The 286,329-nt window shown below is 51.7% G+C and overlaps 1 protein-coding gene across 1 annotated transcript; it reads left to right on the forward strand.

Annotated features, from left to right (window-relative positions):
- Positions 1 to 41,031: 41,031 nt before the first annotated feature.
- On the forward strand, positions 41,032 to 164,336 carry RBM19 (RNA binding motif protein 19). The gene is given in 26 exon segments (XM_055322934.1): positions 41,032 to 41,174; positions 41,176 to 41,193; positions 45,259 to 45,441; positions 46,893 to 47,018; positions 47,772 to 47,810; positions 48,112 to 48,307; positions 49,445 to 49,713; positions 51,317 to 51,397; positions 57,065 to 57,143; positions 59,447 to 59,518; positions 60,210 to 60,413; positions 61,747 to 61,877; positions 62,264 to 62,382; positions 62,792 to 62,888; positions 64,473 to 64,583; positions 66,529 to 66,729; positions 68,000 to 68,129; positions 76,456 to 76,625; positions 78,670 to 78,730; positions 81,344 to 81,423; positions 83,943 to 83,998; positions 86,992 to 87,108; positions 132,545 to 132,650; positions 143,812 to 143,932; positions 162,889 to 163,001; positions 163,563 to 164,336. Coding segments are annotated over 26 exon segments (2,907 nt in total). The 5' UTR covers positions 41,032 to 41,156; the 3' UTR covers positions 163,572 to 164,336.
- Positions 164,337 to 286,329: the final 121,993 nt, after the last annotated feature.

Below are 286,329 nucleotides of genomic sequence, written 5' to 3' on the forward strand. Positions count from 1 at the left end.
AAGGAAAGAGCGGGTAAGTAATCGCTCAAGGATCTGTCACAGTATGAAATGCTAACCAAGCTATACATATTGAGCTGAAAACCTTCTTCCCCATCTAGAGATGTGCTACATAAAAATCACTATCTTTCAAAATGTTCTATAAAAAGTATGTAGAAAGTGATCCTCTTTTCAAAACATCCAAACTATCCAGATATAGTCAAATGTTTATATTTGAAATATAAAAATGCATTGAAAAAAACTGGAGAGTTAACTCCAACTCCTTGCAAGGGGGAACTCTGGGAGGGGTCAAGGGAGACTTTTGCTTTATTATATTAATTTGTATGGCTTTGGGCACCTGGTTGGCTCAGTAGCTTAAGCCTCTGCCTTTGGCTTGGGTCATGGGATTGAGCACCCATATCAGGCTCCCTGCTCCAGGTGAGTAGTCTGCTTGTCCTTCCTCCTCTGCTCTTCCCCATGTGTGCTCACTTGCACACTTTCCTCTTTCATAAGTAAAATCTTTAAAAAAAATTTTATGGCTTTCTCTTTAATTATACAATAATGAAAGTGTTCTTGCTGGTGGTTTTGTTTTACAGATTATCTTTCTCTCCTGGTCTGACAGCTAGTGTGTCCCTAGCTTATCCTCATCCCACATGATCCCAAGTGTGAGTTATGACCTGGTTGGACACCTACCTTGAGCATGACCATGAACATGGTCCTCCTCTTAATCCTCATGAGAGTCCTAGGGAAAGAAGTAGCTATCTCTACTTGAACAAGGGGAAAACTGAAATCTGGAGCTTGAATTTTTTGAAGGTCTACTACCTTGGGCTAGGGTCTAACTCAGCCTCTGACATTATAGTAGCTCAGGGACAGGTAAGGAGGCTGCCAAATTCTGGGGCATTGCTGGACAGAGTTCCCGGCCAGGGCCCTAGGAGCTGCACACTCTGTTCCAGGACCACTTTCTGAAAACAGTACCTGAAGGAGCCTAGGAAAGCTGGGTGCTAAGCCAGCAGAGAGGACTTGAAACTCTAGTTGATGCTTGAATGGCCGGGCCTGGGGAAGGAAGGTTGAATCTAGTAGCTGGTCCCCAAGGGTGTGCCTCAGCTGTCTTGTGCTTTGGCTGAGCAGTCTACAAAGCAAAGGAACCTGGTCGGGCTTATTCCTGGCCCTGAGCCCCAAAGTCTTTACGGATTTAATTCAGAGACTTCTCCTGGTACAACCTTGGAGCATCAGCCTAGAGCCAATGGCCCTTCTGTTGGACTGGGCTAGATCCTCATTTCCCCAAGACTCAGATCGTTCATCAGCCTCAACATCAAAGACTCGGTCCCAAGCTCTGGAAATTTTCAGCCCAAGTGTCTTCAGTCTATCATGTGATGAGAGGAGGCTTCATGGATTGAAAGACCAGTACTTTCCAGAGTGTGTGTCCCCCAAACGACTGTTTTTTTAAACCATCAGCATCGTTTGTAGCTAAGAGAGCATGGAATCTAGAGCCAAGCGACCAGGGTTCAAATCCCAGACCCATCATTTGCCTGTTGTGTGGCCTCAAGAAAGTTCTTGAAGCTCTCCATGCCTCCACCCAGACTTTGAAATGGGGATGATGATAGCAACCATTGCATGATGCAGTTACTAAGAGGAGATGAGCAAATATCTCCAAAGTCCCAGAACACTTACCAGGGGCCAGACCCGTATCATCACCCAGGGAACCCCTGTTGCCACTCTGTGTTTACACTTCCTGTGATGCTCTTTTTGTTAAGAATATCAGTATGATAGGGAAGGCGATTCAAAGTAAAAGCTCGGACTTGTATTTCCCTGATGACAAGTGATGTGGATGTGATGAGCTCTGGATGTTATATGCAACTGCTGAATTACTGAGAACTACATCTGAAACTGATGATGTACTGTATGTTTGGCTAATTGAGTTTAAATTAAAAAAAAAAATAAAAGCTCTCCCTAACTACCACTGATCCTGTTTCCCCACAATAACCAATGTTAAGAGTCTTTTGTATTCTTCCAGGAAAAAAAATTACCATCCTTTAAGTGTGACAGTTAATTCCCATGTTTTGGAAACGAAAGTATTTGCAGGGCTTTCAGTGGGATAAACAACTTCATTTATTTAGCATTTGCTCGCTACTCAGGCATTGAAACTCTTATCTTAAGCCACACGACTTTATGATCCGAGTCCTCTGATTGTTCCATTTCACAGATGAGGAAACTGTTACAGTGACCAAAATGTACAAGATGATTCAGCGAGCAGTGCAGTAACAGCTGTTTTCCCAGGCTGTTTTCAGAGAGGTAGGGTGACAAGAGCAAGAAGTATACAGACTCTGAGCTTCCTGATTCACACGCCAAATTCTCCCTAGGAGCTGACTCTGGCTTCTCTGCAGCAGCAGGTGGGAGTTTGAGCTGCCCTGGACTCTTCCGTCATCAGTTGTGAAATGAATCCATCACCCTTGACAGCACTTTGAGGCATTGCCATCCTAGTGGGGTCTTATGTCTGCAGACCCCAAGACAAGACTCGTGGGCAAGAGATTTATTAATGGATTGTCCCCCACGAGAGGCCTGTAAGGGAGAGGGGGGAGGCAAGAGAGGGAGGGAGGAGGTGGTGCAGCAAGAATGTGATTTCAGGCAGACTCATTCTGGTCCTGTGGGGGTACTCAGCACATTACGCCCCTGAATGTGTCCTGACTCCTGGCAAGGGTATGAGCTTCCATACCTTCCATGGGTCACTCCCTGCCTAAGAACTTCCTCCAGAGAACATCAAGTCCCAGACACTTCCTTCTCTGCCAACAAAGGCAGAGAAACTCCAGGCCTTGCTGCCACTCTCTTCCTGGAGTGGTGTAGACACAAGGTACCAGGAGTACAAGAACACAGACGTGGGTAGATGGGGACACAGGTAGGATAAAGGTATCTAAAGGGACCAGGGTGGAGAGCCAGTAGGGTCAGCTCCACGTGGTGATTCTCCTTCCTCCCATTCTTTGGCACCCCACTCTTCCGTTTGATCATAGGTTGACCAGAACCCCCTCCCTGCAGACTGTTTCCCTTCTGGCCACAACTGCCCTGGCCTCTGGGACAAAGACCTCCCCTCCAGATCTCCCAGGCTCCTCTTTTGTGAAATGAGTTGCTAGTTCCACGGGAATACACAATTCTTTATTTACTTCTCCCTTTAAGCACAGAAGAAACTTTCCTCCCAACTGCATATTACGGAGATGCTTTAACTATAAATAGAAGAGGAGACCTGACCGTTTTCACGTACAGACTCATTGATCCTTGATATCCTCCCTCCCTCCCTCCCTCACCCACACAGATAACACTCGGGCTTCATGGAAAGAGGCACCCAGGGGGCTGCTGGAGGTAGTGTGAATTGTTAGCAGTCTAATGAAATCTCCTAAGATTCCAAAATTATGTGGCCCCTGACCCTCTTCTGAAACTCTATCCTAGCTAAACAGCAGGAGCAGTCACTACTCAGAGAACATGGCAAGGGTTTTGACTGTAGCACATTTTATAACCTTAAAGGAAAAAATGCCCCAAACTGGTGTGACCTGCACATCTGTCGGGGCAATGGCTAAGCGATGATGTATCCACGGCATGGAGTAGTACGCAACTCTTAAAAAGAAGGAAGTCAATTCGTGAATCTTAACTTGAAACATGTCAGGACACAGCTGTGAAAAATGTGTATTGCAGCATAATAACATGGTGGGATCCAGCTTTTGCAGAAAGGGAACCAAGGGGCACGTATTCTCTGGAGTATGGAGGGAGTGGAGAAGTCCCCCCCCGCCCCGCCATGGTTGCTCTTGGTCAGCTCTGGGTAATAGGGCACACCCCTTTGCATGTCCGTTTTCCTTAAAGACCTATCCTCCTCACTATTTAAAACTACAAAATTGGGTATTAAAACTAAAACCTGTAAGATCTGCCAGTGAAGGAGGCAGAGTGGGGAGGGGCAGCTTTGGCCTCTGGTTTGCCCCTCTGCCCTCAGCCTGTTCTCCCAGGCTGGCTGGTGCGTGGCAAAGCTTCGCCTCCCCCTCTGTCACCCCCTGGGCCCTCCCCAGCTGCCCTCCTGGGATGTCTCACGTTGACAGGGGCCATGCTGCCCCCCCAGCCCTCAGCAGGCCTGCTGCCCCGGCCCTGACCCCAGCTCTCCAAGAGGTTGAAAGGCCACAGTGAGATAACCCAGCTCTGCGCCCCCACCCTGCAGAAGGTCAGTTAAAAAGCATCGACGACGTGGAGGGAACCCCCTTGGCCACCTATCCAGGCTTTCTTCAGAGCCTCCGGTGGGAACTGCCCCTAGGTGCTGAGCGCTTACTATGTGCCAGGAACTGTGCTGGGCCCTCGAATGCTTGTTAGGAGCATGGGCTCTGAGGCAAGGCACTTGGTATCCCTGGGACTTTGCTCATCTGTGAAGTGAGGAGGATGACAACAGTACCTTCCTCAATGTTTTAATCTTCCCGATGACATGTCATGTGTAAGTGTGTCAGATTCTGTGTGTGCGTATGTGTTCATGTATTATCTAGCCTCATATATACATACATCCTTATATATATTCTTTCCTATAAATACTTGTCCATCTTTATGTACATATACTAATTTGCATAGATGGATGGATAGATTCATGCATTCAAAGATACGTAGATTAGAGCAGGGCAAGTATTAAGTACACGCTCTTTGGGGAAGTTGTCTTCGAGGTAGATAAGAGTTCTGACATTAGACTCAGTCTGCACCAGGCTTCGAATCCCAGCTCCACTGATGATAATGGTCTCCCAAGATGATTGCCAGGGGATGGCTGGGAAAGCATTCCCTATCGCTACCCTTTCTGAGAGCTAGTAGTGTCAGAGGGAAAATGTCCCTGCAAAATTCAGGGCCACTTGGATAGATTTCTCCAACAAGGGAAGATGCGCACGCAGGCCTGTGTGGGGCAGGGGGTTGTTTCTGGGCCAGAGTCTGGCCTTGGTCTTCTGAGGGGATGGACAAGGAGCCGGCTCATGTCTCTGCACCACAGCACAGGGCAGGTTCGCACCGTATTCCATGTAGTGTGAGCAGCTGCTCTCAGGGTAGCCTACCTGGTGGCCCCATCAGGGCGTCCTCGGGGGAGGACTGTAAGAAGTGTGCTGGCAATGAGGTGGGGATGGGGCTTTGGGGGACCACGGGGAAGCTCACTGTCCCTTCTGACCTCCTGGCAAACAAAGGCTTAGCCTTATTGATCTCCTACCCTTTTGCGTAAAATGAGAACATTAGCAGATGAGGACCATAGAGTAAGAGAAACAACAAAATTGTCCATTAATGGTTAAAAAGTAAAAATTCAATCAACTAAAACTCTTGGCTTTGTACCTTATGTGTGCATTTAATCCTGCCGGTGGCCCTCGTGACCTTTTTAATCTCCATTTTTCAGGAAGGAGGGCAGCAGACCCGAGAACACTCTGAAGAGTGGCCACTTACTGAGCACCCATGGGCACCAGGCACCATGCTCTGGTAATTCGATAGCAGGATCAAAGATCGGCTGTCCCCAGGGCTCAAATGGGAACGCCGAGGTGCAGAGAGGTCGAATCACCTGTCCAGTACCTCCGGGAGAGCATGAGCTAGAGCTGAGATGCAAACCAGAGTTTCTCAGGCTCCAAACCCCTTTCTCCATGGGCAAAGGGCTGCTCAAGCTTGAAGGGTGTGGGGGACCCCTTGTGGCTAACTTTCGCCTCGCTCGAAAATGATTCCACCTAAGGGGGACTGGTTGCCCAGCAAGGAGAAGGGGAGGTTGGCAGGAGGGGTTGCATTCCCTCTATGGGGAGGGAAAGAGAGGCTCCTGTGAAAGCAACTGAATTATTCCATCTCCACCTCAGTGAGAAGGTAAGAGATTTACAACAACACAGATGTGCAACATTGTATACTCTTCACACGTTAAGCCAATGTCATATGGTCACACCTGGATCATAATATGAATGATATGCAATTCTTCATGTGTTTTGTTCTTATTTGCATTTTCCAAATTTGATAAGCCTAAGTGCTTTGTTTTTCTTCTGGAGGAAAACACTGTCCTATGAAAAAATTCTTTTTACTAGGACACCTGGGTGGCTCAGTGGTTGAGCGTCTGCCTTTCGCTCAGGTCATGATCCTGGGGTCCTGGGATGGAGTCCTGCATCGGGGTCCCTGCAGGGAGTCTGCTTCTCCCTCTGTCTGTGTCTCTGCCTCTCTGTCTGTCTCATGAATGAATTCTATTTTTTTTAAAAAAAGTTTTTACCATACTCTTATGGGGGAAAGCCTCAGCTTCAGGGCCTCAGTCTACCTAACTGTAAAATGAGATGACTAGATACATTTTCAATAACTCCATTATGTCCCATCACTAGACACACCACTCATGTTTTGGAATGTCCTAGAAGTTGAGTACACCCAAAAAGGTCTTCCAGTGGGGGTGGAGGGTCGTGCTGTCTATGGCTCATTTCAACCCCCTTCCCTCCTGAGGAAGGAGGGATGTCTGCTTCTACCCCCATCTGTCAGAAGGGCAAGTCACTGGCCATGTGTGCTTCCTCAAAGTCCATCCATGAGCTGCAGCTAAAACTCCCCCAAAGTGGGGGATGTTGCAGTCCCCACAGGGATGAAATCTGGGGAGGGGGTGAGAAGTTTGAAAGCACCTTATGCATTTTAGAATGTCCCCCCTCCATGGGGTGGTGTCACACCCACTGCCTCACATGTGGCAGGGCAAGTGCCCTTCAGAGGCTGACAGGGGTCGCTTCTGTCACCAGCCCCATCCTCAGGCTAGCAGCCAGCCCGTTGCTGTAGCCAACAAGCCCTGCTGGCTCTAGCGTCTTCCTGCCTCCTGGAGAACCTGCCTTTCTAGATCTGTAGATGGGGTTTTGGCTCCTCTAGCCTGTCGCCTCCTTCTGCGGGAGCATTCTAAATCAATTCTGCAATCTGTTAGGACACACAGGAGCTGTGGTAAGGACTGTGTGTGGGTGTTGAAAGCCCGGTCCTAACCGCGGCTCTGCTGCTTGCTATTTGTGCAATGTTGGGCACTGCCTTTTCCCTATTATACCTGGGAAGACCCCAGGGCTCAGGCAGGGCAGTGATTCACCCAAGGTCACACCGCTGCCAAGTGATGGAGTAGGGGGTTTGAATCCAGGTTAGTCTGGAGCAACTCAGATCTTTAAATGTGCACTCCTGGCTTTCCGCCCATTCTGCTACTTCTGCTCTGCATCTTCACACAGGACCCCACCTTAAATGCAAAAAGCAGGCAGTCCAGGTTACATTAGGCCACCTGGGTGGCAGGGCCCTGGCATAATTTGAGAGGTTCAGGGAGATCCTGTCCTACGCCCTCCTTGATCTCTCTGCCGACTGGTAGCTAGTCCTGGGCTTGCAAAGTGGTTTGGTTTGTGGACCACAGGGCAAAATCCTGGACACTTCTCAGCCCTCCTAAACGCAAATTCTATATATATAATTATATATATAAACCCAAGTTATTTATATATTATATGTTAACATATATATGTTAAAACACTATATTACGTACATAATATATTTTATATATTATATAAATTATATATTTCTATATAAATGTATTTATACATTATATAAATATATATAAAATGTATAAATATACAATAAAATGTATAAATACATTTATATATTACTATATTACAAATATTTTACATATATCTTGCATACTTAATATATAAAATATATCACATATATAGTATTACATACATAATACATATTATCTCCTCTTTGTCTCTCCCAACCCTCTTCCCCTCTGTCATCCAACCATCTCTCCCTCCCCAGTCCCCCCTACACACATCTGTGCAGTGGGGGGGGGTGCTAACACTCCCTCACAGGTGTGTCTGAGAACTAAAGGAGCTGATGCAGGACGCCTAGGTGGCTCAGGGGTTGAGCATCTGCCTTTGGCTCAGGGTGTGATCCCAGGGTACGGGGATCGAGTCCCACGTCAGGCTCCCTGCAGGGAGCCTGCTTCTCCCTCTGCCTGTGTCTCTGCCTCTCTCTGTGTGTCTCTCATGAATAAATAAAATCTTTTAAAAAGATTTAAAAAAAAATAAAGGAGCTGATGCATGTGAAGCACTTAGTAGGTATTCATCCATCATTAGGAGCACCTGATGGCCCTCATCACCATCACTACTGCCCCTAAACACTCAACAGTGATGCTGGCTGCCTAGGCCAGAGCTGGGCCTCAGACCCCAATCTTCTTCTGACCCTAGATACGCTGCTCTGCCCTGGGCTCCATGACTCTTCATGACATGGTTTCGAGTGGAGGGAGGGGCATCAGCACAGAGATGGGCACAGAGGGAGAGGAAAGAGAGCTTCCTAGAAGCCTCTGAGCCTGCCTCGCCCAGCCCCAGTGCCCTCTACCCACCGAGGCCTGGCCCCACATGGCTTCCTTGCCCACTAAAAGTTTCCACTGCCCTGACTCCAGGCCCAGGTGGGACAGGAGCAGCCCAGATTGGTACGTGTGCATTCCTGGCTGTGTGAGGAAGAGCAGGGGCACTTGGAGTTGGGGTGGTGGGTTGTTGCTCCTGAAATAACTCCAGAGTGACAGCCAGGGCAACAGGCAAAAAGGAGGCGTCTAAAAGAAACTGCCCAACTCCTCCTCTGTTCACCCGAAGCTGGCAGAGGGAGACGAGCCCAGATTACTCTCTGCAGAGCCAGGCAGAGGCCAGGCCCTAACCTCCGTGCAATGAGGGCTTGCCACCTAGACTGTGTCAGAGAAACCCCAAGCCCCCGGATCAGCCCCAGTATACACTAAAGGGCTCAGCAGCTAGAACCCACCATCTCTCCCCTAGCAGCTGACTCCCCAAAGAGGGAGAAGGGGGTGAGGGGCAGGTCATACAAGCAGCTTTCTGAAAGTTCACAAGAGCTTAAGTCTTTCACTCACTAGGGGGCCTGGGCCAGCTTGGTTTACCTCTGTGTGCCAACCAAAGGGGGGAGGGTCTTTCGGAAGGAAGGAGGGAAAAGGGCTGGTTCCTCTCTGATGGTGACTTCAAAGAGTATGTGGTCTAAGGTGGTGCTTATGGAAAAATGGAAGTCTCACCCTTTGGGATCCCAGAGCATAGACCTCTTGAATATCCGTGTTCCTTGGCGGGGGGTGGGGGGGGAGGCTGCTGGGAATCTTCATTTTCTCAAAGTACCCCTCTCCCCAGGTGTTTCTGAGTTACCAGGTAGTTCCCCAGCAACTCTTCTAGTGGTTCCCAAAGTGTGACCCAAATGCCAGCAGCAGCTCCTGAGAACTTGCTGGAAGTGCAGATTCTTAGACTCTGTCCTAGCCCTGCCGAGTCAGAGACTCTGGGATAGTTGAGTCAGAATGCCAGTGCAGGTGGTTCCAAAACACTCCATGGGATTTCTCCATGGGCTCTAGGTGTCTTCTCTATTCTGGCACCTGGGAGGGGCTCGATCCTGCTTCTCTTCTGGGACAGAAGTTCTTAACCTGCTCCTGGGGACCCTAAGGGGGTCCCCTGACCCCCGTGAAACTGCACGCAAATGTCTGTGTACACATGCCCATGAGATGCTTATCTGCTGAGAGACCCCCTGGCTGGTACTGCACACCCAAAGGGACCTGTGACTCCCTCCACTGCCAACAAATGTTTGGAACCGCTAAACCTTTTTGAGCTTGGAACTGTGGGCACTTGGAGCTGGACATTCCTTTGTGACTGTGCTGTCCCCCTCTAGATGCCAGTGGGACGTGTTTCCTAGTGAAGCTGTAACAAATGATCACAAACTCAGCAGCTCAAACATCACAAATTGATGATCTCACAGTTCCGTAGGTCAGAAGTCTGACACGACTCTTCCCTGGGTGAAGATGAAGATGTCAGCGGGCTGTGTTCCCTTCTGGAAGCTTGCGGGGAGAGTCCACCATCTTTGCTCTTCCTGCTTGTAGAGGTGGCACACATTCCTTGGCTCATGACCCGTTTTTCCATCTCCAAAGCCAGCAACATGGAGCCTCTGAATGTCACTGGAAGCCCCACCTCTGACTCTCTTCTGCATGCCTCTCTTCCCCATTTGAGGAGCCTTGGGATTCCATTTCCTCACCCAGATAATCCAGGATAATTCCCCCATTGTAATGTAAACCGATTAGCAACCTTAACTCCATCTGCAACCTCCACCGGCCTTTACCATGTCACATACCATACTTGCAAGCCTACAGGAATTAGGACATGAACATCTTTGAGGGGACAACTACTCTGCCTACCACACTAGATCCCCCCAAATTGTGACAACCCAACATGGTTCCTGATTGGCAAATGTCCCCGGGGTTGGAAGCACCTGGGTGGCTCAGCAGTTGAGCTTCTGCCTTTGGCTCAGGACTTGATCCCGGGGTTCTGGGATGGAGTCCTGCATCGGGCTCCCCACAAGAAGCCTGCTTCTCCCTGTGTCTCTCATGAATAAATAAATAGAATCTTTTTAAAAAATGTCCCTGGGGTTAGGAGGGGATCACCTAGGTTGAGAACCACTGATTTCAAGGTTTCTTAAGCATCTTAAAGCTTTGCTTCTGATGGTCATGCTCTCTAGTGAGTTCATTAAAAGGGCATAGAATCGGGGGCAGGGAGGGGGTGGAGCAAATAGTATCAACTCCCAGAACCTTCATGACCCTCCTGTGAGGCCAATGGCACAACATGAGCAAGCGACATAACCAGTATAACCTCCAGATCCTCATCTGTACCAGAGCTATGTCTGGGGTTGTGGAGATTAAAGCAGAAGATATAAGGGAGAGGCTCCCACACAGCGGCTGGGGAACAGTGATGCTGAATATTGGATGCTGAGGGAGATTTTCTCAAATGGACAAATAGTATTAACTGTGCTCATCTTGGGGTCCCCCAAGTCAGAGCCCAAGACAAAGGTAATTTGGGGAAGTGATCCAGGGAACTGGAGCAGAGGGCAGTGTGGGGAGGGACCAACAGGTAAAATGAGGACCAGGGAAATCCACTTAGAGATGTGTTACTGGGGCACCTGGATGGCTCAGTTGGTGAAGCATCTGCCTTCAGCTCAGGCCATAATCCTGGGGTCCTGCGATTGAGTCCCACATCAGGCTCCCTGCTCAGTGGGTCCCCTTCCTCCCTCCCTCTCTCTCCTGGACCCTCTACAGGGTCCCCTACATGTGTTCTCTTGTACTCTTTCTGTCAAATAAAATATTTTTTTAATGTGCATTATTGATCTGGGTGCTACCAGGGACATGGGTCAGTCCTACGTGGGTACCAGTGAGGAACCGTATAGAACACGCCTCAAATGTTTCCATCTGAGACATGGGAGACAGATGTGGAGAGCATTTATCCACCAGCTCCTGACCTGATGAGTCAATGCTGGTTCCAGAGAGTGTTAACTCCTGAACTCTTCCTGGTGTGTGTAGGTGTCCAAACGGCCCAAGGGCATTTTCTGCGGGCAGAGGAGCTCAGAGCAGAGAAGGCGAGGTTCTGAGTGGCTGGTTTCCCTGGCAATGGAAGGTTGGGATAGAAAGGGAGCTGGGAAGGGGAAAAGGGCTAACAAGTTGCAGTCTTTCTTGCACAGGTTAGGGGTTAGCCTCAACTCTAGGGAAGCCTGGGTCTCAGTTCCAGCTCTGCCTCTGGCAAGCCTTGTAACTTTGAGTAAGATTACCCCCCCCCCTTTTGGCCCTAGAACCAGTTTCATAGGGTTGTCTCAAGGGTGAGGTGAAATCACATATGTAAAGTGCTTAGTGGAAAGAATTTAATAAGAGGAAGTTCCTACTATGGGAGCGACCCAGATATACACATTGAACCCCATTTTGGGAAAGTATCTACTTCCCCTCTCTTTTACAAATGTCTGCAAAATAGACCAAAGTGTCCTCGCCTTAAAAAATGGAACTAATAATAAAACCTAGCTCATAGGGTATAGTGAGGCACGAGTGAGGGAAAGCAGGTAACCATGCAGACGGGTATCCAGCACATATCATGTGCTAAGTCTCGACACTATTAGATGAAACCCTGTAAAAAAAAGGGGGGGGGGTTCTGCTTCAGAGAGCTGAGGGACTGGGGCCGGGTTTTGTATGTGAGCCCAGAATGAGCCCAAATCAGAGAAGGGCTTTGCGCCAGACCCTGAGGTGATGGGGACGTGTGTCAGGAAGGCCCGCGTAGAACCTCACATCCCGGGGGAAGTTGGGAGCCCACGCGGTACCTACACTGGGGGTCCAGCTGTGTATAACGAAGGAGATGTGGGGGACACACAAGGAGGCCTCTGTCACTAGAAGGCCAGAATCCCAGTCCCTGCTCTGCTCCACCCTTGCTGTGTGACCTTGGCTGGGTTCCCTTCCCTCTCTGGTCCAGGGGGCCCATCTGAATAGTGAGACTGTAGACTGCAGAACAGCCAAAGGATCTCCCAGCTGGACACTTTGGGATCAGTTTTCTCCTCTTTCACCCCCTATCCATCTCTCCTTCCTCCTTGGATGCTACTCTGAATCCTGGAGGGTCTTGTACACCAGGAGCCTCGGGACTATCGGGATTACCTGTCCAGTGATTGTCACCTGGCTCTCAAGTCTTCACTGCTGTCTGTCCAATGGGACTTGATGCTCTGTGGACCTGGCCTCCCTGCCTCCTTTCACACTTGATTTCCCTCCTTACCTCATCACCAGCTCTTGGCTGGTTCTGCTTTCTGGGTAATAAGATACACTTGGGGAACCTGCAGGGATGTTAACAACCTCATGACCACTTTTAAGATAGCATCTGAGCAGACCTCCACCTGGCCTGGGGGACGTCACCCTGCCTTCCCCTTTCTCTGGAAGCTTGCTGCAGGTAGGTGTATTAATCTGGCCTTTTAATTTTCTGTGTCTTCATACATTTTGACATCAGTGGGAGGCCTGGTCTGGGAGAGACTGTCCCTCTGGCCCCCACTGATTCTTAGACAAAGTAAAGGACTGGCTCATAAGTTGCCTTTGTATGCAAACCAACCAATCTAGAACTCCCTACCCTGGGATCCCATGCTCTGGACCACTGTCCTCTTAGTGCCCTAATCACCCCGGGGCCAGGTACTAGATCTCTAGGACCAGCCACGATGCTCTAGAGCCCCTTCAAAGTATTTAAATGAGCCAATCTTACTTAAGTCGGCTTACCCTACCTCGCCTTGCCTTTCCTAGAAAAACCGTAATAAGGGTTCTTACCCCTGACTGCCCCTGCCTCCTGACCCACCCTGGTGCACCCTCTTATGGGCCCGTGCACCACACCATCCTTCCTGCTTCCAGTATCTGTCCGTAAAGGTTTCCTCCTTCGTGACCATCATCTCTGTGTATGTGTGTCTTAGCACCTGATTAAAACAAACCCAAGTACATTCTTAAATAGGGTGCATCAGCACCCACTGGTGATCCAGGACAAGACCTGATGAATGCACACAGCCTTCAGCAACACAGCAGAAGTCAACTCCATTCCCACTTTCATTAATTAATTATTAATATTTAATAAAAAATTTATTCCCATTCAAACTTTTGGGTTACCTGCAGGATTAAAATCTCTCCTTGCTGCTGGTATGTTACTTTACTTCAAACCAGAAAAAGTATTATTTGGGGGAACACGTTAGTCTAAAAAAAAAAAGTGTTTCTTCCATTTCATAAGCAGTGAACCTGTTTATTTACCTAAATCCCTGAGGATTTAGTTAACTATTCCTAAGCGAATGGTCTCACTATGCCACGTGCTGGATGTCACAGTCCAGAGGCTTCTTCAAAATCACTTAATGAAATACATCCTGGGGGAAGGGTGGGGGAGACATGTTCATTCTCTCTAACACAATCAAACTAAAAACTCAACCATGCTAATATTGGGCAAAACGTTTCCTAGGGTTTGTAGTACAATCTCCAGGGTCAGGATCTGTTATGGGCTGAATCATGTCCCATCCCCACATCAGAATATGACTGTACTTAAGAGCTGAAATCTTTAAAGAGGTCCTAATGTTAAAATGAGGCCATTCGAATGTGTGCCGATCCTGACTGGTGTCCTCATGGAAGAGGGGATTTGGATACAGACATTCACAGAGGGAAGACCATGGGAGGACACAGGGAGGAGGAGGCTGTCCACAAGCCAAGGAGAGTGGCCTCAGGAGAGACCAGCCCTGCTGACACCTTCATTGTGGGCTCCCAGGTTCCAAAACAGAGAGAAAACAAATTTCTGTGCAAGCCCCCCAGGCTGTAGTGCTTTGTTGTGGCAGTCCCAGCAAATGGATACAATATCACACACCTATTCCAAACACGCTGCATTTCAGACAACTTGGCCCTTTTTTTTTTAAGGTTTTATTTATTTATTCATGAGAGACACACAGAGAGAGGCAGAGACACACAGGCAGAGGAGAAGCAGGCTTCCTGCAGGGAGCCTGATTCAGGACTCGATCTCAGGATCCCAGGATCATGCCCTGAGCCAAAGGCAGACACTCAACCCCTGAGCCACCCGGGAGTCCCGGCCCTTTTTAAAACAATGTTTTTTATTTATTTTTTTGAGGCAAGGGAGGAGGGGCAAAAGGAGAGAGAATCTTAGGTAGGTTTCATGCCCAGCGCAGATCTCGACATGGGGCTCGATCTCATGACCTGAGCTGAAATCGAGTCTGACATTTAACCGAACCCCACCCAGGAGCCCCACAACTTGGTCTTTTATAACCAGGGCTGCCCAATCACCAAACCAAGGCTTTGGACCCTGGAAAGGGAGAAAAAAAGCAGGGGTTCTGGAGCCTGGGGCGTGGTTCCATCTCTGACGGGCTCCGTCTTCTCTGGCTCAATGCCCCACCCTCTGGCCCGCGCTCCTTGGCATCCCCTCCCAAACAAACTGCTTTCACTTGATTCCTAGCCTCAGGGTCAGCTTCTGGGGGGAGTCCAGCCCAAGACAACTCCCCACCCAGGAATCTGTGTCTTTGATCTGTCCCGAGTTGGAGCTGAGGTCGTTTTCATGTGTGATGTGTTTGGCCGGGCCCACCTCAGCCACAGCTAATATTAGGAGAGGACGGTTGTCCAGGTCACAAACCAAGCTGCCCCGTGCCCAGAGTGGCAACTTCCCTCGGCAGCAGAAGGCAGGCTGCCATCCTGGCTCCTGTCCCCTTTCAAACAGACAATGTACCTCTGGTTCTTGGCATCATGGGACCCGTGCCTGGGTAAGAGGTCAGCACAGGCTTGCCACCTTGACACTCATCCTCAACACGCTACTTTGTGCGACAGATTCCTACTCAAATTCCATTCAAAAGAGGGTGACCATTAGCCTGTAGAGTCTTACGGAGGAGACGGGATAAACTGGGATACCCCCAACATGTAGACACATGGAGATCACGAAGGTGACACATTTCAAAAAAAAAAAAAAAACCCTACCTAAAAGTTGAGAACAGAAAACCAAGTTGCTGTCAACTTTCTCAAAGCACCAGGCAGAAAGGGAGGGGAAAAAAAATTCATCAGCTTGCCCATGCATGGGCGGTCCTCAACCAAGATACATTTCCTTTGGCCGTAAGATTGTTTTATGGGCTGTTTTTGGAAAAGAAGTAAAAGAAGGTTTATTGAAAATCATCATCAGATGCTTCCAAGGAAATTCAGACCTCTGACCAGAGTGGGAGGCTGTGTGGCCTTGCCTAGCCATGAGCAGCCCCGGAGCCAGGGGCGGGGAGGGGAGTCTGGCCAGCTCCGGCTGGGGCCGGCTGAGCCCAGGGCCGAGGACCACCCCGCGCAGGACTGCCCTGCAGGACTCACAAGTGGCTCATTCTCTCTGAGACAGCCGGGCACCGGGCTTGGGAGGAAAGGTGGAGACTGTGTATCTTGGCAAAGCAGAGAGAAGGGTCTGGGAGATGGTCCTTTCAGAAGAAGGTCATCTATGCGTCCCATCCTAGGAGAAAGGAGTTGATTCAGGGCGAGCTTCGAGGAGTGGAAACTTGAAATGTCGTCAGAATCTAAGTTGGCCCGCCTCTCCCTCTAGAGAAGGGAGAGCCTATGGAGCAGAAAGATGGCCAGTGTGGGAAATCTGGACGCCAGGGTCCCTGTGACTTGCAGACAGGAGTTGGAGAGCAGGCCCGGGGGGACAGGGCCTTCCCCTCGTGCCCCATGTGACCCGGACACAGAAGAGGTAAGCACCAGGGAAACATCTCCCCATCTTCAAAGCTGGGGCTTGGATCAACCAGAGCCAAACTACCATTTTCTTATATATTAGGAGGGGGATTAGGTTTAGGTAATGTCTGGAAAATGCTTCCTGCTGGTCAGTTTATCACCACATAAATAGTACAAATAGACTCTGTAAAGGCATGTCGCGGGCAGCCTGTAGGGAAAGCATATTTTATTAGGACCCTTATGGATTCGGTGGTTTGAGCAACAGAGTCTCAGCTTGGGGACCATCCTGGTTTTATTTTATTTTTTTAATAAATTTATTTTTTATTGGTGTTCAATTTGTCCACATACAGAATAACACCCAGTGCTCATCCCGTCAAGTGCCCACCTCAGTGCCCATCACCCAGTCACCCCCACCCCCCGCCCTCCTCCCCTTCTACCACCCCTAGTTCGCCTCCCAGAGTTAGGAGTCTTTCATGTTCTGTCTCCCTTTCTGACATTTCCCACTTATTTTTTCTCCTTTCCCCTTAATTCCCTTTCACTATTTTTTATATTCCCCAAATGAATGAGACCATAGCAGCAATGTCCATCCCTGTTTTAGTGCTGAAAGTCCTGTATCCCGGGAAACTAGTTCCCCAGACCTGGGAAAAGAGATTTGGCAGTTAGTCATCCCTACCACACATATGTGTGTACACACCACCTGCCCATCCCTGATCTTTTCAAGAATATCAGTGATTCAATTGCAAAAGTTTGTCCCACATTCCTTTTGATCAGCCTGGCACTGTGCTGAGCCCTGTGCCCCATAAATGTGCCATACATGTCCATGTGCCTCTGCCCACACCCCCTTTATGCCTGATTCACCCACCCTGTAGCTGCTATAAGTCCAGCGGGTAGCTTAGTGCAACCATCCTGGAGAATTGGCCTTGACCGAGTCAAGCCACTTCACCCAGAGACGGAGACCCCCCCCCCCCCCCGCAGGCTATACCACCCCTCACTGGGAACAGCCAATAGCTGATATGGGGGGCAGCTCTGTGCTTCAGGTTATGCTCCTGAGGCCCCCTCCCCCGAGGGTCAGGCGGAAACCAGACTTCACCTGAACCCGTACCCTGGCTGGGCCCCCTCCCCTGCCCATCCTGCTTCCCTCCCTCTCCACCCCCCCCCATCCCATCCCCCAAACCCAGGGCCTCCGGCAGTAAATCAAGTGCTCCTGAATCCCTGCCTCAGACTCTGCTTCTATAGATCCCGACCTGGGGGGGGGAGGCACACTGCTGGGTACACCCTCCTCAGGTAGCCTCTTGCAGCTGTGCCCTTTGTGTTGCCATCACCAGAGCCTCTCGGCGGAGGACACAAAGCCTGCCTGCTCCCTGCCCCCCCCCCCCCCCGCCTCCACCCTGCCCCCTGCAGGCCACTCTCCTCTGAACAGCCAAAGCGAGCTCTGAAAGGTGGTCTGTTCAAGTTCTCCGCCACTGCTTCTGGGAACGGAACACCCTTTCATGAAACAAAAACGCTCAAGGTTCAAACTAAGGAGGGACGCCTGGGTGGCACAGAGGTTGAGCGTCTGCCTTTGGCTCAGGGTGTGATCCTGGGGTCCTGGGATCGAGTCCTGCATCAGGCTCCCTACAAGGAGCCTGCTTCTCCCTCTGCCTGTGTCTTTGCCTCTCTCTGTGTGTCTCACATGAATAGATAAATAAAATCTTTATTTTTAAAAAAGGGGATTTTTTTTTACAAATTTTTTCTTGTAATCTTTTCATTACAAGAAACCCACAGTGAGCATCAGACTTAATGACAAAAGACCAAAAGTGTGCCCCTAAAGATCAGGAGCAAGACCAAGAGGACTACTCCTGCCACTTCTGTTCACATCCTATTGGAGGTTGCAGCCAGGGAATGGGGAAGAGGAAGAGGGAAGGGGGAAAGGAGGGGCAGGCAACCAGCCTCTGCTGGGAGATAAAATGATCTCCTGTGGCACATGCAGGGTGAGGACCAGATTTGTCCCATTTACTGATTTCTGTAGCTGACTCAAAACATCAATATGTCATCCCCAAACGTGGAGCTGGAAAAAAATGCACGGAAGTGGCCCTGGGAACCAGGAGTGCACATAGAGGAGACCTGCCGCTGATGAAGATACTTCCTCTGAAAGCCCTTCTGTGATTTCCACTATATATGTGTCTGGCATACGGAAGACATCTAATATCTATTGAAAGGACAAAACAAAAACATTTCTGTGACTTTGTATTCCTCTTAAGTTAAAATGGAAAATCTTCGCTGTGGCCCCGGTGAGGTCTAGCTTCTGCCCATCTTCCCAGCTTCGTCTGGTACTGTTTCCCCTCTTGCTTGTGGCACTCGGCCCCATCACTCTCCCTCCAGTGCCCCACATTCTTCCTGCCTCAGGGCCTTTGCAAGCGCTGCTTCCTCTCCAAGCATGCTGCCTCCCCTCAGCTCTTACTCATTGCTCGGGCCTTGGTTTAATGCAGTGGTTCTCAACTGGGGGGCATTTGCCCATGTCTGGAGACATTTAGCGATGGTCAAGGATTCTATTCAGTGTCCTCCAATGCCCAGGACAGCCCCCACAACATGGAATCCTTCAGCCCCAAATGTCAATAAGGCCAAGATGGAGAAAATCTGGCTTAATATCAAAGTGTCTTCACTGATCACCTTATTAACTGACACTTTTCCTGTTATTCTCTCATATCTCATAATATCCCCTGCTAGTCTCTTTTTCTAGGATGACTTGACACGATTTGGACCAGACCCACAGCAGACATCCCAGGATATTGGGGAAGATACTCCGGATGCTTCTAGAACAGACTAAACAGCCCCGCTTCTGTCAGATTCACAGGAGCAGGAACTGACACCGGGGTCTTATGCACATGATTTATTAAGGAAGCGCTCGGGAGGAGTCAGTAGGCGATGTGGGGGAAGCTGAAGCAGGGACAGAGAAGCAGCCAAGTCAGGATGAGGTTTCAGCAAAGCCTCAGCTTAGCCTGATCCTGTGGGGAGCTCAGGAGTGTAAATTATACTTCTGAGCTTGTCCCAATCACTCGAGACACGGAAGTTGGGTTTTCACACTCCTGCGGCAGCCAGCAGCCAGCTAAGGGTCACTCCCGAGTGGTGCTCGGGGTGTGTCCTGTCTGCTGCCACCGCCGCCCTCTGGACTTGCAGCCAGAGCAGCAGGACCCTGGAGCAGGCTCCAGAGACAGGTGCAGCCACGGGGAGCAAAAGCCCCCAGAAGCCAGAGGATGCTCCTAGATACACAAGAGAGGGAAGCTGGACGGAGCGCTGATGGTCCAAATCTGCTGGAAACCTGGGGGATGGGGTTCAAATGAATAGTCTCCTGTAACTTCTTCTGGTCTGCAAGCCCCATATCCTTTTCCCCAGGGGCTGGCAGAAAGGGACAAGCATCGGTGAGCACCTCCCATGTGGCTGTCATGTGGCTCAGCGGGCACTATTCATACCCAGTCCTCCGGGTTTTTGCTACCTGCACCTCTCTCATCATGAAAGGATACAGGCTTCTCTCCCTTTCCTGTGATTGATGTTTCTACAGAGGTTGTTCATAAAAAGAACATCTGTACATCAACCCACTTGCCTTAATCAACTCAGGGGTGCTTCTTCACTCCCGTGTGAAACTGCTCTGTGTTTCACAGAGTTAACCACCTCCAGAATGTCTCTTCAGGTGTGGACGGTTGGGGGGATGTTTGAGAACTTTCAAAAGTCGCTTCCAAAATTCTATGTGGATGTGCGCTGTCTGCAGAGAGGACCTGTTGTTTCATTTGATTGAGTGTCTCAGGACCCCAAACAAACCCGAAGATCGATGTTCTCAAGGAGAGAAGGTTCTAACTTTCTACTGTGGGAGGCTTATTCATTTGCTAAGGCTGCCATAATCCAGTGTGGGTGGCTTACACATCACATCACAAGTTTATTTTTTTTAATAAATTAATTTTTATTGGTGTTCGATTTACCAACATACAGAATAACACCCAGGGCTCATCCCGTCAAGTGTCCCCTCAGTGCCCGTCACCCATTCACCACCACCCCCCGCCCTCCTCCCCCTCCACCACCCCTAGTTCATTTCCCAGAGTTAGGAGTCTTTATGCTCTGTCTCCCTTTCTGATATTTCCCACACATTTCTTCTCCCTTCCCTTATATTCCCCTTCACTATTATTCATATTCCCCAAATGAGTGAGAACATACACTGTTTGTCCTTCTCCGATTGACTTATTTCACTCAGCATAATACCCTCCAGTTCCATCCACGTCGAAGCAAATGGTGGGTATTTGTCGTTTCTAATGGCTGAGGAATATTCCATTGTATACATAGACCACATCTTCTTTATCCATCATCTTTCGATGGGCACCGAGGCTCCTTCCACAGTTTGGCTATTGTGGACATGGCTGTTAGAAACATCGGGGTGCAGGTGTCCCGGCGTTTCATTGCATCTGAATCTTTGGGGTAAATCCCCAACAGTGCAATTGCTGGGTCGTAGGGCAAGTCCATTTTTAACTCTTTGAGGAACCTCCACACAGTTTTCCAGAGTGGCTGCACCAGTTCACATTCCCACCAACAGTGTAAGAGGGTTCCCTTTTCTCCGCATCCTCTCCAACATTTGTGGTTTCCTGCCTTGTTAATTTTCCCCATTCTCACTGGTGTGAGGTGGTATCTCATTGTGGTTTTGATTTGTATTTCCCTGTACATCACAAGTTTATTGTCATGGTTCTGGAGGCTGGGAGTCTAAGATTTGGGTGTTGGCAGGAGTGCTTCCTTTGGACACTGGGAGAAAGAATCTGTGCCTTCCTTGGGTCTCCCTGGCTTCTGGTGGTTTACTGGCAGTCTCTGGCATTCCCTGTCTTATGGATGCTTCACCCCAATCTCTGCCTTCATCTTCATGTGGTGCTCACAGGTGCTTGTCTGTGTCCAAATTTCTCCGTTTTATAAGGATACCACTCAGATTGGATTGGGGGCCTGCCCTACTCTAGGGTGACCCCATCCTAACTGATTCTATCTGCAGTGACCCTATTTCCAAATAAGGTCACATCCTAAGGGACCAAGGCCAGGACTTTGACATGAGAATGAACTCCTGGGAGAGAGAATGAGGAGGTAAGAGTGGTATAGGGACTGGGGTATCCAGTCCCTGAGGGCAAGCCACTGGCCACTGCTTATCAGGAGCTCATAGGCATCAGTAGAAAAGCCCCCCAGGCCACTGGGCAGCTCTATTTTCCTAAAAATCCCTGCGGACTTACACAGTGTCATTTGTAACCTTGATTCCCTAACATCCTCTGCCCTCCAAAAATTAAAAATGCCCTCACCATCAAACCACTCCCAAGAGCATCATCCCTATAGTGGTGAGAGGACACAGTTCTATGATGAGAACTTGAGACTTTGAGGCTTTACCTACCAGTGTGCAGCCCTGGGCAAGCAACTTAGACTCTTCATGCCTCAGTTTCCTCATCTGTAAAGTGGAGACCATAACAGTGCTGGCCTCGCAGCATTGTTGCAAAGTTTACATGAATTCATACCTGCAAGCTACCTGCCTTCCTGCCTTGCCTGGTTCCTCACAGCATGTGATAAATAAAAACAAAGCTAAGCAGTGTCTGTGGAGAAGTCAGTAACTGGAAGGGAAGATGAGAGAATGTCTGAGGGGCTAGGAATGTTCTGCTTCTCCACCACAAGTATGTTCCATTTGTGACAAAAAACAGGGTGCTGGTGTGTGTGCCTTCTCCTGTCTGCATGTTCTACTGTGCTAAGAAATTTAAAGCTGAATAAAGGTGAAATGACCTGCCACTGGTGGTGGTTCTTTTTTTTTTTTTTTAAGATTTTATTTATCCATTCATAGAGAACACACAGAGAGAGAGGCAGAGACACAGGCAGAGGGAGAAGCAGGCTCCACACAGGGAGCCGGATGTGGGACTCAATCCCAGGACTCCAGGATCACGCCCCGGGCTACAGGTGGCGCTAAACCGACCAGGGCTGCCCCACTGGTGGTGTTTCTGAACTAAATCTGTAGGAGAAAATGGGAGAATGCCTGGCTTGAGTGAAAGACCTGGTGATTTTTGCATTGGGCCCACTGAGGAGAAGCCCAGCCCTCCAATGTGGGCAACCTCCCAGGTGGGTTTAAAAAAAAAAAAAAAAAACCCCTGGCTGATTCCTGACTGCTTCACTTTCCAGCTCCAGATATCAATTTCTCCATTGGTCAAATGGAGAGAAATAATTCTTGCCTGATCCCCAAGTCTGGTATGGTTCTCCATTTCACTGATGGGGAAACTGGCCCAAAATGGTTCATTACAAATTCACAGGCACTGAAGCTTTAGCAAAGATGCAGACTCTGTCATTCTCTCCCAGATCTGGCTCTGAGACTACAAACAGCCTTGACCGCACAGCAACAACAGCTGGTTCTCACTGGCCACAAGGCAGTGTTCCAAGCACTTTGCGTTTCTTAACCTCCCCATTTTGCAGAAAAGGAAACTGAGGCACAGAGATCAAGGGTCACAGAAGCAGAGCTCATGCTCCTCACCCGCTGCCCTCAGGGCCTGGCCCCCTCGGTTAGGTGGGTCCCTCCCCGCTCCCCATGCACCCACCCCCTACCCGGCCCTTCCCCTCCCCCACCCATGCATTTAGCCAGGCTGGGTCCTTGCCAAGTCTGGGCTGTCACAGCGTTCCCACCTTTGATCACCAGTCAGCGTTCTTGAAGTGCCGAGTCTCCCAGATGTTGGCCTGATCAAAGGCAGCTGTTGCCTGGACCCTCCCGAGAGCACAGGATGGTAGAGCACGTAGGAGAGGCGAGAGGGTGGGAGGGCCAAAGACACAGTGAGGGATGGAGCCGTTCTGTGGGGGGCAGGGCCCTGGGCGCAATGGGGATGGCCCCACCCCCCCAGGGCCCTCGCCCTGTCACTGAGGGTCTGGGTAGGACCCGGGTCCAGAGAAGCCGATGCCCGCACCCAGAAGCCATCGGCTTACCCTTGAAAATGCTGGTGCTAGCTACAGGGGCCCTGGCCTCAAAACCAGATCCGGAGCACATCCTCGGAGATTCATGCAGAGGTTGCCAGTAGCTTTGATAATGACAGCAATTCCCTTCTGTTACATGACTCGCCCCATTGACTCCATCTTTCTATGCAGGTCCTTAAGAGCTAAATTTTATGCTTACAATTCATTACATAAAAGACAGAACATGAATCAGCATGTACAGGATAATCCTGTGAGTTTTGATTTTCTTTTTTTTTTTAATACAGTTATAGGAACAGAAGTAAAATCTAGAGGAACATATACTAGAAAATCGACAGGGGCTGTGAAGTGGGCTGGGAGAAAACATGTCACTTCACTTTTTTATCTTCATTCCTCGATTCCACAAAATCTGTGGGCCATTTCTACAATAAAGGTATCTAAGATTTATTAAATGTTTGCTGGATTCCAGAAACTGGCTTATCTCTCTATCTAGTGTCATCAGTATGTGCTATGTTTGTGACAGGAGTAATAAGATTGAAGCAAAATATAAAATGGTGCATATATTTGGATATTCATTTTCTGAAAGATGTGATGTAATCATATAAAAGATAGATGGGAGAAACAGACAAAATATAAGGCTGCAAAACCCCTGATATACACAAGGAGCCCCCAGAACCTCTACCTTAACTGGCCTGCAGAGAACCCCACCTCCCTGTCTTGTCTTATTTCCCTGGGAGTGAAAAAGAAATGAACAGTGTGCCAGAAGGGCTTATGCTCCCACCCCCCAGAAACCCCAAGGCCACGAACTCTAATGGAAGAAGAATAATGGCAGATACCTGACCCCTCCCCCCCCCTTTTTTTTTGAGTGTGTGATCAGTGCCAAGCACTTTGCTGGCATGTTCTCTGACCTTCAACCACCATCGTAGCAAGTGGTATCATCCTGGTTTTACCAGGACACAGAAGGACCAGAGACAGAGGTATGAACTGATTGTTAAATTTTCAGAAATTCTGTGAATCTGCCATTACTAAAAATTATGTTGCATAAACTTAAAATTAAATAAAGTATATTTTAAAGGAAATGCTCAAAACTCACCCCATCTGAACTGTCTTACAATGTTTTACTGTTATCTGTGCTCTTGGGGTGGCTTCTGGCTAAGTGGAAATACGGCATAATGGGTGCTACTATGTTATCTTTATAAATCCACATTCAGAGGCATCAAATATACATAAATCAGCCATGGTGGGAGTGTGCATGCCACGGAAATTGGTGAATGCCACGTATCGGTGCTTCCCCCGCTCCCCCCCCCCGCCCCCCAGGGATCATTGTTAAACATTTACCAGTACACACCGTCCTTAGTGATCAAGTCAGGGCTTGAAATATATGTGAACAGAACCTGTGCCCATAACACCTGCACTGGGGGCTCCACGCTGTCACTTAAGCCTGGCCCCAGAGCCACCAGGTACCAAGTCTTCCAGCTACATGAAGAGATTAAGTGCAAGTTTCGTGTAAGCACAGAGGAGACATTCTGTTGAGAAGGAAAAGCACATGAACGGAATCCTATTCTATTGATGCTACAGGCTTTGAACAAAGGTCCCATCCCTGCCTCCCGTCCTGACTGGGGGATGGATGGTGGCTTTGCTGGGCACATAGCCAAGAGCCATGCAACGCTGATGAGAATCGTGGCTTCCTTTATTGAGCACTTGCTGGATGCCAGGGCATGGACCGAGCCCCCTAAAGGAACTATCTGGTGTGTTCCCCAACAACAGGTGGTTGGGCATTCAAAGCTACTTAGGAAAACACATCCACATTATTTTTCTATTTCCTCCAGGCAAGGCCCAAACACGACCTGAATCATCCGCCTCCGGAACGGAAAGGCCTAATTGTTCTTGTTCACCAGATGCAGTGTCTACCCTCAGTCCCCAAACATGCTGGTTAAGACATAAGAGCAGCAACAGCAGGAGGTCACTGGTAGTGGTTTGGAACCACATCCCCAGCTGTGTGAGCCACCAGCTTCCCAGGGTCCTGGGAACTGTGCACAGCCAAGCGGTTCAAAGTTAGATCCGCCTTGTCACTCCCCTGCCCCAGATCTTGCCGTGGCAACCCGGAGCTCTCTAGCGAATGTCCAAACGGATTCTCAGGTCGAGGTCTGACGTGGCTGGATTCATGTCTGTGTCTCTAGCTGAAACTCTCGTGGTTCCTTCTGTTGTCCTCTGTAGCCCCAGCAGACCAAACACCCTCAGGTCCTCAAGTGCCAAGTCCGCCACGCCTCTGCCCTGCACACCTAGGTTGCGCTTCCTCCCTGGAGCTGTCTGATCACTCTCCCCACTCCCGCCTTCCCCTTCTTCCAGCCTTAATTCTGGCGTCGCCCCTTCACTTCCCCTCGGTTTATCTCCACTGACCAACCTCCTCTGTGGCCTTTGGGTTCCCCTCAAGCGTCATCTCTGCTGGGCCTGCCTCACCCCTCATCACCCCAGATCACACGAGTCCCCTTTTCTGTCTTCCCCTAAAGAATATATACAATTGGGGCCTGAGCATCTGCCTTCGACTCAGGGCATGATCCCAGGATCCTGGGATCAAGTCCCACATCAGGCTCCCTGCATGGAGACTGCTTCTCAATCTGCCTATGTCTCTGCTTCTCTCTCTCTCTCTCTCTCTCTCTCTCTCTCTATCTCTCTCAATGTGTGTCTCTCATGAATAAATAAAATCATATACACACACACACACACACACACAATTGGAAGGTAAGGACTGCTTGCCACCATCTTGATCACCACTATTTACTGACTGCCAAGTGGAACTCAGCTTCACCACTTATGAGCTCTGTGCTCTTAGCCTCATCTGTGAAAAGATACAGGTGTAATGGTTTGGCTCAAAAGGGACAAAAGAGCTAAGCATGTAAAGTGCTAAGCATGATTAACATCATTCAATAAATGTAGTGGTGTATTTGCGTGTGTGTGTGTTGATTCTGAGGACTTGTCAGCTGAAAGGGGCATTCTCTCAAGGATGGAAGGGGAGACAAATGGGCAGCGTGGAGGTGCCAGCTGGGTAGCCCACCACTCTGCCTCAATGTTCCCAGAGCTGGAGTCTCCCCACCCCTCCGTCCTGGCCCGCTAAGCACATGAGACCAAAGAGGGGCTGATCAATCACCAGGACTTTAAAGGCAGTCGGCTTCCATACCCCGTGTCCTCCGATGTTTCTCTTAGCTACATGCTAACACCCGTTTGTTTAGAACTCGCAGCAAATACATCTCGGAGAGGACTTTGATCCCTGGCAGCTGTGTACGTGTGAGTGAGGCAGAGTCCCAGGGGCAGAGAGAGCCTGGAAAGAGGGCGGGCTGGGCTTGCCTCTCTCATGCCCTCTGAGCTTGGCACTCCATCCAAGCCCCACCCCAGCACACTGCCTTTGGAGTCAGAAACAAGAGCAAAAGTTCAAGCTCGGAAGTCAGAACATCCCGGGTTCAACGGAAACTCCACATTTTCTGACTGTGTGACCTTGGGCAAGTCACCCAACCTCTCTGGGTATCACTTTCTTCATCTGTCCAATGGGCATAATAACAGCTCTTGAAGTCAGTAGTTTATGTCGAAAAAATAAGATCATGCACAAAAAAAAAGCACTTGGGGTAACTAGGAACTTAAATGAGAAAAAGGCAGCACAAGAGTGTAATTAAAAGCACAGGGTGAGGTGCCAGGTGGTGCCACTAGTGTCTGACCTTGAATAAGTCCCTTCCCCCTTTAGAGCCTCAGTCTCATATATAAAATGGAAATTAAATAGAACCTGCCTTATAGGGAATGTGGAAACTAAGGCAGCACCTTCAAGTGCTTAGAACAGTTCCTGGTACATTGCACACGCTCAGTAAACATGACCTCTGCCATCACCGTTATCTGTGGCGCCGGCGTGGTGTGATGCTGTGTAGCCACCAACATTATCCCCATCTCTGAGCAGATTCCTATCAAGAAAGGGTAGCAGGAACAACGAAGAAGCACCCAGAGCTGTCTCACTGAAGGAGACCATGTGGGGAGGAGCCCTGTGCTATGCTGATCCCATGAGGACAGATGATGGATGGGCCATGGGGTCGTTTAGCTTAACTTTTACTCTGTTTTCTCAACCTGGAACAGAGGAAGCTTTCCCCTCCCAATGATGCAGACATGACATCAGGTGTGGACTTCCACGAGATAGGTAGAGAAAGCCACATCTTTTTCCAGCCTCATTAAGATGTTCCCATTTCATGGAGAATACTTCATCGTGAATATGAGAGATGGTGAGAGCAGGGAGGTCTTGATTTTGTTCCTGTCCCTCTCCTTCCAGTAGCAGAGGCAGCAAGTCAGAGGAAGGTCTTCTCAGGTGGCTCAGAGACTAGTGTAAGGAAGACCTGCCATGCCCCTCTTCGTCCCCACCATCATGATCCAAGCTGCCATCACCTCTCACTGGACACCTGCAGTGGCCTCATTTATGGGCTCATTGTACAGAAAAAACCCAGCACCTACTCTTCTTCAGTAATAGGACTCTGAGTTCGTCAGGAGCGGCAACACTGCCCCCTGGAAAGACGATTTCCCAGCATCCGTTGTAGCTGGAGTGAGCCACGGGACTGAGTTCTGAATGATGGTAGGTAAGTGGAAGCTGTTGGTGGGGTGGACTTCTGGGAAGACCTGTAAAGGCACCTGATTCTGTTAGCAAGGACTTTTGCTCTTCCCTCCTTTCTCTTCCTCCCTGTCTGGAATGTAGACACGTTAGCTGGAGCTGCGTAGCAACTTCTTACCGACGGCTCTTCCGTTTTCAACAAATGTCACCTCCACCTCATGGTCCCTTATGGCTTCCCTAGCTCCTGCCTTTGTGTCTCCATCCCAACCAGATGGATGTGGCAAAGGGGATCCAGGGACCATAAACAGACTGCCTGCAATCCAAAAGTAACCCAAGGACTTGACTGATTGATTCATTGACTGATGATGGACTGATTTGGTTCACAGAATTTTCTTTTTCTTGGGATCACTGGGTGGCGCAGCAGTTTAGCACCTGCCTTTGACCCAGGGCGCGATCCTGGAGACCTCGGATCGAATCCCATGTTGGGCTCCCGGTGCATGGAGCCTGCTTCTCCCTCTGCCTATGTCTCTGCCTCTCTCTCTCTCTGTGTGTGACTATCATAAATAAATAAAAATAAATAAAAATAAAAGTTTTTTTTCTTACTTGATTAGTTCCAACATTGGAAGGCTAAGACAGTTCATGTGAAAAATCTAAATGTCTGGCTTTTCTTGAAAAGTCAGAAGATTGTTCAATATTGGGGCTACACGTCCATGTGCCGACATCTGTAGGAGCCAGGTGGGAGCTGCCCCCACTGCATGACCCATTTATGCCCGTGGAACTACCTTAGCCCTTACACAAATCAGCATGCAAATGAGTGTGCGTATGGCGGGGGTGTTGACCAATTTTATATGCTAGAAACATATAGAATTACAGCTTTTTTTAAGATTTTATTTATTCAGGAGAGACAGAGAGAGAGGCAGAGACATAGGCAGAGGAAGAAGCAGGCCCCATGCAGGGAGCCCGATGTAGGACTCGATCCTGGATCTCCAGGACCACGCCCTGGGCCGAAGGCAGGCGCCAAACCGCTGAGCCATCCAGGGATCCCCATGAATTAGTGCTTTTTATATCAGACACAAACACACATTTTAGAAAATTAATATGCATCTATGCTTAAATAAGTGGTATTTGTAAAGACTAAAAAATGTTAAGGCTTCAAAAGGGTTAAGAAGAAAAAAGGATTGTCTCCTCTCCCATGCAGTTCCCTTCCCAGAGAAACAACTGTGGCTTCATCTCCTAGACACAGACTACAAGACAAAGGTTTGAATGAAAGTCCTTTGTTTGGTAGTTGACCCCCAGGAGCACTGGTTGGGGGGTGGGGAAGCAGGACGGAAGAAAGAGAACAGATACCCAGATGGGAATGAGCCCATTGCTGCTGGAAGTGACTTTGCCATTTGGCACCGCAGGTAACAATGTCTGGGGTCCATGACCCCTTTAAGGGCTCATAGAAAGGTTTTAGTGTTAATTTTTTTTAAATCGGGAGGGGAAAAAATGAACATTACAATAATGAATGTATAAAGTAGTGAAGATAGCCTGCATTCTGTTTATACCAACACAGTCATAGAACATTACAATAATTGTATGACTATCATGTTACAACGTATGTAACTATATGCTATACACTGTACATGTAAGTTACATACTCTGTTTTACATGTATGTATATAAATGCAACTGCATACGTGTATGTGTAGTTACACAGGTACATATTATATGTATAACATAGTTATATATACATACAATATCCGCATCCTTTATGCACAGGACATATGCACATATATACATACACATACACACATATACACACACACACACAAATGCATACACACACATATATATTTTATGAGGAAAGACTCCCCAAAGACAAATGTGTCCCAGTCCTGCAGGAGTCATGAGTCCTGATATGGCCCTGCTACGTCAGGACAGCTGGAGTTCCGTCGAGCTGGAAGGGTCTGGGAGACTGTAGAACACACCGGAGTTGTCCCTTTCACCGAGGGATGAAGATCTGAGCTATTTATGAAACTACTTCATCATGATCCCATGAGTCTGGCTGGTGCAAGTGTATCGGTAGGAAGCCCTTAGTGGGGGGATGGGGGGGCGGGCAGGAGATGTGGGGTTGCAGTAGAGGGCAGGGTGTCAGCGTCCAGGGAATGACGTGGGGCATTGACAGCCTCTCTTATAAACGTCACGGTTGCCAGTTTCTTAGACACCTTTCTGGAAGTAGTCTATGCACACACAGGCATGTGTGTGTGTATTTTATACATCTTTACACAAGTGGTAGCTGAATAAATAATGTATACACATATGAAGCCATCATCAAGATACAGTAAAAATGTGCTGAATGGGGTTTTAGCCAAAGTGGAATCACACCCTACATAATAATTTGAGGACTGCTCTTTCTCTCCAACTAACATACATTGAACATCTCCTTATGGCATTATTTTCATGAGTTCAGTGGATTCGATTGTGTAGATAAGCCCTCGTGTTGAAAAATCTTTTTTAAAGTTTTAAACAATTCTTGACTGTTGGACGTTTCTATAGCTTTGACTTTTCACTATTATAAACAACACGTACTCAAAACTTTCATACGTGTGTTAAGATTTTTTCCTTGAAATGAGCTCCAAGAAATGCAACTGCTGTGAAAAAGTCTCCTGGTGTGGTTTCCAAAAACTCTTTTCAGAAAATTGTACCATTTTGTACAACCTTTTCCAGAATATTATGAAATGCCCATTTCCCAACACCTTTGCTTAAAGATTGACTATATTTTTATAATATACATTTAACATATTATTTAATTATTTAAATATATTAAAATATAATAAAATTAATGAAAATTAAAATAATATCTATTTTAAAATATTATTATATTTTTTTATTTTTGCCAAGTGGGAAACTATAAGGTAATCAGTAAAGATATGTTCAGGAAAGTTCCTAAAGCATCAATGTGCGGTATACATGTTGTCTTTGTAGAAGACAAGAAAATTCACCAAAATATGAGGCTGCCCTGGAAAATGGGAGATCTTGGCCAGTTAACTGCCTATGCCAGGCACAGAGAGAGGATGCTGGTTATGATCCATTGTCCCCGACCTCTGCCCAACTGAGCCTGACCTGTGTAGACCCCATCACACAAGATTCCCGCATCGATTCTTCACCTGCCAGTTGGGTTCAGCCCATGGGAGGCATCGTCAGGCAACAGGCAGGAGACTAGGCAGCTAGGTGTCCCCCATAACCAGCGTGACAGTGTCAGCAGACACTGGCTGTGTCTCGTGTGCTCTCAGCTCCCCTCTAAGCAGCCCTGGGCAGCATCCTTACCCTTTAAGACCTGCAGTACGAGTGGTTCTATATTTTTTCCCTGTGGCTGCTTTAACACATGCCACAAATGTGATATTTACAGTTCTGGAGGCCAAAAGTTGTAAATCGGGATTGCTGGGTGGAATTTGAGGTGTCAGTGGGGCCATGCTGCCTCCGGGGGCTCTGGGGGAGGACCTGTGACTCCTCTCTTCCAGCTTCGGATGGCTACCAGCAGTCCTTGGCTTATGGAGGCTCTCTCCAACCTTCATGGTGGGTGTCTAGAAATCTCTGCTCCATTTCATATCACTTTCTCCTCTGTTGGTGTCAGATCTCTGTCCCTCTTCTAAGGGCACATGTGACTTCATTTGGGTCCACCTAGAAAATACTGGGTAATCTCATCTCAAAATCCTTAATCACACCGACAAAGGCACTTTTTTTTCTTTTCTTTTCTTATTCTTTTTTTTTTTTTTTTTTTTTTTTGCCACAAAAGGTAATCTCAGGTTTAGGGATTATGGCATGCATGTGTAGTGGGGGGCCACTTCCCAGCCTTCCATGGGCTCCCACTGTCACGGGGCCTGGTGCCCTGGGATCCTTGGCATCTCCTTATCCTGCCCAGAACTCTGGAGATGGCCCCTACAACCAAGTGTCCTCCAAGACCACAGTGACGTTTCCCTGCTTGCTAACATGACCAGCACAGTATCCTTACCTTCCTCCCCAGACAGAACTCTCTCTCTCTCGCTACATGCCGTTAGACACTTCAGGCTTTCTTTAATTGCCTCTGGATTCAAATCCACTTATCCAGAAATATTTAAGGACAAACTATAGCCAGGAGCTAAGTTCAGCAGGGTTCTATCTTCCTAATGGAGTGAAATCAGGAATAAGCCCCATCCATTGTGACCATATCTCTGCTGGTCCTGCAGGCCTGTGGGCAGTGTCCTGGTCCTGCAGACTTCCAGCTGCGCAAGATTTTGTCCTTCCTGCCCTGCTCTGCATGGGTTTATACGTGATCCTCGTGCGCCCCCTGCTGGTAGATCTCTGGAATTGCAGGCAGCCCTCCTCACAGCACTAGGACCCGCTGAGTGAGGGTGGCCTCTCAGGGAAAGGACAAAGGGCTCAGGGGGCTGAGGGACGCCGCCTGCACTTAGCAAGAGCTCTAGGAGACAAAAACCTAACACCAGCAAGGGGAAGCGTCAGGCTTGACCCTGGCCGTTCAAGGAGCAGCTTCTATGCCATATGCCATAGTGGATAGAACTTAGGTTCTGATTTCTTGCCTCCTACATCCTGACTCAGTGAGCTTGGCTGAGTCGCTTCTCCTCTCTATGCTTTAGTTTCCTCATCTGCAGAATGGGGTTAGTAAATGTATCACATCGCTGGGTTATTGTGAGGTTTAAATGAGTCAGTTCATCTAAAAAGCTCCTAGCCAGTGCCTGGCACACGGAAATAGGATTTTGTTGCTATGATTGGCAGCCTGGCTATTTTGTCTCCAGTCCTCACCACCTCCCTGAAAGTGACTCCGGTTTACTGGCCCTGGTTTACAAATGAAAGATGAGATTAAAAAAGGGTGGTTGACTTGTCCAAGATCACACAGCAAAAAGTGTCAGAGATGGAGATGGTACCCAGATGTCTCCACCTTCTATGTCCCTGCTTTTCCCAGAGCTCCATGGCATCCTCTTCTTGCTCTGATTTTTCAGAGGTCTCCTCACACTGGAAGAAAAGAGGACATCTGCAAAGACAGAAGCACTGTTTACTCAAAAAAAAAAAAAAAAGATCCAGGAGGGGCAGGTGGGCACAGCATTTGGTTAGGCTGGGCAGGGCCCCTCTGCTCATCCAGAAGAAGAGAGATCAGATGGACTCTGCAGAAGGGAGTGTAAATTAGCAATGCTTCTGAGGACAACTGATGTTCTATATCAAAGCCTTAGAAATGGGGGCACCTTGGTGGCTCAGTGGTTGAGTATCTGCCCTCAGCTCAGGGCATGATCCCAGGGTCCTGAGATCAAGTTCCGCACTGGGCTCCCCACAGGGAGCCTGATTCTCCCTCTGCCTATGTCTCTGCTTCTCTATGGGTCTCTCATGAATAAATAAAATTTTAAAAATGTCCTTGCCCATGCTTGCACAAAATATTTATCTGAAGCAAGGGTTGGCAAACTGTGGCCCACAAGCCAAATATTGCCCGTGGCCTGCAAGCTAAGAATGCTTTTTATATTTTCAAAAGGCTGACAAAGTGAACAGAATGGCAATGCCTTAGAACCAGTAAGAGAAGTCAAGGCCAGGGGTTAGCAACCTGGCCCACTGGCTTGTCAATTATATTTTATTTGGTTGTTGGTTGTTTTTGACACAGCTACACTCATTCATTTACATCTTGTCCATGACTGCTCACAATGGCAGAATTGAGTGGTTGTGACAGAGACCTTAATGGCTCTCAAAGCCCAACATGTTTACCTTTTGGCTTTTTTTTTAAGGATTTTATTTATTTATTCATGAGAGACACAGTGAGAGAGGCAGAGGGAGAGAAGCAGGCTCCCCATGGGAGCCCAATGTGGGACTCGATCCCAGGACCCCAGGATCACGACCTGAGCCAGAGGCAGACACTCAACCACTGAGCCACCCAGGTGCCCCACCATTCAGCTTTTTAGAGAAAAAGTGTGCCAGCTGTTCACTTAGGAAATCCTTAATGGAAAAAAACCAAAACCAAAAAGAAAATAACCCCCCCCCCCCCAGAGTGGGCGCACTTTCCTATGAAGACTTCTAAAGGCAGATGGAAGGTGACTGGCCTGGGATGCTATGGGCAGGGGGCAGGGGTGCGTGGACCATGGTACATTAGGGGATGCTCTTGGGATGGAGGAAAATCTGGACTAGGATGGGAAAGGAGCAAAAGAACTGTTCCAGATGAATTGCAGGGCCAAACGGGCCTTAGCCAAGCTTGTGGAGAATTTTGAAGATGGGCTGAAACTTCAGGGTTGCCACTAATTAGGGCAAGGAGGCTGAGCCTTTACAATCCCTCACATCAAGCAGTCAGTGGATTGAGATCACGCAGTTCGATGCAGAATCCTGAGGCAAGGCAGCTCCCTGCAATCGGGAAGAGGCTCTGCTCCTTCATGGCAGGGGGCTTCCCATCATCCACCATAGTGAGCAAAAGCAGACATAGTCCCTGCCCAGTGAGGCTTACCTTCTAGCGGGGCAGCGGCGTTAAACCTATAAGCAAGCAAACGCTTATGTAATTACAAGCAGCTGGGAAAGGCAGAGGGTGTGCTCACAGTCAAAATTAGGGGGACCTGATGTAGATGGAGATGTCCTCTTGGGCTGAGGTGTTTAAGCTGAGGCTGAAGGAATGAGCTGGATTGGTCAGATGATGAGTTGAGGGGCAAGCTCAGGATGTGCAAAGGCCCTGGGGTGATGTGTTAGTGTCCTTGGGCTGCTTTAATAAATTATCAAAATGGTGGTGGGGGTAGGGCGCTTAGAACAACAGAAATTTATCCTCTCACATTTCTGGATACTGGAAATCCTAAACGAAGATGTTGGCAGGGTCATGCTCCCTCTGAAGGCTGTCGGGGAGGATCCTTCCTCACCATTTCCAGCTTCTGGTGGTTGTTGGCAATTCTCAGCTTGTGACTGCATCCCCCAACCTCTGCCTCTGGCATCACAGAGTTGTCCGTGTGTGTGTGTGTTCATGTGGCCTTCTTGTAAGGAGACCAGTCATTGAGGTTAGGGCCCACCCTAAATCCAGGGTAACCTCATCTCCAGATCCTTGACCTAATTATATCTGCAAAGACCTAATTTCCAAATAAGATCACACTCACAGGTTCCAAGGCCTTCTGTATATTTTTGGGAGAGCCACAATTCAACCCCACAATAGGTGAGAACAAGGTCTGCCCATCTGAGAAGCAGAAAGCGGCCACTGTGGCTGCAGCTGAGTGGGTGGGGAGTGGCGGTCTGTGGTTGGACCTTGTAGGACCTTGAGGCCAGTCATGAAATGAATTCCTTTTTCAAACCAGCCTTTTGATCCTCTGTATATGAGACAGAGGCATCTGCCCATGGCACAGCTAAAAAATAAGAAAAGAAAGGATGATTCTGGACTTAGCCCCAGATCATCCTGTCTTGGGCCTGCAGGCCAGGTTTAAAGAGGCATTGGAATCTGGAGGCACCAGCACCAGGAAGAAGATCCCAAAGGGTTTTTCCTCCTAGAATGGGTTCAGTTTTTCCCCAGTCACAGACTATTTGAGGAATGATTTGTGATTTCCGTTGTGCTTCCAGGTGAATCTTTATGGTTCACTGCCAAGGGTGGCAAGGCTCAGCTGCTACCTGTCACAGGTGCGCTACCTGATGTCCGCACAGGTGCAGCTGAGGGTGGCTCCCACCTGGTCTTCTGGCCATCGGCATCCCTCACAGTCACTGCACAGCTGCCTGGGAGTAAGGGGATACTCTTCTGGGCAGGTGGTTCCGGGGTGATGGGCAGTGAAATGCTGACACCTCATGGAGAATGTCAGGCAGTTACACATAGAGTAATAGTCTCCAGCACCTCCCTCGCTGCCCCTACTTCCTGACCCCAGGGAAAGGGCACAGGTAGGGGAGGAGCAAGAGGAGCCCAGCTTGAACCTGGCCTTGATTTCTATTAAGTGATCTTGAGCAAGTGTTTCCTTCTTTTGTGGTCTTGGTTTCCCCAAGTGTCAATGGATAGGAGAGCCATGGCCTGGGACTTGTGTGACCCTATACAAACTAAAAAAAATGGCCTCTAAGCCTTTCTAAATACTGGCAAATTTTCTAAAAGCCCATGGATGATTTATTAATGACAAAGGGAAAAGCATCGCAGAGGAGGAACCTGGCACACAGCCCTTCCCCTGTGTTCCCTTCACCAGCTTTGCAACAAATCGGCAGCACAGCTCGAATTCAATCATGGGGAAAGTGTTAGTCCAATCAACCCTGAGGGACAGTCTACACCATGACTGACCTGCAGCTTTCAAAACTATCACGGGCACCAGAGGTACAGAAAGGCTGACGAGATCCTACAGAGTGGAGGAGTTTAACATGACATGACAAAGGATGGCAACACGTAATCTTGGGCTGAGTTATGGGCCAGGAAGACAGTGGTGATTGAGACACTTGTTGCAATTTGCATATGCATTATTAGGTAAAAAGTATTGTATCAATATTGGGGCACCTGGGGGCCCAGTCAGTTGATTTTTCTATTTATTTATGATAGTCACACACACACACGAGAGAGAGAGAGAGAGAGAGAGAGAGGCAGAGACATAGGCAGAGGGAGAAGCAGGCTCCATGCACCGGGAGCCCGACGTGGGATTCGATCCCGGGACTCCAAGATCGCGCCCTGGGCCAAAGGCAGGCGCCAAACCGCTGCGCCACCCAGGGATCCCAGGCCCAGTCAGTTGAGCCTCCAACTCTTGATTTGGGTTCAGGTCATCATCTCAGAGTCCCGGGATTGAATCCTGCATCGGGTTCCCTGCTCAGCGTGGAGTCCTCTTGAGGATTTCTCTCTCTCCTTCTCCCTCTGCCCCTCCCCCTAATTGTGTGTGCACATTCTCTCTCTCTCTAAAATAAATCTTTTTTAAATCCTTTTTAAGATTTTATTTATTCATTAATGAGAGACACACACACACACAGAGAGAGAGAGAGAGAGAGAGAGAGAGAGAGAGAGGCAGAGACACAGGCAGAGGGAAAAGCAGGCTCCATGCAGGAAGCCCGACGCAGGACTCGATCCCGGGTCTCTAGGATCAGGCCCTGAGCCGAAGGCAGCACCAAACTGCTGAGCCACCGGGCTGCCCCGCTCTAAAATAAATCTTTAAAAAAGTATTGTATCGGGGATCCCTGGGTGGCTAAGTGGTTTAGCGCCTGCCTTTGGCCCAGGGCGCGATCCTGGAGTCCCAGGATCGAGTCCCGTATCCGGCTCCCTGCGTGGAGCCTGCTTCTCTATCTGCTTCTCCCTCTGCCTGTGTCTCTGCCTCTCTCCTCTCTCTCTCTCCCCCTCTGTCTCTCATGAAAAAAAATAAATAAAATTTTTTTAAAAATAAAAATAATAAAAATAAAAAATATTGTATCAATATTAAAGGTTCTGAGTTGGATTGCACTGTGGTTATGTGTCAAATGTACGTAAAGTGTTTCAGGGTGAAGGGCCATGATGATTACAAACAGTTTTGTAATAACAAGACTATAGAGAGAGACATAAGTCAAATGAGGTGAATGTTAATACTCAGTGAGCCTGGTGAGGATACATGGGTGCTCCTTGCACTTCTCTCAATAAAACATATTTTAAAATATAGTGAAAATGTACATTCAGGTGCTTGCAAAGGCTGCTCTGTATACACATTATCATGTTTTACTTTCACCACACACTGGGTACTACCATTATCCAGTTTTATAGAAAACGAACTCTGGGACCAGTAGTTTGTTGGAGACCCCCTAGCCAGTATGCGGCAAGCCATGATTTGAGTCCAGGGCCACCCTCTGGCTGAGGCTTGGGGTTTTGACACCTTCCCTGTAGCACCTGCCATGCTCAGCTCCCCGGGGCCAGGCCATGCTGTTCCCTGCCTGCAGACTTCTCACTTGCTGTTCTATGCTGTCCTCTCTGCCAGAAGCTGCTCTCTCCTTCCCACACCCTCTGGTGCCCTTTCGAGTCACCCCCAGGAGTGACTTAGATTCCCCAGCCTCAATCAGGTCCCCTGGGGACTATACTCCACTTCTTAGAGTGCTCACTGCACATGCGATTAGTTCAATGTCAGCTCATTCCCTGAGCACAGGGAAATGCCTGTTTTATTAACTGCTGTAGCCCCAGTACTGGGCACAAACGTCACTCAAATATTTGCCGGAATGCATTAAATTAAAAGGTGTCAGGATCCCTAGAAAAGCTGCTACTGGAAGAAAAAGGAATGCTCAGAACAAAAAAAAAAGGGGGGGGGGCGGGGTATCAGGGGGAAACTGAGGAAATCCAAACAAAGCATGGACTTTAGTTAATGACAATGTGTCAATATAGGTTCAATTGTGACAAATAGTAACAAATATACCATTGCAATGCTAACCGCAGGGGAAATTGGGTGCAGGGTATACGGGGGACTCTAACATTTCACAACCTTTCTATAAACCTAAAATGATTCTAAAATAGTTCATGAAATGTTTTTAAAGGTATTTTGAAAATTAAAAGGATTTGGGAGGTATTTGTAGACATGAAATAATGGCTAAGACATATTCTAAAGGGCAAAAAGCAAGGTGCAGAAAAGATTTTTGTTTTGTTTGTTTGTTTTTTTAAGAAAAGTCTCTCTAGGGCAGCCAGGGTGGCTCAATGGTTTAGTGCCGCCTTCAGCCCAGGGTGTGATCCTGGGGACCTGGGATCGAGTCCCACGTCGGGCTCCCTGCATGGAGCCTGCTTCTCCCTCTGTCTCTGTCTCTGTCTCTCATGAACAAATAAATAAAATCTTTATTAAAAGAAAGAAAGAAAGAAAGAAAGAAAGAAAGAAAGAAAGAAAGAAAGAAAGAAAGAAAGAAAGAAAAGGCTCTCTATGCATGCTCGCTTCTACATGCAGGTCAGCAAACTATGTTTTGGGCCAAAATGGCCAGCCACCCATTACTGTATGACTTCACAGCTAAGAATGATTTTCACTTTTTTTTTTTGATTTTCACATTTTTAAATGGTAGAAAAAAATATGAAAAAACGAATACCATTATGGGACCCAAGAGATGATATGGAATTCAAATTGCAGTGTCCGTCAATACTGTTTTATTGGAGCACGGCCATGCACATTCCTGTATGTCGTATCTGTGTCTGCTTTCCTGTGGCAACAACCACAAGCTTGGCTGTCCCCGGAGAGAGAGATGAGAAGTTCCTAACGCGGTTTCCTGCAGGAAGGAGAACAGATTGGATGGGGAGGCAGGAGTGACGGTTGCTGGATGTACATTTGATCTCTTAAAAATCCAATTCGTTTACCAAAAGAAATTTTGAGGGCAGCCCGGGTGGCTCAGCGGTTTAGCGCCACCTTCAGCCCAGGGCCTGATCCTGGGGACCTGGGATCGAGTCCCACGTCGGGCTCCCTGCATGGAGCCTGCTTCTCCCCCTGCCTGTGTCTCTGCCTCTCTCTGTGTGTGTCTCTCATGAATAAATAAATAAAAATCTTTAAAAAAAAAATAAATTTTGATAAGGAAAATGGGCTTCTCAGGGCCCAGGGGATGGGGCAATGTTGAGACATTTTAAGTCGAAAGGAAGATGCCCGAAGGCATTTTGGGTATCTATTACTTTACCGTGTAGAAGCACTTTCCAAAGGTTGGTCGGATCGTGGTGGGCAGAGGGCCTTCTCCTCCGGGGAAGGGAACTCCCCCCCAGGATCCAGACACGGCTTCCCACAGTCCCCAGTACACTCGTGGAGGCCTCGGGTGGCGCTGGCTTTGACCTGCCTGATTGTTAATCCTTGAGGGTAATCAGAGAGGCCAGCCTGGTGGTGTCCAGGTGCCCCAGGATTATATTTGCTGGGAGAGAAAAGAAGGCAGGAGACAAACGGGCAAGGCAGGAGAGCAGGAAGACTAATAATGTTACAAGTGACTGTTTATTAAATGCATGGGGATACATAGCCCAGGAGTGGTCCCTCTGTCCCCAACATGTGGCGACCATATTTTCCTGGCCCAGCCTTGGGACGTGCGGATTGGCAGACGGCATTCCATTTCTTTTAATACCTTTGAAAGACCTTCTGATTTGTGAATTTCTTTAGGGAAGGCTACATGTAGTTGCACATTTTAATAAAGGCAGTTCACGAAAATAATAAAAGTACATGAAACCAGGATTGGCCGGGCAACCCGCACTTGGCCCCTCATAAAAGGCTAATATCCCGGAGCTGCCTTATAAAGCCTGCTCCATCCCGTCCTGACCAGGGTCTCTGAGTGAAAAAAAACAACCCCCTAATTGTCATTTAATTAAACAGCACTTTCATGAATATCAATAAATATCTGTCGAATAAATGAATGACACTGAAACACAGCGACCCCTTAAATCATCTACTCTAGGCACGAGGGTACATTTTCACGTGTGTACGTGTGCTTCCCTCGAATAGACTTTCTGCAAGAGGTGGAGAGGGTGAAATTCGATCTTCCAAGTAACCTACCATAAATCAAGTAAATCTTGACGTAGGGGGTTGAAGAGTGTCCCCCAAAGAGATCTATACCTCCATGCCCTAACCGTTGGAACCTAGGAATGTGACCTTAGCTGGAAAGGGTCCTTGCAGATAGAAAGCTGGATCTTGAGATGTGATCATCCTGGATTTGAGACGGGCTCTAAACCCGGTTAGAGAGGGGCGCCTGGGTGGCTCAGTGGTTGAGCGTCCGTCTACCTTTGGTTCAGGTTGTCATCCCAGGGTTCTGGGATCGAGTCCCACGTCGGGCTCCCTGCAAGGAGCCTGCTTCTCCCCCTGCCTGTGTCTCTGCCTCTCTCTGTGTGTCCTTTGTGAATAAATAAAAGTCTTTTTTAAAAAAAATTTCAAAAAAAAAAAAAAAAAAACAGAGGAGAGGGAAGCGGATTGGACTCACTCTGGGGGAGCGGCATGCGGGGGAGGGGAGGATGCAGTCACAAGTCAAGGGACACCTGGGGCCACCAGGAGGCGGGCCTGGCAAGGAAGGCCCTTCCCCTAGAGACTACCAGAGGAGCGCAGCCCTGCTGACACCTTGATTTGGGGTTTCTTGCCTCCAGAACTGCCAAAGAACACATTTCTGCTGTTTAAGGTCACTGTATTTCTGGTAATTCGTTGCAGCAGCCGTAGGAACCCCATGAACCTTATAACCTAGCCCTTAAAACCACTTAATACTCCATCCGTCACAGCCCTGTGACTTTGAGCAAGCTGGCTGGGATCCGGTTCCCGGTCCACTCGCCCGGCAGACCAGGCTTCCAGTGCACACACCCTGGTATCTGCAAGCGATGCTCAGACGTTGCCTCCTGGCGCCGGGCTGCCGCTCCGAGAAGCGTCCCTAATCCATCCTCCCTTCTCGGGGCAGCTTTAGGACACACGAGTAATACAGAGTAGAGGAGGAGGTGGAAACGTCTTCGCAGAGCTCACCGGACTCACGCCCAGCCCAGCCCCCCCCCCCCCCCCCGCCCCGTACCGCGGGCCACACGCAACCTCCCGCCAACCTTGGACCGCCGCGCCGCACGGGTTTCCCCGCGCGCGGCCCAACAGCCCGCGCCTGCGCAGAAGGCAAGCGCTCAGGCCCGCCCCTTGGGGGGTGTGGCTTCCTAGGGTCGCTCCGGTTAGGCCACGCCTGCTTCCGGAGGGAGCGTGCTGACGTCCGGAGCACGTGACCTCGTTCCGGCTCGCCAAAGATGGCGGCCCCCAGGGCGGGAGCGTGAAAGTTGCTGGTGGAAAGCCGCCGCCGGTCCGCGCTGGAATCGAAGCAGCAGGGGCCGTGCGCCATGTCGCGACTGATCGTTAAAAAACCTCCCGAATGGGGTGAGTGCAGAGCGCGGAATCTGGAATCGGGGCCGGCCAGGAGCTGGGGACTAGGAAAGAGATGGCTGGAGAGAATTGAGGGGCTTTGGCCCTTGGGAGGGTTCCGGGCGCAGTCGAGACCCAAAAGGGGCAGGGTTCTCGGCAAATCCTAGTTTGACGGTCGGGAGAGGGGGGTAGCGGCCGCTCAGGGTTTCGCAGCGCGCCCGCAAGTACCTGGCTCCCATCGCGACAACTCTTCGGGGGGCACCGGTGCCCCGCGTGTGCTGAATGGCCTCCTGCAGCGCCTCGCGTTTGGCCTCGGTCTGTGGCCGTTGACTCGTTGACGGGGTCGGACCCTGCACTCTGTTGCTCCGCCGCGCGGGGGCTGGGGCGGAGGCAAATGACGAGTATCCGCTGGCGAGTATCTGCTGGCTGCCTTTGGGTCCCCACGCCCGCCCTTAGGGCCAGTGGACATAGCTTAGGACAACCGAGCGCGTGTGTAGGGCTGGAGGTCGTTCATCCGGGAGGCGGAGGCCGGTGACCCAGTCGTGCTTGTCTCTGTTTCCCAGGAGACCGGCACAGAACCAGGCACGGGGTAGGCATATGCCGTCAGAACATGCCTGCTGGAGTGGGCGAGCCGGCAGCCGCACGCTGTGGTGTCAGGTGCCTGGAGGCGGTGTGCCCCGGTGGTTCATCCTTCCCGGTTTCCTCGTGGCCTTTGTTTGGATGGAGAGCTCCCACACCACTGGTGGGGCCAGTAAGCTCGCTCCCAAAATATGAAGTGTACACCCTCTGGATGGGGTGAGAGACCTTCTGGACTGCTCAGGAGCGCCTCTCTTGAGGAGGAGTGACGACTCGAAGCTGTTTCTGCCTTATCGTGGCTTTTAACTTTTCTCTCTTGTGGGAGACCTATGACGGGGTCTTAAGAATTCAGACAGTACCCCCAAAAAAGAGTGCAAGCAGGGGATCCCTGGGTGGCGCAGCGGTTTGGCGCCTGCCTTTGGCCTGGGGCGCGATCCTGGAGACCCGGGATCGAATCCCACGTCGGGCTCCCTGCATGGAGCCTGCTTCTCCCTCTGCCTGTGTCTCTGCCTCTCTCTCTCTCTCTCTCTCTCTCTCTCTCTGTGACTATCATAAATAAATAAATAATTTAAAAAAAAAAAAAGAGTGCAAGCAGTATGGTAGTGTATGAAATGAGAAGCGAAGTCTTCCCTCCGTGCCAGCTCCGTGCTACCCTCAGTCTCTCTCCAGGGGTAGCCGTCTTCAGTGACCTCCTAGGTATCCCTCCAGGTCTAAGTAGTGTGCTTTCTCCTCCGTTTCTTGCTCTATTTACCCCAATGACTGCTGACCCTCCCCCATGGAAGATGAGGAACCCGATCATCTATTCTTTCGGTCTATTATATTACTGTTTTTAATTCTTCCATTATTTACCCCAAAGAGTAGACTTTCAGAATACATTATGATCCATCCGTCTGCTTTAGGCAGTGTCTCTTGATGCCTCACTTTGATGGATGAGGATTTTAGCATGGCTACCCTTGTCTTCCCCTTCACTTCCATCTCACTGGGCTTCCTCCCTCATTGGAATGACTCTCTTACCATTGTGTGTCTTGTCTGGTGAATGAAAGAATTAATTAAAAAAAAAAAAGACAGTAGTAGCAGCTAACATATGAGAGCCTACTATGTGCCAGGCGCTGTACCAGTTGCTTTCTGTAAAGTAACCCAAGTAATCCTCAGCAAAACCCTACAAACTAGGTTCCATTTTATTTATTTAAAGATTTTACTTATTTATTCATGAGAGACAGGGAGAGGCAGAGACACAGGCAGAGGGGAGAGGCAGGCTCCACACAGGGAGCCCAACGTGGGACTCAGTCCCAAGACCCAGGATCACACCGTTGGCCGAAGGCAGCACCAGCCCGCTGAGCCACCTGGGCTGCCCCCGGTAGGTTCCATTTTAATGATGAAGAACCTGAGCAACAGCAAGGGAAGTGACTTGCCTGAGGTCACACACAACTGGTAATTCATAGAGCAGGGGTTCATTGAATTGAACAGTCTGTGTCTAGAATTTGCATTTCCGACCCCTACACCCTACTGTCTCTCTTTTCATGATAGCATGCACTCTTTCTTAACTCTTTCCCAATGTGTATTTAGCAGTAAGTACTCATTATATTGCTGACATTGTAGACAGTGGGGGATAAGACTCAATCCCCACCTATATGGCATTTACAGTCTAGCAGAGGACCCCAGATCACTATGATGTAAGGAGCAGGGATGGAAGCATGACCCAGTGCTGTGTGAGCACAGAGGGCTTGGTCACCTGACCCACCCAAGGAGTCCAGGAGAGGCTTCCTGGGGGAGCTGATTGAACTGAGAATGAAGAGAAGGTAGCCCGGGTCTGCTGGGAAGATTTCCTATGGGGAGACAACTCATAAAGCCTCAGAGGTGGGAAGCAGGGAAGGTTGCAAGGCATTTGACAAGAGATAGTGCTGAAGGGGTCAGTCAAGATAGATCATGGAGAATCTCACACTTTACCTTGGCTGCTTATTCTTGAGCCTTTGGCATTAGGAAGTCACCAAGAGGTTTTTGACGGAGGAATAATGGGGTCAGATTTGAGTCTGGTGGCTCCCAAGTAATGGGGAAGATGAATTCACTGCCTTTTATCTATCTGAGCTGAGTCACAGATCTTGATTCTGTAGACCTTGGGTAGATCATTTATCCTGTATGAGCTTCATTTTCTCCTCTATAAAATGCGGATAATAATTCCAGACTCCTAGGGAGATACAAAGTTTTAATGAGCAGAGTTTACTAAGAACATGCCTCAGAAAATGTGTTTTCCCTTCCTACTAGGCTGCCAAGGTCTCTAGTTTCTTGAATCTTAGACTTTATTTTAGCTACATGTGGGGTTCTTGGTGTCCACACTGCTACCCACACACAGATCTCCCAGAAACTGTTTGGAAGACTCACCGAATTGAGGAATAAGGCTGAAGTGAGGATGGGGGGATGCCAGGGGCCAATTTCCATAACGTTGGGTCCCTTGATCGAATAATAATAACGTTAATAAATTAGTTTTCTAGTGCTACTATAAGAAATTACCTCAAACTTAGTGGTTTGAACAATAAACATTTATTATCTTACAGTTTAGGAGGGGAGAAATCCTAAAATGAAGGTGTTGGCAGGGCTGCCTTCATTTTGGAGACCCTGGGGAGAATCTGTTTCCTTGCCTTTTTTCAGCTTCTCGATGCTGCCTGTGCTTCTTGATTTTTGGCCATATTCTGAATGGTCAAAGCCAACAGCGAGGCATCTTGCAGTCTCTTTCTTTCTCTGTCTTTTAAAGTTTTTATTTATTTGAGGAGAGAACATGAATGGGGGAAGGGGGGCAGAGAGAGAGAGAGAAGCAGACTTGTTGCTGAGCAGGGAGCTGGACATGTGGCTCAATCCCAGGACCCTGGGATCATGACCTGAGCCGAAGGCAGAGGCTTAACTGACAGCTCCCAGGTACCCCCTTGCAGTCTCTTTGTGTCTTCAACATCACATTGCCTTTTCCAGTCCTGACCCTCCTGCCTCTCTTGCATAATGGGACATGGACATTGGGTCCGCCAGGATGATCCAGGATAACTTCCCCATCTCTAGATCCTTAACAAAATCACATTTGTGAAATCACTTTGGCCATGTACAGTCACATGCTCACAGGTCCCAGGGATTAGGACATGGACGTCTCTCAGGGTACTTCGTTATTCCCTCTACCACAGTGAGCAAACAAGTATAACTTACCACATTCATTCATTTGTGCATTTATTCTGACATCATCAGGTATTGGCTCTGGGGCAGCCATGGTGCTGGCCTCCTTACACCGTGGGTCTCTTTATCCTCTGAACAGCCCATACCATAGGATGATTTCATTGCAGCCATTAGTGAAGTAAGCCAGGCAGTGTCTGAGCCAGAGCTGGAGGCAGCCCCACTGCAGAGCACACTGTGCCCCAGCCTTGTCTGACTTTGCCTTCAGGGAATCTCAGGGCCCTGGGTCTCCTTCCTGCCCCCTTGGCTCTGAGAACCCCTTGCTCCTCCCTCACTGCGCCCCTTCTATTGTAGATGAAGGAGGACCGTTTCAGGCAGCTGTTTGCCTCCTTTGGCACATTGACAGACTGCAGCCTGAAGTTCACCAAAGATGGCAAGTTCCGTAAGTTTGGCTTCATTGGCTTCAAGTCAGAGGAAGAGGCCCGGTCGGCACTGAACCATTTCAACAGGAGTTTTATCGACACTTCCCGGATCACGGTGAGTCAGTCTTTGCCCACTATGACAGGGAAGCACCAGGGACCTCTGGGGAACGAAGGAGGCCTGTGTCCTGGCTGAGGAGGTGTCAGGAGAGCTTCCTGGAGGAGGAAGTCCCATCCCTGTCGCTCATGTACATTTCTTTTTATCATTTTTAAATTTTTTTTCGCTCATGTACATTTAATGACTTGGTAAAACATCCGTAACGCTTCGTTGAGATGAGAAAACCAGATGTTAGACAAGTATGTATCACGTGATCCCACTCACACAGAACCACAGTTCTTAATTTATACGTGTGTGAAACACAGAAAGAGCCATGCAGAAGGATTTTTACCAAAACATTAATTTCTCTGTTTGGGTAATAAGAATTGGGGTAAAAACATTTTTTTTCCCCCACTGTCCTTTTACTTGTCTGTTGATTTGGGTTTTGTACTTTGCGCTCTTGTCATTGCTACAGAAACAGCAGAACTCTTTTGGAAGTCTAGAAAGGGGAGTGGCCAGAAGTGCAGCCCCTTTGGGGGGGGGGGAGGAGCGTTTTGAGGGAACGAGTCATCTCAGGCTTGACGTTGAACATTTCCAGGCTTCTGAGTTGTCACCTGCCTCTCATTGCCCTGGAGCCCTTCTCTGGGGCTAGCTGAGCTCCATGGGGGCCAGCTGAGCTCACTCCATGGTAATTATGGTGATTCCAGAAGCTGTTAGCTTAGCCTTGCCTCGTGCCAGACCCTGTGTCAGCCACCCTAGGCTAGGGGCTAGATGGCTGAGAACTCCCACTCTAGGGCCAGCACCCCCCCCCCCCCCCCCGCCCCAGCCGTCTCCACTTTGTTACCTTCTCCCAGGGTGACTGGCTGGGGCAAGTGACTTCACATTTCCCATCTGAGAAGTGGGGAGGGTCTTGGCTGCTCCCTCCTGCTGTTTTGGAGGCTCCATGTATTAGTGCTTGCAGAGGACTCCTGACTGCCTGGTGTGTGGAATTTGTTGCTAAGTGTAGTGACTGTAATGACTTTAGGGACTGGAGGCCAGTGGAGGCCAACAGTTGGACAGTTAGGGTTTGAGCTGCGCAGGCTCACGTATACACGGATTTTTTTGTAAATACATTTTCTCTTCTGTTTTCCTTAACATTCTTTTTTCTAGCCTGTTGTAACAATATAGTACATAACACATATGACACACAAAATACAAGTTAATCGATTATTATTGGTAGGGCTTCTGGTCAACAGTAGACTTCTAGTAGTTAGGTTTTGGGGGAGTTGAAAGTTATGTACAGATTTTTAATTCCACAGGGAAGGGGTCAGTGCCCCTAACCCCATGTTGTTCAAGGGTCAATTATAATTTGCTTTAACTGACTCAACTAGTAAATGACAGCTGCCTTTTTCAAAAGCCCAGCTCTGAGGTGCTGAAGGGTAGCACCTGTGCTGGGCTGGTGGCAAGTGTCCTTACCACTCTCTCCTGTGCAGGTGGAGTTCTGTAAGTCATTTGGGGACCCAACAAAGCCCCGAGCCTGGAGCAAACATGCTCAGAAAACAAGCCAGTCTAAGAATCCTTCAAAAGACAAAGACTTCGTCCCCACAGAACCTAAGAAAGTACGTACATGGTTACTGCCACTTGCATCCCCCAGGTCAGCAAGGCAGTCACCCCTGTGGGGGGAGGGGGGAAGGCAGGGCAGTGGGAATGGGAAGGACCAGAGACTCCCTCGCAGATAGTTCCTCAAAGATACAGATACAATGAAACGCCGGGACACCTGCACCCCGATGTTTCCAGCAGCCATGTCCACAATAGCCAAACTGTGGAAGGAGCCTCGGTGCCCATCGAAAGATGAATGGATAAAGAAGATGTGGTTTATGTATACAATGGAATATTACTCAGCCATTAGAAATGACAAATACCCACCATTTGCTTCGACGTGGATGTAACTGGAGGGTATTATGCTGAGTGAAATAAGTCAATCGGAGAAGGACAAACATTATATGGTCTCATTCATTTGGGGAATATAAATAATAGTGAAAGGGAATAGAAGGGAAGGGAGAAGAAATGGGTAGGAAATATCAGACAGGGAGACAGAACGTGAAGACTCCTAACTCTGGGAAACAAACTAGGGGTGGTGGAAGGGGAGGAGGGCGGGGGGTGGGGGTGAATGGGTGACGGGCGCTGAGGGCACTTGACGGGATGAGCACTGGGTGTTATTCTGTATGTTGGCAAATTGAACACCAATAAAAAATAAATTTATTATTAAAAAAAAAAGATAGTTCCTCAAGATGGCCCCTCCCCAGACAATGTCTTCTGTCCCCCCTCATTGTTCATCTGTAATCCTCCCTGTCTGTGCCTTCTGTTTGCAGGATGACAAGACAAAAAAGGTAGCAAGTGAGCTGGAGAAGGTGAGCGAGTGTGTCCTGTGGACCCAGAGAGGAGGTACCCAGGATGGCACTGGGAGGGCTGTGGCAGGCTCAGATGGAGGGAGGCAGCCTGGCAAGCAGAGACATGCCTCTCGTCTTCCCTTGCCACATCTCTGGGGCTTTTTAATCTACTTATATGATGACGAGTGTACCCAGCTGATCCCAGGGGTCCTCCAGAGGCTGGCAGGAGAAAGAAGCTTGGGGTAGGGGTAGTTAGAGCAGATGCCCTCGCTGAGCCTTCTCTGCCTGGTCTCCCTTCTCCCCACTTCCCCGGTGCCACCAGCTGAAGGAAGACACTGAGTTCCAGGAGTTCCTGTCAGCACACCAGAAGCGGACACAGACAGCCACTTGGGCAAATGACGCCCTGGACATCGAGCCCTTGAAAGGGAAGAGCAAGCCTCCTGCCAGTGACTACCTGAACTTTGACTCCGACTCAGGACAGGAGAGTGACGAGGATGGGGCTGGGGAGGACCCAGAAGGTGAGGGCATCCATGTGCACCCTGTCTGCCTGAGTATGTGCCCCTGTGTGTGTCCTGGCTTGTGGATGTGACCTTGGGCCCTTTGGTGACAGACCCAGGAGATGACGTGAGACACTGTCCTCTGTGGGGGCAATTATTCAACCCAAGATATGCCCTGACCCATCCTGGTTCCAGTCATCAGATACTTATTGAGCTCCTGAATGCCAGGTACTACTTTGGGCATTGAGGATGGAGCACAGTGAGCAAAAGACAAAAGAATCCTGCTCTGCATGGAGCTGTCATTCTAGTTGGGGGAGAGAAACAATACAAAATTAAGTCCACTATTTAGGATGATATTTAAAGATGAGCGCCATGGAGAGAAAGCAAGAAAGAGGGTAGGAGGGCTCCCGGGGAAGGCCTCTGAGGTGGGGAGGGAGGGGGCCTCTGTCCTGAAAGGGGCTCACAGCATAGTGTGGGGGCAGAGAGAACCTGAGCAGTTGCAGTCCAGAGTAGGAACTGCTCTGGTTGTGGGTCACTTGTAATTTTGCTTGAAGGTGAGAGAAGGGATTTAATGTGAATTTTATGCCTGGTTAAGTTTTTGTGCAAAACTGGGGTCCAGAGGGCTCACTGGGAGTTGGTGGGGTACAGCAGGGGAGAGGCAGGAAGGGGGGGATTGCAGGCCAAGGGGAGAACATGGCCAGGACACACAGGAAAGGGCAGTGCAGGTGTCTGAGGGGGCCCTGCATGGTTTGGGGTGGCTGGAGAGGAGGCGCTGGAGCTGGGGGAGAAGCCAGTCAGCTCACACGTGCCTGGTGAGCATGGGTGTCCTGCAAGCATCTGCAAACTACTGGAAAGTTTTAGGCAAGGAGTGACAATCCTGTCTGTGCTCTCAGAATAATCACATAGGCTGCAGTGGAAAGAGCAGATTGAGGAGGGCAAGTCTGGTGCAGGGCATTAGTGGGGAGCTACGGAGCTCTCTGGACTCATGTGAAATATCAGAACTCCCAACAGTTTCACCCTGATTAACGTTGTATATCGGCAGACCCACGGCGGGTGTTCGGTGTGTCATGCCACTCGCGGTGGCTCCGCCATGCTCTCTGCCTTCCAGGCCTCTGCCCTCCCCTGACTGTCACTGGCCCCGGCCTCCCTTTTTTGCAGACGAGGATGGCCACAAACCCAGGGCAGCCGTGCAGAAGGAGCTGTCCGACATGGATTACCTAAAATCCAAGATGGTGAAGTCCGAGTCGCTTTCATCCTTGGAAGAGGAGGAGAGTGAAGACGAAGCTGTGAGCTGCGGGGAAGAGAGTGTGGCCGAGGAAGAGGCCCCTGGCGCTGCACCCACCCAGCAGGACAGAGGGAAGCCAGTGGCCGGCCCGGAGCAGGGTGCCCCATCTGGGAATGAGATACCAGGGGCAGCCCGAGCTGAGGTGTGTGTGGTGGGATGCACAGTGACTCTTGGGAGGTGGTGGGAGGAGGGGGGACAGCTGTCCTCATCCTCACTCACCTTTCCTGAAGGCAGCTCAGCAGCCCAGCGACCTGCCTTCAGCTCTCAGCCCTGCCCTGTGCTTGCTGTGTGACATCAGGCAAGCACTTCTCCCCTCTGAGTTTATTTTCTATGTGGACTTGGACAAGCCACCTCCCTTCTGGAGCTGTGGGGTGTTAATGAGCTGCACAAGGGACCTGGGTGTAGGATGCTTTGTGCTTAGTAGCAGGGTAGGCAGGTGTGAGCCACAGTTGACCATAGTAGATGGAATGAATTGAGTACTTAACTACCTGCTGGACTGTCATTTGTTATTAAATCTTATGACAGCTTTCTGGGGAGTGGGGAATTCTTGTCCCATTTTACAGGGAAGGAAACAGGCCCAGCAAAGGAAAGTGTGCCCAAGGTCACAGCTGGGAAGTATTGGGGTCAGGACTCAGACCAGGCCTGCTGGGCTCTGAAGTCTACATTACAGACGTGGGTGCTGCCTTTGGGGACAGCTATCTTTTCTCCTGCTAGGGCGTCCTCTCCCCTCAGACACAGGGCAGGTCATGTTTGGGTCCCCATCCCCTCACGTCCCTCTTCTCCACCTGGCCCTCTTCAAGGCTCCAGACATCACTGCTCTCTTTTCTCTTTCCTTGGCACCCTTCCTCCTTGATTTTCGGCCCCTTCTCTTTGCCACAACCTGTCCTTATCTCCTAAAAATGTGTATTTCAGAGAGGTAGTCGAGTATATGGCAAAGTCAGAGAGCTATGGGTTCAAAATCCCAGCTCCAACACAGAGTAGCCATGGGAGCCAGGGTGAGGTGCTTTGCCTCATGCTGCTGATCCTCATCTAGGATGACAGCACGGCAATGGCCTCTGTGTCCGGTTTCCAAAACCCTTGTGCCTAACCATATGCTGGCATTCAAAATTTCAGAGTTCGGGAAGATACCTCAGTGCCTCGTGCAGTGTATGTAGCACCCTCAGTGGGGTCTAGGGCAGCACCCCATGATCAAGCACATGTCTGTTTCCCCAGCGAAACCAGAAACAACCACTTGTGCTACAAGGGGTAAAGATAGATGTTGGTTGTCTCACATCAACTCAGCAGATTTTGCTGGTCAAGGACTCGAAGTAAGGGCAAGTTTTGTTGCCCAAGGAATTATAGAAAATTTAGATTTTTTTCAGAGCTATTTGGATTTCAGAATTATAAAGACAATCCTGAACCCATACCTCTCTAAGGTGGTTGTGAAGATTTAATAGGCTAGGAGCATTTAGAAAGTGCTTTGGACGAGTGTCTGACACAGAATTAAGGCCTAAATCAGTGGTAGCAGGTATCACGATACCTCAAAGCTCCATCCGATACACCCTGCCCCTCATAGCCTGAAGCCCCGTTAACACACTCTTACCTCCACCTCCAGCCATTGCACATCTTTGGCAGGCATAATGCTTGTCAGCATTCCCTGGTTCACGCTGGCAGCAGGTGCCTCACTGAGATATCTGGCTCTGCCTCCTCCTGCATCTGTACCAAGGAACTCACTGTGGCCATTTCTGTTCTTCACCATCATTCAGGCAGACAAACTGGCAAACCAAAAGGAACCGACCACCCCCTACACTGTGAAGCTGCGTGGTGCCCCATTCAATGTCACAGAGGTACGTACCAACAGTGCAAGAAGGGCAAGGAGATCCTGGGAGAATAGGAGGCTCCGCCGCATGGGGGTGGGGTGGGGTTTTAGGATTGTTGAGGACTTGAACTAGAAGGGATTGGAGTCAAAAAGGTGAAATAAGATCTCAGGTGTTGTCAGGGTCAAGAAACAGATGGCTCTACAGAGACTGAGAAAGACTGGTCCTATACATGAGGAGCAGAAGATGCTCTCTGGACAATTTCTAGGGGTGCTGGGGTGCTCAGTTGGTTAAGCATCCCGACTCCTTATCAGCTCAGGCCATGATTTGAGTCCTGAGATCAAGCCCCACGTCGGCTCTGTGCTCAGCGTGGAATCTGCTTGGAACTTTCTCCTTCTTTTGCTGCTCTTCTGACCCCCCCCCCCCCCCAATGTTCTCTCCATCGCAAAACTAAACATATCTTTAAAAAACATTTTTTTTTTTAAACATGAGCTGGTAAACACTTAGGGCTTTGTGATCAATATAGTCTCTGTTGCGACTACTCAACGCTGATGTTGTAGCATTGAGGCAGCCCTAGAAGATAGGTAGACCAATAGGCATGGTTGTGTGCCAATAAATTATTGACAAAAACAGGCCATGGGCCACATTTGGCCTGCATATTGTAGTTTGCTGACTCTGGGTTTATACAGCAGAGAACTTTTTAATTTACTTCCTTGTGAAAGTAATAACAAGTTCAGCCTAGAAAATTTTTTGACAGCTAAATAAAGAGAAGTGAAATTACCTATAACTAAGATGACCATATAAAATGTCCTCCAGTTGAGTTGAGAGTGAGAGGAGTGCTAACCAGATAGGGTGCCAGAATGTAGGTCTACTTCCTGCAAGTGTAATCCCTATAGCCTACTTCCTACAAGTGTACTTCCTATAAGCCTACTTCCTACAGGCAAAATCCCTTACAGGCATACTTCCTGCAGGTTTAATTACTGTCCCAAGCAAAGTGGAGAAAATCCTCCCGCCAACCCACACACACCCCTATATCCCACTAAGTGACAACCAATAATAAATTCTGAGTATATCTTCCTAGACATTTTTTTCTTTGTATATAAACACTAACTTTTGTCTTCTAGTTTTAAAAATCATTCGTGTAGAAACTCTTTTGAACCTTTTTTTCCTCTATTATCACAATATGTTAAAAATATCTTTGAATATTGAATTTTCAGCTACAACGTCTCTGTTCATGTGTGTTATTTCTCGCTCTGAGCACATTGTGATATATACTCACCAGGTCCTATAAGGTGGAGCATAAGGGTTGTTTCCAATTTTCTGTTAATAATAACGTTAATAATGATTAATAATTCTGCTAATAGTAATGCAGTCAGCATTCCTTGAGACGAGGTGAGAAGATTTTTATTTTTTATTTATTTATTTTTTTCTGTGAAGGTCAGTGCAGATTTTAGGCTTTGGGGACCATTTGGGGTCGGGAGCACGTTTCTTCGTTTCTTCTTTTTTTAAATACCCTTCAAAAATGTAGAAACCATTCTTAGCTCACAGGGTCATACAAAAGCAGGCTATGGGCAGTATTTGACCTGTGGGCCACAGTTTGCCAACCCTTGCTCCAAGTAAATACTTTATGCAAGGGCGCACACAAACATTCTCAAGGCTTTGATACAGAGTGTCAGTTGTCCCCTGGAAGCATTGCTAATTTATACTCCCTTCAGCAGAGTATGAAAGTGCCCACTTCTGCGGATCCTGAGTGTTCATCTTTTGCAATATGACAGGTGTAAATGATATCTCATTTTAATTTATATTTTAAATTATTGGTGGCATCGATCATTCTTTCACATTTGTAAATCACATGTACATCTCTGTTTAAAGTGCCTGGCCAGGGACACCTGGGTGACTCAGCAGTTGAGTGTCTGTCTTCGACTCAGAGTGTGATCCCGGGGACCAGGATCAAGTCACGCACGGGGCTCCTGTGGGGAGCCTGCTTCTCCCTCTGCCTATGTCTCTGCGTCTTTCATGAATGAATAAATAAAATCTTTAAAAAAAAAAAAAAAAAGTACCTAGCTATATCTTTGTCCTTTTTTCCCTCTTGTTTTTTTTTTTTTTTTTTTTTTTTTTTATGATAGTCACACAGAGAGAGAGAGGCAGAGACATAGGTAGAGGGAGAAGCAGGCTCCATGCACTGGGAGCCCGACGTGGGACTCGATCCCGGGTCTCCAGGATCACGCCCCGGGCCAAAGGCAGGCGCCAAACCGCTGCGCCACCCAGGGATCCCCTTTTTTCCCTCTTGAAGTGTTCATCTTTTTTGATAGTCTGTATATTTACTAATGTTTAAAAATTAAGCTAATCAGTTAATCCACATAGGCAGCATTTAGGTCACACCAGACTATCCAGTTAGCTGGTAAATTAGAGTCCTTCTGGAAAAAAAGAAATTCTTCTAGCCACACTCTTCTGTACATTGCATCTTCTACTTGATGGTACATCCTGGGGATCTTCCATATTAGGACATTCTTTGTCATGATGCATTATATTCTACTATTTCAATGTGCTACGCTTTAGTTTCAATACCAAACATGCAGAAAATCATGCTTTGTTTTTTTAGAGGTTTTATTTATTTATTTGAGAGAGAGCAAGAGCACGAGCAGAGGAAGGGGCAGAGGGAGAAGCAGGCTCCCCACAGAGTTGTGAGCCTGACGTGGAGCTTGATCCCAGGACCCTGAGATTATGACCTGAGCCGAAGGCACTTAACCAGCTGAGCTACCCTGGTGCCCTGAAAATCATGCTTTAATTTAAAAAAAAAAAAAAAAAGTAGATACTAGGTGGCTTTTGCAAAATTAATTCATAAAAAAAATAGTGACTTTTTCTCTCTCCATGAACAAAAACAAAATGAAATAGAAGAAAAAGTTTGTATATAAACCAGAAAGAAAGCCTACCTTTAGATAGTTTGATGAATATTACATGTGTGTGTGTCTGTGTGTGTAGGGAGGCTTTATAGATACTCTAATAAAAATTTTATAGGTTCTATATAAAGAAAACTTTAAACACCAGTGAGGAATTTAAAAGAATACTTACATAAAGGGAAAGCTGTACATTTTGAGAATGTAAAGATGCTAATTCTTCTCTAATTATGGATAAATGAATAAGTTCAGTTATAGTTCATTAGGATGGGGGCATGTCCTAGAGCACTGTGGAATATCGTGCAAGAAATAGAGCCTTTCCCTGCAAGATACTACAGCAATTAATATAGTCTGGTTCAGGCAAAGTTGTGGACAGTTTGATAGAGCAGAATAGAATCCAGATATAAACTATTTTTTATTAGCATTTACATGATGATTATGGGGAATGTTTCATATCAATGAGAAGGAGAGAGATTTTTTTTTCTTTAGTAATGGGACAACCTGTAAACCTTTTTGAAGAAAGAAAGAAAAAAAAAGATGGCTCTCTGCCTTACTCCTTATAGCAAGATAAACTTCAGATGTATCAAAAGCTTTAAAAAATGAGACTATAAAAGTTACAGGAGAAAAGCATTGGTGAATTTACTTATAATATTAGACTGAAACAGGGTTCCCTGAGCCGTTTGCAGAACTTGGCCATAAGGAAAAAAATGGACTGATTGATGACACAACAGTTATAACTTCTATAAGACAGCAAGTGTCATAAAGTTGAAAGACCACAGATATTTGTAACCAAACAGCAGGCAAAATCTGGTTTCTTTACAAATAGATCAATCGATATTGAGACCTGTGACCTGACAGGAAAAGGGGACCACAGGTTGGAGGTCTTCTAAGGAAGACAATTCGTATGGCCAGTAAAACTGCTTGAGTTCACTCCTAGTTAAAGGTCAAAACTGGAAAATTACATTTTGCAAAAATTTCAAAAGCTCAGTAATACTTTCATGCGCTCTTGGCAGAAGTGTGCAGTGCAGCTTTTTGGAGGGCAATTTGGAAGCATCAGTCAAAATTTAGAATTTCCATACGTTTGACCTAGCAATTCTAATGCAAGAAATTTGTTCTATAGGTGAATGAACCAAATACGCCAAGATTTCAGTACAAGAATATTCACTGCTCTTGTGTTACTGTTGTATTTGTGACTTAACCTTTCAATTTGTGTCATGTCACTTATAAACACAAAAAGCAGTAAACAGCCTTTATACTTTATCACTAGAGAAGTGGCTAAGTTGGTGGGTCTCAGCTGGGGATGGTTGGCCCCCTCTAGAGAAAACTTGGCAATATCTGGAGGGGTTTTTGATGGTTGCAGCTGAGGAGGGGTGCTCCTGGCATCCAGGGGTGGAAAGTAGAGATGTTGCCAAATATCCTACAATGCACAGGACAGCCCCTTACCACGGAGTGATCAGGCCCCAAATTTCCATAGTGCCTAGATTAGAAAACTCAAGGTTAAACTCAGGTTTAGTTATCTTGAGTTAACTAAAGTGTGGCACATTGGAACAGTACAATATAATGTGCCATGAAAAAGAATGTTCTGATACAGAAGATCCTCAGGATGTTCCATCATACATACAATGTACAGAAGAGTGTATGGATAGATGAATTTCTTTCCGGAAGAAGATGCACCTTACATCGTATGCTGGATTTCTCAGTAGGCACATAAAAATGAGGAAAATATTTTTTTGGGAGAATTTGATAATTTGGCATTTAAAAAAAATGGAGGTAGGAACAGGAAAAATTCACAGCTTTATTGGACTCCTTCCATTCGTTGTGCAGTGCTTGGATTTTTATGGTTGCCTGGATAGTCTAAGCTTTCCCAAAGGACTTACGCCAGTACACAGATGAAAAGGGGCCTCCTACTTTCATTTTTAATAAAAAGCTAACAAGAGTGAGCTGGGTGTTGGAATTAGGAATTTTGTTTTCTTATTTGGCATTTGCTAACATTGTATATATCTGTGTGTTTCTGCATATATAAAAAAATGTGTTTAATCACCTTCATGTCCAAAATAGAAGAGTTCAGAAAATCTGAGACCATCTACAACAGCACTTTTTTTTTAATTTCATGTTTTTTATTTAAATTCAATTAGCCAACATAGTACATCGTTAGTTTCAGATATACTTTTTTTTAAGTATGGATTTTTTTTTAATTATCTTTTTTTAGTATGGATTTTTTTTTAATTATTTTTTTAATTATTTTTTTTATTGGAGTTCAATTTGCCAACATATAGCATAACACCCAGGGCTCATCCCATCAAGGGCCCCCCTCACTGCCCGTCACCCAGTCACCCCCACCCCCCGCCCACCTCCCTTTCCACCACTCCTAGTTTGTTTCCCAGAGTTAGGAGTCTCTCATGTTCTACAACAGCACTTTTGATTGCTGTGTCTCACCTTCATGAAGTAACATGGACAAACATTCATGCATTCATGGGAAATGGCAAAAGCAGTTAACCCCAAATATATAAAAAGGTCCTTAGGAAAAAGAGATCAGAACATTGCCTGAAAATGCCAATTGGAACATTACTATTTTATATATAGATCTGTATTTTTCACTCCTCCAACTCTTAGTTCCAAACTCATCTAAGGTAGTTTTATTTCATGTTGAAGAAAAGATTTGTGTTTAGCAGTGAGAGAGAAGCTGAAGGGTAAAACGCTGTGGAGGCCTTTCTGAATTCAGAAATTCGGCCCCTATCTCTTCATTAGGTTGCACTTATATTAGTGAGTTGATAAAAGAGGGAAACTTCTCTTCTTGTAGAAGAACGTTCTAGAATTCCTGGCACCCCTGCGACCAGTGGCCATTCGGATAGTGAGAAATGCTCACGGGAACAAAACAGGTAAGGCCTGGGCTATTTCAGGTGGGTGTGTGGAGGCAGAGAGCAAGGATGGAAGGTTGGGCAGCTGCCTCAGGGGGGATGTTTTCAGGGCCGCTGTCGTATTGGTTTTGTGTCCCCTGTTTTGTGAACCCCTGTGGAGGGGTTCAAGCACTTGGGACAAGTGTCTGCCTCTGGCAGTCTCATATGTAGCTTCCTGCTGCTCCTCTCCTCTACCCCCCCCCCCCCCCCCCGCCCAGCCTATGCTCATGCTAGTGGATTCACCAGTTCTGTTTAAACACATGTCCCTGGGCTTGGGGCTGGCTGGGCCAAGTCTGTGGTCAGCTCTCCCAACGGGTGCCCTCTGAAATGCTGCACATGGGTGGTATTGCCTCTGCTGCCCTCTCACCCGCCTTTCCCAGTCTGATGGCCAGCCTACTTCCTAGGCTTTGGAGGGGTGGGGACCATGCTGGAAGGGAGGGTCTGAGCTTGGAGCGCTGGAATCCTACCTGTGCCTACTTGCTGGACAGGTGGGGAGGCTGCAGGACATGGAGCAGCAGAACTGGTGCCCCTCTGAGAACTGCACCAAGGACCTCTGGCTAGGGGAGGCCAGGCAGCACTGGGCATGTAGGGTGTCCTTGGCAAGAAGATTCCTACATGGGCCGAGGGGTTGTGAACTGTGGGAGCTGACATCTGGGGAAGAAAGGGTGCCTACTTTAGGGGTGGTCTGGTCACCTTTGAGCATCTGCGTTTCCTTCCCAACTCTCTGAGCCTGAAGCCCAGTTTACCAGGCAGCTCCATTCAGCCAGTCCGTGTGTTCTTGCATACTTACCTGAGTGCAGTAAAGGAAGGGCTCTGCATCATTCCAGCGTAGCCACTTACCGGCCCTGTGACCTTGGATGAGGGACTTGGCCTCTGTTTCTCATCTGTGCTTGGGGCAGTACTATCTTGTTACGTTGCAAGGATTCAGTGAGTTAATACACAGCATTTAAAGAATGCTGAATGCCGGGGGATCCCTGGGTGGCGCAGCGGTTTGGCACCTGCCTTTGGCCCAGGGCGCGATCCTGGAGACCCGGGATCGAATCCCACATCGGGCTCCCGGTGCATGGAGCCTGCTTCTCCCTCTGCCTGTGTCTCTGCCTCTCTCTCTCTGTCTCTCATGAATAAATAAAATCTTAAAAAAAAAAAAAATTTAAAAAAAGAATGCTGAATGCCTACTGCATACTCTCTGAAAGCTGCTATTGGTGGTGGTGGTGGTAGAGGTGGTATCCCCGGTTTCCTGGTACTTTGGAGACCACAGGGTAAGAAGGGATCGGCCAAAAGGAGCAGGAAGGAGCATATTGGAGCTGTCAGGGCTAAGAAAAAAACCATATTAGAGGCTCGGGAGCTGGAGGGAGCTTGGCATGGGAACAGAATGTTTCTGAGGAGCAACAGAATGTCCCCTTGGAAGAGCCTAGACCTGGGGCCTTACTAATGATCATGGACTTCAGTGTGGATGTAGGAGCCCCACAGGGGGTGGGGAGGCACAGTTGGATATAGAACAGTCCCGTATGGTGACAGAAGGTTCCTGCGGTGGGGCCCACCAGGGGCAGGTGGTCTGGGTTGGACTTTTGTAGCCATCCAGGGAAGGATCAATGGTGGGCTGGACTGGAGTGTGGCAGACAGGGAAGAGGATAGAGGATGTTTATGAAGATAGATGAGGTACTTACCTTTGGGAACAGAAAGGAAGGAGGAATCCTAGGAGGGAATAAATAGCCTTATGATAGAGCCCTGGACCCTTGGGCTTTGGACCAGGTTACAGCACTGCCACCTCTTAGCCATGATGCTCTGCTGCCTCACGGGGTCGAGGGCCTGTGAGTTGAAGAATGTGAGGCCTCCTGTGCTCTAGGAAACAGTCCCATATACTTATCTGTGTGTACACCGGGGCCATCGACAGAATCATTGTTGAGATAGCCACTCGGGTGCTGAGCTGGTCACAGTACTTCAACCTCGGCAGGTCTCCTCCAGAGAAGGCCATGGAGGGGAGGAGGTGGTTCAGGTGGGGTGAGGGTGAGGCTGGAAGGGAGCTGATGGCCTCCTGTGTTCCTGACTCCTACGGTCTGACACCTTCATCTGAAAAACCAGACTTTGGGGTCCCAACACTCCCTGTAAAAAGTGTGGCTGGGGGGAGTCAGGGAGAGTCCACCTGTATTTTGGAGGCTTGGCAAAAATAGGGGTTTTCCTGCACTTTCTGCTCAGATTCCCCCAAACACCAGGGCAGTGTGGGTGTTCCTGTGTGACTTCCACCAGTGCCTGCAGATTCTACCTTTGTCAATGTTCCTTTTCAGGGTATATCTTTGTGGACTTCCGCAGTGAAGAGGAAATAAAGCAAGCTCTGAAATGCAACAGGGAATACATGGGTAAGGAACCAGCCTCTGCCTGGTTGCAGGGCTTCATTCACTCATTCATTTACTTTGTTATGTTTTTATGGAGGATCCGCTGTGTGCCCAACACTGGTCTAGACCCTAGGGATACAGAAAGCGTAGTGAACCAGGATCTCGGCCTCCCAGAGGTCAGAGTAAGCTGAGATAGAGGGGGAGAGACAGGCAATCATCAGATGGGCCCGGACTGGAGCAGGTGCATTTTAAGACAGGATTGTGCCTACTTAGGCCTCACTAAGAAAGTAACATTAGAGCAAAACCCACAAGAGTAGCAGGAGCAAGCTCTGGCTCTGGGGGCAGTGCACAGAGATAGTTCATCAACGGTATGAGGCAGGTCTCCAGGGTTGGCTGTCCTCCTTAGCACAGGCAGAGCCAGGGAGTGTGCCCTGAGGGGTAGAGGATGCAGTACAGCATGTGGCCCAGGTAGCCAGGTAGGCTGCCCCCAGGATTGAAGCTGAATGTGCAGGAGGAGTGAGATTTGGGGAGAGGGCCCTTCCCGTTCAGGCCCATCACCAGCCCTGACCTCCACCCTGGTAATATAACTGGGTGCCAGCACTCTCACCTTGGGTGTGGCACCTGGAAGGCAGTGAAGGAGAGTTTGGACCACCACCCAGGAGTCTCTAGCGAGTTCCGGGCCTACCCTGGAGCCCTGATTCCTCTCCTCTTGCAGGTGGACGCTACATTGAGATATTTAGGGAAAAGAATGTCCCCACAACCAAGGGGCCCCTGAAGAATAGTGCTAAACCCTGGCAAGGCCGGACCCTCAGGGAGAACGAAGAGGAGGAGGACCTGGCCGACTCCGGGAGGCTCTTCATACGAAATCTGCCCTATACCAGCACTGAGGAGGACTTGCAGCGGCTCTTCTCCAAATTCGGTAGGGACACTGCCTCCAGCTTAACATGCATGTGCACCTGTAGCACATAGTGTGCGAGCAGGTGGCCTGGGTTCAAGTACGGTACGCCTCCCATCAGCTCCTGACCATGGGCAGATGGTTTCCTCCTCATCTCTGTTCTGTCATCCTCAGATGGGGCTGATGGCTCCTGAGCTGCTGTGAGCACTCCCATGTCATGGACATGGGGGTTAGCAGGGCTCCCCGTGTAAGGTCACGTCAGAGGCATCGTGTGCTGTCTGAACCCAGTGGCTCCTCACTCTCACTGTCTGAACTTGGAGCAGAAAAGATTTAGAGACATTCTGCTGATCTAGTTCCTGCTATCTGAACTCTTGCTGCTCAGTGTTTGAAGTCCAGTGGCTAGAGGCACGAACGTGACAGGGCTCCTAGGTCTGAGCTCTACCACCTGAGAGCTCCACTCTCCCAACCAAGTGTCCCAAGTGGATTTGATAGCAAGGGTCATGATTGTCACAGCCGCTGCCGTTGCTGTGTCTCAGGCGAGAATGGGAAGGCCTGAGGTTCAGCTCGGCACTCGGGGATGTGTGTGTGTGTGTGTGTGTGTGTGTGTGTGTAAGAGAGAGGTTGGGGCTGTTGAAAGGAGGTCTGGCAGCTTTGGGATCCCTCACTTCTGTTTAGAGGCCAGCTGTGGGTTGTGAGGATCTGAGCTTGCTTGAGTGGCTGTTGTGGGGACAGGGAGGCCCCCCGGTAGGATTCTCCCAGCCTGTGGCTGTGGGTTTGCACAGCTGCCTGGGTGAGGGGATGAGCAGTGGCCTCCAGGTTTCAGTGGGGGGGGGGGGAGAAAGACTGGGAGGGGGAGGAGAAAGACTGGGAGGGGGACGGGCGCTCCCTGGTGTTGAACACCAAGGCCAGTTCAGAAAAGCTGTACCCAGCACACACCTCTAGGGCACTAACTGTAGGACAGGCGCTGTTCAGTACGTACAGGTACTGACTCATTCATGGATGTGCTGACACCTGCCCTGTGAGTTAGGCCCTCTTAGGATGCCATCATACGGAGGAGAAACTGAGGCACGTGGAGGCTGGTAGTCTGGCCCCCGGCCACACGTGTGGTAGATGTTGGAGGCAGGATCCAGCCCAGGCACCTATACTTTTAGGTAGACACATAAAGGATTGTGGAAGGCCACTCTTGACCTTTGAGGTAGTCTCACAGCAACTGCTTGCCACCTTGTTCCGTGGGCTAGGTGGCCGTGACCATCCTGGAAAGAGCAGCTCTTACGTGTTAAAACCCATCGCCTGATGGGTGCCCAGCACTCAGGCCCAGCCCCAGTCCCTGAGATACTGACACCTGTCCTGTTCTCAGGTCCCCTGTCTGAGCTTCATTACCCCATCGACAGCCTGACCAAGAAGCCCAAGGGCTTTGCCTTCGTCACCTTCATGTTTCCTGAGCATGCTGTGAGGGCCTACGCCGAAGTGGACGGGCAGGTGTTCCAGGTGACTGCTCAGGGTTGGCTGAGGTTCCATGGCTGGTCCCAGGTGATGGGGAGAGGAAGTGAGCCTACATGTATGGGAGCCCACATTTCTAAGCAAATGCACATGGAGTGTGAAGCCACCCCTTTATAGGAGCTGGTGAAGGGTAGCTCTCCGAAGGCGGGGCCCTTCAGCACCTAGGACAGCACCTGGCACATAGATGCTCAGACTCTTTGTCAAATGAGCAAATAGGCTCTATGTTCCCAGAAACACCACTTGGGAGAGAAACTAGAAGGAGAGTTTGGACCTGGTCATTTTAAACAGCCATAGTAGGATATAAGAAACTCTTCTTTTTTTTCTAGTGTTACCTCCCCCTTCCTCACTACTCCCTTCTTATCATCCCCCTCCAGGGCAGGATGCTCCATGTGTTACCATCCACCATCAAGAAAGAAGCTAGTGAGGACACTGATACCCAAGGATCATCTTATAAGAAGAAGAAAGAATCTAAAGACAAAGCCAACAGCTCCAGGTCCTTACCAGCCTCTGGGCCCCGCCCCTCCAGCTGACCGCGTGCTCTGGTTCCTTGGGTTCACCTCTCATCCATGACCTTGCTGAGCTCCACTTTCCTTTTCTGCTTAATGGGGGAGGGATCACAGTGGTGCCTTACTTTCTTGATATTGTAAGAATTAAATGAGTTAATATAAGCAAAGTGCTTAGTGCACAAAATTAGTGCTTGTCAAATGTAAATGTCAAGGATCATATCATCATTGCTGACATCTCCAGTACTTGGCCTGCGCTAGGTAAGTTGGCAGGAGAAGTCTTTGGGGGCTTAGAAGGACAGATGATGATGAGCTTATTTCTTTGATGTTTTGCATCTGAGAAAATACTCTGCTCATTCAGCCTTGGTCTGACTTCCCTGTTCTGCCTCTGCCTCTCAGCTCTCACAACTGGAACACGCTGTTCATGGGCCCAAACGCTGTGGCTGACGCCATTGCACAGAAGTATAATGCTACCAAGAGTCAAGTGTTTGACCATGTGAGTAGGCATCCCGTCTGACATGCCTGGCTCTGGGCCGATCACAAGGGGAGAAGGAGCAGGGGAGAGACCATTGTTCTGGGGTCATTTATAAGCTCTGGGCCTCAGGCTGAAGGTGTAACCATCCTTGGGGTCTTCTCTGGAAGTACCCTGTCCACACTCCAGGCCTGCTTCTACTGGGCTTCTGTGGAGCCAAGTCAGAGAGACTCACCTGGGCAGTGCTCCTCACCACAGCCCATTGAGCTAGGTGCTCTTGCTGTCCCACTTTCCAGATGAGGAAACTGAGGCCTGGGGACACACAACAACTTGCCCAGGGTGACACACCTGGAAAAAGGCAGAGATGGGATGACACCAAGTCTGACCATGGTGCCTGTGCCCTGAACCCTGTCACATACTTCTCCAAGGGTTGTTGCAGCCAGTCCCTTGCCTGGTGCCTGGGGCAGCCACAGTCTTTTTTTTTTTTTTTTTTTTTTAATTTTTATTTATTGCACCACCCAGGGATCCCCAGCCACAGTCTTTGAAATGAGGAAAGAGGAGTCTGCCTCTCTTCCTGTCAGAGTTAAACTCAATTCCTGCTGACTTTTCCCATCCAGCTCTCCAGCCTCCTCAGATCACACAGCTTCTTTAAATTGCATGTGTCTTTAGTTACACCATTGCTAAGTCCATCTTAGGCAAAACCTCGGAGTATGTTTTTCACCCAGTCAGCAGAGGATAGCCATGGTTTTGGTCCATAAACTGCCGACCCATTGTCATTTGCCCAGCACTCATAAAGTCTACATTGTTCATTAGAACTAGAATATGTGCCCCATGTGTATTTGCAGACATTGTAGTGGCCACGTTTCTTAAAAAGCAGAAAGAAACAGGCAAGATTCATTTTGTATTCTGTTTTATTTAATTCAGTATAGCCAAAGCATAGTCAAGATATCATTTCAATTTAATACACAATACAAAAGATGACAAGATATTTTGCTTTTTTTTCATCATAAAATATTTGAAATCCAGTGCATGTTTTATACTCTGAGCACTTTTTGATTCAAGTGTGCCACATTTCATGTGTTGAGTGGCCAGATGTGGCTCATGGCTACCATGTTGGGCAGCTCAGCTCCAGGCCTTAGCCAGTTAGGCAGTGTGCAGCCATTTCAGATTCCTCACATACCCCACGCAGAAAGTCTTGTTCTTTTAGAGGCTTCCAGAGAAGGAAGACACTGGCACGTAAACAAGCACATCATGCCAGTGATGGCAAGGAACGTTAAGCTGAGCAGCAGGCAGGGTGTGAGAATGAGGGTCACTAGTCAAAGTAACCTCTAAGCAGAAATTGAATGGAAGGGAGGGATCGTGGGGTAAGCACCAGGCAGAGGTCAGTGAATGCAGAGGCCCAAGGTGGGGATGAGGTTGGCCTGCTTGGCTGGAATGGAGGGTGAGAAATGAAGTTGGAGAGGTAGATCCAGGGTTCCTGATTTACTGGGAAACACAAGCTGGAGCCATGAGATCACAGTAGGTCCATGAGGGGCCTTGGTGGGGGAGACAGCTGACCTGTCACCAACCTGCCAACTGACCGGGCCTCTCCCCTCTCCCCTCCCACAGGAGACCAAGGGCAGCGTGGCCGTGCGCGTGGCCCTGGGAGAGACCCAGCTCGTCCAAGAAGTACGGCGCTTCCTCCTTGATAACGGGGTCAGTCTGGACTCCTTCAGCCAGGTGGGTACCAGCTCAGCAAGCCACCAGCTGCTAGAGGGCCGAAGGTGGGGCTTCTGATCCAGGACGTGCTGGTGGGTTTAGGATCAGGCCTTTCAAGGATAATTATTACTAATCCCTAAGTTATCTCTAGAGAAAATGTCACATGGGCTCAGATAAGGGCCCATCTGACATGGATGGTGTCTGTTGGAGGCTGTGTGCAGGCAGCTAGCTCACAACTCGCAGCTTTCGCACACAGATGACAGGGGCCCCCACACAGCCCATGCCTGCTGCCCCATGCCTTATTAAGAGCATCCATGATCTGACGGGGGGGTTTGAACCTTCCTTGGACCAGGTAGGAGAGAGGTCAGGACTGCTCATTCTCCACCAGGTAGGAGTTTTGATTAATGGATGGTTAAGTCTTAGTGGGCCTGCTGAGACCACCTCACATCCTCCCCTCCCTTTCATAGGCTGGGAAACTGAGGCCCAGAGAGAAGTTAGGGGTAGTGACTAGAGGTCTAACGCTGAGCCTGTGGCAGGAGTCTGGACTAAATTTCGGCTTCTGACTCCTGAAACTCCTCTCCTCAGCTGCCAGGCCCCCGGTTTTACTGCAAGTAGGCAGTTGGGATGGAAGGGGTGGTAGATATGTTAAGTAAAGATACTGACAACTAACACTTACTGGGACTCACCAAAGTGTTCCTCTAAATTTGTGTCTCAGTATTCATTTCACTCATGTGACAACCTGGGAAAGCAGCCCTACTGTGCTCCCATTGTGGCCCATAGAGGCACAAAAGAGGCCAAGACACATGTTCTGGGTCACACAGCTAGTCGTGGATCAGAGTGCAGTCCCAGAGCTCACACCCCTGACCACTGTCCTCTGTGGCCTGAGTTGCACCTGAAGCCCACTGAGGCCCAGCCCTTCCCACCTACAGATGGCTTCCACCTCACCTGCCTCACTCAGTCCTCAGAGCAACAGTGAGGCCTAGAGGATGGGTATTACCTCCCATTTTGCTGCTGAGAAAACAGAGGCCAGGGTGCAAGCAGCTGAACCAGGGTTTCAGGTTGGATTCCTAGCCACGCTGAGACTTGTGCTCAGATGCTCCATATGCCTGGAGTTCTGCTGTTCTGTCTTGCCTCTTCTGTACTCCTCTGCTACATGGTTTTTCAATAAACTAATCTGTGACGTTTACAGAGTGTATATATGATGTGCACGTGGCTCATATTGACACACATAATTAAATCCTTCCTTGCAGTGATCCTGTCAAATAGGTGTTGCCCTTGGTTAGGTAAGGGGCTGAGGCTGAGTTAAGTATGTGTCTCAGGGCCTTATATCTAATGTCTTGGTTGGGCTTCTCGCTAAAGCAGACCCTGAGACGGAGGTTCAAGTGCATGTAGTTTACTGGCCAGTGCGGAGAACACTGATAAGAAAAGGGTAGGGGAAGGAGACTAGTATAGGGTATACTTATTACAGTAACTGCTGATACAGTGCAGGGGCTGAGGTCTGTCTGGGGGAACACTGCAGAACTCCTCATGCTTGTCCCGCCCACAGGACAGGGGACGGTCCGAGTCCTGAGCGCCTAGGCTGCTCCCATGGTGTTAACCTCTCAGCCCTTCCCTCCTGCCCCATGTGTGGCAGTAAGCTCTCCCCAGTTCCAGGAGAAGGCTGTTGGCACTGAGATGCATTGACAGTGTGGGTGGGTCCAGTGAGGGCTTTTCACGAGCACTGTTAGAATCTGCTGTGGCTCAGAAGTGGAGGGGCTGAGACTTGACCTAGGCTCTAGAGCTGGAGCCCTCACCCCTTGTCTCTACCCCTGGAGTGCCGTGCCTGAGAGAGGGGTCGTGGGGGCCCCCTCCCCAAGTGCCTGGTACTTGAGAGGTTCCAGGTGTGGGGTCAACCCCAGATTGGTGCTGGGGTCAGACTGGGGATCCTCCCTCCTGTTGCCCATGTGTATTGATTCCTACCCTGCAGGCCGCGGCCGAGCGAAGCAAGACTGTGATCCTGGTTAAGAACCTCCCAGCGGGCACCCTGGTGGCTGAGCTGCAGGAGACTTTCGGCCGTTTTGGCAGCCTGGGCCGAGTGCTCCTGCCCGAGGGCGGCATCACTGCCATTGTGGAGTTCCTGGAGCCCCTGGAGGCCCGAAAGGCCTTCAGGCATCTGGCCTACTCCAAGGTAGGGCTGCTGGGGGCCTGCTCAGAAGAGGGCCAAGGGGGCCGATTACCGGCAGGCAGCCTTAGCGCAGACCTGGCTGGTGCGTTGCTATGTACAAACCAGCCTTCTCTGACATAGTCTAAGTATGACCCCACCCCTGAGAACACCTCAGGACGGGAGCACGTGAGAGGATTGCCCTAGACCTCCTCCAGGAAGCACGTTTGTCGCCTCACTATGGCTTCCCTTGGCTTTCCTTTCCTGTGTGAATTGGAACCATCATTCTTGGAGCTCCTGATATCTAGGATTTACAATAAGTACAAAGTCACTTCTGTAAGAGGGCTGTCCCCTGTTTCCCGATAGAGAGAAGTTATGTGTACATACACGTCTATAATAGTGTGTTAGTTTGTCGTGGCTTCTCTTACAAACGGCCACAATGCAGAACTGTATTGTCTCATGGTTCTGGAGGCCCAAGGTCTGAAGCCAACTGTCACAGGGCCCTGCTCACTCTGAGGGCTCTAAGAGATCCTTCTCTGCCTCTGCCATTTTCTGGAGGCACCAGGTGTCCTTTGACTGGTGGCTGTGTCTATCCGGTCTGTGTCTCCCATCTTCACATGGTCTTCTTCCTCTGTCCCAGATCTGACTCTGCCTTCCTCTTGTGTGAACACTTGTCATTGGATTTGGGGCCCACCCAGATGCTCTCATCTCAAGATCCTTCACTTAATGATACTTGCAAAGATCTTTTCTCCAAATAAGGTCCCATTAACAGGTTCTGGGCTTTCAGATGTGGATGTATCTTTGCAGAGGGGCACCATTTACCCACAATGAGTAGCTTCTCTCTATCAGACACTTTAACACTCCGCAGACTATTTATCAATGTCGGTTTGTCCTGTTTTTAAAAGGAAAGACTCTGTACATGCACATGTGTGCCTGCCTTGCCTGTGGTGTAAGGGCAGGGAGGGAGAGAATGTGTGTTTCTGACAGCCCTACTACACCTCCTCCCGGACATGTACTTCATCAGTGATCCTGCTTCCCCATCCCACTCCCCTCCATTCCCCAATTGAGAAAACACAAGCAGACGCAAATGTGCCCAGTGACAACAGATGCTCAAGCCTGTCCCCTGAGCCCCAAGCTGCAGCAAGGGGGCCCCTGTGGTGGTCTCTGGGATCACACGGCACAGAGTGTGCCAGTCTGTGCTGGCTCCATTCCCTGGGGGGAGGTGCCCATACTCTCTGAGCCTCAGGCTCTTCCTCTGCAGAAGGAACTGAGCCCTTCCCCTGCCCGGTCTCTACAGTTTCACCACACCCCCCTGTACCTGGAGTGGGCTCCAGTGGGCGTCTTCTCCAGCTCAGCCCCGCAGACGAAGGAACCCCAAGATCCACCAGCAGGACCTGCAGAAGAAGACAGGGCGGAGCCAGAAACCTGTAAGAGCTGAGATCAGGGTGTCCTGGGGCAGCGGGCAAGCTGAGGGAGGGGTGGTGGCAGGGCTGGGTACTACACTAAAATCTATCACATGTTTGGTTTAAAGTTCTTGATTTGTCCTGGAGATCAGCGCATCTCAAACTCTTGGACCTTATAGCCAGGTTAAATGTCCTTAAAATCGGAGCATAGAAATTATGGGCATTGCATAAAGGAGCCAACTTTTCAGTTTGTCTATTAAAGGTGGAAAAAGACCCTGAGAATCTACCAGTAGGATTTAGAACAGAGCAGGTAGGAACCTTCTTATTTTATACATCCGCCAGGATGCCTGGCCAGTGAGGGCAGCTGGCAGAGGGGAGATAACTTCTCTGGGTCCTTGGAATGGCACAATGTCCCCTGGCCACGAATGACTGCAAGGGCAGGCCAGGCCAGGGCAGGAAAGGGTCGCTGAGTCAGGGACAGGGATGACCCACCCCCAGCTAATGCTTCACATTTGGGGGCGGAGGGGGCGCCATTGGCACGGGGGCAGCACTGTTCCCCCTTGCCAGTCATTTTGCACCTCCAGCCTCTGCCCACTGAATGTTGGGGAATGCCCTCAGTGCTTACTGCAACCTAAAACACCACCCCGCACTCCCTCAGTGTTCCCCAGATGCCCCCTAGGGGGCGAGAAGCGCTCATCGTAGGGACCAGGACCATATCCTAGAATCTGAGACCTTCAGAAAAGTTTTGAAAAGCCTGGACAGTCCTGTTGTCCAGCTGTTAGGACTCTGCTCCTCCACAGTATCCCCCACTTTCCTTCACAACCTCCCATAGGGTTACCCACATATTAAAATATAAATTGAAAAGATAAGTCTCCCATCTACCATTTCCATCCTTCCCAGAAAAGGTGTCTCACAGCAAAAATGGGGCAAGCAGAATTCTCAGATTAAAGAATAGACTTTTCATTGAACAGAACTCACTGTCTGTGAACCTCCTGGGCTGTCTGCATGTGTCACCTTGTCGTGAGTCTGTGAAACCTTCAGGACTAGCCCAGTCAGCACAAGGCACTTGGGAGCCCCTGGTCTGGTGTCTTTGTTCCAATCAGGGAGGGCAGTTCTTTCGTCTGCATCTTGCAGCTCTGGGAGCCTCCCTGGTCCTCAGGGTTACTGATTACTGGTGTGAACCTTGGAGAACCCTTCACTAGCCCCTGTTGATGAATTAGTTTTGTCCACAGATTGGATCAGGATTCCTTCAAAGCCCACTTTTGCCACCATCAAGAAGAATTGTCTTGACACAGTCATGTGTTTTTCTTAACTAGCCATCACCCCAAAATCATCAGCTGTCTTAGTGTTCGCCTCACTTGCTAATCCTGAACTTGAACAGTATCTTTTGGCCAAAGCCAGTCCTCCTTTTAGGTGCATAGATTTGCCACAAGGGAGGGCCCCTTTCCCACCTGCTTTGGCAGGACCACTAAGCCTGGTACCATGTGGCCACACTCGTTTGCACATGTCCTGGTGTGGCCCCTCGCTCTGGTCTTCTGTAACACTTGTCACGGTTTGTACTCTATTCATTTGGTTTTCTTGCTTCACATCTATCTCTGGCAGTTGACAAACCACGAGGGCAAGGAGTGGCCACCTCGCTGGCTACTGGGTGCCCTGTCCTCTGTGAGGTCCCAGGTATAGCCTGGGCTCGGCTATGTGTAGATGCAGGAAGAAGGGTTTCTGCACCTGTCTGTGCCTGCAGGAGTTGGGGCTGGGTTATCTGTCTTTGTGTCCTAAACTTCCAGCACACAGTAGGATCTTAGTGATGGGGGGCATGTGCTCCAGCGTTCATCCCTTGTCAGAGTGGAGCGGAGGTGGTACCAGCACTCATGACAGTGACAGTCACGGCTCCTGCCGTGGGTACCAATTGATGCCTACACCATGAGCTACCCCTTGCTTTGTTCTAACCCTTTCCTACTTCCTGGAACTGCGTTGTGGACAGGCTCATTTCCTTGGTGTCTATCTGCTTGACTGCCTGTTAGAAAGTCCATTCCACAAGGCAGGTACCTTGCACACTTGCTCACTGCTGAACCTCAGTATCCAGCAAAGTGCCTGGCACCTGGTAGGAGAGCAGTGCATGGTGCTAAGTGGACCCAAGGGCATTTACTCCATGCCCAGCCCTGCACTAGGGACTTTGGGTTCCTCTCTGTGCAGCTCAGAGCTTCCGGGGAAGTTGCCATCTTCCTTGTTGTCATCTCAGCCCTGTGGCTGGGCAATCCACTGTCCTCTGAGGCTCAGTTTCTGCATCTGTAAAATGGGTATGATGACCATGCTGACCTCTCAGGGCATTGGTAAGAGTGTGGTGAGGTGCTGTAGGTAAAGCATCGTTACTCTGCTCCTTTTGTGCATTTGGCAGCAGAAGCCGGAGTGGATAGTCTGGCATTTAGCTGTGAGCACCAGCATATGCTGAGTGGGGGTGACCCCAGTGGGTGCCAACACAGACCCTCTTCCCCTGAAGAGGCCTGGTGGGGAGACAGATAGGGCTGGGTGGAGGTGGGCCTGAGATGTCTCACTCCTAGTAGGAGTGGGCCCTGCGTCCAGAAATGCTCTGGAGCTCACCGAGAGGAGGCTTTGCAGAGACCACGTACCTGAGTCTGCAGTTAAGAGTGCTGTGTGCCCTGTTTCACTGGGCCTGTGTGGCCGTGTTGAGAGCGTCCCAGACAGACTCCCTCTGACAGGCTCTGCCTCGCAGGGCTGATGGGATTCACACAAAGGAGGCCAGGGAGCTGGGCAGAGGGGCTCGGCTGCAGGCTGGATTTCAGACGGGAAGCTGTGCGTGTCTGGACTGATTTCAAGGCCTGCTGAGTCCCCCATCACCAGGTGAATTCCCACAGAGCTCACCTCCTGGGCCTCTTTTGGCCCTTTCTGTTCCTTTTCTTCCACAGATCGCATACTTAGCCCCCCCCCCCCCCCCCCCCCCCCCCCCCCGCACCAGCCTCCTGGGGCCTTTCCTTTTCACCTGCTCCTCCCCCCACACCCAGGCTTCCACCTTGTTCCTGAAGCTTCCGGATCCCCATCGTGCATGGGGACTCAGTCAGCCCCCCAGCCCCGAGACTTTCTTCAGCCCTGAAGGAAGGGGGTGGGGAGTGGAGTGGATGGAGCTTTTATTTTTCTACCCCTCCCTTCCTTTCTGGAAAGCTCTCCGTTCTCTGTACCAGTCTCAAGGGAGGGGGACCGTGTGTTTTATCTCCCCACAACCAAGACCCTCACCTCCAGATAAAGGGCTCAGAGTCGGGGGAGGTCCTGGAAAGCTGCTTGCAACTGATAACGGTCTTCTCTGCTGTCAGCTTTCGGCGCCCAGAGCTTGGGGGGGGGGGGGGAGCCACAGTAAATTCTGCGGCCTGATTATAATAAAGCCCCATGTGGTGATGCGTGACTGGGTTTTATTGTGCTAACTACAGATGGAAGCACATTCTCCTCTGCCTGCCCCAGCCCCCTCCAGCCCCTTGCTTTGAAATCCTGCCCTCCCGCCCCCACCACGCACCCCCACCCTCTGGCCTAACCCTTCTCTCCTCTTTACTTCTTCCCTCTTTCTCTGATTCCTGGTGATTTTGTTGGCAAACATCTGTTTGAGTTTCACAGGATCTCATTTTTTCTTTCTTGTCTTTGTCTTCCCACTCGGGCCAGGAGCAGAAGTGCTTTTAAAAATGACCTTTGGCTTTCGCTGCCATGGCACTTGGCCTCCACGCCACACCTCTCTGGACATGGATGTGGGCTTGGGCCCCAATAGAGCCTGGCCTGGATGCTCTGGGAGCAGGAGCCCTTCCCAGGGATGTGGCTAGCAGGGACACGGTCCCCCTAGACACTGAGGTGTGGTACGGGCAGCCCACCCTGCAGGGAGAGACCTATGGGCTATGGATAGCCACTGCCTCCCTCTCTTGGCTGCGGGGTTAGGGGTCTGTGACATTTGCCCCCAGATTTCTCATCAAGGCCTGGCTGGGTAGCATGTGCAGTGTGGACAGTCGGGGTGATACTAAGACCAGTGAGACTATTCTAGATCACCATAGGCCCAAGCACTGTATTTTTTTTAAGATTTCATTTATTTATTCATGAGAGAGGCAGAAACAGAAACAGAGGTAGAGGGAGAATAGGCTCCCTGCGGGGAGCCCAATGTGAGACTCGATCCCAGGATGCTGGGATCATGCCCTGAGCCGAAGACAGATGCTCAACCACTTAGCCACCCAGGCACCCCCACCCCCAAGCACTGTTCTGATAGCCTTCTATGCTCTAATTATCCTGATCATCCTGCAAGGGGGCCCTCTTAAAGTTATTCCCTGTCTTAGATCACAAAAAGGAAGCACAGAGATGTTTAGTGACTTGTGAACTACAGGGAGAGCCAGGTGCACCCAGAGCCACCAGCCCTGATGTCTTGTACACTGAGCTATGACCCCACAGCTCCTCTTGGTCACACTAAGTGTCATTTGTGGGATGCCAGCTGTGTTCCAGTCACATGCCAAGTGCTGGACGTAGCCATCATCCACGAATATTTGGGAGTGTCTGCTCTGGGCCTGGTGTAGGGGATGCAGTGGTGACAAGTCAGAAGGGGTCCCATCCTCAAGGAGCTCCCTGCTTGTTGGGGGACACAGAGAAGTGAACAGACAAGGTGATTTCAGAATGGGATAAGGGATTTGAGTTGAGCCTAGGGGAATGTGAATGGTGAGTGGCTGGACCTGGACTGGAGACCTCTGGAGCTGGAGTTGACAGGAAGTGCTCTGAGGGGAGGACACTGAACTGAGACCTGATGAGAAGGCAAGTCTAGAAAGAAGCTGAGAGCAGAACAGGCAGAGGGGGCAGCAAGTGCAAAAGCCCTGTGGTAGGGCTAGGTTTAGCGATCAGAATAGAGGCCTGTGCAGCTGTAGTGGGGGAAAGGGAACAGATGGGACAAGCTAGCAGGCCAGAGACCAGTGCTCAGGGGAGACCAGTAAGGTGGCCACTTGTCATCCAGATGAGAGGTAGTGATGCCTTGCACTGGAGATCCTGTGTGCAGATGGAGTAGCGGACACTTGTATTTCCAGACAACCCAGCATAGTGCAGGTATGTGCACGCATCCATGCATGAGCATGTTTAATTCCACGTTCTAGATGAGCATGCTGAGGTAGGGGTCCACATAGTCACCCAAGCCCACACCACTAGTGAGTAGCATCACCTGGACTCTGACCGGGCCACTCATTCCTAAGGCTTGTGTGCATTTCACAGCTCTGTGCTATTCCTGGCTAGTCTGTGGGCCCCTTCTCAATTTTCCAAGCCCCTTGTTTTCAGCAGATCTCAAGACCAGCCCCCTTGTCTTGTTAGTTCTCCCAGCATCCCAAGGGCAGTTACAGGTGCAGGCAGGTGGTTGCTAGGGACACAGAGGTTTATAGAAACAACAGGCACCTCTGTGCTGTTGGAGGACGGCCAGGCCACATTTAATCATGTCTTTTATTTCAAGCTGGATGTTCCTCCCGGATATTGGGGGTCAGGGTTGTTGGTTGACCTATTAGCAGTTGGAGGAGCCAGGTGATCCAGGCCAGCCGTGCACCTGGGGAGGAAATAGGTCCCGGCAGCCCTTGTTCTTGCCGGGGCAGGGGCCAGGGGCAGCTCTCTCGCCATGATAAGGATCCATCTGCTGTTCCTGGGGTGCCAACCCTAAGTGTAAGCCCAGCTCAGCTCCGCTCTCACTAAACCCACACATCACATCTCTTGGGCAGGTGCTTCTGACCTTTTACATAGCTCTTTGAAGCAGGGCAGCCACTGCTTGTAGGGCAGGGAGGCAGGCTGGGGTCGGGTTCCCCTAAGCTGCTGTGTCCTGGTGAGGCTTTGAACCCCCAGGACACTGGGGACTGGCTGGGTTCTGGGCCCTTGGGAGGGCTGGCAACCTGGGTGTGGTGGGGAGGAGTGTGCAAAGGTCCAATGAGCTGGTTGGTTTATTGGTTGACCACTGCCTAGTACAGAAGCTGCAGGCCATTGAGTTAGTTGCTGAGATTTAAACAGCATGGGTTCTTCTGTCAAAACATGGATTTTCAGCTTCTCTTGGAAGACCTGAATGCAGGAGTGCACCAAGCTGACCTCCCATGGCAGCAGCTGGCTGGTATCAAGAAGGGGCTGCCCCCTGAAGCTAGCCATGAGCCTTCTTGATCACCATCATCCCCACCGCTGTTTTCTCTTTAAGAAGAATTTCTTTCTTTGGTCTTCCAAACCTCTCTCCCAACCTGAAGATCCTTAAGATTGATGGTGCAGATGCAGCAGCCTCCAGCATTGTCCGTGGGCTGCCCACTTTTTGTTATGTGGCTACCGTGGTCATTAATGAGACAGTCCACCTGGGGCATGGAGCCTGGTGCCTGGCGCGTGGGGGGAGAGGGGAGTCTAATCAGCCTTCCCTCCCCCCTGCTTTCATCTCCGAATTGGCAAATGCAAGGAGTCAGTGGGGTGGAAATGTCATTCCTGGCTGAAGGTCATGGTGTTCAGCGCGATTGAAGCTCTCATTCAGAACCCGAAGTCTTAGCTACTTTGCATAGCTTTGCTTCCCCATCATTAGCAATACTTTGTCCACCCTGCTTTGCTTTGAACGTTGAGTACAAATGGCCACACCATGGAGTCCCTTGTTGGGTAAATTGTGTGAGTTTCTTGGGTGGGGGAGGAGCCTTTGTGTTGATTTCTTCTTTTTTGTCCTGGAGTGAAAGTCTGGGTTCTGGGTTCACCTCCAGGGGAGCAGGAGGGGCAAAGGCTGTCTGTTCAACTGATGTGAAACAGACAACATTATCACTGCCGCCCGTCACCATCGGGGCTTGAAAGGGTTTTTTTTATGACAAAGCGGTTGAAGCTTAATTAGGACTTGCAAGCATTAAGCTTGCCTCAGAAGGGGCAGGGGAGACAGACATGAGACGGTTAGAGTACTCGGCATGAGGGTGGGGAGCGGGCTTGGACCCCCGGAAGCCTGAACTGTTGGAGTGCAGGTGTGCAGGAGGAGGGGGCTGTGTCTGTCAGCCTAGAGCCGGCTCGCAGAGCTGCCTCCGAGGGGCCAGTGTCGGCCAGTGTCGGGCAGGATGTGGCAGGTTTGGATCCATGCAGAGGGACAGGCCCCCCGCTCAGAACCACACGGGTGCAAGGGTGCCGTCTCATGACCGCTTTGTAGAGCCTCCAGGGTGGGGTTCAGTTTCCCCAGGGTGTGGAGGAGCTTCAGAAACTTGTATGGGGTGTTAGGATACCCTGGACCCCGATTATGTGACTTGGGGAGGTTGACCTGAACTGCACACATTTTGTCACAGCAGGACTTCTAAGAGGTCAAGATACTAGGCACAGTTTTCCGAGGCTTCTGTCACCTGCAGGTCACCACAGCTGGCTTTGAGTAACAGCCACGCACACTGGCCTGCTGATGCACAATCTCCTGTTTGCTCTTCCCTCTTCCTAAGATGCTTTTCCTTCTGAATAGCCGTGGCAGGAAGGCTCTGTAATCCTGTTCTCCAGAAACACCCAGGAGCACATTCAGTGTTCCCTTCCAGCTTTTGCTCCCTGCACATACCTCTCAGAAACTGTATGGAACCTGATTGGGCTCATGCTGTTCATTGTTTCATGTCTTAACTTTTCTTGTGATTTTTATATCCTAAGTGTCGCTCTGTGTTCTCGCACATTCTTTGGAAACATCATATTTAATGAACACATATCCCAACCTTTGGTGGCGCTGCATGTGTCCTAGTGTCCTTCTTATGAGTATTTACTGGGTTTTTTTTATTATTATTATTAATTTTTTACTGTCATGCACAAGTCTGAATTTATGTTGTTGGGTATAGATAAGGCACGGTCTTAACGTGTATGGCTACTTGAAGTTATGTATATTGGGAATTCTGATTGAACATAACATCCCTGAAGTTCATGGGGTATTTAGAATGTTCTAAGTTTTGCTCCCATTCGGTAATTTTTCAAAAGTTTTGAGTCACATTTTAATTTGAGAATTCACTCAGTCTTGTTTTTGCAGAAAAGTAACATGTTACAGAAGTTTGTGGTTCTATAAAACAGTTCACGCAGTAATTTATTTTGAAGTTCAGATTAGCGTGGGTTAGTCCAAGGCTCAGACTTCTGGTCTGTCTTTCACATTTCTTTCTCTTTAAAAGAGGCTGGAGGCAGGACAGCCTTGTACCTTCCCCATTTTCCCCTGTTGCCCCCAGAGAGGGGCTAGAGCCCCGCACCAGCTGGGAATCAGTGCCCCTTCCCGACGTTGCCCGCACAGTGGTGGCACCACTGGTCTAGCAGGTTCTGTGCTTTAGGCCCTTGAACTTTAATGGATTTGACATTTAACAGATTTGTTTTTTTTTTGGGGGGGGGGGGCTTATGCCAGACAATGAGACCCCAGAAGGTGAAAAGCCAGCAGAAGGAAGAGCTGAGGACTGTCCAGCAAAAGTGGAAGAAGAAGAGGAAGAAGAGGAAGAGGAGGAAGAGAGCCTCCCTGGGTGTACTCTGTTTATTAAAAATCTCAACTTCAGCACGACGGAGGAGACCCTGAAGGGAGTGAGTGATGGTTAAGAACGGAGGGCGGGTGGTGGGGCGGGGAAGCCCCTCTCCTGATGTGGTGCCTGTGCACATTCTGCCTGTAAATCTGGTTCGTGCTGATACGGGACTTCACAACCAGCCACCAGCCACTTGACATCCCTGCTGGGCTGTCCCGTAGGCATCTCACCCAGGGGTTTGAGTCATGGGCAGACTAGCCTGGGGGCTGGGAGGGGCAGCCACAGACATGGAAGGGGACGTGTCAGGGCGGCTAGGGAGGCACATGCAGTGTGAAAGCTGTAGTCTGCATTCGTTAGCATTGTACATTCAGAAAACAAAGCTCCCCCCTCCCATTGTTTCTGTGATGTTAACTACCCAAAAGCAAATGTTAGCACAACCTTCTGGCCTGATGAGAGCGTACAGAAGACACAAGAATGAGTGTGGGGCAGCTCTGCCTGTAATCCCTGGATAGGGTGTAGGTTTTGCATTCTTGGTAGAGGGAGGGCAGAGGGTAAAAAGATAGGCATCTCCAAGTAGGTATTTGGGAAATGTCAAGCGGGTCCTACACTGAGTGGGGTTGGGGGACGTTGGAAGGAGTTGGCCAGAGATAAGGAAATGGGGCCTCCAATTCCAAAGTATTAGGGTCTGCAAGCTCCCCCCGCAAGTCTGAGAACTGCTACAGGGAGACTCTTCATTTCTATGAACTGGGTTTGACACTTTTTTTTTAATGCGTAAATCAGCAATTATTAGCAGGCTGACAGCCATGGATTGGTTCTGAAAAAACAAGATGGCCATAAGGATTGAACTAATTGATTTCTAAAAACTCTTTGGAGTTCCAAAATCCCACAGATGGATTCAAGAGGGAGAATGGGGGTCTGCAGAATCCCAGAGGCAGGAAGGTGGTGGGTCGGTAGACGGAAAGGAGGTCAGCCTGCAACTGGAGGGAGAGATTGAGGTGTCTCCTCTTTGGGGAGGCAAGAGGTCAGAGCCTCCACCCTGAGGCCATCTGGCTAAGTCTCTGTGATGTGACCATCCTCCTGCGGACCAGAAGAGTGGCCATGGCAGAGGGGCACCTCAGCCAACACAGCAGTATCTTTAAGGGCAAAGATTCACTGTCTGGAGCAGCTGGAGACCCACCCTTGGATTTATCATTGGCTGCTTCCTGAATCTGTTTTGGTTCAGTTTGAGTTTGCTTTTGTAAAGAGGCACACCCTAGCTGTGATGGATTGCTTCGACTAGGCGAAAGCAGCTTGTAGCTGGTGTTCATTTCCAGTGTGCTGGCTCTCCTGGGTCTGGCATGGGAATGTCATCAGGAAGATGCACCCAGGCTTCAGACTCATGAGCTGGGAGGCACGGCCAGGATGATGTTGTCCAGATGCCTCCTGCATAGCTGTGAGGACTGAACTTCAGGATGTCCGGTTACGGTCCCAGGGCCATAAGCCCATTGAAAGCTTTACAGGAACAGCATCCAGCCCACAGGCCCCTACCACTTCATGGTGCCACTGGGTTAAGGTCAGACTGCCTGCATATGGATCTCGGCCTCATTCCTGGCCAACGGTGCAACCCTGGGCAAGTCCTTTGTCCCATCTGTGCCTTGGTCTTGTCACCTGTAAAATAGGGATGTTAGGAGAATCTTCCCATGGAGTGGTTTTAAAGATCTGTTTAGGACGAGTGAGATAGTCCAAGGGTCAGACCTTCAGACTGAGAGAGTCCCTAAGCGTCTGTATCTTTTTTTTTTTTTTTTTAAGATTTTGTTTATTTATGAGAGACAGAGAGAGAGAGAGAGAGAGGCAGAGGGAGAAGAAGGCTCCATGCAGGAAGCCCGATGCGGGACTCGATCCCCGGACTCCAGGATCATGCCGCTGCTGAAGGCAGCGCTAAACCGCTGAGCTGCCTGGGCTGCCCAAGTGTCTGTATCTTAAGCACAGTCTGGGTATCGACTCTGCTGTTACTCCCTCCATCTTGGGGCCTGTGGTCACATACGCAGCTTCTTTCCAGATGCTCCTGTACTTGTTGCAGGATTAGCCTAGAAATACTGCTGATGCATGTTGACATTCCTTTCCAGGTGTTTTCCAAAGCAGGGATGGTGAAGAGCTGCTCCATTTCCAAGAAGAAGAATAAAGCAGGTATTCCTTAGGAAACTGCCTTCAGAAAAGATAATTCCAAAAGAACCTGTTGCTCTGGGTAGGGGTAGGGGTAACTCTTGCTTGCTGATTTTGAATGCCCTCTTGGCCTGAAGCACTGTCACCCTCAGAGGCAGCCATGTACATCAGGTTCTTCTGAGTTTAGACTCTGCCACCTTGGACTGTCCCATGGTCTCCGAGCAGTACTTTTGATGTGCCACCAGTGTACAGTGACACTACCATAGCAGAAGCCTTGCCTTTCCCCTAGCACCTCTGGGCTTTGGAAGTTTCTTAGAGAAGAGCAGGAAGAGACCCATCTCAGGCCTTCCCACTTCCCTTCCGAGAGAAACAACCCAGACATAGAACCTTCTGGAACATTCCACTGAGCCATGAACCATGTATCTCCATGGCCTATGGGTGCCTACACCTTACAGATGCCACCCTCATCTCTCCGTTTGGCCTCTGGTATTATCATGAGGCCCCGGGCCCCTGCTTGTCTCTTCTCCAGCCCTGGCTCCCTACATATGATGGACAGGCCACACGTTCTTGCTCTTTCACAGCTGTTCCATCCCATCCCTTCCACATGGCAGGATTTGCAGGGATGCCACGTGAGTCAGCCAGAGCTGTGTCCTGGCACAGAAACAAGCTGGTGGGTACAGCATTGGGTGATGAGGGACTAGAGCCCAGCACAGGCATCTCCACATAGCATAGAAGTCCAAGATCAAGGTTTTAGCAGATTGGTTCCTTGTGTGGGCTGTGAAGAGCCTGCCCCAGCCTGTCTCCTTGACTTGTGAATGGTAGTCTTCACACTCATGGGGTGCTCTCTTGGCTTGTGCCTGTCCTGTGTTCAGATGCCCTCCGTCACCCTTCTTAAAAGGACACCAGTCATATGGACTCAGGGCCCAACCCCAACAACCTCACTTTTCACTTGATCACCTCTATAAAGAGCCTTTTTCCAAAGGTCACATTCTGAGATGCTGGGGATTAGGATGTCAACATAGAAATCTAGGGGGCACTATAACATCCTGTTCTCTGGGAGCCACAGGGCTAGTTTGGGAACATAAGAAAGGCAGTTAAGTACCAAGGAAACAATTTGAGGACTTGGTTGCAGGAGCTTCAGGAAAGGAGGTGACCCTTGACTTCCAGGCGGCCAGTCGGGCCGGCAGAGGTGCTGCCCAGCCCGGGGCTGCCCCTGTGGGTTACAGGCTTGCCGGGCCCCTCTCTGCCACCAGACCTATGGAGCCTGCCTCCAGCCCTCAGGAGTGCTCTTCAGCGTACTTTAGAAAGAGTTGCCTGATCTTTCAGTGTTGCGAGCACCTCTCTCATGCGCTCTCTTTCTTAAGAGCTTGTGTTGGAGAGCCCTGCTCCACCAGGCTCCTCCATCAGAGTTGGAGGGGACTAAACAGCCTGTATACCTGGGAGGGTTGCTGCAGGTCACGGAAAGCACGCTTCAAGCGTGGTGGGTCTGCACAGCATCAGTGATTGGATGATGAACCAGACTTTCCGTAGCTGCCTTTCACACAGTCTTACACGCTTTCTAAGTGTCCTGTGTACGCAGACACCACCCACCACCACCTTTAATCTTGACTCCTCCCAGGGAGAGCTTTCCAACATCCGCTCAAGAAACCAATGGTCAGGGTTGTCACAGGGTGGCGCTGCCTGGCTGCTGACAGTTCTGTCATAGACTCTCTTCTGTGGCCCACAGAGAGAGTCACATTTGGACAGTTCGTGGACTTCCTTACTGCCTCGGGGCCTCATCTGATATAGGACATTTCCATAGTGAATGGAAATGCAAGCAAGAAGCCCACTTGGTTGGGGCTTGAGTCTTACGAACAATACAGTCATTGCAAAGATGGGGCCAGTGAGCAAGTCAAAGGTGATGAATCTTGCTTGTCATTTGGACCCATCAGACTTGAGGCAGTCTTCTGAGTTCAACTGTGGAAAAAAAAAAACCAAAGAATAAAATAAGTATATCTGTATAATATGCAGGGAGGGGAGGAGGCGTGTGTCACCTTCTGTGACATAGGTCAAGGTGTAATCAGACAAATGCCCTCTACAATACCTGCTCCCCTGAATTACAGTTGTACATATATACAAACCAGAGAGGTTTGTATAATGCAGCCCCCCTCCTCATTGGAACTTGGTATCTGAAATTCAGGAGCAGCTGTAATTGGATGGCCAGTGTTGCCTGTAAAGAGTAAGACTTTGGTGCATTTGGCTTTCATGCATATATTCATTTTCCACATAATGTGTGGAAGAGGAGGACTGCCTAGGTAGACGTGTCGCTTGTCATAGCGATGGTCATCCCTGTTCATTCCTTCTCCCTCCCAAAGGTGGAATTCTATTACGAAGTTAATTATCATGTCAATCATCTGTTAATTAATAGTCAACTGGGCCTCAGGTGACAGCTATATAACTTTGTTGGCTGGTTCTTCAAGATGACTGGTAATACATGTCGAGCCAGGAGTGGAAATCTTTTTGGGAATGAAGGAGAGGTGTGAGGAAGAGAGAAAAGAGTGGGCGTCCAGGGGCCTGCTGAGACCCTTGCACTTGGGCTCATGCTTTCTTCACTTTCCTGTCCATCTGCCTCACCCCTGTGATTTCTGCCTCCTTCAGGAGAGCTGCTTTCCATGGGATTTGGATTTGTGGAATACAGGAAGCCAGAGCAGGCCCAGAAGGCTCTCAAGCAGCTCCAGGTAAGGTGGGAATTTTGGCTGAGGTCCCTGGAGGCACTTGGTGGTGCCTGGGGGGGCTGCCTGTCAGCACTCCTGAACTTGAACAGGAATGCGGATTAGGCCATATTTTCCTGGGCCTTTCACTTCCTCTAGTTGTCTAGGGAGGAGAGAACCGTAGCCTAAGAAAAACTGAGACCCATTCTCAGCACTCTGTCATCACTATAGTGTGTTCATTAGTCTCCATCTCTGTGCCATGTCTCAAGGAGACTGGCAGAGCAGACCTCTGAATAAATACACAAGACCATGAGAAGCACTTGGATGGAAATAAAGAAGGCACTGTGATGGGTTGAGAGGGCTACTTTGCACTGTGTGGTCTGGGGAGGCCTCTTTGAGGAGGTAAAAATTGACAAGAAGGAGTCAGCTACCTAAAGATCTGAAGGGGGAGCAGTCTAGGAGGGAGGAACAGCACGTACAAAGGGAATGAGGCAGGGCTGCTAAGGTAGGAGTGAGCTTAGTATGTTTGAGAGGCAGGAGTTGGTGTGGGGTGGTTGGTACCTAGACCTGGATCTTGTAGGCCGTTTAAGGACTAGAATGCAGTATAAGGCAGTGAGATTTTGGCAGAGTGCTTGGAGCACACTGCGAAGGGACTGGTTTATGCTTCTGGACAGTCTCTGCAGCTGCTCTGCAGAGAGCGGATCATAGGGAGGCAGGTGAGAGAGCATTGAGTCGTCCAAGCAGGAAAGAGTGTTGGCCTGGGCAGGGGTGGAGGCAGTGGGGACAAGGGAGCCAAACTCCGAGGTATCTGGACATGTCCTTTTCAGAAGTGCAAGATCAGACGGGCCCTCAGTAGCAAGAGGGAACCTGAATTGGGGCTGCAGGGAGCAGGACAGCCTGGGATTTGCACCTTCCCAAAGTGAGCCAGGCCTGTGCTCGAGATGGTGTCCTCAACAGTCTTGCCCTGGTACCCTACATCCTGAAGGCATTGGGTGGTAAGGGACAAGGAGCAGTGCCCTCCCACACACTTCTCTGTCTCTCTGCAGATCCGCTTGTTCCCCTCCAGCACTTGCCTTTCCCTCGTTCTGCAGCCAGAGTGCTCATGACCAGGCCTCTAGGACAGGCTTCTAGACCCAAGTCTCTGGAAGGGCTCCAAGGGGTCCAGGGGCCCTTTGAAGCCATAGTCAGAATGTCATGTGTCTGTGTGTACTGCACAAAGGAGGATGTGGTCTGCCTGGCATGAGGCCAAGCAGTGTGAAGGTAAAATAAGAGTTGAATCAGGCCAAGTTTACAAGCCAGGGCATGGCAGGCTGCACACCATACCCCTGCCCTCATTCTCTCCTTGAGGGGTGCGCCTGGGCCAGACCCAGCTGGGCTATTTGCAGTGTGGAAAGGATGCCCAAACAGGGCCACCTCCCTATCCTAGCAGAGCTTCCTGTGCAGGGGGAAGGCTTCAGGGCTATAGGAAATGTAACTGGCCCTTAGCCAATATGTTTTTGTAGAATTTTGATGACCTTGGCTCAAGGCAACTTCATGAGGGGCTGAGCTGGTTTTGGGTAGGATGATGGGGAGGGGACCCCTTCGGGGCTTCTGCTCTCTTTGAAAGGCTCTCTGTTCTCCACCAGGGCTTGTAGACTCATGCCCATGGGGGCCAGTGGGGGCAGGCAGTGTAAGGGGTGAAGAGGCAGGCATCACCCAGAACAAAACCAGGTGCTTGTGCCCTGTCTACAGGGGCAGTGACTTCTTGGCTTCAGCCAGTCATTGCCTCGTGGGGAGGCAGGTTACAACAATACCAGATCTCTAGGTTTTTTTTTTTTTTTTTTTTTTTTTTTTAAGAGATGCCAGAAATGCCACTTTGTTATTAGATGCCATCGAGGCACATAACTGAATTTTAGCTCTGCATGTTTAGTGCTTCATTCTCTGCCACATGATGCTGGATTCTATAATAAAACCCCACCTCGCACATGGACAGTGTTAGGTTCTGTACCTGCCTGTGTGCATATGTATGTGCATATTTCCACGAACTATTTACACGAATCTACATGTGATGTATTTTATGGGAGATTTAAAGGATTTTTTAGGGTAGTTTTGCTAATACGCCAGTTTTGCCTTAAGGGACCCACATGAGAGCCTGGCTTTCCTTGCAAGTCCTCTGTGGTTTAGAGATTTTTATTTTTTAAGCATACAGTCTAACCCGAACTCTCTCTGCAAGCCAGACCGAAGGGGCTTCCTTTGCCTGCACATCCTTACACACTATGGAAAATTCTGTGCCCCTCGAATGGCGTAAAGGTCAAGGCCCACACATGGCTCGAGAGGATGTTGGAAGGCTGGGTCTCTGTGACCGCCAGCTGCTACCTGGGCTCAGCATGAGCCATTTCCAGGAGAAGCTGTTCTGTCCTTGATTCCAGCTGGCCCCTCTGCCTGGGAACATCTTCCCTCTGAAATTTCCCTGTCCCTCTAGGGAGGCCCGCAGTGGTGAATGGCAAGGGGGCAAGTGCGTATTTCTGGGAGGACAGAATGACAAGCTGTGTTGTCTTATTTCTTAGGGTCACGTTGTGGACAGCCACAAGCTGGAAGTGAGGATCTCAGAACGAGCCACCAAGTAAGTCTTCAGTGCCCCATGTTTGCTTTGATCTGGGGTGGTCCCTTCTGCTCTGGTGCTGGTGCCCCAGTCCCTTAATGTGCCCTCCACCCAAACCCTCACCATCTGGGACTCTCCCTCACAAAGCTTGTGTCCTCTTTGCCAACTCCAAGGGCCATTTCTGTGATGAACTGGGACTGCTCCAGTCCTTTTGAGTGAATGTTTAATGCAGTTACTGTAATCAGAGGAGCAAGAATGGGAGAATCATCCTGCTTATCTTGGTGGTATCTGTAACCCAACAAAGAGTTGCAAGTTGTTGCTGGGGCTTTGGAGGGACCAGAGAAGTGATAAAACCTGAACATCTGCCTTTATAGACCTTTCTTTCCTGGAGCTGGATGACAGAGCCCAGAGACAGCCTCCAGTTGTTTTGAAAGAGATTCAGTAGGCATTAGTGATGGAGACAGACCTATTCTGCCCAGTGACCAGTTTCCTGAAGTAGTGGGGTTTTTTTCCCCAGGAGTTTCATTTTGCTCCTACCCTTCTACCCACTTATATGTCTAAATGAGCTAATAACCCCCAAGGTGCTTCGAACAGTGCCTGGCACGAAACGTGCCCTTCGTAAGGCATTATTGTCCTTGTCACGAATTGCCTCAGGTAATGAGGTGATTGCTTCTAACAGTCCTAGGGCTGGTTTAAGATATTTATTTGGTAGTTTTCAGCAGGTGGGGGTCATTTGTTGTGGTCGTTGAGCAGATTAGCTGCTGGTGACTGTTCTGGAGCCGCTGCTTTTTCTTCCCTCTCTCTGTTTTCAAAGCAACTCATGAATCTAGTGCCAGGCCACCTCTGGTATTGTTCACCCATCCCAGTCTGTGCCATGTCAGCATCCTTCAGGAGAAGAAGGCCTGGTATGGGAAGGGTTCCTGAGCTGTGACGGTACAGTAGGAGTTGAGTCCAGGCCTGGGGCTCCACAGCTTTGGGTTCTAGTCCAGGAACTGCATGACCTTGGGTGGCTGACTTTGCCTATGAAGTAAAATGTGCTAACTGGAGGTTGTGCATGAAGCGTCTGGCACATGCCCTACACGTGAGCACTCAGCCAGTGGTAGAGATCTTCTTTTCCACGCCCTATCTGCAGGGAGTCAAACTAAGGTCACCTTGCAGATTTCCAGTGTCCAGCCAGTGTTGATTTAGTAATCCTTTTATTCAACAAAAAATCAGAGAAAGCCCACTGTATTCTACATACTCCGCCCAGTTGCCAGGAATGGAGTTGCCTTGTGCTCGCATTCTAGGGTAGTATATTTGGTAGAACCTTCTACAGTGGTGGGATTCTTCTCTAATGTTCTGCATCTGTGCTGTCCAGTATGGCAGCCGCTTGCTACATGTGGCATTTGAACACTTGAAATGTGTATTAGTTATCTGTTGCTGCATAACAGAATATCCCAAACTTAGCTTTAAATAGCAAACGTTTATTATCCCACTATCTCTTTGGGTCAGGAACTCAGGAGCAGCTTAGTTGGGTACTTCTGTCTCCAGGTCTCTCAAGAGGTTGCTATGAGGATGTGGGCCAAAGCTGCAGTTTCATCTGAAGTCTCCCTGGGGGCTAAAGGATCTACTTCCAAGATGGTGCCTTCCCATGGCTATTGGTAGGAAGCCTCTGTTCCCCACCATGGGTGCCTCTCCCTGGGATTGCATGAGGGTCTTTCCAGCCCATTTCCCACAGAGTGAGTGATCCAAGGGGGAGCAAGGAGGAGGTGACAGTGTCTTTTACGACCTCATCTCAGAAGTCACTGTTGGCATCTCTCGTCCATTGGTCACACAGATCTCCTGTCTAATGGAGCATGGGAGGGGACTCCCCAAGGGCATGAATACATGAGGCAGAAATCACAGGGGACCATCTTGGAGGCTGGTTCTCCCAGCAGTTGAAGAGTTGAATTTTGAATTTTGTTTTCATTTAGATTTAGCTGGCCGTGTGTGGCTTGTGGCTACCGTATTGGACAGCATAGCCCTAGGGCACAAAGAGTAAAGGGAAATATAAACAAATACATATTATGCAGTTAGGTGGTGATGAATTCTAGGAAGGAAAATAAAGTCGGGCAGGGATGAGTTGCTGTTTTAGTGGCAAAACTTAGAGAAGGTCTTTGAGGAAGTGATGTGGAGCAGACCTGAAGGAAGCAAGTAAGTCATAACAATCGTCTTTATGACAATTGCTGCCATTTACTGAGCGTTTAGCACATGGTGGGCACCATGTAGAGTGTTTGACAGGTCCTCAAGCAGTATGACAAGACCAGCACTATTATTAGGGCCATTTCCCAGTTGAGGAAACAGAGGCCCAGAGAGGCCAAGTTAACTTGCCCAAGATCATTCAGATCCTATGTGGCCAACTTGGCATCCATACCCCGATTATCTCAGCTCCCTGCTCACAATCCTGCCCCACTTTGATGTAGGGACTTAGGCAAGGTGGGAGTGTATTAGAGGTAGCCCTGAGCCCCAGGATAAGTTTCCTCTCTAAACTCCAGCCCATCTCCATGGCTAGAAACTGCTCTGGGGCCTCAGGACAATGCTCTTCCAGTGAGCAGTGGAAATGTTCAGATAAGCCCTTTGGACCATCTGGGGTCTTGCTGCATCCACAAAGGGACAGTGGAGATTGGATATGGTGAGGAACTGGCCTCACCTTCATCAGGTTTCCTGTCTCCAGTCCCCGTTGGCCCCTGGGTCTGTCAGATGACAGGCAGGAGAGACCCAAGGGTGGGCAGGTGGGCCAACCAAATGTCCATGGCTGTTTTGAGAAGAAGATGGTTATGCTCTGTGTTATCCAAAGGAGACCACCTTCCTCACATTTCACCTCTTCCTCATCCACACCAACTCCTTGAATCCCTCACCTGCACAGACCAGAGCATCGGCTCTTTGTGGGGGACAAGGGAGTGGGGGGCAGTGTGGTGCAGGTAAGGGAGTCCATATAGGGCAACAGCTGCCTATACCCCGAATAACAACCTGAACCCTTTCCCCCAATCATCCAGGCCAGCCCTGACATCCACTCGGAAGAAACAAGTACCCAGAAAGCAGACAACTTCGAAGATACTGGTGCGCAACATCCCCTTCCAGGCTGACAAACGGGAGATCCAAGAGCTCTTCAGGTGAGAAGCACTGGTTCGGTCCAAGGGGTGGCGTGTGGGTGGGGAACGTGCTGGAGCCTTGGAGAAGGTGGCTTCAGGTCCTTGATGGCTTTGCTGGTGGCCGGCCCAGTGGTCTTTCAGAGGTCATTATTTGGCTGCCTTTGATTTATCCCCCTTGAACTCACACACTGCTCTCCAGAGCACTGTGCAGAAAAGTCTCAAAACAGCCAGGCCTCTTCCTCCTGAGGTGAGACAAAAGGAAAGGGAGGCTGATCTTTTCCAACCCCACCCACAACCGGATGAGGTGGGAGCCCACATGGCCGAAGCTCAGCTCTGTCCACGATCTGCCTGAAATTCTTCCTCCCAGGTCACTCCTGGCTTAAGCCAATGGTTCTCCACCTTCTTGGTAGTTTTGAGTCAGTTGGGGACTTTAATAAACATACCTTTGCTCAGGTCCCACCCCCACAGAGGTGGATTCTGTTAGTCAGGGGTAGAACTCCGACATGGCTGTTTTGATCAGAGCTCCCCAGGGGCTTCTACTGACCAACAGAAGATTGGGCACCTCTGTCTACGTTGCTTCTCATGGAAAGGCCATTTCGAAAGAAGGCTGAATCACCTGCATAAATAATGGAGTCCATCAGCAGATGCTGGCACAGGGTCACACATTCCAGGTGGTGGGACCTGGGAGAGCAGGCTGGGAGGAGACCCAGCTGGAAGGCCGGCAGCAAGGCCCTGCAGAAAGGAAGATTTAATCAGACCAGGTTCCCCATGTTTCAAAAGAAAAACTAGCAATCCTGATTTTAAGGGGAACAAGTTGGCAACTAATTTACTTTCTGAAAACAAACATGGTATAGGACAAAGTGTCTGCCTATGGCCAGGGGCCACCATTTTGCTGCCCCCATGCTGCTACATTACATTGTTGGGCATTTCTGATTAGTTGGGTACCACCTAGAACCAGGCCCTGGGTTAGCCGTTTCTATGTTGGGGCATCGCAGGAAGATGTTTAAAGCCAAGGCCCTTCCCAGGCGTGATGCAGAGAGAGACCATCTAGCGCAAGGACAGAGGGAATTAGCCCCAACTGAACAGATCGTTGGGGCCCTCAGAACCTACAGCACTCTGGTCCACAGGTTCAGGAGAGCTAGGTCCCTGTTGGAATCATCAGTTAGCATCTTACTCATTTGGTCAACTGTGGATGCAAAATATAAATCCTATATTCGGGAGACCAGAAAGAAGTGCCTTTTATGACATCTACATCTTTGCTCTCATTTGGTGTAAAGACGGGGGACCCATTTGTGGGATTTGCTTCAGAACTCTCTGTCACTCTCTCCTCCGATACACTGTCCACTGGCGTGCAGTTCGTTCACAGGCGTGGCTAGCGGATAGTGATGCGGATGCCAGCCCTGCTGGTTTCCTGAGTAGCTGGGTCTTAGCTGTGATACTGGGTCCCCTGGGCAGCACCAACAGTCTGGTGAGATGGGGTCACAACCTGGGGGATGTTTTCCATCTCCCCATACCCAGGGAGATGAGTCCCGAGGAGTTCGCCAGCAAGGTCATTGCGGGAGAGAATGCACCCTCAGCCTCATGCGCCTGCTTGTTTTAACACGAGTCTGCTTTTTAAAGAGTCCAATTTAAGAACTGCCAGATCAAAACAGGATTGCCGCAAACGGCACGTGCTGATCAGGAAATAGTATCCCGCCGAAATGACAGTTTCACTTGTGTCTGCAGCATATGTAGGATGACACTTATCCAGGGAGACAAAAGACCAAGTCAGAAAGGGAAAAACGCTTTGTTTGATCTTCCGTTTTATATTTATTTTGAGAAGACAGGGAATTAGCATCCAACGAACGTAATTACGCGGTCTCTCTTCTCCCTGCCATTGTTCTGGTAGTAGTTTCTGGCAGCCCTTGGAGAGAGGGCGGAAAGCCCTGGCGGCTGGCTCACCTTGCTTTGTTGTGCACTCAGGCTGGGGGCCGAGGCAGTTCCAAGCGGCAGGCAGCAGGGGTCGCTGTGAGCCTTCTCCGGGGGCTAAGCTGGTCCGGATTTCAGACAAAGCCAGTGGCCAGCAAAGGTCAGAGCCAGGGGAAGATTTCAGGATTTAGGGGAACCAATCTGGTCCATGTTGTAGACAGGTTTTGTGGGCTTGTCCTGCCAGGTGTAGTCAGAATCCCAGCTCTGGGGGAGCGTTCGCTCGGTGTATGCTGGGCCCCAGCTGCGTGTCTTCTTGTGCTGTGTCTTCTCTTTTAAGCTGCGTAGCTGTGTTGAGGAGGAGCAATGCTGTTACCTGTTTTACACCCAGAAGGATGCTGGAGACCTGGGCACACTGAAGCATCCAGCCCAGGACCCTCAGTTGAGCCAGGAATGGGAGTTCAATGGTGTGCCCCAGAGCCATGGCTCAGAACCACTCCTCTCTGTAGCCTGTTGTCCTTCTCTGGGCCTAGAAGGATATTACGCCCTAGATCATGTCAGTGGAACCACTGTCCCACTATGTTAGGTGGGAACGTGTCGTTCATAACCAGCCACGGTGCTAGGTGTTGGGCAAGCAGCTGTTTCAGGAGAGATGGGCCCCTCTCCCGAGGACCTCACTGTCTGTGGGGGACCAGGGAGCAAAACAACAGGGCAGTCAGACAATGACATTTCTATGGTGTGCAGGAGTAAGTGTGGGACTGCGGGAAGGCACGGTCAGGTTCTCAAGAGTGCCCGCTGCGGGGTGGCAGTCCACCTACCCTCCACAGCCTCCTGGGGACCTGCACATGAGCTGCCAGCAGCTTCCCGGCCAAGGCAGCATTTGCCTGCGCCTTCTCTGGAGGTCACCAGCCTTGCAGTCAGGCCTGCTTGCATCATACCGCAGCCCCTTGAACCCCATCTTGAGACGGGGGCCAAGAGGCACTGCAGATCCATGCCCCTACAGGATCACCATCTGGGATGATTTGAAGCTCCCCCTTGAGAAAAACCAGAATAGACACAACAGTGGATGAGGAGATCGCACTTCTCTCTGCCACCTCCTTTCTGGGCCTCAGTGTCCCCTGCCTGGCACAAGATAACAGTAGTAAGGCTACTGATCAGCATATGCTGTAATTTATAGTGACGACACAGTAAGAACGTTTATCATCAAGTAAAGTCTTGAAGCCCAACCTGTGTCGGGCACTGCTTTGCATTGTCAGTATAGGTCTGTTCCCCACAACAGCCCCGCAGAGGAGTGTTGCCTCCATCTCCAGGGAGGAAGCCAGCTCCCTAGGCCAGACTGCCGCCACTGGGCCATCCGCTGGCTCGGGCAGCACCCAGCTCCCACACCATGTGGCTGCCTCAAGGAATTTTGTGTGTGGAGCATTCAGTACAGGGCTTGGTGGGGAGTAAGTAGTTGACAGACATTAGCTGTGGTTCTCAAACAGCACAAAACCAGTGGCACCAGGCTTTGAACCCCAGGCAGGCAGGCTCTCACAGAGCCTGACAGCAGAGCAGATCCTTGACAGTCTCCTGGGACATTTTCATAGTATTTCTCCTTTTATAAGTATGTCTCTCCTTCACTGTGATCCTCTCCCCCTCCAGCTGGCTCCAGGCTGGAGAGGGTCCGTTCTGGAGGACACAGGCCTCTCAACCCCAAAAAGGAAACACGGAAGATGAAAGGGGGGTTCTCTGGACCATGCAAGTGTGTGTGTGTGTGTGCATGCAGGAGCAGCAGACTCCTCACCCCACAGCCAGAGCAGGGGTGAAAACGGCCCCCCGCTTATCCTGCACCGTGCACAGTCTTAAGCTAGTAGCTGTTCCAGAGGAAGAAGGTACTGGCTTCCCTTCCTGTCTGGGTTTGCTCTGGGGTAGGTATGCGTGTGGGAGGGCCTATGCGTGGCGGGGGGGGGGGGGGGGCTTCGCCCACCTCCATTGGAAAGCCTGGATTTGAAGGTCCCTGGGACAGAGGGTGGTTCAGAGAACAGCTCCACAGATAGGGCCAAAGTCTGTACTCCCACCTGAAGCTTGCACATTCAGGACCCCTGTCCTTAACACACAAGCACATGTGCAGAGCCAAGGCATTTGATGGACAGGTCTTGTTCCCACCCAGATGTCAAGCACTGGTCCCAGGATAGCACAGACGCCTTGAGAATGGGATGACTCATGCTCACAGCACTTGGGAGGTGGCAGGCAGTAGGCTGACCCCATCCCATGCATCCATCCTATTGGTACATCCTGACAGTGGCCCAGCATGCCAGAGCTGCAATGCCCACCTCCTAGAGGGGGAACCTGGGGCCCAGAGGTATGGGGGCTGTTCCCAGAAGGACCTTCAGCTTCCCCGTGTCTTCTATATCCCATGGGCAACCTCTGTCAACAGAGCTGGCTTTGTGAGTGTGTGACCCTGTAGCCCCATGAGCCCCATGCTTGGTTTAGTGTTCTCTTGTCATTATCCTGAAATTCTTAATGTTTGAACAGGAGGCCCCAAGTTTTCATCTCACACTGGACCCTGCAAGTTATGTAGCCAGTCCTGCCTGCAAACCAGTGGGACGGGGCCCGACACAGAGTAAGCATAGTCCATGCACGCTGGAAGTAGCGATTTAAAATATGTCTTCAGCTCGCCATCAGCCAGCATGGCTTGGCCTGTCCTGTTCTCTCAAAGCTCCCAGGCCACCTCACGGCTACCCTTGGAGTGCTGTCCATGTGGTGGTTTAGTGTCCCTTACCCCTACCCCAGACTATAATCACACTTTGGTCACTGCTCCGTCCTCTGGTGCACATAGAGGGTGCTTGGTAAATGTTTGCTAAGCACATAGATCTACCCTGCACAGCTTTGCTTATGGAATCCCGATAAAGGCAGGATGTGTGAGGCACAGAGAGGTTAAGGAGTTTGCCCAGGGCCACACAGCTCTGCAGTGGCCCCACCTGGTCATGCTCACTCTGGAGACCCACCTACCTCCTTGGAATTATCCACAAGGGTCAGGGGTGTTGGGTGAGAGCTGCTGGCAGAAAGATTGAGGCAGTAGCTGTGGGCTACAGATGGAGAGAGCTTTTCATCTTTTTCATCTGATCCTTTTTTTTTTTTTTTGGTTATTTTGTTCCTCAGAGGTGTGAACCACCTGCTATGGGTGTGAATGGGTGAGCTCCCAACAGGTGTCTCGAGACCTTAATTACACAGCTTGCATCTCCTGTCCCCAGTGCACCTGTTGTGCCCTCTTTGTGGACAATGTCCGTTGTCCCTGGCCTCTCTCCTCATTTCCTCTCCTCACAGTGACCGTGACTGTGACCATGACCATGGAGGGCGAGGGCTGAGGATAGCGAGCCAGCCAAGTTCCCCTCTCCCAGGTATGGGGTCACTGCCTGATTAACTCCTGGTTGTGAGCAGTACTTTTCCAAATGCTAGGAGCCCTATAACCTGTTCTCTGCGGAGGTCCCAGGACTGATGGGGCCAGGTTCTGCAGGGGAGAAGCTCTGCAAAAAGCAGCCATCCCAGAAAGACCATTTGAGAAGGAGTTTGTGGGTAGCTGGGAGAAAAACCCTTCAGCCACATTCTAGAAGGGATGTAATAAGGAGACTGTCCTTACCTGCATAGGTCATCCCCCCACACGCATCCCTAGAGGGAGCCCCTAGATGGAGGCCACTACACCCCAAGGCCACATCCAGCCCTACTCATTTATTCTCCTGTTGGCCGGCTGCTCTCCAACCACAGCAGCAGAGTCGAGTAGCTGTATCTGAGACCAGCTGACCCGCAAGCCCATAAAATACCGTCTGGCCCTTTGTGGGGTATGTTTGCTGATCCCTGGACTAAGTTAAACGTAGGGCTCCTTTGGAGCTGGGGCATGCCCTAGGGGTTTTTGGCATTGTCTTTCAGATTAATTACCCAGACGTCATTTTTTTTCTTCCCCTTTTTGTAAAACGTACAGACCTTACAGGTAAAGCTGTTGCACCATTGACCCCCATTGAACTGTGAGATGTGAGGCCCCACTGAGAGTTGCTGTGTTCACCTCTGCAGGCCACTTCCCCACTCTGACATATTTTCTCATCAGGGACATCCTTGTTCCCCCTGCTTTGCTAATAAGGTCTTTGTTGTTTGTTTTAAGAGCCATTTTTTTTAAAAGCAGTTTGAGGGTTATAGCACAATTGAGAGGAAGGTATGTGGTGTCCATAGATCCCCTGCCTACAGCCTCCCCATTATCCACATCTCCCATCAGAGTGGGATGTTGGTTACATTCAGTGAACCTACACTGACACGTCTGTCACCGAGTCTGCAAGTTTCTTTGGGGTCCATTCTCAGTGGTGTATATTCCATGCATTTGGACAAATGTGGAATGATGTGCCCCCATCATTACAGTCTCCCATAAAGTGTTTTTGCTGCCTTGAAAGTGCTCTGTACTCTACCCATTCACCCCTCTCTTCCCCTTTGCTGAGTTTTTAAAGGACGGTATGAATGTGTTCGTTCATTCTCAGCTGAGCCGAGGAGCAGCGGTCAGTGAATTTAGGGCCCACCCAAATCCAGCGTGACCTCATCTTACCTAGATCACATCTGCAAAGACCTCATTTTCTGGGTAGCCCCAGTGGCGTAGCGGGTTAGCGCCGCCTGCAGCCTGGGGTGTGATCCTGGAGACCCGGGATTGAGTCCCACGTCGGGCTTCCTACATGGAGCCTCCTTCTCCCTCTGTCTGTGTCTCTGCCCCTCTCTCTGTGTGTCTCTATGAATAAATAAACAAAATATTAAAAAAAAAAAAAGACCTCATTTCCAGGAAGATCCCATTCATAAGCTCTGGCGGACATGAATTTGGGGGACAGGCCAGTGCCAGGTGTCTTAGAGAGGTGGTCAGGGAGAGCTTCTCTGAGGAGGAGACATTCCAGTGGGGACCCAAGGGTATGAAGAAGTGAGCTGCCTGCAGGCCTAGGGGCAACGGATGCCACATCTTGAGGTGGGAATGAGCTTGGCCCTCAGGGGGAATGGGCAGGGTGAGCAGGAACAGAGGGACAGCACTGAGATGAGACCAGTGGACAGGGCTACAGTCTTGTGGGCCATGATCAGGGCTTTACATGGTTTTTAAACTTGTTATTCAGGTGTGACAAGCAGCCAGCTCAAGAAACAGAACATTCCCAGCCTGCCCTTTGCCCAGTGCCCCCTTCCCTTCACTGCCCCCCACTCACTCCCTGCCCACCATTATCCTGCCTTCAAGAAACGCGTATTTGCACTGCCAGTTTTGTTGTTTACATAAATGAGATCATAACATATATACTCTTTGGTGTCTGGTCTCTCTGCTCAATATTTTTTGTTGTGAGATTTTGCTGGGTTGTTAGGTTGTTGTGATTTGTTCAATCTCAGTGCTGTATAGTATTCCATTGTGTGAACATGTTGAAATACATGTATCCATTTTACTGATGAGCGCTCGGTAGTTTTTAGATTTTGGACTATTTCGAATAAAGAATGCTTCTGTGAGTACTCTTTTGCATGTCTTTTGGTGACCGTGTGCCTATGTTTCTGTAGGGTGTCCCTGTAGGAGTGGAATTGCTGGGTCATGGGATGTGCATATTTTAGCTTTAGTAAATATCACAGGTTTCTAAAGAGACTGTGTCATTTTGTATTCCTCATGGGTCTGAGTGTTCTGGTTGCCCCTGGTCCTCATCGACACTTGGTATTGTCTGTCTTTCTTTTTAGCCATTCTGGTGGGTGTATAATGGCATCATCATATTGTGGTTTTAATTTTTAAATTTGTGTTTCCCTAGTAGCTAAGGAGATCAAGTGTTTTTTCATATGCTTATGAGCATGTGTTTAGACCCTTGTGGAGTGCCTGTTCAAGTCTTCTGCCCATTCTTTTAAAAGTTGGGTCGTTTGATTTTTTTCTTATTTTTTTTTTCTAATTCCTATATAATTTTATGTGTTCTGGTTGTCCTGTGATGGATATATGGTTGCAGTCCTTCCCTCTCCCATTCTGTGGGTATGTTAATGGCATCCTCTCGATGGTGTCCTTTAATGAACAGAGGGCTCTTAATGTCTATTGCTTTTTCCCTTCATGGTTAGAACCTTTTGTGTCCTAGTTAAGCAATCCCTGTCTCCTCCAAGCTCATGAAGATAGTCTCCTATTTTCCTATAAAAGCTTTGACCTTTCACATTTAGGTATGAAGTCCATCTGGAATCGATTTTTGTATATGGCGTGAGGTAGAGATCAAGGTACTCCTCTCCTCCCCTCCCCCCATGGATAGTCAATTGACCCAACATCATTTATTGCGAAGGCCATTCTTTCCTCTCTGCTCTGCAGTATTGATTTTGTCATAAATCAGGTTGCTGTGTATGTGAGGGTCTGCTGCTGGACTCTCTAATCTGTTCCTTGGGTCTATTTGTCTACCCTCGTGCCAATATATACCGTCTTAATTACTGTGGCTTTGTAAGAGCTTGATATCTGGTGTCTTTGTTCTTCCCCAAGATTGCCTTGACTATTCCTGGCCCTTTGCACTTCAGGCCTTTGTGTTTTATTCTACAGCCACAAGAGGTTCTGAGCAGAAAGAGTGGTAGGTGACTTACATTCGTAAAAGATCTTGAGAGAAGAGGGTCAGAGCAGGGTGTGAGGAGGCTCACAAGGAGGTGTTTGCAGCCATCTGGGCCTGAAGCGATTGTGGTTTGGACCAGGTGTGGGTGGTAGAAGTGTGTGTCAGGTCAGTCTGTGGGCACAGTCGCAGACTCCTCCAGATTGATGGCTTTAGTGAGTCTCCTGTGATGGAGACAGGAATGGAGGACAGCTCCTATGTTTGGGGTCCTCAGCAACTAGCTGGATGATGCACCATGTTCAGGGGTGGGGCAGCACGAGGAGGCACCGGCCCCATTCTCTGTGCCCACCCTTTCCTGGCCCATGATGTATCACACGTCACCGACATCCACAGTGGTAGTGCCAGAGCTGTGCTTCTCATCTGTGCATGCGTATTTAGGGGTGCCTGGGAGCCTTCCTTTCGGGAACAGCTCTGGTTCGCCCACAGATGTCAGCCGCAGCATCAGCACTGCTGTATCCACATTCCTTCTCGGCACATTCTCTGCTGTGTGAGGGAGGTGCAGTTGACGATACCCCCAGACATTTGCACAGCTCCTTACTAGAGGGTTCTGCCAGGGCCTGAAGTGCTCTGGTGCTCATGATTTCACTCATTCCTCCCCCGACAAGCCTCGGGAGCCGAAGCACACAAGGCAGATGGCTGCCCAGCCATAAAAACCCAAGCAAGTTGCAAAGTCGGATTCACACTCCCCATCACTCCCCTTCTGTGCAGCCTCTCCCATTGCAAATTCCAGGGATAGAGATGTGCCTTTTTAACCCTTTCCTGGACCCATTCAGCACATTTATTAAGTTTCTTTCAGTATGCCTGTCCCCAGGCATGTTGTCATGTCTGAGATTCTGCGTCCATGATGCTTATTAAGGCCAGTCTGAAAAAAAAAAAGGCCAGTCTGCAAATATTTGGCACGTGGTTTGGGGAGCCAGTCCTTCCCTCAAGAGTACTCCATTTGGAAAAACGATAACAGTTATAAGACTGTAACTAAAACATGCCAAGCAATCCATTCTTCATTGAAGGGAGTGTCCCAAACACAGAATGTAGCAGTCCTTGCCGGACATGTTTTTATTTGGGGGAAAAAAAAATCTTGTCATTGCGAATGAACTCCGGGATTCACGGTAGCCAGCTATGGGATGCAGCTCAACAGAATCACCTGGTCCAAATCCCAGGTGTCCCATCCACCACCACCCCCCAATGGCAAGGCTACATCTTGAATCCAGCTCTTCTTTTTTTAAAAGATTTTTTATTTATTTAATCATGAGAGACACACAGAGAGAGAGAGAGAGAGGCAGAGACACAGGCAGAGGGAGAAGCAGGCTCCATACAGGGAGCCTGACGTGGGACTCGATCCTGGGTCTCCAGTATCATGCCCTGGGCTGAAGGTGGCGCTAAACCATTGAGCCACCAGGGCTGCCCATTGAATCCAGCTCTTAATGTGGGCCCATTTGGTTTGGAGGCAAGGGACATAGACTAGGTTCTATCAGGTTAGAGGACCGAAGGCTGGTCAGCATACACAGGTGAGCCCAAGGGGAGACTGCTGATCATTGCAGCAGATGTTACCCAGAGTCAAACTTCAGCCAAGTAAAGACAAGTGAATATACACACCCATCAGCATGGCTAGACTAAAAAACAGGAGGAACACAGAATGCTGAGGAGGATGCAGAGAAACTGGACCCATTCACACATTGCTGGTGGGAATGCAAAATCGTACAGTGACTCAGGAAGAGAATAGGCACTTTCTTCCAAACTAAACCCACACTTACTGTGCGACCCAGCAGTTCTGCTCTTGTGCATCGGTATCAAAGAAATGGAAACTGAAGTTAATGTGAAAACCTGTACACGTGCCCATCAGCTGATGAGTGGATAAACCTGATGTGGTCTGTGGAGTGTAATCCTGCCACCAGGAGGAATGAGTGCACCCATACCATGGTCCATCCATACCATGGATGGACCTTGAAAACATTATGCTAGAGAAAAGAAGCCAGTCCCAAAAGAGCGCATATTATGTGATCTCAGTTATATAAAATGTCCAGAGTAGACAAATGTAGAGTGAAAGAAAGTAAGTCAATGGTTACTTGGGGAACGGGGTCAGGGAGGTGATTGCTAAAGGATTTGGGGTTTCTGTCTAAGCTGATGAAAATTTTCTACAGTTGTGGTGATGAGTCACAACTCTGTGAATATACTCAACCATCTTATCATACGCTGAATAGTTAGATTGCATGGTGTGTGAATTGTGTCTCACTAAAGCTACTAGAGAAGGAAGGAAGGAGGGAGGGAGGGGGAGGAACCTGTAGATAGAGGCACATAGCAGCTTTATCCCTTGTAGCCAAAATCCAGAAACTACCCAAATATCCTTTAGTGGGCAAGTGGTTAAATGAACCATGGTTCATCTGTGCCATAGATTACTACGAAGCAATAGAAAGGGACAAACTCTCGGTACACCCAGCAACCTGGGTGAAATCTCTAGAGCATTATCATTATGCCAACTGGGAAATGCAGATCTCCAAAGGGTAGACACTGTGTGATTCTATTCATATAACATTCTTAAAATGACAAGATTAGAGAGATGGGGAGCATTGATTGGGGATCAGTTATATGGAGAGAGAGTGGGTGGTTGTGTCTGTGAAAGGAAGTACAGGAGATCCCTGAGGTTGAATGTTCTATGTCTTGATGGTCATGAGTCTACAAGTGGTACAATTGCATAAAACTAAATACATATATTCAAATGCATTCATGTAAAACCAGTGGAATCTGAATAAGGTCGGTGATTATATTAATGTTGATTTTTCTGGCTGTTGATATTGTACTATTTTGAGATGTTACCACTGAGGGAGACTGATTGAAGGGCATATAGGATCGCCTTGATTATTTCTTATAATTGCTTGTGGGTCTATGATTATCTCAGAATAAAAACTTTAAAAAAAAAACCAAATATCCAAATCCTTAAAGAAACAATTTGGCCACACCCTGCAGTAGTGAGTTGCCCATCACCATGGGCAAGCAAGTGAAGACTAAGTGTTAAAGGTGCTCTAAAGGGGATTTCTGATGGAGTAAGGCCAGGCTCACTCCCTTCAAGACACTTGCACCCCAAATATTAGCATTTGCAACCTGGGGAAGGGGGTGGTCAGAGAAAGGAGAATCCTCTGTCCTTTGGGTCAGCTGCAGGTGGACTGAGCCTTTGGTCAGAAGGAATTCAACACTCAACAGACACAGACAATAGCCAGGTGTGGAGGCAGCAGGAATGAGAAGAGAAATTATCCCAACTTTTATGTGCTATATAAACAGTATTTATACTTTATCACTTAAATCGAAGCTAATTGAACCCAGGGAGATGAAGAGACTGGCCTCCTATGTGTATTTGATTTCCTGGAATCTCCTCCTATGTTGTAGATTCTCACATGAACCTGGTATTGTAAAGAATATCGAAAAATATTAAGTATCCGTTGTTTGCAGTGCGAGAAAAGAATTATGTGTTGCTACCCCCTTCTCAGAGAGCTAAGAAACCAGCTCATAGGGACACCTGGGTGGTTCAGTAGTTGAGCATCTGCCTTTGGCTCAAGTCATGATCCCAGGGTCTTGGAATTGAGTCCTTCATCAGGTTCCCGGCATGGAGCCTGCTTCTCCCTCTGCTTGTGTCTCTGGCTCTCTGTGTCTCATGAATAAATAAATAAAAATATTAAAAAAAAAAAACCCAGCTCATAACTTTCTTAGGTTCTTGTAGATCTCTGTCCCTTCAGACACTGGGTCTGGCAGGCTGGGCACAAAGCCACATTTCTCAGAGCATGCCCTTCCCCATTTAAGATCTCAGGAGCACAGCCCTGAGGCATTTGATGGGGATATGCGCTGAGTGAAACTTTCTCCATTTGAGAGGCTTGTTCTGCAGAAAATCTGTTTCAGACCCCTTGCTTTTTTTTAAATTATCCTGCTCTCTGCCTACCAGTATGCCCACCAGGGGATGGTCAGAGGCTGTAAAAGTTATTGCTGTTCAGACCGGGACGAAGCAGTGCTTGCTCTGATAAGACACTCTGGTTACCCGAGTTCTCCTTTCTTGTGTCGTCCTTTATGCCGTGGTCATCAGAAGTCAGCTGTCAGCTTGGAAAGGAGCCAGCGTGATTTTCCAAGTGAGCAGAACACCGGCCAGGGAGTCAGGAGACCTGAATTCTGGCCTGGCTCTGCTTGCACCCTTGAGGTCACCTTGGGCAGCGGTATGACTTCACAGAGTCTCCGTTTGTTGAATGAATCAGTTTAAGGGGTCGGGTGAGGCCAGCCAGAGCCGATTGCTTCCTCCTGGCAAGCCGACACAAACCCGTTGGTCACGGCTGCCTGGAGTCCTGTTCTAGAGGATGGCAAAGCTGTCTGGGCTCTGCAGGAAACGGCACTGCAGTTGATTAGCAATGTCTGCCACGGACGTGGGAACAGCGTCTGTGGTAGGTAAGCGGCTCCAGGGGTTCACCTGAGAACGTGGCTTTGATTGTGGCTTTGATTGCATGTCGCTGGAGCATCTACATTTCCGTCTGCCAGACTGGCTGGTTAGAGGCAGTCCCAGACCAGGGCCCGTGTGGAAGCCTGCTTCATTTTCCTCTTTCAAAAAATGGTAATAGAGTCGAGAATGTTGTTTTTTTTTTTTCCTTTTCCTCTTGTCTGTTCTCTTCCTTTGCAATTCCATAGATGTGGTCTTGGGTCGCAGCTGACATTTTCTCTCCCTCCCTGCCTCGCCTGATTCCAGGATAGGTGACAAAGGGCCAGACGGTAGAATGGGGCACCCTGGGGAGAAAGCGCAGGTCCCTGGGGGGGGGAGGGTGGCATTGTGCGCCCTGCTTTCCTCCCTGCAGCCTGCTCTAGGCTTGCTTTCACACCTCCCCTCTCCCCCCGATTCCATTCACTGCCTTTTCAGTTACAAGGTCTCTGCGCTTTGTCTGGGCTTGTCGGGAGAGCGGCCGTCAGTGGGCTCTTTGTTGCGGCTGATAATTGTGCTCCGTGTCTCCAGCATCCTGGGTGCTGAAAGGCAGCGGGGGAGCCCCGGGATATCTTGGGAGGCTTCCGAGCAGGAACAGCTTCTGCCTGCCCACGTGACTCGGAGCCTTCCCTAGAAAAGGGAGGTCTCGACACGCTGCTTTTTAGTTAAGAAATAACTCGCCGGTTTAGCAAATATTTGCTGAGCATCTCTAATGAGGCAGGGACTGTGCCAGGTGCTGGGTTACAGAAACAAACGTGAACTCCAGGCGGGAAAGGTACTGACTGCCTTGGTTTAGGGAGAAGCGGATGCTCGGTTTACACCGTTAAAACCCTTACAGCAGAGGCCAGGTCTTGCACGCCGCCAGTCTGGTGATGTCTCCAGGCCCCAGTTGTCTGGCTCCAGAGAAGGGTGAGGTTAATGACAGTTGTGGTTTGCTGCGAGGACAAGATCCGTGGTATTGCTAAGGCACCTGGCCTTTTTCTGGCCCAGATGCGCTGTTCTGTGCGGTGCTGAGGGCTCCCAGAGCACAGGGCTCTTACCCAGCCCTGCCACCCAGCTTGGAGCTCTTTGGAAAGTTACCTTACCTCCCTGGTCTGGTCCTCCCTGAGGCCACTCCTCCGAAGTGTGGAGGATGGTCCCTGAAAGGGTTTTCTAGTTAAAGGAACAGTCCATAAAATCACAGGCCATGACAGCATTTCTCAACACCATCTCATTTCTTGAGCCATGTATTAAACGGCCCTTTTGAAGAAAAATAAAACTCTCCTGGCCTTCCCCCACAGTGGTGATGGGAATGTTTTTATCATTGTATTACTTAACTCTGTACAAACGTAACACTCGGAATAAAGTGACAGCCTATGCTTACGGTTCTCTTAGGACTATAAAACCAAGACATGTTTTCAAATTAAATACAAACAAAATTTCAAATCAATAAAATTCAAATTAACAACATTATTTTAGTGTGATGAATGATGTTGTTTTGCAGGAACTAAATTCAGAATGTGGGTTTTGATATTAGAAAGATGTAGCCTGGGGTTCAGATCTATAATCTGTTTCAGTGCTTTTACGTCAGCAAATACTAATGCAGAGAATGCCTGTTTGCATAAGTGTATGCAGAACGGGAATACGGACTCGGAGGCTTTATTTGCCAGTTCAGCAGAATCAGACCTCTGGCTTATCTCAACCCCAGCCCGTCATCAAACACCCTTCTCAGTGCAGTGTCGCTTACTGCTTCTGCAAAGCCGTCTTGATCACTTAAAAAATAAGAGTTAGCATTATAGTATTACTGAAATTATCAATGAGTGGATAACCACTTACTTTCATTGGTTTCATTGTTCACTGTGGCTGATCCATCTCTTGTTGCGAATTAGAACACAGGAAGACAGGTTCCACACAATACAGGGCCCCCCGTCACACTGAGATAGGTACTGGCGGCTCCTCCATCCCAGGTCTTTGGAAGTCATTGTGCCTGTACCACTGGGTGCCCAGTCTCTTTAAGCACTGTTCTGATACACGTGTATGTATATTAAGAGTTAAGAGAGATTGTCTCAACACAAACCAAAATTTTAAATTATCCTGCAAAGTAGCTAAGTCTCCCCACACCCCTGCCTCTTCCCTCACACACACGTGTGTGCCCGCATCTATCAGAGAGCCAGCAGACCTAATTTTGAGAAACTCTGTTCTATTAAGTAGGCTCTGACAAGAGCACACTTATAGGTCCACAATCCTTGCTGGGCCCACTTAGACTTCTAGATCTTTTTCTCTGCTGAACCTCCTACTTGTGGTTGAAATACCTACTGCCAGTTTTTGTTTGTTTGTTTTTTGCAATTCACCCTTTTGGAGCTGATCATTTTGCCGCCTGGTTACCAAGGTTAAATGAAGCTTTTGGAGTTCTTCAGCATGTCCTGCCAGTCTGAATTTGCTAGGGAAGCAATGTGGGCAGAGGCCCTTTAAGGTGATTGTAGAAGTCCTAGCAAGAGGCTGCTCAGTGAAGGGGCTGTTACAGCTGGAGGCTTTGTCCTAAATCTAACACCAACTGTTAGCTTAATGATTTAGAGCATCAGCATTGTAGTTCTGTGGGAGTGGCACGCTCTAGAATTGTGTAGAGTGAGGGGTTGTTCATTGGATTCCCCCATCCCTGGCTGTCAGACTCGGATATGTCCAAGTACTGCAAATATCAGTATCTGCATCTGTAAAATGGGGACCATAGTACGGATGTGTCAGGGTCATTGGGAAGGTTCAACGAAATAATGAAAGTAAAACAGTTAACCTGGTTTCTGGTTCCCAAACCGTGCACTAAGGCCCCTTGGGGGTGCCTCCCTGAACTCACAGGGGAACTGGGGACTATTTTAGATATTTGAGAAAAATAGAGTGACAGCCATCAGAGATGGTGCCAGCTACTACTGTTAACATTGTCACCGTAAGCTTAGACTATGATTTGTTATAACCAGACTGCTGGGTATTCCTTTTAGCCTGGAAACACCATGAAAAAAGGATCTGAGACCCGAAGGGAACCACGCACAAACCAAGAGTGTTTGGAGAGCTGTGGGCTAGCACTTTGTGCAAACCAGCACAGCAGAGGTGGCTCTGTTGTGACCAGGCAGAATGGCGGTGCAGGATTCCATTTTGTTTCGGCTCTTCCTACATTTCAGTGTGGGGCCCGGGACTGGGATCTAGGGTCAGTAGGCTGTTCTTCTGCCTCCTCTGTCTCCACTTCTGCTCACTTGTAAAATGCAATTTAGAACATTGATTCCCCAGCTCCAATTTTGGAAAAACCCCATGTTGCCTGCAGTCATCTCAAAGGGGTGTCAGAAAGCATCCAAAACATAAAAGTCTTACAAGAAAATTAATTCACTTGCATGTCCATGTCTCGCAGTATTCCTGGCAAGGTCCAGTGGCCACTGTCTGGACCCAGGAGTCAGGGGTGGGGAGGTGTGGAGGTGTCTCCTCCCATTCAAGGGGCAGACCCTGGCTGTGCAGCCTGATTTCTGCAGAGGATGGCCATGGCCTTGACTGCCATAAGCCTTTGAAGTGTACACAGCCTCCAGCTGAGAAATCCCCCTGAGCTCTCAGTAGCATCCTGTGTGTTGAGGCTGTGGCATCTGGAGAAGCGGGCTCTCGCTGCAAACCCTGTACCGGGGCAAGTGAATGGTGCACATGTGCCAGCCCAAGATTTTTTGGTTTGGGTAGGTTGGATTTTCATTCCCTTCCTCCTTCCAGCCCTCTCTGGCCAGCAGGTGAATTGGGGTGCTCTTTAGCCTGCAGGCATTAGATCAACTTTGTAAGAATGCCAACATGGGTCCATCTTTGACCTGCAGAAATAGCACTTTTACTTACCTAGTTCAGCCTCATAGTAATTAGTTATCTGTTATTGGACCCCTACCACGCAACTAGCTTGCTCTCACACGTGTGCTGTGTGTGTGTGTGTGTGTGTGTGTATATATATATATGTATATGTATGTATGTGGTTTATTTATGTATGGTTTATACGTACATATGGTTTCCCATTTAAAAAAATTTTTTGCTTACACAATTGACATAGGAAAGTGTTTTCCCGGCTGAGAGGCTCTTTCGCCCACTGCTGGCCCTGGTCAGTGCCATCCTCCTCCTCAAAGACATTCCTGTTAACCATTTGCTAACTCTCCTTCCAGGGCCTTTCTCTGTGCATTTCAAACATAGGTGAACCTGTAGACAGAATAGGCAATTGTGTCACATGCATTTTGACAAAAACAGTGCTATGTTTTACGTATCATTCAACCTTTTTCCCCCTTATCTGAAAGGTATCTTGACAGTCTGGTTTAGTCCATATAGCTCCACCAGACTCTTCTTAATGCACCACATTATCTCTTCCCTCTGAGGGAGTCTTGCAGCCCATTGTACAGATGAGGAAAATGGAGTGCAGAGCAGAAGGAAAATCCCACAGCAGGCAAATGGCAAGGCCACTTGTGACCCCCCCACCCAGGCTGGATTTTCTCCCACCAGCTGACCCTCCCCTATTCTCAAAGCACCAGCAGCCTGCCATGGCCTTCTCTACAGACTCATGTGTAGCTCCTTCTAACCCAACCAGAGCGGAGGGACTGGGCTTTCTGGCAAACCCACCATTCAGGTTAATGGAGAGTTACCATCGATACCATGGATGGCCAATTTCCAAGGAATTAGAATAGAATAAAATATACTTAACATTGGAACTCGGTGGAGTGTAATTGAATCTTTGACGATCCAGAAGACGATTCAGGGCCTGCAGGGCCTCGGGTCATCATCACGAATATCAGTCATCACTGTGCGCGCTGGGCAGGAGTCTCCGTTAATGGGGCTTCCTGGCTGCTGGCCTAAGTGGCTCTCATTGTGCACGGCATCCCTTGTGACGGGCCTTGTCCTCTGGCCAGAAGAGCAGGCCTGGGGAAGGGAACAACTCTTGGCCGGTATCAGAGAGCTCGAGGCCATCTGTGGGTGGGTGGCTGTCCCACTGGAGCCTCTGTGAAGCACTTTCAGCTTGGGCTCTGCAGTCAGACAGCACCAGCTTTGAGTGCCAGCCCAGACCTTCCCTCATTAGTGGGAGCAGATACACAGTATCGTCTTCTCTTCTCAGGAAGAGGAAGCTCTGATTGCTGAAGGAACTTGCAGGTCTCAGCACCTTACCTAGGAATCTGTGAAGTTGCCTTGTATTTGTTTTTCTTTATTTGCAAGTGGATTCCTCACCTACTTCCAGAAGGGTCGAGACCTCTTTTGATCAGGGCAGAAATTTAAGAAAAATGTCATTTGGAAGATTATATTACCACTCCCAGAGTGAAGAGGACTTCAGTAAAGGGGCACTAAACTGAGGTCTGAGCTCCCTAGCAACCGGAACAAGAAGGGGAAAAAGCATGAGCATCTGCTCTTTCTGAATCTAACCCCCACCAAGCCCCCAAAGAGATAGAACTAACACTCCCCTGGAGAGTTCCCACAGTTCTGGCAGGCTGAATTTCAGCCTTGAGTTCTCAAGCTAGAGAGAGTGCACTATGCACTCTACTGCCTAAAACCACAAGATTAATAGGTATCATCCTCCTGTAGCACATTATACTCAATAATACAGAGGGAAAAAAATCATCTTCCTATGTTTTTGTGCAGATATGGCCCTGTTGTGCAGTAGAATGCAAAGTTTACAAGAAATGTTTATAAGCATAAGATAATCGTGAGGTACATTCACTGAAGTCTTTAGAAGTGGGTGTTGTTCTCTACCATATGGGGTAAGGTGCTGACAGGAAGTTTTGAGCATTTTGACTTAAGTACTAAGTGGAGAAGAAGGACAAGGAAGTAGCGGTGGGGGAAGATGACACCAGGTTGGAAGAAGAGGGAAGTGCCAGCCAGCAGTGCCACGCTCCTCCCTGTGCACTAGCCTGTGCTACGAGTGTGTGGCATGTTCCTCTAGAACTTTCTGCAGGAACGGAACTATGCCCAGCATGGTAGCCACCAAGCCCTCGAAATGCAATCTGCACAACAGAGGAGCCAAATTTCAATTTTATGTAATTTAAACGTAAATAGCAATATAAGCATTATTCCTTTTAGTTTTAAGTAGTCACATGTGTCAGCAGCTACCATGTTGGACATTACAGTAGCAAAATGATCATTCTCTTCATTCTAGTTCTGGGGTTTTATCCTAAAGAAATAATTGGAAATTTCAGCAAACTTTCCACATGCAGGGGGATCATCCATGAGAGGTGGCTTATGACAGCAAAAAAAAAAAAAAAAAAAAAAAAAAATTGGAAACACGGTTAATAATCAGCGATGAGAGAGGATGGGTTCAATAAATTATGGGTGGAATACCAGAAAGACACCAACAGTGTTTATAAAGAACGTCACCTAGGGGGGAGTTGCTTTGATCCAGCAATTCAGTGAAGGAAGCAAGAGTCAAAATAGTCTAGCGTATGACTTGAGAGTAAACACGGGTATAAAAAAAGCCTGGGAGGAAATGCACCAAAGCAGTCATCATTGTTGGTGAGCTCACCAGCCTCACTATTTCCTCCTTTGTGTTACTGTGCATCTGGCAGATGGTCTACATTGAGCATGGAGATCGCCATAGATTCAGAAGGAAAAGTATTTCTCCCAAGTAAGACAATTGCCCATTGCTCTACCAGAGCTGCCCGGGGGGCAGGGGGAGGGCATGCAGAGGGCTTCATGAAGTATTCTGGGTCAGACTCAGGCCCAGCTCACCTGGAATAAATCTGAGTGGCTCAGCATTCTCTTCCCTCATATCCGTTCAGTATGCACACCAAAAACAGCCCCTTTTGAAAATCTGATTGCACTAAACGGAGCCAGGACAAACCTGGCTCTCTTGGTGCTCTTGCCCAGCACTTTTCTGTGGCTTTGAAACTGTTCCATGGACTGAAGTCCTTTGAATCTCTCTGCTCTTAGCAAGTCAAAGTTTTACTCCTTTAAAATTCTTTCTTCTGATGAAAAAGAAGAACCTCATTGTGGGGACTTTGGGAAATGGAGCAGAGGCAGGAGCACAGCACCCAATCCCCACCACATGCTGCAGCAGTGCCTTTGTCATGCACCCTCCCCTACCCTGCACCCTTTTCTCCCCCCCCCGCCCCCCCCAGCAATGACATCCTCCTTGCATACGCCTGTGCAGGCAGGCTGGTATGAATATCACCATTTCACAGATGAGGAGACAGCGGGTCAGAGAGGTTAAGTGCCTCGCCTGAGGTCTCGTAGCTGGTTAAGTGGCAGAACCAGCCCCAAGCCTGGGTTCCAATCTACGTTCTCCCCCTGGCTCCAGAGGTGAGGTTGGACGTAACCCCCAAATGGGCTTCTCACCTATTCATGGGATGCTGAGAGCCTCTTGTCCTTCCGAGTGTAGCACTTAAAAGCCTTCTATAATGGCTGAGCTCACAGAGTAAGTTACACCGGGCTGATCCTTCCTTTATGGGAGTTTACAATTTAAAGTCGGCACGGGCGCCCCAGACAGGGTTATTCAGGATGTGCATTGTCACACACAAACGGAATAAGCTAAATGTTTACCCGACACGTGGACAGAGGAATAAAGGCTTTCTGCAGGAAAATGAGTGGGAAGAAAGAGAGAGGCATGTGGAAGAGGTTTTAATCCCGGCAGTATGATTGCACTTCCCTGGGACAATTATACTCTGCCTACCTTGAATTTAAATAAAGTCCCTTTAATGGCTCGTTCGCAAAAGAGCTTTTTTTTCTCCCCACCCCTGCCTGAGCCATCACCTCAGCTTCTCTTCATGTAGCCAGGCTCAACCCAGAACAGTTTAGAAAAGAAAAATCGTTGGGTTTTCAGAGCCTCCAAACCTCCTGGAGTGTGTACGTTGCTCTGGAATTTTCGGAAGCCTACTGCATCCTCAAGTAAATGGAAGTCACAGCCCCTGCCTTCTCTCCCGCCTGGACAGCTGCAGCCCTGCCTGGTGTTCTCAGACCCTGCCTTGACAAGCATGGAGACAGCCCAGGCAAGGGCTGAGACCCTGGCGAGAGGGAAAGAAGTTTCAGATCTGCCTGCCTCTGCTTCTCTGAATCCCTCCAATCCTGAGAAAGGGGGAGAAGTGCTGACCACACACTCCATACTCCCTGGGGCTTATTTGTGCTTTTCTAAACAAGTTGTGCTAATGTTGACTTCCCCGTGGGAGATACAGCCCAAGTTTTAGGGAAAGAGTTGGCTTGATGCATAAAAATGGAAAACCAGCCCAGCAGCCAGGCCAAGGGGCAGGGGACTGGCGCTGCATATCCTGGGCAGGAGTCCGTGGTTCTATCTGGGGCTCCCGAGGCAGCCTCCCCAGGTTGGTGGACAGATGCACCCGCCTGGGTGTTTCTGTTCCGAGGCTCCCATCAGCGTGTCCAGCTGCGTCTTGGACTGTGCAGCATTCCTTCGAGGGGTTGGGGAGGATTTTGGGCCTGTTCTGGAGTCCTGTGGGACCCTCTTACGGGGAACAGAATGGGTGCAGTCATCCAGGTCCAGCTGGTTCGGTGGATTGTTTTAACCTGTCCCTGCACCGCAGCTGGAGCTTAGCTATAGCATCCCGGAGCGTTCCCCACCACGCCAGGGTGGGAGAGAGAGTGGTGCACGGCGCGTCCCCACTCACGAGGAGCCACTCATTTGTATCTCATTTTCGAGTTATTATCGAGCTGCCGGTTGTGAGGCTGTTTTGACAGCAGCTGTCTGCAAGGTGCAAGCGGCTGCCATCACCTCCGATTGGCTGAAGACACCTATGGCAGCGCCTGAATAATATTCAGGCCCTCCCGCCCCCACCAGAGCTGGAGCCAAGGGAGGCAAAGCAAACGCAGGAGCAGAGGACAGCCCAGCCACTCCAGCCCCCCTTCCCCCCAGCCAGCCTGGCTCAGCCCGGGGCCCCGGAATCATTAGCATTTTTCTGACTCCCACTAGAGAAAGGGCCGTAAAAGACTCAGATTGTGTCTCTTGTTTTATTTATTTTATTTGCGGTTTTGGGCAGTGAAGGGGGGGGGGCGGTCATTGAGAGAGGATCCATCCAAACAACCATTTAGGCTTGTCAGAGTTCATTTATTCAATTAGTGAGGTTACCACTCCCGGGCTCCCAGCTGCCAGCCTGCAAAGCCAGGGCGGAGGCAGCCCAGGAGCAGGGAGCTGGGGAGGGCAGTGCCCATTGGGGAACGGGGCGCTCTGATCAATTACGGGTCTTCCCTCTACCCCCCCCGCCCCCCCCCCCGCTTGACTAAAGTGCAGAGGGATGCCTGTGATTTCCCTCCTTCCTTGAAGAGTCTTCTCCGTAATATAAATTGTGCCACGTGTGTGTCTTTGCAAGTGCTGTGCATCCAGGCAGGGGAATAAATAATGCTTTGTATTCACTGCCTTTTACCTTAGCAGTTTAAAATTCATTCTTTTCTTTTCTTCTCTCTCTCTTTTTTTAAGTATGAAAAAAAATGTCAGCAACACCAGAAAGCAGATGTTTTGTGATCAGGAAGCAAGCACACTTCTGCCTTAAATTGAGGACCCGTGGGGGTCGTCTCAAATGCATAGCGACTACAAGATAATGTAATCTTTGTGTGCCAGACAAGGGAGACCGTGTGTCATTCTTATTTCCTACCCAAAGAATTCCCAAGTCAACTCAGACTTCACGATGGGGTCTCTCAACTCTGGGGTTGCTGAACCCTGCAATCAAGCATGGGGCTCAAATGACATTGGCATTCCAGATGTACACTTGCTGCGTTCCTACTGGTTTTCCTTGCCCTTTGGTGCCAGGGAGCCAAAAAAAGCCACATTCTCAGGCTGTATCTCTATCTACAACATTGGTGTTCAGTCAGGGGCACTTATGCCCATCAGGGGACATTTGGTGATGTCCGGAGTCATTTTTGGTTGTCATGACATGGAGGGTGCTGCTGGCACCTAGTGGATAGGGGTAGGGCCGCTGATGGGCATCCTACATGGTACAGAACAGCCCCTACCATGGGGAATCATACTCTCTGACCCCTCCCCCCCCAGATGTCAGCGATGCTGAGGCTGGAAATCCCTGGACTGTAGGTAGAGGGACCTGTTTGCAGAGAAAACAGCAGAGGAGTTGGGAGTATCCAGTATTTATAAATAGGGGTGCTCTGGCGTGGGGTGGGGGTGCTGTTCCGTGCCTGTGGGGCATTTCACATGTGTGGCTGCCACCTAGTAAACACTAACTGGGCTCCCCATCATTGTGACAACCAGAAGCAGCTCCTATGGATTCCTAAAGGCCCTTTGGGCACCAGTGCCCCTAAAGAACCACACGGCCTTTAATTTTGCCATGTGCTCGGTGCCAGGCTAAGATCTCATGCATCCCTTACGTTTGTCTTCCTCACCATCCCAGGAGATGTCTGTTTACCACCAGGTCAGACATAGGGAAGGCAGATGATGCCGAGAGAGCTGCCATCCCTTGTCGGCAGCCAAGATGCAGGGGGAGATGGGATAGAAGCCCAGACCTGTCAGAGGTCAAAGTCTTAACCACTCTGCTCATCCCTGAGCATCTCAAAGTCTCAGTTGGCTCATCTGCCAAATGGGGGGAAAATGATACCCATCCTTGCACCCTCACCTCATGTTTTTCTTGGGAATCTTAAGAGAGAATGCATATAAAGTGACTTTGAAAAAATACAGAGCACAACTGTGAGGAGATTGCAGTAATTATTGTCGCTGCCGGGAACCTAAAACCACATGGACAGTAAACAGCGTTCCTCGTGAACCAGCGCTATCCGCTGAGTCAGTGGCCGCTGGAATTTGCACTTAGAAGAAGAGGTTTAAAGCCAGACAAGGTTTGGGCTGAAATGTACAGAGTAGTCGCAAAGCAATGTCAAAAACCCTTTGAGTGATGTGAGGTTGGCTACTTCGGGATTGTTAGGTGTTATGTCATTATATAATGGCATTCCAAAGGGTATGTCTTTAAAGCATTGGGTTTTGCAAAAAGCAGCACGAGCAAAGGCCCCTGACTCGGAGTCTCACTACAGCAACATTCTGTGCCCATGTCTCCTCGGTGAATGGATGACGAGAGTGTGGGCAGCAAGTCAAGGGAACCAACCACAGGTCATATACCCAGTTCACCTTGAGGGGGCTTTCAGAAAGTAAGGGAGACTGGACCAAACCCTGGCCAATGAAATCAGAACTTCTGGGTGCTTGTTTAAAGCCCCTCTCACCCCCTCAGTGGTCTAGATCTGCAGCCAGGGGCGAGAATGGCTCACCTAGATTACGAGCTAGCGACCTTTTTCATAAAGGGCCAGTTAGGAGATATTTTCAGCTTTGTGGTTAGATAGATGGTCTCTGTCATTCCATCTACCCTGCTGTTGTTGGAAAACAGCTATAGACAGTAAGTAAACAAGGGGACAGGGCTGGTCTAATAAATCTTTATTATGGATGTTGAAGTTGGAATTGCACATCATTTTCTTATACCATGAAATACTCTTTTGACTTTTTTTTCCTTTCTAACCATTTAAAAAAAATTTAAAAAGAAAAAAAAAACGTTTTAGTGCACAGGCAGTACAAAAAAACTGGTTACAGGCCAGGTTTGGCTATAGCTTGCCCACACCCCCAGGTCTAGAGGAACACTGAACTCTCTTCCAATGCAGGTTTTCTAGAAGTCTCAAAGGAAATAGGCTTTCCTCCAAATCATATGGGTTCTCCTGGTGAGGCACCTCTGTCCTTGGGCATGATGGCAGGTCTCCCTACCTCTGTTGATAATATCCTCCCCAGCCACACTGGCCCTCTGGTCTGCTCAGCACCTTTGACTTTGCTCTTCCCTCTGCTTGGACTCCTCTAATATATACCCTGACCCTTCATGGTATTCACCATCCACCCAGATGTCACCTCCCCTGAGATGCCTTCCATCTTATGTATGCTTAGAAAGTTGACTGGTCAGGCTCACTATGGCCTTGAACAGTGCAGAGCATGTGGTCAGTTCTCAAGAAGCTCATGACCTTTGCCAGAGCCCTGCTGACCTGTCCTCAGACTGGACCATGTGCATGGGCCCCCCAAGAAAGTCCCATCATCCCTGTTTTACAAATAAGGACGTGGACTTGGCACTGACACATCACTTGCCTAAGGTCAGGCAGCCCCCAAATGGTCACATGAACCCTTGGAATTGTTGACTCCTCCATCCCAGAATTTCCTCTGGCAAAACCAGGCAGGAAGCTTGGTCTTCCTTCTCTGGGCCAGACCGTGTCCCTCTGGCTTGGGCTGGCTGTATGGGCTGGTCGGTCACTCTGGCCTGTTGGCTTGAGATGTTCCACTGAAACTTTCTGCAGCGGAGCAGATGGGCTATGTGGGAGGCGCTGTTTCTTTCCCAGCATGCGGTAAGCTCCTTCTTCTTTTTCATCACTTCTGACGGCTCAGCTGGTTAATCTCAGCAGACACCCCAGCCCGAGTCTGGCTCACCATCAAAGGGGGCTCTCTCTGCCCTGGACAGTGACCCCTCTCCTCCTGTCCTCCCAGGACCAGCCTCCCTCAGCGTAGGCCAGTACTGTCCAGAACGCCTCCTGCAGGGTCTCACCACCTTGCCATTCTTACGGTCATTTTGGCAGTCATGGGCCCCTTCTTAAAAACTCCAGGGAAGAATGTTCTTAGGGAAGATGGCCTGCCTTTTGCCCTTCCTATTCCTCAAAAGCACGTCTCTGTCTCTCTCTTCTTTTGATTTTTTCAAAAAGATATTTAGGCTCACCGTTTCTTTCAAAGGCATCCCAAGGACTTCACATTACCATCTGACTCCCTGTCCCGGGAGGAAGAGGGTGGCTTTGGTATTGCTGCATAATCACCCAGGGGCAGAGGCCTAGGAGAAGAGCTGAGTCCCTGAACCCATGTTTCTGGAGTCTTTGTGGCAGCTCCTGAATCTCTCCAGTGGGGGAGCTGGGGCTGTCTGCAGGGACCTGTCCAGGAGCCACACGCGCCTTTGCTTAGATTGTGGGTGGCGTGGAACCTGATGGAAATCCTGGGAGTAAATGGCCCCCAAACCAGCCTAGTCTTGGTACAGCTCCCCTTGACATGAGAACCATCCCAGCCCCCTCTCCTTCTGCTGCCCAGAGCTATTATTTGAAACTCACCTGGCACCAATGCCTTCTCTCTTCCTTCTAGCACCAACCAAGTTTTGTCTGGCAACTCTTTTTAGCATGACCTTAGAGCTCCTTTAAAAATGAAACGTGCCAGTTCTTACATCTGAGAAGGAGTGTTGCCAGAATGCAGAATTAGGGCAAATCGGGATGATGCTTTGCAGTTTGTGGACTCTTTCTGGGAGCCCCCGTGGAGGGGGCCAGGCCATACCTGGTGTCAGTGACTCGCTTAACATGGCAGAGCCCCAAGGTCCAGGTCTCTGATGGCTCCAAATACCTGGTTAAAACAAAGGGCACCATGCCGTACTACAGGCAGCTGTTAATCTGTCCATTCCAGGAGGAATGTGGTTTTCTGTCCTTTCACCTTGAGCAGGAAACCTCAGCACCCGGTCTTCTGTACCACTGCCATTCACTGTCTCGTCCACACAGTGTCCGCAGACAGGTCCATGCCATGCTGCCGGGAGAACAGAGGCCCTCAGGACTCTGCCCCACCTGCAGGGACCTGGGAGGACTCAGCTGGGGTGGGGTGGGGGGGTCCAGTGCTGGTCAGGTGCACAGTCAGCAGCGTGCAAGTGTGATTACATCCTGGGGGCAGACACCTGTGTGCACCCCTGTGCGTGCAGGTTTTGCTCCCAGCCAGCAGAGGAGCCAGCTTTCTAAGGAGTAGCACAAGGCAGTAACAAGTGGCTTGTAGGAGGAGGGTTTTCTCTAGCCTGTAGAAGCAAATCTCGTCCCTGGGTCAGGGAGAGGAGAGGTCATGGGCCAGAGCAGTGATTTCACTTCTCCACACCCTGTCCTGCTCCCAGCTCCCTTTTCCTCCATGCCAGGAACCCCTGAAGGAGGGAGGAAGCCAGTCAGAGGCTTGGACGAGCGGTTGCTTTAAAGAAATACGCTCTAGGCTCTGGATATAAAAGGAACATAAGCAGTGGCCAGAGGAAGACACAGTTTGGAATAGATGTCCCTACGGCTTTTCTAATGCACTTGTTTGTTTCCCCTCCGATAAAGGTAGATAGGTAAGGCATTCCCACCTGTGTCCTCGTAGAAAATGTTCTCACTCTTCCATTTCTCCAGCCGGGGGCCTTCTTCGGCTACGGGAACTTAGATTATTTTTTGGAGGTGGGGACATCGAGCCACACGACACTGTCCTCCTTCCTTCCTTCCCATGACAAAGCGTTAAATTATTCCAGGGGAGCCGGAGCTCTGAGGCTAAATTACCTCAACGACTGTATCATGGCAACTGTACCTGTCTCGTGTTCTAGCACTTTCTTCTGCAGCTGCAGCCTCTGAGAAACTTGGTCGAGAAAAGTCATTATCAAGGCCAGGCCAAGAATCCAAGATAATAAGTGTCCCAGAGCCCGCCTGTCTCTGCAGACTCAGGGCAGCCCTCTAGTTGGGGCAAGCCTTGCATGTAATGAAGCCGATTAGGGATGTAGGGGGTTTAGTTTGTGACATAGGTGCTATGACATAGGTGCTTATGTTGACAAGCAAAGAGGGCCCCCCTCTTCCTGTGGTCCTGATTTTTACCCTCAAGACCAGTGAGAGCCCTGCCCTAGTGGAGCTGATGTACACGTGGGGAGATGGCCCATGAACAGGTGACGTCAGAGAGTGACACGTGCAGTGCCAACTTGGTATGGGGTGATGGGGTCTGTGGTCCCTGACAGTTTGGTACAAGCAGTCAGGGAAAGTTTCCTGGAAGTGGTGACTCTGATCTGAGACTGAGATGTCAAGCAGACCCTTGCAGGGACCACAGCAGGCAGAGCTCCAGGCCCTCCAGCTGCCCAGGCCCTGTGGCGGTGTGGCTCTAAACCAGAGTCTAACCAGGCCCAGCAGCGACATCATCCCACTCACCCAAAGAATTTGAAGCCGCTTGACAGAGGATGCAGCCTGAGCTCCCTAGCAGCATAAGGAATAAAGGAAGCAAGTGGTTTTACTGGGCACCATGCATACATAGTATAAATATATTATTGTGTTTATGCATATATAGGCATGTTTTTTAGAAAACACGCACATAGTATAAAAGCTACAGTAAGGTATAGAATAAATGGGGAAGGGAGAGCAAGATGAGGAAGGGGCTCTGCTGCTACAAGCACCAACACCTTACCCCACAGATGGATGGAACCCCTTCCAGAGCTCCCATGAGCTCCCATGGCAGTGTTCTGGCTGGAGATGGCCTCGGGGCCACGGCCGCCCTGCCGCTCTGCCGCCCTGCTGCCTGGATTGAGTAAGCAGGGGCAGAATGGGTGACTGCAGGAGGGAGGGCGCTGGTGGGGAGATGGAAGCCCTGCGGGCACCAGGGCCGGCCAGCCCAGCCCAGCCAGCCCAGCCCGGCCCAGCAGCAGCCAGCCAGGGAAGGGGCCGGGGAGGGGCGTGGGACATGAGGTCCAGCTGTTTGGGCCCCTTACGGGCAGCCGCTGCAGCCAAGGTCCCATGTCTCACTCCAGAAATAATACTGTGCACATACACCTACATACATGTCCCCTTCACCATCACCCTTTTTTTTTTTTAACTCTTTGGCTCCTGGCTCTTTTTTCTTTCTTTCCACTTAATCACATTTCTTGGTGAGGATTTACTTTGGGGAGCGCTCTCCTAACATTGCTACCTGGATAGGTGATCTCAGCTGTCTTCCCGTTTCTGAGGTCTCCTTGCTGTGGGTGAGGATGTGTGTGGTGGGCAGCGGGGGAGGGGGCAGCACCCATGCCTTCCAGGCACCATGTCTTGTCACGACCACGGTGGGGTGATCCCGCAGGTTGCCCCTCTCCTGGCCCTATAGAGAGGAGCTGGGTGGGGGCACTACTGTGGGGATGTCAGGTTCAGTCTTCTGTGATGGCTGGCTCCCCAGAAGCAGTTCCTCACCAGCGCCCCTCAGGTGAATGATGCACGGGAAGGGTGAGGCAGGGAGGCCTCGTGGAGCTTTGTGCAGACCTCCATAAAGACCAGTTGACTTGTCGACTAAGTGCCTCTTGACCTAATAAGTACCTGATTAAGGAAAACAACTCAGGAGTGAGGAGGTAAAGACCCTGGTTTTCAGGGGAAAGGACTAGGGTGCAGCAGTGCAGGGAGGAGGTCCAGAGCTGGAGCACTGGTGGTGTGGCGTGAGGTTGGGGACTGGGGACGGGATTGGGCTACATCTGGGGTTGTCAGACTTCTGTGAAGGGTCTGTGGTAGTCAGTTTCATGTGTCAACTTGACAGGGCCACCAGGTGCCCAGAGAGCTGGGGAAGCATTATTTCTGGTGTGTCTGTGAGGGTGTTCTGGAGGATGTTAGCATTTGAATCAGTGAACTGAGTGAAGCAGATGGCCCTCCTCAATGTAGGTGGGTACCATCCAATCTGCAGAGGGCCACAATAGAACAAAAAGATGAAGGACAGGTGGATCTGCTCTCCTCTTAAGCTGGGACATCCATCTTCTGCCCCTAGACATCGGAGCTCCTGGTTCTTAGGCCTTCAGACCAGGACTTCTACCATAGGCCCCCAGGTTCTCTGGCCTTTGGCCTGGGACTTGCACCATTGGGTCCCCTTAGTCTTAGGCCCATGGATCTGGACTATACCACCAGCCTGCTTAGGCCTCCAGCTTGCAGACAGCAGAGCATGGAGCTCCTTGGCCCCCACAATCCTGTCAGCTAGTCCCATGTAGGAAATGTCTTTCTATATCCTGTGCATATCCTACTACTTCTGTTTCTTTGGAGACTAATGCAAAGTCAGAGAGTCCATATACAGCTTTGTGGGCTGTATGGTCTCTGCCGCAGACACAACTGTGCCGCTGTAGCTCCAAAGCAGTCACAGACAAGCAATGGGCATAGCTGTGTTCTAGTAAAACCTTATGTACCCAAGCAGGTAGAAGGCCATATTCAGCCCACAGGTCATGGTTTGCCAACCCCTAGTCAGTCACTTTCTCCTCATTATCATTTGAAATGGGAAGAGCCATCTTCATGTGAAAGGACTTGAGAGAGCGGACAGGCACTAGGCCTCACTCTCCCATGCTTTCCAGACATGTGGCAAAGTGCCGGGCACATGGGGGGGTGCCACACAACTGCACAGAGAAGCAAACCAAACATGGATTCTGAAGACCCATATCCTTGAGCTCCCATCCTGGGAGCTGCTGTTCTTAGGCTGCTGTGCTTTACATTTCAGCTTCTTTCCTTGCAGCAGGCCCACAGCCAGCTCGGTCCCTCCCCAGACACTTCTGTTTTGTACACGTATTAGGATAGACCCGGTGAGCTGCAGTAACAACCAAGCCCCCAAACCTCAGTAGCTTAACTCAGTCACAGCGGGTGCGCATATCTGGTGGGGGTCAGTGGGAGGCTCCACTCTACATTCTGCAGGTCCCAGGTGAAGGGAGGCTCACCTCCTCAGCACGTGGCTTTGGGCTTCTCCTTGGCAGAGGAAGAACGAGCTGGACTGCCACGCTCAGGCTTCTGTTCTGACCTCATGACCATGGCTCCATCCCTCCAGGGCCTGGGAGGTGTGGGGAGCCATCGGTGCTAGGAGAGCAGGTGGTGGCTCTGCCACGATAACTGACCCCATCCCCAGCACACCTTCAGTAAATGTTCCTAGAACCCACCAATGTCATTGGTGTAGCAGAGAGAGGCTTTCTCCCTGCCAAGGGGAACCATGTTTCAAGTGAAATCATCCCCCAGAATCCCAAGTCTGTAAACCACACCCAAGGGCACTTCTCTGTTTCCAGTTGGGGAGGATGAGACAGAGGATCCCTGTGGGTTTCCAGTCCCATCTCTGTGGCTTGACTTTTTGAAGGTAGGCGGGGCAGGTGCCTTCCCCTTTACCTGTCTGTAAGACGGGATTCTGGTCTTGGCCCAGAACCCCCTGCCACTGGCTCAGAGGGCAGGAGAGATCCCAGTTATCCTTACCTTCTACACATGATCTCCCCCATTCATTCTGTCATTCACTCCTTCATTTGTTCATTTTGCTTCTTGGCGAGTGCTCATTATGGGCCCCGCCCCACGTGAACTGCCTCAGACATATCTCACTCAGTCCTTACCACCACTCCATTGAGTAGTGGACCATTATCCCCATTTTACAGGCAAGCAAGCCAAGGCAGAGAGTTGAAGAGCCAACTTGACCCCCAGCCTGTCCTCGTCAGCCCAATACCCCATCTATGCTTCCAGACTTCTGATATCTCCCATCTCGAGTGGGGGCCAACCTGGAACACAGGGCACAAACTCATCCTGGGTGTTGGAGGTGCAGCTCCCTGCCAAGGGTAGGACACACCACATCTGATGCAGACAGAATTTCTATCTTACTGGGGACGTGAATGCAGCCAGAGGAACCAAGTCCAGTTTTAATTACCTCCCACTCTGCCCCACAAAAGCCTAAAACCACTGTTTTCACAATGCTTTCCCAGCCCATGCCCACCCAGGACCCAGGTCACTGTGGACCTGCTGCCTCAGAAAAAGCTGTGGCCACACTTGTTCATCATCCAAATGGACTGAGGAGGGAAGGCAAGGAAGGGGAGGTGCAGCCCAGATTTGCACAGCTCCTCTCCTGAGTGCAGCAAGGGAACAGGGATAAAGTGTGTGGAGGGATTTGTGTGTCGCTAGAGACAGGATCATTCACCTCTCACTCCTTGCAACTTTGCAAATGATGCTCCTTAACTGGTTCCTGAGACCAGCATTGGTTGCTGCAGACAGGCCTTCTTCCCTCTGGCTGCTGGTTTTTCTCCTTTCCCTGTACCTCTGCCTAGAAATTCTTGGTCATCCTACACCCCAGATCCTATCTGGCCCTAACAGGGCATCTATCTTATCAGGGAAGAGCCTCCCCACCTCCACACCTTCGGATGCTCTGCAGCAGGACCCACATTCACACACCCAGTTCACCGCTTCTCCTTTGCCTGCAGCCTCCAGAACGTGACAGCTCAAGGCCCAAGTTAGACCCCTGTGGCTCTCGGCTTCTGGTGACCCCCCCCCGATTCTCAACCTCCCCTTCCCCTTCTGTGATTGAGTTGAATTCTGCATTGGTTGGTTTGCCCCAAACAAATGGGCCCCTCTCACAAATCCATTTCCTCCTCTCCCTGCCTCTCAGAACTCACCAGCCACCCCAAGCCGGAGTTGTTTTATTGTTGTTTTCTTTCCCAGACTTTTAAAAATAATATTTGTCCCAGCCAGGGTGAGTGCCTCTCCTCCCCCTCTGCGCTGGCAGGCTCAGTGGCATGAATCACTGTCCTCACTCCCTGTCTCGTGCCGTGCCCCCGGGACGGCCTCCGGCACCTTCCATCGATTGGCCCACGCTGTGGATTTGCCTCTCTCGCCTTCTTGCAGAGCTGTCTTGCTGTCATCCCCTGTGGCTGTGGGCCTGGCTTTCTCAAAAGATCAGATGTGGAGGTGACTCAGTTATCTGAGCCACACCTCAGTCTGAACTGCAGTAGACCAGGAAAGTGGTCACCTCCCAGTGTCAACTTGTCCACCTGGGGCTTCCTGGGGAGATAGCCTCTTCCTAGCTCAGACAGATGCCTGGAACTCTCAGGGAGGCGGTAGAGGGCATCCACAGTGGGTTTTCCTAAGGCACTGGGGGTCTGGACTGTTCCCCCTAATGGCAGGTGTTAGAAGTTTGCAGAATGCCGAGCTCTTTAGAAACTACCCTCTGTATCTTTCATCATCTCCTTGGCTGCTTTTCTGCTTCCTCCATCATTTTTCTGATGGCTTCCCAGTGCTTGGCAGGCTCCAGCTAGAACTGGAGGAGTTAGTTTAAGGGCAGAAGTGGGCATAATGGGAAGCCCCACAGGCCTGGACACGAGCTCTCAGACAGACCTCCCCTTAGTGTCTCACGGGTGCCCTGGGAATGCTGCCCCTCTTAAGGATTGCTCTGGGCCATCCAACATGGCACCAGCACATGGTATGTATCAGCCAATGCTGGTCCGCTCCCCACTCTCTGGCTTTTGTGCCTGGTGTCGAAAATCTAGGGGACCAGAAATAGAAAGGCGAGGAATAGAAGCGTCCATTCACAACTCAACCAGCAGCCACCAGATGGTCTACACTGAGCACCTACTGCATTCCAGGCACAGTTGGCCCTTCCTAGGTGCTAGGCACTTACTAGTCCAGCAGGGGAGATAGACATTTGTCCTCACCAACAGGCCAAAAGTCAAATGACATTGAGGAAGAGGAATGGGGCAAGTGACCACAGATGGAGGGCCTGTGAGGCAGGTGGGCTGGGAGGGAAGGTCTTTGAGGTGGCATCGTCCACCCTGGTATTCTTTCCCTCATGCAATTTAGTAGGGCAGCAGCTGGCTTTGTGAGTCTGTCTACTTGCTTCTATGCTGAGCAGGTCTCTAGGCAGGGGAGATACGTGACTCTCCACGCTGTGGGGCTGGACACTCACCACTAGGCACAAACCACCAACAATGAGGATTCCCCAGTAAGTGACTTTGCCACCTTCTACCTTTGAGCATCAGTCCTCTGAAAATGTTGATCACTCAGCAGAAGTCATTCTAAAATACACAGTGCCTTTTCCTATTTGTTCGAAGGATGCTGCACCCAGGCTGCCCACTGGTGCCAATCAGAGCTGTCCAGGCATGGTTGCTGTTTGCCCCGCACCTGACATTCCCAGACTACTGCGTCGTGTCAGTTAAATATCATGTTTTGGGGTTGGGGGGGGCTAGTTTGGGGGTTGGCAAATAAGGCTCACGTGGTGCCAGCCCCCCCTTTTCTCTACAAATAAAGTTTCATTGGCATACAGCTGCCCCCATTCATTTCCATATAGCCTATGGCTGCTTTCACACTACAGAGTTGAGCAGGTACAAAACCAAATGTATTTACTGTGTGACTCTTTATAGAGAAACTGAGCATGCCCTGGTCTGATCCATGGCGTCCGTCATCACTTCTTGAGGCCTGATAGGCACCTGCCACTATTAACCCCAGTGCCCTCCGCCAGCTGTTCTGAGATGAGAAATTAGGTAAACAAGTTTGTGAAGTAAAAGTAAATAGACTTTCATTGGGCCAGGGGCAAGGTCAAGGGCTTTCCCATCAGTGACAGGCAGAAGCTTAGTGTCTGGGGGTTGTGGCCTCGTTGTTGGGGTGGGGGGTGGGGCAGGGGGCCCTTATCTAGCTTCTGGGTTCTCTGGATTCTAGATGAGTGACCAAGAACATTTGTGCAGGCTGCAGTTGCTGTGTGGCATTAACAGCACTCAGCCCCCTGGCTCTCCCAGTCTCTGTCCTGGGCCTCTAAGTAGTGGCATCGGCTCTCATCCCACTTGTGTTCCCAAGAGGGCTTGGGTTCACTGAACCCCTGCAGAAGCTCCTGCCACCGTCCCACCCCTTTTTAGAGATGCTGTCTGGGACACCATGTAGACTTGTGTGGCTACCTTGTGCTCCTCCAGAGAGGTCGGAAGAGATGGGGCCTGGAGGCCATGTGTGGTGTACCTCAATAGCTGCAGGATGTTAAGTCGTCAGGCTTCCATCTCCCCAGATGCCTGCCTCTTGATCAGTAAATAGAGGGTGGTGCTGGTTACTGGGGGCTGCTGTTTGGCACTCTTAACAGGGGGATTGTCCCAGGCAGTCTCCTAGCTCCCTAGTGACTATAACTCTCTCCTGACCCACATGTGCCCTCTGAGGACCCACAGAGGACCCACAGCCTGGGCACAATTTCTCCTTACTTTTGTAGGATCCTCTCTTCTTTCCCTGCACATCCTCCCCCTGCACCTGCCATGCCCGCTCCCCACTTAGGAGGACCTAGAGCCTGCTCTTACCTGGGGGGATTAAAACAGTCCAAGGCTCGTTTGGGAGAACCGTGTCCAGGCCAATGGGAACCAGCTGGAGAGAATGGGGATTGGGGACATGAGGCTGTCCTCCTGAAGGTTCTGAGCACTGAAATGGATCCGAAAGAAATGTGATTGCCAGGGCCCTTTCTGAGTGTGGAGGAGACATGGCAGGGGCAGGCGTGGGTATCGAGTGTGGGGAGTAGGTGCTAAGAAGTTGAGTGGCCACCCTTAATTCAGCCTTCTCGGGAGGCCTGCCATGACTTGGCAGCAGGTGGCATGAGGAGGTGTGGGCCAGTGCTATGGGGAGCCCCCTGCTCAGCCCCCCAGGCCCACCCTGACACAGGGGGTCCTAATGCCTGCTCTGTTTTGCATGGGAGGTCATTCTAGTTCTCCTGCCTCACTCAGACCCCAGGGACAGACACTTACTTAATCCAGCGTGAGAGGCTTCTGAGTTTGGTGGTGGCTTGGGGCCCTGGGGTTCATCCCTTAGTGGTCCTTGCCAAGCAGATTTTGGGCAGAGCAAAAGGTGTGGAGGGGTCTGCAGATTTCCCCATGGCAGGTGACTTCCAGGTGTGCTCCACCTACTTTGATATTTTCTGGGGTTACCGTGGAGATAGCAGACGTGGTGGAGATAATAGCGAGCAAGCTACTTGGCAGATCCATTCTTTAACCAGATTTAAGCCAACAAGAAAAAGGCTGGGCTTTCTTTTTTTTCCTTTTTAATTTTTTTCCTTCCACCTCTCCCACATTTCCTGTACTGAGGATAATGACACCAAAGGGTGTTAAATTGGTTCTGAATGTCCACCTCTGGCTGGCCACATTCTTGTAACGATTTCATTAGCCTGAATTATCCACTTTATTTTCTTGTAATGGGATTAGCTGTACTTGAGGCAGCTGAAGACCAGAGGGGGAGAAAGTAGGGGAGAGCGTCTGCTGTGGATTTCATTAACTCACCCCAGCAGAGGCGTGGAACTGACCAGAATGTGCGCCCCAGGCCGGGGGTTGCGTCTTGATCCTCTCCTTCCGAAAGGAAGAAGGAACACAAGCTGTTCCAATGGGCTAGCTCGGCCCGAGGGGAAACAGGGGTGCCGGGGTCTGGCTGAGGGATGCCTCCCTGGGGACAGTTTCTTCCAATTATCTTGTAAAGCTGATAGGTCATGTGGGTAAGACAGAGAACTGCTGCTTTTTTCAGGGCACTAAGAATCACGAGATCACATCTGGCTCTCAGCTCTTTGCTGAAAACCCCTGGGGTCTCCCAGGAGGGGCCTGAACTGGCCCAGCCTGCCTCTTCTCGACTTCGACTTGAAACACCATAAGGGCCTGGAAGCCATCCCTTGCCTGGCACCAGTGCTGATCCCTTTAATGGTTGAGAACATCATTGTCAAGAGCTTCCTTTTCTTCATTCCCATTCTGTGTAGGGAACCCTGGATCCCGCAGCCTCATAGGGTGAGATGATCATTTTTCAGGTGACGAGAGCTTGAGTTTCAGGTGATGTCATGTGTAGGGCTAGGCTCTGAACCGCCGTCTGACTCCACACTTCTGTTCTTTCAGTGATGCTGGGCTGTCAAAACCAGCCCCCCCCCCCCCCCGCAGCAGCTCCCCACTTTCAGAACCTTTAGAGAGTATGTTTGCTTGCCTCAGTGTGTGTGCTTGGGTCTTCCATGATGGCCACCTGCCTTTTCATCTCCCAAATTTTATTCCCCAACTGTGTCCCGAGAGATGCTAATAGATTTTCTTGTTTGGGGGTAGGAGGGGTTTGGTGGCCAGATAAGTTTGAGAAATACCTCACTCTTCCATATCCACCTTCCATGTACCTAATACCTTAAAGACACTGACAAGATCTGCAGCAGAGAAGCTTGCTGAACTCTTTTTACCAGATAGCTCTCAAAGTTATTTAATTCCAGAAGTCTTTTTACACAAAACACCTATTACCATCTTTCAGGACAAGTTTGAAAAGTACTGTCTTTAAAAAGTTACCTTTGATCTTAAAATGTTTTATGACATCTTCTGCCTAAGGATTCTACTCAGTTTCAGCAGACAGTATTCAGCCTTCAGTGGCTTCTTAAATCCTTCAGCCATGCACAGATGGCCCCCCTCTAGTGCGAGACAACAGTTAAGAGCACAGGCTTTACAATTTCCTTAGGCCTAGGGTTGAGTCCTGGCTCTACCATTCAACATAGCCTTGTGAGTTTTCCCTTAAATCCTTTAAGCAGCTGGGCCTTAATTTCTCCATATGTGAAATAGGTACATAACCCCTGTTTCACAGGACCACTAAAGATGGCATAAAGTTACACATGGAATGTACTTATATACAGTCCTGGCCCACTGTGTGCCTTCAAAAACATGCCGATGACAGTCTGTTGGAGGAGCAGGAGAAAAACATTAGAATTTCCATTTCTATTTTATCTTATCCTTTCAAATTTTCTAATTTTTAAATATTTAAAGATGTATGTATGCAGTGAAAGAGCAGTGCGTACCTACCTTTACAAATGAAAAGCATTCATATATATTGGAGATGAATGCTCAGAACCATTTTACTGAAAATGTGCATCAAGCCCAGGATTTAAAAAAAAAAAAATTGAAAACCACCAGCATATAATATTTGAGAAACAGGCTGTGCCCTGCGGAAGGCCAGAGCATGTCTGGCCCAGTTCTTTCCCAGCACAGAGCTCAATTTCTGCATTCAGGATGCAGGAAATAGTTACCAAGTGAACGAAGGATCTGTTAAAATCCCTACCATGCCTCACATCTAGCTCTGGGTCCTGCAGGATGATGAGCAGTGATTCTCGTGGTGCATGTGTAGCCACAAGTGGTCCACACCTGGAGTAGATCGAGTAGATGCTATAGAGCAAAACACACTGGCAAGGCCCTCTCTGTCTCACGAAGCTTAGAATCCCATAGAGGCCACACCATGGGAACACAAACCAGCAAGGGGGGCCGCTGGACTGCAGGGGGCCAGGTGAGACTCAAGCCTGGGTGAGAAGGAGGTAAGGAAACTTCATCATGTTGGGAGTAGACCAGCCCTTCTGATCTCTTGGAACCAAATCAGAGGGGGAACCCAGATGTGGAGGTGATGCACAGGCAGCCCACAGGCTGAATCTTGTATTTGGTGACAGAGTGTCTAAAATGTTTTGACTTTGTGACCGGTATTTAGAAATGTCATTTCTCAAAAGAACCTGGTGTGTAGGCCTGTTTAGAAGAAAGAGAAGATCTGCCAGACCTGGGCCCAGGTGTCCAGCTGGCCATGCAGCCTGGGGCTGAGTAGCCCCTGCCCCCTCTGGTGGAACAGGGGTCCTGAGTCTAGAGCAGGTTCACACTCTCCTCGTGCATGCCCACATGTGTGCTTGCTCGTGCTATCATCATCATCATCATCCAGCCTAGAAACAACTAGGCCAGGGTCACCCAGCTGGTGATGGCAGAGCCAGGCCAGAAGCTTCCATCCCTCAAGGCCACGTCCCCTCCTGGCAGGAGCCTCTCGAGGAAGTGTGGGCCCCGCCTGGAACGCAGGCCCCGACTCTGATTCAGAGATACCATTTAACTGCTCATCCCCAGGAGTTCTCATCTAGAAAACGAGAGGGTCACGCTTGCCTGGAAAGGACCCCATGAAAGGCTATTGAGAAAAGCTAAATGCTGTCCTCTGCGCTTCCTTTCTCACTTTCTTGGAAACCAGGTCATTTTTCAGCCTCCAAGAGCCCAAAGTGAAAGGAAGGATTGCTCTGATGGAGACAAGGTAACCTTTCTACATCCGGCCCTCGCCAGGATGAGTGGAGAATAATTGGAAAAGTTCAGTCTAAAAGCCACCCTTTAAAAAGAGAGTGAGAGAGAACAAAAGAAAAAACCGCATGCCTGGATCTGTCTCTGTTAAACATCTCGGAGAGCTAGTGCCCGACTAGGCTCTGGTCCGCGGTGTAGCCTTCCAGGAGAATGCACACTGCCTGCCGTAGGCAAACTGCGGCCAGACTCCCTGCTCGCGTGCATCTGTACCTCGGCCGAGGCTGTGTAGAGGGAACCATGTCTTCTCTTACCGCACAGGGCTCGATTCTGATCCGTATTGTCTCGGTACTAGTTCCCTAGTAAAGCCAGCCCCATTCTGGCTTTCTGTAATTTATGCACTGTGATTGTAGTAAAAGGTGTGCGGGTGCCCTGGAAGGAGCACTGACCCCAGGGACCACACAGTCCAGTAATAATTCACGGTAGGTGAGGATGCGTCCTCAGGACAGAATGACCAGGTGTTCTGCCCCCAGATGTGACCCTGTGACCCCAGTAGCATGCATGGTCAGGATAGAGACCTGGCACTCAGGCTGGACTCCAAAGGCTGAACGCGTGGCCCACTGAAGGGTGAGAGCGTGTGCTCTGCACAGGCTGGACTCTGCAGTCACAACAGGAACAAGAACCCGGCCTACTTGGAGTGTTCTTTCTGTTTCTGGAACAGGTAAGGGAAAGACAAGTGTAAACAAGCCATTTCCGACAGGGCTCAGATGTGACAGCATGGCTGGTGGGGTAGGGAATGACATTAAATGGAGTGGCCTCTTTGAAAAGATGGCATTTGAGCTGAGATCAAATGATAGGAAGGAGTCAGTTGTGGGAATATCTAGGTAAGGAGAGGTCCAGGAATGAGATGAGTAAGGTCAAAGGTCCTCAGGTAGGCAAAAGTTTGGTGGCTTCAGGAGCAGGGGGCCAGCCAGTGTTGTTGGTTTAATCTCCTGTCCCTGTTTGTGAGAGTGGAGGATTGGACAAGGCTGCCTTAACTGGAGTCTTTCGTTTGGATGCATTGCAGAAGTGGGAGGTTGGTGTTGGGGCCAGTGCCCAAGCCTCCCTGCACCACAGAAATCACATCGTAAACAGAGGGATGGGTTTGTCTCTAGGTGTCCAGTCGGCCAGTCAGTCTCTCCTTGCCTCTGCAGGGGCCCTTACCCATATGGGGCGTGTTAGGGAGGGCACAAGACAGGTCACCAGGCAAAGCAGCCACCTGCCAGCCACATTGGTTCACCTCATGGAATCACTGGTGGGTCCTTGAATCCACAGGTAGACCCTTCTTTCAGATGGTGGGCACGGGGGATCTCTGAGTGGCTCAGTGGTTGAGCGCCTGCCTTTGGCCCGCGTCATGATCCTGGAGTCCCAGGATCGAGTCCCACATCGGGCTCCCTGCATGGAGCCTGCTTCTCCCTCTGCCTGTGTCTCTGCCTCTCTCTCTCACTGTGTCTCTCATGAGTCAATAAATAAAATCTTAAAAAAAAAAAAAAAAAAAAAAAAGATGGTAGGCACGGAGAACAGAGCAGTGAGCAAAGATCAGGAGCCCTGGGCTGTGACCCTGAATTGGCTGAGATGAGAGGTTTGATTGCAAAGTCCTCCAGTGTCTGCAGGGCATGGGGCGGGGTGGGGGGGGGGGTCCCTTGCCTTGCCTGGCAGCTCTTCCCAGCCAGGCGAGGGTTCCCTGAGAACAAGGGTGATGTGTGACCCACTATTGACTACCTCCCAGCACCTGGCACACAGGGAGCATTGGGCTTGGCTGTTGCTACACAAGACAGGGCTTGTAACCCCTGAGGGATCAGAGGCACAGGGGGACAAATTGCCCACTTTGAACCCGGCTCGGCTCATTGCCACCTGTGGGACCTCGGGCAAGACACTTCACCCCTGTGGTATGTGTGTAATAACTTGCCGAGTGACCTTGGAATAATCACATGACTTCTCTGAGACTCGCTCTCCCCATTTATAAAATGGGAATGGCAGTGCCTAGCTCCTGAAGCTGGTGTGAGATCATGTGCAGCAGATGCTTAACATGCTGTGAGGCCTGTAGCCTGGAAGTCCCGGGAGAATGCACGGATATGCTGTGTGTCGGAAAATTGGTGCTGGTGGTGGGGATGTATTTGAAAGGCTTTTTTTGCCAAGAGATTTAGCTCTTTCTTTCTTACATCTAGAAGGAAGAGAAAGAAGCCTGGGGTTTATTCTTATCACAAACCACCCCTTCATCTTGTCGAGACCACACTGTTGTCTGACTCTGGGTCCCTTGGGTGACAGCTGATATTTTTTTTTCCCCTCAGCAGTGCGTTGAGCGCAGGTGGAAGAGAAGTCATGCCAACAAACTTCCCCACGTGACTCAGCACTTCTGCTGGGGTGCTGGTTCCTCCGGCAGATCCGAATAGGGGAGTGATAAGGACTTACATCTTGGGAGCAGAGGGGCCTAGGCTCTTCAGGGTGTACCTGACTCCCACTTGGTGTCAGCATACAGGTCAGAGGGTCAGGCCAGCCTCCCAGTCAGCTCATTAAGCCCCAGGACCCAGGCACCAGAGCAGCTGCACAACTGTCAAGTTCTGCATCTCTGGAGGGTTCTCTCTGCCTCCCCCTCACCTCTCTTCTCACTCCTTCCTCCCTCACTTCAAACAAGGAGGGAAGAGAGAGGATGATTCATCCCCTTTTTAGCAGCAGAGCCAAAACCCCAGCAGTTACCAGCCAGGGCTAGAGTCCGGTTGGGGGGGATAGGTAGTGTGTGCGGAGGGAGGACGTCCCCACATGCACACAAGGCACACACGCACGTACTGCATCTACGTTCAGGCCTGTGTGCAGACATGATTTGCATGCCCAGACCTGTTTACGAGGGCTGGGCATAATTGGCTCGCCTCGCTCAACACCTCCCACCCCCTCCCCTCTCTCCCTCCCACCCCTACACACCTCGGAAGAAATTAGAAACGTGACAACAAACTCCAGTCGTGGAAAACCCACCGGCCTGCCAGCAGTCATGCGCTCTGGGTGCGGCGGAGGGGGTGGGGCTGCGGCATGGGGGAGTAATTGGTGAACCCAAGGTGAATGAAGTAATTGGAAAAGTGAGGTGTGAGTTTGTTATGAAGTGTGAGCATGGTGGGGGAGGGAAGGAGGGCCATGTTTAAAAGCCCGGTATGTCCTCTTTATTCACAGCTTCTGATACAGTAATTGCTATTTTGTGGTTTCTATTATCTACACAGTGGGGAGCGCACGCAGCTCCTTCCCGAGCGGCGGGGTCTGGGGTGGGAGGGGGCTCCTGGGTGCCTCGCGATTTCCCTCCCTCTCTGGTCCCTGGCGGCCCTGCCTGGCCTCCCCTAGGCCCTGCCTGGCCTCCCCTAGGCGGCAGCCTCTGCTCCCAGGAGACGAGGGTCCATGCAGAACTTCCTTCAAAAGCCACTCTTAAAAATGGCTCGTGGACCTTCTGTCAGATAAGAACCTTAATAATGGCTGGTATTTATATATCGCTTATCTCCAAGGAGCTAAAGGTGCTTCATCGATTTTTTCCCCCCAACCTTTTTTTTTTTTTTTTTTTTTTGCTTTTTTAATTCGCTTTCGATACCGCTCCAAGATCATTAGTACCAGCCTTATATTATCTGGCACAGTCACACTAGCAGCCAGAGCCGGCCACCTTCCCAGCATTGTTCTTGGGCCGGAGGAGTGGCAGCCGGGGAAGAGCGCTTGCCCGGGTGCCCAGTCCCGGCCAGGGGACACGGCAAGGGGATGTGGACGGGTTTTCTGGCCACTCCAGCCTCTGGCTTTCTCACCTGGGAAAACAGAGATGCTAACACCATTGCCTCACAGTTGTTACAGCCGGAAACAGTATATTTTAAAAAGGCCTAGCACATCACAGGCACCAGGTCATTGGTTGCTGGAGTCACGGCTACAGTCACAGTGTCTTGAAGCCTCGCTGGTTCATTTCAGGGCTTCCCAGATGTTGGGAAGTTCCTTCTAAGATCCAGCCCTAATCTTGCAGCTGCTTCTTAAGTCCCAGCTCTCTCTTACGCTCTTCTCAGAAGGAAGGGGGAAACATGGTCATCAGGACCATTTCCCTGGTCCCTGTGAAGAATAATGGAATTTCTGAAGCTACTAGCATCTTCAGACCCAGGATTCTGTGCTGTGCAGGTGGGGCCTGTGACCTCCCCAAGGCCCCCCCAGATGTCTGGAACAGGAGCCCCTGATCCCTGCACATGGTCCCTCATGGATCCAGGGCCTCCCTCTGCCATAGCCCCCCTCCCTTGCCGAGCTCTGAGATGCCACTTCTCCAGGCCACATAAGCACACTGCCTTCAGCCTCTCCTCATCAGCTTTTTTCTCCACCTTTTAATTATTTTCCTTGCCTTTCTCCGGACCCTTAGCTGCTTGCCATGCACAGAGCATCCGCAGCTTGCAGTGCGCTGCAGAGGGAAGAATTAACCTCAGCTATTTCTCTCCTCCTCTCTCTGTCATGCACACACTCACAGAGGCTAACTCACCAGAAATTAGACAGGGCTACGAAGAAATCTGGGCAGAGGCCATTGGGACCATCAGGGTACAGGATCGTAATCTGTGTGGGCAGAGGCAGGCGGGAGCAAAAGGAACTCGGACCCAGTCACCATGTCTTACCCTGGGATCTTGGGTAAGTCCCTGGGTCCCTTAGAGTCCGAGCAGGCCATTCCCAGCCACCCTGCTCCAGCTTCATGCCAGATGGGACCACACCTCAGAAAGTGACCCCCAGCCCAGAGAGCGGCCAGTCCCCATCCAGATAACTAAAGGACCATGAAACACTGCAGTGGAAGGAGAGCTCTGGCTTCACATCAGAGCCACCCGGACTCACGTCCTAACCCGCCACTTGCTAGCCAGAACTGCTGCCTCCCTGGGCTCAGTCTCCCCATTCATTAAATGAGGGTGGCAAGACTACTAATGAAAATTTGTGCTAATTTGTACATACCCCATGGCCTGTTTCATGTCCTCCTCAACACAGCTCTCTGAGTGTCACTGGTAAAGTACCAGTGGTCTCGCGTACAGTCTGGGGCTACTGTTTCCTTGTTTGTTCGTTCCAAAAATACTGCCAGGCATCCCCTCTGGGCCGTGCACTGGGTTTCTTGCTGCGGCTCCCCTAATGAGCAAGATAGATGTGGTTTCTGCTGTTCCAGAGCTGAGCTCCAGCCTTGAGGGAAGGCAGAGAGCACACAGGTATCCATACCACAGTGCCCTGGTGGAGAAGCCCTGACTGCTGGGGGTGCCATTCAGCCAGCCCAGAGGGATGAGAAAAGGCCGCTTGGATTAAGCAGTAGTTAAACAAGGTCTGCAAGAGCCTGGAGCCTGGGGCAGGAAGGGAGAGACCAGCACAGCCACGGGATGTCTGCCCCTTGTCTGTACAGCACCGAGCACGGCCTGGGCACATGGGAGGTGCTTGCTAAGGCCTCCTCTTACCATCTGACTGCTGTCATGCTCTGGTCCTCATGGCCATCAGATGCACCATCCCTGCAGTCCCCATGTCTCTCTGAAGAACTCAGAGCCAAAGGCCCATTTATCTGAATAAGCATATGAGAAAACTCATCTATCCGCTGCCCTCACTAGCCACTGCTCAGGCTCCCATGGAGGCAGAGGCAGTGCCTGTCATGGGATGCTTCGGCCTTTAGATGGCAGAAGAAAGCAGGGTTTGCAGGCTTGAGTCCTCAGGCCCTCCCACCTCACCTTCTTGCTTATCCCCACCTGCCTAGAGTCTGGGCCCCAGCCGCGCCCCCTCACCCCCCTCGGAATGAGCCAGAACCTCAGCCAGGCCGGGAAGACTGACAGGGCTCTGCGGCCTACCCCCTCCAGCCCCTCCCCTCCCCAGGAGGCCGGCCTTGTCGCTAGCCTGGGGGGAGCTGCTGGGGGAGCTCCGAGGAGACGTGCAGATTCATTTTGAGGATTCATAATGCTGCATTTACACACCATCCTGCCTTCAGAAATTGGGCTGGCAGATGCCTGGTCATGCTGGCAGGGCTGCAGGTTAACGCCTCGGATTTAGCTTATATCATTTCACGAGAGCTTACGGCCCTTACCGTGTTCTTACCCAATCGGTCTTTGGCCCTGAAGCATCCTAGGCCGTTGAGTGTATATATGTGTGCCCAGGCACCCGCAAGTGTGTGTAGATTTTCAAATAAAATAACACCTCTTCAGATGCTGTGCACATTAAATATTTATCGGCAGCAATTTGTGCATATAGATTTGATAAATGGACATCAGGATGGGTTGGGGTGGGGGAGTGAGACAGGAGAGCCAGAGAGGCCTGATCCTTTTGTCCGGGAATTTCTGGAACATTTATCTGGAAGGAGGAGGTGGGGGGAGGGCAGGGGTTGGTCCAAGCTATGTTTACCTGTTTGATCCCTGTCAGGGGGAGCCAAGCCATTTCCTTCTCCAGAGCTTTGCCTGACTTTGGCTTAGCAGATATCAAAACTAAAGCCCAGAGGTAGGGGATGTGGGGTTTAGAGGGAGTAGCCGTGTGTCATTCCAACACTGAGCACCAAAGAAACATCCCAGGGCCCTGGGCCGGGAGAGGAGGCTCATCCTGCTTGCTCCACACAGGCTTGCTGTGTGCTCAGCCACGCAGGTGGATTCAGGTCAGGAGACCCTGCTGACTCCGCGTCCGGATCCCTGGCTTGCACACATGAGCAGCCCCGTGCCCTGGCCATGCGTGTACAGGGCTGCATCCCCCCTGCCAGATATTCGGCCCCGTGGGCAAGGGGAGGCCAAGTGTGCCAGCCTGTCAGAGAGGAACAAGAATTTCTCCGGCAGCATCTCCAACCTGATCATCCCTCCCTGCCCAGCATGATGGCCAGGATCTAAAAGGAGAAGGCCAGTCATGCCCCACAGCAAGTGCTGGCCAGTGGGGAAGCGACACAAGTGTATGGTGTGTGTGTGTGTGTGTGTGTGTGTGTGTGTACACACGTGCACCTATGAGCACTTTTCTAACCAGAAAGGATGAATGTGAGATTTGGTCCTGCCTTCCCACATACCCCAGCCCCTTTGCAGTTCTTAAACTACTGTGTTCTGCTTTGTTTCTAGCACCTTCGGGGAGCTGAAGACTGTCCGCTTGCCAAAGAAGATGACCGGGACAGGCACACATAGAGGGTTCGGCTTCGTGGACTTCCTCACAAAGCAGGATGCAAAGGTGAGACCATGCCCTCCCCGACCCACCCCACTACCCTCTGCACCCTTGGGAGGGGAAGCAGTGGAACGTCTTAAGGGATGAGGGCATGTTGCTGCCCCATGTGATTCTGCTTTTACTCTGACCTTGCTAATTTGCAAGAAAAGGCCCTGAGTTTTGTATTTGGAGGAGGGGGCAGTTCTATATCCCCTTCCCTCCCTCCCTGACGTGACATCCACAGGAACCTGGGATACAAGGTTGGGGAGGCAAATGGGTTTCCTGGGCCTCCCCGGTTCAGACAGAGTTCCCCAGTCGTGAGCCCCCTGAGACGGGCAGTGTGGGAGACACTGGGCAGCATGGCAGGAGCCAGGGGCCAGCACCTTGGGAAGATGTATCCACAGGGACACACCTTTCCCCTCATCTTCCCACTTGTGGCCAGGGCCTCAGTTGTGCTCGTTATAGGCAAGGTCAGCTCAGGCGGGTGCCACCGTGTATAAGCACAGGTACAGAATTTTCCAGGCTTCTGGAGGCAGGGCATCTTTCATTTTGGAAGCAATGCAGCCTCCTGGGGTTTGGGCTCAGTGCAGCGTGGCAGTGTTGCTCTTGTGGTGGGTGCCAGGCCCAGCCCGACAGCAGATGTGGGAGCAGAGGCAGTGTGACCAGGGCTCCTGGCTGTGTCTGCGGCCCCTGCCCTGGCAGCACACTGTCACTGTGGGCTCCCCTCTGTGGGCCCCCTCCTTCAGGGGTAGAGGAGCCGACGGGCAGTCTCGCTCATGCCGGGATCCCCTCCACCTCTCGCGAGGCACCTTTTGAAAAGCAGAGGGCAATCATCAGAATCACATCCCTTGGCCTTTCGTGAGCTGGCGTTGCCAGAGGCCCAGTGGGCGGAGCCCAAGGTGACATTTCAGGGACGCAGCTGCAGCCTTTGTGGGTCCTGGGAACACGCACAGGCACAGAGGCGCTCCTGGGACCCCAGGGAGCCTTGCCAGCCACCTTTGTCTCAGCGCCTTGAACTCAAGTGCCTGTTGTGTTGACACGTGGCCGTGTTTGTCCGGACATCTGCTCCCCTTTCTTCTCGGCTGGCAGCCTTTCCCTTGCCTCCTGTCCGTGGCAGCAGGGGCAGGACCCCCTGCGTGCAACAGGCCCCGGCCCCGGTCCCTGTCAGCAGGGCAGGCGCCTTTGGGGGACCGGCACTGGCTGGGAGGGAAACTGTGGAGGGCAGCCGTCCAGCACGCCCTCCCGCCGGCCACTTGGCTTCCCAAGCCCTGCTCTATGCCCCAAGCTCCTGAGTTGTAACACAGCAGTAGGAACCGGGTCCTACCCTCATCAGGTATAGGTGGACAGTGCCTGAAACCCAGGCCTGCCGTCCTGGAGACAAGTGAGTCGTTGCCTCCCTGTTCCCACCAACCCTGTCCCCCTGAGGGCCACCATCCCAGCTAGAGGGCAGGGCAGAGTAGTGTTTTCTCCGCGGCCTTCCACTGAGCTCTGTGCTTCTGAGGGGTTGGATGGTGAGGGTACAGAGTCGTTGTTCCCTGTTTGGTATCCCCGGTTTCTGTGTGAAGTTGTGAGCAGGGGAGAAGGGGGGGATTCACTCCTTGCCCCCAAGTGATGCCTCTTACAAAGGGGCTCATTAGAGCACAGACTCGGAAGCCAGACTGCCTGAGTCGGAATCCTAGCACTATGACCATCTGCCATGTGACCCCGGGCAGGTGCCTTATTCTCTGTGTGCCTCAGTTTCCCCCCTTACGAAGCGGTAATAGGATTTTCCTCGTTGAGTGATCATGAGGTTTGGATGGGGTGATGTTCTAGGATGGCGCCAGTCCTGGGAGCTCCGCTTGCTAGCTATAATGAAGAAGAAGGTGGTGACAGTCATGACAACGGAGATGATCTGAAAAGGAGGAGGGATAGGACAGAGGGGAGAGAAGAGGCGTCAGAGCCCCTTGGCTGAGAGGCGTACTCTCTTCTGCATGGGGGCCTCTCTCCAGGGCAGAGGTTGCTGTCAGAATGGACGTGGCTCTTGGGGCTGGAGGGTCAGACCAGGTGTGGGCTCCTGGCCTCCAGTTCCACGTGCTGCAAGCTCTTGGCCCCAGGGCCAGGCTGCAGAGGGTATTTGCGAAGCCAGCCAGCACAGCCCTCCGGGGATTGATGCAGGTGGCTCCTCCCCCTGCACCCCTTCCCTGCCTCCCATTCTGGGCTCCAGGAGAAGAAAGGGCAGCCAAGGACAGGGAGGACTCAACCTGCAGCCCTTCTGGGATTGACTCCTCCTGCCCCTTACGTCTGACAGGCGGCCCGCCCGGCTCAGGGACGGTTCTGGCCCTGGCATCCCCACCACAGCTCTTCCCTTTGGGTACGTAAGGATGAGGGCCCTTGTGCCCACCACCATGCCAGCTGGCCCTCCCTGAAGAGTGAACCCACCAGGAGTGCGTCTTCCCTGCAGATAGCCCTTTGCTCTTTTTGCCTCCTGGGGAAGCTGCTTCTCTCTCTCCTCCATGTCTGAAGAACTTCACTGCCTTCCTTGTGGCACATTTAGCGTCAGCCACTGACCCAGGGAGCCGTGCACACTGCAGACTGGTGAATAGAATTCTGACTGCTGTACACATCGAGCCCGCCCAAGGGTGGGTGTGAGCCTGAAGAGGGAGTACAATGCTGTAAGGAGACGCTGAGCGAAACACCCCGAGATCTCGGTTTACTTCTACAGAAGGAATTTGTGGGAATGCTAGGGGAACCTGCCCGATCCCAGTTCTTCCGGTGGCCTTCCTCTGCATGGCTCTCGTCCTTTGGAAGCACTAGAGGAAGCAGACCTCCTTTAGAAAACTTTTCAGGGCTTAGCTGATCCCTGACTCACCCAAATTCCTTACCAGGGACTTCCCTCCCATTGCCTGGCAGGACACCCTCATGGAGATGGAAGTGGTCACTCTTGGCATCAGCAACCCTTGAACCCTTGGAGCCTCACCTGGGGTGGAGCCCGGCCAGTGCTCCGATGGGAGGAGGGAGAAGGGGAAGGAGAGGTAGAGGAGAGAGGGGAGAGACGGGAGGGGGTCACGAACAGTGGACTGTACAGCCGTGAGTCTGGAAAGCAGTGGAGGAACTGGTTTCTGGGTGGGGCCAGGGCCTGGACCCCAGGCATATCAGGTCCTAGTACAGTGCTCCTTCTCAGCATCAACCAGCCCACTTTGCCAGCTGGCAGAGGAGAGAATTAGGTCCTGGTCAGTCCCTAGAGGCAGCCCGTTGACACCACTGTCTGCTTGGGCCCCAACATGTGCCCATCTGTGCCACTCCTGCGCCGGGCACTCTTGAGTCTTCCAACCTTTCTGCACAACACCATGTCCCACCCCGCCTGTGATCAGGGACTTTGTTATCCATCAAGCCCCTCTGGGTCAAGCACACACCCTCAAACTGGAAAGAGAATCCTAGCCCGAGGCTCCTCAGAGGCTGTCATGGCAGAGCTCAGAGTAACCAGGTAACTGAAGAGAATAGCCCGAGGCTCCCGCGACCGACCTTGCAGGCTCTGTATGTGACATGTACACCGCATGCGCATTGTCTCGCCCCAACCTGCAGCAGCCCCGGGAATCGGACGGGAGATTTGCATAACTCCCTCCCCGTCTCTCCGCAAGGCCACTGGGCTCCATCTGCGCAGACGCTGCAGAGCCCCGTGGACCGATCCCCGTGGACTGATCCCCGTGGACCAGTGGGAAGCCCAGCCCCAGCTCCAGGGGGCCAAGGTGCCAAGCTCGCCACATTTCCCATCGCAAGACATTGTCAGCCCTTGCTGTCCCGGGCATAAGTATCACTGCCTCCGACGGTAGTAGCATTCCCTAAAACTCCAGAGGTCATATTTCTCAAAGAACCTTCCCCCTTGAGGTGGAGGGGAGTGGACAGAGGCTGACAAGGGAAGCCTGGAAGTCCAGGACTTGAACCATCCCAAATGCAGTGGTCTTCCTTGGGTGGCCTGGCTCTCCCCCTCGCTGGGGCGCCACATGGCCCTCTGGACACTGATGTTTCTAGAACAGCAACATCTTGGCATTGATCAAAACCGTCAACTTCTCAGAGCCTGTCTTTGGCAGGGAGGTGCTGGGTGTTTGATTTGTCGCTTTTGATCCTCCCAGGGCTCCAGGAGGAAAGTGGCGGGTGGCATTTGACACCTGGGGAACTGAGGCTCCAAGGGGTGAAGTCACTGGCCCGGGGTCAAGCAGCCAGGACTGGGCAGAGCCAGCCGGCCTGCCTGCCTGCCAACCAGAGACCGAAGCCCACACGTCCAAGCTCTCCCTCCTCGTTCACTTGCTTACACAGAGCGCCAGCCTCTCCTCTCTCCAGCACCCCTGCCACCGCCCCAGCACCCAGCAGAGAGAAGGACTTGCCAGTTAGAGACATTTTGGTGGGGGCGGGGGGCAGAGCTTCTCTTGGGAGCATGCCCAGGCTGAAGTGAGCACACATACACACACACACACACACCCAAAGGAGCGAGCACCCCAGATCAGCCCCTCCAGCACATGTATCGACTTCCAACCCTCCCCAACCTGACCACAGCCTAGCCTCAGAGGGGCCACCAGTAGCCACTGGGGTTCTGTTGCACAGCCGCCACCTCCTCTCTCTTTTCCCAGAGGAGGAAAAGAAGGGTGGCCCAGAAGAGAAAGGATGGAAAGAATAGACTTGCAGCCCGGAAACCAGAATATTAATTTTTTTTTCCCATGCATGCGCCTTTAATTTTTCCTTCCCGAGCCCGCCGTGCCTTTGTACTTTTGCAGTTGCAGCTGTTTTTATTTGCCGCCGCTGCTGTTGTTTTAAAAGGTCTATTTTCACATGGAATGTTATCCAATTAGCAGAGCAATGTGTTGGCTTAAATAAACACTTGGGGGAGCCGGCAGTAGGGAGACGTGATGGCGGCTGGTGTTGGCAGGCAGAGCTGTTCTCACTGTGGTAAACAACCGCGGCTTTAATTGTGGGGTCGAACCAGCTCATGTGTCCCTTCCGTTTCTCGCTTCTGCACCATGCCAGGGGAGGGGCCAGGGAGTAGGTGGTGGACACATGGCCTGAGCCCCCCACCCCCACCCCATGGTTGGGGTGCTGCTGACGGGTTTGTAGAGGGCTCCCATGGGGCCTGGCCGCATCCAAGCTGTCACCTTGTGGGCTCTGCTGAAACCAGCACCTTGGTGGAGAGAGCAGACCATAAGGGAACCAGGGCTGCTCAATGCAGGGATGGCCACCTCCGTGCCAGGTGCCCGGTGTGGCCAGTGCAGGGCTGGGCTGTTTTGCCTGCCCTGTAAACGATGATCACCATCAGATTATCAGTGGTGTGCGCTCAACACATGTTTGCTTAATTGAGTGTAAGAAGGGAGTAGAGCACTGTCTCCATGGGGCCTGTGGGAGTGCAGCGGGATCCACAGGGGCCATCACCCCGTGGAAATGAGGAGGCCATGAGACGCAGATGAGGGGCTTTGTACCTCCAAGCCCCAGATTACTCATCCATCTCCACGTTGGAAATAATACTGCCCCATGAGGCAACTGTGAGGACACAGGGCTAGGCCCAGGCCGTGGCACAGGCACCAGAGAAGGGGCTGCAGCTGCATGTGCTGGGGCCCCGGGGGTCAGGGCTGCCGCCTGGCCATCAGATATTTTTCATCTCTAGAAATGTGAACTGGAAGCAAACTTGAAAATTGGGGTTTTGTCCCCATTTTTCTGTTCAGGCAGGTGTGTTATGTACGTATACTCAGGCCTGTGTCTACCTGCTTCCCATCATTAGTACCCAGGGGTGAAAGAAAGTGTGTTGGATCCTGAGCCTTGCTTAGGGATTTGGGCTCCGCCAACACATTTAGGGGCCAAGAAGCCGGGGTCAGGACAAGCCACTCTCCTCAGACCCACAAGTGTGCATTGTTCATCATCAGGGTATAAGCAGCGCCACAAGGTAGCCCTTCGCTCACCCTGTCCCTCCATCCAGGCCTCTGCCCCTGAAGGAGGGACTTAGGCTCCAGTGCCCTCACTTCAGAGTTATCAGGCATTCAGGACACGTTACCCAGGAAAGGTGACAAGGTAGCGGAGTGGGACAACTCTCTTCCTTCCGGGACCACTCTAATAACTCTTTAAAAACTATCCTGCCTGTGGCAATAACAGGTCCCAGGATTCAGGCTCTTGGCGTGTGCCGGGCAGTGGGGGATAAATGAATCGTTGTGTCTTATTTATTCTTCCTGGCAGCCACGAGAGGTCAGAGGGCCCCCACTTGCAGAGAAGTTCCTCGTCGGATCCCAAAGCCAGAAAGTAGCAGGGCCCCACTGTGTATCCCCCTTGGAGCCCGAAGCCGTTACGGAAAGACTGTGCCCCTTAGCACGAGATGCTGCCCAGAGAGACACAGAGCCTCCTGCCAGAAGCAAAGGCCCCACGTTTTTCAACCCCCTCAGCAGAGAGAAGGAGCCAAGCCCCCAACAGTCCCAGCCAGGGCCCAGTGCTCCCATTCCCTTCCTTCAGCTCCCGGGCACACATGGTCATTCTTAGCATCTTAGGTCACACTTACTCCAGGCATTGGGGGGACAGATGGCTTGGCATGGGTTGCACTTGTCCATGCTCAGGTGCACTTGATGTCTGCTGAGAGATACAGCCCTCCCACTCTGCAAGACAGTGCAGAAGGGGCCAAGAAGTGCCTGGACTTCTGAAGACAGGAGTCCTGTCCTCGGTCCAGGCTGGGAGCCATGGCCCTTGGGATGGGAGTCCTGCCAAGGGCATTGAGTCGACTTTTGTTGCTAGGAGGAAGAGGTCTATCTCCAGGGAGAACTGCAGAAAGGTCAGGCCAGTGCTGCTCTGGCCACCCTCCAGCACCTTCCCTGTTACGGAAAGATGACTGCCAGGCCTGGTCACAGTGTAGCCGGTGGCTGTCATTCCCTGTCTACCTTCGTAGATTGCCTTTTGGGAGGTGGGGGTTGGGGGTGGAGGAGGATTTGCAGAAGAGCAGCCAGAGGCTTGGGCTCTCCGTGCCCACAGTTGGCAGCTCAGGTCAGAGGAGGTCAAGGGGGTGTGATTCTAGGACAGCCAAGCCAGGAAACTAGATAATGGCTAGCCTGTACTCCAGCCAGACCTGCCCGAGCTCGCCTTAGTCCGCCTCAGTTCTCTGAGTGGGGCCAGGCCCTGAGACCTGCTGCCTGAAGTGAGAAGTCTGTCTATCCCAGGTCAAAGCAGAGGGACCTTGGGCAGCAATCTGGGTCAGCAAATAGCCTACTCTACTGGGGCCCTGGAACGTATCCCCCATAGGTAAGGGGGAGCTACCATATTCCCTGTGCACATTCTGTCCTGAGCAAGGTTCCACACTGAGCCGAGGGGGCCAGCACACAAGCAGGTGCTAGTGGGACAGGTTCTGGGATGGAGGCTACATGTGTGGGCCTCAGGGAGGGCACCCGGCTGTAGTCTGTGCGAGGAGAGCAGGCTGTGCCCTGGGCCACCGGCAGGTCAGCTTTTCAAGGGAGCTCTTCCAAGGCCAAAGCATGTTACAGAGGCCCAGGGATGGAACATACAAGGTCTAAAAGGAAAAGCGAGAAGGAAGTTCGCGTGTGTAGGGACCTTGACAAGTGCCTGTATTCCTTTCACTGAGATGAGAGAGAATAATGCTTGTTCTCTTGAGTAGGTTGGGGTCAAGTGCTTAGAGTTCCAACCCAGGAGATCCATAATCTGTGGGAAGAAGAAGGCCCTTTCAATTCCAAGAGAGTAAAACAGGCAGAAGTAGGCTTTGGAGAGAAACACCAGGCTAGGAACGCCTGACTCCCCGCTTCTTCTGAGATACCCACATTGCGCTGACCCCCAAACATCCCAAGATGAAACAAGGCCCTGAGAGTCCATTTGGCAGAGTTAAGCTACACCCATAGCTGAGGTTCAGAACTCTCAGGGGGAAGGTGGCATGGATCTCAGTAAGCACAGAGGCCAGGGAGAAAGCTACTGGCAGGCCCCAGGCCATAGATGCCAGGGCTGCATGTTTTCTCTGCTGTGCTTGGAACTTTCTGTGTCTCCTATGTGAGCCTGAAAGCCCCTTGAGGTCCTCCATCTCACTCACTCCCCTGCCTCTTTGGATCCCCCAAATATAACAAGCTCCCATCAGGCTCTTTTAGTAAAGTGTGATCACTCTAGATTGTCCAAGGCCAATCCTAGCCTCGAGTCACTGTCTCTGCTGCCTATGACAGTTTGAAGTCGCTCCATTGCAACTACTGAGGCAGTGGGGACTGGTCTCCTATCACCCAGAGGGGACTGGAACTAGGGATGGTAGTCCTGCTATCTTTGGAGAACCATGTGCTACTCTCCAACACCAAATCCACAGCAGCTTTCATGTCCCACCAAAATACCTGTCCTGCTCTTTGGTGGCATAAAGGGAATGGGTGGCATCCACAATAATGATAACAGCCAATAGTGCTGCAAGTGGCACACTTTGCAGTTCGTGGGCTTCTCCTATCCATTCTTTCCACTCAAGGAAATGAGTCCCAGAAAGGTTAAGCAGCCTGCCCAAGCTCACACAGCTTATAAGTGATACAGTAGGGGATTCGAACCAACGTAGCCAAGGTCCAGAGCCCCCAGTCTTTATGTCTGTGCCACTTCCAAAGCTCTTCCAAAGAGGAGATGAGAATTTGGAAGGGTTGATGTCAGAGGAATGGCAGGAGAGGGAGTATTTAGCAACTCCTACAGGGAACAGCGATGTCTCCAGACTTTGTGAGGCACAGCAACGGAGTACAGGGTTTCAGGAGTTGGGAGGAAATGCCAGCTTGAAGGTGCACGCAGGAGGGGGCCAGGGTCGGGGCATCTTGCCTGGGCCCACCTCCCAGGCCCACTTCCCTCACTTTTCTCTGCCGCTCAGCCGCCACCAGATGCAGCCTCACAGCCGCCCCCACCCATCTGCATCCCCGGGACCGCAGCTCCTCAGGGACCCCAGCACCAGGACGGAATACCCGCCACGCCAGACTCCCGACTGGCTGTTCTCCCCCATCTTAAAACCCCAGCTCCCCCAGTCAGGCTGTTTCTCTGCCGTGCCAGCTGAGAACGCGTGTGTTTTAAAGCTCTGAATGGGCCATTTCGGCTCAGAGTCCAGATGCATTTTTATATCCGCATGGAAAAAATGCAGAGGCTCTGCTGGCAGTCAGAAAGAGTTTTTTAAATTAAAGTTAAAAAAAGGGGGGTGGGGGAGAAAAAGTTTCCTGCACCTGGCCCTTCTCAGAAAAAGCACAGCTGAGCACAAAGCATTTCTTCGATTTGGCCACAGGTCTAGTTTTTAAAGATGCATGTCCCACCTACCTCCCACCAGTGCTTTTCAGATGCAGTTGTGTATGGAAGAGCAGCCATGGGCTACCCACGGGGTTTGGTGGATGTTCATCCCACAATTGGCCCCCTTTTACAGAAGAGGAGACCGAGGGTCCCAGTAGGGCACCTGGCTTACCCAGGGTCATCCCAGCTGCCGTAACAAAGTACCACAGGTTACATGGCTGAAACCAACTGTAACTGATGATTTCATGGTACTCAAGGCGAGGAGTCCAAGATCAAGGGGGTGAGAGTGTTGGGTTCCTTTCGAGGGAAGTCTGTTCCTCGCCTCTCCCAGCTTCCCGTGACAGCAGCATTCCTCTGTCTTCATGGGGCAGCCACCCTGCATCTGTCTTCACGTGGCTGTCTCTTACAAGGCCACAGTCATAGTGGGTTAGGGGGCCCACCTCCTCCAGTATCCCCTCACCTTAGTTTGACTACACCTGCAAGGACCTAGTTCCAAAGAGGGTCACAACCCGAGGTACCAGGGGTGTGGATTCCAACACCCATTCTCTGGGGGCACATGGTCCAGCCTGTAATGGTCACACTGCAGCAGAGGGCCAGAAGCGGATCATTTCCAGTGTGGAGCTCTGCTGGTCCCGTGGTGCCTCCCTGCAGCATGGAGGGAGCAAGAGGGACATGCCCCACGGCCCCTCTTCTCATACCACATGGTGCTGGCTGCAGCCCAGAAGCACGGATGAAGACGCCACCATTAGCCACCTTTGCCTCCATTGCTGATGAGCATCCCTGACTAGCCCTGCCCATACCCACTGCTGACCCGAGGCCTCTCTGCTGAGAGAAAGGAACTGTCTGCAGTAACAGTACAACCAGGACGAGAGCTAGCATGTATTGGGCGCTTACTATGTGCCCACACACTATCGTAGGCACATTCCGTGTTAACTCTCATCCCCTGGGAACCCTTAGATTGGAGCGCCATTAACATTCCCATTTCATAAACGAGGAAACTGAGGCCAGAGAGATTCATGAACTTGCTCAAGGTCTCAAAGCGAGGATGTGCAGGGCCCACCCTGCCCAGACATGGTGGCTCCAGAGTCTAAGCACATAGTGTCTTTGTACCCCAGGGGAGCTGCAGGAAGAGCCCCTGGGCAGCACCACTTAGCTTGGGCCCCAGCGATGCTGGAGAGGGAACTTGCCAGAACTGCATGGTTCCATTGACATGAAATGTCCACAACAGGCAAATCCAAAGTGACAGCAGACCAGTCCTGGTTGGGGACTGGGGCAAGGGTGTGGAGTGGCCACATCAAAGTGTGGGGTTTCCTTTGGGAGGAGGATAATGATGAAGTGCTCTGAACTTGTCCTGGTGATGGCTGCACAACTCTGAATATCCTGAAAAACCGTGCACTGTGTATTTCAAATGGATGCCCTGCATGCCTGATGGGTTCTGTCTCAGCAAAGTGGCACCAAACCCCCGAGGGAGGGGTGGGCAGACCTCACCAGGCCAGGCGCCGCAGAGAGCAAGAGGAAGGAGTGTGCTAAAGGCAGAGGGGTGGGGGACAGAGCCACCAGCCAACAGTGAGGGCCCTGCATGGCCATCACGAGCCCTGACACAGCTCAGCTTTCTCATGTGGCATTGCCCCTGATGGCACAGTGGGAGGCGAACAGACCAATGGGGTGGCCCTCCCTAGACAGGACACAGCATGGGAGAGAGGACGGCAGCTGGCCCGGGCACCAGTTACTGCAGATATATTGACAGCACGGTCACTTGCAGCTCTTTCCCTGGGAACGTAACCCACTAATGGGACAAAGTGCCCAACAGCTCCCACGCCCTCATTAGAGAGCAGGTGTCACAAGGGCCAGAGCCTAGCCTTTGAGCTTGAGGGGCCGGCAGGTGGGAGGGTGACAGGATGCAGTGTCTGAGCAGGTCTCCACTAACTCGCACTTTTATATCCTGCCCATGCTTCCCAAGAGAGCCTTCCAGGCCCTGTGTCACAGCACCCACCTGTACGGCCGCAGACTGGTCCTGGAGTGGGCCGACTCCGAGGTGAGCCTGCAGACCCTGCGGCGGAAGACAGCCGAGCACTTCCACGGTAAGTGCCCCAGGGCTCCCTGGAGGACTGTCCTTGTCAGGACGGGCTGCCTGACTGCCTGATGCCCTGTGTCCTCCCAGTGCGTGCCAAGTGCCCTCCATCTGCCTCCTAGATCTGTTTTCCGCTCTCCTCTCCCCACTTAACATGGAGAGGCTGACCTGTGTGGATGACACTGGTATAGCCTCCATGCCCTGTGGCTTCTGGCTGGACTGGGTCATTGGGAGGCCTGGCAGGAAATTGGGAAGAGGAGGAGACTGGGGTCAGGGTGTTTATCCCTTCCCCTGCTCTGTCCCTCACCTTCCATCCCGCCAGGTGGCTGGCTAGCTGGCACTGCCACCCAAGACCACAGCTCATGTCCAGTTGCCCCCTCTACCTGGCACTTTCTGTCTGGGTCGCAGTGGCCGGTCTAGGGGGTCACTTGCACTGAAACCCCATCCTCTACCACCTCTTTGCTGGACCGTCCTCGGTGACTGGGTTTGAGGGTCATCCACTCCCTGCTGGGGGCCTCATGGTCACAAGACCTGACTCCACCTCTTACACACTTTGGTGGCATCACATGGCCTCCCCAGTTACTCAGTCCATCCCCAGAAAACTCAGTGAGCACCTGCTTGGTTCTAGCACTAGGGGTGTGGGTGGAAGAAGCTTGGTACACTCTTTGTGCTAGTGGTCTAGAAAGGCCTCCTTGCAGACATGACGTTTGTGCCCACAAAAGGGCTGCCTGAGCCGTGGGGGCCTTAACTGTGGCATGTGGAGAAAGGAGAAGCCAGCGTGGCTAGAACAGATAAAGTGGAGAGAGTGGGGGGCCGGCTCACAAGGGGCCTCATCCTTTCCAGCAAGTTGCTGGGAAGTCAGGTGGGGATGAGGGAAAGCCCCAAGGACACTGAGCCACACTGAGCATGTGGAAGGTGTGACAGGTGCCACCCCTACTGCCCCTCCCTGTAGGCACCCTCGTGCTGAAGACATCGAGGGACGTTTGAACTTCAGTCCCATCTCCACACCTCTTCCATGCATCTCACAAGGCATTCAGGCCAGGCAGTAAAGGGGCAGCTGCTGGCCTCCTACCCACTTAGGATCCTGAGGGCTTAGTGACAGGTGCCCAGGAAGTAGCCTTGCCCAGCTGGGAATGTGTCCATTCCTCCTGCCTGCCTGGGAAAGCCAGGCTTGGTGAGGGGGCTCCATAGTCTCACCCACAGCATCAGCCATGGCTGCTCTGGGGTCTTAGGTGGTAGGTGCCTTCCTCCACCCAGCGGTCCCAGGGACAACTGGAGGGTTCACAGCCCTTGGAGGATTTCCTGGATGGACCAGTTACCCCAAGCACCTGCCACTGCTGCCCTTGCCCATTGCCACTAGGTATCAGGGGACCAGCATTGTCACCTGGGGACAGTCTAGGGGTGTTGGTGACGACGCCCACCCTCCCCCCACTCGTCCGCATAGGGATGGAGCCTGGAGCCAGTACGTGCTCACTTACTGTCCTGCCAGTGACACCCGGTCCTCCACCACCACCACTCCATTCATGCAGCAGCTCAGGGGAACCCGTGGAGGAGGTGGCCCTATGGAGCTAGGAGTTTCCCAGTTGGGCCTCGCTGGTCTTGCTCTGGGCTAGCACATGGGGCTCCCGAGCAGTGTCTCTGGGATGCAACACTGCATCCCCCTCAGGTGTTCTAGGAGCTGCAAAGACAGGACTGCAGCCCAGCCTGACAAACCGTTCAGAACACCCCCTGGCCCACTCCAGTGGCCTGTCCCAGCATAGTCCCACCAGACCTCTCCGAACGCCACGTGGTGTTCTGTGTCTTCCTGTGTGTACTTTCCTCTACTCAGAATGCTCTGCCCTCCAGGTTTTTTTAGCCGGGCAGTACCTATTCAGCCATGAAGGCCTAGCTCAAATGACACCTCCTCTGGGAGGCCCTCCCCTTCTCTGCCGCCTCCTTACATATCTGTAGTGGCTCATCCTCTGCTTTCCTACCTCCATCCCTCTACTTCCCTGCCATGTCCTAATTTAGTTGATTATGGTTTTATCTTCACTGGACTGATGTCTTTCCCAGCACGGAGACCATATCCGCGGGTTCCTCTCTGGGCCCCCATGCCTGGCACAGTGTCTGGCATGGCCAGGCCCTCAGTCTAAGGCTGGGGAAGATAGGAGCAAGGAAATCAGGACACAAGAAACCAGAGAAATTGGGACTGAGCACATAGTTACCAGCTTACAACTCAATAGGTCCTTGAATCCTGACATGCAGAAAGGGAACCTGTCTGTATCGACAGCCATTGACAGGCCCAAATGCACCGGTCGGCAAATGTTTATGTAAGGGACTGTGCCCACTCCTCCCCACCGCCCACCCCCGGGGCCGGCAGCGTGCAGTCTCAGCAGTTCTGCCCTGCATCGGAGAGAAGCCCCCTTCAATAAATTGAGTTCCAGAGACAGCATTATTGCTTCACCCCAGTGGGAAGACTCAGCCAGGAGTATTTCTATGGGATGGGCCGTCTCCCACAGCCTCAGCCCGAGGCCCACGCAGGGCAGGTACAGTCACGGCAGTAATACAGGCAGTAGCTTACTTCCACTCATCTTCCTATGAGCTCCCCACTAGCCCGACGAGATGGGCATGGTCAGCCCCCCCCCCTTTTTTTTTTTTAAGATTTTACTTATTTGAGCGAGGTCATGGGGGAGAAGGGGCAGAGGCAGAGTGAGAAGCAGACTCCTGCACTGAGTGGGGAGCCCAATGTGGGCCTTGATCCCAGGACCCTAGATCATGACCTGAGCCAAAGGCAGACACTTAACCGATTGAGCTGCCCAGGCGCCCGTGAGAAGCCTCATTTTACGGATGGAGAACTGAGGCCAAGCACTGAAGTGACATGTGACGACTACTGTTTACTAAGGATTCGCTCTGTGCCAGGGCCATCCTCAGTATATGACCTGCACTGTCTCAGCCTCAGGATAGCAGTAGTAGCTCTAAGCGCTGCTGTCTCCATTCTACAGACAGAGAAACTGAGGCACTGCCCATGGTCATGTGGCTGGAAAGTGTCAGATTTGAACCCCAGGCCAGCTCAGGAGCCTCTCATCCCACCCACTGCCCTGTACTGTGTGACACTAGGAAATGCTATTTTCCAGAAGTTTGGGGCCTTTATTAGCTCTGGGGTGTGTGTTTCCTGTATGATTTCCTTCGTCCTGACTCATCCAGACCCTGATGTAGACTCCCCTGGGTCCCTTCCAGAAGTGGAGGGGATGAATAATAGATGGTGCTGGAAAATGTCATGTGGCCCCTTGAAACTGATGTGGTATGTCCTCATAGAAGGCCCTGTGGTGTGCACGCTATGGTGTCCCTGCTGACAGGGAAGCTCAGGTACAAGGTGAGATGAGGGCCCCAAGGTCAGTTTTGAGGGTCAGCCCAGCTCTGTGGACTGCCTCTAAGTCCTCCTGGATGAACATTGCCTGCTCGGGTTCTAGAAGGGGTCATGAGCTCTGAGCTATAACTGAGTGTGTGGAAGCAGGTGCTACCAGACCCTCCCAGCACCAAGGGAAGATAGGCAGGGTCCCACCAGGGAACAGAATTTACCCCGGTGGTTGTCGGGAAGAGCCTGTAAATGCAGAGGGGAGGGTGGGGGCCAGAGGTGAGCAGCAGTAAGGAGCAGTCTCCCAACCCCCTCCCCAGGGCCTATAGGGGCAGCGGGGGTAGGAAATGATGTCTTTGGGGGTCCATCGAGAGCAGCGCCTGCCAACAGCTACTCAGTCCCCTGGTATAGAGGGAAACAGCAATGCCAGAGAACTCACCAAAGCAAGTGACGAGCCTGCAGCTCCCTCTCCTACCTCTGCTCTCCTCTGGGTCTTCCACTGACCCACTGAGGGCCAGGTGACACCTTCCAAGGGACAGCAGGACAGAGGATGGATCTGGTGGCACTAGGGAATATCCAGCACATGGTGCCTGTGAACAGCAGGATGTGTGGCTGGGATAGAGCTGGCTGGGTTTGCTGAGGGCCTAGGTATCTGGTTTGGAGGGGATGCCTCCTATCTGGAGGGGTCTCTTAGGTACCCACCCACATGTCAAACCTCTACACTGGCCTCACCTGTCTGGGTCATGAAGAGGCGACAGGCAGCCTGAGAGCAAACTAATTCCCAGTTGTGTTTCACAGCACTCTTTCCCAAAGAAACATATGATAATCCTCTGAAAACAAAAGAAAGCTCTCTCCAGAACACAGCAAGATAAGACACAGGGATTTGTACCCTAGAATATGTGAAACCTTGTCTTCGTGGATCCTAGTTTAGGACTGGCCTCAAAGGAGCTATGAACACCCAGGAATGTGTCATCCAGTGTGTGTGTGTGCACGCGGGCGCGCACACGTGTGCATATACTTGTCTGGCAAGAGAATCTATTGTCATCAGATTTTCTGTAAGCTCCTGGTCCCCAAAAGGTTGGCTTTAGGAGAAAGCTCCTTGACCTTGTAATCAAGGAGACCTGGTTTCTGTTGTTTCCCTGCTGTCGGGGAGGAGACACTGGGCCCTCTGGGCCACTGTCTCCCCTTTTACCAATCAAGAAGACTCACAAAGGCACTGCCTTAGAGAATTGTCCTGAAGATGATCTGTGCAGTAAGTAACTAAAGCAGCAGGAGCTACTGTTTTGGTTTTTTGACCCACAGGGCACTCCCCCAGGGGGCACTCCCAGGAGGTAGAGGGTGTGTGCCTTCCCATTTTACAGATGAAGGGAGGAGGCTCATGGAGAGGAAGTAACTTGCCGGGGGTCATGCAGGCAGTGAGTAGGGGAAGCCAGTTCCAACTTGTACAGTTCTGCTAAGGCCCCCGTACTCAGGGCAACAGCTCCATCTGTCCTTCCCACCTTAGCTGGACCCTGGGGCGGGGGGTAGACAAATCAGCGCAGGACAGGTGCTCTGGAGCCAGCAGTCCCTCTGACCCACCCACCCCATTGTCTGTCAGTGCTGTTCAGGAAATGCGAGGTGCCCCCACCGCCCAGAATGTTCAGGATAGGGCTGCTAGCCTTCTGCTCTCCTGGCTGGACCTTTTCCCCCCACTCTGCCCCTTCCCTGTGGTGAAAAATACCCAGTTCATTTGTGTTGAAATCTGTATTGTTCAGTGCTTCCAGGGCTCTGGCAGACTCTGAGGGCAGGTGGGACCCATGCCCAGTGGCCTCCCTCCACCCCGAGCTCTGCCAGGAAGGCACTCAGATCTCAGGTGGAGGCCCCAGCCCCATTTGCCCAGCCTGAGCCCCCGAGGCCACGACAAAGGGCCGCCTGTGGGATGTGGGAATGACAGGCAGGCGTCTCAGCCATTCAGCAGGGCCAGGCACGAAGCCTGCTGGCCAGCCCAGAGCCCACTGGCCCCTGTCTCCAGCCGTGAGTCCCTGAAGAGCCTAGGTTAAGGTGGACAGCTCCGCGTACGGTTCCGGCCAGATAACACTGATTATTATTATCACCACTATAACAACTTTCATCTGTTAAACCTTACTCTGTGCCAGGTGTCATCCTCGGGCTGTCACAGCTATTAATCCTGCAGAATCCAAAGAAGTAAATATGGACGTTGTCTTCAGTTTCACAGATGAATAAATTGAGGCACAGGGAGGATAATAACTTGCCCAAAGAGGCACCCAGTTACTGGCGGCTGTGTCAGGAGTAAGGCCTGGCCTTTTCGTCATCCTGCTGGACCGAGTCTTTGTTTCAGCAGGTGTGCACCAGTGCCCTTTCCATTTACTCCAGCGTGTGTCCCTGGTGCTCTGGGACCTGGACCTGGGACAAGGTGCTCGGCCTCAGCTTTGTCATCTGTACGGTGGGACAAGGGCACTCACCTCCTCTGGGGAATCACGGGCCTTAAGGAGGCAATGCCTGTAATGCTCCTGGCACAAGTGAGTGTGCAACAGATGTTACTCATCCTGTTCTTTGGGCTGCCATGAGCACCTTGCTGACCTTGCATTCCAGTCAAGCCAGGCTGAGGGAAGGTGTGCCCAGCGCAAGGAATAGAGACAAAAGAAGAGCCCTGGTTTTTATAAGCCTGTCTGGGCAATAACTGAGTGCATGTGTATGTACGTGTGCATGCATGTGTCTGTGTATGAGAGAATGAATATGCCCACCACGTGGGCAGCGCTCAAGACTGTGTTTGCATCTGACTCTGGATGCCAGCTCATCTCCCCTGTCTTGAGCTCCCTTGTCTATGTCCCTGTGCCCGGCACATAGTAGGCACTTAGTACACAGTGGCAGTGAGGAAGAGGAGGATTCCTCGCTGAGGAGATGGCACTCGTGATGCCTTGCCTTCCAACTTGGGCGTGGGAGCTCAATGTGCTCAGTGCCCGGTCTGGTGCTCGCCACTCACCTAGGCTCCTGTATTGGCAGCCAGAGAAGCTTGATTTGAACCACCCAGCCTCCCCACGCTCTGGAAGCCTTCATCCTCTCCATTGTCCCTATAAGATGGCAGGATATTACATTAGCCTACACTAGACCCATCAAATTGAACAACGAAGAGCAGGCCTCTGAAAAATCTTTGGAAAAGTTGCCCCAAGTCTAAGACCCTGATGTCAGACAGAGATACTTTGAAAGAGAGTAGCAGGATGGCCGCTTTCCCCTCGCCCCTGGCCCGCCCCTGCCTCCCCTCCCGCCCAGAACCAGCTTTCCCCACTGCACCTCGAAGCCCCCGGTAGGTGAAGTGCTATTCTTCAGTGCCTCGCGTGTGGGAGGGTGAAAAGAGAGAGCAAGGAGGGAAGAAAGAGGAAAGTCGGCCACTGGCTGTGTCCTTTTCTTCCTGAGCGTGTTACAAACCAGCAGGGTCGAGGCATCGAGAAGCTTTCAGGGCCTCGGCAGGCCGCGGTACCCGCGAGTGGCACCGAAAGAATATAATGGTAGAGAAGCAATCCGCCCGCAGAACCCTCTGTTTCAGAGCCCGCACAGCCAGGGAGGCCTGGGCAAACAGGCTTTTATTTGGCCGGGAGCGCGGCTCTGCTTCCCGCCGTTGTCTTATTCCAGCTGGGAGGACTGATGGGCTGTGGTTAGCGGTTGCACCTTTCACCTCCGGAGCTGGGAACAGAGACATGACCGGCATGGCAAGCGGCTGGCAGCAGTGCCTCCCCCGCCCGAGCTTGGCCAGGCCGGGGAGGGAGATCTGCTCTGTCTGGGTGGACACGGGTGCCTGTCCGGGTCGGTCTCTAGCATCGAAGCACCTGCTGCCCGCCCCCAGCCAGGCACTGGTGGGAACCAGGCAGGGAAGGGGCCTGATTGCCAGTGCCCTTGACCTGGCAGCCCGACCCCTGACCCTCCACGCCTGCAGGCCTCAGCCAGAGCATCAGAGATCGGCCCTTTCCCTCATAACCCACCCGTCTTCTCCATTTCCCCCTCACACCCTTCGCTTGGTCTTCCTGCCACTTTGTTCATGTGTGCAATTGTCTGATGTCTCTTCGCCCCATAAGGCTCTACCCTCCGGGGCCTGGGGCCCTCTCCACATCCCCTGTGCGGTCTTGCGTCTGGCACAGGGTAGGCTCCTAAACTGTCTGTGTGGCAGATAGACAAACGTCGGAATGGCCCATTCTGACCGAGCATCTCATCCGTACCAGCCACTATGTGAGAGCCAGTTCAGTTCCTCCTCACTGTCACCCCACAGGAGGGAAGCTGGGGCACAGGGAAGCTGGACAGCATGCCTCAGATCCCACGGTTAGCCAGACGTGCAGCCAGCCCTGGAGTCCCGCTTGGCCTAAAACCAGCTCTTACCACCTTGAGCCTAGACACACCACCAGTCTGAAAGGGGCAGCCATGTGACTTCTTATTAAAAGTCAAGTCAGGGACAAGAGAAGAGGGGAGAGAGGGCTGTGTGGAGGACCTGCTCCATGCAGGGAGCACTGCCAAGGGGTTCTGAGTACACAGTCCCATTTTGGCCTCCTTGCTCCCTGGAGAAAAGTGCCATTCCTATCTTTCTGAGGTGCAAACTGAGACCCAGAGAGGTCTAGTGAATTGCCAGAGGACACACAGCTCTGCACACTGCAGAACAGATAACCTTATCTCACCATGCACTGTATCCACAGAGGCCCCCAAATCCCAAATCATCCCTCTTTTATTGGACCTGGCCTCCCAATCCAGATGGGTCAGCAGTTGCAAACCAGAGCCAGATCCAGCCTGCAGCCTGCCTTTGTAAATAAAGGGTTTTTTGGCACACAGCCATCCCCGTTTGTTCACGTGGTCGGTACGGCTGCATGCTCACACTGCAAGGGAAGAACAGAGTGGCTGCAGCAGAGACCCTGTGGCCTGCAGAGCCAAAACTATTTACTGCCTCACCACGTACAAAAAAAGTTTACAGCCCCTGGGGCTCCTGAGATGCCTGCCTTATTTCATCTAAAAGCCATGGGGGCAGCTAATTCCTCCTACCATGACTCCTCCTTTCTCTAGAGAGTGTACAGCTCTAGAAGTGTAGCCACACCCTCACCATCACCCCCCAGCTGTAGTGCTCAGCTCAAGAACTGCAGCTTTCCCTGGGAAGGAGGCCCTATTACTCTGCCCCTCATTTACTCGATTCATTCATTCATGTGCTTAAGTCTGCATTGACCACAAATCAATGATCAAGCCTTACTCAGCCCTGAGGATAAAGCAGTGAACCAAAGAAAAGACCCCTGCCCTCGTGGAGCTGTTATTTGACGAGGAGAGGCAGATGACAAAGAAGAAAAAGTAAATAACAATGTTAAGATGACAGCAAGCCCTGTGGAGGAAATGGGAAAGAATGGCAAGATGTTCCTCAGGGGTGGGAGGAGTAGAGAGATTTTCCCCTACTCTTGGCACAGGCCTGACCTGGAAAAAGTCTTTCCAAGGAGTCAATATTTTTGTGATAGGAGGAAGAAAGCCAGCCAGCCAAAGAATGGGGGGGGGGGGGTAGCATTCCGGCACAGAGACCTGCAGGTGCAAAGGCCCTGGGGCAGGAGCATGGTCATAGCAGGCCATCGTGGCTAGAGAACTGTTCAGGGTGGAGAATGCTAGGAAACAAAGCTGGAGAGAGGCCAGTAGGGCTCCTTATGGGGCCTAGCGGCAGGGAGCCTGGCTTTTATTCAATGTAAAGCAGGAAGTTCCCTCAGAGATCAGTATGGTGGCCTGATTTACACTGTCAGACCTCTTCCTTCCTGTTATGTGGGGGCCTGCATCGTAGAGGGATAAGAATGGAGGTAGGAGTCCCATCGCCATCCTCCCAGCAAGTAGGGGCAGTGGCTTGGGTGGGGATAAAGACCGTGTGGGGATGGAGAGAAGCAGGTGGATTGAGCCTATGGGCTCTACCTTTAGTAGAGCCGGCCTAATTTGTTCTGGAAGGCATGAGGGAAATTAAGGCCAGTGTGGAGATTTCTGCTCAGAGCCACTCAGAGGATGGTGGTGCCTTGTGATGATGAAGCCTAGGAAGCTGGGAAAAAGCAGGTGGGGGCTGGGGTGGGGGGGCACATGGGGTTTGAGACACCTATTAGGACTCCCCGCGGATGTCAAGCAGATAAATCTATGAGTTCGGAGCTCAGGGGCGAAGCCTGGGCTGAGATATAAATTTGGAAGTCATCAGCATACAGATGATATTTAAAGCCTGCAACAGTTCACCAACCCCCCCCCCCCATAACTTAATCATTCATAGGACGGCACATTTTCAAAAGATCGGGACCAGGAGAGCCCGTTATCCCCACACCAGCCCTTGCAAATATGCCTTCTTGATCTTGGCCATGAAAACATAATCATCGGGCTTTAAAAATCACAGTCGGGAAAGTTCAAGCAAGTATGTGAAGTCACAGAATTTATTATTCAAAATATCCCTTTGCTGTGGATCTTTCCAGCTCCCTGAAGACAGAAGGTTCCTGTAAGCTCCCCTCACCTCATTTTTATTCCTCCTTTTGGGTGCCTCTCGTTCCCTCCTTAAGGCTTCGCGGAAGCAGGCAGCCCTTCCTCCAGGGGCACGGAGAACGCCCCATCAGGAGGCAGAAGGGGGCGCGGGGAGCTGTCCCAACTGCCACTGTGGGGACCGGAGGGACGGAGGAGCCGTTTTACCCCTGCCCTCTTGGAAGTGCGTGGCCTTCCCTGGCCGGGCTGGTGTGTTTTGTTCTTCAGCCTGCTCCCAGCCGTGTTGGTGGGTGGCACCTGGAGAGAGGTTGAAATTGGCCGGGAGACCAGCTCTTTTCTCACGTGCCCCCGGCCATCCCAGCGGGCGGAGGCAGAGTGTCGCGAAGACACACGGAGAAGCAGGAATTGTTTTGGTCAGGCAGCTCCTAGGCGGCAGCTGCCAGCAAGGGTGCAAATGGCTGGCAGGAGGGAGGGATCCACGTTCAGACAGCCGAACGTCTCCCCCTGCGGAGGTGCTGGGGAGGCTGCAGGGGCCTGGGGCCGGCGGGAGCAGGTGTCTCCAGGTCACCTCCTCCTCCCTCCTTCCTGCCTCACGCCCCGAGCCTCTTGGAGTGCTGTTTTGGAAATATTTCCAAGCGCTTCAGCAATATCCTGCACACTCTCTTCCCCTTCCCCCGGGAGTGGCTGTCCGTGCGGGGAAGGTACTTGCTCCCAATCCAGCTAAATTGTTATTGACTTGTGTTCTCTGCGTTCCGCAAACATTTCACTCAGCCGTCGCCAGCGAGGCCAGGAATCCCTGCTAGGGCTAACGGGGAAACCAGCTGTGCCGGGCCATTTCTCCTGCTCTTCCTCATCGATCACAGAATTAAACTGACAGAAGGAAAATTTCAGAGCGACTTGGGAGGGGAAGGGGCTGGGCCCGGATTGGACAGGGGTTCAGGGACCTGGGGACCAGAGTGCTAGAAATAGGAGCAGGAGGAGGGTGGACTTCCCTCCAGGGTTGTGGCTGGTGGCAGGGGGTGGCCGATTTTGCTTCTGAATTGTCGGTTGGCCTAGTCCGAAGAAACCCAAGAAAAACAGAAAGACAAGGAGGTTTTTGTTACTGCTTCACGGCCACAAGTGGAACTGGTAGGGTTCTGTACACAGAGGGGAGAGAGATAATAAATCAGAGGCTGCACAGGTGAGCCATCAACTGAGCTCAGCCACAGATCTTTATTTTGCATGGAAAATACGGACAAGTGCGGTTTGGGATTTTTTTTTTTTTTTTCATGAGTTGCCACTCTTTTGCTATCAGAAGATTTGATCCAAAAGTCGAGCTTCTGGCCTCTGGAAAAATCAGGTCTGACCACCTTGGTTCTGTGTGCCTGTAGGGCAGGTGGGGCTGAGTTGCCAGTCTGCAGCCCACCCTATAGTCTCCCTCCCGTGCCTGCCTGGCTGCTTGAGGCCCGCACACTTAACAGATTGGGTACAGACTTCCCTCCACCGTGGCCCCCTGAAGGCTTCCCTTCCAGCCTCTACTCCAACCCAGGGCTGTGTCAGGAAGAGGGGGCCAGAAGCTAATGCCCATCAAGCCACTACTAGAAATGGAAAGATCCCTCTAGGCCTGAGGCAGAGGAGAGGGGGATCCCTTCCAGCAGGTCCTCTTCCTTTTCCTTTGTTTCCCTGCAATGAGTCACCTTCACCTGGCCACTCTCTGTCCTCCCCAGCCTGCACCGGCCCCTCCAGCATCTGTAACTAATGCAAACACATGCAGGACGGAGCCTAAAAGCCCCCAGGCTTAGCCCGGCCCCAGAGCCCTACGATGGGCTAAATCCACCATAATCCAGGCCCTATGGATGGGGAGCTTCCAGGCCAGCTGCCTGGAGCGCAGTGTGAGGGCCACCCACCAAGCTGCATGCAGGCTCCTGCTTCACAGCGAGCCAGAAGCCCATAGCACTGGTGATTAATAAGGGCAATGGGCATCAGTCTCAGTAACCAGTGCCCCACCCCAGACCATTCTCATCACGGGCTTCAGTGGTTTCTCGATGATTCTCTTAGGCAGTTGGATAGAGAACCACTGGCCTCGAGAATGCCGCTGCTGCAGGTTGGTGGGTACCGTGGGGCCTCTGTTTCACACCTTTTCTGCTAGGAGCTATTTCCTAAAGGGGCTATGCCAGTGTCTCTACTGCAGGCCTGGCCGCTGAGCCACAGGACCCTAGGCCTCACTAGCGTATCGGGGCATGGGGAAGGGGGAAGTGTGGTCAGGTGACTTCCCTAGATCCACTGCTTATCCATCTGACAAATGGGATGATAATCTCACACAGCTCATGGGATTTCTCCCAGTACACACCCAGCCTGCTGCCCCAAGCCAGCAGGTGCCTGGGCCCTGCCCACTCTGGGGTCCCGACGTGGCCACCATGGCTGGTGGTTCAGAACATCCTTTAGAGTGTTCTTCACAGCTGCATCCCGAGCACCAGGTCTGGCACAGAGTATATGCTCACCTTCAGGTGGGGCCACGGGCTCTTTGTGGCTGGGTCATCCATTTTCTGGAGAAACTAGACATGCAGACTCTTAGGTAGCATCTCCCTTTTTTTGGCATATTAGTATCTAGCTTTTTAAATCTTAAATCATGTCAGCAAATCCAGACACTCTACCAGGGGCCTGTCACGTGTGAGGCTTCCTCCCATTTGGTCACCCATAGACATGGTATCCTAGTGTGGTGGATTTCCCAGGGGCAGACCCCAAGACGTGGACTCGGGTACCGATCAGATCACCTAGGAGGTGAGCCCGGGAAGTGCATAAGGAACCGGAAGGAGGCGAGGGACCCAGTCCCAGGGGTCTCTGGGGCTCAGCCCACCAGGGCCCCCCAAGATCTGTGTCATATACACCTCAGAGCTATCCCCCCGGGAGTCCAGGGAGCTGGGACATGTGTCCACCCTCACTGGTGGAGGATTCCTCTGAGGGAGCTTATGTACCCAACGCTTCCAGCTGGCCCCGTGCCAGGGCTGCACATGCCCCCGTGGCCAGGGAAAGCCATTGATGTGTCCCAGAGCCGCGCGCTAATGCTGTGGGTGGCCACCAGGATGGGGCACCCGCAGCGGCTCCTGTGTTTGTCCAGGGCTGGTATTGCCGCCCCCATTTTAAAGGAGAGAGAAGTGACCTGCCTGCATCCAGTGACAGCGTCCCATCAGGGGACCGTAAGATCCGCCAACCTACACCGCGCTTACAGTGCGCCAGGCGCTGCTGTAAAAACTTAAGCACCTTTACCGTCCCGGAGCCCCCGGCGCCGTCCACGCGGGGTACTATTCAGCAGGTGCAGGGACAGAGCACAGAGAGGTGAGGCTCCTGGCCCCAGGTGGCCCAGCGGGGAGCCGCGGGCTCTGATCCTGGCAGCCTGGCGCCCGCTCCCCCCGCTGCCAGCGCCTGCTCCTCTCAGGTCCTTTCAGAGTTCCCTTGCCCCCCGCTCTGCTCGCCCCTCCTCCGCGTTCTGCCTCTGGAACAAAACCCCACGAGGCACGTTCTCCCGTCCTCCCGGCAGCTCCCCGCCCACCCACTCGCGCCTTTCCGTCTGCCCGCTTCTGCCTTCCATGCAGGGCGACAGCGCCAGCCAGGGCCGGGAGAGAGACGCGGGCTGGCATTCTGTCAAGGAATTAATTGAAAAATAAAATCATTAGATGGGAACTCCAGAAATGCAAAATGGTGGTGGGGAGGGGGGCAGGACTGGGGGGTTGTTGGGGGACGGCTGAGTTTTTTGTCAAGTTAATTTCTCGGGTATTGATGTTTGGTGACATTCACTTGTTGTTTATCTTCGGGTGCAGCTGTAATGCTGAAAGAAAATGCACAGCTTGTTTCGTTTATTTATTTTACACCTTTCTCCGGTTCTGCATTATGTTTGTTTGGTGAAAACCCACTGAGGCTTTTGATGTCGAAGAAGTGGGATTTCAGCAGCTGTTCCCTGCAAGCAGGGTGCTCCATGCGCAGACAGGGCCGGCGGGGGCTGCTGGGTGTCACGTGGTGGGGACTTGGGCCTGACGCATCCCCTGGGGAGGCGGTTGGGGGCCCGGCCTGAGCCAGGCCAACCAGAGCAGTCATGGCCCCGAGCGCCGAGCCCTTGGTGTACTGGGCTCCGAGCACAGACTCACTGATGCTCACGGCTGCCCCAGGAGACGGGTCCTGTCCTCAGCCCCCGTGCACAGATGAAGCCGAGACCTGAGGAGCTGAAGTGACTTAGCCAAGGTCACTGAGCCATTAGGCAGCAGAGCTGGGACCTTGAATTGTCTGATCTCCAAGGCTAAGGAGTGAGCCCCTCGCTGACCTACTTTGTGCACTCCTCACCCCGCCAGGGGTCCGGGGATCCCCCTGGGCCTCCGTTTTCCAACCTGGGGTGGGAAATGGGTACCGTACCCTTTCAGCCTTTACAAACCAAATCATTGTATTCATTTCCCTAACAACTAACTGCTCATGGATCACCTACTAGGTATTGGCTATCCTCTGACAGTCCCTGCCCCAGTGGCGCCCCCTGGCCTAATAGCAAAGTGAGACATTGAGTCCACATCTCTGATGGGAGTTAGAGCAGCAGAGATGTTGGTCTCTCCACCATGGACCGGGGTCTAACCAGGTGCCAGTCATTGCTCTTTTGCCTCCATTAATTCTGCCCGTGACACCACATTACAGGCAAGGAGACGGAGGCAGCAAGAGGCTGGCCAGCGGTGGGGCATATGTGCCCATGCCTGCATTCCTGAGCCTGTATGCTAAGTGTTGAGGACAGGTGGGGGGTCCCCCGAGAGGCTTCGCTGGGAAGAGGAGCCCATACCTGCTCCAGGCAAAAGGAAAGGCCTCCTTACATCTGGGCCTGCAGGTCAGCAGGTGGTGGCCACAGAGAAGGGGAAAAGTGGAGGAACAGCCCTGTCCGCCCCCCACCCCACATTTTATGCACGAGGGAGTGAGCCTCACTGGATCCAGGCCCCACCCGAGGCTGCATACTGGGCAAGTGCCAAAGCCAAGTGTGTGTGACCGTGCACTGTCACACCCGCACCCCCCACCCCGAGTCAGGGCCCCCGAGAGCCGTTGCGAGCGTGTGTGGGACAACGCTGGCAAGTGAGACAGGCCAGGGCAGAAGCCGGGGGCTGCCGTGTGTTAGCCAGGAGCCCTGGGCTGTGCACCTCGCCCTGCACCTCCGTGTCCCCAGCTGTGTAGTAGGGGTGGCAACGCCCCCTCCTGCAAAGGGTTCCTGAGACTCCGGGTTTCCCCAGCCAGATGACCTCTCGGGTGCCTCCCAACCCCACCCCTGTTTGATGTATTGCTGTCCCAACCACAGCAGTGCTGTTTCTCAAAGATTATCCACCTCAGTGCCCTAGGACTCATTCATTCATTCAGTCCTTCATTCGTTCGTTCTTACATTCAGCACAGAAGCACAGAGCTCAGTCTGGCAAGCTGGGGCCAGTGCGGTCCTGGGGACATCCAGAGAGCAGAGGCATCCAGGAGCAGGCCCTCCAGGCGAGCTGGGCCCTGGAGATGCCCTGTGTGGAGAGGTGCAGGAACAGCAGCTCTGTGTCCCATCCTGTGTCCATTGCTCCAGGACCTCCTGCTTGTCCCAGGATGGGGAGCCGAGGCTCGGAGGGGTGAAGGTCCCACCACCAGGGAGGGGAGCATAGGACTGGAACCCAGCCCTGGGTGGCTGTGTCACAGGATGTTTGGTACTCAGGTGACTCGGGGGAGGGCAGCCAAGGGCAGGGCTGACATTCCAAAGATGCGGAAGAGCTGGTTCACAAGTCTTTAAAACAGTGAGGCCAGCTCCCAAGCAAACTGAACGTGGCTGGTGTCCCTGGGGCCGGGGCTGAGGTTGGGAGGTGCCCACTGGTTGGGAGGGTGGGAGATGCTCTGAAGCTATGAGCACAACCACCTGCCAGTGGCAAGACTTGCACAGTGGGGTGAGAGGGCCAGAGCTGAGAGTCAGGCTGGGTTCTGGCCATGTTTACATTGTCCCCTCCTCCAGGAAGCTGCCCTGATAGCCCACATGGAGCAGGTGCCTCCCCATCACAGTGCTGATGCTGCCCTGGGTTGTGGTTATCCGGCTTCTTCTCCATCGCCCCTCAGTGGTCCAGGAACAGCCTAGATGGGGGCTGTCCCATTCATACCAGGCCCAGCCCAGAGCGGGCACTGCCCGGCCTCTGCTATGAGGGGATGAAAACATGAACAAAGGTGGTTAAAGACGCTTTTGGTCCAGTCCCTGCTTCTGTGTGTCCTTCAGCAACCTGAACTCTTTGATCTCATCTGTCCCTGCCATCCGTCCATTCAGTCAGCAGGTACTTACTGAGCATCTGCTGTGTGCCCCACGCCATTCCAGGCCTTGGGGGGACAGCAGTGACAATGCAGACATAAGCCCCTTCCTCCTGGAGCCAGCATTCCAGTGGGAGAGGCAGACAGGGAGCTGAACGGTTGGTCGATGCTGTAGAGGAATGTGGGCAGGGGCTCTGGGAGCCTTGTGGTCTTAAACAAGGAGAGGAGGGAGACCTCCCTGGAGAGGCGAGTCCCCCACCAGGCTCCCTGCAGGAGGAGCGCTCCAGGCAGAGGGAACAGCAAATGCAGAGGCCCGGAGGTGGGAGAGGGGGGTGCCAGGAACCAGGAAGGGGCTCACCTGGGTGGCCTGGTGGCCCTCCTGCTGGCTTCAGCTTTTCCCCAGGGGAGAGGAGATGGCCCCACTGAGGGCTGAGACAAAGGAGCCACAGGTTCTGATCCCTGTGGGTGCCCCTTGAGAGCGGACTCTGGGAGGGAGGGCAGAGGAAGCTCCCACCATCCTGCAGGCCAGAGATGCCAAGGACTCAGACCAGAGGGCGGCAGTGGAGGTGGGGGGTGTTCGGGGTGCAGAAGTGATGGAAAGCTTGAGCCCTAGGATGCATAGGCAGAAACCGGCTCCCGTGCTGGTGCCTCGGAGTTAGAGAAGCTCTGGAGGTGAGGCCCGCAGCTCCACTGCAGCGACCGTGCTGGCCGCCACCAGCCAGCCCTTGGAGCCTAGGCCAGCCTGGCCAGGAGAGCGGGGGCCCGCCAGCCCAGGAGCTCGCACTCCCATTGTTAGTAACTAGGAGGAGGCATCTGTGACAGGCCCACAGGCCCTATTTTGCTGTTCTTCTATTTCTCGGCTCCCATTACCTGCCCACAAATTCAATTTCCAAAGGCCATTGTGCACCTCCAGAGCCTGCGATTCTAAGGAAACCAGGAGCATCGAGGAGGCAGCAAGGAGAGGAAATGTGCGTCTGAGCCACGGGCTGCAGCCTCCACCCCCAGCCCATCCCACCCTCTCTCCCTTTCCATGACTAACAATGATGGGTACAGCTGCCAGGCCCGGGGGCTCCTGGGCGGGGGCAGCCCCCCACAGCGTCCCCAGCCTTACTGTGTCCCCCCCTTCCCGCTCCATTTGCTTCTCCCTTCATCGGGCAGACATTAGTGAGCACCCACTAGGTGCCAGGCTGTGCGCTGAAGCAGGGACATGGCAGTGAACAGGACAGCTCTGTTCCCAAAGAAATGACCGCCATGATGTCAGCAGTAAGAAGTGCCCCGAAGCAGGTGGTGGGGTCGTCGGAGGAGGGGGCACGGGAGCTGGGGCTTCACTACAGGGTCCTCTGGGACCTGCAGGTGCCAAGGTCCTGTGGTGTGCATGCAGTGTACCAGCCCGGAGTGGCCAGCTCAAGCAATGGCACCCAGAGGACTAGAGAATTCCCTCTCCTTGCTTGCAAAGCCGTAGGAGCCTGAGACCCCAAGCAGTAGCACCTGTTCTAGAAGGATCGCTCAGGCCGCCCTGTGGGGATGGCAGGAGCAGGAATTCAGGTGAATGTGCTTGGATCAGGCAGGTAGCCATGGAGAAGATGAGACAGGGTCAGTGTCCTGTCACTTTGGGAGGAACAAGGTGAAGAAACAGGCCCAGAGAGTCCAAGTCACTAGCCTAGGACTTTATACAACAGGCCCGAGATTCTTCGTGTCAGGGCCAGGGGCCAGGCCAGACTCTGGAGAGACCCTCGTGAGAGACATGCCCTTGGGAGCTCCAGCCTAGTGGGGAGTCGGAGGCAAAGGATCACAGGGCGGTTGTCTCCCTGAGGACCTCACAGAGGAGGTGTTGTTTGAGGACGGGATTGGGACATCCTGTCTGCAGCTGCCTCTGAACAAGTCCACATTCTCTGGGACTGGGAGGTTAGACAGGCCAGGCCTGAGCCGGCCTCCCCCCACCACATCCCTCCTGGGAGAACCGAGGGCCCAGCTCACCTTCTCCTGCCACCCTCACTACCTCCCTGGCATTCTCGCGCCAGCCCTGGAGACTTTCATAGGAAGTGGGAACACTGTGGCTCTGGTGTTGCTTGGTTTCGAATCCTGCCTCCACGTGTGGCTGAGTAACCTTAGAATTACCTGTCTGCAGCTTGGTTCCCTCCCCTGCAGGAGGCAGTCCTAGCACGTCCCTGTGGGACTGCTGAGAGGAGGAGAGCTGTAGCACACAATGCATCCTCGGTAGTGTTTGGGGCTCAGAGCGACCATGTATTGCTGAGCCCACCGTGCCTTCTGTGTGTGCTGTGCATCCACATTCCCGTCCCCTCTTCTCACAGAGAACTCCTATGCATCCCTCAAAGGCCACGTCAAATAGTCCCTCCTCTCCAAAGCTACCTCTAATTGTTCTTTCCTCCATGCTTCTTTTGGAATCTTTGAGCAAGCCGCTTACTCTATTGTTAAGAATGTATAACCTCCAGGAAACCCGGAGCAGCTTCTACTTGTTTCCCCAATGATGGCCCCCTCACTTTTGACCCATCCCCTCTGAAGGTGTTCTGCTCTCTGCAAGCCAGGCAGAGACCCGTTACCCCCTGAGCTGCTGGGAGGGGGCCTTCCTGGCTCCCTTCCTAAATGGAGCCCTGTCCTCTGCAGGTAGAAGTTGGGGAGGGGGTGGTGGGCAGAGCCGGAGAGTTCCTGGGGCGAGGAGAGGCAGCCCCACGGTGAAGCCAGAGACTAACGGGCAGTGTCTCTCTCCTCTCTCGTGTTTCTCTCCCTCAATGGCTTCTGGTCCCTTGCGCCCCCTCTTGTGACTCCCTCCTCCCTCCCTATACCTCCTACCCTCCATTTTGCTCATCCCGGTCCCTCTCCCTTCCTGCCATTCCTCTCTTCCCACCTCCCACCCCTCTCGGCTGTTTTTTCCTCCTCTCCTGCCATCTGGGCTCCCACAGAGCCCCCGAAGAAAAAGCGGTCTGTGGTGTTGGACGAGATCCTGGAGCAGCTGGAAGACAGTGAAAGCGACAGTGAGGAGCAAACCCTTCAGCTGCGAGCTGGCACCGAGAGGGTACGTGTACGTGGCTCCAGGGCCCTGGGGACTGGGGACAGCCGCTCCAGCTTCTGCGCTCCTGCCGGGTGGGCGAGGGAACGCAGGCACCCCCACCGTGCCCCAGCCTGAGGTTGACACATTCCCGCCATCCCCATGCATCCGCTCTGTGCCCCACACCCAAGGGCCAGGGGGCAGGGCAGACGCAGCCACGTTAGGAAGTCTCGTGGCAGCACAGGGACCCAGAAGCAGCAAACACAAGCCGCACCCCACCAAGCCTGGCAGTCCACCGCTCCCAGACCGGGGCACACAGCCCCACCTTGCTGGTTGGAAGGTCAGGGCAGAGGGACTCGGGTTTGCTCATGCGCAGCTGCATGGGAGCAAGTGTGGCATCAGGGTGGGGAGGCAGGACCCTGGTGCCATGACCTAACCTCCCTTGACCCAGTATCTGCCTCGCCAACGGTTCCCACCTCGTGTGGTTTTAGTGAGAAAAACACACCACGTGAATACATGAAAAACCCCCGGTGTGGCACTGAGCGTGTAAGACCGGCTCCAAAGCTTCTGTTCTTGCCCTCCTTCCAGGGCTGCTAGCTGGAGTTCCCACTACATCCATCTACGGGAGTGCTCGCAGCTTGGGACCTGAACTGTGTCCTGCCCGAGGCCCCTTGGGACTGCGGGCTCTGGTTCGACCACCAGGGCTGACCACAAGGATGCTCACGACACCCAGATGCCAGCCTCTCCGGTTGAGCCTAAGATATGTCTCCGATGGCAGCTACCCTTGGCTCGTGGACGGAGGACTCTGTGAAATGCATTCCAGCCCTGTTGAAAGGCTTATTGCAGGCTTGGGGTACCCGCCTGCACACACCTAATCCCACCTGTACCTACAGCCTCCTCCCACTGGGAGCACCTGCACCCAGCACTCGCCAGAGGCTGGATGGTGTGGAGGAAAAGAGCCCCCGCCACTCGTCTGACCTGGGTTCCATCCCAGCCTCCTGAATCTCACCTATGCAGCCTCAGACCAGCAAGGTCCCCTCTGACCCTCAGCTTCTCTTTCTGTCAAGTAGGGGTGATGTGCCCACTTGGGGCTTGACCACCTCAGTCCACCCAAGTAAAGCCTGGAAGAGATGCCCATCAGAACTTTTGTTTATTCCTTCATTCGGGACCTCTGGCGGGGGCTCATAAATCTTGGTCTCTGCATTTTGGAGGAAGGAGGTTCCAGTTTTTCATCCAGTTTTCACAGTGGCCTAGAACCCAAGCAAAGCTCCACAGCGCCGGTCCCTGTGTGAGTCTAAGTGTACTCCTTACGCCCCGTGGGGCAGGTGCTCCCCGGCCAATCCTGGGCTCGTTCCTAAGAAGTAAGAGGCAAAAGGCCCAAACCCAAAGTAGCTTATTCCCCGCGTTTGTAGGGGGGTGCCCCACAGACACCAGGTATGACCACAGTGTGTAGGTGGGGTCAGTGTTAAGCCTCACCCAGCCCAGGCCCTCGATGACCGGGCCCTCCAGTTGCTGTGAGTCTTGGGGGTGACGGGCCCACCCTAGTCCCTGTTCAGGGACATGTGGGTCCTTCCTGATGAACACACAGTCTATACTCACACCGCCAGGGCCAGGCCAGTGGCGGCAATGTAGTCACCACATTGGAGATAATCAGACCCATGGGCCTGACACACGAAGAGGCCTCGTTAGCATCTACAAGACTGACTCGGATGACGGGACTAGAACATTCCCAGGACAGGATCCGCCAGCTCCTGCAGCCTGATGCCGTGCGTCCAGCACAGGCTATGTGTTCAGACCAGCCTGGGAGACCGGGTCGCCACCCCCCTTGCTGCTGCGCCTGGCCTCTCGGCCCCCCACCCCAGGGGCTTGCTGTCTGGACAGGGAACAGCCACGTAAGCAAACAAGAACAGCCAATTCAACTACCCTGGAGATCTTGGGGTGCCCCATCACCTCCCCCTTCATGCCACCAAGGATGTTGATGGTGGATGCCACCCTCATCGCCTCCCTTTCCCTAACCCAGGAGCACCTCATTCTCCACAAGCAGCCAGAAGGAGCCAGTTGGATCTGTGAACTGGGTTTTGGAAGTCATAGCTTAAAACCCTTCAGGGTTCCCCACACACTTGCAATGAAGTCACACTCTTCACCCAGCAAGAAGTCCCTGCCACTTGTCCCCCACTTACTGCATGCTGGCGTTTCCAGTGTTTCCCTGCCACCCCAGGGCCTTTGCACTTGCTCTTGTCTCTGCCTGGGACACTTCCCCTCCCCCCTCATCTGTCCTGACCATCCCTTTTTTTTTTTTTTAATTTCCCTTTGAGATCTTAGTCTAAATTCTCAGGCCTCAGAAACAGTACCTGGCCACTTTATCAGAAGCAGTCCACTCCACTCCTCCCCCACACCCAGACCCATGCCCACACCATTCAGTCACAGCACCTAGTGCAGGGAGCAGCCCAAGCCCTGGCCCTTCTCCTCTGAAAGTGACTGTTGCCTTGGGCGGTCAGAAATTACTCTCACTGTCATAATTCTTACATAGAAGCCACCACCACGTGATGACCCTAGAACAGCTAGATAATGGTTAGGCGAAGTTAGGTAAGGTAGGCCCGGCGCAGAGGACAGGCGCCACTCTCCTCCTTGGAGGAAGCCCCTGGGAGCCCCTGGGGAGATCAACTTCCATCCAGTGTGTGCCGGGAGACTTGTGGGGACTCTGGGGCAGCCAAGACATAGTTGCTGTTGTCACCAGGGATGCAGGGTATAGGGAAGCTTGTGGGGAGCAGTTAGAAGTGACAATAGGACATCAGTCGATCCTGGAGAGAAGTGCCAGGAATAAACCATGGCGGGGGAGAGGGGGGTGGTCGCTGAGGAAGGGGTGCAGCCCTGGGGCTCAGTGAGCCTCCTGATGCACGTGTAGACCCATCCATTTCTCACAGGGGTCCGTGGCCCTCAGATGGTCAGGGGAACTAGGAGGAGGGCTGTGCTGGAGGCTGGACCGGAACAGGCACCCCGAGAGGGGAGGGGAGGTGGCAGGGCCAGAGACTGCAGGGTCAGAGGGGCCCCTGACCTGACAAGGCTGTGGGGCCCGCCGTTTGTAGAGGCAGGAGCTGGAACCCTGCCTGTGTGTCCCATGGCCACACCCACACCCCACGCCGGCTCTCACGCTCAGGCCCTGACCCCTACAGGCCATATTTCCCAGGCTCCCCTGGCAACAGGCTGCCAGATGGGTCTGGCCAGGGGTGGGCACCAGCAGACGTCTGGGGGCTGGTGGAGGAGAGAGGCCAGAGCGTTCCTCCCCACCCCTCACCCCCTCGGTCCTGTGCAGGTCCTCGCCGAGGGTTCCAGCCCTCGATTCTGGCAACACCACTGCCTCCCTGGAACCCTCCAGGTGGGTGTGTTGTTACCCACTGGCCTCTGGCTCTGCCTGAAATCCCGTCTGTGGAACTGCCCACCAGGCACAGCGAGGAGATGTGGGGGGCGGAGGCCGGGAGTTTAGCTGGTCTGTGCACATGGGGCTCCAGAAGGAACAGAGAGAGGCCCCGAAAACCCCTGAAGGGTGGGAGGGAATATTTGGATGTAGGGCCAGGCTTGGGGAAGGAGAGGCCACCGAGGCTTCTGGGACTGGCTGGGGGAAGGTGCTGTACAGACCGGCCTGGATGGGTGAGGAGGCTCTGGCTCCTGCCTGCAGGTGGAGGACAGGCGAGTGGCTGGGGTCCTCACAGAGCCAAGTGAGAGTGGGGTGTGCTGCAGCTGGAGGTGTGGGCAGGAGAGGCCTGCGTGGGATCTCAGCAGCACCCCCCACCGCCTGTGCAACCTGCACCAGGAGTCTCAGCCTCTCCTGCCTCAATTAGCCTATCTTTAAAGTGAGTACAAGAAGAATTTTGGCCTCGTAGGATTTTTTTTTTTTTAAGATTAGATAAAAGATCACGGGTAGGAAGCACGTAGCAGACTGTTATATGCCCCGGGGACGCTAAATAAGGGGGGGTTATCGCCATCGTTTCTGTTACTTAACAAAGGAAAGGATGGGGCATGGCACCTGCAGATGCCCGAGGAAGCCAGAGCCCAGCGTGCACACAGCAGGCCCGTGGGGCCCACGTCGGAGGCATGGGGCAGGATGGGGAGTCCCTGCATCCGGGAAGGTGGCCTGGAGAGGGTACCCTCTGCCCACAGCGCCCGAGCCGGCACATCGTCCACCCGGGCACAGTGAGCCGACGGTTACCAGGGTGCGCACTTGGGAAACCAGGGAGGGCTTCCCCTGGTCTGTTCCTAAACCTTGCGATCCTGGGGTCACCCGCAGGCAGGCCTGCCGTTGTCGCAGAAACTCCTCTTCTGAGAGCCAGGCTCGGGCCCCGGGTCAGCGCTTCTGGGCCGGTCCACAGACCTGGTGGGTAAGGAGGGTTCTTGGCCATGGGGCTGGCCCGGGGCCCGGGGTGCGTGCTGAAGGCCTGGGGCCAAACCTGGAGGGCTGCCTCCCTCCCGGGAAATCCAGCTGGCATCTTCCGGCCGGTTGGGGGCACTGGCCAGGGGCTGGCGTGACCGGAGTGAGCCTCCCTTCCCACGGACGCATCTCCGCTCCGGGAGGGCGCCGGGCAGCCTGGGGCGCCCAGAAAGGACCAGCCACGGCAGCTTCACGTGGAGCAGGAAGGGGCCCCGGCCAGAGGCAGCGGCTGGCGGAGCCAATCCTCGGAGCCCCTCGTCCCGGCCTGTGCATCCAGTCATCAAACACCCGGTGCCAGAAACCACAGCCACATGAGGGCCTGTCTCCTGGGCTTGGAGACCCACGCGTCAAGCACAAGACAGTTTCCAGCGGCCCTACCGCCGGATTTTCCTCCTCTTTTACTGCCTCCTCGGCTTTTTTGTCTTTTGAGGCCGGGCCGGCTCCCAGCGCCTGTCTGTGCTCTGCGGCGTCTAGGAAAGGATTAGTGCAAGCTGAGCATGCAGGCTTTGGTGAACAGAGCCGAGTTTGGTTTCAACATCTAATTCAATTTGTTCTGCCGAGATTGAAATATGAAATGGTTGCCAGTCAAACGTTCAAAGGACGGGGGGAAGGGAGAGAGCACGCCTGCTGAAATTTAAATTTTAATGAAAATGACTTTAACCCTTTGGTGCACCTTGCAGAAACAGAGCACAGTCTCGCCTCCCGCGGAGGAGCCCCTCCTGGGTGCCCCCCTCCCCGCTTCTCTTTTGCAGAGCTTCACTAAGACTATGTAGCGCTTTTTCTTTTTTTCGGAAATAACTGTTAATAAAAGATGAATGGAATACTTGGTTCGTTATAGGCTCCCATCTTCCCCCAGTGGTGACTTGTGCAAGTCCAGGCCCCGAACCCATGCTGGGCACCAGTCACAGGTGTAAATGGTCACCTGTGTCTCGGTTTCCTCTGTATGCCCTGCCCCCTCGGGAGCATAAGCCCCGGGAAGGCAGAATCCATGCACACCGCGACCCCTGCCTGGTGTGGGGTCGGAGGCAGGGGGCGCTTGGCAATATTTGATGGAGAGAACGCTCCCCACTTTAAGCCCCCGGCAGCTTTGGGAGGCGGGTTTATGGGATGCATAGAAACGGAGGCAGGCGGCATCCCCAGAGGACAAGACGCGGAGGGCGGGCACCGGGACTCGCACCCAGCTTCACATCACCAGAAGCCCGAGTCCCCAACCTGGTGGTCCCCTGCTCCTCCAGGCTGCGCAAGAGCCTGGCCCTGAGCAGGGTGGCAGCCACACTCTCCTCTCCTCGCCCCTGTGCAGTGGGCTGTGCCACTGTCCCTGTTTCACAGCTGAGTTTGGGGCTCGGGAGGGCAGGCCTCACAGGTGCCACATATGGATCTCTAACTCAGGGCAGCTTGAACGAAAGGCACCTTGTCTTTTTTCCCTTGATTGGGCTTTTCCTGTTCAGCTCCTACTTGCCATGAACTGATAATGTGCTTTTTGGGGTATGTGTATGTTTAATATCAAATGCCATCAACCCCGGGCACGTGTTGTGGCTCACAAGGCTGTGGCAAGCACCAGGCGTTGCCATGCCATCCTAAGGCTCCGGGGCAGAGAGTGGGGGTGATGGGGCGGCCCCGAGACTTCCCTCGGGGACAGTGGGCTCCCGAGGGCTAATCCCTTGGCCTCATCCCTGGGAACTCGTAGAGCCACGGAGCCAAAACTGTTTGAACTTAAAACGCCTTGTCATGTGCCTCCAGCCTGTTTGTGGAGCCCACTGTGCACGAGGCTGGGCCATGGGTGAACTCAGCAGATGACACTCCTGGTCCCGAGGAACTGATGGCAGAAGGTGGGGAGACAGCCAGCCAGCAGACGGCTCCTTCTCTAGTGCCACTGAGGCTGACGTGTGTATGGGGTGTCCACAGGGGCCGAGGGAGGGCTCCCTGAGGGGGTGGCATGTGATCAGAGCCTGGGAAGGCGAAAGCAGCGACCTGAGTGCAGAGGCCACTGCAGTCATCTAGGGGCAGGGGGTGACTTAGACCCCGGAGGAGGAGGTGACTGGCAGCCAGGTCCTAGACGTGTTGAAGATGGACCCCATGGGATTCATGTACTAAAGTTCCAGCCCTGAGGTGTGCAAGGCCAAAGTTGACTCCATGGTTTGGGACCTATGCAAAAGGTAGCTTATGCTGAGGCTGGCCCCTGCAGGAGCTGGCACAGGGCATGCCAGCAGTTGGGGTGCAAAAGCACATTATGTTGGAGATGACCATAAGCCGTCAAGTGGAGAAGAAGAGTGTCAAGTTCACAAGAGACGGCTGGACCAAAGACATGATGGGAAATGCTCTAAATCTAAGAAACAACATGGGGCACTGACAGCCCCATGTAGGCAGAGCTAGTAAATCTTGGCTTGAAGCTCAGAACTTTCCGGTTCATTTTTAAGCCACCCATAGACAGTTCCAAACTGTTGGCCACAGGACTTTAAGAAACAAAAGTTTTACCAGAACCCCAACATAGAAAACCACAGAACTGCTCTGTTCAAAGTCGGGGTGTGCGGCCTGGCCCCCCACCCACATATTCATCCTCCACCTCAACACCCCAGGGTTTGAAGACCTGAGGTAACATGCAAATGTGACTCACAAACATGATGTGCAGGCTTCAGGGGTACACGGGAAGACTTTTAATGTATGAGTTTATTTGCACATGTTTGTTGCAAATACAAATGCACAGCTAGCTCCTCAGACCTGCGATTTCACCAAGCTCTAAGGAGGAGGCAAAAAGAGTGTATCGGGATAAAGGAAATTATTAAGACCGTGAGTATAGTAAAACGGAAGTGGTAAAGAAGAGCCGTGAGTGGTCTAAACCAGGGGTTGGCAAACGGCAGCCCGTGGGCCAGATCCAGCCGCAGCCTGTTTGTATAAAGTTTTATTGGCAGACGACCATGCCCGTTGGTTTCCATACTGCCCGTGCTGGCTTCCTGCTGCTGCTGCTGCTGCTGCTGCTGCTGCTGCAGAGCTGAGTTGCGACGGAGACTGTAATATTGACCGTCTGACCCTTCACATCAAGTTTGCTGAGTCCTGATCTAAAGCAAACCCCTGTAATTTTACAGCTCAGAGATCTAGACCCAGAGAGGGCCAGTGGCTTCTACAAGGTCGCCCCATGCGGAACTCCCCATTGGGCGCACTTCGCACGGCACCACGCTGCCTGTGCACAGACCAGAGCCCCGCGCTCTGGGCTCAAATCCCGGCTCTGCCCCTTACCTGCCTCATGATCTTGAGCTAGCTCCTTGACCTCTCTGTGCCTCCGTGTCCTCATCTATGAACTGAGCGCAGCAGCAGTGCCACCTCTCTGGAGTCAGAAGGGTTAAATGAGTACAGACGCCGAGGGCTGAGACCAGCGCCCGCCATGTAGTGAACACCCTACAAGCAGTTGCTGCTGTTACCCCATCCCCCCAGTGTAAAGGAGTGTCCCCCATGCCTGCCCCATCACCCACCACCCAGGAGGCCATGTGCTCCAGCACAAGACCTGAGCCCAGGGCTGTCTGGCTGAGCAGCAAAATAAAAGGGGCCCTGCAATCTAATTAGAGCATCGCCAGAAGCCAGGCCTGAGTCCCCTCCAGCTTCCTTAATAAACCCCACTTCCCCATAATTGCAGCTTTCATGAAGACGATCCACTGGGGCCTCAGCGCCCCATCCTTGGGCTCAGGCCAGCAGCAAACATTTTCCTGTTTTGCAGATTTCCGGGTGGCAGCTGCTTCTGCCTTCCCCAGGTACTGTCAGGAGCCCTCCCCTCTCCTGGTCTCCAAAAGAGATTCCAGGCAATAACATCGCTGCCACCGTCTATGTCCACGTGTTACCCTGCAGTTGACAAAACGCTTGAAGCCACCAACTTGATGGATCTCAGCTGAGTCGCAAGGCAGAGACTGTCAGTCTTGTTGCATGAGTGAGAAACTGAGGAAAGTGAAGCAGCGCATCTCCCAGGAAGGTGCCAGACGAGGGCAGGCCGCTCTCTCCCCCCATGTGCGCAGTGGCCACACACTGTGACCCGCAGCATGATCTGAGGCATCCTCTTGCTCCCCTTGGCTTCGTGGACAAAGGACGGAAGCCGGAGGCGTGGGGAGCCACAGGCGCCACCACCAACAACACCGGTTCCATCCGTGGTTCTCAGACTGACCTTCCCAGAGGAGCTGGGGATGTGGCCTGGGTCCAGAGCCTGCACCCCCTGCAGCTCCCAGGGAGCTCGTGTCGGGTGGCCCAGCGCCCACCATGTGAGCATCTCAGTTGGGAGCTGAGAGATTTATTTGGCGGCTGCCGAGATGCAGGCCAGCTTCATCTGGGGCTCCAAAATCAATCGGCTCCAAAGCCAGGGCACCGGGCAGCAGTGTCGGCCTCGCGGAGATGACCCTTCCCACTGCTGTGACAGACCCAAGTATCAGTGGTTTAAACAAGGTGGAGATTCTCTCCCTCGAATGATAGCGGGCAGGGCAGTAGGCTCCGTCTGCTACAGCGCCGCAGGGCGATGGGGACCAGGTTGCCCTCTCTGCCAGGACCAGGCAGGGAGGTGGGGACCAGGAGAGGCCTGCCCCGCCCTTCAGGGGCGACAGTCTCACGTGGCTTCTGGCCAGGACAGAGTCACACAGCAGAAGCCCCCTGGGGGTGAGACCGAGAAGCAGTCCCGGGGTGGGGGTGCGGTGTGCCCGAGAGCCCGGGGTCCTCGTCCTGCAGGAGGTGGGAGAGTGAGCGTGGGAACAGCCAACAGCCTCTGGCACCCAGGTCGTCGGGCTGCTGCCTGGGCTCTTCCTGGGGCGTTTTCAAGATCGATTTGTTCCTGATTTCCACCCTCTGAGCCAACTTGATCCCCGAACCCCCCAGGAGCATCCTTAGGAGGTCCGAAATGGGCTGCTGCAGATTCTTAACCCGAGAAAAGGTTAAAGCCTACTCTCTGAGACTCGGAGCACCAGCTGTCCTCAAAAAAAGCCCAGACAGGGGGCCTTGCTTCCACACGGAGACATGTCTGCTGCTGCTGCCCCATGTGGCAGGGACCGCAGTCATTGAGCGAGGAGATGGGGGAAATCGGGGTTTGGATGCAGTCCCTCCCACACACACCTCTTAAACGTGCCTTGTTGCCGCCCCATCCCGGGGCACCATCCAATGGTCTCCCTCTCACCCCTTCCCCAGGCCACCTCCTGCCCACCTGTCCCCACCAGCCACCCCTGGTTCGGGTGCTCTCCCTCTGGGCTTCCAGGGATGTGCTGTGGCTCCGGCACTGCCCCCACCTGGAAGCCCTTTGAGGGCGGGGCCGGGGCCTTGTGCACGCAATGTCCACCAGGGGAGGCACCCACTTAGTATTCGCAGGAATCCAGGCCGTCCCTAGTCTGGCCTCTTGAGAAACAGGACGTTCAGAGGGCCTTCAATGCCAAAACCAGGGAAATCCTAGCCAGGCAGGTGAGTTGGACCTCCCCAGTTGCCTTCTCACCTCTGGAACATTCATGCCACCCACAGACCTGGATGGCACCTGTCCAGCCCTGGGGTGAGCTGACCATCGAGTTAACTCCGTCTTGCCCGAAGTTACTGTGCTCTGTCTTCTCTGCAAGGTCGGGTGGTCCTGCTTGATCGTCACAGCTAGGCGGGCCCAGCACCTGGCCCCCGGCCACGCAGCCTCCGCCCTCGTCCCCCTCAAAGCCAGCGAGCCCTCGGCGGGCCTGTGCTCCCCGGTTTGGCCTGCTCAGCTTGGCGTGGAAACAGTTCTCAGCCTCCCTTCAAAGGGTGCCCCGGGGTCCTGGAGAGCCCGAGCTGGTCCATTCTGGTTCCCCAGACTCCATCTGTGCGAACCCCAGATCTTCTCTGGGAAGTGTTTGGGAGTTAGCCACACTTCTCCACCTTCGGGCTCCTCTGCCATCCCGGGCCTCCCGCCCTGGCTCGGTACCCCAAATCAGGGACAACAGCACGGCCCCCCTCTCCACCCAGCTGGTGCGGCCACCGTTCTGGGGTTCTAAAAGCAGGTCCTGCTTGGTTCTGGGCGCTCTCCCCTGTTCAGCCAGGCGGTGAGGTCCGTGGAACACTGTTCGCGTCTGTCCATTCGGCCGCCGCTCTGGGGGGAGTACTGTCAGCATTTTTACTTTCTCCGAGTCGACCGTCAAGTATTTACTTTTACTGTGTCTCGCCAGGGAGCCTTGGCTTCTGGAGCAAAAGCCACTGACCCTCCAGATGAGAGTACTTCCCAGAAACCCAAGCCCTTGGGGGTGAGAGGTCAAGGGCCCAGAAGCACAGGCTTGAGAATCACCCAGCCTAGATTCACGATTCCTCCCATCTCGAACCTCAGCATCTGTTTCCTCTGAAAATAGGAGGAAAGACCATCCCTTCCCGGGGGCTTCCGAGAGGTGGTGGGTGGAGGCGGGTGCTGGGCCACAGCCCAGGTGCTGGTCCGTGGGAAACACTACCACTCATCTCACCGAGTCTTACAGATGCTGCCCTTCTCCAGGCCCCAGTGGGAACCGGGGTGCAAGCCCAGGTCCCCGAGGAGCTTTGCCCCAAGCACCGGAAACAATATCTTGGACTGTGGTCCTTTGCAGTTTATATGCAGGGACAGCACAGTGGCCGTGAAAACAGCATCAAGGGTCTTGCGTGGGTGAGGGCAATGGGAAGGCGGCTGTAAGAACTGACATCCCAGCTGCAGGGGGGTAGGAGGTAACCAAGCCGTGGGGGGGGGTGCGGTTCGGGGAGGCACAGCTCACAAGAAGCTGCAGTGGTGGGGACTGGGAGACGAACTTGGCTGCCGGTGCCTCCCACCCCAGCCCCTGGCACCCCCATCCATCGCCCATCCAGACGGGAAAGCCCTGCTGGCACCCCCCGGTCCCGGCCACCGCCGGGAGTGGACCGCCGTCAGCCAGGGGCGGCTCCCAGGGCGCCCTGCTGTCCGCAGCTGGGGGCCGCCGTGGTGTGTCAGGGCTGCTCAGGTCCCCGCGTCCCCCAAGGCAGAGAGTCATGTGACAGCTGTCTGAGGTTTCAGATGGATCCACTCATGAATATCAATCAGGCCTGGTAATTCACAGTAAGTGGGATCCAGATTGACTAATAAGGAAGGCTTTCACCCCAAACTGGGTCCAGGGAAGGAGAGTGGCGGCGGCGTGCAGCGGCAGGCAGGTGCGGGCACGATGTGACCGGAATTAGAAAGCCTGATGGCAGAACTGCAGGCAGCAGGGTGGCCGGTGGCCGCTCGCTCGCTCCAGGGGAGGGACAGCTCGGGGAGCGGGGCTCCCTCCAGGCAGCAGCCAACACCCCCAGCGGAGTGGGGAGCAGACCCCGGGGAAGGCTGCAGAGACAGCAGGTGGGAGACGGAGGGAGAGGCGAGGCCGCCCTTCAGGGATGCTGGCGGGCATCTCGGGTGCAAGGCCCCTGCAGGTTCCCGTCCCTCCCCTGGCTCCTGACTACGGCTGTGGGGTCCAACTTGTGGGGCCCAACTGGCACCCCCTGCCGAGATGGACTGCTGGGGCCGGTTCCAGGAGGACCACGGTCCTCCTCACCAAGTGAAGAGCTGGCTCCGGGGAGCAGTGCCCCCGGGAGTCTGGGGGGAGCCGAGGCCCGTTCTGAGCACGTCCCTGGGTGCGGAGCTCCTGCATGCACCCCACAGCCCGAGGTCAGGGGATCAGGATTAAGGACAGCCCCCAGGAACAGGCCAGATTTGGGGGCAGACCCAGCTCTGCTCTTACAAGCTCTGCGGCCTCGGAACCGAGGCGCCTGGGCTTTCTGTTCTTCGGTCTCTAAGGGGGATGATGAGAACACCCACCTTAGAGGATTGGCTGGGCTGTGGCCTCATCTGCAGGGGGCGCCTGTGGCCTGAAAGGCACCCATGAAGCCACTGACACACTGTGGGCATCGAGTGAGGGTCACTCCCTCCCTCGCCCTCCCCATCCTGCTTTTATCCACCATCCTGATAAGTCACCGTTGTCCTCATCACTGCCCTAACCACAGATGACTCCTTGAACTCGCCACCCCACGAGGTGGGTGCCATCCGAGCTGCAGGGAGGAAGCGGACACTCAGAGGTTAGGTGCCTCACCCAAGACCACACAGCCCCGGGGGCGAGCCGGGGTTGGTGTGGGGTCTGCACCTCCGGGCTGCACCACTCGGCCTGCCTGCCGCGTCTGCCTCTGCCTGTTGCTGTCTCTCAGCTGCCCTAACGGAAAGGCTGGCAAGGCTCTGAACCAGTTCCTCAGCCTAGAAACCCCTCCGGCCCCGCAGCTGCAGGCTGCTGGCTGCCAGGGCCTGTTCCCTTCCCTCACGCACCAGGTGGAGCTTGTGGGGGTCTGCCCAGAGCACCTGCCCAGCATGCTTGCCTTCCCGGGGCCCCTCAGGGCTAGGGCGAGCCGTGACCTCCTTCCCAGCCACACTGGGTACAGGAGCAACACCAGCCCCCCGACTCCCAGCTGGGGGGGCTTTTCTGTCTCCAGAGGCAAAGGCAGTTCCCCCAGGGCCTGTGATCGGCCCGGAGTGGGGGCTTGAGAGATTCAGGGGCCCCTTCAGAAGCCCCACCCAGCCAGCCTCCAGGCACATCCTGCCCAGGTTCTCAGGGCTGGGCTCTGAGTCCTAATGACTCAGCATCTTTCTTTGAGAATTAAGTCCTAGGCCGCGGGGATTCCGTGGTACAACGAAGTCAGATGATCGATTACTGAAGCCTCGCCGCAGCCCAGTGACCCGTGTGCAGTGCTATCCCCCCACATGCCCCCATTTTTGCAGGGCAGGAAATGGAGGCTCAGGGAGGTGCTGGGGACCCCCCCGCCCACCCCAGAGTCACCCGGCCGGGAAGAAGGAGGCCGCATGGTCCCGCCCGGACTCCCGGACTCCCATCCCCGAGCCCCAGACAGCTGGCCGAGGCCTGTGCCAGAGCCTGGTGCATTTGTTCCTCCCAGGGGACTCCGACCAGCCCCTTCCCCGGGCCAGACCCTGGGGTCCGTGGCAGACCCAACCCCTGCCCTGCAGAGCCCAACGGGCAGATGTGGAGCAGACAGAAGACGGACATGGGCCAGGCCCTGGGAGCAGAGGAGGCTCCCGGCTCTGAGGGCACGCGGGTACCTGGCTGTGCAGTCGTGCGTGGGGAAGGATGGGGAAGCTGCGGACACACACGGCCCCATGGTCGCGGGAGCTCAGCCTGGCTTCAGAGGGCCGCGTGCCCGGCACAAGCCGCTGCCTCTGCTCGCCCATCAGCGGCCAGGACACGTCCTCGGTGTGCTCTGGGCACCGTCCCCACCACACTGACTCTGTTTAGGACAACAAAGGGGTAGTTTAAAAGCCCCGGCCTCTGTCACCCAGGGCGGTGAGGGGGTCACCTGCCTCCGTTGCAAATGAGCCTGCCTCCGTCCACAACGTGTACGTGATACCCTGTGCGCAGAGAGAAGGACCGGAGATCGGAGCCAGGTGAGGGCCCTGGAAGTGGAGGGAGCTTCCACGCGCGCTCGGGGCGGCCGCTGACCAGGTGACAGTCTCGCTACTGCCGTCACTGGGTTCTTGGGAGCCCGCGATGAGATGAAGCTCGCCAGGAGCCTCTGCACAGCGCCTAGTGTGCAGCAAGTGCTCACTAAACAACAGCCACGGCGATGGTGGGTATTGTTACTTGCCAGGCTAGCCTTGGTCTCATCGACTCTTCGGTGGATGGCACGTCGGCGCCACCTGGCCCCTGGCCCCCTCTGAACTGCAGAGCCAGGCAACACTCACGGGGGGCCACGGGGAACAGATGAGCCAACGTGCCAGGACTGCTGCTCTGTGTTTGCTTGTCAAGTGGGCCACCATGCCTCCGAGGTGTAGGGGGGCCCAGTGTGGAGGCAGTGGGGGCCATGGGTGCTGGCCCCCAAGTCCGAGAGCATCCGCCAACCTGCACGCCGGTGGCGGGGAGGGGTGGGGGGGTGAGGGTCGGCCAGCACAGCCCACCACCTCCTGTGAAACACAGCGACTTTCTCATTTTCTCCTTGAGCGGTTTCACCTGCAGCGAAGGCTCGCTGGCTGGAGACCCAGGCCCGGGGTGGGAGGCGGGTGAGGGGACTGAGCACACCCCACTCTCTGCCCTCCCCGTCACAACAAATAACCAGAAGTAACCAGAAAGGGCTTGAGGGAGAGACTGATTGATAAATACCAGCCCTGGCCCCTCTGCGGACCCAGTGGGAGTCTTCACTAAATACATAAATATGCCCAGAATTTAGATTCACTTTGGACATTTGCACACCGGGCAGCAAACTGTACAAAGACACCTTGTTCCAGCTCCTTATCTTTGAATGCAGAGATGTGCCTTCAGTCCATCTCTCTAAAGGGAGGGTCGGCTTCGGATGCTTTTGCTGTGTGCGATACTCTTACGTGGCCCGTCGGAGTGCGATCATCTTTTATTTATAGGGGCTATGTTAGTTAGAAAGGCTTCTAAGGAAAGCGTCCCTGGGCCAGTTTCTTGATACGAAAGCCCAGCTGTAACCATGTGAGTGGGGCTCGCGTGCCCATTTTCCAGATGCAGAAGCCAAGGCTCTGAGGGGTGTGGTGGCTTGCTCGCAGTTACACAGTCTGGAAACAGTGGAGTAAGGCTTCAGGGCCCAGGGTCTGTCTGACAGCAAAGCTGGTGCTCTCCATAGAAAACCCCTGATGGGTGGGGGCAGCGGGAGAGAGACAGAGGCAGAGACAGAGAGAAGGCCCTTCCGTGCCCATCCTCTTGGGAACGTGTCCAGCCTGGGCTCCAGGCCATCACCACCCCACCAGGCCACTTGCTTTAAATCAGCGAGAACAGGTGGGATGAGACTCTCTGGTAAGTGTAGGCCCAGCCCGGCAGCCAGGGCCCCGGGCCCCTCACCGCACCTCTGTGGGCTTCCTCTCCCAACAGGACTCGGGTCACATGTGACCAAGGCCGGCCGGGCCGGGCTGCACCGAGTCCTGCTTCACGGGGCCTTAGAGCGTCCGAGGCCACAGGAGCTGAGCCCTGCCCCTGCCCCCGTACCCCTGCCCACCCTTGTCCCACAGCTCCAGCCTCATGATGATTCCCAGAAGTGTCCAGACCGGGCCTCGGGCCCCAGGGCTCGTCCCAACAGGTCCTCTGCTGCACATTCTCCACCCTCGTTCTCCCTCAGAGGTGACCTCACCCAGTGTGACCCCCCCCATAGCATACACAGTAGTGTCCCCCACACGCTCTGTCCCCCGACTCTGTTTCATTTTCTCCTGAGCATTTACCACGCTCTGACATGCTTGCTAGTTATTGTCTGTTCCTCCTGCCTCCCCCAGATAGAAAGTTCTATGAGGGCAAGCATGTTATTGGTCACTGCTGAGTCCTGAGTCCTCAGGGCCCAGCACAGCTCTGGGGGACAAGGGCATGTCGGCCCAAGCCAGTGACAGGTGGGTAGAGAGCTCCCTCCTTCAATCAGAACGGTCATTCTCCAGGTGAGCCTTTTTTACCCCCTTCGCAGACAAGAAGGCTGAGGCCCCTGGCCCAGCACACAGAGCCCCCGCGGTGCCCTGCGGTGGCCCCGGCCCCAGGACATTATCCCCTCCTCCAAGGGGGGATGTCCAGCTAACTCCTGGCCAGCCGCTGCTTTCGAGAAGGAGGAAGGAGGATACAATCAAACCGGAGCCTGGACGCTTGGGTCGGCCTGCGCGGCTTGGAGCCCCGGTGGGCGGCGGGCGGGCGGCGGGCAGCGGGGTCTGGGGCGTGCTGGCAGACGGCCGGCGGAGGCCCGGCTCGCCTTACTTAGAATGCAGCCGTTAGATCCTGCCCGCTCTCTGATGGCTGCGAGTGATTGACACTTACAAATTACCCAGCCGAAAGTGTCGAGTCTTTGACCCCTGAGTAACATCTTTGGCAAGCCTGAGATTTGCCAGCATTTTGTCATCTAATTACTACAAATCCCTTGAAAATTCACTGGCTGGTGAATTTTTAATGCGGGGCAATTTCAATGTGATGCATTGCCCAGATGGGTTCTTGCATTTCTCACCCCTCTCTCTCCGTCTCGGTCTCTCTCTCCCCTGCCCCCTCTCTCTCTGTCTCCATTCCTCTTCACTTTAACTTTAATAATAACCTCACAAACTTCTGGATGAGCCGCCGCAGGAGTCGCACCCCGAGCGTCTGGGCAGAGCCACTGGAGATGTGCTGTCTTCCCTCTGACAGCCGGTTGCAGGGTCTGCTCTCTGGAAACATGCGCCCAGGCCGGTCTCCAGGCAGCAGGTGGGTCTGCTTCCCCCCACACACCCCAGACCTCCCCACCCAGCACGACAGCCGAGGCAGCACCAATAAACCAGCTCCCTTCACAACACACCTTGCGAGGGGTGGCTTTCCCTGGGAGAGGGCTGGTGGCTGTTTGCAAGGTCGATTACTTTTTAGGCTCAGTCTTGGGCAAAGCAAGTATTTCACCCCATCATCATCATCATTATTATTTTATCTCACTCTTTAGATCCTGGGATGATGGCGTTCACCAGGCCCGAGGAGAGACGGCTGCCTTTTTCAGAGCAGAGGAGAGACTGTCCCTTCCACTCTGCATCCCTGGACAACCCCAGACCCCGAGGAGGAAGCCGGACTTTCTCGGCCTGAGCAGCACCCCGACCCGCTCGTGCTGCGGAATGAACCTGGGCCGTCAGCCCACGGGAAGCCGGCACTTAGGACCCGGTTCCCCACGGCAGCAAAACTGTCCTCCCACCACGAGTGAGGTGCGGCCCCTGAGCGAGAAATCTGCCTCCTGTTCCCGCACGTTTTACAAATACTCGTTATTCCTTTTCTTCCCTCACCTTTTTATATGTACATTGGAGTCTTATGTCTAAATGCAAAAACAAGATGCCGTTTGAACTTCGTCCCCAGAACAGCCGTCCGGGTGGACATTTTCCTCGTTGACAACGCGGAGGGCGAGAACCGTGGCCGCAGCCGTGTTCTCGCTGTTGACCTCACAGAGATAAGTCCCTTCCCGCCACCTCCGCCAGCCCCCTCCACCCCGCCTGCCTCCCCCCCTATTCAGGGAGACGAGGTTTTGCTTTTCAGCCCCATTTCTGGTTACATATGTACACGGCTGATAAAATATTCCACTTCACCCCTTCTCCCCGTGGGACCCGCCGTCTTACGGGAAAAAGGTTTGTATGACAGCGACCGCGACAGCCCATGTGTCGCCTGGAAACGGCGGTGGGGGCCGGATGGCTCTCTTCCGGCTCGTCTTTATTCAGATTCCCTCTCCTGGTTCTGATAATGGCATCGCTGGAGAGAAGAAGCCTAGGCCTCCTCCGTGGGCTCTGGTGGAAGCCTGGGCGGCTGCCCTCATGTCCCTGACAGGGGAGATGCTACCAAGGTCCCCACTGTTTGCTGCCTGGCGACCCCCCTCCTGCATCTCCACCCGGGGCCACCCACGTAGCAGAGTCGGTCCTGCCCCTCCGCCGGGTGGGCAGTGCCGCACCCCACGCAGCAAGCTCACTCGGTTCCACACCAGACAGCCTGGCTGTGGATGCTCAACACAGGAGCTCACCCTCCCTGGACGCCTTTGAAAGTTGGGGCCAAAGCAGCACTGGGGTGGGAGGAGGTCTCAAGCTCCCTTGGCTGGAAGGATGGACCCCAGCAGTAGGAGAAAGGGCTGGGCACCGTGCAGGGGGAAGGGACGTCGTGGCTGTTTGACGTTGTCCATTCCTGTTTCTGTCTCCACCCACTTGATTGTCTTATGTCTCCCTTCAAGACTCACTGATGTTCTCAGATCCAGAATATTCCAGAGGCCCAAGGCAGGGGAGGTAGAAGGCATCATCAAGCTTCTTTGCAACCTCCTTCTACTAAAGGTGACAGCTCACTTTTCTGTGAGGTCACAGCAGCGGAGCCATTGCACTAGCATTGGGAAAGCCGCCCCTGAGGCAGCCCCCCCACCCCCTTCCAGAAAGCCTCTCAACTCAGGGCAGCAGGTGTTTCTGAGCTCCGAGACACTGGGCCCGGCACCAGGGGCAAGGCCACGACCCTCGGCTGAAAAGAGCTTCCAGTCGGGTGTGGGGTTAATACGACCGGAAGGAATCAAATAAACTTCACATGGGAGATGCAGAATCTTCTGGAAGATGGAAGAAAGTGAGGTTTGGCATGAAAGCGACAAGAATTTACTAAGCACCCACAGGGTGCGAGGCGCTAGGGTGGTAAAGATGAAAGACGGAACCCTGGCCTGGGAGGGTTAATGTTCTGCAGAAAGGGTTTTGCACAGAGATGACTCTGAGAAGGGGGCTTCGAGGTGGGAGGTTGCCGGGGTGAAAAAGGGGTGTGGGGATCCTCACCCTCCCTGAGACCCCTCATGCTCTGGCTGGGTGGGCTCTGCACAGAGGTGTGCATGCACATTGCGTGTGAAATGCAGCTGGGTCCCTCCGTGCCGTGGCCTGGGGAGCATGAGTTTGCCACACAGGACCCGCATGGGAAGAAATGCATCTGGGCCCAAAAATAAGCGAGTCACTACAAATGATTAATCCCCTCATCTGTCTACTGATGCTGCCCATCCTCAGCCTCGAGGTCCCGAAAAGGCCGGCAGGACACACGAAAGTGTTTTTATTATGCCTCCAAATTCCCTGCTCTCCTAGTTCAGTTTTACGTTGAAGTGTGCAGGTGTGCGCATGCACTCACACGCGCGTGCACACCCACACATTTTCTTCCCAGCAACAGTGCTATGAGGACCGTTTAAAGTCCTAGGCTTACTTGAGTCGTAACCTCCACTTGCCAGTACCTGCCAATGGTTCTGAGACTATCAACCTCTTTTTTTCCTTCCTCTTACTCCTTCAACAAATAGTCGTGGAGAGCCTGGCACTGCGCTCTGCACGGGGAAGGTACCTGCTGACGTCTCAGGGGAAAACAGACACTAAACCAGGAGGGAAGACATGCACAGTATCGAGCAGGGGTGAGGGCTAGGGAAAGGGCAGGCGGGGCCTGCAGTGGTCTGGGAAGCCCACTCTGGGGAAGCAACTTTTAAGCCAAGAACAGGAAGAAGCCAGCCGTGCATGCCAACGTTGGAGCAGGGGCTGCTGCGTCTTGTGCAGAGACAAGCAAGTCCGAAGTTCCACGGGCAGGCCTTTCCTTAAGCAGAGGTGTGCATGAAATAGAAATCATACGGCGGCCAGTAACTCCAGGTATCCCAGCATCGAGGGAAGCCTCAGTGATTTCTACCCGATGGGATGGATGTGAGGGCCCTGGTTCTAGGCATTCAGCAGAGGGCCAGTCCCTTGACTTGTGGTCAAGAGCCAGTTGGGGCCAAGTGAAACCATCACTCCCAAGGGGAAGGTGCCAATGCCGCAGATCCTGAATCCACAGCTCTCTGCCTAAGCTTGTGGCGTGATGGCATCCAATCAACAAACATTTGTTGAAGACCTACTGTGTGCATACCGTCCCGAGCACCGGAATCATCCAAGACTGAAGGTGGATGATAAAAGATAAAAAACCGTTGTTAGGGCAGCTGCCTCAGAACTAAGAATCAAGAACATCTAACCACCGCTTTCTGTGCTAGGGACTGTGCTTTTGCTGCCTCTCCACCAGGACATGGCCATTCTACGCCTGGAAAATGCCAGATGTGGCGTAAATGCTAAAGACCACACTACCATCAGTGTTAAGCATCATCCGGAACGCTTCGAGGGTATCCCGGAGGAAGCATCCCAAGGCCTTGGCGTGATTGGAAACACAAAGACTTGCAGGAAGGAGCTAAGAGACATTGTAGAAGCCCACACAGATTGCACTTGATTGTATTTTCCGTGCAGGTCTGCAGCACGCTGGACCCCAATTGTGGAGATGCAGCCCTGTGGTCTAACTTCTCTTTCCAGGTTCAAGGGAAGCCTTGGTATTGACACCTTTACTATTAAAAGAAAAAAAATTGGATGTGGGGTGGAAAGGAAAAGGAGAGAGAAATAAAATGTAATTAAAATGAGACCTAGACTCCAAAAGATCCGTACGCGAATGTTCGTGGCAGCTTTGTTTGCAATAGCTGGGTGCTGGAAACAACCCAAATGTCTTCCCGGCGGTAGAACGGGCAAATAAATCGTGGCGTGGCCACACCACTGAACAGTGCTCCGCGGTGAAAAAAGAGCGGCTGGTATACACGGCAGCACGGATGAATCTCGCAAGGAGTGTTCACGGAGGGAAAGCAAAGCCAGGCGCAGAACCGCCGCGTGACTGCTGGGCTGAAGTTCAGGACGAGGCAAAGCAGGTGGATGGTGATAAAGGTCGGGCAGTGTTAGCCCTGGGGGGAGCCTGGCGACGGGCTGCAGGTGTCCCACGTCTTGATCTGGGTGGTGGTGACGCACGTGTTTACAGAGGTAGAAATTCAAGGAGCTGTGCCTTTTATTTACCTCAAAAAATAAACAAGAAGACAATAGATTCCCACGTGCGTGTGTAACCCAATTGTAAAGCCTGCCGTGTGATTTCTCCTGTACCTGGCTGCACAGGAGGGTCACCTGGGAGAGTCCGACAAACGTACGCCTTGACCCCCACCGCCCCCGCCCTGAGATTCTGGGACGTTGGTGGGGGTTCCAAAGCTCCGGCTAGTCTTTTGCTTTATTTTTTAAGCAAAGACCCTGCAGCTGTCCCCAGGTAATTGTGATGGGTAACGACAGCCCTGGGCCCTGGGACTTCTGTCTCAAGGGCAGCCCCGGCCTTCCTCTCTCCAGGAGTTCACTATTACAGGAGATCAGATACCAGAAATAATTAAAAGTTGGCATCGCCTCTGCTCCGAGAAATCTCAAGGAAGAAGTTGGCATAGACCTTGTGTCAGAGAAGATAACGCTTGGTGGAGAAGATAGACCTCAAGTTAGACAGGTCAACCCCAAGCAGATGGAGAGGGCACGGATAAGCATTCCAGGGTGGAAGGGCACGAACGGGGGCATAGAGGCAGACGAGCCTTAGTAGCGTGAAGCGCCCTACCCATCTCTTCGGGGTCCAGTCCAACCAGCATCCTCTCCTGGATGCTTCACCGCCTCCTCCTCACCTCACATGACCTTCGGAGGTCCCCCCAGAGTAATCACCCGGTCTGCAAGTCTAACTCCCTATTAAACCGTAAGCTCCCCAAATACCATGGCTGACATACTCCCTTTTGAACCACCCAACTTCTGACCTAATTTCTCGCATAGAGGGAGCGAGGAATCTAGTTTCCAACAGAGAGCTGGAAGTCAGGCTGAAAATGGTGCCAAACAGATCTTACCCGACGTCGCTCCGCTGGCAACGGGCAGAAATTTTGTTTTGTTTTGTTTTGTTTTGTTTTATTGGTGTTCAATTTGCCAACATATAGAATAACACCCAGTGCTCATCCCACGGCAGAAATTAACTCAGGATCAGATGCTGGACGTCATCCCTTTGTGCTCCACCCCCGATCTAGTCTCCGCTGCGCTCCAACCTGCACTGCGCCCGGGACGCTGGCCCAGATGGATCGAGTTGTGTTTGGCCTGGGGAGGCCCCGGGAGAAGATGGGAGGGGGGAGGGGGGAGAGGTTGGGCTACTGGATGGACTGGTGCCCCCGCCCCGGCCGCCACCAGCAGCCCCAGTGTCTGACAGGCAGCTCTTTCCACCAGCTACAGCAATATTTCTTTGTTCTTTTTCTTTTTTTTTTTTTTTTTTTTTTTTGGTCACCATCCCCCTACAGAGGCTTTTCAGACATCCTTTGCTTAATCACTTCCCCCCTCCCGCCTTACATTGCAGTATCAGGGCACACTGGGTATCTGTTTAGGCATGCGTATTTATGCTGTATGCTTCTTACATAAAAAGGTAAGCTTGTTTCATCTCCCAAACACCCATTTTTACCCCTTTGGGGGTGATATGGACCCCACTGGGAAAGCATGAGCTCCTGGGACACCCTGCCTCCTCTGGGCAGCCTTGCAATGGCCAGTCTACACCCACTTTACAATACCTCTTAACCTTGCCCACACCTTTGTTCCTTTATTAAATCCTCCAGCCTGCCACCAGCCTGATGGATGAGGATTCAGTGTCTGAGCCCACAGCATACCCCAGGAATGTTCTGGAGCATTCTGGAAGCAAGGCATGAGAGTAGAGAGTCACCCCCAGATCCGGCCCACCCCAGACCTCTATCCCTCCCACTTGGAGGCTGGCATGGTTTGTCCCTCTCACGGCTCTCTCCCCTCGAGCCCCGGGCTTACACCTCAGCCACACAGCTATGCTTCAGAGCCTCATTGCTTCCAAGAGCATTTAGCATTTCCTCGGGTGTGCAGAAAGTGCTCCCTTTTCTTGGAAGACCAGGAACAGAGAGGAACAGAGTCACTTAGCCTCCTTCCAAGGCTGATGGATCGTCAGCCTCCAGCCTGCAAAGACTGCAAAGAGGTGGTGTCTCACACGCCTCAACCCAGAGCCCTCTGAATGTTTTCCATTAAGACAAAGGTTTCATATAGTACATGACCCATGCGGGTTGGCCAAGGAACTTTCCTACCACCGGCTTCCTTCCAGGGCCTGCTTGGGGTTCTCACTTAACCTGTGGCTCCGGGGGATGCTTCTCAGCAAGCATCTTTTCCGAATGGGTGAGCCGGTGTCTGCGTGATGGACCGTGAGTCTTGCAATGCCACAAACTCACTCTGATGGACACAGGAGCCATTTTCTGCTCCAGAGTCCTTGACTGCGTCTTTTCTGACTCCACCCACTTCTCTTTCTTCTCTCTTTGCAGTCAGCCCAAATCCTCTGCCCAGCGTCGCTAATAAATTGGTGCCCCATCACACTGAAACCCACTAAAGGTATTTGCTCAGCACTGTTTTAAGGATCCACAGAGCTTCCTGAGAAAAATGGCAAGAATGATCGCCCCCTGGTGGAGGAGCTCAGCCTCTCCTGCACCAACCACAGCAATTCCACTCTGGCCCTAACCTTGCATGTCCTCCAGCAAAGCAGTGCTGTTAGTTAGTAGACACAAAGTACTAGGAAGGCAGTTTAGCAAACATACTTGTTAAGTGAAAAAATCTTGGCGGGGGGCGGGGGGGTCTCACACTCTGCTCCAAGTGCCTCATCAGCATCCAGACCTGTATAAGTCCCCCCTAATAAGAGTTCTAGAAACACTCTACATTATTACATGTCTTTGCTGATTTTATAACCCTTAAGGGTGGCTGTCCCTGGCCAGTGTCCAGTGGCCTGATTCTTAATCTACTTCTTTTTTCTATGCCATCCTGCTTTGCCTGCCACATCTCCTAGGATGTTCCTTAGGCAAAGCCCCCACCATACCCTGGGTTAGAGTCAGATACTTCTCAGCCCTCTCTCTCTCAGCCAGGTAGGTTTGTAGAGCAGCAGTTCTCAAGCTTTTGTGTCTCAGCCCCTTTCCACTGTTAAAATAGTGGGGACCTCAAAGAGATGTCATTTTGTGGGTGCCATACACTGATATTTAGAAATTAAAATATTTATTTCACTTAACAGTACTAATAAACTCAATTACATATTAACATAACATATCTTGGGGAAAGCTCATAGTATTTTCCAAAAAGTATGATAAATGTAGTGATAGGGGTGGCATTGTTTTACCTTTTTGCAAATCTACAATGCCTGGCTTTATGTTCTCAAACCTGCTTCTGCACTCAACCTGACACAATCTATTGTTTTGGTTGAGGTGCAGGAAGAAAATCTGGTCCCACAAAGTACGAGGTGGAAAAAGAGGGCCCTGCAGACCCCCTGAAATGGTCTCTGGGACTCCCAGTGTCCTCAGAACACTGTCTGAGAGGGTTCAAATCCCAGCATCCCCAAGTAGAAAAACTGGTCTTCACAGGAAGCAGAGAGCTCGTGACAAGCCTTAACTCTTGTGATCACCTTGAGTATCTGATGAGAGGGACACTGTTTTTGCCAAGAAAGAACACTGTTTTTAGTGATTGCAAAAGGAGTGCACATGTGCATTTCAGGGGCTGCACCAACCCTACAGGCCTCGTCTCTGACCTCAAAGTTACAACCGTGGGTCGAAGGAGAAGATACCAGAACACTTGCTTTGCTGGAAAGTTCCATGATCCAGGACCAGAAGAAGAACGCAGCCCCCTCCAATCCATTCAGTGCAAAGTTACATCCCAGGGCTAATCATGATGACAGTAGCAGCTGTAATTTGGGGGAGTCTTTATGCCATGCCAGCACCGTATCTGGTTGATGCACAGTATCCCACTTTCTTCTAGTGATACCCCTTGGTGCTATGATTGTCCCCATTTTATAGATGAGGAAACAGGGACTCAGAGAGACAAAGTCACTCACCCAAGGCCACACAACAGAGCCAAAATTAGATGAGCTCACTCTGGCAACTACAGTTAGTCAGATCTCAGTGCTAGCAGCCTTACAACTGGTGTGTGTGTGTGTGTGTGTGTGTGTGTGTGTGAGAGAGAGAGAGAGAGAGAGAGAGAGAGAGAGAGATTGAGAGAGAGAGAGAGAGAGTTTATAATCCTGCTGTTTGCAAGGAGAAGTCTGGAAAAATGGACCCCCAACACCTTTGCAGTTTTCAATTACAAGGTTGAGAAAACAGATGGACTTTTACTTGCTAAACCTTTACTGGTAACATTTGAAATTTTAAATCAGAAAAATAAAATAGAGATGTTTTGGGAAAGTCCACAATACTTCTGTTGCTGGCATGTGGAGCAGGCCCTAAGTGTGTGGCCGTGTGTGTGCATGTGTATGTGGGGTGAGGCCAAGAAAGAAACTTCCAGGAAGCCACTAGCTGGGCAGACAGTTGCCTGGGTCCTGGGCACCGTGAGGCTGGACTGTCAGATGATGTGTGGATCACAGGTGACCCACAACCAAGCTGTTTTCCCCTGAAGTCCTCGAGTTGTGCACCCACGTGTGGCACCGGGTGCCCCCAGGAAAACCACGAGGAGCCCAGGCCACTGGACACCTCTGGGACCACAGGCCCTGCCTCCCAGCATGCCCGCTGCCATCCTCCAAGTGTGAACCATCCCTCTCGAAGTCCCCGGGGCTCACAGGACAGGAGATTCTCATTTTCACCCAGGAGACAGCCTGTCTGTCGGATAGCTAGGAGCCTCCTTCTATTTTTTTTCTGAATGATAATTTTCCCCCTTTTTTTGTAGCTAAAAATCACCCAGGCTTGTCCAGACGAGAGGGCAGAAAATTATGCCGTGAAAGAGAAGGGAAGATAATTTCTCCGGGTCACAGACGTTCTCACTTGTCATCGGTCTGCAGCAGCAAAAGTAGAGAGGGAATGAAAATGAAGGCTGGCCCAGATCCATCACTGTGTCGCTGTCCTCCTCGGCTCTCCCTGGCGGGGACCAACCTGGGAAGGCGGGAGGGAGGGACGGGGCTTTGGGCTCCTATCACGGGGCCTGGCAAAGGGGGGAGGTTGCGGAGCTGCTGTCCCAGCTGGACGGTGCACTCCCCACCCCCGTCCCGGGGCCTCGGTTTCCCCATTGAGCAAACAGAGATAATCACTCCGTCCTCACTCACCACCTGCACCCCTCCCCCACACAGCAGATAACAGACGGGAGCATTCTGAGGACTCCAGGCCACGAAAGCACGAGGTACGGCAGGTGCCAACACGGAGGTACAGCCCGCAGGCCGGGGACGCAGAAGGCGGGCGGGGTCAAGGCCCAGCCCCGTCCTGATCACAGCGTGGGCACATGGCAACCCTGCCTGGGCCTCAGTTTCCCCACCTGTAACCTGGGGATGATAACATGACTCATCTCATCATTGTGCGGACAAAGCGGCAATTACGCATGATGTGTCCAGCATATTGCGATCACTCAATTGTGATAATAATAGAAACAGAAAAGTGCAAGGAAACCACCCGACAGTCACCCATATCAACAATGGGGGACACCTCAGAGTCTCAATTTCTTGGATGCTTTCAAGGGGCGGGTTTTAGAAAAACACAGAATCTGGCCAAACTGGTTTGAGCCATAGCTCTACCACCCCCTGTGTGGCCCTGGGCAAGCCACTTTCCTCTCAGGGGCCTCAGTTTCCCCATCTGCAAGGGCAGGTTGTACTACCTCATGGGGTGGCCAGGAGGCTCAGAAACACTTCGTGGGATGGGCCTGGTCTAAGGATGATCTCGGGTCCCCCACCAGCTCTCCGTGGAGTCATGTTTCCTCTTCCTCTCCACTCCCCCTCCTTGGCTGTGCCACCGCCACTCCCCAGAAGCCAGGGTCTCCCTCTCTCTGCCCCCCAAGACCCAGCAGAGAGAGGAAGCCTGTGGGAGGGCCCAGCGGCCTCTGGACGGTTGGGAGTGAGTCTCTCGGCTTGCATGGTGTCTCTGCAGAAGGGCATCGACGCGCTGGGTTCGTCTAGTGCAGGAGGCAACAATCTCCCTCTGTAAGGGGCTCAATGGTGAATATTGTCATCTTTGGAAGGCAGACGATCTCTGTCGCAACAACCCCTCTCCTCTGCCACTGTTGCAGAGATGAGTGGACCCAAATGGTGTGACTGGACCCCAGTAACACCGCTGGATAGAAACCAGCTGCAGGCCAGCTTTGGCTCAGGGGCCACCATTGGTCTATATGGTGGTGGGGTCCATTGTCTGGGTCCAGCGCTGGTTTCTCTTATGAGCAAGAAGTCTGAGATGAAAGTGAGATGAAGGGTCCATTTCATTTCTTCTAGCATATCAGGTTCCCTCCTGTCTCCAGGTCTTGGCACCTGCTGTTCCCTCTGCCCTTCCTTGCCCTCTTCACCTAAAAAGTACCTACGCATCCTTCAGATCCCAGTTCAGACGTGACTTTCTCAGGGAAGACGTTCTTGATGGGCTGCTTCTCCAACCCGATCTCTCTCACAGTGTGCAGGGGTTGGGACTTGGTAGCATCACATCCTCCACTTGATGGTAAATCCCATCTGTGCAAGGAGGGGCTGTGTCTGTTCATTGTTTCATTTGTTTGTCCTACTGACATTGACCGAGATCTACCAGGTACAGACTGAATGGTTGGAAGCAAAAAAAAAAAAAAAAAGGCAAGACTCTTACAAGGACATATGTGCAAGAAGGCAAACGTGGCTGGTGTAAAGTGAGTGAGGCGAGGAGCGAGGGATGCAACATATGGGAAGAGGTGAGGCTCGGGAGGAGGTTGGACTTAATACAAAAGCAAGGGGAAGCTGTACCAGTCAGCTTTTGCTACAGTAATGCTGTAAGACAAATCACCCCAACACTCAGAGATTAAGAATTATTTTGTGCATCTGTGGGCCACAATTTTGATTCCATCCAGGCTCCCTCAGGCACCAGCAGTCTGCTATGGGTCAGGTAGTGGCTGCAATCGAGGTGGGCCTCTCACGTGTTTGGGGGTCAGCTGGCTGACGGTTGGTTCTGCATGGCCTCTGTTGGGAGGAGCCAGCTCTCCTCCACATGGTCACTCATCCTCCAGCAGGCTTGACCAGGCCTGTTCTCGAGGTGGAGGCAGAGCTAGGAGAGAGAGAGAGCAGAAGCTGCAAAGTCTTTTGAGGTCTAGGCTCGGAGCTGGCACAGCATGACTTCTGCAACCCTCTACTGGCCAACCCAAGTTTGGAAGCCAGTTGGGTGCACCATGGTCCCTCGCTGCAGTAGCATGGGGCCAAGCACGGCTGAGGATCTCAGTCAGTCCTTGTGGGATGGATGTACAGGTGGAGCGATGAGGGATGGATGTTCTCCACCTTTGTCTGAGCCAGAATTAACAACAGGCCGAGGGATAGGGGGTAAAATCCCCAAGGCTGACTGATTAGGAACCCCCCCTCCCCTTTCCTGAAGCTGCAATGAGGAGAGAAGACGGCGTTCTTCCTCCCAACGTTTAATTAAGTGATCTGCCTCCATGGGGCTAATCCTGTTATCACTGCCCAGAGCTGACCACAGGGGCAGTGTAAAATGTCAGCTGTCTGGAGGGCCTGGTGGGGCCCTGAAAGCCACTGGAATTCGGGGACAGGCAGGAGGTGGAGTGGAAGCAGAGCCCCCATGGGGGCAGGACGTCCGCTTTCCAGATGGAACACAAAGGAGCTAAACTCAGTTTCAATCCCATCCCAGGAGGAGACGAGGAGCAGAAGGAGGAGGAAGAGGAGGAGGAGGAGGGAGTCTGCTAAGAAGCTTCTGGCTTGGATGGTCTTTGCTCCAGCCACTGCCCATCCCAGGTGCCGCATTCCAGAGGGGAGCCGTCCAGCCCCACATCCTGTCGTCTTCTGAAGAGGTGGGCAGCCCCTCCGCCCGGACACACAGCCATGGGCCAGACCAGCGTGGGTTTGGGGCCTTTGCCAACCCTTCCCAGGGGCCATGGGCAGATCCTCTCATCACCCCGAGCTTCCTTCGTCCTCTGCACAAGGGAGGCAGCAGTGTCCATCTTCCGGGGCCAGTGAAAACACGCGGCGAAACATCTAGAGTAGCAGGTTCTCAGAAAATGCTGCCGCGGAGCCTTCCTCCTACGACTACGATCACACTTATCACAAGGGATGATTGCCTCCTGTCGCCCCTGCCCATCCACGGACTCCTTGGGAGCAAGGCCTGTGTCTTAGACGTAGGGCCACCACCCCACTCGTCCCAGGGGCACCTCCCACCTTGGGGCTGGTGACCAGAGCCCCGGGACGTGTGCAGAGTGTAGACAGCTCTGCTCACCGCTGAATCCCAGCCCCGAGCCTGGGGCCTGGCAGGTGCTCCCTCGGCGTTTCACCTGTGACTCATTCATGCATTCATTCATGCATTCATTCATTCATTCATCCGTCTGCATTCATTCATCCGTCCGCAGGTATTCGTGGATGCCATCTCACTTCCCCGCCTATAAGTAGGCAGTGGAGGGGGAGGACGAGACGGCTCCATCTTGCTCAACATGCAGTGGTTTGGGGAAGACCGACAAAAAAGTCTCCTTTTCCCTGAAGGTCATGTTCCTCTCCAGTGCCAGGGCAGAAGCCGTCTGCCAGGCCACCTGCAGGGACCAGGCCACCTGCGGGGGTGGGAGGGCTTCTTAAGAGCCGTAGCTGCGCAGGGAGAAGAGCAAAGCCCCGGAGATGCAGAGGAGACATAGAAGCAGAGCCCGGGCCGGAGGGCCATGCAGCAGTGCCCTAAACTGACCCTGGCGTCACCTCTGTAATGACCACCAGTTTGTGTGCCCTACGCTGTCCCAAACGCTTAAATTCATCCTCCTGACGAGCCTCAGAGGCGGGTACGTTTATCACCCTCATCTGTAAGATGAGGGAACTGAGGCCCAGAGAGGTGCCCCAAGCTGGCTCGTGGGGAGCTGGGCCACCAGCCCAGTGCATAATGGCCCGTACTTTTAACCTGTTTGCTGAAGGACTTCTTGCCTCAGTTTCTCCCCCTGTCAAGGGAGGGCACTCATGATCCTCCCTACAGACCTAACAAGGGGGTTGAGAGAAGTGTGGGGCTCCTCCAGATGCTGAGAGCTGTTTGGGGATGCCGAGGCCATCAGTAAAGTGGTGAGGCCCAGGATGTGACGTCAGACTTCCCAGTTGGGAGAGTGGAGGCAGCCAGTTACCCTCTGGCAACTTCCATTTGCTCATCTGGCCAAACAGGGTGATGCTTTGTGCCGATGGCCTGGGCCGGCAGAATGGTGTGTGTGCGTGTGTGAGCGTGTGTGTGCCAGCCCGTGGCCAGCGGCCGGGCCTGAGTCCCCGGGAGGCACCAGCTGGACACGTGGTAGGAGGCACGTCTGCCCCTGCCACTGTGGTCTCCAGAAGTCACGCAGAAATGGCAACCCCAAAGAACTCCATAAAATCCAAGTGGCAGTTAAGTCGGACTTCGGAGTGAACAGGAGTAATTAGCGCACTTCCCGCAGAAAGTAAAACCCAAATGTCAGACAATGCCAGTGCCATTAAAGCCGTCCTCTGCTCTGGCTCCTGCCCGCCCACCGCTGCCGACCTTCTAGAAGGCTGCAGACCGCGCAGCAGGGGGCTGCCCGGCCCGAGGACTGGACTGGGCCATGGCAGGTGGGCTGCACATCCTGCTCAGCTCTGGGACCAACAGAGCCTCATCTTTGCCATCCGTGAAATGGGTCATATCTTCTTCAGAGGGTTGTGGGGAGAAGTAGGTTTGGCCACGGTCTAGAATGTCGGGCCCACGATGGGCACTGTCTGTGGAGTGGGTGCCGCAAGGCAAACAGTGCCCTAGACACAGCAAGTGTAGCAGATGCAGCTGGTACCCCCGCCCAAGTCACCTTTGCCCAGTGCTCACCCCGCCGCCGTGGGGTGACACACAGGCCGTGGGGCTGGCTGCTCGAGGCCCCGGGCCTTCTGCCTCCAGAGGCAAGCCCTCTGCCAACAGGAGCCACCACCGAGGGAGTTCGGCCAGGTGGCCCCCAGCCCATGCCTGCTCCATGAGAAAGTCAGCCTCTTGCTTCTAGAGCGGGGGCAACTCCGGGTACCAGCCACCTGCAGAGCCCCGGGGGGGGGCCGGGCCTGGCCGGAGTCCGGTTAGAGCCCCACCTTTGGGCAGCTTCTTCCTCTGCCGCATCAGGCTTCCCTCACCTCTCATTCCTGTTTCCTGCCCACATTCCTGCAATAAAGCACTTCCGGTGACTCTCCAATCCCGGGCTCTGCCTAGAAAGGACATCCCTTGAGGTGTTCAGTCAGACTTGTTGAATCAGTAAATATTATTTTTTTTAATATTTTATTTATTTATTCATGAGAGACACACACACACAGAGGCAGAGACAGAGGCAGAGGGAGAAGCAGGCCCCATGCAGGGAGCCAACGTGGGACTCGATCCCGGGTCTCCATGATCACATCCTGGGCTGAAGGTGGCGCTAAACCACTGAGCCACCGGGGATGCCCAATATTATTATTTTAAGAACCAGGGCCAGGGGCACGGGGGTGGCTCAGTGGTGAGCGTCTGCCTTTGGCTCAGGTCCTGGGATCGAGTCCCACATCAGGTTCCCCACGGGGATCCTGCTTCTCTCTCAGCCTACGTCTCTGCCTCTCTCTGTGTCTCTCATGAATAAATAAATAAAATCTTTAAACACAAAAACCAGGACCAAGACTAGGGCGGGGCAGGTGAGGTGCCCAGGACGTGAACTATAGGCACTCCTGCCTAGCATCGTGCAGATGCCCAGGGCTGCTGAAGAGCTGGAAATCAATTAGAGTGATCAAATCAAGAACTGGCTATTTACGTCATGGGACATCCTGAGACGGGGGGAAGGTCATGGTTGTGAAACTGATTCTTGACTCAGATGGAGATAGATCCGAGTTCAAATCCTGGCTCTGCTGCATCATTAACCGTGACTTTGGGCAAGTCACCACACCTCTCTGAGCCTGGGTTCCCTCTTCTCTAACGTGTGCATGATAATACCTCCCCCAAAGGACTGTGGGAGGATTCGATGAGATTGTGGTTCAGGTACTTTGCATGTAGCACATGCTCAAGAAAGAGTAGACATTGTGATAAGCTTTCAAGTACTTGGAGCAGTTTCTGGAGGTGCCAGAGGTGCAATGTCTCCTTCCCACCTGTGCTCTGTGGCCCCGCCCCAGATATCTGCTGCACCTGTTGCTTCTGCTTCTCACGAGCTGCATAGCAGAATCGACGGTTAACTGTTAATGATGTGTACTTTCCCTCTGCTTACCAGTGGGCAGCTGAATCAACGTCTCAGGGATCTTTTGATCAAAATCATGATAAAATGAAATGTGCATGAGCGTACCCCATTCCATGGACTGGACCAAGTACTTAAAAGGATGACCACGAAAGTGCCATGGAATCAGCACCCCTGCAGAGGTGTGATGACGAAGCACAGGCTTTGGGGACTCCATCTGGCCCTGTGTGGGACCACCACCCACTGTGTGGCCTGAAGCCTGCTGTGTGTCCTTTCTCAGTCTCAGTTTACATGTCTGCAAAATGGGTGTGCCCCTGTGAAGGGAGATCCAGGGGAGGTGAAGGCCTTTTCTACTTTTTTTCTATTTTCTATTTTTCTCTTTGGGGATCCAGCTCTGGTTTATCCTGACTCAGGACGGACCAAAGTATTCCATCCCCCCTGGCCTCGCTGATTGGTCCAGGATGAGCCTGTGGCCCAGATTTGGCCAATCAGGACATTTCAGTCCCCTGGCCATATTGATTGGTTCAGGGATGGGCACATGACCAAGTTGGTCCAGTTGGAGCTAATCCAAGGGTATTTTTCTGGAGTCTCTCATTATTCCTGGATTGTTGCTACCAGTGAAGAGGTGAGCAAGGGACTGTAGGGGACTATCATGAATGATGCCAACACCAGGAAGCCAGATCAGGGAAAGAGACACACACCAGGCTCTGATGATGTTGTTTGAGCTTCTGGGTCCAGCTGAGCCTGAAGCCATACATCTAGTCCTGGATTTTTGTTACACAAGACAAGAAATTTCCTTTTTGCTTAAGTCAGTGTGGGTTGGGTGTCTACCTTAGCAGTCTAAAAAGCTCTGTCTGACACAAACATCAGGCCTATTTGCATCATATTTCCCCAGGGGAGGGTTTCCTCCTATGACCACTTGCTGTCATTTCTAAGCAACACTGTGGAAGAGCAGCGAGCGCATCCATTGTGGCATCAGATACACTTGGATCAATATCAAGGTCCTGCACTGAGGCAAGGCTCCCATTGTTCTAAGCCTCAGTTACTTTATCCACAAAATGGGGATATTCATACGCCCCTCCCAGTGCAGATCCAGTGGGAACATGGACGTTAAATCTTTGCCTATGCTGTTCCCTGCACCCAGAATGCCCTCCCTTTCCCTCTTTGTTGACTTGGCATCTACTTGTCTTTCAGATTTTAGCGCTAAGGTCCTTTTGTCAGGGCTACCTCTCCTAACCTTGCTGGCCAAGTCTGATTGCTCCATGAAATTGTACTCAACTCAGCAGCTCCTGGCGCAGTTTCAATGTGTCATTACAGGCACAACCGTCTAACATCCACCTCCTCCACCAGGCTGTAAGTAGCAGGTGAGTAGGGGAGTGTCAGGTGCTGTTCGCCACTATGTGCCCGGCGCCTGCATGTAGCAGACCCTCGAGAAATGTGTGTTGGGTTATCTGCTCTCAAACCCAGTTTCCAATCAGGACATTCGAGGCAGGTGGTGCTTCTGTGTCCTCAGCCGACATAAATTGAGTGTCTGACAGGTGCCAGGATGCCATGATTCCAGCAAGTGTCCACATGCATTCGTTTGACCTGAAACCAAGGGAGAAGTGTGTTGGTCTCTATAGGGTCAGGCTGAGCCTCGTAGATGGCAGATCTGCACCCTTTGGCCAGCTAAAGTTCACTGTCCCTGTAGGACCAGGAAGGCAGGAACAGTGGCCCGTGGAAGAAGGGGACCTCAAAGAACCCTTGGACGTTTTGAGCTTAACAGTTAGGGAGATACGGTGCCATTGTGGGCTATGGAACAGGTGTATCTCTGGAGCAGAGTTTGTAACTCAACTCCACCACTGACAAGCTGTGTGGCTTTGGACAAGCAGGATCCCTCTCTGAGCCTCACTTTCTTCCTCGGGAAAATGGAGATGGTCATCCCTGCCTCCCAGAAGTCCATCCGAGTCCCTGTCCTTCTTTCAGGCTCTATGACCCTGGGTCTGACTCGCCCATTGCATGCCTTGGTTTTCTTGGTAGGATGGGGTAGCAATGGAACCTAATTCTTGGGGAGAGACAGTTTAATGACTTATCAGGAACCAAGCCTGAATTTACAGGCTCTCAATCTATGTGGCCACTGCTCTTCTTCTGCTACTTCTGTATTAGTAATATTAGTAAGAATATTAATATAATGAATGAGCCGCCTTGCGTCAAGCACCCAACACAGTGGCTGGAGGGCCATGGGTCCCTGTCGCCTCCCCTGAGGTACGTCCTAGCTCTGTCCACGGGCTGACCCACCCCAATTAGGTGGCCCTCATGTTAATATTGACACACAAAGGAACCAGCTGGTGACCTCTGAACCCACCTCACTTGGGATCCCAGGCTGATTTGAGCCCCAGTCCTCAGCTCTGAGAGCTGGACTCCTAATCTTCTTTGACGCCAAAAGGACATGGCCTCACCCCAACCTTTGCTCCCTGGCTCCCTGATTCCCAGTGTGGCCTGGGCCTGGTGAGAGTTACACTGCCCACAGCACAGAAGTGGCCTGGACCAAGGCGTGGGAAGCCTGCCTGGGCCAGCATTTGTGCTTGGAGAAGGGAGAGGTCGAGGCATAGCAGGTGGAATCTCTTTGGCCTCTGACTTCTGGATAGAATGTAGATGAGTGCAGGCAGCTTTCCAGCCAGAGAGCCCACGCAGGAGGGCCAGGCAGGCACCCAGGAGGGAGATGCCAATGGCCAGATCTGCATGCTGCTGCAAAATGGAGCATTGATGGGGAGAAACCAGGAAGATGGAATTTTAGGGTGTGCTGAGGGTATTGGGAGGGGGTCGTCTAGGAGGGAGGCCCCCTCCCAAAGGTCAACAAAACAGGGTTTTGTCCCGCATGGCTCTGGGCTCGCAAGGTGAGGCATCCAGGCACCTCACTCACTGCTCCTGTCCCTGCAGGACTGTCCAGGGAGATGACGTCTATCTTGGGTCAGAGGAGTCAGGACCAAGCCAGACACGAGTCCCAGGACCTGGTCCTGTGTCAGGACATCAGGCAAAAACTGCATGGGACTTAACATAGGGCACTGGAGGCAGAGACCGGGCTCCCATTCTGGTTCCGCTCGCTCCTGAGCTGGGTAGCCCCGGACTACTTAGTCTCTCTGGGCAGCAGACCCCTCACCCTGGAATTGGGAGAGCAACAGAGTCTCTGAGGTCAGGCATGTACAGAATCCGACAGGTTGGACATGCTTCATAGATATTAACTTTGTGATAAATAGGACATGATTTCTTTTTCTGGAAAAGTTTTGGAAGTCAAAGGACACCGGCTTGGGGGCAGGTGACAGACCTCGCTGACTGTTGGATTCTCCTTCTAGCTGTGGAACTAGAGAATTGCAAGCTCCCCAAATGAGTTTCTACCTCCCAGGCCACCAAGGCTGGGGCCTGCTAATGGAGGCAGGCAGAACCAGCCAGGTTCTCCGCGGGGCCTGATGCAAAATGCAAAAGGGGGGGGGGCTTGTTCCAAAATATTAGAATGTCAACAGGTGACAGCAACTCACAGAATCAAGCGCAGGGGCCTGTGCCTCAGGGCAGGACACACGGCCATGAGGCCGGACCGGGTGAAGGAACGTGCCCTCCAAGCTGCCCCACTTTGAGCCTCTGAGCGGCCACACAGCCTCCAGCCATGATCCTGGAGGACACTAGGGAAAAAACTGCTGCTCTGTGCGCTCTGCCATGGCCTGCAATGCACGGCATCTGAACACAGCCTTGAGAGCTAGGTAATATCCTTATCCCCATATTACAGAGGGGGATACTGAGATGCAAGGGAAGGACCCGAGCTGGCCCACCTAAGGGCATGCAGCTGGGTGGCAGCTTAAAGGCAGGTGTTTGGGAAACTACAGCCCAGGAGCGGGAGGCACATTGCCCCACCAACCCACTCTTTCGGGAAGATAAGAGGTGCATTCCCTCAGTTCACCTGCCACCCGCCCCACTGCCCCAGGGTTAAATTAGTGGTTTAACCCAAATGTGGGCAGCCATGGTCCCCCCCACTTCGAATCCCAGCCCCTTGGGCAGCTCCCTCCCACCGCACCCTCTTCCTGGGGCTGGGCGCCCCCTCCCTGCAGCAGGACAGGGGCTGGCTGCAGCCACCTTGCTGCCGGGGCTGAGGCCAAGAGTTGCCGTCGGAGGAGAGCCCGGAGAGTGCGGGAGCGAAAGGACATGTCAAATCAATCATATTTAAACAAAAGCCTCTCCCGCCCAAGGGCCCTTTTAAAAGCTGCTTATTTAATTAAAAGTCCCATTTTCCATATTTATGGCCCTTATTCAGTTAAATATTAACCGCTGGGGCCAGGGCTGGTGTGTGCTTTGAGAGCGCTGTGTGGGGAGGTTCATTACCGCGGCCGGGATTTACCCGGTGGCGGCGCGGGCCGAGGATCAATGCCCCTCGCCTTGGACAAACACGCTCGCCTCCTCCTGCGCCGCGCGCTCCCCGCGTCCTCCCGCCGCCTGCGCTCTAGCCCGGCCTGGGCGGGATGGGACGGGATGGGACGGGATGGGACGGGACTGGGACTGACGGAGAGGCAGTGGGGAGCCGGCTGGGGAGCCAGAGAGCCAGCCAGGCAGAGACAGTGAGGGGCCGGCCAGAGAGACCGAGAGAGACCCAGAGACCCCTGGAGCTGTCCTCGGGCTCCCACGTCTAGGCACCGCGCTAAGCGCTGCCCAAGGGCTAGCGCAAGGTAGATATCATTTGATCTCCATTTTCCAATGGGGAAACTGAGGGCCGGGCCCAGGAGGTCAGGTAACAAGTCCAGGCCGGTCCCAGAGCTGGGATTGGACCCTCGTGCTCTGACTCCTGACCGCACAGTAGAAATGGCCAGAGTCCCTGAGATTGGGCGGACTCTGCCCTTTACAAGCTTCCTGACCCTCCCTGAGCCTCAGTCTGACCATCTGCAAAACAGGCATAACAACAGGAACTCCTCGAATTGCAAGGATTGAATGGTGACTCCGGTGAAGGATCCCAGCAGCACCTGACACACAGTGAGCATCACAGCCGCTGCGGTCCGGGGCGGGGGGAGGCAGCCTCATCCCCCCGCAGAGTGCCGGCCATCGCTCCCAAAGGCTGCCAGAGCCCCGGCTCCCCCTGACACTTTGCCAGCCTCCCAGTGGCCCGAGCTCCAGTGCCACCTCTGACCCTGCTGTGACCTCGACCCTCGAGTGCGTCTTTCTTCTTCCTGGGCCACAGCTTACCCATCTGTGGAAAGAGGGGCCCGTTGGCGTTAGAACATCCCTCTGGGCCATGTGCGGGGCTAAGGCATCTCTCGGCGGCAGGCGGGGTGGACGATTTGACCTGCATGTGAGAGTCTTGGCAAAATGCGCCCACTTATGTTCTGGAAGGACTGGGTGGAAGGTGAGGGAGGCGCCCAGGCCCTCTGAGCTGTCTGCTAGCTGCCAAATGCAGGCTGGAGAAGGCATCTTCTACATCGCAGACACACACATGCACATGCAACATGCGTGTGAACATGCACTTTGCAAACACATGCAGGCGCATGCAAGCACATGCCACGGCGTACCTTTTGCCCTGTGCTCTACCCCTCCCGTTAGATCCTGTGGGGAGCTTGGCTGCTTCCACCGCTAACCCCCTCCCCCAAAAGAAAAAAAAATTCTGAAAAGCCAGATTAGAACTTCACACACGCATCGCCGGAAAAAATCTATGTCTCATTTTCATATCTAGCAAAATAAAATGACACCAGAACACTCCAGCAAACCCCTAGAGGGGGGAGCGTGTCTGCGGAAGAGGAAGGGTGGGTGGGGTGGGGAGACACCTTTCGCAAAGAGGGGAGGCCCCAGGGCCAGGAAGACGGGAGGGGGCGTGGGCCGGTGAGGGGACAAAATCGATCAGGCCATTTTCTCCCGGGTCTGAGGAAGGCTGGGGGTCCTGGGAAGAGCCTGGGGGGGGATTGAGGGGGGTAGGGAGGCTATGAGAGAGGGAGAGAGAGGAGGAAGAAAATCCCGAGGATGGTGGTGTGAGTGAGGGAGAGAGAGAGAGAGAGAGAGAGAGACACTAGGTTATCAGAGAAGTGTGAAGACAATAATACAATCTGACATTTCTGAAACAAGACCCCCCGGTTGCCATGGCAACGTCTCATGTGGGAGCAGCTCCCAGGAGACGGCTCTGAGATGTACTATAAATGATGTTTGATTAGAATTTAAATCATTTAGGCAGAGAGAAGATAGGCCTTTTGTCAGCAAGGGGACCTGGGGGTGGGGAGGGAGGGGGCCGGGGCCGGGCGGGGGAGGGGGCGCAGCCAGGGACGGGGCTCGGGCGCGGGCTCCACCAGCCGGGGCTCGGGGAGCGGATCGGAGGTCAGCCCGGGGGTTGATTACTTTTGCCCTCGGCTTCATTCCCGTTTACAGTAACCTTTCGGAGGTGGCCGGAGGGACCGGGAGGGCAGGAGGGGAGAGGCCTGGGGGACGGGGGACGGGGGTGTGGAGGGGAATGCCGGAGAGTAGCAGAGCCCGGAGAGATGGAGACAGCACAGAGACAGAGAGGGAGAGAGAGAGAGACGGGGAGAGAGACAGCAGCGAGGGAGAGAGACACGCACGGAGGGGCGGAGATTGCTCGCGAGAGAGACAGAATATAGACCAAGAAATAGCCTGAGAGACACAGAAAGGAGGTACAGAGGGAGACGGGGAGAGGCTGCCAGAAGGGAAAGGAGGAGAAGCAGACCAAGAAGTGGAGAGAGAGAGAGAGACCCAGACAGACAGAGCAGTCAAAGCCAGAGCATCTGTTGCTAAAAGCACCTCTCGCTCTGGTTTCCCCCACATGGGGGTTCCCTGGGCCTGGAGACGGGCAGCACAGGCTTCTGGTCCTAAGGAAAATGAGCCACGCTGGCCCTCCCTGGGAGGCAAACCACTCAGAACCTCAGTTTCTCCAACTGTAACACGGGCCGTCTAAGATTACCTGTGGACAATGAGTTCAGTGCCTTTTAGTTGCCCTGGTTGCCAACATCTAAAAATTGCAAGACTTCACAGGAGTATTTGGATTTCTGGGTCCTTTAAAAAAAATCAAGAAGGGGCACCTGGGTGGCTCAGCGGTTAAGCGTCTGCCTTTGGCTCAGGGTGTGATCCCAGGGTGCCGGGATCAAGTCCCACATCGGGGTCCCCACAGGGAGCCTGCTTCTCCCTCTGCCTACGTCTCTGCCTCTCTCTGGGTGTCTCTCATGAATAAATACATACAATCTTTTAAAAAATCAGGAAACCTCTTTAGGCTGGGTCTGCATGTCTGCATGGCAGTCACCTGCTGGAAAGGAGTGCCGGTCACCCCTTTTAGGCTGACCAGGAGTCTCTAGTTTGCCATAGTCCTCACCCCATTTTGTCTTGTATCCAGCCACATATCACTTGTTTGTGGCTCCTGCCCAGCTACTCTGGGCCTTTGAACTTGCAAAGCCTGCAAATAACCTCCAGGATCCTTACGGCTCTAGGGATCTACAGCTTTGGGCACCCAGGACAACAGACATCATGGGCACCCACAGGTTTAGAGCACCCTACCTGGCCATCCACATCACGTGGCAGGTGCTCAATTAATGTTTCATGAAGGCAGGGAGGAAGAGCTGAACCTCAGCTAATGACTAGGGGGGCTGAACAGGGGATGCTGATGGTATGCAGCTGTTTGAGAAAATGGACCGGCGCCATGAAGGATAAAATTATCTGCTCAGCCACAGCCCATGGGGTGGCTGGGAGGAGAACATGCTTCTGAAGAAGCAGCATTGCAGCTCCCTGTCTCGACCTCTTCCTCATGCCCTTCACGGTGCTTATCACAGTCTCTGTGTTTGTTGTTCATTTATTTGTATGCATGTTTGGTCTCTCCTCCCCCAGAAGACTGTGAATTCCACAAGGATGGAGACCACAGCTGGTCCAAGCAGTGCAACAGCACATAGCAGGTGCTCAGACAATTCTTGATGAATAAAGGAATGAATGAGACTCCCTTTCTCTCATGCTCCTTACTGTTCCCATTTTTCTGCTGGTTGTGTGAGCTTATACGAGCCCTGTCCTCATACCGTATTTGTCTTATCAAATCCAAGCAATGCGGTCTTGTTTTGTGCATGTAAGGGGGCACTTCTCTTGTAAGAGGTGATAGGGATGGGACCCTAGGCAAGTAAGGCGCACTTAACATCTCTGAGTTTCAGTTTCAACATCTGCAAAGTAGAGCTAATACCTTCCTCATGGGAATGCTCAGAAATGTTCCACAGAAGCATCTGACATATAGTAGGTGCTCAATAAATGGAAACAATTCTTATTTCCTTAACAAAGGAAAGAAGTAAAATTTAGGAGTGCTGGGAACATAGGGAAGAATTTGGGACTCCTTCAGCAACATTTCCCTTGGACAAAGTTGTTTGTCCAAGAACATTTTCCCTTCTCTGTTAGGAGTTTTTGAAGGGGATGGTGAATTCATATACAAGAGGTAACCAGCAGTGACCGTGGAAGCTCTTGGCCCGTCCAGCTGCCGTGACATTGGTAGGGCCGTCTACAGTGCTGTGTTGAGAAAAGCTTGGAAGCATGTCTGGACTTAGTGAGCAAGAATGCTGTGATCAATTAGTAATGTCTGCCAGGGGCAGGGCAGCGTCCACTCGCTTGCTATCCTCACTGGGATGTTTCCACATGCAGAGGAAGGAATGATCCTCTTCCAGGTCCTTGTGTTACTGTTACTGGATATTTTTACTACCAGAAGGTTGGACTGTGACTACATGTGGCACATCTGAAAGGTGACTCCTGGAAAGAAAACAAAGAGGCAGGCAGAGTTGACAGCCTGGGAGTGGGAGGCGGGAGGGGGTCACTTGATCACTTGTGAGAGTGGGCAGGGTATTGGATGTTTCTGATGCTTGTGAGCTGCACACCAGAGGAGTCCCTCAGACTAGAACCCCCATTAGGTGGGAGGCCCTTGGGGGACCCAAGGGGGCACACATAAGAGAAGGAGAGAAGGGGCAGCCCTGGTGGCGCAGCAGTTTGGCGCCGCCTGCAGCCTGGGGTGTGATCCTGGAGACCCGGGATCGAGTCCCACATCGGGCTCCTTGCATGGAGCCTGCTTCTCCCTCTGCCTGTGTCTCTGCCTCCCTCTCTGTGTCTATGAATAAATAAATAAAATCTTTAAAAAAAAACATTAAAAAAAAGAGGAGAGAAGCTCTTATGATTTGAGTGGAGACAGAGACAAGATGTTGCTGAGATACACAGCTGTGGTGACAGCATCGTACCTCAAGCATGAGCTGTGTGTCATTCTTCCTTCTGGACCAGGCCTGGTCTGGTGCTGTGGGAACCCACTCAATGGTACACGATGCAGCCTGAGGCTCTGGCTTGCATTAGCTTCCCATGGCTATTATATCAAATTTCCACCAAGTTAGTGGCTTGAAACCACATAGATTTATTGTCTCACCTTTTTGAGGATCAGAAATCTAACATGGGTCAAAATGGATTAGCATCAAGGGCTGTGTTCCTTTCAGAGGCTCAAGAGGGGAAGCATTTCCTTGCCTTTTCCAGCTTCTAGAAGCCACTCATATTCCTTGGCTCATGGCCCCTTCCTCCATCTACAAAGTCAGTAACATCGGACCAAGTCTTTCTCCTACTGCCGGCTTTCTGGTTGTCCCTCTTTTGCCTCCTTTTCTATTTATAAGGACTCTGATCACAGCGGGTCCACCCAGCTAAGCTGGGACAATCTCCCTACTTTATAATCATCTTCACTTTATAATCATCTGAATAGCAACCTTTATTCCATCTGCAACTTTCGCCCCTCTGCTGGGGTAACCTAACATATTCACAAGTTCTGGGGATTAGGACATGGACAGCTTTAGGGGGCTATTCTGGCTTCCACGTCGCCCCTGGGACAGCCCTTCAAATGTTGGAGGATAGCAGCCAGTGGATAATCTGCCAGCCTTCTGCTCTCTCATGGATAATTCTGGAAGGCTTTCTCTACATTCCTCAGGAGGTCCCAGAGAAACTGAGTCCCTGTAGTCTGCAGGAGCAATTTTGGCAATGACTTGCTACTGACTCTCCCGCTTCCCTGGATCACTCCCCCTCTTTCTTCATTCCTGGCCTCCAGAGATCACCTGCCAAATAGTCTGCACCCAATCTACCTCTCAGGCTCTGCTTTCAGGGGAACCCAAATCAAGGCAGGGCTCAATAAACATTCGCTATTGCCTTGGTTACGCTGGGGGTGATACACACTCAGTTCGAAGTGGCTTAAGCAAAACCAATTTATTTTTTCATGGTCTGAAGAGTTCATAGTTAAGTCTAGGACTTCAGGCACAGCTGGATCCAGGTCCTCAAACAACGTCATAAAGCATTGTCTCTCTTTTTCAATTTGAAAGTTGTGCTTTCCTCTGAGTTGGCTTCACCCTCAGGCAGCCTTTCCTCAAACATTGGTAAAGATGGTCCCTAGCTGCTCTGGACATCAACCACAGCAAAAATGACAGTGACTTTTATCTGACAGTGCCAGTGAACGGCAGGTATCTTTGTTCCTTAGTTCTTATTGGTTCATCTTGCATCATATGCCTATGCCTGAACCAATCCCTATGGAGAGAGGGGATGTGGTACTCTCATTGGCCTGCCTGGGATCACTTGCCTGTCCCAGAATCTGGGGGTAGGGTCAGCCCCATTAAGAGAAAGCAGTAAGTTGTGGTTCCCCTAAGAAAATTGGGGTGCTTTTAACATCATGAGGGATAAAGGAAATATCACCAATGTCCTCTACAAGTAAAATCATCACATGGTGTTAATTTTAGGTAAACCTCTCCCAAGGATGGGAGACAAGATGCTGCCCAGCAGGTGGGGGTCTGGAGCTGGGAGGAAGGGTGAAGCCAGGCACCGTGCCAGTCAGTGGTGCCAACCCATCCTGGCTGGAGGGAATTCTCAGGATCAGAAATCTGCAGTCTGAGAACGTGTCTATATTTTTGCAATTTCTATTTTCTTTCTTACAGAGCTGAGGGGAAGCCAAAAGGAAATAAAGCCCCTTTCAGAACTGCCAGCCTGTCTGCGCCGTATGAAATGGCGCGGAAAAGAGCACCCGCCTTTTGTGGAGGCCTGGGGAGATGGAAGAAAGGGAGGGGCCGAGGGAAATGCACAGGGAGCCCCACCCCCCCACACCTGGGGAGGAAGCCAGCAGGGTGGGGAGGGAGGAAGGGGATCTTCCCGCAGGAGTGAGAGGAATCCAGGAAAGTGTGTGCCACTCATTGCTGCAGACCGCATAGACCTGGACATGAATCCCAGTCTTGCCACTTCCTTGGACGTGCTTTATAACTTCTCCAAGCTCAGTGTTTCCATCTGTGAGATGGGGATGAGAACACCAGTACCTCTTCTCATGGCTCGTAGGAAGATCAAATGGAAGGATACGTATGAAGCCATTGGCCTGATGAGTTTGATACCTGATAAGGGCTCAGGAAATAGTAGCTGTGTCTTTATTGCTTGTCAATCGTCATGGTCACCTGTCAAAGAAAAATGGATTCCCAGCTTGCTTTCTAACCAGAAGGTGGGAAAGGCAGCAGGGAGAGGCCTCCCATGCTGTGTTAATCTCTTCTTGCTGTTGTAACAAATGACCACGAAGCGGGGACTTGAAACCACACACATTTGCTCCCTTGTAGCTCTGGAGGTCAGAATTCCTAAGAGCAAGGTGATGGTAGGTCCGTGTTCCTTCCCGGGGCTCTGAGAGAAGAATGCATCTCCTTGCCTCTTCTAAATTCTAGAAGCCGCTCACAGTCCTGGGCACGTGGCCCTTCCTCCAGCCTCAAGGGCCAACATCAGAGCCAGTTTGGTTCCTCTGTGTCTGTCACCACAGCTCCTCTCTGTGACTGAGCCTCCTCCCGCCTCCCCCGTCAGGGACCCTGGAGGTTACCCTGGGCTCACTGCCCAAGTAACCCAGGATGGTCTCAAGATCTGTAACTGAGTCCCATCTGCGAAGCTCCTTTTGCCACATCAGGGAACAGATTCACTGGTTCCAGTGACGGGAGGGACTGGGAGGAGGTGGATGTGTTGGGGGCCATTGGTGTGCCTGCCACATATGCTGAGCTTGGATAACAGGGGAAATGCAAAACTCGGTGGCTGGGGGGTCAGTTAACTTTTGCTGCATAACAAACCACCCCAAAGTTTGTGCTCACAACAGCCATTGGTTTTGTCGTGACTCTGAGCTGGCCGGGTGTGTCTTGTGGTTTGGGCTGGCTCTGCTGATCTTGGCTGGGCCTGCCCCGTGTCTGCAGGCAGTGCAGAGGAGTTGGGGGCCAGCGAGACCTGACGCTGAGGCTAAGGTCCAGAGGAACGCACGCGTGCATGGGCACAGGGGGCGGGCCTCCGAGGCCCCAATACCGAGCTCGCCAGCTCTGCCTCTAACCCGGCCGGGCCTCCCATGGCCAGACTCCCCGGGGCTGAGCGGGCTCCTGACAGGGCGCCCTTTTTGAGGAGTCAGGAGCCCTTTCGTTACCCACCCGGGGATCCAGGAAATGGCCCCGTCCCTTCCCCTTGCTTTCCCACCAGAGAAGGAAAGGGAGGAGAGACAGCTGTGGGCCTGGAAAGGGCCTTGTGGCCCAGGGAGATTTTTTTTTTAAGATTTTATTTATTTATTCATGAGAGACACAAAGAAAGAGGCAGAGACACAGGCAGAGGGAGAAGCAGACTCCATGCGGGGAGCCCGAGGCAGGACTCGATCCCAGGACCCTGGGATCACACCCTGAGCCAAAGGCAGATGCTCAACCACTGAGCCCCCCAGGCGTCCCGGCCCAGGGAGATCTCACGGTTCCACAGGGGCCAGGTCCGCAGCGTGGGTCCACAGCTACACCGCCTATCCTTAGATCCTTACTCTCCCATCTGGCAGCTCACTGGTAATGACACAGGATCTGCTCCGTCTCTGGAATCGTCTCTCAAAATGGTTTCTCTGGGCTTTTAGGAGAAAAGCCTAGCAGAGGTGATGTCACAGAAGCCAGCTCTATCCCGGAGCAGGGCCCCGTCCTGAGACCCTTCGCAGCAAGACCACCGAATCACGTAGTGGGCATAGGTGTCTGTGGCTCCTACCAAACCCACAGGACCCTCTTTCCAACAGGCATATCTCCTGACATCCTTCAGTGGGAAGCAGGAGCCCGGATGCTGAATCGTGACTTGATGGGGACATCATGAACCTTCTTCTTCTTCTTCTTCTTTTTTTTTTTTAAGATTTTATATATTTGAGAGCATGAGAGAGAGACAGAGACACACAAGCAGGGAGAGGGGCAGAGGGATAGGGAGAAGCAGATTCCCCACTGAGCAGGGAACCCGATGTGGGGCTCGATCCCAGGACCTGAGATCATGACCTGAGCTGAAAGCAGATGCTTGATTGAGCTACCCAGGCACCCCCAGCACAAACCTTCTAACGTGGAATTGAGAACTGTGGCCAGAGTGTGGGACTTCCTCCGCTCACCAGATCTGACCACAGTGCCACCTCTGCACCAGGAGCCCTGTGGCCACAAAGCTCCTGGGCTCCCACCCTGACAACGACTCACGGCTGCTGAAGAGGCGAGGTAGGTGGTGGTGGGCACCCTGGGCTCCCGAGCCCACCTGAGCTGGGATCCTGGCCCTGTCAGTCCCTTACTCTGTCACCCTGGGCAAGATGCTCAGCCCTTTCATGCTCCTGTTCCCTCATCTCTAAATCGGAGACAAGAATCGCACCTCCTTCAGAGGATGAGGTGAGAATTTTGGGGAAGGACTGTGCACAGGGCCTGGCACAGAGCCAGCAATGGCTCCGGGGGGATCAGCAATGGGGAAGGAGGGGGACAGGCAAGGAAGAGCGTTCTGGGCAGGGGAATAGCAAAGGCGAGGGCTAAACTTGGGGGGGGCTTGCTGGCACATGAGTGGCATGTTTGGGCAGCAAAGCTCAGAGGATAGTGGGTCTGAGCCCAGTCTGGGTCATTCCCAAAGTTGGGTTGACTCATCCATGATCAGAAACATGAACACAGGGGCGCTTGGGTGGCTCAGTGGTTGATCATCTGCCTCTGGCTCAGGGCGTGATCCCGGGGTCCCAGGATCGAGTCCCGCATCAGGCTCCCCACAAGGAGCCTGCTTCTCCCTCTGCCTGTGTCTCTGCCTCTCTGTGTGTCTCTCAGGAATAAACAAATAAAATCTTTAAAAAAAAATGAACACATCCAGATTGATCCCAGTCTGATTTCAGGAGGGTCGTGGAGCAGAGTTTCTCAACTGTGACACTAGTGACATCTGGGGCCAGAGAATTCTTGGTTGGGGCTGTCCTGTACATTGGACAGCGTTAAGCAGCGTCCCCAACCTCTACACCCTCGATGCCGGTGGCACCTCCTGCCCCAGTCGTGACAACCAAAACGTCTCCAGACGTGGCCCAATGTCCCCCAGGGGCATAATTGCCCTCGGCTGAGAACCAGTGCCCTAAAGCATGTCTTTCAGCTGCCATAGGCCAGCACAGCCTGGGCTGCTGGTGTCTTCTGCTCCCCACCCCTCCTGAACTAGGGCCACGGAATGGATGCTCCCCTCATGCGAGCTGGCCTGGGGGACAGGAGTCCTGGAAAGAGTCAGGCAGAGTCTTGGCTGCCAGGCTGACCCATTCAGAGAATTTACTAAAGCAGAGGGTCTTGGATCCCTCCAGGGGGCACAGAACTGGGCGGTGCAGCGGCCATAGCCATGGGCTGCCTCCCCTTTAAGAAGAGCCTCCCTGGCAGGCTGCGGGGCCGTGGCTAGTGGGTTCTCTAGCTGCTTGCCCCCCTGAAGGTCATGTTTTGCCAGGCTGGCCTCCAGCCAGGGGCTGCACAAGGCACGGGAGCGGGGCGCACCTCTGCTTAGGGCAGCCCCTGGGCAGTGAGCAAGGCGGGGGCACTAGGGCACAGTCACTCCCCCCACCTCAGGACTCCGTGGCCTGACACCAGCCCCTGCCGAGTCCTGCTTTCTCCCTCTTCCTCCCTGCCCCTCAGCCTCTGCCTTCCAGAAGCGCCAAGAGGCATGGAAGTCAGGGTGGGGCCCAGAAATGGACGTGCTACTTTGTTCCCCAGGTCAGCCCATGTGCTCGGAGAGCTTGGGGAGCCTCCAGGTAAAGAAGCCCCTGGGTTCCTGCCAGCTCTGACGTTCTGGGGTTTAGGATTTGGGAGAAACCTAATTTGACTTGAGGCGAATTTGAATGGTTGCCCTAAACCATGCTGCCTCCGGGCTCATCACCTCCTTGGGGCACAGGTTTTAAAGGCTCCGCTTGAAAGGGCACCTGGGTGGCTCAATCCGTTAGGCATCTGACTCTTGATTTCAGCTCAGGTCATGATCTCAGGTCATGGGATCGAGCCCCACATGGGGCTCCGTGCTCAGCACAGAGTCTGCTTGAGATTCTCTCCCCCCTGCTTGCACTTGCTCGTGCACGCATGCTTCCTCTCTCTCTCTCAGACAAATAAGTAAATCTTAAAGAATTCTTTTTTTTTTTAAATAAAAGCTCTGCTTGGAGAGGGTAAAAAAGTCTGGCTCCCAACATTCTGATTCGGGCTCTAGGGTGATCAGAAGACGCATCTCCAGGTTCTGCGCCTTTCTCGTTTAGAAAAGGCAGGAGTCACCATTATCCCCATTTTACAGATAAGGGTAAAAGGAAGCATCAAGGAAAAGATCAGAGTTTCGGCGTCGGCAGACCTGATCTGCTGGACTTGAAGCAAATCACCTGGCCTCACAGAGCCTGTGTCCCTACCTGCAAGATGAGGCGGTCAGCCACCATCAAACTTACAAGCGCTTTGCTGGGTCTGCCACTGTCCTCAGGACTGGGGATAGAAATGTGAAGAGAACAAGGAAGACAAGACACGTGGCACAGAGCGTACATTCTAGAAGGGGGAGATGGGCAATGGAAGAGAAACAGTGAATACATGATTTCCAATAGGGTGAGTGCTTGCAGGTAGCAAACGGGGGATGAAGTCATGCTGGGGCTAGGGGTGAGCATGGGGGGCATGGTGTGGATAATAGGGTGATGGCGGGGAGCGACAGTGAAATGGGTGCATCAGGATGAGAAGAAATCGGCCCCTGGAGGAGGCAGGAGAACAGCGTTCTGGGCAGAGGAAACAGGGCACAGGGACCCAGAAGGGAATGGGAGCAACGTGAAAGGCAATGCGGAGGGAGGGTCTTGGAGGGGGCCTTTGGCTCCTACTCTGACCTTGACTGGGTGCTACTGGCTGTCTCGAGCAGGGAGCAGGGGAAAGCCATGGCCTGGCTCCCTGCGGGGATAAAAAGGAGCTATAAGATAAGGGACTTGTCCAAGGCCACCGAGCCTGCCATCCCAGCTTCCTTCGTCCCAGGGAGCCCCCTCCAGCAGAGAAGGCAAGCGAGCTGAGGACGCTCAGAGGCAGAACCGATTGCACAAAGGTCCCTCCAGCAGGTGGGCTGGCCATGCTGGGACAGGAAGGGTGACCCATCCACCCAGGGAGCAAAGAGATCCCAGATGCTGTCGTGGCTCTGCCACGTGACACCACAGCGTGGACAAAGCAAGGATGTGGGGAGCCCACACACATGGAGACCAGGCCTCCTGGGTACAGAAGGGAGCTGGGAGTGGCAAGAGAAGGGGGGGATGGACCAGGGCCAGAGCCAGGGCAAGGAGGGGGAGGCTCTCACCTCAGGGGCCATCAAAACACCGTCATCCACATAAATGTTGTAACGCAATATGTCAAAAACTCAACGTAATGCAAAAGAAGCCATGGTACACAGACTCTCAAAGTTTTAGATGGAGACAGAAAGGATCTGTGTGGTGTGAGGCTGGGGGCCAGGGACCAGCGCACCTGGTGCCAACACACCTGAGCCCAAAACGCTCCTGAGTCTGAGAACGCAAACCTCAGAGCTGGCTTTCCAGTTTGTTATGATGGCATATTTGTCCAGGCAGGAGGATGGAACATATTTTATTTAAGAGTTTGTTAGCTCCATTTATAACTTTTAAACACTCAGACATATGGTCTGTGGGCCTCCATCTATCTTCTCACCCCTGGGCCTGCTCATGTAAGCAGCTGGCGGCCCTCTGAGGGAAGAGCTTGAGCAGGGAGTGGGACCCCCTGCTTGGAGGCAAGGGCTCAAGAGCTGCTACAGGCACAACCAAGGGCAGGGGGCTGGGGGCAAGTGGGGAGTTTGCTAAGAGGAGGGACGAGGGATGATGGGTTGAACGCTGCCCCCCACTGCCGCATCCCTGTCTACTTGGAGCCTCAGAGCATGACGTCACTGGGGAAGAGGCCTTTACAGATGTCACCAAGCTGAGTCTCTCAAGAGACCATCCTGCAGGTAGGGTGGGCCCTCAAGCTGATGACTGGTTTCTATAAAGAGCATTGAAACAGACACATGGAAGGGATGCTCTGACAACGGACACAGAGTGAGGCACCCGCAAGCTGAGAAACACTGAGATTTGTCAGCCCCACCAGAAGCCACAGAGCAGAGTCTCCCTCACAGCCTCTAGCAGGAAGCACTCAGGGAAAACACCCTGACTTTGGGTTTCTGGCCTCCCGAACTGTGAGAGAATAAGTTTCTGTTGTTTTAAACCCGCCATGGTTTGGGATACTTTGTGGTGGCAGCCCCAGAGGCCTGATAGTGGGAGAAAAGAAGTACCAGGCAGCAGACTAGCCAGCGCAGAGGCCTGGGGGTGCCATGATGCCTACCCAGGCATAGATGAGGCTGGAGATGTCCGTCGGAGATGCCCAGATCCATGTGCCTATGTTTTATGCAGGGCCGGCACCTAGGACTCATTGTCTGTTTCCTAATATGTCATAACTTAGACTGTGAACCTCTAGAGGATAGCAAAGTCCTAGACTTTAATTATTCCAATGCAAGTGTTGGATTAGCAGAAACAAATGAACCCTATATTAATTACTAACAGTGTACTGCATGCCCGCTAAGCACCAAGCCTTATATACATTATCCTCACCTCTAAGGTAGGTACTGTTCTTATGCCCGTTATGCAAGTAAAGACTCAAACTTTCAAAGAATTGCTGCATCTGGGAAAATAAAACCCGTCACTCCCAAACAAAACAAAAACACCTCGTGTTTCCACGAGGCTCACACATGCCCAACAGTGGTCCAAGAGCTTTGCATACAAGTCAACTCATTTCACCCTGACAGCAACCCAGTGAGGGACTTCCTATGACTCAACCCACGTTACAGGTGAGGAGACAGAAATAAGGTCTTCGGCACTTGCTCAGGGTAGAGCTGGAACGTGCACCCTGATAGAATCATTCCAGCTAAGCTGCTTCCCATTTACTAAAGACCTGCCGTGGGCCAGGCAGCGTGCTGGGCATTCTACTATTGACTCCCCCCAGCCACCCAGAGGTGAGCCAGAAATATCAATGAGCATTGCACACATATTCCATTGTGTATTTGAACACACAGGTGATAGCAGAATGCAGAGGGATGGTTACTGTGTACAGCCTTCTGTCCTTGTCTCTGGACACATTCCTATCCTCTCCACCAGACTCTCAGGAGGCATGGAACATGCCTGAATGATCCTTGAATCCCTGACACATAGCACAGTGCCTGGCACATAGTAGGTGCACATGTTTCCTGAACTGCCCACACATGCCCTCCTGTGTCTGGCATGGCCCAGTGGCTCAGAGAAGCTACTGGAAGATACCCTCTTTTCCATGAATGCTGCAGCCAAGCTCACCGTCCCAGGCCCCAGGCACTGGGGGGTTGGGGGGCAGAAGGCTAGTGAAGCCCTTTGGTGGAATTTATGCCCACCTTTCCTGCCTCCCAAGGGCCCAGGATAAGGAGGAGAAGGAGGAGGTGGTGGCAGGATCCACTTCAGTGCAGCCTTGATGGACGCATACATCACCCAGTATAAATGGATCCACTCTGAGAAGTATCGAGCGGAGTGAGGCAGACGGTGTGAGTGTGGCACGCCTGCTCGTTCATCAGTGCTGCTGCCCCCAAGGCCCCAGGGTGAGGGCCATGGTGGGGCCCCACACAGGTGCTCCAACTTGGACCCCTGCCCCTGCTTACACTCTTGGCAGATGGGTCGGGGTGGCTGCTGCTTAAGGATGGGACCTGATTGTACAAGGCTCCTTGTGGGCCCCAGCTGTCCTAGACTCATGCTGGAGGGGGTGGTGGGCAGCCAGGTAACGACAGGACATTCAGAGTTCCGCTGGGTAGACAGGGAGCCAGGCAGAGGCAGGCAGGGGCAGGAGACAGGTCCATGCAGTTGATGGTACTTATGGCCGATGGGATCTGGATGGGTCGCAGACAGATGCCTTCGGAGACAGCCAGCCCCCATCACGGAGGGCCTGTGAGCAGGGGACCGCCAGCCTGGTCTCCATGGGTGGAAGGTGAGGCTTTCTAGAGAAGGGTGAGGGGAGGTGGGTAGGAAGGCAGCAGCGGGGAAAGTTTAGGCAGTGATGGGGGCAGAGGACCAGAGATCGCCTGGACACAATTTCTCTCTTACTCTCTGTCTCTGCTTGCCTCCTGCTGCCTCCTTATCTCTGCCTCTTTCTCTTTTCTTTCTTTCTTTAGTCTGCTTCAGCTTGATCTCTCTCTGTCTCTCTCTTCCTTTCCTTTTCCTTTTCTTCCTCTTCCTCCCCACCGGCCACCGACCACCAACCCCCCCAGCCTGCCTCCCCTCCTATACAGGTATGCACCACGGGTGGCATTTACCCAGCATGGGTGGTATTCAAGACACTGCTCTAAGCTCTTCAGCTATATTTGCACCCATTACAGAGCTCCGTCCTCCCACAGCAGGCATTGCCTGTGGCTCCCCAAGGGGCTTGCTTGCATCTAGATCCAGGATGCCCATGTGGGGTTTTCCTGGAATTCAAGCGTGTCTGTGTCTGCTAACAGCAATGACAGTGGTGGTGATAAAAAATAAGGCATTGGAGTATTTCCCCTGTGCTAGGTGCTAGGTGCCACCTCCAGAAACCCTCAGAGCACCTCCGGGAAGTAGATATTACTAGCCCCACTTTGCAGATGAGGAAACTGAGGCTCAGAGAGCTTACATGACTTGGTTATGTTCACACAGTTGGTAAGACAGGGAGCAGGGCTGGAAACAGGTCCTTCTGAACGTTGCCTGTCTAAGCCTCTAGGGAGCCTGGAGACTCGGGGCAGACTGGGGGTGGGGGGTGGGGGCCTGGCTTCAGAAGCCAGCTCCATGGCCATGCCTGTCCCTGTGTCATTTCTCTATATCTCTCCCCTTTTCTCTCTCTGATTCTGAAAATCTCTCTGCGTGTTTTCTCTCTTACCTCTCAATCTCTCGTCTTCTCTGTTTTCCTCTTCATCGCCAGTCTACTGCCCCTCCCCCATCCTGACCTGTCTGCCACCCCCCACCCTGCCTTTTTTGAGGGACTCTCCTCCCCAGACAAAGATGATGCCCCTTCCCCCCATTATGGGCAATCATGTCTATCAGCGAAAACACTTCCATCCTAAACCAACAGTCATAAAAAAAAGAAAGGTATCATTCTTGGGAAACAAAATGGCCTCCAGGCATTCTAGAAAGTTCAGAAATTGAAAGTTCATTTCTGAAATGAGTAGCCCTATAAAATGAGGATTCGTGAACTGTTTCAGTGAGAGAGTGGAGATGCGCATGGAGAAGAGCACCATCCCCGTTTTCCTTCTGACCTCCCAGAAGGGCATTGGGGCAAGAAAGTACTGAAGCAGAAAGATGCCAGAAACCACCGCTCATCTTGGCCAAGGTCTTTCACCAGCAAAGAGGGCCTGAGGTCATATCGGTGCCCAACAAAGGGCTGAGAATTACAGCTGAGCTTTCCATCAAGATGGTGGCTCTTTTTTTTTTTTAAGATTTTATTTATTTATTCATGAGAGACACAGAGAAAGAGGCAGAGACACAGGCAGAGGGAGAAGCAGGCTCCATGCGGGGAGCCCGAGGCAGGACTCGATCCCAGGGATCGATCCCTGGGATCACGCCCTGAGCCAAAGGCAGATGCTCAACCACTGAGCCACCCAGGTGCTGGTCTTGACTCAGAGTTGGTCAGAAATAAAAATAACAAATGCAGGAGTATAATACTTTGATCATCACCCACACATAATTTTTTCTGTAATAAAATGCCTAATGGGGAGTAATCTATGTTTTTGAGATATCTGCCCAGTAAACACCCTTCTTTTCTGAGAACCACGCATTCACTCCCTTATCCTATAAGAGGAAAGCACTTGACAGCCCTGTTGGTATCACTGTGACTCTACCTTCCTGGCTGATTGGCCCAGTGGTGACCACATGACTCCAAAATACACCAATTAGATCCTGTCGCTGGAGTTTGGACTAGAGTATCTAATTTTTCTCATTTTTAATGTTTTAAACATAATTTGTCACATAAAATAGCATTATTATGTTTAAATTATGTGAATAATACATGCTGATTGGGAAAAAAAAAGTTGAGTAGTGCCTAAAAATAGAATGAAGGCAATAAAAATTATCTGGAAGCCCATCATCCTGGGTTTTCGCCAATCACAGTTTTGGTGACCATCCCTTTATACTCACTTTGTGTGTAAACTCACACACATATATCTAATTTACAGAAACCTAATTTTAAATATAGGCTCATATCTATTTAAGTATATTTTAGTATATTTAATCTTAAATATAGGCTCATTAATTCTATTTAATTTTAAATATTTATTAATTTTATTAGTATTATTTTTAAAATTAAATAATTTTATTTAATTTATTAATTTTATTTAATTTTAAATATAGGCTCATTAATTTTAAATATAGGCTACATCTATTTATTTAAGCATATTTAGCATATTAAAGTATATTTAAGTATAGGCTCTTATCATACATGCAGGTTCTAACATGCCCAATTTTTTTCTTATAATGAAGATGTTTACCTTCCTTCCTCCCTTTCCTCCTCTCCCCACTTCCTTCCTGGCTTTTGCTTGCCTCCCACTCCCTCATCCCCACCCAGATCTAACCTTAGGAGCCACTTCATAATCTGCTGTGTATCCTTCTGTGGGAAACTGCATACTGGTCCCCAAAAGATGCCTGCATGAAGCCCATATTACCTTGGCAAAGGGGACTTGCAGGTGTGCTGAAGTTAAGGACCTTGATTTAAGGAGATTATTTTGGATTACCTGGGTCGACCCGATATAATCACAAGGGTCATTCTGAGAGAGAAACAGAAAGGTCAGAGTTCAGGGAGAAGGCAATGTAAAAATGTAAGGAGAGATCCAGGTGATGCAGCTATGTGTCAGCAAATGTCAAGGCAGCCTCTAGAAGCTGGAAGAGACAATGAATAGACCACCCCCCTGCAGCCTCTGGAGGGGCCAGCCTTGCTGACACTTTGATTTCAGCCCCACAGGGCTGATTTTAGATATCTGATTGCCAGAGCTACAGAAGAATAAACTTCTATTGTTTTCAGTCACATCATTTGTGATAATTTTCTGCAGCAATAATAGGGAACTCATACAGATTTTGGTACCAGAAGTGAGGTGCTGCTGTAAAAAAAAAATATCTAAAAATATGGAAGTAACTTTAAAATGGGGGATGCATAGAGGCTGGAAGAATTTTGAGGTGCATGATAGAAAAAGGCTAGATTGCCTTAAATAGAATCTTGGTAGAAATGCTTCTGGGGGCTCAGAAGGAAACAAGGAACATTTTTAGAAAGTAGAGGAGAGGGAATCTTTGTTACATAGTGGCAGAAAGTTTAGCCGAATTGTGTCCTATGGTCTTGTGAAAGTAAAGCTTGCAGGTGACAGATGAACTTGGATATGAAGCTGCCTGCCTACTCAGGGTGTTGAAAACACAACATGGTATCTTCTTGCTGTTATAATAAAACCCAAGAGGAAAGGGAAAAATTCAGGGAAGCCCTTATAAGCAAAAAGGAACCAGGATCTAGTGATCTGGGAAATTCTCAGCTTATCCAGATTGCAAACAATGCGAAAAATCTGGAAATTTACTATCAGGGAAGCATGTTTTGGAGAGAAAAATCAAGGGTGTGGCTGATTAACATTTTGCTAGTGCTTTAGAAGGAAGAAGAGGTCACAGAAAGCTGTCACACAGAGGGCACTTTCCAAGGATTAGGCATGTGGCTTGTTGATCCCTTTGGCCATTTGGGCAGAAGCCGGTGATAGAGATGAGATTGCATGGGAAGGACGTGCAAAGAAGCCTCTGGTCTAAAGGAGTGAATCCCTGTGACATACATGGGAAACCCACAAGGTTTTTGAGAATGTTATATTAATAGAAACCCTGCCAGAGTGGACTGAACAGGATAGAAAGGACTAAATGAAAGGAGTCAGTCAGACCCTCCAAATCTACAGTAGGATATAGGCTGATAAGATTACTCAGTTGGAGAGATGCCTGGGCAGCTCAACAGTTGAACGTCTGCCTTTGGCTCAGGGCGTGATCCTGGGATCTGGGATCAAGTCCCACATCGGGCTCCCTTAGTGGAGCCTGCTTCTCCCTCTGCCTATGACTCTGTCTCTCTCTCTGTCTCTCATGAATAAGTACATAAATATATTTTTTTAATTACAGTTGGAAATGTGTGCCATCCTTCATTAAAAAAATAAAAAGTAAGGATGATTCATTCAGAGTACAAAACTGAGGGCTCAGATGGCAGCAAATGGAAATGAAGATACCTTTCAGACCCTACCCCTGCTCTTACCACCACATTAAATTATCTGTCACTGACTAAGGACATGTAAACTCGGCATACTTACACCAAAAAAAATTTTGTGTTGTTGTCTATCTGAAATTCTAACCTAAAAAAAAAAAAAAGAAATTCTAACTTAATTGGTTATCTTGCATTTTTATTTGCTAAATCTGGTGACTAGATACCCAGAGGATTCTGTTACCCAGTGAGATAGGGAAGCAGTGGGGTGGATGATGTCCTTTCCAACCAGAAAAATCTGAAGATCTTACTCTCGTGTAGGGTAACCCGAGGGCTGGGGTTTCAATGGCCACACTGTGGTTTGGGCTGACTTTCTCACCACTTTTATGGGTTTATCAAGGCATGATGCACTCAGAGCCACCTAGAAGGAGTGGGGGTCTGGTATCTGCAAATGTCCTGGCTCTGATACTCTGACTGGGGTCTCCGCAGCTGCCACTCTGCGCATTACATTCTTCCACTAAATATAATGCGCTTCTGTGTGTTATAAGCATAACCACTCTTTTTACAATTTGTAGACTCTTAATTTGTTTCCTTTGGGTCTAAATTCCACCAGGCCAGGGAGCAGGCCAATCTTCTACCTCAATGCAATGCCTGGGAGATGAGAAATACTCAATACATATGCACAGAATAAATAAATGACAGTTTTGGAGGTGGTGGCAGGTCAATTTCTCAGTTTGTGTCTCTTCAATATAGAAGTCAATACATGTTTGCTACATCAAGCGTGGCCCATGGACCCACCCCATTGACGTCACCTGGGAGCCTGTTAGAAATGCAGAGTCTCGGGCCCCGCCTTGGCCCTCTCGCACCCGCTGAATCCATCCCACCACTTCCTGGTGGGTAATTTTATTCAAGCCTCTAAGGTGCAGTTTCCTCAGCTGAAAAATAAAAGGTAATAAAGCCCTTTACTACCCCTTTCTAGCGCTGTTGCCCATATCAGGTGCAGAATGGACTGGAAGGCACAAGCTTGAATATGCTATTTGTAGGATGGCGTTGTTCTTAAATGAGCGGCAAGGGGATTCTAAAAGAGCGCCCTGTTTGCCCACTCCCCAGCTCACCCTCTTCCACTCTGGCTCTCTGCTCCCAAGTTCCCAGCCCCTAAATTAAGCTCAGCTTCCCCTTCTGGCTCTTCTCTGAGTTTCTAATAGCAGGTAGAACTGCCCAGGTGCTTGATAGTTGCTGTGGCTCGGAGACAAGTATCTGCACGAGTGTGTGTGTGTGTGTGTGTGTGTGTGTGTGTGTGTCTGAAGGAGGTAGGGGTTGGGGGTGGCTGGGGGGTTAGTGGGACCAGTTCCAACAGGCTCAAGTCCCCTGCGCTGGGTTTTGTCTTGTTGCAAATGCAGCATTTGATGCAAGCCTGATTCAAACATGTGTCAGGAGCTGGGGGATGCAGGGTGGGCTGGGAGATGCGGGGATGGTGAGAGGAATTCACATTTTTCTCTCTACAGAGCCTGCCAGAGTCCCACCCCCTCCTGCATTTGGGCCTCATGGGGATCGCATCCAATTACAGACGGACCTCCAAGTCCAGCGCCCGCCTTCACATCCCGCACCATCACTGGAGGTGTGCAAGAGAGTGAGCTAACATCTATTAATGTTTTCAACATGCCAGGCTATGTGCTGGGTGCTTTACAAACATTTTTATGGGGTGACCAGGGGGTATAAAATGCAACATGGGGTTAATGCATTTCCTGAAATCAAAAATCCCATCAACTGTAGCTTTGTCCACTCGATGTAATCACAGCCACATTAAACATAGCAGTCAACGGCTTCCTGGCTACTCAGAAGGTGGTTGGAGGGCAAGCAGCCTCCCCTGCCACTGAAGAACTTGGTAGAAATGCGAGCCCTACCCCAGGCCTATTGAATCAGAATCTGCCATCTAAATAATGCCCCAGGTAATGTATGCACCTTATAAAACCTATCTGGATTTCGGAATCATTCAAATACGGGTGGAAACACTGGTGCCATCATCAAGGATGCAGGGAGATTTATCTTTCCGATGAGGAAATGGAGACTCAGAGAGGCCAAGTTACTTGTCCAAGGTCACACAGCTTGCAGCTGACCAAGCCCGAACGACAACTCAGACCTCTAAGCGCCATGCTGTCAAGAGCTTGAAATGAGGAGATTAGAATCGGCAGCAACAGAAGAGATGGGGACTCAGCCCCGTCACCCTCCCACCACACTGCACTCTACTCCACCCCTCCAATGACAGATGCCATTGTCACCAGTGGTAATCAATACTTGGGTTTTGATGTCAGCTCAAGATAATTACCAAAGACCAGGTGTGTTTTTCCCATCACTTTGAGAGACTGACCTTGTGAACCATTATAGGCCTGGCTGCAAATATTTCCAGGTTCACACAAAATTCTGGAGGGTTTAATGTTGAGGTTGTTGATGCATCGCATTGTAATGATCAAATATTGGGTGACTGTCTGCATGGAAGGACTTTCTGCTTCCCATCTGGGCTCCATATCCATGTCACCCCCAGGCCTTTCCAGCACACCAACAGGCCCTCATTCTAAGTGTAGCACTTGTTACTGGTTAAGATGATCTTGCTTATCTGTTGAGTTGTTTATGACCTTTACCCCACTGGCACATCAGCCCCATAAGGGATCCTGTCTGCATAGTTCAATGCTGGGTCCCCCGTTGCCTGGAGAGGGCCTGGCACGTGTCAGGTGCTTAGTAGCTGTTTGGTAAGTCAGTGAATGAATGAATGCGAGCATCGCATAGATGGATGGGCGGACGGGTGGCAGAAGGATGAATAGATAGACGGATGCCCAGGTGGATTTTAGACAGCCAGAGGGCTTGAGAAGGGCTTGCTTTCCTATTCCACACTGTAAGCCGTCAAAGGAACGTCTCCAATGAAAACCACTTTAAAAAATCATTCCCATCAGCCATGAAAGAAGGCATAGTTCTTATGAAAGAAGAAAATTTAAAAAGAGAGAAGGAAGCATTATTGACCTGGCAACAATGGGTCTCGTCTTCACGCAGATTGAGGATATTTAGGAAACCAAAACAAAATGATTATCACCCACCCCCCCTTTCCTTGCTCTGTGTTTCTCTCTCCTGTAATTTAGTGGGGCTGAGATCCAGCCTTCTCCTTCTGATTCTTGACGGCTCAGGGGTAGCTCGCGGCTGACCCTCACGGTCATTAGGCTCCCTGCCTCTGCGCTTGCTGGCCCATATGGTGCCTTTGTGAGCAGGAGGGAATGGCTTGCCTTCTGAGTGAGCATGGCCTTGGGCCATGAGGCCCCCGGGCCTCTCCTTGGCTGGGATCTTGGCACGGGGGAGGATCTGCCCAACTCTGCGAGGTAGCCTCGTCTGATCCCCCAGGACTTGGTCTGTTCCAGTCCCAGAGGCTCTGAGCTGCCTGTGGCCTTGTCACGTGTCACGAGTCCCAACCCGATCTCTTTAGGTGATGTTTCAGCCACTTGCTGCACAGAAGCCCAGCAGCCTGGGGGGGAGTCTGTTCTCAGTCTCCCACGCTGCCAACAGAGGACACTTGCAAGGGCTCTCTCAGCCCAGACAGTTCTCTTCTGTCCTCCCCTCTCCCCGCCCCCCTCTCCCAGCTGTCTTCCTCTTTGGTTAATTGCTATAGTCCTCGGCAATAACAACACCCCAAACTCCCCGTGATGTGGGCTCCCCCAGGTGGCAGTCTGAATGATAAGATGCAGCCCCTGTCCCTCCGTACTGGAGACAGGTGTGGGCAGAGGGGCCCGTGCACATCCCCGCTCACCTGAGGGTCGTTCTAAGGACTGTGACCAGGATCCAGGCCTTTGGGGACCGGGCAGAGACTGCGAGCCAGCAGTGAGGAGCACAAACATACAACTAGAAAGAACGGGATTCCTATCTGCTACCTCTGTCTAGGAGATGCGCCTTCAGGCAAGCGACGTGACCTCCTGGAACCTCTGTTTCTTCTTCTGTGGAACAGGTATGATGATGCCATGTTACAGGGCTGTGAGGATGAGATGGAAAGGCCCAGGGCTGCTATCCTGACAGGAGTGTTTTGAATAGTGGGAGGAGAGGTGAGTTGCAGGTGAGGGTGAGCAAGCAGCTGACCTCATCTGGTAACCAGGACACACATGTCCACAAGTACCAGGACACAGAGGATTCTGAAAGAGAGAGAGGCATGGCGAGGTGAGCACCCAGGCCTTTGGGGCAGGGGCATTTCCCCATCTGTGGGCAGTGGGGTTGGTCGCCTGAGGCTGGAAGTGCCTTTGGGCAGTGTGTCATCCTCCACTGTCCCCTGACAGGAAGGAGCTGGGAACCCAAATTCGGATAAGAATGTTCTGATCTCAGCAAACTCGCTGGGGCCCTGGGGCCAGCTACTTTAGACTCAGTCTGGACTGCCGAATGCGGATGAGAAATCCCCTTGGAGAGCAGCTGTGGGGATGAAAGATGATGAGCAGTCTGGAAAGTCCTCTCTGAACTGGGAAGTGCTTCAAAACGTGGGCAAGTACTTTATAAACTGTAGAGGGCTTTACAAATGGGAAGGTACATGGTCATAGTTGTCTAACTATGACCCGCCTGGCCTCAGTCACCTGGAAAGCCTCCCTTTGGGGGTGGTGTGGATAACTCTGAGGCTGGAGTACAGAGACCGGTGGCAGGGGGAGGCCAGATGCCCAGAAGGTCAGGGAAAGACTGCGGGACCCGGGAGCCAGGGGCTGCTAAGGGCAGGTCAGCGTCATCCCTGAGTCCCGTGCATCCTCTGTCCCCGCCCAAGTCTGCCCCCTCCTCTGAACTGGTGTTTCTCAAAATCTTTGCGGGGGGGACCCCCTGTCCCAGAATCACCTGCAGGTTTTTTTCAATATGCAGATGTCCGACCCTCTCCCGAACCACATGCACCAAATCGAATCACCGTCTCTGGGAGGGTCAGGGTGGGGGGGGGGGTTGCAGCCAGGAATTCGCATTTTCAAAGGAGCTTGATGCTCCATGATGGCTGAGAAATACTAAGCCCCTGGGCCCCCGTCCACAGCAATCCTAACCCCGGGTCTGGAGGAGGGCAGGCACCCAGCATATGCTTGTTGAATGTAGTAGAACCTTTATATCCTCAAGGCCCTCATCTGTGAAATGGGAGGGATGATCATCCCTGCCTTGCCCACTGCCTTTGAGGCAATTCAGCAAACAGCCATCCTCCTGAGAACAAGGGGAAAGAAGGCATAAGAAGTCAAACACAAAATGACATCAGAAATGGAAGGATGGAAGGTACAGAGCAACACGTGTGTGTGTGTGTGTGTGTGTGTGTGAGAGAGAGAGAGAGAGAGAGAGAGAGAGAGAGCACCTCCATGTTTTAAGCACCAAGGAAAGCAAGCCGAGGCCCAGAGAAGCCCAGGGATGACTCCCTGAGCTCTGAAAGGGTGGCCATCTGCCCTCAGGAAGCTTGCTACCTGCCTCGGTTTGGAGTCCTCCCAGCCTTGGAGGCCAAGACTTGGGTGCAGGTCATTCATTCGGAAGTAGGAAGAAATGGGGGAATGGGACAGAGACATGAGAAAAACAGAGACGTCTGTGTTCAAGCACAAGGTCCTGCTGTGAGCAGCTGAGGGTCCCATGGGAGACCTTGGAGGGGCCAGGTAGCACCTGCCTCTGTACTGAGCCACCGAGGGACACAGAAGCTGGGGTCTTTCTCAACCGGCCGCCGTCCTTCATTGGTGAATGGCTGGCCCTGGAGCTGCTAGACCCCAGCGTGTCCCAGCTGCCTGCGGTGCCTTGGAGAGAGGCTGCGGGCAGCAGGGCAAGGAGTTGTGGGTGCTGGGTGGGCTGCTGGAAGCTCATGGAATTCCACAGATGCCACTGCAGGTGAGCTGAGGCCCTCTGTCTTTCAAAGCCACCCCAACCCACAAGCCTCTTCTCCATCCATCCTGGCCTTCCCCATCTTCTCTTTATTTTTTTTTATTTATTTTTTATTTATTTATGATAGTCACACACACAGAGAGAGAGAGAGACAGAGAGAGAGAGAGAGAGAGGCAGAGACATAGGCAGAGGGAGAAGCAGGCTCCATGCACCGGGAGCCCGACGTGGGATTCGATCCCAGGTCTCTAGGATCACGCCCTGGGCCAAAGGCAGGCGCCAAACCGCTGCGCCACCCAGGGATCCCGCCCCATCTTCCCTTTAAAGAGAGGCAATGATTTAAATCCTTCTGATGGCTTTAGATTACATGTGCAGGACAAAACTGTAGGGAGAGGAACCGAGGAAGGAGAGGAGGGAGGGATAAATATTATTAAATATGAATGCTTTCCTGCCCATGGTCTCCTTAAAACCATCACAAGGTGTGCACGCAGTAGGTAACATAATCCATGACTTTTTTTTAAGACAAGGAAACCAAAGCTCAGAGAGGTGAAGTCACGTACACACTATCACACAGCTAATCAGTGGCCAACCACTGGACTCCCAAACACGAGTTCGTCCCTGCCTGTCCCACTGGGCTCTCTTGACCTTCACCTACTCTGCGGGTGAATATCGTCAGTCCTCAACTAGATCTTCAATACTCAGCGCATGGTGTGCAGCCCCCCAGCATGGCATCTAGCACTTGTTAGAAATGCCGAGTCTCGGGGCCCTAGACGTACAGAGTCAGAATCTGCATTTTAAGGAGATTCCCCCTGCGGCAATCGTGTGCCTGCTAAAGATTGCAAGTGAGGTCCTAAATAACCACTGAGGACCAGGACAGTGCCTTCTTTTTGTTTTTTGTTTTGTTTTGTTTTGTTTTTTATGTTCCAGGAGAATATTTTCTAAGTCTATTGGAAATGCTAAGAGCATAAAGCAAATAACAGGTGCCTAGTGGTCAGAGACGGATTTTGTGCGGCTGATGTGGAAGCTGTCGGGTTAGCCACGAACCAGAGAAACGTGTGCGTCTGGCCGCGGCAGGCAGGGGCCGTTCGTGTGGACTTGGCCACATTATCGGCTATGTATTGAGCACCTGCGCCAGGCGATGCATTGCATGGGGTATAGATTTGTGAGTCTGCTGGGCAGTGACCCGAATTCAGTGCTGGGTAGAGTGCCGGGTGCACCGGGGAGATCAATAAGCAACTATAATTATTATTACCATTAATAATAAATGCTACACAGTTCGGACGAGGAAGCGTGATGGAATGGGTGCCTGCCTGGGAGCCCAGGCTTGGGGGTGTTGGTGCGCTGGCTCCGGAGGGCTCACTCTCAGCCCTGTGCCATTAGAGAGCACCTCTGTGCACGGAGGAGGCCGGGCTGAGGCTGTTCTGATGGTCTCTGCCCCTGCCTGCCTGCTCACAGCCTCCCTGGGTGGATGAGAGGGAGTGGGGGACCCACAAAAAAAGCAAGCATTCCTGGGGTGTAATGGAGGTCAGAAGAGATCCCTGGGGGTTGATTGTTTATGAGGTGACTCTAGAAGACTCTGTCAGATGGTCCAGCTAAGTGGAGTTCACTCTCACCTTGTCCAGGGCAGAGCTCATTGCTCATTCGCCCACCATAGTCCTCCGTGCGCCCTCTCAGAGGGCACTGCTCACCTTGAATGCACATGATGGCAAAGTGGCAATGTTGCCCAGTGGTCAGGCACACAGGCTCAACAGCCAGACCGTCTGGGTTCCAATCTCAGGTTCACTTCTGATGAGCTGTGTGCCCTCAGACAAGTCACTTAACCCCTCTGTTCACTCCTTTGTGAAATGGTGCCAACCGTAGTGCTCATCACATGAGGCTTCAGAGAAGATGAAAACCAACGTAAAGTATTTTGCACACAGTGACCATTCCAATGTTCTTTGTTATGATTTACTTTCCTGTGACTTGGTCCCTACTGAAAGCCTGGTGTCTGGCACAGAGAAGGTGCTCGGTACATGTGGGTTAAATCAGTGGCTCTATGAATCATCACAGCGGATGTTTAGTAACTGCTCCCTGTTGCCAAGTACTCGTCTGAGCATCTACTTGCATCTACTAACTAGTTCGTCTTTGCACCAATTCTTGGAGGGAAGGACCAGGTTGTTTCCATTCAACAGATGCAGAAGCTGGGCCAGAGAGATTATGTAACTTGCTGGGGGTCGTTCAGTTAGTAAGGGATCCAGCTAGAATTTGAACCCAGTTTAGACCTAGTTTGGGTCTAGAGCCCGTACTCTTACCACTGGACTGGACTCCCTCTTGAATGAATGAGGAAGGAAGGAAAGGAGAGGGAAGCAGGAGGGGGGGGGTATTCGGAGTCAGTAAACTCACTCACAGACAGATGACGGAGTGAGAACTGGCCTCAGACTATGAAAACTAAAGTGAGTGTAGGCAGCAGGCCGGGCACACGGAACGTGCTCAATAAACCTTAGCCGTGATGACCACCACGTGGCAATGACGGCAGTGGAGGCAGAGTGGCTGAGTGTGTCCGTACACGAATGTCCGTGGAGGGGACCAGGGGGTTCACGTTTGGAGGACCTGACAGGCCAGATCTCTCGAGAAGCCATGAAGCGAGACCTACATACAGACACTCAGGTTTCTCCCTCTTCCCATTCCACAGGTGGGGTGATGTGAGGCACCAGGAGTGGAGAGACCTCCTGGGTTGCACCACTGATACGGGAGACATGCCAGGACAACCCCCTGGGCGCAGCCTCTGTCTTCTGGGGCCCTGACCTGGCATCTGCCGGTATCAGGATGATGAGCCTGTTCTCGAGGACTGAGGTAGGAGTTCTGGGGAAATTCCTATTTTTCAGCTCAACAAGTAATTATTGGGGTGCCTGGGTGGCTCAGTCGTTTAAGTGTCTGCCTCTTGGTTTCGGCTCAGGTCCTGATCTCAGGGTTGTGAGACTGAGCCCCACATCAGGCTCCGTGCTGAGCATGGAGCTTGCTTGAGATTCTCTCTCCCTCTGTCCCTCCCCCTGCTCATGCGTGCTCTCTCTCTCTGTCTCTTTCAAAACAAATAATAACAAAAACCCACAAGCAACTGCTGTGTGCCTGGTGTGCCTGGTCCTGTTTTTGGTGGGAGTGAGTGGGGAGTAGGTTCTGATCTGCTGATCAATGTCCCGCTCACCTCCCCTCTGGTTTCTGGACCCCGGGGCTCCTCTGTAGGGGCAAACTCGTGGTGATTAGGGCCGGAAAGAAGCCAGAGGGGACCCCTGCAGAGGACAAGAGGCATCTGGTTGTATCAGTCAGGTCCATGCTACGGTGACAAGCAGCTCTCAGAACAGTCAGCTAGAGACTCATATTTTAGTCGTGCTACGCGTCCCCTGTGCGTTGCTGAGGGCTGGACCTCATGCCGTCCTCACGCAGGGTCCCAGGCCGGTGGAGGCTGCCCCCTGTGGGGCATTGCCAGTCACTCTGGCAGGGCAATGGGACGGTGGAGGATCACACATTCGTGTTTCAGGACACACTTCACTCCTGGTCACATTTCATTGGCCAGAGCAAGGCACACACCCAAACCCAACGTGAAGGGGGTAGGGAAGGCACTCCTGCCATGTGGCCAGAGGAAGCGAATCAGAATCTCAGGGAAGCCCACAAAGGATCACTGCACAGACCCACAGGGAGAAGGGGCCTGTGGCTGGGGCTGTGAGCCATCCACTTGCTGCCTGCGTAGGCGACAGAAACTTCGGCAGGTGGCGGGCCAGAGGGAGGAGTCTACAAGGCTGGGGCTGGGGCTCAGCTCAGGGTTCAGAAACCAGTGTGAAGGCGACCAGAGTTGGGGGTTAGTTTGGGATTATGGTTGGTGCTCAATCTGTGACTGGGGTCAGGCCGTCTGTGACGGAGTCCAAGGCTCAGTGTGAGACTGGGATCAAGGATCCAGCTAGGAGGGATGCCTGTGGGGACTCAGTGGTTGAGGACTGTCTCTGGCTCAGGTCGTGATCCCAGGGTCCTGGGATCGAGGCCTGCATCAGAGTCCCCCCACCCCCAACCCCTGCAGGGAGCCTGCTTCTCCCTCTGCCTGTGTCTCTGCCTCTCTCTCTCTGTGTCTCTCATGAATGACTACATAAATAAATAAAAATCTTTAAAAAAAAAAAAAAAGGATCTGCTAGGATCAGGACTCAGTCTGAAACTGGGATCAAGGCTCAGTTTCCAGCCGGAGTCAGGTGTGGGTCTGGAGCAAGAGGCCGGGCTTCCTCTGGGGCGAGGCTGAGGGTCCAGAGCCTCAGGGTCAGGCCTCGCCCGGCCCATCAGCAGCCAGTGGCTGGGAGCTGCGCCTCCACTTGGCGGGCGTGTGGGGCTTGTCCCCAGGCGGGGGTCTCGAGCTCCGCCCGGCGCCCCCGCCTCCCCCTCTGCCGCCAGCTGCCGGCGCCGTCTGCTCGCTCGCTCGCTCGCCCCCTCTCTGCCTTGGAGACAGCTATAAGTCTCCCGTGAAATATATACAGTGTAAATATATAAAAAGCTTGTGCCTGCCTGCTGCTTATGTATTCATGAAATAGTAAATAAATTTTATGGGATAATTTGAAGGCTGCCAGGAAGCCAGGAGATGGAAACGAAGCCCTAATGAGATGAAGGATCGGGGCGGCACACACGCGCGATCGATCGCGGCGCCGGCCAGCGGGGCCCAGCTCGTGGCCACGGCCGGGGCTTGGGGGTCGCGAACCCGGGCGGCCGGGCCGGACGCAGGGCCGGGGTGCCCACGGCCACCCTGTGGGAGCCCCAGGCAGGGGACGAGCGCGCGCGCCGTGCTCTTTCCAGCTCTGCCCGGGTCTTGCTGGGTGACGTTGAGCCAGTCCCCCGGCCCTGGGCGTGCCTCAGTTTCTCCCCGCGCAGGAGGAGGAGCTGGAAGGAGCAGCCGGGCTGGGGCAGGCAGCCGTGACAGCTCCCTCCTAGGGTCCTGCTCGGCTCCTTCCTGCGACTTACTGCAGTGTGTAACGATATGTTTATTTTGTGCTTATTGGATTAATAATCTGTCTCTCCACTGAACTTCCACTCTGTTTGGGCAGGCGCGTGGGCCTGTTTTGTTCAGTGCTTAGTACCCCCGGTGTCTGGCACAGAGGAGGTTCTCAGTGGGTACTTACTGGTAAGATGGACAATGGAATAAATGAGGGGGGGCAGGAATGAATGAATGAGGGTGTGAGCGAAACATCTAGAACAGATCCTGTCTCATGCACTGCCCTCCACGGCGGCCCCCGTAGCCCAAGCCTCTGTCGTCTCATGCTTGGACTGGTGCAGTAGCCTCTTCTCTGGTCTTCCCTGTTTCCACCCTGCCTCCCTACAGTGCAATCTCCCTGCGGCCACCAGACGTATCCTGCTAAACTTACTAAGTCACACCATGTCCCTCCTCTGCTCAAAATCTTCCCAGGGCTCTCATCTCACTCAGAGAAGCAGTCAGAGTCCTCCCCGTGGCCCACAAGGGGCTGTGACATACTGTTGGCCCCTCTGGCCCCCCTACTACCCACCACTAGCTTCTGTCCCTCACTCCACTCCAGCCCCTGGCTGCCTCTGCTCCTGGGTCCTGCCTCAGGGCCTTTGCACTGGCTGTTCCCCTCTCCCTAGAATATTCTTTCCCTGGACATCCTCACAACAAAACCTCTCTCACCTTTTTCGGGTCTTGGCTGAAATCCTATTCTCCCTCTGAAGCCGCCCCAACCACCCTACACAAAAGTACATCCCAGCCTTCTCCTGGCATGCCCTGTTCCCTTATCCTGCTCTGTCCCCCCACAGAGCTCTTACTTCCTAACATACTACATCATTTACTCACTGTTTGCTCTTGACACTCCCTCCATGAGAATGTGAGCTCCCTGAGGGCAGAGACTTTTGTCTGGTGTGTTCACTGCCCTCTCCCAGCACCAGAACAGTGTCTGGCACACAATAGGTGCTCAGTAAGCATCAGATAGTCGAATAAATTAATATCTAAGGGGTTGTCTGAAGTTGATTTCATTCATTTCTCGAAAATTTTTTTTACTAAGCACTTCTCTGAGCCAGGCCTTGGCTTGGGCATCAGGAATGTTCTGAAGGGTGGGGTGGGCAGTGTCCTGGGGGAGGGAGGTGAGAGGGGGACACAGAAGGAGCGGGACCTGTGACAGCTTGGATGGGAACAGAAAGAAGTGTGGTCCTAGGGATGGGCAGCAGACAGGGTAGAGGCCAGCCTGGAGCCTGGGCCTGGGAGGGGAAGAGGACCCAGATGGGGCTCTGTTTGGGGCTGAACTGTGTCCCCCAAAAAATTCGTATGTAGGAGTCCTGACACCCAGAACCTCAGAATGTGTTCTTATCTGGAAATAGGGTTGTTGTAGATGTAACTAGTCAAGGTGAGGGCACTAAAGTGGGCCCCAGTCCAATAGGGCTGGTATCCTTGTAAAAAGGGAGAAATTGGGGCATAGCTGTGCACACAGGGAGAGCGCCAGGTGGACACAGATCCAGGTGATGTGCCTGGGAGCCAGGAATGCCAAAGATCGCCAGCAACACCCCCCCACTCCCAGAAGCTAGGGGAGAAACAGGGAACACATTTTCCATTTGGAAAGGACCACATGGAAGAAGGGACCAGCCTGGCCGACACCTTGACCCTGGACTTGCAGCCTCTGGACTATGAGACACTACATTCCTGTGGCTTTAGGCCTTGCCCCCACCCCCCCACCCTCCATTTGTGGCACTTGGTTACAGGAGCCCTGCAAACTCATACAACCTCTGAGAGGCAAAGGCAGAAACACGAGCCTGTAAAGTTCAGTCCGAGCTGGAAGTGACCTCAAGAGGCCACCGGAGCCATCCCCCTACCTCCAACCAGGAGCAGAGATGACAGCTTGATTTGCTCAGGACTGAAACTGTCCTCGGGGCCTATGAGATTGTTGGAAAGTCCTTCTTCGAGCTGACCTAAATCCCACTTGCTGCAGCTGCTGCCCTCCCTCTTGTTCTCGGTGGAAACCTACAGAGTCCCCCCCACCACCACCCCCCAGATCTGGACACGACACTTCACCTTTGAGACCTCACCGGAACACAGGAGTCAGCACACCTGGGTTCCAGCCCTGGCTCTGCCACTTGCTGGGGGAGTGGCCTGGGGCAAGTCATTTCATACCCGAGCCTCAGTGTTCTCATCTGCAAAACGAGGCCGGGCAAAACTGCGTGCTACATGGCGGGATCACCGTAAGGATGAACGAAGTCCGCCGTGTGAGCACACCTCGCCCCGTGCCAGGTGGGCAGCACGAGTGACGTATGCATCTGGCGCTGTTATTGTTACAGGTTTGCTGTCGGGTTTCATGAGGTAACACGGGGAGGATGCTGAGGGGCTCCTCTGGAGGACACACGTGCCGGCAGGAGCCTCCCCAGCAGATCAAGGGACACGTCCACGTGCCCCGGACCTACGAGAAACATAGAGCCTGTAAACACATCGATGTAGATGAATAGGAGCAGACCCACAGAGGCAGAGGACGGCTGAGCACGAGGCGCTGCTTCTGAAAGTAAAGCTTCAGGCTCAAGGCCTGGCGTGTGGTAAGTGTTCAATGAACCGTGGCCAGAATCGGGTCCTAAGAATGCGGATGTAATGCTTCCCCAGTCTCTGTCCTCAGCCCACACACCTGTAAAATGAAGCTGGGGGTTACGTCTGTGGCTTCTAGCTCGGTGTCGCCGGGCCATGGGCGGTGTTTGTTGCTTGACATCAGTATGATCATGTCTGCATGTGCGCCTTGCACATCGTCCATCCTTCCTGGACACAGTCCACTTCGGAAATCCAACATTTGCCGCAGACAGGCTTCCTGCACCGAGGGGAATGCGCTCCTCTCCACGTGACCTGCCCCCTTCCCCTCTCCCCTCTCCCCTCTCCCTTCTCCCCCCCATTGACCATCTCTGCCAGTTGCCCCCACCACCCCCACAGTATGCCTGGGGACATTGGCGTCTCTGAGCTGCCCGCTATTCCCCTGGCAAAACGTTTCCTGGCAAAGCCCTTAATCCACTTCCTTCCAGTAACCCAGAGGAGGAGAGCCAGCAGCCTGGGGACGGAACCCCAGGCTCTGATCACATCTCTTCCCGCCTCTCCTGCCGGGGTACTCAAATGGGGCTGGGGAGGCTGGACAGGAGGGCCCGGAAGTCCTTCCTGGCCTGGCTCTGTCTCCCTGCAGACAGGACCACAGAAGAGCCCAGAGAGAGCAAGGGAGCCCGGGGTCCACGGCCGGAGGTCCACCTCTCAGACAGTGATGCAAAGTCCACGCTGATGGTCACTGTGCTGTTAGTGCTGGGGTTCCTCCTCCTGGTGCATCCCACTACTTGTGGAGAGAACCGTGTACCCAGCGCTGCACTGAAGTATTTATGAGTGTCACCTCATTTGAGCCTCAGGACACACGGTTGGGGGTCAGAGGTGGGCAGGGGGGAGTCGCCATGAGGCTTCAGAAGCATGGGCTTCAGGGCTTCTCGCTTGCATGGGCCCCTTTTAAAAAAATATTCACTTCTGTAGCTCACGTTTTATTCATAATTAGACATATTTTTTTCTTAATGACATCTTCCAAAATTATATAAGCTTCAGGCCCTCCAAACCTGGATCCATGTTAGGAGGAGCTAGTCTTATCATACCCATTCTACAGAGGAAGGCTTTGGGGCCCAGAGAAGGTCCCTCGGTTACCCAAGGGCACACGGCTTGGAAGAGGCAGGGTGGGGACCTGAAGCCAGAGCCCTTGGCCACCACATCGTGCAGCCTTCCTGTGGGAAAGAAAAGCTCCCAACCCATCCAGCCCCTAAATCTCCTGCTCCCCAGTGGCAGGGCCGGGGACTCCAGGCACTTGGAGGAATCACTGAACATTACAGGGTGGGATGCAGATCTGAGAAGCAAGGACCAAGCATGAGAAATGGTTGCTTGGCTGGAGAGGGGTGGGTGGCCTGGACAGGGAGCCTGTGCGAATAGTCACAAGTTGTAAAAAAAAAAAAAAATGAAGTTAAGGTTGCCAAAGAAAGTAGGATAGGAGGTCCCCCTAGGAGTTTTCCAGCCACAAGCTTATTATGTCTCTTTTAGTAAGACCTTTTTTTTTTTAAAAGATTTTTTTTTGTTTTATTTATTTATGATAGGCACACAGAGAGAGAGAGAGGCAGAGACACAGGCAGAGGGAGAAGCAGGCTCCAGGATCGCGCCCTGGGCAAAGGCAGGCGCTAAACCACTGCGCCACCCAGGGATCCCTAGTAAGACCTTTGAAGCAGGGGGCCCCTGGGGGGCTCAGTCAGCTATGCATCTGCTTTCGGCTCTGGTCACGATCTCAGGGTCCTCGGAATCAAGCCCCATGTCAGGCTCCCTGGTCAGCGGGGAGTTCGTTTCTCCCTCTCCCTCTGCCCATCCAATCAATAGGCGCTCTCTCTCACTTTCTCTCTCAAATAAATAGATAAATAAAATGTTTAAGAAAAAAGATGTTTGTAGCAAAATGATTGATTTTTAAGTGAAAGTTTGGAATGAATTAGTGTCAATGCCACCTACCATGGGGACCCTGGTCCAAGCCATCAACACAGCCACCTCCTAAGTGGCTTCCCTGCCTCTGCCTTTGCCATGCTCTTCACCCACCAGCATGGAAGCCACTGTGTACATCCCATCACAATCAGAAAATGTCAACAATCATAAAGGTTCCTACACACACACACACCAGATTACCTCTTTGACCCCATCTCCTGCTAATTTCCCCTCACTCATTCACTCCAACAATGCCAGACCCCTTGCTATGCTCAAGTTCTCCCGGTATGTTCCTACCTCAGGGCCTTTGCACTGGCCGCTCCACCTTCCTGGCCCTCTCCTTCTCCAGGTAACCACATGGCTTGTTCCTCTGCCAAAATCAAAGTCTAACACTGTAATCTCACACCCAGTATCTCTTGCCCTATTCATGATGTGTTTTCCTCCTTGGCATTTACAACCACCAAACACCCTATATTCTACTTATTTATCTTGCTCATTATCTGCCTCCCTCTCTAGAGTGCTGGTTCCACAAGGGCAGGGATTTTTGCCTGTCTTGTTCATCACTATGTCCCCAGCACCCACACACTGGCATCGGCCGCTGGCGGACCTGAGCAATGACATGGCACCTTCCTGCCTCTGATAGATACCTAAACTCTGAGCAGAGAAAAAGTGGCCTGGGAGGTACACTCAGGGCATCCAGAGCTGAGCATCTCTACAAATGAGGCCCCGGGAGGGGAATCTATGCCGATGGCTCAGGGAACACGGATACAGAGGTCGGTGCGCATTGCATGCGACACTGCCAGTCAGCCCCACCGCTTGTCCTTTCTGTGGCTGCCTCTTCGATGAAGTAGAGAGGGCCCTTTCTTCTTTTCCTTTCCTCCAAAGCCAATCTTTATATTGATTTCTCCACCTCCACCTCCAGCCGCAGTCACTGGGTGTGGGGAGAGGCTGAGCATGTCGGTTTTGCTTAAGATCCTCAGCCCTGAGGGGCTTGCACAGCCTCCGGCCGCCACATCAGGCTGCAGGGACCCTGGCTGGTGGGCGCGGGCACCCCTGAGGCTCTGGAGAGAAACAACCAGCACCCAGTTGGGGTGAGTCATTTACTCCCTGAGCAGTATCTGGGTGCCTAGTGTGTGCTGGGCCCCGTTCCTAAGGTGGAATCACTGAGTGAGTCATTCAGCTAATAATTCAGTGAGCCCCTACTATGCACCAGGCACTCTTCTAGGTCCTGAGATACAGCTTGGAACAAGGATGAAAATTCTCTATCCTTGAAGAGTGGGAAACAAGGGAAAAAGTGGAAAAAAACTGTATCAGTTAGATGGTGACAAATGCTAAGGGAATATGTAATGTAGACTAAGGGAGATAGTGACTGTTGAGGTGGAAAGGGCTACGATTTTAAGTGGGGCATCGGGGTCACATTTGAAGCACAGATAAGCTTTGAGCACAGACTTGGAGGAGGTGGGACCGAGGGGCTGCCTGGAGGAGGGGAGGAGGAAAACCCCATAACCTTCCATGCCCTGGTGAGGACTTTGGCTTTTTCCCTGCAATGAGGTGGGAGCCACTGGAGGATTGTGAGCAGGAAGCCACAGGATCTGACCCGAACTGCAACAGGTATATCACGGTTGCTGTATGGAGAGGAGACTCAGGGAAGGAGAGTGAGGAGACAAGGCTACATTTTGTTGACCACACTCCTTTATCGGCTGATACTCTACCTGACTTTCTAGCCATCAGGATTGTCCCTCCAGGACATGGGCTGCTTGCAGAGAAACTGAGTTCCCAGCACTGGAAGGACGCAGGCGCAGCCTGATGCCCTGAGGGATGAAGTAGATGATGTCCTGGGAAGGCTCAAGTCCTCCAACCGGATGACCCTACAGTCCCCACTAAGCCCCCTCCCTGCCCTGACATTTTAAAGACAGAGCTTAGATTTGTCTGGCTTCCTTATCCTTCCTCCGCAGCACACCGCCCTCTGCCCCCACCTAGACCGAGAAGTCAGAACCCTGTTTAGTTGTAAGCGACAGGAACCCACATCAGCTCGGTTTAAGCACATAAGGGAACTGCTTGGATGACAAAAAGTGAAAGATTCCTGCTTCAGGCACAGCTAGATCCAGGAGCCCGATGACTCTTATTTGAAATCTGTCTCTCTCTAACTTTGGGCTGTACTTTCCTCAGTGTTGGTCGTGTTCTCTGGCAGGCTCGTTTCACATGGTATCGAGAACAGCCACCAAACAGCTCAGGCTGACATCCTTCCGGTGGAGCAAACCAAGAGAAAGAGACCACCTCTTTGCCAGCAAATGGGCCACAGTGGAATCTCATTGGGCCATGTGGGTTGAGGCATACATCCTTTAGTCGGTCATTACAGGCAGAGGTGTGACGGCTCCGGTTGGCTGGGACTGTTCTCAGGCTCACCCCGGGAGGTGAGGGTAGAGGGGCAGCCCTGCCTGAGCCGTGGGTGCGCCCTCAAAGGAAGATGGGCAGGGGAACTATGAGAAAAGTGGGAGTGACGGGCTTCAGACCACCTCTGACCCATGGAGCTTCTACAGGGACAGCCAGCATTACCCCACTTAGCTCCGGCAATCATTTCTTTTCCCAAGTCAGAACCCGAGAGCTCACAAAACACGGTCAAGGGCAAAAACACTTGGGAGCACAGTTATAGTTGTTTGCAAACAAAGTCTGGACCATAAACATAAAGCTTTCCAATGTTTGTGCTCAGCCATCAGCCCCAAGGCCACCTGGACCCCTGCCAAGTCTGAACTCATGGAAATGACACAAAAACAATAGCAAGGCGATGCTTAGCAGGGAAGGGTGATCTGAATCCCGCAAAGCCAACAGTGTCTGGCAAAAATACCACCCCTGCCCTGCCAAGAGGAGCTCAAGAGGTCCTTGGACCCATCCTTCTGCGTCCAAGTGGGGCTGAAGACAATCCCTAAATCACATGAATCAATCATGGACAGATGTGACTCAGAAACATCAGATGCAATTGCCCTCATTGAACCGGGTTTTTGATAGCAAAACCCACTTCTATATTTGCTGTAAAAATGCCATAGAGAATAAGTGGCTCCATCAAATGCAAGCCTTCTGCTGCTTGCAGAATTCTTTCTTTCTTTCCTTTCTCTATTTTTTCAGTGTCTCGGTGGTTGATATCCTGGCTGCCGGGGAGCTCAGAGCCTAAAATTTACACTTAGTTAGGTTACTTTGTGGGCCTGGATGCCTGTGTGGTCTTTTTTGCCCCCCCCCCCCCGGTTCTGATTCTGCTTAATTTTTTTTTTTTAATTCTAACTATCCTGTTGCAAATACCCTAAACTCCTTTTTTGGAAGGAGTCAGAGATTCAGGGGAGAATTCACTAGAAGACTGATCCAGGACAGTTCTGTGGCTGGGAGCTGGAGTTTTAAAGTCAAGAGACATGGGTTTGAACCCTGACTCCTCAAACTGTCCAGCCTTGAGCAGATTACTTAACCTCTCTGAGCCTCTCTATATATTTTTTAATCTGCACAATGGAGTTAGCAAATGTCACTAGGCATCAGGGAAAATGCAAATTAAAATAGCGACGAGATACTATTTTATGTGCACTAGGCTGACTAAAATAGAAACTGACATTATCAAATGCTGGCAAGAAAGTGGAGCAACCAAACGATTTGCCATTCAGTGATTGGACCACACAGTGATGTGCAAGTCTTCTTTAGTCACCCATCAAGGCTGGTGGGAATGCAGTTTGGAAGAATGTGTGGCAGTTTCTTATAAAGCTAAACCTATAGGGGCGCCTGGGTGGCTCAGTTGGTTGGACATCTGGCTCTTGATTTCAGCTCAGGTCCTGATCTTAGCAGGGAGTCCGCTTCTCTCTCTCTCCCTCTGCCCCTGTCCCTGCTCGAGAGCTTTCTCTCTCCCTCTCTCTCTCTCTTTCATAAAACTTAAAAAAACCTAAACCTATAATTATTATATGATCCAACAATTCCACTCTTAGGTATTTAGCCAAAATAAATAAAATAACATCGTCCGCAAAAGTATTCATACAAAATATTCATAGCAGTCCTTTTCATAATGGCCCCAAGCACGAAAACAGTTCAAATGTCCACCAACAGGTGAACAGATAAATATATTGTGGTGTGTCCAAGCAATGGAATACCACACAGCAATAAAAAGGGACAAACTACCAATGGATCTCCAAAATTTATGCTGAATGAAAGAAGCTGTATACTGGCCAGAGTACGCACTGCAGGATTCAGTTTATATGAAGTTCTGTTGTCACCAAGTGGATCTGTGGTAGGAAAAAAAAACTGGAATGATTGTTGCTTCTAGAAGCTGAGAACTAATCGGAAGGGGAATGAGGGCATTTTCTGGGTTGATGAAAATGATCTTTAAAGTTATAAGGGCTTTTGATACTGCAATGTTGGTACTTGTCAAAACTCAGCAAATGGTCTACTTAAGGTTAGGGCGCTTCACTGTTTGGCATTTTTCTTTTTTAAAAAAGGTACCTAACCAAATATTGCATTCCAATTAATTATAGACATGCTGAATGAGTTGACGGGGTGGGGGGAATAGGGAGATGTCTGCAATTTTACTCGGATTGCATTTTAAAAATGAAATGCACTGATAGATGGGGAGACAGATGGGTAAATGAAGCAGTCTGTGATAAAGCAAATATAGCAAAAAGAGGTAGAATTTATTTTTTTAAGATTTTATTTATTTATTCATGAGACAAAGAGAGACATAGACAGAGGGAGAAGCAGGCTCCCTCCAGGGAGCCCTATGTGGGACTCGATCCCAGGACCCTGGGATCACAGCCTTAGCCAAAGGCAGCCGCTCAATCACTGAGCCACTCAGGTGCCCTAGAGGTAGAGTTCATAGGCACCTGGGTGGCGCAGTTGGTTAAGCATCAAACTCTTGGTTTTGGCTCAGGTCGTGATCTTGGGGTTGTGAGATGGAGCCCTGAGTGGAGTCCTGCGTAGGGCGCTCAGCACAGAGTCCGCTGGAGATTCTCTCTTGTTCTCCCTCTGCCCCTCCCATTGATTGATTCTCTCGTTCACTCTCTCTTGCAAACAAATAAATACTTTTTTTTAAAAAATAGAATCGAGGGATCCCTGGGTGGCACAGCGGTTTGGCGCCTGCCTTTGGCCCAGGGCGCGATCCTGGAGACCCGGGATCGAATCCCATGTTGGGCTCCCGGTGCATGGAGCCTGTGTCTCTGCCTCTCTCTCTCTCACTGTGTGCCTATCATAAATAAATAATAATAAATAAATTTAAAAAAATAAAAAAAATAAAATAGAATCGAGGCAGTGAATATATGGTTGTTCACTGAGAAATTCTTTCACCTTTATGTTTGAAACTTTTTGTAATAAAAAGTAGGAGGCACAAGGGTTAACTAAAGACCTGCCTCATAAGGTTGATGTAAAGACCAAATGGGATGAAGTTTGCAAGGTGGCCAGTCCAGAGAGGACGTTGCACACATGATAACAATTACCACGATAAGCGAAGATGGAGCACAGAGCAAGGGAAGCATTTGGAAAGGACAGTGAGAGCGTATGAGATCTTCAAGACCCAAATTGGCAAATCTTTCCCACTATTACTATTTTAATTTTGGATCTGTTTGAATTGGTAATACTTGCATGTAGTATGAAATTCAAAAGCTACCATGATGTATAAAAAATGAAAACTCTCCTCCTTCCTTCGATCCCCCAGCTACCCACCTTGTCCCTGGTACCAGTTTCTTATATTCCCTTTCAGGGATATTCTATACTATATACATAATTATGTATATATTTTTCTTTTTGTCATGAGAACATGTTCTAACATTTTTTAAGACTATCTTGGTGGGGCACCTGGGTCGCTTAGTGGTTGAGCATCTGCCTTTGGCTCAGGTAGTAATCCCCGGAGTCCTAGGATCGAGTCCTGCAACGGGCTCCCCACAGGGAGTCTGCTTCTCCCTCTGCCTGAGTCTCTGCCTCTCTCTGTGTGTCTCTCATGAATAAATAAATAAAATATTTTAAAAATTGAACTATCTTGGTAATTCTTCCATAACAATACATAAAATCCATCCTTGTTCTTTTATATGACTGCATAGTATTCCATTGGGTGGATAGACCAGTGTTTATTTGCTCAATCCCATATCGATGGACTTGTGGGCTGTTTCCATTGTTCGCTAAACCTTTTAGATGGTGCCATTGTTTTAAAGCCTTTGAAACTGAACCTCACACCTCTCAATAAATGAGTCAAAGAATAGGGGGCTTCTCTGAGCAAAACCCACAGTGCATCATTAAGTCCTTGGGCTTCTTCACTCCAGCTTTTATTAAATTATCCCAATTTGTCCTTTCAAATAGATGTCTTTTCTTAAGTAGTGATTTACCACAATTAAGCCCCCCAAAATTAAATTAAATGAATTACGTCTCTTAGGTTGGGTGTCTGCAGGAACCAAGGTTGGGCGCAGTAATGGTCCAGATGCTATTAAAAGCAAAGGCAGGAGAATGTGCGCTGGGTTAGAAGGGAAAATTCATAGCTCCACTGATACGCCATGATAAATAATTATGAGTTATTAATTTTAAATTACATCTTTAATGCGTTGCATGATTTTAATTCCCCCTACAGTATTAATATCGGACTGGCTTTGATTAATTTAAAGCAGAACAGAAAGGTGCCAATTAAGGGGACTCGCTGGGAACTTTGAGGTGTTTATATCTGTCTTGTGATAGCCTCCATGGTGGGGGGCAAGGTCATAGCTCAAGGGAAGCTGGTGATTATCCACAGGAACCCAGGGTGGGATGTGTCAAGAAGAGTGGGAGATGGATGTTAACCCTTTTTGTGTCTTTGAGTGCCAGGGAGGAGACAGATAAGGCTAGAAAAGCAAAGGAACTGAATATTTTTCATGAGCCAAAAGACAGGTCAGAGTAAGGCCAGGCATCCCACGGCCTCGGAGAGGACTCCGAGGACCAGGACTTCTGGCTTCTGGGGTTTACCGTGTCACTCCAGACAAGAGCTTTGACCTCCCTATGCCTTTATGGACCTCACGACTTGGGAAAAAATGGCTAACAATAAATCAGAAGAGTTTCCTAACTAGCTGAATGCTTACAGGCTAACACTTGGGACAGCAGCCCACTGTCAGAATATGGCACATGTGAAGATGCTCCTGGGTGACCAAACATTGTATTTTGTTAAATAGCTAAGTGTTCACTTCCAATATATGCTAGAAAGAAATAGGTAACCAGCCCATTGAACTCATGATTTGAAAGACATCATTGCTTATGTTGGAGCTAAATTTCAGTTAAAAAAAATGAATAAAGAGGAACCTCCAGACAAAATATTGAGTGATACTAGTATTGGGCATGGAAAGAAGGGATGATGATGATGATGATGATGATGATGATGATGATATACACAAGTAACTGAAGTTAGCACTATCAAATTAATGCCATTATAGCCACATGTGACAGCAAGCCCTCAGCTTGGAAAAGGAAGATAGGAGTTGATAAATATGAACCAATGAATCTAAGGTTCCTAGTTAACTGGATGGCCAGCGGTGATGCCTGGTAGAGCAGCCCACTGTGGGGATATGGCACCAAAAAGGGTGATTTGGGGTGGCAAGCAGATGGGGTCAATTTTTTATTCCACCTAATAGCTAAGTGTTTAACATGTGCCCCCTCTAACTTTCAGTTTCATGGATAGTATTGCTCAGGTTAAGGTTAAACCTGCATTCAAAAAAATGAGTGATTCAAAACACAATATTAAATGAAGCAGAGTTGTATGTGGTACGTGGCTACGGCAAATAATAGTAATTAGGATGATCATATGCAAGTAACTAAGGTTAGTGAATATCAAATTAATGTCACTACAGCCACAGATGATAGAAATCCCAGTCAAGGCTCTAAATTAATGACCCTAGATGAGAGGAAGCTGAAAGAGGAGTCACCACAAGCCACAGTGTGAATTTATCACCTCTCCTCTTCCATGACAGATTAGCCCTGATACTGCCAGAGTGCTTTCTCATTTGGTACATGTGATTCTTAAAATAGCTCTGGAGGAGGGCAGTGCCTAGAAAAGTGCCCGGCTCATGGCAGGTGCCCAACAGAGGATTGCGGCGGACAGGTTGGAGGAGCAGGAGGGAGAAACCAGGAAGAAGAGGAGGAAAAGACATGAGCAGGTGTTCCCAACACTGGCATGATTACTCCGTGCCAGGTGTGGTGTGGAGCACTCCGCGTGCATCATCTCGTTTAATGCTTGTGACAACCTATGAAGGAAGCGTTCTCAGCGGTCCTCATTCACCAGTGAGGATGCTGAGGTTCAGAGAGGTGAGTCAACCTGCTTGAGGTCATCCAGGCAGTAGGCAACAGACGTAGGCATCATGACTCTAGTAATACTCTATAGTGTCAGAGGTGAGGCAGAGAGAGGTTAGGCGGCCAACCCAAGCCCACGCAGACATTAAATGACTGGAAGCCAGGCAGTCTGCAGCCAGAGCTTCAGCTCTTCGACACCCAGCCATACTGCCTTAGACAAGAGATGCACGGTTTGGAGACAGGAAGACTGAGTCCAAGTGTGTGTCAGTCCTAAGGCCACTAACCCAGGGCAGGATTGAACTCAGGTATCAGGGCCCCCGCTCCGTATTCTTGCATTCACAGATGGCTATGCCTACATGACCCGTTAACGCTGAGAAAGGGTCCCTCTGTGAAGGGAGTCTTGCCAAGCGCATAGTAGGTGCTCAGTTCATGGCTTCCCCCGGCCTGGCTCTGCTCCTTCCAGGGTCGGATCCGTGGCCTGCTGGTCTCCCCCAATGGCCCCCTCGTGCCTCCCAGGGCTCTGGGGGCCTCAGGAAGCCCCAGCCGGAAGCCCCAAGCTCGGGCTTCCCAGCAGAGTCACAGAAGCGAGACAATCGCATTAGGTCCCCGGGGCGGATTTGGCAGCCTCGCCACGCCTTTGAAAGGCGAGGATTGGCCGTTGGACAGCGGGAGCGGCCGGAGCTGGTTCCTGTTCAAAGCTCCTTCCTCCAGCCGCATTAAAGATGGATTATAATTCAGGGGGTTAGAGAAGGGTGAGTGAAGCCAGCCCTCTTCCCAGATAAGATGGCCATGCAGGTGGGAACTCGCTGGTCAAGGGGCAGCCGAGCCGGCGACAACAGCCAGGGACACAGCAACAACAGTGAAGACGCCTGCTGTCCTGAGCGCCTACCGGGTGCCAGGTTCTTTGCTAAATGCTTTTGGTCAACATCTTGTTTTAACTCTCACTGTCCCCAAACGAGGGGACCAAGACACAGAGACATCAGCCAACCAACCCAGGGCAACCCAGCTCGTGAACGGGCGCTGAGCTCAGATTCCAAGTCAGGTGTGACACACCTCTTGCCCTTCACCTGTTTCTCCCCAAATGTAATAAGGTAAGTATTTGTACTATTAGTTAAGTCCCTGTTTTCCCTGCTGCTTCATGAGACCAAGGCCACCGTCCACGTCCGTTCATCTATTTTACTCCCGTTATGTCTTCAGAGTCGAGCAGAGCACCTGGCATAGCGTGGGTGCACATCGGAGCTCACACCGCAGGGTAGTGATTGCTGAGTCCTGGCCCGGAGAGCAGAGACCCCCGCTCCAGCCCTCCCTCTGTGCCTCACGAGCCATGTGACCTTAGACACATCAGTTTATGGGTTAAAGGTGATCCTCAGTTTCCCCATTTCCCTGCCTCTAGGGGCTGTTCTAAGGATCAGCTGGGAACAGGTGCTGTTCGCACCCAAGGTGATCCGATGAGAATGTCAGGTCCCTCCATCAACACAGAACAAAAGGACAGTGTCCTCTGGCTTAGAGATGAAAAAGCCAATAGGGTGGGTGTTAAGAACCTTAGTTCAGGGATTTGCTTGCTCTCTGCATCTCAGTCTCCAGGCTGTAATTTGGGGATAATGGTATGAGCACCTACCTTACAGTGTCCAGCAATGATTACATGAGAGGCAGCTTGTAGCATGCTTAGTGCGGCCCCTGCCACGGTCAGTCCTGACTGTACAGTAGCTGCCCTCAGCGATACTATTACATTTTAGGTAAGTCAGCCTGAAAGCCCTGTCAGGGACTGTGGAGGTAAGGAGGGGTTCCTGGAGGAGGTGGGGCTTAGAGGAACAATTGAGTGAGTTTGATTCCGAGCGAATGTCCTCAATGAAGTCAGAATGGAAAAAGTCATGTAAGGGGAGCAGAAGAATGCATTTTTTTAGGGTCTCCTGGAGAGCAGAAACTATCTTATACATTTAAACCTTAAGTTGTGTTTTTTTTTAATCTTGGAAGAGGCAAAGCATCCCCGTGTGCATCAGCTACCAATGGCCACCATCATGCTGCATAACAAATAATCATAAAACCTTAGTAGTGGTGGTCAGTGGCCAGGCAGCTCTGCTGACCTTGCCTGGGCTCATCCAGGTGTGGCTGCCTGTCGTAGCTTGATGTGGATGACTAGGGTGGCTCAGCCCTGCTCCATGAGGCTCTCATCCTCCGGCAGGCAAGTATAGCTATGCCAGAGGGCCAGAGTAAGCCCAACCGCACAAGTGATTTTCAGGCCTCTGCTTGTGTCATATTTTCTACCATTTCATTAGCCAAAGCCAGTCAGATGAATAAACCTAGAATCAGAGGGGCTGAGAGCTACAGACTACAGAAGGTGTGAATGGGGAAACCGATCCACAGTGGGGCCCGATTTTGTGATCCACGCAGTTCAACATTCAACAAGTACAAAAGGTGTATGGTAAAAACCTTCCCTTCTACTTCCAACTCATGGCAGCCACTGCTACTGGGCTCTTTTATATCCATCCAGACATATTCTGTGATTTTACAACATTTTAATAATCTTTTTGCCTCAGTGGCCCCTGACCCATTCCTTATTATCCTTGTAAATTCAGCACCTGCCAATAGTGTGGAGGCTGTGATATCATGCCCCTTCAGTTCTAATTCCTGTCCTGTCACCTGCTGGCAACGTGACCTGGGGCACATCATTTCCACTCACTGAGCCTCACTCTCCTCATCCGTGAAATGGGAATAATAGCATGTCTCTTGCACGGCATATGATGAGGTTTACACAGCATCATGCATGCAGAGTCCCCAGATATGGTAGCTGCTAAATAAATGTCTTGTCATTATCATTATTGTTCTTATTAACTCAGGAAGAACACGGTTTGCTCCACCGGTTTCAAGGCTTCTTAGATTCCCAGTGGGCAAGGGCTTTCCTTCTCACCGCTGGGCCCTGGGAGCCAGCTGACCATCTGCCAGGAGGGATTTCTGTTTAACAAGCTCTTGTAATCTTTGCTGTGATCACGACTCCCTTCCCAGTCCCCGCTCTCCTCTGGGGGCCTGCAGCCTCTTAGGCTAAGCCTCTGCTGGAGCTATGAATATCTGAGCACCTGACCCCGCATTTCAATGTACCCAGCCCATCCCTGGGCTTGTGTGCTTCCTGCAGATCTGCCCCAGGAAGGATATTGCACTCCCCAGCACTAGAAATGCTTAATCATTCAGGTCTTCCACTCAACAAGCATTTCTCGAACACCCCACTGTATGCCAGACCCTGCCACAGATGTCAGTGACATCTCACCGTGGCTTCTGAATCTTCAAGACATCGTCAGGGCTTCTTGAGAAGAAAGCTCAAATGCTCGGCCAACAACCAGAGTGGTTAGACCCAGTTTAGGGTTAAACCATCAGCCAGTTTCCAAGAATGTGTCTCATGCCCCTATCCCAGGGAAGCTTAGGCAACCAACTTACTGAAGCCAAACACCTGGTAGAGAAGGTTCTCCGATCAAACCTAGAAGGTGCTGAGGGAGAAGGACAGGGCAGGGGCAGGGAAACCAAGCAAGACATGGTTGCAGGTGAAGTCTCAGCCCAGCCTGGAGCTCTGGAATGTGAACAGCACCGCAAAGTGGGTCTGTCCCTCCTTGAGACAAGGGAACAGGGCTTTTGTGCCCAGACAGGAGTCAGTCGTTGGCCACAGGCCACTCCGGGGTGTTTGGGGAGGCGATGGAACTCCAAGGCACCTCTGGGAAGGCAGCTCCAATTGCCCAAGGCAATCCTGCAGGAAAGTTGCAGGAGTGAATGCTGAGCAGCGGCACCTGCCACAGCGGGGGCCAGGGAGGGATGGGCATGCTGAAGCACAAAAAAAAAAAAAAAAAAAAAAAAACCCTATGGAAGTGGGTGGGCGCTGTCTGTTCCCAGCATCTCCTCTAGACCCAAGCCCAAGCAGTCACATTGTTGTTGATGACTGTCCCTGAGCAGTAGGGAGGCGGCTGGAAGCGTGGGCTCGGCATCAGGTCAACCCAGTTTCTAACACTGCCTCCTCTGCTCACTAACTGTGCAATGTTGGGCAAATCATTCTGCCTCTCTGAGCTTCAAGCTGCTCACGAGAAACAGATAATAAAACAGAGGTGTTAACGGGTTTCACTCTGTCTGGCCAGTGCCTGATTGCTCTTGAACACTCAATAAGGATTTGCCAAGGGCAGAGTGTGTGGATTCGAACTCACGATTCCTTGGATCCTAGCCCAGTGCTTAGTAATAACCAGAAAACTCTGGGGGAAACCTCACGACCTCTCTGAATCTCCATTTTCTCATTCACAAAACAGGATGATAGCTCTCCTGCCCATTTGGGGAGGAGACTTTGGGAAGGTGTAGATGCTAGTTTATAAAATAATCAACTTTCCAAAGCTGGAAGAGATGGCAATGAGCTGTCATCCTACCTCTGCTATTTGGAGCCATTCCGCGGGTGAGTAAACTGAAGCCCCGAGCAGTCCAGCAACTTCCCTGTTGTCCCACAGCCTGTGTCAGAGCTAGGAGGGGAACTCAGCTTCCTCACATCCTGGTTTCTGATTCCAGGCCCTTCCTAGAGCAAGTGTGCCTTCTAAGCCTGCCCCGGGTGACCCTGACCACGCATGGTCCCTTCTGGCCTCTGCTCCTCCGTCTAGAAGTCAAAGGGGCAGAGCAGAGACTCCCACGGGTTCTTTTTGATTTAGAACATGTGTCCGAGTGCACTGGGTGCTCTGAAAACCCAACACACATTAAATGCCCACCCCCGCTTCAGGGGCACCTGGGTGACTCAGTGGTTGAGCATCTGCCTTTGGCTCAGGTAGTGATCCCAGAGTCCTGGGATTGAGTCCCACATCAGGCTTCCTGCATGGAGCCTGCTTCTCCCTCTGCCTGTGTCTCTGCCTCTCTCTCTTTCTCTCGTGAATAAAATAAAATCTTTAACCATACCCCCTTCAGCTACAGCCAACAGCAGAGTGTGGGGGGGCGGGTAGGAAACCAGTTCACCCATTTCATGGATGAGGAAACTGAGGCCTACAAAGACTTGCCTTCAGGAGAAAGGACCCTATGCCCACACACTTGCAGTCCCACCTGAAGGGGTGAGGAAGACCAGGAAAAGTGAGGAGGGAATCCAAGAATTGTATTTCCCCACACGATCACATTTACCTGAATTCCTCAACCCACAGCCAAGTCCTTACCTCTTAATCACTGGAAACTTCCAAAGGATGTGCCACTCGATTCCTTACCAGAAGAAGGTACCTGCAAATCTGGTGTCAGTGGGGGAAAGCAGGGTCCAGGGTGACTGTGGGAGGTGAGGCTCCTTCAACACGGCTGTGAGGACAGGGTGGTGGGATGGGACAAAGGGGCAATCACAGAGAGTTCCGTGGGGGGAGTGTAGGGACATGGGGGTGTCCCTAACGCCATCCCACTGGCAGGAGGCCTGATCAGTCCAGCAGATACCTCTGAGGAGACAGGGCCTTGACCCCGCAGATCACACGGTCCTCTTGGGGCCTGGTGGGATGGGGATAAGACTGAAGGATGTGGTAGGAGACGGAAGACCTGCACTGCCTGGGGGTCCAGGTGTCTTTCTGGGAAGAAGGCCAATCCTCTTCATGAGAACACACTACTATTTCGAGAGATGGCCCCACCGTGGTGCCCTAGGGTGGCGGGGCAGCTTTATTCCAGGTCAGGGGTGGGCAAGCTGTTGGTGTACGCAGGCCCATCTCGGGGACCTGCCCTCCTCTGGCAGGAGCTGACTCCTGGGTGGCCACGCACCCACCCTACCTGGGGGCAGCTGACAGCCACCTGACAAAAGCGGACGGAAGCCCCACCACATTCCTCGAGGACAGACAACACTACACTACGGTGCAATTTATGCTCCAGAGGGCCTGCGGGAGCAAATCCCACCTCAGCCCCTTCCCCATCCTTTCCCACGTCCTCCTTCCCAGTCGCACTATAACGGCTCCTGTGACAGACGAGAGATGAGGCCACTGGCCCAGAGGCACGACACAGATGGCCAAGCAGCTCTGTCTCAGGAGCACATGGGGGCTTGGCTGGTGTGGGCAGAAGCCCATTGCAGCTGAACACCTGCCCGAGAGTGGGTGGTCAGAGCCACATGAGGCCGGGGTCACAAAGCCCTCCAGTGAGAACATATGACCTGTCCTTTGGCAAGAGGCAACTGGGGCAACGGGAGACAAGAGATGGCCAGTGGGGGCGGTGAGGAGAGGAGTGAACCGGCTCCTTTGTCTCTGCCAACGGCAGCGCCCACGCTCCCCAGGGCCCAGGCAGGGGCAGAGGTGGCCGAGTCACCCAGCCCCGAGGCAGACAGAGCCCCCAGCTTTACCCTCCACTAGAGGGGCACTCGGTGTTCCAGCAGTAACAGAGGACATTGAGACCTGCCCTCTCCCAGCTTGGGGCAGCTGCAGGATGTCTGCAAACACCAAAGAACACCCAGACACTATCTGGGGCTGCTGGCTTTAAAGGTCATATCCACATAGAGAGGCTCTTCTGCATGGTTTCATCTCCCAAATACAGATGCTCTGGATTGAAGAAAAAATGCCAAAGCCCATCCTGTCTGTGCCTGCCTCCCCGAAGGCCTGTGGCCCCAAACCTGCATTAGGGAACAGCTTTGGTTTGGCCCACGTTTGCTCACCCCCCACCCTCTAGACAAAGAATCCAATCCCGACTTGCTCTGTGGACTGGGAGATCATTTTCTTTCATCACACTGTTTCCTCAGTCTGCAGACATAAGGGAAATGGGTTCTTCTCCTCCTTCTTTGCATGAGTTTGTAATACGGGAGATGTCAAATCATGCATTGATGCATTCATGAGTTGAACACCTACTATGTGCCAGGTTCTGTTGGTTATCACGGTGCCTAATGCGGACAGGTCCCCAAGTTGGACTGGGGGTGGAGGAAGACAGGCTAGAAACAGGTAAATACACAGCCGAGGTGTGTCCAGTAGCCAATAACAGGATGAACCCTGAAGAGGCAGGGCACTTAATCAACTTTGGGGACAAGAGCAGCAAAAGAAAGACATGGTTCTTAAAGGGATGGGCCAAAGGATCTCACCCAGGATTCCATGAAAGATGTAAAATCTCTCATTTAGTAGTGACTGATGGAGCAGCGTGCTAGGCACTAGGCATTCAGGGATGAACAAAACAAAGATCCCTACTGACATGGAGCTCTCGTGGGGGCAGTGGATAAATGCCACACTGGCACATCATCAAGTGTGTGTCATTAATAATAGCTGCTGATGGGATACCTGGGTGGCTCAGCAGTTGAGCGTCTGCCTTTGGCTCAGGTCATGATCCCGGGGTCCCAGGATTGAGTCCCACATCAGGCTCCCTGCTGATCAGGAGCCTGCTTCTCCCTCTGCCTGTGTCTCTGCCTCTCTCTGTGTCTCTCATGAATAAATAAATTATCTTTAAAAATAAAATAAAATCAAGAGAAGTCAGCTTCACCCCAGTTCCCAACCTCCATTTCTACTACCTGTACAACGGAAGATGAATGTCCCTTCCTTCTGCTTTCCTGGCTTTTTTCACTCCGCCTGGCATCCCAGAGGCTGTTTCCATAGCAACTCCAAAACCAACCCTCCACCCCCCAGTCACACAGCCTACCTGCCCCCCAAAGGCCTGACACCACTGGCTTAACCACACTATTCCCCCTCCGCCCGTCCCTGGGTTCTTGCCATTCTTCCAATGGCTCAGGGAGGCAGAGGAGATTGTGGATACCATGGCCATTTTCCAGACGAAGAAACTGAGGTTCTCCCAGCAGGAATTAGTAATGTAGTGAGGACTTGAACCTCCCAAGGAAAGTTAAGGACTCAGCACCATGCATGGCCTTTGCTCTTGCTCATTCTCTCTGTCATGATGGGTCTTTCCTTAGGTCTTCATGGCTTGTTCTGTCCCAACCTTCAGGTCTTGGTCTTAATATCATCTCCTCCAAGAGTCCTTCCTGACAACCCCGAAAATAACAGGTCTCGTAGAATTCTGTTTTGTTGTCCTCGTAGTACCCGTGACTCAGAAGCTGTCCATCTCTCCCTGTAACTGGAATACTGTCTCAGTGAGGGCAGCAAACTGCTATCTTTTTTTTTTAAGATTTTATTTATTCATGAGAGAGACACACACAAAGGCAGAGGCAGGGGGAAAAGCAGGTTCCCTGCGACATGGGACTCAATCCCAGGACCCCAGGATCATGACCTGAGCCAAAAGCTAATGCTCAACTGACAGAGCCACCCAGGTGCCCAGCAAACCTGTATCTTACTCCTTCCCACGCATCTACTGTGGAATAGAGTTCAATAAGTATTTGTCAGATGAATGAAGGAGATCCAGAAATATGGACTTGACATTTTGTCCTCTTCCTTCTTTGAGCAAATATATCCACTGCTCAGACCGGCTAGTTCAGGGAGCCCGACTATGGTCACGGAGCTGGCAGGGGATCCCCTCCCTTGCAGAAAACAGTTTGGAGACTCCTCAAAGAGTTAAACATAGAAACATAGAAATATCGGATGAAAAAAAAAAAGAAATATCGGACGACATATCGATTCCACTCTAATGTAAACCCACAGGAATTTAAACAGGTTCTCACGTACATGTACACCCATGTTCACTGCGGCACTATTCATAGCAGCCAAAAGGCAGAAACAACCCACATGTCCATCACTGAATAAAAGGATAAACAAAATGTGGCATATCCATACAACAGATTATTTTTCAGCCTTCAAAAGGAATAAAGTACAAATACATGCCATGACATGGGTGAACCTCAAAAACACAATGCTACATGAAAGAAGCCAGATGAAAAAGGTCACATATCATATGAGTCCATGTATATGAAATATCCAGAATAGGTAAATCTATGGAAACAGAGAGCAGATCAGTGTTTGCCAGGAGCAGTGGAGAGCAGACAGGTACAGGTGTCTTTTCGTGGAAGATGAAGATATTCTGAAACAGGATAGATCTGGTGCTTGCACATTGCAAATGCAGTAAATGACACTGAATTGTTCACTTTAAAGTGGTTCCTTTTACATTACGTGAATCTCACCTCAATCAAAAACAAAAACAAAAGAATTCCTTGCCATCCACTCTCCTCTCCAGACCCATGGGTGGGGTTCAGGGGGGGCAGAGCCCTGATGGAGGCTGAAGAGGCCTCCCAAGCCCACCACTCCCCTTGCCAGCTGAATCACCCTAAGCAAAGCTCTGGCATTCACTGAGCCTCTGTTTTCCCATCTGCCAAATGGAGACCATCAACGCCACCCTTCACCACCTCACTGGGTCCTCCGATGACTCCGACGTGGAGGCTCCTGATAGAATAAGCCAAAATACAAGAAATGTTGTGACCACCAGGTGGTGAACACAAAATCCATGCAAAAGAACTTCCACCATTCTTTACTTAGAGAAGACACAGTAAAACAGCAAAGACCTCCCTGCAATCGGCATGGAGAGTGCCTGTTTCGGTCATCTGTTGTCACACATCAAACATCTATGGTTAAATGCAGTGGCTTGAGACTATGACAACATTTAGTTTGCTCATGAACATGCAGTTTGAGCAGGGTTTAATGAGGACAGCTCATCTCTGTTGCACTTGGCGTCAGAGAGAAGGCCCAGTGGCTGGGGCTGGAATCATCTGAAGGGTGCTAACTAGTCCACTCCAGCTGTGATAACAGATCACCATGGTTTGGGTAGCTCATAAGCAAGAGAAATGTATCTCTCACAGTTCTGGAGGCTACGAGGTCCAAAATCTGCTGAGAACCCACTTCCTGGTTCAGAGACCTCACATGGCAGAAGAAGCAAGAGAGTTCCCTGGGGTTTCTTTTATAAGGGCACTAATCCCATTTGTGAGGACTCCAGCCTCCTGACCTAATTGTCTCCCAAAGACCCCGCTCCACATACCGTTGCCTTGGGAGTTAGGCTCCAGTGTATGAATTTTGAGAGCTCACAGAGATCCAGACTGTAGCAAGTGACTCACTCACCTACCTGGCGGTTGATGCTGACCCTTGGCTGGGACTTCAGTTGGAGCTGTCAACCAGAACACCTATAGGTGGCCTCCCCATGTAGCCTGGGCTTCCTTACCACATGGCTTCTGGGTTCCAAGGATGAGTGTCCTGAGAGAAAGAGTCAAGTGGATATTGTCTTAGAAGTCATGTGGTGTCATTTCTGCCTCATCCTATTTGTTGAGGCTCTCACAAAGTCACACACCATCCTTAAGGGAAGCAAAATAGACCCCACCTCTTGACTGGGCTGAAAGAATATGTAGGGTCAGAAATATGGCCATGGCCATTTTTGGAAGCTACAATGTATCACAGTACCCATCAGAGAAGGTTCCAGCAGGAGGTGAAGGCAGAGTGTTTTGCAGTCTATGGGACAGGACTGGTTGGTAGTAGGGGGCTCTTTGCACCAATTCCCCCTCTTGAATCCCCCCACCCCCCGCCAGGAGCTCCCTCCTCTGTTTCTTCCTTGATCACTCCTAGACAGCAGCCTCAGGCCCTCCTTGCCTATCACAGGAAGGGGGCAGAATTTTCTGATTTGGAATAACGGTCTGAGTTCAGTTCAACTCAGTTCTCCTCTTCAGCCTGTTTCTATTCTCAGGGAGAAAGAAGAGTGGGCATTGTCTCTTTGCTGGGTGGAGGAAAAGATGGTGGTTGTCAAAAGACTCCACCCCTTTCCAGATGGCCCCCGACTGGAGATATGTCCCCGCCATCGCCAGGTGTTTCCACAGACTGAAATAAAAGATTGTCAGAAGGTCATCCTCTTAGCAGTTCCTACTGAGACTTCAGGCTTGGTCTGTCTACCGTGCCCTTCTTGCCAAGACATAAATACCTAAGTTCCTCTTGGACATATATTAGGCATCTAATTCTGAGGCTCTTTTGGTTACAAATGGCAAAAACCCAGCTCAAAAGTTCATACATAATAAAACACGGGGAGTGTGTAGTGAAAAAGCCAGGTGACCCAGAGGGCTGCATCCAGGGCTGAGATGTGGCCAAGAATTCATCTCTTGGTGTGTTAACAGACTGCAGTCTCAGACAGCCTCACTCAAAAGGGTGGCCTGGCCCTTGCAGGCTTACATCCCCTTGCATCCTTCAAGTCCCACCAAAATCTCTTGGCAATTGTCACTGAGGGCTGCATCTCATTGGCCTGGCTCAGGTCATGTGGCTGTGGTTGTCCCAGGAGCAATCAATGATCCGGAGATGGAGTGCTCTGACTGGTCAAAACCTGGGCCACCCGACCAATCATAGCACACAAAAGGGTGAGCCAGGTTGAAATCGTGAGGCTTGAGCGCAGGGAAGGGAGAGCTTGAGGAAGGAAGGTCAATCCGCTGTATCTTTAGGAGGAGCCCGTGTGGCTGGGCAGATTCAAAACAGTGGGGGTGACGTTCTAGGCTATAGGATGGGTAGAAAGAGGCAGAGGACACAGCCCCTCCTATCCAGGATTTTACCCTTTGGGTGTCGTGGGAAATGCTCAGGAAACAACTCAGGGGCAGGGGGAAAAAAAAAACAGGATGGGAAAAGGTGAAGATGTATTAGGTAAAACTCTACATCTGAAATGAGATAGTTCATAAATAGCACTCAGACAGGCCAAGATCCATGCTGTCCAACAGAAAGATGCCAGCCACATTTGCAACTTTAAATTTTCTACTGGCCCTATTGGAGAGAAAAAGTAAAAAGAAACAGGAGAAATTAAGTTTTTTAATTTATTTTATTCAAGCCAATATATCAAGGATATTATTTCAACATATAATCAGTTTTTAAAGAGTATTAGTGAGGGATCCCTGGGTGGCGCAGCGGTTTGGCGCCTGCCTTTGGCCCAGGGCACGATCCTGGGGACCCGGGATCGAATCCCATGTCGGGCTCCCGGTGCATGGAGCCTGCTTCTCCCTCTGCCTATGTCTCTGCCTCTCTCTCTCTCTGTGACTATCATAAGTAAGTAAAAAAAATAAAGAGTATTAGTGAAATGTTTTTTGGCGCTAAGCCTTTGAAACCCAGTGCATGTTTTACTCTTACCAAACTAACCTCCATTTAGACACACTGGTGTCAGGCGCTCCATGGCCACATGTGGTCGGTGGCTACTGTACTGGGCGGGCCAGCTCTAGACCTTCACTACTCAAAGTGTGGTACACAGACAGCAGGAGATGGAAATGCAGCGTCTCAGGCTCCAGTGCACACCTCCTAGGCCGGAGTCCACTTTTACCCTATTTTTGCCAGGTGATTTCTGTGCATTTGAGGCATGCTGGTTGAAACCCACAGTGTCCAAAAGAACTTTCTGTGGTGATGGAAATGTTCTGTGTCAGCCCTGCCCTACACGATAACCACAGCCCTCAGGTGGTTCCTGAGTCCTTGAAATGTGGCTGTGCCACAGGCAACTGAATTTTTCATTTCGTTTCATTTTAATTTAATAAGCCAATGGCTACCTCTCGGATGGCACAGATTTAAATCAATATAAGTGCTCTGAAATCCTAGCTATTTTAAGTATTATCACCCTGTTGCTTGTGCAAGAAGGGAAATGAAAATGTGTTCAGCAACACGGACTCATTGTTTCCTCTGGAGTAGGTGTGTAATTATCCTCATTGGACAGATTTGGAAAGTGAGGTTGGGGACTTGTTCAGAATCACATAATAAATAATAATGATCATGCTGGGGCTCCTGGGGGGCTCAGTCGGTTAAGCATCTAACTTTGGCTCAGGTCATGATCTTGGGGTCCTGGGATCAAGCCCTGCGCCGGGCTCTCTGCTCAGCAGGGAGTTTGCTAGTCCGTCTACTCTTCCCCTGCTCGTTCTCTCTCTCTCTCTCTCTCTCTCTCTCAAATAAATAAATAAAATCCTAAAAAAAATTTTTTTTAAATAATGGTCATGCTAACATACATCACTGGGCAAGCCCATCTATGTGCCAGGAACTCTATATACTTGGTTGTTATCTATCATAACTACCCAATGTGCAGAAACTATTACACTTGCCATTTTACAAATAGGGAGGTTTGGGAGGCTCAGAGAGGTGAGGTGACTTGTTCAGGGTCACACAGCATCTGAGTGGCAGCATAGGGTGTGGCCCCAGGCCTGGCTGGCTCCCTGGGTTTCTCCCAAGGTTGTACCCATGATTACCCTGAGGAGTGGCGAGGCCAGACCCAGGCTCAAGGACCAGTAGCCTGAAGCACACAGGGATACCCTTCCACCTAGAAATGCTGCTCGGAAGTTGGGGGCTGCCACAGTGACCTCCGGGGACCCTCGCTGCCCTCCAGTGGGCAGAGGCAGATGCCAGGCACACACTGCTGCCTGCATGACCCTCCGCTTGCTGTCTGGAGCGGTGCTGGGTCAGCCCAGGCCGCCAGCAGCAGGCACCGGGGAACGTGAGCGGCTTCCTGAGTAGCTGTTGCCGGCGGCTGCGGCCAGCTAGGTCCAAGGGAGCCCAAGGAAGCCGGCCTTCCTCCTCAGTCTCTGCTGTTTGCTTGTATTTAAAGCCTCGCTTCATTTCCAAGCAAATGTGGGTGCTGTGTATTTGTTTGTCTAGTGACAGAAGGCGGCCTCCCAGGGAAAGGCGCACCCGCCCTCCCCCTGCATGCTCACACACCCGGCCTGATGCTGCGTGGCGGGAAGAGCCAGATGATTAGAAAGCAGGCTGCCCTCGCCTTCCCCCACAGGGCTCATCTCCAGGCCCCGTGAGCCAGGCCGAGATTCAAAATGCTGAAGGGCAGGGGGACACCATCCCCACATGGTGACCATGGCCTGAGCTGGGAACTCGGAGATGATGGGGTCCAGTCCCCACAGGTGGAGAAGTAATGAAGATCACAATGATGAAACTACTCGGTGCCATTAGTGGACACCTACTGTACACCGCACACTTAACATGCATCTACTTTAATCCACGCCGGAGCCCAATGAAGCACCTTCTGCTGTCATCCCCATTCTGCAGGGAAACAACCGAGTCTCAGAAAGGTAATTTGGCCAAGGTCACACAGCAAGGAGATGGCAGAGGCTCGACACGAATGCAGGTCTACCTGGACATCTGCGATAGAGAGGGGCAAGGAGGTTTGGAAGTTGGAACCCAGTTCTGTGATGTCCTCATTGTGTGACCTTGGGAAGACAGTGGCTTGACCTTCTGAGCCTCTGTTTCCTCATATGTACAGTGGGGATATAAAGCCAACTTTGCACAAACAGTGTGGGAATTCAATGAGATGAGCCGCCTGATGTTCGGAAAGGAATCGGTGAAGGAATATGTGTCACCAATGCAGCACAGTGCTGGTGTACAGTAGACCCTTAATAAATGATGTGAGTCCACACTCTGGAAGGCGAAGCCCCTTTCCTTTTAAACCTCTGGGATTCACCTCCCAGGAGCAACGAGGTCGTGTTCCCTATGAGAAATAAGTGTTTTGCTTATATCATCTCACTTAATCCTAACCACAGCCCTCAGAGCATGATTAATCCCGTTTTATAGACCCGAAAAACTGAGGCTCAGGAAAGTTTGATCGCCCACTGTGGAACTCAAAGCTGCTAAGTATTTGAGCTGAGAGAGCAGTCAGGCTCCAGTGGACTCACAGTGCAAACCAAATGCCCTGTGGCAGAGCAGAGCTCAGGACTCCAGCTAGGCTGCCTCTGAGCATCAAGGGTGGTGGCTTTGGGTGGCTGAGATGTCTGCCCCTCACAGGTGGAAAGCCAGAGGGAGCCGGTACAGACCGTCTTTCTCTCACACACAGCTGCCCTCGCTGCTGCTGCTGCTGCAATGTCCTTGCCCAGCTGCTGGGGACAGCCATCACCATGGCAACCGCCAAAGGCCAGCTGGCCTCAGGTGCGAGGAGGCACCACGGCCACCTCGAGCCCTGGTCCTGGTGCCCTTTGACCACTTGGTGATGTTTCCAGCCTGGCAGCCTGTGGAAGTCACCAACCCTGACAGCTGGGTGGAGAGAGAACCCCCACAAATGCCCCACTGGGCCGGCCCCAACCCCTGCATCCAGGATCCTTCTGCCCCAAGGATGCTACTGCCCTGAGGCCCGGGGTCCTTGGACAGAGAAGGGCTAGATGCCCCAGCTCTGTGGGCGGGAGCAGCTCAGCAGTCACAGCCTGGTGCTGCAAATATTAATTATCTCCTAACGACTCCCCAGGCAGTCATTATATCTCAGCTGCTGGCAGCTGTTCCTAAAAACCTACCCAAGGCATCTCCGGGCAGAAGGAACCTGCCCTGGTGGCCGGAGGGGTGAGACAGGCCCTTTGAGCATGTGGGGGCAGGATGAGGGCGAGGGAGTCTAGGAGAGAAGGGGGTCTGCTGCCCTCCGGGAGGCAGAGAATTAGGGAGCAGTGGAGGGGGGCTGGGTGAGTGGAGCAGACGGGAAAGCCAAAAATGTAAGGCTGTAGGGATGCCCAGTCTTTGCTGAGAACCATTTATGTTTATTGAGCACTTTCGATGTGCTAAGCGCTTCCATGCTTGCTACTCAGTGTGGCCCACAGACCTGCAGCCTCAGCATCTCACTTGCGAGCTGCTTAGAAATGCACCATCTATTGAATCAGAAGCTGCATTAAAAAAAAATTCCCAGGTGATTCATGCAGAGGTTCAAGCTTGAGAAGCGTGGCCTAAAGGTGTGATCCCATTTAAGCCTCCCCACAAGGTGATGGGGGAGGTACTGTGATGATCTCCTCTTGCCAGAAGAGGGACTAAGGCCCAGAGAGGTGAGTGACCGGCCCAAGGTCACACAGCTAGCATGGGACAGAGCCTTGACTCGTGCCTTTTTCTCACAAATCCTCTCTGAGCACCAACTACACGCCAGATGCTGTATTGGGTGTGGAGCCAAGGGCTGTCTTTCTTCCATCCTGCGGGTCTTAACAACACGCTGGCTCTCTGCTGGCACAACTAAACAGGGTCACCATCAGAACTCAGACCTGACCAGGACTTCCCAATTAACGTGCACAGATCTCATTTGACCCTCACAATCAATTGAGAAAGCTGCCCCCTATAATCCTCATTTTCCAGATCAAGAAACTGGGGCTCGGAACAGGGAAGTGGTGTCTCCCAACCAAAGGGCTTGTCTGGACACGTAAAGATCAGTTTTGCCTCTTCTTGAACTCAGCCAAATGGAATCATAGAGTTTACGCCTTTAAAAAGAAACTTTATTGAGATACAAGTCACATACCGTACAATTCACCCATTTAAAGCGCACAATTCAGTGGTTTTTACTATATTCACAATGTTGTAAAACTATCACCACAATCGATTTTAGAATATTTTATCACCCCAAAAGGAAACCCCATATCTTTCAGCCATCACCTCCCACCCTGGCAACCCCTCATCTGCGTTGTCTCTATGGCTCTCCCTATTCTGAACATTTTGTATAAATGGAATCATGCGACAGGTGACCTTTTGTGTCTGGCACCTTCCACTTAGCATCATGTTTCCAAAATTTACCCATGGTGTCCACGTGTCAGTACTTCGTTTGTTTTTATGGCCGAATCGTATTTCGTTGTGTGGATGGACCACATGTTAGTTACCCATCCATCAGTGGGCGAACAAGCATGTGCCCTCTTGGGTCTGCTTCTTCAATCCAACATTGTGTCCGTGAAATTCATTCACGCTGCCATGTGTTCACAGCCCACTCTTCTCATTACTGGGTGATATTCGATCCCGTGAACACAACAGTGTTTATTACCCAGCGTCCTGTCGCTGGATATTTGGACAGCGTCCGCTCCGACTCTGTTAGGAGTAAAGCTCCCGTGAATACTCCTGTACGTGCCCTGTAGTGACCTTAGTTCAGCTGGCTGTATGCAAGTGTGCACTTGCTGGCCACTGGGTAGGTTAGCTTAGCATCTTTTCCAACAAAGAGAGAGAACAGGTCTCATGTTTTGATGTCAAACCATATCTTGTTAGAATGTAACAGCATTGCTTTATTTTCACTATTTTCATTTATTACCTTTTCTAGGGCAAATGGATATTCTACGTACAAGACTATTCCTCAGTTTCCTTTTAAGATAATGTGTTTGGGGGATACCTGGGTGGTTCAGTGGTTGAGCATCTGCCTTCGGCTCAGGTCGTGATCCTGGGGTCTCCGGATCGAGTCCCACTTCGGGCTCCCCACAGAGAGTCTGCTTCGCCTTCTGCCTGTGCCTCTGCCTTTCTCTGTGTGTCTCTCATGAATAAATAAATAAAATCTAACAATAAATAATAGTAAAATAAAATAATGCATTTGGGTTTTCTTTAAGAACTTAGTTCAAAGCAAGTTTTTTTTTTTAAGATTTTATTTATTTATTCATGAGAGAGACAGAGACATAGGCAGAGGGAGAAGCAGGCTCCATGCCGGGAGCCCGATGCGGAACTCGATCCCGGGACTCCAGGATCATGCCCGGGGCTGAAGACAGTGCTAACCCACTGAGCCACCAGGGCTGCTCTCAAAGCAAGTTTTCAGTAATAACAGTATAGGTAGTGTTTAGAGCACAAGTCATGAAGAAGATATCGGATGAGTGAGGTCGGGAGCACTCACGTGGGAGCTTGGAAGAGGCACAGCAGTGGTGGTCAGGCAGGCCTCCTGGCTGGATCTGGAAGGATGGCAAGGGATACAAGAGGTTAGTGAAGAGAGGTCCTTGGAGGAAGTGCCACCAGGCCAATGGGACTTCCTGATGCAGGCAAGGGTTGCGGGGTTCTGGATTCAGGCTCCCCCTTCTCGAATCCCATGTGGCCTTGGGGATACCAAAGCTGCTCTCCAGCCCTCAGCCATCCTGCCTCTAAAATGCAGACACTGGGCTGGACTAGATGCTACAAACAGGATTCCCTGACCAGAAGCCAGACCGCAGATGCATTTTCCTTTGTGGTGCCTTCCAGCAGGTTGACCTCACAGATAAGAAGAGGAATATTTTTTATTGAGACCAGCATTGTTCCACAACGTGAGGTTCTGGGACCAGCAGTGGGTCAACAATTCGGGGCCTGCAGTTGGGCAGGGCTGATTCGCAACTGCTTCCACAGGCCCCTGCAGGACGCCCCAGTCCCCACCACTCCCTACCACCTGTCCCATTGCTGAAGGAGAGTGTTAGTGACAACCACCGCTGCATTTCCATCCTGCTCTTCCTCCGTAAAGGTGAAAGTACCTACTCTCATACCCAGGTCTCTGTCAAGAGTGAAGAAAGCAAACCAGGCCAAGAGGCCAGCTGATTTTCCTTACACGCAGCCCTCTTAGAGTTCTCTCATCAGCTGACTCCCTCGAGGCATCTGAATTAGAGATCCCCGACTTCTATGTTTTATAGAGTCCCACCCGGGGTGGAAAGTCTGCATGAGGTGATGAATCTACATGCAGGATCCTCAGATAAATTCTGTTGGCTGTGCAACCATTCCATGGGAAACAACCAGGACCAAAAGCCCAGAACTGATCACCAACATTAGGTCATGGGCAAAGCCTGGGATCTGTCCCATTCACTAGCTGCATGACCTTGAACCAGTCACTTCTTCTCTCTGTGCCTCAGTTTCCTCATGGGCACCAGGAGGTACGGACTCACTCCTAATTCTCAGGATAGATCCTCCATGTGCCAGGCACACAGTAGGTCTCCCGCACAGGAAAATGGTCACTGCGATCATCATCCTGCCCCCGGCCCAGCCAGCCCCGCACGGAGCTGCACCAAGCGGCCACCCGGGCCTCTGTCTCTTCCATCCCAGAGCGGCTGGGAGGACGTGCCAATAAGTAGCTAGTTAACTAAATAAATGAATGAGGCAGGTCTATGCTGATATAAATCTCTGGAAGAGAACATTTAGACACTCCATATTCGAGCTGGATATCATTTAAATTACCAGACTGCCTCCTCGGCCCGTATCCCCTTATTACCGTGTTTTTAAAGCTCAGAGCTTAATTGCACACTGCCACAGCCTTTACCCACGGCGCTTGTGGAAATTAGAGGCACTTCCCTGCCCACTCATTTGCAGCCCATCACCCCCTGGCCGGCGCACGGCCTGGGGTTTGGGCACTGGAGGGATGCGTGTGCAAGAAGCAGGGTCCAACGGGATGGGGTGAGAAGTGGGCTAAAAAGGATGTTCATCAATTGCCTCCTTGCCTCTATCCTTGCCCCCAGTAAACCATTCTCCGTGTAGCAGCCAGAGTGATCCTTCAACATAAATCAGATGATGTTATCCACCTCAGCTTTGACTCCTGGGTTCCGGTTCACTCAGGTTAAAAGCCAAGCTCCTCATGTAGGCCCTCAGTGCTCTGTGGGATCTGAACCCTCATGACCTCTCTGATCTCTACTCCTATCGCCTGCCACCCTCCTGGCTTACGTGCCCTCGCTCTCTGGCCTCCTCATTATACAATAAGTCACTGTGCCTTAGGACCTTTGCGCCTGCTGTTTGCCCCACCCAGCTTGCTTCTCCCCAGTATTTGCATGGTGGGCCCTTCTACCTGCTTCAAGTCTCCACTCCTCCAGGCCTTAACGAAAATGTCTCCTCTCCCACACTGCACATTCTGCTTCATTTTCCTTCATAAAAATTCATCACTGTGTTTGTATTATTTTGCAGTTACTTGCATATTTGTCTCTTTAATACTCTCTCCCACTAGAATGTCACTCCATGAGGGCAAAGGCTTTGAAGAAGAAGCAGGAAGCAAAGCAAGGCCTTTGTGGTGCCTCAAGGGCAGGTACGTGACCAATGGCCATTGAACGTATACACACACCATGATCATTGGGTGATATTCCTAGGTCACCTTTACCACTTTGAAACTTTAAGTTCCCATCCCCCGTTCTGCAGAAGTAATGGGAGGGAACAGGTGGTTTTGGACCATTTGGCATATGGGGAAATGGAGCTCAGGGGTGTGATGTGACTTTCTGGAGGTCACACAGTAAGATGAGGGGCAGGTGTTCCCTTCACTCTCTGATGAAAATGTTCCATGCTCCTGCCTCTGGGTCTTTGCACAGGCTGTTCCTCCTGCCTGGATGCCCTTTGCACCTACCCTTTCTCCAAATTTCTTTTTTTTTTTTAAGATTTTATTTATTTATTCACAAGAGATACAGAGAAAGAAAGAGAGAGGCAGAGACACAGGCAGAGGGAGAAGCAGGCTCCATGTGGGGAGCCCGATGTGAAACTCAATTCTGGGACTCCAGGATCACGCCCTGAGTCAAAGGCAGATGCTCAACCGCTGAGCACCCAGGCGTCCCTTCCTCCAGATTTCTATTCAACATCTCCATGGGGGAACCCCCCACCCCAAGACCAGGCAGGTCTACTTTCTAGAAGTCCTCAGTACTTCCTTGGATTTCTTCACAGCTCTGATCAGAGTTGTAAATGTAAAAATGTGAGAAGATATTTTTTGTTAACAAGTGAACTCAGGAGCGTCAGTGGAATGCAAATGCAAGCTGCTGGCCCAGGCTGGGTTCCCACAAAGCAGATCCTGAGACCAGGATTAGGAGCCAGGAGTTTGTAGGGGAGGTGATCCCAAGAAGACTATGCAGGGTGCATTAATGAGCAGGGGACTGCTGTGGGCCACGGGGGTGGGGGGGCGTTGCAGTCCCACTGAGGACACCTGGGAGTCTGCAGAACTTGTCCCAAGCAGCAAGGAAGCAGGGACATTGGTCCATTCACTCCCATCACTCATTGATGGAAGGTTGCTCCTGGGGTCACCAACCTGCTGGCCCTTCTGACCTACCCTGTGTGGGAACTGAGTTCACGTCTGTGGCCACTGGAAGCCCTCAGGCAGAGAAAGGCAGATGTTGGAGGCAGGATCCCAACATCATGTTGGAGAACCGTCCTCTGAACTGCCCACATACTTATAAGTCAACAAACACTCTATTTACTAATCCTGATCACAAAGTCAGACCTGAGCCCCAAAGGATGTAAAAAAGCCCAAGATATCAGTCCTGCTCTCCTGGAACAGAAACTCTAGCCAAGAAACCCAGACACATGCACCCAGAACAGCCCAGTGAGGCAGGTACATTTCACAGATGAGGTGCAGAGGCACAGAGGGGTGAAGTGATTTACCCAAGGTCACACAGCTAATAAGTAGCGGTGCTGGGTCTTGAACCCAAGACCACACCTTACCTCTCATCGGTAAATTGCTGGCCTGTGCACCATTAGTGGTAGCTGTGAACAGTATGCCTGCCAATGACCCTCCCATTATGTGAGGATAGTCTACATCTACACTAGCATCCCCTCCCCTTTTTTTAAAAAGATTTTATTTATTTATTTGAGACACAGATAGATCATGAACAAGAGGGAGCGGGAGAAGCAGACTCCTCACTGAGCAGGGAGCCCAATGCAGGACTTGATCCTAGGACCCTGGGATCATGACTTAACAGACTGAGCCACCCAGGGGCCCCCCCTCATCATCCCATTTTACAGGTGAGGAAACTGAGGCCCACAAGGTGCACAATCAGAGGGCAAGTGGGAGGCAGAGCTGGTGTTAGAGACTCAAATCAGCTGCCTTCCTGTGAGTCAACCTAAGGTACTTCCCCTCCATTAGCCCTTTGGAGGCTGGCAGACAGAAGATGGGGAAATGACGATCACTGCCATTTATTGAGCACCTACTGTTTGCCAGGGCCTTTTGCATAACCCGTCTATAGCCCCACATCCACTTGTCCTACGAGGTGTTAGTATACCCACCTCACAAACAAGGAGACTAACATAGGCATGCTTAAATTAAGTTTCTCCTGCAAACAGATGGCAGAGCCAGGATTGAAGCCCAGAATCGAACCCACCCTCGTGTACCATGTAGGAATTCCTTTTAGGACAGCTGAGCTGGACTGCCTCCAGCCAGCCGGGGACTCCTCACCTGGCAAAACACGCTGGTCCGCTGCAGGGCAGCCCTCGCTCTGTCCTCCCTGTCCCCAGAGGAGGGTCCCAAGCTTCGAGCCTGGGTCCCACCCAGAATTCTCACAGCCCAGCACCTGGCCAGGCTTCACGGAGGGGGTCCTTTTGAGTTGCAGTGCCTATGTTTGAAAATCCCACACCTTAGTCCTCCTCTGTCCTGTGAGACACAAAAAACTCAACCTAAGCTCTCGGGGAGGGGGAGGTAGGTGGAGAGACAAGGAAGGAAATAAGCTGAAATCACATAAAGGAGCACATGGAAAGTACAGAACAGAGTCTCCAGCACACCACACACACTCCAAAAAAAAAAAAAGAAGCAGATATTATTATATTATTATTGGTATTATTATTATCAGCAGGAGCAGCAGAAACATTGGAGCTTTTTGAGAACTCCAGGGCCCTGAGTACACTCACAATTAGAAGCCCACCCCAGAGCATATCCAGCACATTAAGAGGCACCCACATCCCACACGAAAAACAATTTTCTGTGAAAAATAATTTGGAAGGCAATTTGCAATTTTGCCTCGGATATTACTACCAATTTTGATCCTGCCAGTTCCTCTTCATGTATCAGAACTAATCATTTGTTTTCCCTTCAGGTGTCAAGGACTCCCATTTGAGGACTTGGATGGGGAAACTGAGGCACCAGGAGACAAATTTAGTGGTAGCAGCTGTGTTCACACCCCACCTGGCCGCCCCCAGGCTGTGCAATAGACGTGGCTGGTGGCAAGAGAGTGAGGCGGGTGGGGGCGTGGGGGGGGCTGCATTTGGCAGGACTGGGGGCCCGGGAAGGGGTGAGGGGAGCCCTGGGAGCAGCAGCCAGCCCGTCGCCCTCTTGCCCCTGCCTGCTTAATTGCTCCTGCGAACGGTTCAGGGCCAAAGCTTCACAGCGGGTCTTATCTTTGTCTTCACCATTTTTCTTTCTGGGCAATGAAGTTAAAAATCCCTTCCCAGCGCTCCAATGGGGTTTTGTAAATGTGGCCTCCATATCACTATTTAACATGCACCGCTAAAAACTCGATAAATAGCGACCGTCATTTGCAGATTAGCTCTTCACATGACGAAATGATTTATTTAGAAGATGCCTCTCTGTCTTTCTTTTGCTCTCTCTCTCCCTCTCTCTCTCCTTTCCTTGGCTAAGAACATATTAATCAGAAATTAAGGCAGAGGGAGGGCTGGACGTGGCACTGGTGGGGGGGAAGGGTGTGCAGGGAGGGGAGGGGAGGGGGGCAGGTGGCAGGGGCCAGGGCACCCCTGCGGGGAGGGAAAGAGGAAATGGGAGAGAGGGAGGCTGGGATGGAGACAGAGGCAGAGACAGAGAGGAGAGACACAGAGAGATGGAGAAGGAGAGAACGAGAGACAAGTCGGAGAGCAGAAAGAAGCTGGGAGAAGACAGCAGCAGTGAATAAGGCAAAGTGCAGGGGAGCTCCATAAAAGCAGGAACAACTCTTCTGCCCATGGAATCGGGTCCCCAGGGAGATGCCTGTGGGTGCTGCTCCCCCCACCCCCTCACATTGACCAGGCCAGTCTGCAGGGGCGCTCACCACCCCCTGCCCCAGCCCTGCCGGCCCCCCAGCCACAGCCCCTAGAACCTTCTCTTCTCGAGGCCTCCCGGGCCAGCTGTGGCAGGGCTGCCTCGCAGGGGAGAGGGAGAAAGAGCTTTGCTTCTTGCCTGGCATCTCCCTTTTATTATTTCATGCATATACATATATTTATATAAATTTCTATGAAACATAAATATATATATATATGTATAAATCTCTCTCTTTCTTTCTTTTGCAAGCCCGCGAGATAACCAGGCCTGGAGCAGGGGCTACAATGATAAGAAGATTAGGGAGGATTGGTTCATTTGTTGTAAGATACTCCAGGAGGGATATTTTGCTCTCAGAAGACCCACCGGAAGGTTATCTAAATAGGCTGGGTCTGAACTCACCAGAGCCGCCCCCCATTGGGACATTAATGGTACAAAGAGCGAAAGACAGGAGGGGCGAAGATGAGTTATAATGATTATTTGATTATCTTGGGCTTTAACAAACCCAGCCAGTTCGTCTGGGTGTGAAAAATTAGCTGTTCTCACAGCGGCAAATTTCACAGCGTTTGGCGTTATATATCTTTTTCTCCGGAGAGGAGACAGGCACTACGCTCCAGCTCTGGGGTGACAAGGAAACCCCAATTTCTCTTGAGTGTGGCCCGGTGGCCTGATTCTCTGGATGAGGAAATGACCCAACTAATTCAGGGTCAGTTCAAAGAATGTTTTGGTTAACAGCTTCATTTTATATATATATATATACACACACACACACATATATATATAAAATCTCTATGTATGTATGTGAGAGAGATCTATATATGGATTTTTTTAAGAAAGCAATATGTATGTGTATATACAGAGAAAGAGATTGCTACAGAATGAAGTACAGTGCTTGCTTTCTTAAAAAAAAAATTAAACTTAAAAAAGAAAAAACTTGGTTGACAATCTGGTGGGAAGAACTTTCCTGTTCTAAGGCTGTACCCCCGATGGGGTAGTTCCTTGTGCCAGACGTGGTGACCCAGCCCGTGCCACATGACGCCCCTGAACTGAGATGTGCCGCAATGCAAAACACACGCGGGATTTTGAAGGCTTGGTAGGGGCAAAAAAAACAGAATGCGTGTAAAATATTACATTCAAAACATTTCTGTTAACTGCAGGTTGGAATCCCAGTATCTTGGATATCTTGGGCTAAGTGAAGCATATTATTAAATTAATATCACCCGTCCCCTTTTCCTTTGTAAAACGTCGATGCTGGGACATGTGCAAGGATACGTGTGACTCCCGTTCTGTTTCTGCTGTGGCGGGGGGCGGGGTGTGTTTGGGGGTGGGGGTTGCTACTCCCTGCCCTGTGCACCGTAGGCCCTGGGAAAGCCGCTGCACACACTCCTTTGGTTAAAAGTGCAGCAAATTGGTGGAATTTGTTCAGACTTTGAGTGGTGGCCTGGCGCAAAGGTTAGCAAAAGGCCAGTGCGATGAGGCCTGGACTGGGAGGTGACATTCCACAGACGGTGGCTCTTCCATGCAGACCCAAATCTGGAACAGGCTTCAGAGCTCCGGGAAGATGGGGTGAGGCTCCTGGACCTCTCAGGATGGTTTACTGCTCCAGCGGTGGATTTAGCTGGATTTTGCTGGTGCAACACTCGGGAGGATGTATTTTTCCACCTCTCCCACCCGCTCCCTGCCACCGGCTTTCTTCTGCTCAGACCCCACCGGGGATGTAACACTTGGGCCGGGGTAGGAAGGTTTGAGGCAGCAGTACAAAAGAGGAGGGATTATGGGCAAGGTCAGAGGGCTCTGCGGATTAGAGATATGATGTGTTAAGGGGGCAAGACTGCCAGGAATACTTCCCGTTTCCAGGCTGTGCCCTGAGCACAGTATTCCGGTGGCCTCATTGGTTCAGCCACACAGCTACCTCGAGGGGTGGGCAATTTTGTCCTCACGTGGCTCCCGAGGTGGCATTTACTAAGCACTTACTAGGTGCCCCCTCTGGGCTGCTCACAGTGACGCTGGTTCCCTGACCTCATCCTCACAAGCACGGTCACTGCGGCTCTACACTCAGTCCCCGACCTTCCCCTTCTACCTCCTTGGATCATAAAATCCATTTTCTGGCCCGGCCCTACTCCAGCCCCAAAGGTTCGGATGGTGGCTTCATTTGGTGCCTCTCTGGGTGAAGGAAGAGAAAACCCAGCAGAAATCTGGGCCGGGCCGTGTTCATGGGAATGGACTTGGCCCTGGGGTGGCCCTGGGGTTGAGTGCCACCTCTGCTGTGTGGCCTGGAGCAGTCACTCCCACTCTCCGAGCCCTGGTTGTCCACTCTGCAGAATGGATGATCCTGCGGCCTCTTTCCTAGCTGGCACGCTGCACAGCTGCGGGGCGAGGTATCTAATAGGTGCTCAGTAAAGGCTAGCTAGGAAGCCCGGGTGAGAGGAGTTGGCAGCCCACCCAGCACCCATTTCCCCCACACTCCTTGTTAAGGAATCTGGGTTTGTTTGTTTGTTTGTTTCAAAAGATTTTATTTATTCATTCATGAGAGACACAGAGAGAAAGAGAGAAACGTAGGCAGAGGGGAAAGCAGGTGCCCCCCAGGGAGCCCGATGCAGGATTGATCCCCAGACCGGGGATCACGCCCTGAGCCGAAGGCAGACGCTCAACCACTGAGCCGTCCAGGTGTCCCATGAAACTGGGTTTTTTTCAGGGTAGCGTTGGCCCTGCCAAAAGGCAGAACACATTCCCCGGCTTTGTTTTCAGCCAGGCTGGCCAATGAGACGTGCCCCCGAGTCACCGAGTGGGGGTCTCAGGAAGCTCCCCCTTGGCTGGACACGTGCCCCTTTACCTTGTCCATCCTTCCACGCTCTCTGAGCCTAGAGTCAGGGTGGCAGGCCGGAACCCCACCTCCTCCTCCGTGGGGTGGCAGCTGTGGCCGCCCCCCACCCCTGCCTCCAGAGGCCCCAGGAGAGCGGCGGGCACCCCGGCTCCCGATCGCCAGGCGTCCGGACAGGGACGAGAATGATCCGGGCCAGACTGTCGGGGCGCAGTCCGGGGACAGCAGCGAGAGCTCGCGGCCCATCATCCCCAGTACTATTACGCCGTCAGCATCGTCACTCTTGGTGGACAAAGGCGGCCCTCCAGGTGGCTTTCAGCAGCCCGAGCCCAGCACCCTTCTCTCCCCGAGACATCCTGGCTTCCGTCCCTCTGTCCTCTCTGCCTTGCTCCCTCCGGCTCCCTTTCACGTCTGCCCCCCCCGCCGCCGGCGCCTCTCCCCTTTCTCCTTCCTCTTTATTTTATCTCAACTTGCCACAAATCTGTTCCCCTACAAAGCAGCTGCCATCTTTGTTCTGGGCCATTATCTGTGGCAGCGCGGCCCGAGCGGGGCCGCCGGGCAGACAATCACCGGGTAATAGAGTGTCTGCGGGCCATTGTGGAGTGTGTCCGAGCCGATCCATCACCCGCCGCCTGCCACGGCGCGGCCGCCCTCGAGTCTCCGCGGGGCCCTCCACGCACCGACACCGACCGCGCCCCGGAGGAGGTGGCCCGGCCCCTGTCGCCGCCACTGGAAAGGGACGGGCTGCGGCTGGCCAGCCGGGCCTGGCTCGGCCCGTGTCCTCCCCGCTCCCGCTGTACCGAGGAGGCGCGGTCCCCTGGGCTTGGGAGTGCGACACCGGCTCAGAGAGGGCAAGTCATTTGCCCCAGGTCACACAGCACAGTAGAGGCAGAGCCGGGACACGAACCCAGGTCCGCCCGCTCCAAAGCCTGAGGTCTTCAACACCAGGTGATGCTGTTTCCCGCGACCTGCTTGGGCAGGACAGTGGAGTGTGGTCCACGTTCGGGCCATGGAACGGAGGTGCAGCCTGCAGGACCGTGTTCTAGACTCGGGGCATGTGGGGTTATTACAAGAGACAGGCGCCAGCGTCCTCCCTACTCCACCTGCAATAATGGGCTAATGGGAAAGTGCGGGGCAGTAGAAAGGAAATTTATCACAGTAGGCGAGAGGGAAGAGCTTACTGCCCCCAGCTCTGCCACTGAAGCTGTGCGACTTTGGTCACGTAGCTTCACCTCTCTGTGCTGGAGTTCCCTAATCCGCAATAATGATAGCTCCTGGGCTCAGTGGCTGAGCGTCGGCCTTTGGCTCAGGTCGTGATCCTGGGGTCCTGGGATCGAGTCCCACATCAGGCTGCCCACAGGGAGGCTGCTTCTCCCTCTGCCTGTGTCTCTGCCTCTCTCTCTCTCTCTCTCTCTCTCGCTCTCTCTGTGTCTCATGAATAAAGAAATAATATCTTTTAAAATATAATTATAATGATCGCCCCTCCCTCCTGGGACTGCTGGGAGGATTCAGTGCTTCATCAAAGGGCCTGGCACTTAGGAAGGATCACGTAAGTATTACATATTTTTATCCACTCTGGTCCTGCTTGGGGCCTCGTGTATTCTTTCCATTTACTACATACCCCAACACCCAGCCCAACCGAGGTAGGTACAATTTTATTCCTATTTGACTGATGCAGACACGGAGAACCTTGCCCAAGATCATCCAGCTGTCAAAATAATGCGTCCTTTGGGCATTAGCTGAGCATCTACTATATCCTAGGCTTTGTCATAAGTGCTCGAAGAGCTACAGAAGGGTCGCTTTATGCAGCGACTGGCTTTGTGAAGAGATGTCGCTCTGCTAAACAGTTAAGTGTATGAAGCCAGTTAAACCTCCGGCAATCCTCAGAAGTGGATGCCATCATCCCCATTTTACAGATGAGAACACCGAAGTGCTGAAATGTTAAGTAACTGGTAGGTCTCAGAGTCCATAAAGAGGGCGTCCAGGACTATACCCCGGCAGTCTGCCTCCAGAAATGGAGAGGCACAACATCACCTTGCCTGAGAGCACTCTTGCCAGTCCAGAAGTCCCAACAAGGGGAGGTCAGCTGCAGGAGCCCCTAACTAGGGTGTGAAGAATTAGCACCACCAGCCAAATGGAAAGGCCACCCCAGCAGCCTCTGGCAGATCGGAGGAGAACTCAAGCACACACCACTGAGAGAACCAGGGAAGGCTTCCTGGAGGTGGGTGGGCGCCAAATGGGGCCCCCTGGAGATGACACCTAAGTCAGGTAGGACACTCTAGAGCACATTTTGGCCATTAATCTGAACTCACCATGAGAGCTCCATAGGAGGCGGCCCAGAAATGTCCTCTGGGGATCAGTTGTGTGGCTAGACTTTTTCTTACTGAGCACCTGCTGTGTGCCAGACCCCTGCCATCGCTCCCTGGTCATATATTGCCCACAGTCAAGCAGGGGACAGTGCTTGGTGGAACACAGAGGGAACAGCGGAGGGTCCTGGGAGGGGCTCTGACCCTCTTTGCTTGCAGAGCCAGGAGGCTTCTAAGGGGACCCAGAGGACGGGACCAAGCAAACCAGAGAGACAGAAGAGGGGTATGGTGTTGCAGGCAGAGGCACCAGGAAGCGTAGAGGCTGGAGCGGGGAGACGATGGAGCTGAGGGTGTTAGGCAGAGCGTGGAAGGAGACAGGGTCTCTGCAGGGTGGGATTTACAAGTCAGCTCGACAACAGACCTGTGGCCAGAAGAGGAAGCGTCCAGCTCTCCATGACGAAGCCAACACAGCCATCTCCATCATCTCAGGGGGTAGCTGGTCAGTATCAAAGTTATGATGCCCACCATCCTTGGTCCGCTTCCTGCTTTCAGACGCTGTGCTTCATGCTTTACAGGCAGGCACCAATCTCTTTCTATCCGCCTCCTAACAGAGACCTTATCATCATCCCCATTTTACAGATGCGGAAACGAGGCTCAGAGAGGTAAAATCACTTGCCAGCTGTCTGACTTTAGAACCCAAACTCTCAGCAGCTGCAAAGAGCAGAGGCCCTTCTTGCCTAGGAAGCTTCCTTAGGGAGCTGGGGCAGGGTCTTCCCCCCCACCCCCTGGTAGAAGCTCCTCCCACCCGCCCTGTGGCCTCACCCTGTCCTGTCCTAGTCCCACACATCAATGAGGCTCCCTGCCTCCCTCTGTCAGCCAACTCCTGTTCATCCTGCAGACCCCAATCCAATCGGACATGCCCACTCCTGGGAAGCTTTTATGGGCAGAATTGGCCCCCTCTGAGTCATTGCTCCCTGGGTGTGGCACCCTGTGCTGGGGCCACTTTCCTGGGTTTCTAAATTAATAGTCTGCTATTAGCTACTGTTTATTAAGCACCTAGTATACTCCTAGTAGATTCCAGGCATTGTAACATAGCAGTAGTAATAGTAGTAGGAGTATTAGAATAGTAATCATAACAGTAACAGCAGCCACAATAGTAAGCACGCTTGCCCTGGCTAATTGCTCTCTTGAGTCTCACAGCAACCCCCAGGGTAGGTCCCAACCTGGGCCCATTGCTCAGATGAAGTAAGTGGATGCAGGGGCCTGTGGCATCAGCTGTCAGCTGCACTCCAGCCTCTGGACCAAGCCTGAGCCCTCCCTGAAGCCACACAGGATGACCTGGGATTTTGGCCACTGTGAGGGACCAACTCCAAATGCCCGAATGCCCACAACCTCGCCATCCTCTCTGTTTCCACTTCCCTCTCTGTCTGGGGCTCTCTGTACCTCCTGGAAGCTTTCTCCAGGGCTACTTGGGGCTATGTATTTCTCTGGCCTTCTTCCCTTTTCTCTCTTACTCTCCCCAGAGACCCCAGCCATCTCTCTCTCTCTCTTCTCTCCCCTTCCTGGGCACTTGGACCCTCCTGGTCCTGCGTTTGGCAGTGGGGCCAGGGTGAGGTGGCCCCATGCAGCAGCCCCGAGGAAGGCAGAGAACAGGGTGGGAAGCACTACCTCTGCGGTCCTGGGCTCACTGGGAGGCCGGGAGCTCGCTGGACGTCAAGGAGGCTGCCTGGGGAGGCCTCCAGCTCTGAAGAAGCAGGAGGGGCGTGCAGGTGCAGGGAGCCTTAGGGACAGCAGGGGGGGCTGCGAGCCCGGTCGGAGGCAGTGGGGGCCGGCTGACAGCCCACGCCCTTGGGGACCAGCAACCTGGGAGGATTCCCGGGGTGGGGAGAGGCCAGGGGCCACAGGGAAGATGAGAGCTCTCTCAGTCAAAAGGCTTTACCTAAACTAGAGTTTTCATTGACTGGGGAGGTCTTGAGGGGAGGAGCAGACCATGTGCAAATGTGTGTGTGTGCACACGTGTGTGCTTGTGTGTGTGGAGATGGGGTGTGTATGGGGGAAGGGTGGGGTGGAACCCTTTGCCTATAGAGGGTGGGATGTAGGGCGGTGCTGGTCTGTGTGTGTGTAAGGGAGGCAGAAGACTGGTCTCCTCCCAGTTGCTCAATTCCGGAAAACACAAATGCATAAGCCCTATTGCCCCAACACTGCTGAAAAGCAGATGCTGTGTGTGTGTGTGTGTGTGTGTGTGTGTGTATAATGTTTTTTTTTTTTTTTCCTTTAAAATCAAGAGTCACGGTGCATGTCAGGGGAAGCGGCCCCTGCGTGCCAGGGCCCGATGCGGTAATTAACAAAGGAGCCTCAATTTCCCTGCGCCTCTATATTTACTGATCTATGCATGCACACACAAGGTGAGATAGGATGAATGGCTAATTTCCCAGCGGCTTTTGCTCCTGCTTGCTGCAAAGTTGTGAACAAAATGACTGGCCATGCATTGAACTGGCTTACACAGCTCTCCATATGGAAATTAAGATAATCCAGGGCCCAGCTTTGTGTCTCAGCGACGGCAGGGGAGCAGGGAGGAGAGGGGAGGGGGGCTGGGGAGGCTCCAAAGAGACCGGGTAAGGCTCCTGGGCCTTTCAGAAGAACGGTTTACTGCGCGGGCTGGGGAATTTAGCTAGATTTTGTTGGTCAAACACTCGGGAGGATGTATTTTTCCACCTCCCCCACCCGCTCCCTGCCACCGGCTTTCTTCTGCTCAGACCCCACCGGGGATGTAACACTTGGGCCGGGGTAGGAAGGTTTTAGGCAGCAGTACAAAAGAGGAGGGATTATGGGTAAGGTCAGAGGGCTCTGCGGATTAGAGATATGATGTATTAAGAGGGCAAGACTGCCAGGAATACTTTCCGTTTCTATGAAGCCTGTGTTAATTGATGGGAAAAATCTCTCTCCAGCCATATCCCCTCCCACGATCCACTCTCCATGCTCCAGATCGGGCCTCTCTCTGTGTCCTTGCTAATTCTTTCTTGTGCTTTTCTATCTTTCCGCGTGGCCCCAATCTCTTCCTAGCCACAGCTTTTCTTATGTGTTAGGGATGTAAGATGAAGGGGAAATGTTCGAGGTGAGGCGGGCCCGCATTAGAGTTGCAGTTTGGACACTCACTGTGGATGGCTCCCAGGTCCAGACCCCACCATGTGCAATGTGCACACACTCTATATATATGTAATTAGGGGGAACCCTTCAACCTCGCTGAACTTCGACTTTCTAATCTGTAAAATGGGAATCAGAAATAGTGATGAGGTACTCCATTCCTTTTTGTTGTTTTTTTAATTACCTGCTATGGGCCAAGCTCTGTGGCAGGAGCTAGGGATGGACCCTCTCTCCTCTCAGAGTTTTCAGGCTAGTGGGGACATGGGAGGTCAACCAATAAACTAAATAGTGGCAGATGGTGGGACTGAGATAAAGGACATCAAGAGGGCATTTTTACCAGATCACTGGTGCTGGGTGGAGACCGGGTCACACGGGAGGCATGAAGAACCCCAATGGTTGACATGGTGTCAGAGAGCTCAGATTCCAGAGCTATAGGACCAGGGTTTGAAGTCTTCTCTACTTCCCAGTCATGTGACCTGAGGCAAGTCACCCCACCACTTGGGGCCTCAGTGTCCTCATCTATAAAATGGATGTGATGACAATTACACTCACCTGGTAGAGTTTGTTTTGAGGCTTAAAATAATCTGCATATGTAAACAAATAAGTCAATACCCTGCACGTTTTAAGTGCTTTATGCTGTTCCCTATTAGCATTTTGCTAGTGATTCAAGCCAGAGATTGCCTGTACTTGCATTAGGATAAGTGACGGTGCAGAGGGAATAGAGTGCACAGACGCTCTCTGAGAGTCTGTTGGCCCTTGGCCTGCTTGGTTTTGGGGTGGACCAGCTACTTCACAAACCTGATCTGTGGGAGAAAAAGACCAAAAGATTTTCAATTGATGGCATACTTACCCCAAATCACAGAGCCATGTGCCTGACTGCAAGACAGATGTCAACTAGGGTGCATTGCATACAAGGGGGGACTGGGACTCTCTACTCCAGGATCTCCCAACCACGGCACTGTTGGCATTTCGGGTCGGATGATCCTTTGTGATGGGGACCTGTCCTGGTTATTGTGGGCTGTTTGGCGTCATCTTGGCCTCTATCCACAGAATACCATTTGCACACACTCCGTGCACATACACACACCTATTGTGACCACCGGACATTGCCCAGTGCACCCCAAGGGCAAAATTGTCCCAGGTTTAGAACCCTACTCTCCTCTGAACTGGTTAACCCCACATCCAAAATATTTTTTCCTTCTGGATGGCAAACTTCAGGAGGAGTAGACAATGGAAAGAATTCATTCTGCAAAGAGCAGCCATGAGACAAGATCCTGAAAGTGTACCTTACAGAGAAATGAAAGGCTTTCGGAGGACTTATTATGGTACAGAAAAACTAAAAGGCTGTCACTTGGAAGAAAGTCAATGAGCAAATGACACAGAGAGAGACAGGGAGAACTGTGTAAATCCAATTCAGAGCTGTCCAAAGATGAGAGGAGTTGTCTTGAAAGGGAGTGATCTCCCCATTCCTGGTGGCATGCAAGCAGAAATTGAGGATGACCATCTGGTGGCGAAGAAATACTAGATAAAATGGAGATTTCCATCACAGGACCCTCTCACCCCCAGGGAAAGCTCTATCAGCTTTCTTCTTCTAGCCTCAAACCTACCAACTTTCAAGGCACAGCTCACTGCTCCCAAGAAGCTTCCTGACCAGTCTTTCCCACGCAGAGCTCTCCTGCACTGAAATCAAAAAACTCCTGGGGTTCTCTTTAGAGTGTTTACGCTAAATCTACCAAAGTGAAAGATAGGAGGGATAAATGCCAAGTCTTATTCTTACAGCCCACAAATCCCATGACTCCTAACATAGAAAGAAAGAAAACAAAACCAAACCAGTGGCTCCTGGTCTTAATGGGACAGGTAAATTGCCAGACTGCCGCCTGTGGGAAATAAACAAAGGCAAAAGGTTCCCATTTTTCAGACTGGAGGGTAATGAACCTACTCTGTACCATCAGATCCTCAATGACAGCGTTCAGGGCGGGGCATGAGGAATTTATGGGGAAGTACTCAGATCTGGACCGGGTCCAGCATCTCCTCCCCAGACAGGCCCAGGATCCAAGAGACTGGCTTAGCTAAATGCAATGCCATGCCCTGGATTGGACTGTGGAACAGAGAAGGGACATTAGTGGAACAACAGGTGAAATCTGGAAAAAAAAGTCTGGAGCTTTGTTCACAGCAGTATTTTACCAATGTCAATTTCTTGATTTCATTGAATCTGCCCTAGTTAGTAACATTAGGGGAGCTGGGTGAAGGGTCTATGGAAACTGTCTTTACTACCTTCGCCATTTTTCTGTAAATCTGAAGTTATTACAAAATTAAAAGATTATTAAAAAAACATTGACTTATGAAGAAATGTGCCCATTAAAGCAGTCCATCATAATCTTTTCATATCTATCCACCATGTGTTTGCTTCTCTGTGGACTTCATGTTTTCACTGAAGTGAACTCATCTTTTATTTTATTTGAAATATTTGTTTACATGTAACAAATACAAATGCAACAAATGAGAATGAACACAATTTGTTGTATATATGCAGTTTTTTTAAGTCTACATACAATGTACCTCCCAGCCAACTCCCATCAATAACTTCATATTAACAATTCTGAAAAACTTCTTATCCTTCTTATCTCCATACTCCCTGCTTCTTTTTCCATAGAAAAAACACCACAGTTAAAAAAAAAGTTTCCCTTCCTTCTCCTTATATTATCACAATGCATGTAACTCACAATGCATGTAAAACAGATGCAATTTTGCTTATTTTCAACTCTTACGTGAAGGAAATCATTCCGATTGCATTTTATGAACCTTGCCATTTCTTTAGTTCAGAACTCAATTGCTGAGATTCCGTCGGGTGGGTGCTGGAGTACATTAATTCTCGATACCGTATGGAATTTAAATGTATGAACACGATTTGTTTTTCCATTTTACAGTATGTTTCTTTTCTTTTCCCAAAATTATTGAGCTACAATTGACAGGTAACATCGTGCAGGTATAAGGTGTGCAATGTGATGATTTGATACATGTATATATTGTGAAATAAGGTCAGTTAACACATCCTTCACCTCAGCTAATTACCATTTTGTGGTTGCTGTTACAGTGAGAACGTTTAAGATCTACTCTCATAGCAATTTTCAAGCATGCATTCCACTATTATTAACTCTAGTCGCCGTGCTGTTAAACTCCTTTTTAAATTTAAATATTTCTTTTAAAACGAAACCATACATCATGATCATAAATGAAAAGCCAGTTTCCCTCGCCACAAACTGATGGCCACCATACACATAAACGCAAATAACAACAACAAATGAGACTATTGATTTAAACCAAATGCTTTTACCTGCTGAAGGTTCCAGACCTGTTTCTGCCCTCTTTTGTTAGAAAGGTGTTAAAGATCTATCAGCACCAATGGAGACTTTCTCCTTGCTGGAATCCCACAATTAAAGGAAGAGAAGAGAAAAAGGGGATAGTTTCTCACCATGGGATTCAAGTTATTTAAAAACTGTATCTGTGGGGACGCCTGGGTCGCTCAGTGATTGAGCTTCTGCCTTTGGCTCAGGGCGTGATCCCAGGGTTCTGGAATCGAGTCCCGCATCGGGCTCCCCACGGGAAGTCTGCTTCTCCCTCTGCCAGTGTCTCTGCCTCTCTCTCTGCTTCTCTCATGAATAAATAAAATCTTTTTTAAAAAAATGTGTTTGTGAACTACTCGAAGGCATGTCCTGTTCTTTGGGGGGGGGGGGGCAATGTCCCAAAGCAGCATTATCCAATATGTTAGCCATTGGCACATGTAGCTATTTACCTTCCAATGACTTTAAATTTAATAACGTGAAAAATTCCATTCTTGAGTCTCACTAGCCATGTTCCAAGTGCTCCATAACCTCACGTGACTAGTGGCTGCTGTATTGGACAGTGCGGAGCATTTCCACCATTGCAGAAAGTTCTATGGAACAACACTGCTTGCAAGCATTTCTTTCTGATTCAGGGGGTTTGGGGGATTCAGTGACACAAGCATGTGTCAAAACTTTTCTCTAAGCGCTGGTGAAAGGGGTCAGGTCAGCAATCTCCGGAGACCACAGAGAAACAGATGGGGCTGAGGCCGAAATGAGGCAGATGGGGCATCACCTCTGGCCTTGTGCTCACTGAGGGCCCCCCCTCCCTCCTCTGGATCCTTGGAGGGAAGCCCCTCTTGCTGCTGTCTGTGGCTGGGGCTGTGCCTCCTCAAGGCCACTTCCCCCTCCTCACCACCCAGCACCCAGAACACACACCCCAACCCTGCTCCACCTCTTAATGCCGAAGAGACAAATCAAGATATATCTGTGGGAAAAGGAAAAAGGTCAATAGTTCAGAAATTAAGATTGTTCCCAAAGTGGTCACTGAGTCTGCTTAATCATCAAATCAGAGGTTTTCTGATGCCTTTGGCATCCACGTCCCCATAATCAGCCGTATCAGTCTCTTTCCAACCTTCTTTTTCTCCCTCCTTAAGAGAAAGGCATAGCCAGAGTTGGAAGCATGGCTGCTTATTACCTTGGTTCAAACCCTAACTCAGCCACAAATCCTAACTCAGCTGGGCAACTTGGGGCAAGTCACTGGACCTCTCTGAGCCTCCATCGTTCTGCCTGTAAAATGAGGATTCGTATACTACAGTGCTCATAGGATAAGGTGAGGCAATTTATGTCGAGTACCCAGTACATAGTTAATGGTAAAATACACACATCTGTTCTTATTATGGAAAAGATTAAGCAAGATAGTGGTAGTTACCCTCTAGAGAATATAAAGAGGTGCCACAGCATTAAGGATGCTGGTGGGAATGCTGCAACTAATAAGAACAGATAAATTTAATATTCTGGAAGAAACCACTCTTGGGCGCCCAATTTCCCAGACCCCCCAAAATCTCTGACCCCCTACTGCCAAGAGTACAAGCCCCAGGTGGTAAGACTTCATTAATATTCATGGTATCTAGGTCTCTACTTCCAGATTCAGGGGCTTGCAAGTTCTCTTTCCCTTGAAATTAGGTGCGGTCACGTGACTGGTTTGAGCCAATGAAACCTAAGCAAAAGGAACTGAGTGGATTCCTGGCCAAAGCATTTGATGCCCTGTGCTTACCCTCTGTTGTCTTCCTCTGCTGCATGGATTGTGGGAAAGTAAGTTAATGTGACAGTTTTATATCGGGTGGCTGGTCCCCCAGCCGGGTCCATGGCTTCAGTAAGCAGAGGAGTGCACCAGTTGACCTGCACTGGACAGATGGGATGAGTGAGAAATGAATCTCCGTTGTTTTATTTTTTTATTTTTTTAAAAATTTTTTAATTTAATTTTTTTATTTATTTTTGATAGTCGCACAGAGAGAGAGAGAGAGAGAGAGGCAGAGACATAGGCAGAGGGAGAAGCAGGCTCCATGCACCGGGAGCCCGACGTGGGATTCGATCCTAGGTCTCCAGGATCGCGCCCTGGGCCAAAGGCAGGCGCTAAACCACTGCGCCACCCAGGGATCCCCCGTATTTTTTTTAAAGGACTTTGCAAAGTTTTTTTTTCTTTAAGATGTTTAAATTTATTTATTCATGAGAGACACAGAGAGAGAGATAGAGACATAGGCAGAGGGAGAAGCAGGATCCCTGCGGGGACCTGATGTGGGACTAGATCTCAGGACCCTGGGATCACGATCTAAGCCAAAGGCAGATGCTCGACCGCTGAGCCACCCAGGCGCCCCAAACCTCCATTATTTTAAACTATGAGATCAGTGGGCCGTTTGCTATGATACCATGACCTAGCCCACCCGAATACACCCTGGCTAGCCCTTTCCCAAAGGCTGCATGTCAGAAGCAGCATTCAGGCTCTCTGCTACATTGACACTACCCCCTCACACCAGTGATGAAAGAATGACCAGCTCCAGACCCACCAAAGCCATCAACCTCCCTGCGCCCCCAGAACTTCAGCCTAAACTGAGTCTGTGATCCAGTGGGTTACCCAGACCCACGAGGGAAATTAAAGCTCGGACTTCATCAGCCAATGCTAAGAGTTAAAGAGAATTCCAGCCTTTTACCAAACTTCCTCTTCCCTGCCTGCACCAAATGCCTCCCAAATGTTACATGATCTGGCTCAAGTCCAGCAACATATTAGTGGTGACTCTTTAAGAAAACCCACATCAACAAACAAGACACCTCAGAGAATTCATTCCCCTCTTTCTAAATTAAAGGGACATATTGCTTTTGCAAAGAGCCACATCGCTAATTATGCGAACACTCTCTGAGTTAGAAACAGCAGTAAGATCTTTGAAACACTGTTAGCATTTTTGGATTCTGAGAAGACTAAGAAAATAATTATGAAATTCTAAAGTATCTGCTAAATGAAATTGTTCTACAGTAGACTGTTGACTTTCTTTTCTTCTTCCTCTTCTTTTTTTTTTTTTTCGGTTGGCCTCAAGTGTTTAGAGACTAAAACTACATTCTGTCCTAATTGTGTAATATGTATGACATTTGTCATTCCCTTGTTTGAAAAAAAATTAGCAACAATTCCAACAAAACTAATAGGAAAGTGCTCTGGTCTTTGGATTTCTCAGGATGCTCTTGGGTCTACGGGGAAATTGGATGCTGGCTCCTGACTCCCCTGAATAAAGATTTTGATTTTTGGAGTAGAAATCTGGCCATTAGATGAAGAGTGACTGTGTACTAGGAAGATTCCAGAAAGGTAAGCTTTGACCTCTGCCCTTGGCACCATTGCTGCAGACTTGACCTCTACTGGTCAACCCAGCCTTGACCTCTATTTTACTGATTTCTGTTGTTTTATAAATAATATTTTTGTGTGCATTACTTTAAAAACAAATATATAACGGGACACCTGGGTGGCTCAGTGGCATGATCCCGGAGTCCTGGGATCGAGTCCCACATCAGGCTCCCCACAGGGAGCCTGCTTCTCCCTCTGTCTAAGTCTCTGCCTCTCTGTGTGTCTCTTATGAATCAATTTTTAAAATCTTAAAAAAAAAAAGATTGTAACTCTCGTCTGGCCAGCAGACTCTCCTTTGCTGGTTTTGGTGAAGCCAGCTGCCATGTTGTGAGCTGCCCTATGGAGAGCCCTGTGTGGCAGGGAACTATGAGCAGCACCAGTGGGACCCGATAGCCCACAAGCAACGGGATCCTGCCAACAGCCAAGTACATGAGTTAGGAGGGGGATCTTTCTCCAGTAAAGTCTCCGGATGAGACCTTGGCACCAACTGGCACCTTGACCACAGCTTCGGAGGAGACTGACCGGCTAAGCCGCGCTTGGACCCCTGGCCCCCAGAACCGTGACAGATTATGTGTGGACCAAAACTACTAAGTTCATTAGTTATGTGGCCACAGGTAACTGACACAAGTTCTAAGCCTGGTGCATAGTGAATGCTCACCAAGGGTAGCAGAGCGTGTCATCACAGGAGACACCTCCACATTGCCCTCCGCCAGGAGTGGAAATCCACCTGCCTGCAGGATCCCAGCTCCCCGAGGGCAGAGGATGCATCGGAATGTTTATCCAGTATTTAGCAATCATTCAGCAAACAGAAGAGCAATGATGGGCCAGGCTGGTGCTGAGAGTGAAGATACTGCAGGAAGCCCAGCGTGGTTTTCTAGTGGGGAGACAGACACGAAGTACACGTGATAGAGATGATGCTATAGTTACAGATGTCTGTGGGATACAGGGGTTTGCACATGCCTAGGGACGCTGTAACAATCATCACTTAGTGCAGAGGCTTACCAAGGGCCAGCCCCTGCAGTAAAGGCTTGTATGCGGCATCACACTTCATTGCCAGAGGCAGGCTGGCATCAGTGTGCCCGCCTGATGACAAACTCAGACCTGGGAGGCTCACACAGCCAGGGGTCAAGTCTAGTCTGTCTGCCTCCAGAATCTCCCCTCTCATCATACTTTCTGCCTCCCTTCGTTTACCTTTATCAATTGCCTCATTCAGACCCTCTCTATTTTCTTTGCCACCTAATTGATCCATCAAAAACTGGGAGCAAAAAATAAATAAATAAATAAATAAATAAATAAATAAATAAATAAATAAATAAATAAATAAATAAAAAACTAGGAGCACTGTGTTAAGAGCCTCCCGCTCCAATGGCTTGGGTGATAACGTGGCCTATGGATCTGGCCCTCATTTGAATAGTACTCAGGGAGGCTGCCTCAGAGTACAAACATGACAGCTGGGGACCTTGGGAGTCTTTAGATCAGCGGTTCTCAACTGGGGGTGATTTTGCCTCCGCAGGGGGCATTTAACAATAGCTAGAGACATTTTTGTTTCTCTCACAGCTGAAGAAGATGGTGCTACTGGCATCTAGTGGGTAGAGGCCAGGGATGCTGCTAAGCACCCTGTAATGCACAAGGCAGCTTCACAACAAAGAATGATGTGACCCAAGTTTGAGCAATCTTATTTTAGAGGAAAGACAAGCCCCTTGGAGGGAGGGAGTATAACAGAGAGAGCTTACGAGTGAAAAGGAATCAGTCTTTTAGGTCCTTACTCTGGCTCACCAAAGGCAGCCATATCCACTTTAGTGAGAATCACTAAGAGAGACTTTTCTTTTGAGTTTAGAAGTCTAGCTCTTAGGCTATTAAAAAAAGAAAGATTTCATAAATGGGGAGTGTAATTAATGTCCACAAGTTTTAAATGTTTCATTTACACTGAAATTGTCCAGGTCCCAACTCACTCTACCATTTGCAATGACACCGCCTCTACTCTAGAAATGAGAACAGTGCACTGGGCACAATTCTAGGGTCGAGGCAAGATTTCTGGGAGCACATTCCAGCTATTTCAAAGGAGGAATTGTCTTTAAGGAAGGTAGCATTTTAATTGCTGAATGAATAGATTCCTTGGTGATAATATAGAAACTAGGCGTTTGTTGAGTGCTTCCCACACGCCAGGTACTGCCCTGAGCACTCTGCATCTCTTAAATCCTCATAACCATTTTGTGAGATGGGAATTGCCATTATGCCCATTTTACATATATGCAAATTGAGACACGGAGGGTTTCTGGAATCTGCTTGAGGTCACGCAGCCAGGAAGTGTTAGAATCTGGATTTGAACTTAGACCAGCTGCTTCCAGGGCCCACACCCCAAGGCATTTGTGCCCAAGACCTCTGCAATTGTCATTTACCGTGGCTTTTATCTCTGCATTTAGAAATGCAAGACCTAAATTTAGAATTTTATATAAGGAAACAGATTTTTATTGATTGGGGGATGTTTGCTTTTCAGGCCTGCTACTCATCCAAGCTCTTCTTTGCTCCTTCCCTGGCTCCAAACTGGCCAGGAGTGATTGGATTGTGTATCTGCAGAGTATTTGCATTGGTATTCACGTGACGGTTACTTTGATGAAATGCACTCTGAAGGGTTCCTGTTCTCACTCACGCATATTGCGTCTTGTTTCCATTTCTGTTCTTATAATTTCATTTCAAGATCATGAGTATAGCCAGCTTATGTACCTTAGACCAGGACATTGGCCCACAGCAATTTTTCTTTTCTTTTCTTTTTTAAGATTTTATTTATTTGACACACACAGAGCACAAGCAGAGGGAGCGGGAGAAGCAGGCTCCTCACTGAGTGAGGAACCAAATGCAAGGCTCTATCCCAGGACCCCGGGATCATGACCTGAGCCAAAGGCAGATGCCCAACTGACTGAGCCACCCAGGCACCCTAGCGCATAGCAATTTCATTCTCAATATTGCTCTTACTACAAACAAAACCAAGAACCAACTTTTCCCGACCCAAAGTCCTGGATACATTGCAAGATGTTGAGAATTCATGGCCCAAGGGCCCAAAGTCCCCAGAAATCTCAAATCCTCACGTGGCTTAGTCCCAAGGATTAAAGAGTTTTGATCCTTCGTCCCTGCTCAGCAAGAGACTTTGATTGGCAGAGCCAGAGGTAGGTGAGTCGAAAGGAGTTCTTAAATCAGACTCTTCATGCCAGAGTGTGTGAATACATAATCTCCCGCATGTGCCAGGATACACAATACATCATCATCCATAATCGTAATATGGCGTCATATATCACCTGCTCATAATAAATAGCATATCATCTGCTCATAATATTTTATCATATAATATCATGACATCTGCTCACAACATCATATATTATGTGATCGACACTCAGCATTTCCTCCTAGAAGGAGCGTCCTCAGATATATTTGTTTAAAAAAAAAAAAAAGGTACTGCTGACTTTTGTTAGACTGTGGGGGAATTTGCCACCAGTCCTGGAGGCTGGTTTGAATGGAGTTAGAAGGACCTTGTAGCTTCTCATCCATGACCCATAGTTTAGGCTGAACAGATAGCAAATATTTTTGTGTGCTCAAATCCCAGGAAAATAAAGCTGATTAAGCCATGTGTATGTATCAGTCACCTTTTGTGCATATTTTAATACCTGGTCTCAAAATTCTTTGACATCTCTCTGCCAAGTGCAGGCATCTATATCCTTCCTCTTCTATCTGGACCTGTAACCGTTGACACCCATCTTGTAGGGAAGAGGTGACACTGGCTACTGTGAGAAGTCTGAAGCACCATGCTGTGAGGAAGCCGGAGTCACACAGGGAGGCCACGTGTAGGTACTCCAGGTGGCTCTGGTCTGGGTTCCAGACATGCGAGGGAAGATGCTTTCAGATGATTCCAGCCCCAGCTACTGTGTCATCTCCAGCTTTCCAGTGACCCCCAGCTAAGGCTCCGGACAGCATGGAGCAGACACAAGCCATCCTCGCTGGGCCCTATCTGAATTGGAAGTCCACAGAATCTGGGGTCATGTTACATCATTACACTGGGGGCCACTTAGTTAGGCAGCAATAATAACTGGAGGCTGAGTAGAGAGGTAGATGGCGGTAGTAATAGTGACAATTATAATAATTGTCTGCATTTATGGAGTGTTTAAAATACCCTATGATTTAAATGGGATTGTTATTCCCATTTTACAGCTAAGAAAACTGAGGCACATGGATTCAGTCAATGAACAAGTATTAAGGACCTACACACAGCAGACATTATCTTGGGGGCTGAGGATACAGCCGTTGAACAAAGCCGACAAAGATCCCTATCTGTGTGGAAATTACATTCTTACGGAGAGAAGCAAACGATAATCAAACAGAAAATTAGTAATGCCCAAAGTAAGTCAAGAATGCAGTACCCGGAGCCCAAGCAGTCTGACTTGGGACCGACGTGTCTGGCCCACTGCTTGCTCGAAGCCGAGGCCTCCTGGACATGCACGATTTAGAAATATTGACACCCCACCCGCCCCGCATGTACTTTTATTATGCCCAGAGATCGACCAACAGGTGACTCAAGATGCTAACCCACCTCAACAGCAATAGTAAAATCTTTGCCCTCACTGTGACAGGTGTGGTCCTCCAGAAGCCTGGTTCACCTGGTGGTAGCTGGGTAACGCACAGGCTCAGGCCTCACCCCAGACCTGCTGAACCAGGCTGCGGCTGAGGAGGTGGTCGGGGTTAGCTGCTTCGAAGTGGAAGGGAGAGCGATCCTAGGTCTTTATGCATGGCCCGCTCACATTGGCAGACGTGCAAGAGTCATGCATGACTCCACTTGAGTGGCGGGGGCACCCAGGTGCAGGCCTCGGTCCACACAGGTCCTCGGGGGGAAGATTCTCAAACCTCCAGGGTTGGATCCTGGCGAGTACCAGGCATTTCTGCTCTGTTGACAATGGCTTGGTTGGAGGCTTACAGGCCCCCCTTCACCATGAGAATTTCTGTCAGGCCAGTATTTTAAAAACAGACGTGCTTTATTTACCTTATTCTTTAAAATTTCATAGGGGATCACCAAGAGGTGGAATGACCGGAGCGTATACATATTTTTATTCTTATGTGTAGCATATGATTTTTTTTTGTTTCTTAATCCTGTCTTTAAAAAAATGCATGTCCAAGCCTACACAGATGTCCTTGCCACGACTGCTCAAAATTAGAGACGCATATTTACAGAGAAACACTTTTAAAAATAAAATTAAAAATCACTTGATTCGAGGATTTCTCAACGTCAGCCCTATTGGCACATGGGCTGGAGAATTCTGCACTGCGGGGCCCGTCCTGTGCATTGCAGGCCGCTGAGCAGTGTCTCTGGTCTCTACCCACTAGATGCCAGTTTCATCTCCTCTCCGCCGCCAAAAATGTCTCCAGACCTTGCCAAATGTTCCCTAGGCCTCAAAATCGCCCTCAGTTGAGAAAGACTGTTCTAGCCCAAACATCAGGGACTCATAAATAACACCCTGGTACAGCCCCCCTCCTGCTCCTTCATCCCAAGATGCTTTGCATCCCCAGCTGCCAGGGAGGATGGGGCAGTTAACACCTTCCCCTCGCCGGGTCTGTGTGTGCCCCATGTGAACTCCTGGGTGAACGTGCATGCGTGTGTGTGTGTGTGTGTGTGTGAGGAGGACGTGTGTGTTATTCCAGTAATTCTTTTATCTTCTTCTCACACCCTGGGCATTATGAACATTCATCAAAATAATTGACGCGGATGAAATTAGCACTTCCTGCTATGTCGGGCAGATAAACTTTGCTGAATATTGATTTCACACAAAGAAAATGACATGTGCTTAGGCCTAACCCTTTATCTGGCCGGGCCAGGGAAATACAGCAGGAGGGGGACGGGCTGGCCGCCGCTGCTGGAGAAGCGGCCATAAGAATTACTTTTATCTCTTCTTCCACAAGAAGACAAGGCAAGATAAGAAGCCAGAGGGAGAGAAAGCACAGCCCCGGGCATTGGGGAAATCCGCAGAAGGCGTGGGACAGGGCAGGACTCTGGGGACCACGGGGACGAGCTGATGAATTCAGAAGGAGGAACAGATGTGAAATGCAGGATGTTGCTGGGGGCCAAGGGCTGCAGCCAGTCTTGGGTTCAAATCCCAGCCCCGTCGCTAGGAGTGAGGGTGACCCGCCAACCCGGTTTGCCAGGACTGAGGGGTTTCCCTGGGATGTGGGAATTTCAAGCTGAAACCGGGCGGTGTCAGGCGAGTCAGGGTGGCTGGCCATCCTCCATGGGGGCCACGTGACTTTGGACCCCAGCTGGGGCTCAGTTTCCTCATCTGGAGAACTGACCTGCCTCGCTG

Source organism: Nyctereutes procyonoides, unplaced genomic scaffold (genome assembly GCF_905146905.1).
Source record: "Nyctereutes procyonoides isolate TBG_1078 unplaced genomic scaffold, NYPRO_anot_genome, whole genome shotgun sequence".
In the NCBI taxonomy this organism is placed as follows: Eukaryota; Metazoa; Chordata; class Mammalia; order Carnivora; family Canidae; genus Nyctereutes; species Nyctereutes procyonoides.